The sequence below is a fragment of the Toxotes jaculatrix genome, chromosome 23 (genome assembly GCF_017976425.1).
Source record: "Toxotes jaculatrix isolate fToxJac2 chromosome 23, fToxJac2.pri, whole genome shotgun sequence".
Lineage (NCBI taxonomy): Eukaryota > Metazoa > Chordata > Actinopteri > Toxotidae > Toxotes > Toxotes jaculatrix.
The window spans coordinates 11338605-11626962 of record NC_054416.1 but is presented as its reverse complement, the minus strand read 5'-3'; the positions used below and the strand labels follow the sequence as shown (position 1 = coordinate 11626962).

The window sequence follows — 288358 nt, the reverse complement described above, 5'->3', positions numbered from 1 at the left end:
TGCCATGTCTGAATTTTGCAGGTGTCTCTTTTACAAAGCGGGAGCCTGTGGAGAGTATTGACTTTTTGTCAACTCTGGTTGAAACAGAGAGTTTTTCAGGGCTTTAACTTTGCTTTAACTGCTGTGTTATCAGGACATCTCAGGTGTGTGTGTGTTTGTGTGTGTGTTCTCACCCAAACAGTCTGAATGTTTGGTTACATATATTCACGCGCTGTACAACCCCCCCCCCCCCCCCCCCCCCCCCACACACACACACTGTTAAAAGGGAGGGTGTGTTGTTTTGCACTATTTTAGTGAAATTTTCGGCCATTATCCATCTGTGTCAGATTATAGCATGGCAGAAATCACATGCAAGTGTGCAAGAGTGTGTATGGATTTTGGTGTATTCCTTATGTGCCAGTATATGTGTGCAGATATGCAGTAAAGTAAAATTAAGAATAAATTAAATGACATTTTGTATGCAGTGAACATTTCTTTGGTTTTTGTTATTCATATTTCAGAAAATGTGCATCCTAGGATTATTTTTGGCTCATACACAGACTAAAAATAAAACATTGGTTAAGGAAATTTAAAACAAATAGATTTAAAGTAACATGAGTTTGATTTTAAGACCACACTGTAAGGATGTGAGAGGGTAAGGAGGCAAGGCAGGAGGGCGCATACATATATCTTGGACAGCCAGAGAGAGATGGACAGATAGGGAAGAGGAAGCAAGGAGTAAAAGCAGCTCTAAAATGGAGAGGAAGAGATGGTATGATAAAGAGATAGACAGATAAAGACGAGAGAAGGTAGGTGGGTGAGAGCAAGGAGGGAGGTAAGAGGGTCAGGAGCAGCAGGGAGAGATGGGCTGATAGAGAGAGAATGAGAGAGAAGGAAGGAGTGAAACATGGAGGGGGGAAAGGAGGAGATAGAGACAGGCATGGGAACGATGAAGCTACCTGCAGTGCTCAATTATGTCAAGAAAAGGGGGGGTGAGGAGGAGGAGGAGAGAAAGAGTGAAAGCAAAGGATGAAAGAGGCTTAAGTCAATTCATGACTCTCACAGGAGCCTTCATCAGATAATTTACTCTGAAAAATGCCAGTAATTCAGTGTGTGTGTGTGTGTTTGTAACAAAGACATTAGCACTGGGTAGTGTGTATGGAGTGTGTGAGAAAGGTTTTATGTAAACATGCTCACGAGCTTTATGTGTGTGTGTGTGTGTGGGTGTGTGGGTGTGTGTGTGTGTAGCTAAGCAGAGATTGTAGTCTGGGGGCAGTGCTGGGGCTTTAGAAGAAGATAAGCAGACATAATTAAGAGGCCATTAATAAATTTGTTAATGAGCACTCCATGTAACCGAGAGACAGAGCGAAGGAGAGAGGGTTCATGTGTAATTGTGTGCATGTATGAGTGTGAGGCAGAGAGAGGCGAGGCACACTCACTTTGTATGTGTCTCTCATATTCCATATCAGGCGTATCTGCTGGCTGAGATAAGTTATCATTATGAGATATGTCCTGCCTGTGACACATACGCACTGTCATCTCCGTTTCTCTCCATTTGCATAAAGAGGGCTTTTAGCGATGCCCTTGTACCCTCAATGACAGTATCTCTGTTAGTCAATGCGTGCACACACACACACACTCTCACTTCCGCTTCCACACACTCACAGACATGCTCACACATATGCATTATGTATTAACTGTTTAGCACATGCATTTCTGTTTTAATATAAGGATGAATATAATTACTAAAAGTTAATCCTAATGATACAAGTCAACTTTCCTCTAAGAGAAATGGGTTGGATTATTATTATTATTAATAATGTTTTCTATTTCAAATCTGGATCTTGCTAATCTGTGTCACATAAAAAGATGCACCACCTTTAAGTGTACCTATTATACAGCAGTATAAGCTGGGCGTAACTTAAACATGTAGAGTACTCCTCTTCACACTACATGTCAAGGTAAAGTGAACACTCAAATTTTAGACACAGCAGCTTCAAATATTAAGCAACTCACACACACACACACACACACACACACACACACACACCCACCCTCTGGCTGGTGTTGTCGTATGTGAGGCTTTTAGCAGAAGTATAAATGTTAGATTACTGTCAGTCAGGGAGCTGGGGAGTGCTTATGTGAGCGAGGGATGTCACACAGGAAGCTGAAGTGTGTGTGGATCACAGTTTACATTTGAACATGTGTGAAGTTTAGCAAGTGAAGGGGACTGGGACTAAGACTTGCGTGCGGAGAGTAACGCGGGGGGTGGGGGGTTCTGTTTCCTTTTAACCACCCGGTGTGGTTAAAAGGAAACAGAGGAGAGCTCCTCCATTGAGAGAGATTGATCCTAACTGTGCTACTGGACTTGCAGCACGTGTACAGACGAGCTGAAACCCGTGCTGCTTTATCCCTCTGCTACCCATCCAGTAGCTGCCTCCAATCATAATGTTTTAAAACTCTCGTGGACTAAAATGCCTTGAAATCTGCTCAGAAGTGGACGTATAAGAGTAAAAATTGAAATGGATCTAACACTGACGTTATGTTTTGTTCGGGGGATGCCATTTTAAATGGGACTGACATTCAATTTAAGAGCTCTCACAGGTTATACTTATAGCCTTGGACACTCGAGCAACTGCTTTCTGGAGGCCTGAAGCTATGGCACCCAGACTGTAATCTGTAATGTCAACATGATGTACAGCCTGGAGGCAGTCCACTGACAATGACTTTGTGGACTCACACAATGTTTGTCTGAATATAAACAGTTCGTCCAAACAGCCTTTTTTTTGTTTTTTTGCTGTGGTACTGCAGCTCTCCCTCCAAAAGTGGAAGTACATATACATACATGCATACATACATGCATACATACATGCATACATACATACATACATACATGCTAAATGTATCCTGGCAGACTCTAAAATCCCTGTATGCATAAAACACACATTCTCCTTTTGAATTCAGTCAGAGTTTGTATAGCTTATAATAATGTTTGGAGAAACAATGAGAAAATTGCTTTGGACATTTGTTTCCTGTGTGTGTCAGTGTGCGAGTGTGTGTTCCAGTTTTGCCTGACTTACTGTCCCCGCCTTGTTCAGGGTTTAACAAAGAAAGAAGAATATATGATGACACGGCACTATTTAACTCAAAACAAGTGAGAGGTGAAATGAAAGCTGGCTCACTTGTAATGGCACTGGCACTGCCTTCTTTTAAATATGAGCATTTTTGGCAGGAAGCAATAATAATGTATAATAATAATGTATTAATGTTTTGGAGGAGAAACTAGGGACTTTAAGCCATTTTGTTTACATCTAGGTCTTTACTCCACCTCCATGGCTGTGGAAAAGGATTAGGGCCACATCTAGAAAAATCAGTGAGAATTCAGACTTTAATCTCAGAATTTTCTTTTTTTCAGGGCCACATGTGGCCCTAATCCTCTTCCGTACATGGCACACCAGTGGTTGCTTGGTGATTTTTGACACAGCTTCAGAAGCTTTCATTCTCCTTTAAATTTAGGCGTTTAATAACCTTTCCATTTCCACATCGCTCAGCCTCCCTGCTCTCAATCCTCGTGCAGCCTAAAGGGGCTTTGACTTAACTGTAATTACAAAAACCCTACTCCCACATCCGCAGCAATTAGATAGACAAAATGGCTGAGGATTCCCTCCACCACCACTGCTGCCTCCTGCCTCGACTCACCTTCCCTCCAATTAAACTAAAGAGGGAGAGAGAGAGAAAACGAGAGAGAGTTAAGGAACATGGGAAAGCTGATCACCTTATTGAAAACCTGCCTCTCTATCCCTCCCCCCTCTCCTCCCCTCTCCTCTCTCTTCCCCTCTAGAAGCCATCATTTATGTACACAGTAAATCTCCTGGGACCTTAGAAGGAAGCAATTAGTCCTGTTTTGCCTCCCTGTTGCATGACAGTAATGATTGGCCTGACGATAGTCATTATGGCTTCACATGTTGGTGTGGATCTGTGAGTTGGTTGCCAGGTTCTTTGCATACTCCTCTTTAAACAGCAACTGAGATGTCCAATAAAGGATCTCTGGCTCTGGAGGATTTTGGAAGATGATCTTAAGTAAGCGCCTGTTAAGCCACCCTGCTGGGAAGCATCTGCTCCTCTGAAGTGACCTTGAGTGTCCTTCAGAAAGGCACAAACATACTGCCAGAGATGACCTTAACCTCTGACCTCCCTGTAGGGAGGGGTGAGGGCAAAGAGAGTTCCTCCACAGACTCAATGAAGTATCATGTTATTATTAATTACAGTTAAATGAAACCTATTTGCTTTCATAACTATTTAAACCAAACGAACATGACTCCAACATGTTATGAGTGCATGTGTTTTAGAGTGCTGAGTCTAAATATCCTAATACTGGGTATTGATTTTTGCCCAGCGAGCTGCAGGGTCGAGGGATGGTTAGACTGGTCAGCTGGTCCAGTGCAAGATATTTCCACAAGCAGGCAGGTTGCCATGAAATTTACTGTGGATATTCATGATCCCCAGAGAATGAATCTTAACCCCTCTGACATTTCCTCTAGCACCGCCAACACTGGAAAATTTTACACATGGATCATCAGAGTGTAACGTTGCCAGGAAATGCACTGAGCACTTTGCTGATCCTGAGCACTTAACCTGTTTTATTTTACTGACCCCAAACTATAAGTATATTGTTGGTTCTAACCATGTGGACAGTCACATAACCAGCATATTGGCCCTGAAATGAGATGATCGTGATTATTAAATGATCCTGTTGTAAAAGTGGAACTTTAAACACTTCCATTAAGACAGAATGGAAATCCCACATCAGTCATATAGGCTATTAAAAAAAAAACTCCAGTCAGGATCTTGAAGCAGTCAAAATGATTTTCTTTGGCACTTAGAATCGAAACTTGCTAGCCTCACAACATCCAGGCTGTTGCTTTCTCCATTCAAAAGAATATCTTATATTGCAAATATGTAAATGTTTAGTCTGTGAATATGATTTAACATAACTTTTTCAGACGTATCATCGTGGGGGAATACTGTCACATGTTTGGGTCAGTACAGTAGGCACTGAAACAATGCATCCTCAAGATACAATTTAATTTGATCCCTGGTTAAATCTTATTCTGCACCTGAATGCACCAGTAAATCACCCACACAAGTACACTACAGTCTTTCAGTTCTTCAGTAAATGCACTGAGTTACTTTCATGCTCTTGGATAATGCAACAGACTCCTGTAAACCCAATTCAAGCCCTGCATGCTGAGTTTTATCACAAGGGCTTTTTTTGTACCCTCGCAGGCAGCCTCTGCTGCAGCGTAATGGAGATACACGACAGTAATAAATGAATCCCTAGCAGTGAGCCAGACAAGCTGACCAGCCGACAGAAAGGCAGAGAAGAGATGTACTAAAGGGACAAGTGGGAGAAGAGAAACGACAGATGAACAGATGGACAGATGTAAGAGGAGATCACCGGGTCGGCTGGAGATGATGGGATTGCCCGGATGGGTTTTAAGGGGAGGCCCATCTCTGTATGCATAAAGGGAATTATCCCCGTCCAGTTCAATAAAGCAGTTTGCATAATTACAGTGCAGTTTATTAACTGGAGGGAAATTGAATCCCTCAGAACTGGGGCGAGAACAGTGAGAGAAAGAGGAGTAGGTAGATAAGCAGGTGAACAAAGAGGGAAATTATAAAGAGAGGAAGAGCGGGAAAAAGAGCGCACTGTAGCTTCACTTTTTCTATTATCTCTGCGCAGCAAATTAGACTCAGGCACAGCAGCTACTGTACAAACTGTGTGTGAGCGTATGTGCGAGTGTGTTTTCTCTTGTTTGCTATGATTAGCTGCAGCTGGTTTAAAAAAAAAAAAAGGAAAAAGAAAAAAATGCAACTCCCCTTCTGCTCTGTGAGGATAACCCCATCTCGCTCGGTTCAATTTCAGCCGACAAATGAACCGCATGAACAATGGCCGGTGACAGTTTGACTCCTCCACCCACCCCGAGGTGTCGTTTCAGGACATTGTGGCCGGCTGTTTATTGTCGAGTCGTCGCTGTTTGGTGTCACCAATCAAAGAGCGATTGTGCTGGATGGGGAACAGCTGCTTCAATGAGATCAGGAAATAATTAGGAGTAACATTTTGCGAACTGCGTGGCATTTCGGTTGATTGCAGAGCTGCCAACAAGAACATAGGGGAATGAGGATGTACTGCACAAGTGTGTGTGTGTGTGTGTGTGTTTTGGTATGGGGGCATGAATGAATTGAGGACAGACTGAAGGAGAGAGTCTCTGCAAATCAGTTTAATTAAAGAGTACCGATGCATGAGATTAGATTGGGAGCCTATGGTGTAAAGGATATGATTACACAGTGAGAGAGACACAGATTGGAGATAGAGAATGAGAGAGAGAGAGAGAGAAAGGGGGAGAGTTAAAAAGAGAGAGTGAGTGATGGTGAGAGATTTGGGAGAAAACAAAACCACACATTGCAGGAGACTCCTGTGGTAGCTGTTGCCTGTGGTGATGCACAGCATGCTGGTCCCATGGTGCTCCTTAGGTTGCCACGGCACCTAGGGTGTTTCCTGCCTTGACGACGCGGTATCCTCTGAGTCAGGCAGTGTGTGTGTCTGTGTGTGTGTTTGTGTGTGTGTGTGTGGGTGAAACATCTCTGGCTGTGCAGCCTGTCTGACGCTGAGAGCTTAATTAGTTGTGTCGTACAGAGTCTGGTGACAAGATGCAACACAACTGCTGCAGGACACACACTATTTCATGTCTATGTCCTTGTCCATGAGCTCACTGAATCCCACGTCACACTCACAGAAAATTCTCAGACCCCAGGCGACTCGTTTAATGTCATGAAATAAAAAGCGTTTGCTGCATGGCCAGTTTGCATTCAACTCATACAGAGTCAATCATGTTTCTGCTGTAGTGTTTCTAGCTGGATTTACAATGACTGCTGTCCTGCATTAATCTGCATGGAGTGTCAGATCGAAGTTTAGCAACCGCTTCACATCAGAGTCAAGTGAGCTGATTAACAGTAAGATGTATTAAACTGACCTGTAGTTAGGTTTGACTCTTTCCCTTCCTTATTGAAAATGAGATGCAAAGCCTGGCACCATTGTCGTGTCTCTGCAGCAGGTCTGACACTACAGGTCCCACATTTTTAAGCCCTTTTAGGGAACATGAAATACAGTGTTTCCATAGTCAGTTACTGAAGTTAACTCTGGGTTCTAGTTTGAGACCTAATTTTTTTTTTGTCTATGTTGTGGCTAGTTAGCACTATTAAAAGTGTGCTGAATTAACTATTAGCAGTTCCTCTTCGCAGTGTGCCCGCGGACGATACTGAGGAAAACTTTAAAATCTGATGATTCTCAGGCAAGCTCTGGAGTTATAGGGAGCATCTGTACTCTGTGATTTCTAAGCAGATTTATGGAGGTTTACTGGCGATGGACATCAGAGATATTGATCTTCTTATTAAACTCTCAGCCAGGAGGTGACCCACTGTTCCTTTAAGCCAAAACTGTTGAATGCATTTCCTACCTTGTAAAAACATTTTCAAAGACTGTCTTGAATATTTTGCACAGACTTACTCTCTTCCTGCCTCTTAGCACCACAAACTGTCTTGTGTAAGCGAGATGCATTGTTTTCATCCCTCTTCTTGCCCTGTAATTTAACAAACATAACCCGTTTTTAGATAAGCACCAGTTTTATCTACAAACACATCAAGGCAACTTGATGTGGAGAGAAATGCTTAACACTTATCGCAACACTGATCTACTTTAACTGACTTTAAAAGTGTGCTCCCTGATCACGGTATGGTTGGCTCTCCCAACCCGTGAGCTTTGAATCTTAGCTGTGAAATAAATTTAGTTTCAGAACATGAACAGTGAGCTGAGAAGGAAATTTAAGGACGGTAACTCAGTCACAAACAGTGTCCCTGAAGTGGCTCGAATTAAATTGATAGCCAGTTAGAAACTTCTGTCATCTGCAGTAAAAGAAATGATGTGACAGTCAGCACTGATGAGGGAGTTTTATAACAGATGTGACACAATTAACAAAGCTGCAACAAGGCCCAATCATCTGTGATCATCTTTGACTTTCCTTTGTAGCTTTGTCTTGTGAGTTGAAGTTATAATAATAAGTTATATAATAATATTTATCATAATCTGTAATATTCAATATCTTTAAATGTAACCATGTAGCGTCTTGACTTGTCAGAATTGGATTTCATGTTGATGTCCAATATCAAGCTGATTTATCGCACCTCTGTCATTCAAATGACACTATTGTTGTTGAACCTGCAGATGGATATACCACAGTCTACATGACAGATGGCTGTGAAGTATTAGAGATATGACCTGAGGAAAAAAAAAAAAACGGTATTATAGTTCCACGGCTGTTGATTGCCTCATTTGGGAGCTGACGCTGACATAAAATGAATAAAAAGAGAGAGAGAGAGAGAGGAAGGGATTGAGGGAAAGGACGAGGAGAAGCGAGGCAGATAAAAGGCGAGGCAAAGTTTTGTTTCCTTTTTACAACTCCTGACACTCGTTAGACGGGGTTTTCTGTGTGTGTGTGTGTGTGTGTGTGTGTGTGTGAGGGAATGAGAGAGAGTGAGGTGTATGTACAGCAGGAGAGCCTGATTAGCATTGTGCTCCATGTTCCACTGCTGTGGCTCGGAGAGAGAGAGAGAGGAGGAGGAGGCAGAAGTGCTGGCTCAGCACTGTGCCAAAGGAAGTAGGAGAAGAAGAGAGGAGAGAGGGGAGGAGAAAGGAGGTGAGAGGTGTTGTTTCCATATGTTTCAGAGATGAATGAGAGGAGACAGTGAGGGAAAAGACAAGCAATTAGGCTGGGTGAAGCCCTCTCTCTCTCCCTTGCTCACACTGTTTAAAGGCTCCTGTACATTTTGTCAGTCCAAAATGATGTTCCCAGATTGCACTGTGAGACACGTCCACCAACCAATACACAAATCAAAATTGTGGAAGTGCCGAAAATTTAAGGCCAAATTCTCAAAATGTAAATATTGCTACGACACACACCAACGAAGTGACTGTGTCATTAAGTTATTATAGTGGCCGTCACTCCATTTTTAAATAAAGTTAATTTTGCCATTGCAGATTGATCACACAAGCTGATGACATGTCTCTTTTTATGAGACCCATCTTGCTTTGTGTAACATGCAGTTGACCTGGAAGATGCAGCAGCCCTGACTCTGACTTTCTCCCTGTTCCTTAGTCTTTAACTCACACACCCAGACACACAAACGCATTCTCCCAAAGCTTCTCCCACTCCCTCTCTTTCTCTCAGTTTAAGTGTAAATTGGCAATTTCAGTTTCCTTTCTGCCATTTTTAAAAATCTCTCTATATGATGCTCCAGCTGCTTTAGAGCTGCTTTTAAAACAGGCTGTAGGTATCGTTCCGTTTTTTCCGTTCTGCTAGACTGTTTGGCTAAATAACTCAGACGAGGTTAACCAGTGCACTTACTGGGGAGCTATTTTTGGCTGTGGATTAATACACATCCTTAAATAAAGACAAATCAACAGTGTGCATATGATAATATTACATAGTATATTATAAATGAAAAACATGAACATCAGACAGTCATATCTAACATTTATCTAAAGGGTCAGTGTCGTCAGCCTGATCCCTGAACACCAAGATACCACAATTAGTTTTCTCGTGCCATCTTGAAGGCAGCACATGATGTGAAAGCAAATTGATTTGTCCTCTTTCTACCACTGACTCTGGATGTGATCCAAGTGGAGAATTGAGCAAAGAGTCCTTCTGGGTTGCTTAAATTCGTCAAGTCATTGTCGATTCACCCTTCCCTCCAGCCCATTACCCATCTGCTCTAACACACACACACACACCTGCACTGTCTCTTTGGGAGGGTGAAAAACCCACCTGTGTGTGTTTAAGTGTGTGTATTTGCAGGGAGACGGCAATTGGTCATTAACTAATGCACGGTGGGAGAGCGTGTCCGCCGCTGCCGGCCTCAGCGAGGTCAGGGGTCGCTGACGCAAAAGCACACCAGTCCCTTGCAGGGCCGAGTCTGCCTCATCCATCTCTGTCAGAGTCTCAGCCAAGAACACACACGTGTACACACACACACACACACACACACACGCATAGACACACACTTGAAGGTATTCTCAGGTGGATATGTAAACATGCAGCTCTCGAGTCAGATGTGCGCACACACAAACACACACATGCATAAACGCACACAGATGGAGCTTCCTGAAATCATCTGATGTCATATTCACATGAATTTAGTTTGCTTTACGTTTGTTTGTTTGTTTACTCCTATGGGAGCCAATTGAGAGAGAGAATGACAGCGGCAAGTGTCACGACCTGTGTGTATCTTTGTGTGTGTGTGTGTGTGCGTGCCTGTGGACTTCGCTCATCTCGCCTTCTAAACATATGAGCAACATGATCTTCAGTTGCACACGTTAAAGGAATGGACACAGAACCAACATCCGTAAAACATGTCTGAGGATAGTACAGTCTAAGCACAAGTGCCAGCGCACAGCGATGAGCGTGTGAACATCTATAGACCATTCTTTATTTTTTAAATGTTTAAATTGTTGTCATTTAATTTGGTGGACGAGTTCAGGCCTAAAAGCTCCACAGCTTTGTGTTTAGTTGGTCCGAGTTGTAAACTTTGAGACTTTTTGTGACTTTTGAGGTATTTCCTTCACATTTTCATGTGCGATATTTATTTCCCCCACTCGAGCGTTGCTGTGAGTTATGGCATAATATGCTTTAAGTGTCACCTAGAGAGCATCTATAGACAGGGAATTGGCTTGTATTTGCCTCTAATGGCTCTTAAGGGAATATTCCTATTTATCTCTGTATAGGTCAGCACTTACCAGGAAGAGTAGAAATATAGAACGGTGTTAAAAAGCTGAAAGATGGAAGGTGTCGTTAAGAGAGAGGGGGGAGGAAGAAAGCGATAAACTGAGAGAAAAAAGGGAGGGGAGGGCAGTCTTGAGAAAGAGAGAGATGTTGGTGATGAGGAGAGGAAAAAAGTGTGTGGGTGGAAAGTTTGGTTCCTGGCCATTGACTCTTTTCAGCAGTACAACACCAGGGCCACGGGTGATGGATCTCTACGCTCGCCTCCCACCCTTCTCTCTCCCCCTCTGTGATCACCCTCCATTTCTGTGTCTCTTGCCGATTCACCCGCTCGCTTTCATCCCCTCTTCTGCAAATGTTTTCACACTATATTTCTGTGTTCTTCTTTCCTTACCTTCCTTCTCTTTCCTCTTCCCTTGCCTCTTACATTTTCTCAGCCTCCTCTATTCCTTCATTTTCCCTCCCTCCCTTTCTTCCCTCTAAACTTTCACTTTCTCATGCAGTGTCCTTCTTCCACCCTCTTTCCCACTTCCTACTCTCCACCCATCAATCATCCTTTTTCATTCCTCCTCCCTCTCTCCTTTTTCTCCTTCCTTCCTCTCTCCTCCCGCCTTTCCGCCATGTTTTCCTGTCCTGCATCCATCCTTCTCCTCCGTGTCTCATCGTCCTTCCTCCCTCCCCCTCAGGTGATATCGGGTCCTGGCCTGGATCCGCGCTGGGTGGGCGGGGCCTGCCTGCTGATCGTTACTGTAATTAACATCAGTAAAGAAGGGTCCTGGGATAGTGAAAACCTCTGCACCAGCTGACTCACACTGCTCTCTGTCTCTTCGATTAGGCCTCTGCAGTGTTCTGTTACAATACAAGCTTTTTAAACTGCAGATAAAACACTGGCACACTAACTCACTTCAGTCTTTGTTAAGGTTTTTCAAACCTTTGTAGTCAGAAAACTAGCAGCTGCTGTTTTTGTGTTGGTTTGTATGTACAGAGCCAAAATTCCTGCATCCTTCAGCATTTTATAAAATTCTTGCTTTGCACAATATCTAAGCGTGACAGCTACACTGTGGTTAAGGTCATGAAACGATGTGCTTACATGCTCATCCACCACGCCAACCTCCACAACCTTATTCTCTGCCTTGCTACACATTGGGCACAGTGCTTCCAGCATTGGCAATGAACGTTGCCAGATGATAATCTTTATTTAACCCTGACTGAGTCCTTTTGGAGCCTAAACCAAACCTCAGCCAAGGAGGAGGAGGAGGCAGGTCAGAAAATTTGGAAGTTTTTTTTACGTCGCAGATAGTTGTGCGAGATTAGAAATCACTTGTACTGTGTGGGTTGTTGTGAAAGTTTGTGAAAAAAACTGCTGTTGCTATTAAGTCTGGACAATTGGTTGGCAACATTACAGTAAGATGTAAGGCTGGATTAATAGAACTGTTTTCTTTACTTTGGGAACAGATTTGCTGTTTTGCTGCTCTATAAAATTTCTGTTCTCCTCCTGTGACTAGTTTCCTCTTTCTGTCTCTCTTACATTCTCTCTTTGACACTCTCTCCCTCCCTCCCATGTTTTCTGTCTCGTATCTGGTGTTCCTCTCTGATCTGGGTTAGGCCTGTCTCACCAGTTACCTCACCTTCTCTTTCAGTCATTCATTTTCTTCCTCTTCGCTCATGCTCTCCACATCTCTGTCTGTCTGTTTGCGTGATATAAACACAACAACCCCCTGGGGGTATCTTTCCTTCAGTTGTCCTGAAGTGTCTCCCTCCTTCCCTCCCCTCATCTCCACTCCTTTCTTGATTTATGCTCACCATCTCCGTCTCAACTCCTTCTCCCTCTCATCCCATTTTCTATCTTGTTCTTTATTCCTTTCCCTTATCTTCCTCTCCATATAGGCTCCCTCGCTCATTTTCTGAGACAGCTGCTTTTGTTTCTGTCTGTCTCTCTCTCTTTCACTCTCTCTGACTTAATCATTAGGCCATTCATTTAAGCTTTAAATCATTAAGCTTTAGAGCACGGACTGAAAAAGTTCACCCGTTGCTTTTCTAATTAATCCACCACATTTCACTCTCCCTGACCTATAAGTGTGTCTTTGTCTTGTTCAAGTGGTTTCTTGTTCCCAGTGAACATTTCTCTTAGTGTGTGAACATTGTGAAAAGTGCCATCTCTGTAATAACTGTAGTATACCATCAACGTCTTTTACCATTTTTCCTTTTATTTGTAGTTGAAATTCAAGAAAGAGAGAGGTATGAATGAACTGAGGACGTCCACAGCGTCCACCGTGGTTTGAAGACCAGTGTCCTGGTTTTAGATTTTCTCATACTTGCTGTAACCACGGGAAATGTGTCGGAAACTGTGGAAATAAGACAAAGTCATGTTAAACCGTGATCAGGTTGAAAAATGCAGAGAGAATGTTCCACAACAGGGTGAATCATCACTGTTCTGTCAGTCACTGCTGTATTTACAACTAAATTTGAATCATTTAAATAAAACTTTGGTGTCTAATAAAGTGCTTTAAATGCAGGTGAGACTTGAGCTAGTGTTATACTTCCCACATCTACATGTATGTGAGGATGTCAGCTTGGTTCTGAGGGGATTAAATTTTGCCATCATCGCCACCAGTGTCTTGTGTTCATGTTGACCGCATGGCCGCTATGTACCAACTACATTGTCTGCACCAAGTGGACTAGAAAGTAGTATAATAAGAACACCTATGTGTCTGCGGTGTCCGTGTGTTTGCAGCCTCCAAAGCCTTGAGGTTGATCTAAATACAGTGGCCACTCTCAGCTTCTCCTCGGCTCTACAGTCTTTCTGCTGCTGTTTGTGTGTTGGCACTGATCTCTTTTGTCTGACACATCAGAATTAGATTTTCACAAGTGTCAACTTGGTCTTTTCTTTCTAAGCAGTTATTTTCCTTCTCCCCTTTGGCCAGCTCCAGGGCTGGGACTTTTGCTGTTCTTTGGCAACCTCGCCCTGGCCAGTTGCTGCGTTGTCAGCCCCACAGTTTATGTTGTTACATTGTTGTGTAATTAACATGATCCTTATATATAATGAAAAACATGTCCGAACCGGGAAGCTGGTAAACTTTCAGCAAGGTTGCACTTCATCACTTTCATCACTATTGATTTTCCTAAAAGCTAAAGTTGGACTGCTGAGAGGGAGGGAGGGAGAGAGCGAGAGAGAGAGAGAGAGAGAGAGAGAGAGAGAGAGAGAGAGAGAGAGAGAGAGAACTGATCGGATGGGAAAGAGGGAAAAGCAGTTTGTTTTGAAGGCGTCCCGCCCCTTTCTCTGTCTCCATCCTATGAGGAATGAGGCTGCTGGCGGTTTGGAGATGATTGATGGTCCTTGTAAATATGGCCATTACCATATAGGCTCTCCCGGCCTTTATCCCCATTATTCATTGTCAGCTGGGGCCACCGTGAGCCCCTAATTTTATGCAATTTAGCTGTGCACTTAATGCGAATGTTGAAATATGAAAATATGAGAACACATGTGGTGCTTCCTCATCCTGAATCCAGATATTTTTCAGCTTTAGGGTAGAGTGCAAACAGGAAAAAGTAACATAGCTCTCACTGTGATATCAGAAAGAAAAAAGAATCTACATATCATCGTCCACTTGTTCTCATCTCAATACAGGATGCGTTATTGCTTTTGTGGCTGCCGTCAAGCGTTTACCATTGGATGCAATAAATGCTGGGAGATGAAATACTAGCAGTTGTAAAATCCATATGTCCATGGATTAATAGCTTCAGGCTCTCATGCTAGTGGTGAGAAAGACAATATTAGAGTCAGTGGGGAGTAACAAGCTTATTAACTCTGGAGAAAGCTGAGAAGTGTTTCTAGGACCAGTGTGCAGAAGCATGGCATGTTCGGTCGCAGAGACTGCGCCGGACCTTGCCCACAGTGTGACAGTGGATAGAAGAGAATTACACTGAAATGGCCATTGTCCACTGGCTGATGGCGTTCGCACTCTGGTCCACACCGGAGGTTGGATTTTAGGCAAATACAGTAACGAAGTGCAAAGGAGGTGAATACACTGTAAGTTTGCATGCATGACCTCATGCTCCAGTGAGAGCAGTGCAGGCACAGACTGGAAAGATTACACTCTTTTACTGCATGAGCAGCGTGCAACTGTAAATTACTGCTGCTCTGTTGCTCGGCCTCCAGGAGTAATTACTTGAAAAATTCAGCTGTGCTTTGTTTCCACCTGTCAGGCAGCACAAAGAACAATCTGTCAGCCGGTTGACTGTGAGCTCTGTGCTACAGTATGCCTATTCAATTCAGCTTGACAGCTCAAAGAATGGAAAGAAACAGCTTCTGCAGCAGTGTAAATTTTCGCACCTTAATTTGATTTCGTTTTAGTCTTTTGACAGTGTGAGAATGCATTAGAATTTCAGACAAATTTGATTGTTGTTAGTTTGGCTGTAATTTTTGTCATTGCAGTTTTAGCGCCTGCATCTTCTGTTACCAAATTATCTGGCATAAATACAGTGGATCACCTCTATAGCTCACTGAGGGTGTGTTGATGGACACATGCTGTGCACTTCTAGCAAGCATCTGTAAATTAAAATGAGTGACTAACAATATAATACTGCACAGTTAATCATATAAGATAGATGTTTTACATGGGCAAGAAATATTAAGTATTTATTAATATTTATTTAATTATTTATTTGAAAATGAACACATGAACACAGTGAGAGAGTTCACATGTAACCATATATCATTAAATATGGTGACGGCTGTTATACTTAAGATGACCTAGGTTCTATAGTGTTATTGTTAGGGGCAGGCTTTCACTGGCCTCTGCTGTGTTCATCTTTGTGGACCAAAGAGAAAAGTCTTGTGTTCTGCTTCATGTACTGTTTAGGTGAGTTTGTGCCACTCACTGTCCCATTCACTGATTGGTCCCTATGACTGAGTGATGTCACAAAGCACTGAGATCACAGGACATTCCGGAACTCACCCAGGTCTTTAAATTCCACACTCTTTACCTCGTCAGTTCACTTTCGTTCTTGCTTGCAGAACCAAAGACCCATCAGTTTGGCATTAGTTGTGAGAATTTCCAACAGTCTTAACTGAGAGATTTTGAAAAACCACCTGTGAACAAAGCAACTTTCCCAGAACAGTGGAAGAGTAGAAGAAGACCAAGAGCTTTCTAACATTGTAAGTACACTACTTTTTGCACATTTTCTTGTACTTGAATTGCATGCACACTTCTTGTTTTTCTGCACTTTATTCTTTTTTCCTGTTTTGCTTGTGAGCTGCCTAACAAGTAAATTTATTATCTTCTTATCTTATCCCACTGTCAGAGAGCCTGGCATCACACCAGCTCTTCGAAAGAAGGCGAAAAGAAGACGTGAAGTCTGAGAAGAAGAACTTCAGGCTCACATCAAGTCTAGTATTAAAACTTTCTTTTCTTGTTCAAACTTGCACCAACAACACCACGTCAAATTCCTTGTATGTGTAACATACCTGGCAATAAAGTTTTCTGATTCTGATTCTGATTCTGATTCTGATACAGACGAGAAACCCAAGAAGGCCCAGGAAGAAGCTCCCCAAAAAGCAAGAGGATGAAGAGCTACGAAGAAAGATCTCTCCTGAAGAGGCCGTACAGTGAGGTTTCGAAGTGCAGCCGAAAAAGATGTGAGTTCCCCTCCCCAGAGAGAAAGAGGAGGAAGATCTGCATCCAAACATCTGTCCTGAAGAGGCTGCCCAGTGATGAAAGATCTGTCCTGATGAGGCCACTACGTGATGAAAGATCTGACCTGAAGAGGCCGCACAGTGACGTTATAAAGTGCAGCAGAAAAAGATGTGAGTTCCCCTCCCCAGACAGAAAGAGGAGGAAGATCTACATCGAAAGATCTGTCCTGAAGAGGCTCAACAGGGAAGAGGAGAATCCAAGCACTTCCAAACAACATCCTTCTCCTGTGAAACAAGCCCAGTCACAGACACGGACAGAGAACGGCACAAGGAAGGAGGACAGTAAAGACACAAAACAAGAAATCAAGATATGGATGATCGGGTCCAGTTATATTGAGCATGGAGAAAAAGCAGCGCTGAAGATGTTTGGGGAGAACTTTGGACTTAACGCCAGAGTGGAATGGTTTGGAAAAGGAGGCCTTCGCTGGTGTAAAGCCCTTCCCACTTTTTACGCTGCCTTGTCCACACACAAGAATCCCCCTGACATTGTGGTTTTCCACGCTGGTGGAAACGATCTGGGACTGATTCCTGCCAAGGAACTCGCCTTTAACATGAAGAGGAATTTGACACACCTTCATGGCGAGTTCCCTTCAATGCTCATTTTGTTTTCTTCCATCAATGAGCGGCAAGTGTGGAGGTATGGACGGCCATGCAAAATTAACAGCGAGAGAAAGACAGTCAACTCTCTGGTCAAGCAGTTTGTCGGCGACATTGGCGGTGAAGTCATTGAACACCCACTCCTGAGGTTCAACAACAAAAGACTATTTATGCCAGATGGAGTGCACTTCACCAACAATGGGAACAAGATCTTTCTGTCAAGGATCCGTGCCGCCCTGCAGAAGACCCCTCAGCTGGCCCAAAGTGGAAACTGACTCCTTCCTGTGTCTGTTTTTGTTTTTGTTTTGATTTTTGTATATATGTGTAAATCTTTGAATCTATGTGTAAATTTCTTTGTACATATCTTTGTAAATATGTTTGCAAATATCTTTGTACATATCTTTGTAAATATGTTTGCAAATATCTTTGAACATATCTTTGTAAATATGTTTGCAAATATCTTTGTACATGTCTTTGTAAATATGTTTGCAAATATCTTTGTACATGTCTTTGTAAATATGTTTGCAAATATCTTTGTACATATCTTTGTACATATCTTTGTAAATATGTTTGCAAATATCTTTGTACATATCTTTGTAAATATGTTTGCAGATATCTTTGTACATGTCTTTGTAAATATGTTTGCAAATATCTTTGTACATATCTTTGTACATATCTTTGTAAATATGTTTGCAAATATCTTTGTACATATCTTTGTATATATTTTATATATATTTTTGATTTTTTTGTATATATTTTTGAAAATATATAATATAATATGTGTAAAAATAAATGTTCAAAAAATGAAAAGTGACTGTGTAGAGTGGTGCAGTGTCTGTAGGGACAAAACAGTGTTCAAATGTATAATTATTAGTACAGTAAATGGATGTGTCACATACTAACAGACAAAACAGTTCACTGTGAACTTTACTGCCCTGCAAAGGCAGAGGGACAGTAACTACAGAAGCAGTACAGCTGAGAAAAAAAGGCTTTAAAGATTTCAAACTCACCTGCAAACTGTGGAACAGACAGAAAGGTTGTAATTTAACATTTAATATACTTTAAAGCCACAGAATACCTCAAAATGTAGATGCTGCTCTCTGCTTTAGATCATCTTTAGGGAGTGAAAACAGTGAATATAATCACAATATGTTCACTGAGCTTTCTTTCCATTTTAACTAAGTGGTTTACCACAGCTGGTGTCATCATGGTGGTCCACTGGAGAATTCACTTTCTACAAATCACTTCTGAATATAAAACTACAAGGCCTGAAGACACAAAGCCTCCCAGGAAACCCTGTTGTGAAGCACTGTCTCTGGTTTTCAGAGTTTACTTCTTCATGACATTAACATGGAAGGCTGCAGGTTTGCTGTTGTTAAACACTATAGCTGTTACATTAAGGTTTGTGAAGAATTTTAGTTTTACAAACAGTTAGCGAACTACAATGCCCATAATTCATCAGAGATGCGTCAGTGATGTAGCACATCTGCGCTCCCCGGAGTTTGACTGCGTTGGTGCTGACACAGGCCGAACGGAGACCGTTTAATGATGACGTCTCGACAAACAGATGGAAGTATAATAATCAGCTATTGTCGCAGTGGCATCCGCTTCAGGTGCTTTGACAGGTCGTGGGGAAAAAAAAAAAGAATTACTGCACACGCTAAATGAAACATCAATAACAAGTCATCGGTGTTTCCCAGTGCTGCTGAAGTGAACTGACTACCTGTGGGAAACACATGCACTATGGTACAACCATAGAGCAGTACCCTCATCTCACACTCTTTCTTTTCCTCATCATGTCTTCTTTTCCACCTCCTTTTCTCTCTTCATTCAACACCCCCGCTCCACTCGTCTCCTGCTCTTCCTCTGACTGACATGTCTGTCATTCAGCAGTCTGTGTAGCTCTTCAGTGACGTTTTATTGACGTGTTGCTCAAATACCACTATTCTTCCTCTTTCCTCTCCTTTTCTCTCTGCCTCAATCCCTCACTGCCTTCTTTCGCTCTTCAAAAAAAAAAAAAAAAAGCAAAAGTAAGGACTTCCCTGGTGATTGGATATGCATTTTTTAGGATACGATAGGAAAGAGGAGAGAGAGGGAGAGAAAGGGGAGAAGAAAGAGAGTGTGAGGAAGAAGGAAGGAGAGAGGGAAAGTGAAAAAGAGGGAAGGAGGGAAAGGGCTACATGAGGGGAATAGTTGGAGAGACATATTGACAGAGAGGACATAAGGATTAAAAAAATAAGGGAAGTGAGGTAAAGAAAGAGGTAAATAAAATAAAGGAAGTTGGTGCAGAGGGAAGGGGATTAAAAAGAGAGAGAATAAAAGTAGAAATGAACATAGACCTTAAAGGTACCCTGTGAAGTTTTTGACCAGTAGTAGTGTTATGGATCAGGCACCTCTACACTCTTAGTTTTTCATGGCTGCATACAGCAGAGCTCCACAGAACCTTATGCTCACTTCTGTCTTCATTGGCACTGAATGTTGGCACTGGAGCGGAGAAAGACTCGGATGGACAGAGGGGAAGGAAACAAAAGTCGGTTGTGTGTGTGTGTGAGGACAGACAGACAGATATTGTCCTTGGCAGATCACGTCTGCTTCTTCAGCCAAGCCCATTCTTTTGGAGGTGTCTAACACACACACGCACACACACACAAACAAACATATTAAGAGCTGCAGTGTGTAATGGGGGTGAAAATGATACTAGCTGCTGCCCAGTTGTCATCTGACTTGAGGCATCAGGCAGCCGCAGGCTTCAGGGTGACTTTAATGGTTGAAATTCTTAATAAGTAAAATTAATCCCGCTCTTTATTAAGGTCACTCCATAATTGGCGTTGAATGTCTGTGGGATTACGAGCACAAATCCTCCTCATGCATAAACACGCACCACACACTCTTGTGCTGTAGGATGTGATGCACTCTGATAACAAATCTTTTGTCTGTTGACTAATGCTGTAATATTCCCAGGATACGTTCCCGTGTGACGGTCTGATTTCAGTGCGCACTGGCAGGAATTTGTCTTAGTCCCATGGTCCTAATGCTATTTCAGAGGCTTTTCTGCTCTTCCAAGAATAAAACTATGCATCGTTATAATTTTTTTTGGGGGGGGAAAAAAATAACTGTGCAAATAAAAATGGGAGCTTTAATTACAAAATGTCAGCATGAGATTTAAAAGCCTCATTCAGTTAAATCCAAGACTGGATTCAGGCTTTATGTGGGCTGGTGTTAACCCTGAATCAGTGATTTCCCTCCGTCAGACCCCTCTGACCAAGGGAAAACGCTTCATGATTCGGGGAGGGGGGGGGGGGGGGGGGGGGTCATAACATGTCGTGACTATAGAAAACTGTTGTGTCATAGTTGTTGTTTAAAGGGACGCTCCACCAATTTCTGAGCTTTCCTCCAGTGCCACCATTTGACCAAACTTTGGGGCATCAGAATATCAGAAGTTATGTTCATGCTGTGCTGACATTATGTGTGCAGAATCTGAGCTTTAAGTTTTAAAAATGAATTTACAAAAACAATCATAGTGTATGTTTTCATGCTGTCCACACTCTGAGTGTGCAAGTGTGTGTGTGCATTTAAACCCTCAGTTTAACTAACATCCTGCCTCAGGTGTGACTCAAGGTGATTTCTCCTGCTTTTAGCCTTTGCTTCTAAATGGATAAAGTATGAGATGCTGTTTGTGTGTAAGAGTGAGTGAGTGTGTGTGTGTTGGCTCTGTACATGCACTTGTAGTCTTGCGTGTCCTTGTGTCCATGCAGTGTTTCCTCTGAATGTTTTGGATCACAGCGTTGTTACCAAACAGCGGCTGGAGTCTCACTAAAGGTCAACATCAGCCTCTGTGTGTGTGTGCGTGTGTGTGTGCGTGTGCGTGTGCGTGTGTGTGTGTTGCTCTGCTCTGCTCTGCGGCAGATGTGTTAAGCAGCACATGGCCTGGTGTGTGGTCTGAGGCTTAATTCCAGATTAACACTCAGGATATTACAGATTACCACACTCCACATTTGACCTTCTGTGTCTAGTCAGCCAGCGATGGATGGATGGATGGATGGATGGAAGGATGGATGGATGGATGAGCTTTTATCTTTTCGTAGTTACATAGACTCAATCTGGCTGCTGAGGCCAGAACCTCCGGTGAAAAGCTCCCAAACATGTTGGGTCACACTGTCAGCATAAAAGGAAAGATTACACACCAGTATTTTATTTATTTATTTATTTTGACTAATTCACAGACATCAAGGCTCAACTCACACTCTAATGAGCTTGAGAACCTACGAAGGACTGTACAGAAGAGTGTGCTCCCATCTGAATATTCATGGCATCTTGCAGTGGCAGTTCAGAACAGATATACACTTTTACCTTTGATGTGTTTTAAAAACACACACACACACAAAAAGTAGATCATGTGAAGCACATTGAAAACTTTTGTCATATTGTACTGAGCATAATTAGATCATTACCATCACCAAAACAACTAATTTGAATAATAATAAAAAAGGAACTATGCACTACTTGTTCTTGATCTTACTCAAAAATAAACTACTACAAATATTTAACATTTTTTAAAAAATACATTAAGTGATTTATGGGCATTACATCGTGTTCCATGTTCCTCAGGGACAATTTAAGGACTATGTGTGGGTGTAAATGACTGAATGGCTGAATATCCTGCAGTTCTCTGTCTCACACACACACACACACACCCCTGCTGTCAACCGAGGGCCAACTGCCAGCTGCCCCCGTACTTCTCTGTCCTCATCCATATTTGATGCGTCTCATTAAAACTTGATTGTGGAAACACTTCAGCATTCTGACATTCCTTCTGATCCACTATTTAGTCTCCCTCAGCACTTCAGAGCGAAGGAACACCCCACAGTCACGCGTGTGCAGCCTGAGAAGAGAAACACAAGCGCGACACAAACACGAGGTTGGAGAAAGACACGTCAGCTCATCTCTAGAGCGGAGGCGGAAGGAAATGCCTGATTAGCTCACTGAAACAAATAGTGGTCTGAAGCCTCGGAGCGCGTTGAGTAAATGACGACAGTTGGTATTTGAGAGCCGAGTAAACAGACGATAGGAGATGGTTCATTAAACTTTCAGCACGACGATGAACGTGTGCTTGTTTGTTTCTCGAGCTTTTACCGACTTACATGCAAGAAACCGAACTTCCTGCACCACACTGCAAACAAGGAGGCGTTTACATTTCAAAAGCATCCCACATGTAGCAGCCCGACACCCTGTCCTGTGTCTGATGTGGTGGACAGAGGTTAGACTGTGGGGTGATTCTGGGTTCATATTTCACAGCCTGTGAGAAACAGAAATAACCACACAGTTTAAACTCAGGTCTGTTCGCTTTCACCTTTAGAAATAACTAATAACGGTGAAGTAACAGCTCAGATGTGAATTAAAAGTTAGAATTTGTCTTAATATTTGAAATAAAAGCCATTGACTCATTCAGACGGAAATAAATAAAAACTAGTAATACAAAAAATATCTTGGTAGTTTCTCCTTGAATATTAGCTTATCTTCAAACCCCTCTTTAGTCCTTTAGTTCACTTCTACACGTTTGCTCACCTCACCTCACTGTTTGACAGCTGCTGCAAGCGCACACACACACACACGCACACACGCCCGGGTGTAAACACACTCACACACACACATAAAATGAACAGCTTGCCTCCCTCACTTGAACCTGTCTGTGAAAGATGCTTCTTTTTAGCAGACACCAAGGTCCCATCAATCCTGCTGAAAGCCACTGTCACACACACACATGCACACACACATGCAAGCACACACATTTCACTGTTTGACTATTTCACTGTGTAAATATCAAGACCTGTCTGTTGTTTAGTCAATGTGCACGCTCATAGGTAGGTGTGTGCATTAATAGGGTATACGTGCACCAGCAAGTGCACGTACATTTGTGTGTGTGTGTGTGTTCCTGGGCGTGTGTTTAACCCTGTGTTTGCTCTGCAGAGCCCCAGCTGAAGGGCATCGTCACGCGGCTCTACTGCAGACACGGCTTCTACCTCCAGATGCTGCCGGATGGCACCATGGAAGGCACAAAGGACGAAAGCAGCTCCTTCTGTAAGTGAACAATCAGACACACAGCGTTGTTGCCAGTTAGTCTGATGAAGGTGTGTGTGTGTTTCATGGCTCGGTCAGTCCATGTCACACTGGGATTTTCCCCTGTTTCCCGTGCCAAAGGACACTTAAAAAGCGGGGAACTTCCTGGTAGGACCGTCATATATCTGAACATCTCGACAGCACTTGAATGCACAGCAGCGCTGCCACGCTTTCTGGTTTGATTCACACTAGGATCAATCAGGCTGAAAATGTATGCACGCCTGGCAGAGGTGCACTGGGTGAATGCCAGCTAAATGGGATTTGTTACGTAATAAATCATAGCAGATCCCTGGCACAGATGTAGCTTTTTCAGACACATGTTTTTAATTGTTTTGCTTACAATCATTCTGACGTTTAACTTACAAGCCTTGTGTATCTATGAATAACTCATCTGTGTGAGCGTGTTCAGTATATACCGTAGGTGTGTGCGCGCTCTCAGTCCTGTCTGATGTATTTTAGTGGTTCTGTGATATAAAGCAGATGATGTTCCCAGCATCCCTGCTTATCTCAGGCACTAAACGATGAGTATAATATTGTGATTCCTGTAGGATTTTTTTCCTGGATACTTTAATCACTATACATATTATTATACTGGAACCAAATGGTATCTACTGCTGCCTACTGTAATCTCCACGATCCTGGATAAAAGGTCACAACAGATGCCATAATGTTGCAAACTGGTCTGTACTTTGAGTCAATGTTGTGGATTAGGGATGTAATGTATAAAGTATAATAATGGCCTTTGAATGATAAAAGTAATTGATGAAACGGTCACAAAAATTTGGAAAGAAAAAAATAACTGACAGTGTTGTAGCCAGCATGAATAAAAAGTGGTTGTGTGTTTTTTTTTGCCACTGCCCCTTGAGTTGAACCACAGAAACACGCAGCTCAGCCATGTGAGGGGTCATCACCTGGGTGATTACTGACCAAAAACCTCACATCCCATGATACCCCAGAGTCCCTGGACTTCCTCCAACCTTCCCAGAGAGATCAATATTGTATTATTATAGGATATCCCTGATGTGGCAAGACAGCATTTTTTTTTTCTGTGAAAAGACCAGTTTTGATGGAAAACATGAAGTTAGCACAATGTTGGATTTACAATCTACAGAGACGAGAAGAAGATCCCACTTTGCTGTGGTTCCATGTGTAAAGTTTGTGTTTCAGCATTTTACTGTGGCAGCAGCAGTGTCACCAGGTTAGAATAACCTGGATTTAACCTTGAGGTATTTATTACAGGGTTTTCTCTTTGTCTTTGTCCTGGAAAGAAAATTTAACATATTTTATATCACTTAGACATTTGATTGTGTTTTCTAATTGCAGACTTGCAGTTGTTTGTGCAAAGTGTCCGTTTAGATTTGGAGTGTTAGGGAAACCTGTGATAAAGATCAGGTATGGCATCAAGGTTATGGATCCTCCAGTCACATCTGTTTGGTTGAATTAGGCCCACAACAGCTCCAGAAAGCTCCACTGTGACTGATTAGACCTGCTCTCTTATGTAACTGCACACCTACACTGAGGCAAACATCGCTGCACGCTGAACTTTAAACATTCTCATGTCCAATCTGAAATATTCATCACATAATACCGTAGGGCAAATCCGAAGGCGAGCAGGGCTCATTTCCAGACGGATGTAAAGACCGCTGTTGCGTAACGGCGTTCCTGGTGTGTCGGGGCATTAAACATCAGTCAGCGTGGGGTCACCCTGCAGAGTCTTTGCGTGGGTCTGACTTACGGTTCCTTTTATAACAACTATAATTCCATCAATCCCAGGATCTGGTTTAATGCCGTCCCGGGCTCTTTGCAGTCCCAGGGGACGGTGCAAGGCGGGGTTGACAAGTCCCGTGAAACTCATAAATTGTGCACTTTTTATCCGAGTCATATTATTTATTCATTCATGCAGCAATTGTTGAGTGATTGACATCATTGTAACTGAGTATCAATCAGCAGCACAATCATCTACCTGGCTGCACAGAATATTGAAAGGGTAGAAATAGCTGTGTGAGCATGTACTGTACCCCTGTGGAGGTGTGTGTGTGCATGAGTGTGTGTGTGTGGCCGACTGTCAGGCTTATCTTCAGTAGTCTCCCTGGGAGCTGAGACTTACTGTATAATGTAAACTGGCCTGGAACCTGACAGCTTTCAGTTTCACTCCATTTCAATTGTAGCTCCACTTTCCCCCTTGAATCTCTAGCTTTTTTTTTTTTTTTTTTTTTTTTTTTTTTTTATAGATAGAGATCATGTTCTGTAGTAACTGTATCAACAAAGTGGTTTTTAATATTGTCAGGCGTTTCACTGACCACTTTTGGGTGGTTGCTGTCCCATAGCTCAGACTGAGAATCCTGGCATCGCCTTCCCACTTCCCCTTCCTCTATGGCCTTCTCAGAAATCTCAAAATCAGCAGGAAGCTGGGTAAATAATTAAGGCGGCAAAGGTGCAGTCCACATCTGAGGCCCATGCCCTGATGGACTGGCTGTCTGAGCACTTTTCTGACTAACTTGTGTTGCCAATCGACTGATCTGCACACAAAGTGGTGGTAGGTGTCTCTGGGATTGCATGAACAGATACACACATGTGCAAACACACCTTTTCAGGCATGCACGGTACTTGTCTAACTGGCCTTCACGCTGACCTCTCCTCATGCTGCTTTACACCCGTGTCCTGCTGTGACCCCGGTGTAATGACACCCAACTAATGACCTCCAGGGGGCAGAAGGGAGCATGGAGGAACAAGGGGAATGGTTACATCCCTGACCCCCTCTTGTGCCCTCTCTCCCTGGCATACCTGGCCCTGACCAGCTGCCTCCTCACCTCCTTGCTCTCCTCTCAGGAAGGCAGGACAAAGAAGGGCAAGGCTGATACAGGGACAAAAGTTGTAAGGAGGTATGGAAGCCCTGAGGGGATGTAGCGGAACAAAAAAAAAAAAGACGAGAGAGGCTTTTATATGGCCTTGCTATACTTTTGTCACTTTTTTTTTTAACCATGTTACCTCAGGGGCTTCCATAACTAGGCGATAGAGGAAGTTGCCAGGAAGCTGGAAGTGACTGGATATTAAAGCAAAAAGCAACAAAGGGATGGAAAACAGAGAATAAGAGGATCAGAGAGGAGAAGAGGAAGAGAAAGAGGGCACAGTGGAACACGCCAGAGAAAACTGAGCCAGCGAGACAAGACGGGTTGGCAGAGGAAGTGAGAGAGAGAGAGGGGGGAAAAACCTGAGGATGACAGAGAAAAGGGAGAGAGAGGGAGCGATGGGGGAGCAGGAAGAGCAGCTGGCATGCAGCTGATGGCTCCTCAATCACTGTGTCTCCCCCCTCTGGTGGGAGGTCAGAGGAGCTGCCACCTCCTCCGCCCGCCCTGCTCCCTTCTCCCCTCTCCTTCCCCGTTCTTGGCCCCTCCCGGCTGTTATGTAATAAAGCTGGAAGAGGAATGAAGGAAGGGAAGAAGAGCATGGTGAGGGAGCTGAGATTTATTATCTATTAATTGCGGAAGTAGGTTCGGTTAAAGAACGATACAGGAGTGTTTGCACCTTTTAGCCACTTTACAATGAATCATTGCCAGAGTTATCGAAACTGCTTTTCTATTACATTAAATATTCATTTACAAGCAACATTAAAAGTTAATTAGGTATTATTTATTTAGAGATATGATTGACAGTGCTGGGATATTAAGCAAACAATCCCACAACTGATTCCAGTGTGTCTGTCTTTAAGTGTGTCTGGCATTATCTGTGAGACTGTGTCCATGTAGGGGTTAATCAAATTGTAAAAAGGCGGCACAGACGTTAGAAAGTGACGGAACCAAAAGAATGAAAAAGAGATGGATTAAGAAATAGACTGGAAAGGAAACAGATTTCAAAAGAGCTAAAGGAAGATTAAAAAACTCATGAAAAAAGAAAGCAGGGAGAGAATAAGTGCACTGAGCAAGTGTTGACGGATGGAGCTGCTGCTGTGGTTGTCACTGGATACGGGCTCTTTTCTGAATTCTGTTTCTTGGAGAGGAGGAAACCGAAAAACCTAAAATGAGACAAGGAGACAGACAGTTTGACAGACAAAGAGAGAAGAAGAGAAAAAAAGAAGAAAGAGGAGGTGAGAGAGAGACAGAGAAAGATGAAAGCTATTGACTCTCAGTGAGTACATCGGAAAGCCATAAGGAGGCGCTTGTTTCCCTGATCCACTGTAATTACCATCTCCCAGTGTTGGGGGGGAATTTTACTTATCTCTCTCTGTGCTCTGGAACAAGTCCGCTCTTTCTCTCTTTCTAACTTTCCCCAGTGCTCGATAACGCTGCTTCACAGAGGGCAGAGAGAGGCAGATTCAAAGACTTGAAAGGCAAATGAGGGAAACTTTGCTCTGTGCGAGAGGAGGGAAAAAAAATGTGAACATCGAAAGCAAAAGCTCGGATTGGGCTCCTAAGGATGAAAAGAAGAGCATGTGGAATGCCAAGCGATGAGAAGTGAGGATAGGGGATACAAAAGGGGGGAGGCAGAGACAAGAGGAGTGAGTGATGAAGAGACAGACAGAGACGGCTGCAGGGCAAAACAGGACAAAGATGAATGGACGCAGATAGAAAAGTATTGGTTTCAGAGGTCTGAGAGAACGACGGCAGGCAACAGGGGAATTGAGAGGGAACAAATAAGGAAGAAAAATGGAGAGATGTATAAAAAAACACGGCGAGATAAGAAAAGGGTTGTTAATTCATGACAAGGCGGGGTGAAAAGACTGAAAGCACCAGGGAAAGAGTGGGGAAGAGGGGAAAAAAAGGGAAAGACAGATGGACTGAAAGGAAGACAGATAAAGGCACAGAGAAATCAGTTATGGAGAGGAAAGCCTGGGGGAAGAGGCAGAAGTTAAATAACAGGAGAGTGAAGGTAGTTGTCGTCAGAGTCATCGACCACCAGGGAAATCAGGCATGAAGCTCAGCTACAAGTCATTTAATCTACTATTGAGTCTTCAAAGCTCTTTTTTTCTTTTTTTTTGCAACAGAAATGAAAGTGTGTGAATGGACAGAGGCTGTTTCATCTGTTTTTGTCAACCTGTTTTCTCAAACTTTATTAATCCAGGTCATTGTACTGATCCCAGTGCTTCTTCTTGAGTAATTTGAATTAATTAAATGCACTGCTGCAAGTCAGAGCGCATGCTAAAAAGAGTTCCACCAAATATCTGTTTCAATAAGAAGAGATCAGCTGTAAGTGTATAACTGTATTTATGAAGTTAACAACAGAGGCATCAGCCAGTGCACTCCATTGATTTGAAGCATCTTTATTAAGTGTATAGGCCTGTATGAAGATTGGAGAAAGACAGCAGAAGAATAGGTTACCAGTCTACCACACGGCTAGCACAGTATACACAAATAGACGCACAATAATAATGTGGAACAGTCACAGTTTGGTCTTTCTGTTTAGGCACAAAAACTAATTGGTAAGTTTTAGGGAAAGATCATGGTTTGGGTTAAAATAAGTACTTCCTTAAGGTTAGAGGACCTTTGTCGTCATGGTTACGAGCATCAGCAGTCTCCTGTCAAAGCCCCATCCATCCACCACAGACACCTCTCAATGTGGCCTCGCCTGACTTCCATTTTAGATGCTTCTGCAGCTATCACATCAAAATGCTCTGATCCAGTCGGCTTCATTCATTCGGGAAACAGAGTAAAGAATGGCCAGAGCCTGTCCAGACGTTAAACTCACAGATGTCTATAATCCTCTTCCCATTCCAGCGGAGACCAACCGAGCTGCACAATACAACACTGCAGAGCCGCAGCGCAGTGTGCAGGCCTGCAGATGCCCTCTGCGCAGCTTAACTCTGTGTCCTGCTACTGCTTCCCCCTCCTCTCCCTCCTCTCCCTCCTCTCCCTCCTCCCATCTCCACTTTCTCCTTGTTTATTTATTGTGTAGATGATCTCAAGCCTCAAATTGACTTGTGGGATTGATTTGGCAACACCCTTCTCCCTCCCCCTTCATTTCCCTCCCCTCCTCTCCTTCCCCTTCCCTCTGTCTCTCCATCAAAAGACTTTTGATTAATCTAGCGGCTTCCGGCTCACTCTGTGGGTAGCAGAGGGAAAAAAGCGAGTCAAACAGAAGGACAGAGAGGGGAATGAGGGGAACGGGGGGAAAACAAAGGAAAGAGAGCATGCCTCTATTATCCAGGCAGAAAGTTATGCGATTTATATGATAAGCTAAGCTCTTTTTGATTGAGGATGAGAATGGAATTAAACTTTCTTGGAGGGGGGAATAAAGAGAGATATACGCAGCGAGAGAGAGAGAGAGAAAGAGAGAAAGAACAGGTGAAGGAAACAAAAGGCAAGAAGTGGGGAAGGAACTGACTGAAAGTTCTCATGTTTAGCTGGTTTGTAGCCACATTCTCACCCCTTCAACATGCAGAGATAAGACAGCGTGTGAGAAACTCTCGTTTTTGTGGGCAGTGCGGTGTTGCATGTGTGTTGGTGGTGGACTTTCTGTGTGTGTGTGTGAGAGCGGAGGGGCGAGAGGGAGGGAGCCGCGTGCCGCGTGTCTGCGTACCCTGCTCTATTTGTCATCCCGGGCCGTGGTCTTTGGTGACACCTTGTTCATTTGCGAAACCGACTGTTTGAGATGCAGCGATCGATCGAGCAAATAGAAGCAGGGCCCTGAGGAGAGAGAGAGAGGGAGAGAGAGAAAGAAAGGGGGTGAGATGTATGTGCAGTTTTCATTATCGACATTTGCGCCTTCAAACTGGACACACATCACTTTCTTGACTATTGTATTTAATTCACACTGGAGTGATGGACAGTGGAAACACAACACAACACATTCCCAAACTAGAAATGCGACTGGAGCAAGAAGAACCTGTGGCACCTGATCTTTGTGTTAGTTTATGAGTGCGGTATTTGAACTAATAAACAGAAAAGCAGACTTTCTATCTCCATGTTAACATCCATCCATTATGTTGGCAGAACTTCTGATGTGAAATTGATTTGTTAGCAGCTATTGGCTCCATGAATATTAAAAATAATGCTCCTGAGACTTAATTGTTTTTATTTGTATAAGAAATCAGTCATTTTTGACAACCAGGCTGTCACTTAATAAAGCACACATGGAATTTGTCAAAGAAAATAAATAAAATGTCCGACAAGCTGCATCACAATGATGCTACTTTTTATATTTCCCCCCAGAATTTGAACAGAAAGCTGTGACGAACAGACGTACTGGTAGCCAGTTGTTTACTTTATAATAAGATTTATAAAGATTTTTTTTGGTTGTCTTTCTCATCCCTGATCAAATTCTCTCCAGGGACTTTAATCGTCCTGGTAGCGTTTGGTCATCATGATCTCAGCTGGGAGCCAGAGGCCATTTTGTCAGTTTCACTCAAGTTACCATGTCACATCTTATAAAGCATTACATTGGATGGCACACGACGCACACACACACACACAAGAGATATGAGAAGGATAAACACACAAGTGCATGTGCACACGCACACATACACCCTGGACATATTACATCAACAAGTTCAGCAATGCATAGGTGTATATATTTGCATGCATGATCAGAAACAGATTATGAGAACCCACAGTATGTAGGCAACCCCCGCTTGTGATGACAGATTTAAACACACACATATGAATACACAGTGTGAGTTCTGCTCCAGTGGCCAGGTTGAAGATAGTTTATATGGAGAGCTATGCACATAATCCAAGGTTCCACGGGAGGGGATTCAGTGAAGTGCATCACAAAGTGCTGTTTAGTGTGTCGGGACGAAGGGAATGAATTCAGAGCAGGCTCAGGAGATGTCACTTTCTAATGTACTGTATTCTTAAAGCTCTCTGCTAAGCTATGCTGTCCCCATCTCTCTCTCTTCCTCTCTGTCCTGCAGGGGAATTCTCCTTACTGTCCCTCCCAGGTTTCTCTGCCCTCCAGTGCACCAGCACCCAGACTTTATTCTTCCTAAATCTCCCTCGCCTAATCCCTCCCTCCCTCCCTCCCTCCCTGCACACTCTCTCTTTTTCACACACTTCCTGTTCCTGCCTTTGACAGATATACTGTACAACAGGGAGGATGAAATAGGAGACAGCTGGAAAGCAATTGTCTTTTTATGCCACGAGGAAGCACTGTGAGTGTTTAAGCGAAAGAATGATTGCTCTAACACCACTCCTCCCTGTCTGTGTTTGTTTTTTTTTTCTTTACAGTGCAGTTCAACTTGATTCCTGTGGGGCTCAGGATAGTGGCCATCCAGAGCACCAAGACAGGGCTCTATGTTGCCATGAACAGCGAGGGCTACCTCTACACTTCGGTATGGTCAGCACACACACACACACACCACACACAGACACACACACACTAAAGTAATGCCTTCAAAGATCTAATTTCATTACAGCAGTCCTGGTTGAAAAACTGCCACCCCACTGCTGACTTTGTGTTTGTGCGTAGTTAAACACACTGTACAGGCAGTGTGTGACAGCTACACATGCACTTTAGATGCTGTTGTAGTGTTGTGCTGAAATGGGGGAGACTGCAGAAGTGTGTCTGGACTTAGATGGATGTCAAACTTTCCTGTGATTGCCTCAGATATTTTACTTTGTGTTGCCTCTGTTGGTTAAAGGTCCACATTTATTATTTATTCTTGTATTAGATTTGAAATTTGACCTGGAACTTACCACATGTCGCTGATCCCTGTGGCAACAAAAGGTAATGTCACAGAACACAAAATAATCTGCAACAAATGTGCAGTGATTTTGATGATTTAACATACAGATATTAATTAATAACAGGGTATGTATGTTAGTTAAAAAGCTTTGCAGACACCAGCTTTAGTTCGTAAACTGTAAAAGAAAAAAAAAGGAAATTCAGGACTAGAAAATTGTGCAGTTATCACTTTCAGAACTTCACAGCATGGAGTGTATTTCATATTTGAAGAAGTTACTCCAACTCAGGTTGTTTGTAACAGCAGAACTATTACGTCATTTTTCCCATAGCGTCCTGTTCCTGTGGTATATCATTAGCAGTTAAATCACCTGATAAGCAGCCCACAGACCTGAGCACACTGTGATTGATACACACGGCAGCATCACATGGCACATGTGAGACTAAGTCTTTTCATCCCAGCTTGGTTTCTTTTTGAATGAAGATGGATGAGGTGGTGACATCTCCGACTGTACATGCCGTCTGTAAGCATCTGCTCATCAAACACTTTCCCCCGCTCTCGGTCACAGCGGCGCGTGTATGCTGCAACTTCTGAAGCAGCTCGTACGACGCTTCACGAACTGTTTGGCATTGATGTGCAGAGGCGAGCGGCAGAGCTGCGCCACAGATTTGAGAGGTAGATGGAAGAGTAGATGAAGAGACAGTTGGATGGATCAGCGTGCGCTCTATTAAGATGCAGAAAAAAGCTCTTTTTTCAGCCCTTTTCCTCTTGGCACGCAGGCAAAGTGAGATCTTGTTTGAAGTGCATCGGTGGGCTCACTTCAAAGTCCATCTAACGCTGCCTGCATGCACGCGGGCAGAGATAAGAAGAGGTGATACAGGGTTTCTATCAGGTGGAACAATAGAAAATCGGCCTGGAAATAACACATACACTGATATACACAAAGTCATCGCACTGCTGCATATCCAGCATGCGAGCATCTTTCTGTTGAGACACAGGCATTCACACTGCTTAATGTCTGTGCTTTTTTCTAGCAGCTTCTCACTTTGCCAACAACAAACTTCAGTGAGATGGAACAGAATTCTTGTTTGAAGCCACACAACAGGCAACACTGAGTTTTTGTTTACTCTGTGTTTTGTTTCTTCATGTTTGATGAGGAAAATGTCCCATCAGTAAGTAAGGAGTGTGCTACATATTCATCTGCAGGAATAGCAAACATTTTTAACTTTTTCTTATTCATATGACAGGATTCTGTTGTTTTTGATCAACTACTGTCTGTTTACTTTCATTTCTAATCACAAATAGGCATTGTAAATGATGCAATGCAAAGTTTGATTTTGATCTAGGATGCCTGCTTGCAGTGATATACGTTGTAATAGCAGAGTCATGTTTCTTGATTCTTTATAGTGGATAATGGCAAGGGAAAGTGATCAGAGTGGCCGTGATGATGAGAATAAAGCCCAGGTTTAAAAAATATCAGAATTTACCCTTTAATCCTTTTCCTCTCCAAAAGTCACAAGTTCCAACTGTCAGTGCTGTTTTGTGAAATGTAAAAACGTAGCCCCAATCCATATTCCCACCTAACTCTGACCCCACTGTGACCCCAACTCTCACCTCCAAAAAAGAAACTTTTCCCCTAATGAGCCCCAGTCCTTGCACCTGACTTTTCCAGGGCTCCCCTATATGTTAAAAAAAAAAAAAAAAAAAAAAAAAAACCTTGCATGAACATGCACACACACACAGATATAGAGGTTATACTTACCCAGGCATTCACCTGATAGAAGAAAGGTGACCCATTTTCACTAAGGGAAAGAACCACAAGGAGAGAGAGAGAGAGAGAGAGAGAGAGAGAGAGTGAAGGGAAAAAGAAAATCGTTCAAGAAAATCCCTCTGAGATGAGAGGGAGGACAAAGGAGAGGAGGAGAAATTTTTTTTTTTTACCCTCTTAATTCAGCTACCTGCTATTCTGTGCAAATGTGAGCACCAGAGTGGGAGACAGAGAACAGAAAGACAGAGAGGAGGAAGGCATGTTTTGCACTTATTGCCCTCAGGGTCCGGAGAGAGGCAGCGCGTAGCCTTAACACCCTGTTATGCAACCGTTAGCATGTGCAGGGAACAAGGCATCCCGTGTCCTTCCCTGAAGGGAAAGTTTTAGCAAACGGTCAAAGAAATAAGCTCAACTTAAGAATCTGAACATGAACATGTTGAGATTTCAGAAAATATTTCTTATGTGTGCTTGCTTTATTTATAATTTATAATTAGGGAGATGCTTGAGTTAATGGTGGTTAGTCAGTGGGTGATTCCTTGGTATGTTACCCAGGGAGAAGAGAAAAAGAAAGGTGCTTCCTCATGGCATAAGAAATTAATACCCAGCTCTGCAGTCCGCTTCTGAGAATTAGACGGCGAGCAGCAACAGAACAGCTGAGACAAACTATGAAAACATGCAGGCAGCACGCTGACATTTATAAAGAGCTAAACTGATGTAACTATCAGGTGCTGTGGATGAATCCAGCTTCTGAATGTCTCACTGATCTGCAGTGAACAGCACAGGCAGCTGCAGGAACGACTGGACTAGATTAGATCAGAAAGAGCGGCTCTGTTCAGGCAGAGTTTGGAAATGCAAACTGGATTTACTGTGGAGATTCAGTGTGTACCTCTGCAGAGCAGAGCAACATGGACACCTTGTGAGAGACACCTGTAACCGTGGTAACTGAAAACAATTTAACCATATTGTTAGTGAATTATTTTAAATACATCATTGTATTTTCTGTTGCACTGTGAACGTGATTTCCGAAAGCTGACAGTTCACCATGTGCTTTCATGAGCTCAAATCGGAGCATTCTCCTGCAGCGTCAGTACAACGAGTGTAGCCGAGGCAGACTGGTGTTTCCTCTTTCTTCTTCGTAGCAATAACAAAGGCTCACCTCGGCTGCGGCAGCGTTCCAGTGGCTACTCAGCATTAATCTTTCATGGGCCTCTGTGGCAGACGTGTTCCCCTCCACAACCACACACACACACAAGCAGATAATTACAACACTTATTTAAAGGATCTGAAAATGAAGTACCTCCTCCCAGCTGTACATTTGCCAGTAATGGCTCAGGAAAAAAAAGAGAAAAGTAGTTTTTCTGTCTTGGCCCTCCTAAGACTCATCATTTATCTTTATTTATCTCGTGCATCGTTTTCATTTGGTGCTTCTTCATTGTTGTTTTCTTTGTGTATTATCTTCAGTAGTTTAATTCTTTGAGCCCATGGGAATGATGGAAGTTTCATCTAATCACCTAATCTAATTTAATGATGACACTTTTTAGAAATATCTCAAATATTTGCGGTGACTTCAGTTTCTCTGGCAAGCTAATTAAACGGCCCGAAACACAATATAAAAACATGTGCTTGATCTTGTGTTTCATTTATCTTTTGTTCTTTAATCTTGGGCGATAATAGTCTAAGGGAACTAAGCCAGTAAACGTGGCCTCAAGGAAGAAAAGAAATGATTAGAGGACATCAAACGTCCCATGAGCAATTTTGGTCAAGGTCACTGATGCCCACAGAGAAATTCTCTTTTCCCTGTTTCCTCTGCAAGGAGGTCAGAGGTCAAGCTACAAAACAGTAGTCCTGTAGCTGATGAAGATTTAGTTTCTTTCTCTTGCTCAGTAATAGCAGCCCATGCCTTAGCGCTCCCCAGGGGGGGTGTGAATTTTTGCCACTAACTGTCAATGTCGTTGGTTCATTGATTGATGAAGCGTCTCTGTGGGCGGGCACTAAAAATAGTTTGTAATATCCTTTTAATTCCTACTGAAGTGAATAGGAACGGGCACCCTGATATATGTGCACAGCAGCTGCAAGCATTTTATTTTCTCACTTAAAAAAAGAGAGAACAATTTCAGTTTCAGTTCAGCTGTGTTACACGATACCGATCTGTGTACATGACGTTTGATTACTTCAGCGGGGCTCTGCAGTGTTTCCCTCGCAAACACACAGCATGAATAATTGATCACATGCAAGTGTGGCAAATCCCCAGCTCCCCTCTTTGGTTTTGTTTAACCAGTCGACACAATTAAACCTCCAGACGAATTTTAACACAGCAGCGGCGGTGAAAGCAGCTCCTGCCAGAACGAGAGCAAAAGTAAACAGGGATTACTCTAGAGTGTAGATTCACCCACACCTCAGTGAGGAAGTAGGCAGGTGAACATCTCACTTTAGCCCTGAGAGATCACTTTGGTGCCTCTTTGAGCAGAGAAGGGGAAAGACAAGGCTAAATGTGTACGTTTCTGCAAAATGATCTTCTGTAAAGAGCAATAACACACTTCTACCGCCTTAAACTGTTTGTGGATTTGTGAATCGTTATGCGCAAGATAAATAAAAGTGGAGTGGGAGTGACGGGATAAATGATGGAGAGGATGTCCTTTTGTCCTTACGTGAGCCTCTTGTTTCGGGAGGATAAAACGAGATGGTAATGGAGGTGAGAGGGAGAACAGAGGAGTGAGTCACCGCAAAGCATCGGCTGTTCTGCATTTGCATAAAAATGTGCGGGATGGAGATGGAGTTTTGTTTAAAATGAGGCACCTGCTGACACCTAAGCTTAAAAAATTAGTTCTAAAACAGAATGAAAGGCTGGTACTTTAAAAAAAAACAAAAACAAATGAAGTAGTTTTAACCTTCTCATACATGCAGTGTAAAGCTTGCTGGTGTGAATCAGTATTCAAGGCCAGGGGTCCTCAGACTCCTTGAGGGTAAGAGGGTGGCAGGGGCAATTTGATTGACAGGACGGGCTGGATCTTAGCACGAGTAATAACAAACAGGGCTGATTGTTGTCGCTGTCTCGAGAGGAGGGGAGGGGAGGGAAGGGAAAAGGGGAGACGAGGATGCTGGGAGGGAGAGAGGGAGAGAAGGATGGCCTGACAGGCCCAGACTCATACCGAACATAACGTCTCCGCTGGGAGCAACAACCGCCGCCATGCTCATCTTTCTTCCCCCTCCCTCCTCCATCTCCCTTTACTCCCCCCCTGCCAACTCCCCTCCGTTCCCCTCCCTCTGTCTCACTTGTACAGCTTTTACTCGCCTGTCAGTCTGTCTCATTCCCTGTCCGGCCATTTGTGTCTCTTGGCCTCTCTTGTGGTTTTCCTTTTTCTCTCCCCTCCACCATCACCACTTTTCCTCCTCCCTTGCTTTCTGTCACCCCGTGAACCTCTTTTATTCAGAATATATATCCCTGTCTTGATGTGTCCCTTATCTGCTGTCCTTGTCCTAGCTCTGTCCTCTACCTCTCTGCTCTCCTTTCCCCTCTCTCTCTCTCTCTCTCTCTCTCTCTCTCTCTCTCTCTCTCTCTCTCTTTGTCCCTGAAACCTTTCCCTTTTGCTGTCAGCTCTACCCTCTCACATTTTTTATTCCCCCCAGTCTTTATTTCACCATTCCTTTAACCGCACCCTGTCCATTTACAGAATCTGTGTTTAGTGAAATCAGATTTTTTGTAAACGTTTGTTCGCGTCTATTCTGGGACTCGTCTCTTAATCTAATACGCACTGATGCTAACGTAGAAAAGACTCGCAGAGGTAGCAGTGTTTTAAATACATTTCTGTGACTGTGATGAAGCATCTCCCAGGATACATATCAAGTGATGTTACTTGATGTCTTCCATGTTAATGCTGGCTCAGCAAAACTGTCAGTGTCAGAGGTATGAGATACATGGGAACGTGAGCAGCTGCACAGTGAGGGGTAGAGAGAGTATGTCAAACTAAAATTAATGTAGAGATATTATAAGTTAACTTTTGCTTCAAGCTGCAGAAATCAGTGTTTTTATATGTAAAGGAAGTTGCTCTGATTATATGATTTGTCTGTGAAATCTTTAATCAGTAACTGCAGCTTTCTGTGATACATTTAGCAGAGAAAAAAGTTCCCTCTGACTCACAGACTAGCATAACACAGACATGCTGAAATAAAGTACAGAGATGGTTACGTCCCTATACCGTGCACAGGACAGTTCAGTTTAATCAAACAGCCTTGGAACCCTATTGGGGGCGAAGCAGTATTTTAAATGGGTGCTGCTCTGGATTGTGCGATATTGTCCACCCTGTAACACATGAGGCGAGGAATCAGACTAGGGACAGTTTTATCTGCAGTGTGGAAAAAAAAAAAAAAAGAAAAAGCCAGAGAGGAAAGACTTGAGCAAAAAAACACTCATCTTTCACAATCCCATACAGTCCTCACTGTTCCAGTTACTGAGTGACCTACATCTATACATTTTAAAGATTTCACTTTGCCGCAGTTCACTGATAATACTAATCAGATATAACTGAGGCCTGACTTTGCGATGATAACACGCACGAATAGCAGAGCCAGAAAGACCAGCTGTATGAAGGAAGAGGCCAGATGGGCTGTGTGTATCCATCTGTCTTTACACATCCCTAACAATGCACACTTCCTCTTCATCATTCCTGTGTCGCCTTCACCTCTGCATTACCTTTACTCATCTGGTCACCACACATCGCTCTGTATTCCCCATCGACTGCTATCATGTCTAATGCCCCACAAATCTCAAATCATATGTACTGAGAAAGCGGTAAAGAGCAAATAACGGGCATTTGGTGGTCGTGGGTCATGTATCCATTTTGTCTCAGTAATTTAAGGTGAAATAAATGGGTTTTGGAGGTTTTGATATTAATCCAGGGACCAGGAGCAGGTCCACGCAGACCTCTGTGGAGGCTGTGCAGTGCTCCTGGAGCACTGGGGCATTCGCGAGTAGCTCAGCAGAGGTTAATGGCAGGGGGAAACTCCTTGTCACGGCTTCATTGTCTGAGGCGCTGGGACCAGCTTACCTGTGGGCACCTCCTGAAAATTGCTTTCTGATAAAAATAGTGCTCAGCCGCGGACCTGGCCCACTTTATTAGCCGTGTGCTTTGGAAAAGCCTCCCGGGTAGAGAGACGGCAGTGGAGAGGGAGGGTGGAGTGATTTGTGGATGTGTGTGTGTGGGGGGGGGGGGGGTCTGTATGGTGTTTTGAGATGTAGTCAAAGGCACACACACACACACACATTCTCCCCTGTACAATTTAACCACCCTCCACATCCTCACAAACACACATGTGCAGCCAGGTATAAACAATCTGACAGAGGCAGGCAGACATAATTGGGCCGGACTCCCGATACCCGGGACCAGCTCTGGCCAAACTCTCTGCAGTTAACAGGGGAAAGTTGGGAAAAGTAAAACTTTACTCCGCCAGATGACATTGTGGATCTACACTCAGAGGATAAACGAAACACACCTCCACTTGTGACCCAATACTGAGAATCATTTTCGCACAGGCAGTTTCAGGGAAGAGACAAACATAGCTTCACTATCAAAATCGTGTTGGCATGTATGAGTCTTTAATTCGTAAGTTGTAGCAGTTTGCATATTCAATGTGCACTGTTGTCCAGAGAGGTTTGAAGTGTGCTCAGCATCACATGCAGGCAAACCCCAGGAGGTCAAAGGCCACAGTGCTCACAAGTTACATGTAAACTGTTTCCTCAAAAGAGGAGGGGCTTGCAGATAGGTATGAGAAAGGAGCCGATAGCACAAACGCATATTTTGAATAAACTGTGTGAACGTATTTTCCTGAGCCGAGCTAACAAGCTTGCTAACAAGCTTGCTGACAGCTAGGAAGCAAGTTAGTGACCTTGTTAGGCAGCAGAGCTTTTCTCCCTCTTTAGTGAAACTCTGTTGAATGAAATGATGCACAATCCCCGAGAATGAAACGCCAGGGACGGTAAATGTCACAGTACAGACACAACAGACAGAGAGTCGGAGAGCTAAGAGCGTGTTCTTGGCTGGCTATGGCAGTTAGCTCGCCAGTGTTGCAACCGGGCCTCTGTACTTTACCTCCCTGCTCTTTCATTCATTTCACCTCCATTTATCTCTCCTGCAGTGGCTCTCCCATACCTCCTCTGTGCTTGTTTCTCAGTCTTTCTCCCTTGTTTGTTCCCACCCCTCCCTGCCTGTTCTCTGCACTGTTTGTGGCCTCCTCTAAGTGCTCCACTGGGGACTCCTTTAGAGATGCATGGAGGCACCGGCCCGCTAAATAGGGAACACCTCTGCTCACATGATCAGCCGAAGTGAGACGGGAGGAGGAAGAGAGCAAGGGAAGCAAGATATGAAGAAAAGATGAGACAGGAAGCGCAGGGGAATGGGTAAAGAAAGATGTGGGGCATCGTGGAGGAGGAGGAGGAGGAGGAGGAGGTGATATGAGACAGGATTTCATATCCTCCTAAAAGGAGCTGCATCCAGAACCAACACAATAGTCTTGCTGCATTTTAACATAGAGCCCTGTTCCTCACTCTGATCAGAAGCCTACCGACAATTCATAAACAGACTCACACAGGGTGACACACACACAACAAGGGATAGGGATACATGCACAGGTGTATTCACAGATAAAATGTTATACGATAATTTACAAGATACCAAATGTAAAGGGGTAGAAGAAGTTCAAGTACACAGGCTTTTTACTGTGAATAAACTCCTTTGAGTGGAGTTGTTCTTTATAAGTTTCATGCTGTGGCATTCTGCTGCCACGTCTTACAAAACCAGTTAATTGGGATGGATGGTCTTTGGTGATATAGAGAGTTACCACATCCATCATGACACCGTGTTCTATAACAGCGAGCAGTTGCTTTCTCTGTGGCAGAGAGGAAGTGTGTGAGAGGGAGGGAGTGTGAGGATGGTTTCTCCAAGATATTTAGTTCACTGGTTTTCCTGCAGTGCTGTTGTGAAGAGTAGGTCACAGGATCCACACAGGGAGGAGGATATACTTTGAGCATCGTTTTCTTTTTTTGTTTGTTTTTTTAACTTTCCTGTTAACTTGAAAGAACAGAAACACCAGTTCCATTGGCTGAGCTGTTGTCGTCATGCGTCACTGTGATTGGCACAACTGTATCAGAGCAATGAGACCAGTGATGTGGCTTTATTCATCGTCACACCCTCCCAATTTATATTCCACCCTCAGCCAGGCCTTTGGCGCTTTATGCTGCTGCACCTACATGAAGCAAAATAGCGGGTGCCCACACAGTCTGTGCGCCCAAGACCTAACGCCTTGTGCTTGTAGTTGCGCTTTCATGGTTAAAACACTGCCTACTGGTGTGGGCTGGAGAGAGAAAGATAAAGCTCTGCTAACTGCTTCCTGCAGCAGGATCAGCACCTTGGAGAGCGCCGGTCGCATCACACAGTCCTGACACTTGTAAACAGCAAGTGTGCAAAAAAGGGAAATGTAGCTTTAGCTAGGGCAGAGCACTGAAGTTGTGCTTTTATAAGCTGATTGGCAAATATACTTAATGGTGGCTCATTCACAGCTGTGTTTGCCACGAAAGGCACAAGCAAAAATGTTTGCTCCTCCTGTAAATCCTCTTCTTCTCATCCTTCACGTTTCAGGGCCCGGATGCTGCACAGATCGGCATCAGTTGGCAGGAACGTGTACTGCATCGCTCTCATGCGTGTACATATTCATAGTAGAACACAAGACGCAAACAGAACAGGGGCCTGTTTATGGAAACATTACCTCATAGCACCACTCGTGGTCAGAAACCTTTATGTTCAATGAAAAATGCTTTAACAAAAAGTAGTGTTAGCATGCAGCAACTGAACAGTCTTCTTATCTTATATAGTCCTGAAGGATTTTTAATTTTTCATCCCATGTGGTTCACTTCATTCATGTTTTCTTATGTATTACCATCCCTTTAGTTTGTTTATGGTCTATACAGATCAGTAACAGACACATATGATAATATATGAATGTATACAGTATAAGCATGTGCTATATAGAAGTACTACTTGGCCCCCTTTCGTCACCACTACACACACACACACACACACACACACAAACACACACTCGTATGCCCTCACACAAACACACGGACACACCTGACAGGTGGCAAACTGGCAATTAGTCAGCCCCCTCAACAAAGCTTTCGACAAAGTCTTCCTGCAGAATGACCTGAGAGGACCGAGCTGCCTGCACACACACACACACACACACACACACACACTCACACACTCACGCCTCCCCTCCAACTCCTCTCCTCTGACCTTCCTCACCCACCCATCGAATCAGAAACCGCTTGTCTCGTTTTCTTTGAGTCAGCACTCTTGTTTCCTTTCCTCCACTCCCCTTCCTTTCTCTGCACGTCTTTCTCCCCCCTCTTTCACACTCTGATTGACCCCCCCCCATCACACACACACACACACACACAGAAAGGTGTGCCTGTGCCTCGTCCGACGTGGCAACAAAAGCGTACACACACGTGGCCTTGAGGAAGGAGGCGGGAAGAAATGTGAAGGATGGAGGATGCTGACAGAAAGAGAGGATAAGAAAAAAGAGAGATAAAGAGAGAGGAAGGGAGGAAGAAAGAGGAGTAGAGAAGGAGAGATGAAGGAGGAAGTGTAGAGGTGAGGCAGGTTATCTCCAGTTCCCTTTGGAAAATCCCCAAACGCACAGCGAGGGTCTGGCAGTCAAGGTGAGAAGCAGAGAACATCCCTCCCTCCCCCTCTGCTTCTTCCCCCGTGTGCACCCGCCTGCACCCTCTCCAGCTGTTCTCATTACTCTGTGTGTGTGTGTGTGTGTTTTTCTCCACTCATTTGTCTGTGTGTGTGTGTCTGCGTCAAAGGGGTTCTTTCACACTTTAATCTTGTTTATTCATCCTTTTGTGCAGCCAGACATCATGAATGTGTGTTTACATGTGTGTTTTCTGGGTGATGCTACTCTCGCCTGCCCGTGTGCGAGTTGTCTTTCTTGGCGTACATGTGCCTGTGCGTGTGTTTTCTGGATGCTGTGAAGCCCATCAGCCCTGGTCGAGCTCCAGCACTCCTCAGGGCGTCCCTGTAAATGCCAGAATGCTGGCACAGGCGAGGACCCCTCTCTCTCCGCCTGAACTGCTAAAAACTTCTTTCCCCTCTCTGTCGGTCAGCCGCTCACAGATACTCATGAGGGTTCACAAGAGCACTGAGAGGCCAGGGAGTGGAAATCAGACCTTTAAAGCCAGCAGTTAGGCTGCGGGGTCTGTCTGATCATTTAAAAAACTGTTTCCTGAGGAGAAATGAGTCTAATTTGATTTTCAAAGTCGAAAGGGGTCGGTCACTGTGACTCAGCCACATATTTCAGATAAAATCACAGAACTCTAATTCAAACTCAATTACAGTATGTTTACAAAGTATACCTGTAATATAGAGGGGTAAAAAAAAAAAGAAGAGTGCTGATTGAGTCTTCAGCTTCAGTGTGCACTTCTTGCAAATCTCCCCATTCTTCTGCAGTAATTCAGCAGATTTAGACACAGCTTCGGTGAATATGACACATCCTGTTTTTCAGAGTGAAGTATCTTTTGTTTGTGGAAAATTTCCGAACAGCGTTGCTTACCAGTTGTAGCACCAGTCAGCCAGAAAAATGTTGCTTTTAAAACTCAAGCGAACAGACTATTTGCCGGTGCTGCCGTGGGATTTGACAAAGTTGCTTTGAATGTCAGAGGTTGTTTTTCATGTTTTTAACACATGAGCTGGCAAGTGTATCCAACTGAGACTACAGTGCTGGTTTTGGAAGAGTTTTCCTCCTTAAATGCTGAGGGATGGTTTAGACACAGAGTTTGAAAGAGCAGCGCTGATGATAACAGCACAGAGAATACCGGTGGGGCTACACGTTGTCCATGCATAAATTAATAAATGATAATTACTCCTAACTTTACACAATTATTTTGCAAGCTCCTGTGATGCTTCCTCAGCTGTTTGTCCTCAATTAAAGTTGTTCTTTTTTTTTTTTTTCCTGCTCATTTGCTCAGATAATAATCAGCATTTCTGGTAAACAAGCTTTTGCAAGGCTAACCCTGCACTGTGTGATTTTTTTTTTTTTTTTTTTTTTTTTTGTGCTGATTCTTATCCCCCTGACAAGAGATGCATCTGCAGGTAAATATTTCATCATTCATTATACAAGAGGAAAAAAAATGTCCCACTTCATTTCCCTGTTAGACTCATCATGTTCTGATTAAAATTTTAGCTCACAGCTTTATTCACACAAACGAAGCACCCACAGCTGTAGCATAACAACAACTGGCACCCCCCCACCCCTAGGATATTTTTATGACAGTTCCTGTTTTTATTGGAGTGTGAAGTGAAGAGACAGGAGGGACAGGACAGAGAGAGACAGAGGCTGAAGATGTAATCTGACAGACAGGCAGTTGAGTGACTGACTCAAGCAAACTTGATATTTTGACCTAAAACTCATAAAGTAGCCTGCACAAATTTATCTTTGCTCAAAGAGGATTCAGTCGACTTTTTCAGTTAAATACTATGTGGACGAGGACAGTTTGACAGGCTAAAATCCAGAGGACTTGATACGATCAGAAGTGATAAACGTCTGTATAGACCAGAGGACAGACAGCAGACGGCACCTCAGTTCATAACAGCTTATCAGTTTCATTTTAAAAGGAATTCAGTTTATTTTAAAGTAAATAAAAAACAAAAAAACAGAAGTTTACATGTGATAACTTGTTTAGGACTTGAACGACAGGTCTCCCTAGCAAAATTGGTGCTTATCAGCCTAAATATCCAATCTGTCATGTCTATCATTAACACTGCTGCTGGTTTATAAAAGCCTGTTTTGCTTGAATGGAACCATCCCACCTCCTGTAGCCATCAGGTGTAGTTGCTGACGTGCAAACATATATATGTTTCCCCAGTCATGTACAGTACAAACTCACACACACACATACACACACACACACAGCAGTCAGCTCCAACATGTGCCCTATCAACGCTGTGAAATACATTTGTCCTTTGGGACGTGGTCGATAAGTGTCTGCGACTCAAAGCCCCTGGATTAACCTGTGGTTGCCCGATCGCAGCTTGTAAGTCGTTTTAAGTTCTTCACGCTCAGTTGCGTCGCCCCGTCGCCCGTCCAATCAAAGCCTAATCCAGCTTTTTTTCTGCCCTAATGCCTATTGACTTTTCACAGAGGTCTTACATAGAATCAATTCCCCAACTGAGCGCATGGGAGGCTCACTGGTTAATGGTAGCCATGTGCCTGTGAGCAGGGCTGAATAATGTCTTGAGTTGTCAACGGATGGAAATGAGACGAGTGTGTGTGTGTGTGTGTGTGTGTGTGTGTCATTACTGGAGAATAATCCTACTGTACTCCCTCCTTGTCTCCTTCCTCAACTCTCATGTGGTCTTTTTTTTCCCTCCTCTTTTACTCCCCTTCTTTTTCTTTCCCTTGTTTCATCCCGTCCCCTCTTTTCCCCTGCCACTCGCCGTCTTTCCTTCCATCCCTCTTTCTCTCTCCCCTGTCTGTGGGAGTGAGTGATGAGGGAGGCAAACGCTCCATCCGTCACAGCTGACATTGTGAGTGTGTGTGTGTGTGTGTGTGTGTGTGTGTGTGTGTGTGTGTATGCATGTCATCTGGCACCGGGTGGCCTCCCACTGATGTAAGAGGGATCTGTCATGTCTCTCTGTCACAACAGCAGACACGCATGACTGGATGTACACACACACACACACACACACACACACACAATACTGTCTCCTCTAAAACTATCTGTGTGTAACAGAAGACTGAAGTAATGTTAGTGTCACAAACTGTTTGGTCATGGTTACTTTTTAATGCTCCTGACTTGATCTGATTCGTGAGTGTGTGTCCCTTCTGAGTTTTTCTGAGTCGACTGTTTTTCCATGTTCTTTCTTCGTCTTTGTCTTTCTTGTCTGTTCGTGGCCAAATGAAAGTTGAGAGACTTTGTGAAATCAGGAGCTTTTTTACCAAGCAATAATAATAACAATAATAATATCCTAAATCAAAGAATACAACATGACGGCACATTTCAACAAATTTTGAGTTAAAATATACAAAGCAACATGGAACTTGATGCAGCAAAGGCAGCACAGAGAGAAGTCATTTTCTGCGTTTTTTGGCTGTCCTACAACTCGAGAGGTTTTCAGCGTGCTAAATAAGGTCCTTTGGGGAGAGCTGAGTGTTATGGAGTGGCGAGTAGACACAAGTTAATTTTGGAGCATCAACAGCAGCAGCAGCAGCAGCAGTGACAGGAGCCCTGGGCTGCCTGTGTGTTCGGAGCAGCCCCTGCTGGACGTAAGAGGAGCTGCACCACTGATAATAAAGTCCTGGTTGCCTTTGAGACGAGGCGAACGAGGGTTATTGGACTCAGGTGACAGATAGCTTTCGCTGTCTTTAATCGTTGCAGGCTGTACCTTAGTAGCTTGTTAGATGTCCTGGGTGAAGAGGTGTAAGAGAGTGTGTGCGGTTTATGATAAAGAGGAAATGATCAGTCAGAAATCAGCCTGAAGTGCAGTCAGAGCAAACGCTCTGCAGACAGATGTGCGTCTGTCCCCTGTGTGTCTGCTGTGTGAATAATGTGTCTCTATAAACGACTGTTTAATAGTGTGTTATCCTATAAAGCAGCGATGCTGATGGCACCTCTGTGACTGAGGACATGCGGCTGGCTTCTGGCCAAGTCGGAAGACTTATTTAATTAAAATCAATTTTTACATGTGATATCATTGGAGTTTCCTATACAGCAGTAGCTGTTTTTCCAAGACACATGATCATATTAACTCCCTGTATTGTGTGCAGAGGTGAGTGTACTCATTCACCTAAGTCTTTCTGTTTTCCTGCTCGGGGATTCAGCCAGTGTTGCACCATTGAGTCAAATTACATGAAATATTAAAGGTGTATTTTACAAGAGGAAATCATAAATTAAAGAGTCTCTGGCAGCAGAACTGATTTTTGCTTGTTTGTCACCATGTTTACTGATTGTGGGTCATATTTCACCACCTCCTCACATGTAAGCCCTGAACATGGATTTAAAATTTGATGCACTGTGTAACATGTAGCATCGCTCGTTAGTATCTCAGTGAGGAACATGCTTCGAATGACTCAGATAAAATCTTCTCAGCTCCTGCTTGTTTGCTGCGTCGACTCTTAGACCCCAGTGTCAAAGCAGTCTAGGTAAAATATGGCCGAGTATGAAAATGAAACCTGCCTCTAACAGAGTGGTGTGTGTTAATGGGACAGTCTGTCACTTTTATAAACATAGAGTGCTTGTCAAGAGGAGCACTGTTGTTTTACAGTTGTGCAATGTTTATCAGTGGTTCTGCAGGGGGTTTCCAAACTTTGAAAAGAAAGAAAACCCTGGCGAGAAATGCTGTGTGGCTGCTTTACAGGAAGTGCAGTATCCAGCATTTTTAGAGCTTGACCGATACCAGGGAATAAAAGTCACGATACTGTATCTGGGCCTGTGCAGCTTTGAGTGTGAGCATTCTTTTCTTTAATCCGTCTCCCATGAGTCCTCCGACTTTGTTGTGCATTACTAAATCACCAGAGTAACTGTTTAAATGTGAGACAATGACTGTGAGGAGAAACAGATGCAAGAAATGCACAGTGTTTGAGTCTTAGCCGAGACATTTTTGTCTTGTTGTTGTACATATTGTATTTTCCTTGTATGATATAATGATAATTTTTTTTCTTTGGTTTAGTGAAAAGAAAAAAAGAAGGTTATCATGGTTTTATCTCAATGACCTTCTGATCCTTTCATTTCTGCTATTCCCGTCTGCAAAAAGACACAAAAACTCGAGCTGTCCCACACGATTGTGCAGTGGAGAACAAAAATATCCTGCTTTCATCAGAAAATCCGACTCTGCCTGCCTCTGTATCTTTCCTCTGTCGCTGGCTCGTGGTGGGCTCCCAGGACCATGATAATGGCTAATCGAAAAGTCCTCCTTTCTACAAGGTGGGCCATGGATTGGTGACGATACAGCCTGAACACACTCTCATTTGTACACACACACACACACAGACACACACACACACCCTACACATTACTCATATGGCCAGACTCAGTTTAATTCACGTAATTAATCAATTAATGAACTTTGAGCGTGTCTGTCTGGAGGGTGAATGTGAGCTGGTGATCAGGCTTTAATCCTGTAAAGTTCCCCTGAAATCTACACACACACACACACACACACACACACATGGAGCAGCGAAGATGACACGCATGAAACTGCAATGCAAACACAGTTAATGATAGCAATCTGATTACACCTTCCAAGAGAATCCAGACCTTTGGAATGTGCTCTGTGCTATTAGAGCCAAGTTAATAGGTGGGTGAGGAAATGAATGGCTGCCTAAGTGAATGGATGTGTAATTAAAGAATGGGCGATACAGTCAATGTAATTAGCTTGTTTATGTGTGCTACAATGGATATAGGCAGGCGTTAAGGCCCTGCGCCTGCGGTGGCAGAGAGAAGAGATAGGAGACGGAGAACAGGAGGAGGAGAGAGAGCGAAGGGATGAGGGGGGATGAATGAATGAGAGAGAGAGAGGCAGAGAGAGAGCGAACTCCTTATTCAGGCCTTTTCTGCTCACCCGTCACATCAAGGCTCCAAATCAATCCTGCAAATTGGTTTGTTCCTCGACAAGGTTACCAAATGACGGAGGGATAGAGGGAATGAAGTGGAGAAGGAGAGGCAGAATATGAGATAGAGAGGGAATATGTGAGAGCTGTAACGAGAGCTGGGAGGCGGGGGGGGCGAGTAGTGGTGGTTGGCGGGGTGGGGGTGCTCCCGGTGTTGACGTATTGTCTAATGCAGAGCTATGCGTGTGAGCTGAAGGCCGACAGCGGGGTCGTTAAACTGTGGAGGGGGTGAAGGATCTGGTTGATTGTTGTTTGTTACAGGTAAACTGAACGGGCTGAGTTATGGCATCCTGGCTCAAGAACCACTTCGTCCATGTGGCAAATAGGCGTGTGCACATGTCGGAATGAGTTTGTCTGCATCTGCGAGTGTGTGTGTGAGAGAGTGTGTGTGTGCAGTTTCTTGATGCAGCCACAGATGCTCCTGTAACCCTGTCACGATGAAATGTGGGGCCCATTTCCTCCCATTCCCAGCTGAGCCAGTGGAATTGGAGAGTAAATATATAAATAATAGAACAGATAAAAAATGGCAGATGCTCCAAATGTGTTATTCTTCCCCTCTGACCTGATGTGTGTGCTTCTTTCTCTGTGTGTGTGTGTGTGTGTTTCAGGAACACTTCACGCCGGAGTGTAAGTTTAAGGAGTGCGTGTTTGAGAACTACTACGTGACCTACTCGTCCATCCTGTACAGACAGACCCAGTCAGGGCGGGCGTGGTACATCGGCATCAACCGGGACGGACAGGTCATGAAGGGGAACCGCGTCAAGAAGACCAAGGGAGCTGCTCACTTCCTGCCCAAACTCATCGAAGGTACAGCAGATTAATAGTTCCTGTCTAAGCTGCTCTAGAGCCAAAGGCCAGTGAGCAGGATCCTCCAAGATGCTTTTATTTGGTCTCCATCTTTGGTGCTAAGTGCTACAGTTTCTCTAATATGTGGTGCACGCTCATGTAAATAAAGTTGTGTTTAATCAAGCATTTCAGAATAGGAGGGCATGCTGGTCTCTTGGTATGTAATAAAGCTTCCGTATATTCTCACTGTACTTATATCACGGTAACAGGGTAAAAATACAATCTGCAGAGGGTGGTGGGTGGTTGAGGTCAACAGGGACCCCGCATCAAATTTTTGCCCTGGGCCCCTTAAGCGTTTCATACTGCCATATTTATATCATTTGATTGTGTTTATGTTAAATATTTTTATTTTATTTCATTACATTAGTTGTTACTATAAGTAGTTGTGTTTAAGGGGTTAGACAAAAGAAGAAAAAAGAAAAAAAAAGCAGAGAGTAGCTGCACCCCGTTTCATTTGTTTTAACCTCATGCAACCTTTTCCCTCCCTAGTGGCCATGTACAGAGAGCCCTCTCTACACGACGTTGCTGAGCAGAGTCCGCCCAGGAAAACACCCAAGACCTCCAGTGACTCGCCTGTGCTCCAGAACGGCAAGAAGGACCCTCAATCCAAAACCAAAACCTCCTCCTCCTAGCGCTCAGAGACGAGGGAGGGAGGAGGAGTTGGGGGGAGGTCACGGGACACGGGGCACAGGGCACAGGGCACTGGGCACCAGCGGAAACCTGAAAAGGGTTGTTAGGGCTACCCTTCCCCCACCTGCTGCCTGCAACACTGACCCCATGAGAACTCTGTGTACCACAATGCACTGGTGTAAAGCTGAAGAGAAGGTCTGGGCAGAGTGGAGCTGGCCAATGGGAAGCCCCTTTTACCTTCACAGACCCCCCTCCCCGTCCTCGTCCACACCAGCCCCTCCACCTTCTTATTTAATAACCTCTGTGATTATCAGAGCCTGGGATGTAAAAGCAATAACTCCATGAAGAGGCGAACAGTCGCCTAGCATCGTAAAGCATGTCACCGCAGCGTGTTTAACCGGCTGGAAGGAAATCCCACACACATCCCCCTCTAGATATCATCGGTGACATCCTTCCAGTCAACCAAATATCCGATTAAAAGTCTTCCTGGTTTTACCACAACAGGTGCAACGGTTAAATCCGTCCCACTGCAGCACACACTTTACAAATGGGTTGTGTTTTTATTTCCCTGTAGGGTTCCATGCTAATGTTAGCTAACAGAGCCATGCAAATGCTAAGGCTGTCACAGAGACCCTTGCAGACTTTTGTTCTGCAGCCATCTGCTCAGTCCACATCTTCTGTGTGTGTCAGCGACTTTCGTGAGATGGCCTGGATACTTGTCAGCCTTGTTTGTGTGTGGATGCGTGTGCACGTGTGTGTGTTCCCTTCTTCTTCCATTCACCTTTGGCGCAATTTGATTAGTTTGTGACATGGACTCAATTTTCCACTCGGCGGCACAAGAAAACCCCTCCCGTCCTCTCTGGCTCTGTTAATGGAGTCTGAGGCTGATCAGAATCTTTCGACCCTTAAACGAGGGGCCAAGCGCTCCCTCAGCACCACACATAAACACACACACACACACACACTCATTATTACACTGACATTTACACACAGGCGTGGAGGTGTGTGTACGGCGTGCACACACTTTAGCGCCCTGATATCAGAAAATGATCTCACAACTTAACACGCTTAACACGACGACACGCATTGACGCACACAGGGCGACATGGCGGGGTGTGTGTGTGTGTGTGTGCAGGTTCTGGGAGATGATGAGGATATCATCAGTGAGATGGGGCACTGATGGAGCCTGAGTGTGTGGCTTGTGATTGCACTGCAGTAGCTTTCTTTTTTTTTTTTTGTTCTTTTTCTTTTTCACTGTTGCTGGCCATGCATCGCACAAACGCCCGGAGCCCACACAGCATCTGTGGACCCTCTGTCACTCTGCGTGTTATTCTTGTCTAAAAACACACAGGAAAATGTGTCTTACTTAATCACTGCATCCATAGTTTGCTTTCATGTGAATTTAAAACAATAATTTTGTCCATTCAGGAACAGTTTTAGATTTGTGAATTACTTTTGAGGCAAAGAGGGTTTAATGAAAGATGCTGTCATATTGCTATGGGAGGTGTAGGATCCAGTGTTTTTGGAGCTTGACTAATACTCGGGACTAAAAGTCAGCGTATCTCATCCTCTGCTGCTCTGACTTTAACCATTTCTTTTTTAATCTGCTCCCCAACTTCATATAAGTGCAGTACTAAATCACTGGAGTGCTCCTTCGAGTCTGTATTTGCTTCATGGATATGTTGCAACACCATGCTTCACTTTCACACACTCACTCAGAAGGCACTAGTTTTTTACTGCTTGCAGATGAGCAGCACCTAACACCTTTTTTTTTAATTTTATAAAAAAAAATCCTACAGATTTGCGTTAATATGTTTCTAATTACCTTAAATCCCCCCTGGAGACTTAAGTCCTTCTTTCTTTGTCATTTTACAAGTCCTGTACTGTTCTGAGCATGATTCTCGTGACTGTTTTGTTAGAAGGAAAACCAAAGTCATATATAAATAATGAATTTGATGTAGTATTTATATTATAAGAAGAATGATGATTCTAAAAAGAGGAAACAGAAAGATAGATGTGTTATACTTTCACATCATATTTTTGTTGTCAGTGTATATTTGGAAGATTCTCCTCTTAAAGAGAGTAACTAGTTATTTGAATATTTTATATGTCACTCTTCTCTTTCAGGAGACCTTGTTTTGTGTGTTTCCATTTGTTCTTTCCACCCAAAGGGAAAATCAATCATTTTTCATATCAAACTTTCATGGTACAATATGCCAGGCAGGGTAATTGCTTCTGCCTAATGTTTATGCATTGTGTGAAAGCGAGGGAGTACCGTGTGTTCAGGAAGCAGAGTGATGATCGAGGTCAGAGAGAGAGAGAGAGAGAGAGAGAGGGGAGAAGCAAAGAAAGGAAACAGGGAAAAAAAAGAGAGATTTTTAGGATTGAACACTTGTGATGATGAGCAGAACAAAAAGAGATTTAAGAGGGAATTATGGTAACGTGGACAGCCTTCCCTGGACACACACACGTCTCCTTCCGTGCATAATCCTCCTGCGCCCCTGTAACCTGTGGTTGTAAATAATAACAGCTGATAACCCGAGCAGAAAAGAGGCGAGCTGCTGAGCAGAGTAATCCTCTACCTGAGATGATGAAACAAACTTTACCTCTGCTTTCCAGAGGAGAGACGAATTGACTGAGGAAGGAAGGAGAGAGTGGGCAAATGATGACTGAAAGGAAAGGGAGGGAAAAAAAAGAGAAGATGGAGGGAGGGGTGAAGGGGAGAAGGGAAAGAGGAAAGGAGAGACTTGAAGGAGAAATGAAGAAAAGCAGCTTTCAGCTCTGTGAATTGCAACCGATTCGAGAGGCGTTCCCTTTATTTTTAGATTTATTCAAAACAAGTTACTGTTGAAACCTCCCTTTCACACTAAAGACCTTAATTAAACTGTTAAATAGACCTTCAGGTTGGTGTGTTTGACCAGTCACCCCCTATGGATCTCTAAATCCAGAACACAATGTTTGACTATTATTCGCAAAGTAATTACACAAATGTTTAATTAAATGAGGCTCCTGCCTACTGGAGCAGAATGAAGAGTGTCTGGGACTAGATGGAGAGATACTGTTAGGTGGGGGAGCGGCGGAGGAATTCAGCAAATAGACATAGCCATGACTTCTGTCACACCTGCTACTATATATTTTAAGGGCTGGGAAATCTACGTTGCAATATTTTCTTATATACGTGTCGTATTTGTTGTTTTCAGAGTTCAAGCAGACTTTGAATCAAGAGACAAGAAAAAGCTGTTAAGGAAACTTAAGGGCTAAAATAGTTCAAGTCATTTATGTGGGCAAAAGAAATGGGGGGGGGGAGTTCGGGGGCACTCCTCTGATTTTACACATAAAGGTCAGTCAGCTCATCATACCCAGCTCTGTGAAAAGTGTCTGCAGCTCTGGATGAGCTTTCCAAAGGTGTGTTCAAACAGGAAGCAGAGCAGATTTTCAAAATGACACGTTTCTCATGCAAATCTGACCACAGGACAGCTTTTGACATTTGGGAAACACTAACTGTGGCCATGCCATCAAGCCTGTTTTGGTTTTGGCTCGTTACGCATGTTTTCTTTACAAAACGAAGGAGCATCTGATGAAAGATGTTATTGCATTATGGCAAATAGTATGATCAGGTGTTTTTTTTTTTTTTGAGTTTGACCCATAACTAAGGACTCAAAGTCAGAACATCTCAATCTCTGCTGTTTTGATTTTGAAAATTCTGTTTAAAATCTGCAAGTGCAGCACTAAATCGCTGGAGTGCCCCTGTAACCCTCAGAATAAACGCAGCGTTTATTTTCTGTTAATGCCTATGTCTGTACAGATGCAAAAAAATAAATAGCACATGAGGTGGATATGTAAAGAAGCTCACCAGGAGCTCAGATCGGTCTCAGCGGCTGAGCGTCAGTCGACACTGACATCTAGTGAGCGATGGATTCATATCTCACCATCGAGACGTTCATACTGTGTGTGGACTCAGCGATTAAATGCAATCCAATACAAATGATCCATCAGCCACTTAAAGTTGCATCAGTCATCAGTATCTCACTTCTCCCGCTGTGGAATATGCAGATAGATTAGCTTTTTATTCCACTTTGCAGACTGTTATTTGAGTCGTCGGCCTCATGCTTTCCAGCCAGGATTCACCATGTATTGATGATTTTTTTTTTTTTGAGAAATCATATAAATAGTCATCTACTTTTTTAGCCGCATCTCTAAGCTAATTACTGCACGGCTGTGACAGATATTATCTTTTGTAAATCTGATTAATCCTAATAGATGTAACCTGTTATTCTTGGGTTATTTCAAGTGGGGCTGAAGACTTTAAAAGAGGAAGTGTGAAGATGTGTGTCCCGATCTGTTTGCGGTGTTATTGATTTCACTTTTACAGTTGCAGAAAAGTAGAATTACAAAGTCAATAACTGGGCGTGGAAAGTTTGCATGACTGCATGAGCGTGTGTGTGTGTGTGTGTATATCACAGACTTGTGTGTGTTTTGCTGTGTTCATGCTCTCCAGTTTTTTTTTTCTCTCTGCTGTACGTCCTTTGTGAAGTCTGAAATCAGCTTCTCTGTTCCAGCCTGTCTGCTCTCAGGCCTTCAGGCTTCACTTCAAACCATTCTGTGTGAATTACAGGATGTAAAGATTGCCTTTTATCTCGGCGGCCGTCTATCTGAGCACATGTTTGATTCGTGAAACCCCCCACGCCCCCCCCATGGCTGAATTTACTGCTTTTAACTTGCTGATAAACGTCTCTGGATTCAGCTCTAAATGTAAAACATTGGCCCTTTGCAGAGCTTGGTGTCCCCTTTTCTTTAGAGTGTATGAAAAAAGATGGCAGAGGTGTGAATGTGTGTGTGGATATCGAAAGGGGGTTAAATGATGAATATCTGATTCAGCTTCACACATCCCACACACACACACTTCTCTCCCCGGGGACTCCCTTCCCTCCCATTTCTCCCGAGTCAGGGCCCTCCCTGCTTACTGAGCGAATTACAGCTGCAGAGAGGGTCATCCAGGGTTGTGAAGGACTCGGAGAGAGAAGCATGTGTCACATACTGTAGTGTAGCTAACTTGTTCCCTCACAGCCTCCCTTTGAAGTTTCCACTTCCTCTCTGCCATCACTTTTGCAAACACAACTTCCCTTTAACCTGGAGGCAGCACGTACGTGTGCATGTTTGTGTGCAGTGTGTGTGCTGATGTACTCGCGCTCATACATCACACTCATCAGCTTTGGTCTTTGTGTGTAATCGTTGTGTAACTGTGATTGAATATCTGTGTATGTCCATTAGTGTATCCAAGAAGAGAGGGAATAAAATATGGAGAGAGATAAAGGGAGAGAGGAAAATAGAGGATAAATCAGAGGCCGAATCAATGAGCACGAGTCCTTGGGCAGAAAGCAATAAACTCCATTAACAAGGTGCAGCCACATTATCTGGAAGGGTGTGGAAAAAAAAAAAGATTAATATTGATATAGAAACCAACTGCGTGTTTTATTAGAGCTTTTATTTTTCTAACACTTTGCCCTTTTTGTGAGCTGGGTTTGCTGTTTAAGTGTGTATGTGTGTGTATGTGTGTGTGTGCGTGCGTGCATGTGTGCATTACTTTGAGGTGGAGTCCCTTCACCACATCTGCAATGCAGCAGAAAACACAAAAAAGAGAGGGAGGAAGAGAGAGGGCTCACGTGCTCCGACAAAAGAGTGATGCCGTCCTCGGACGGATTTTCTCTCCCTCTCTCTCTCTCTCTCTCTCTCTCTCTCTCTCTCTCTTTCTCTCTCTCTCATTCTCACTCCCTTTTTTTCCTTAGCTGCTTCATTAAAGAAAAAAAAAGTGCTTTTATATTGGAATCCAGACCCAAGCCCCCCTAATGTCACATCCTGTAAAGCATTAACCAACATATTAACTTCATACTTAAAAATCAGGCTGTGTTTTTTTTAAAGGCACACCCACAGTCCCCGGACACATCTGCATTGCACACAGCAGCCTGCACCAAGCCGGTGCAGATGTGGCTAACTGGGGGTGACCTTTGCAAACAGATCGTGGACGGACTTCACCTCTTACAAGCTGATGCACCACCAATGTTTAAATGGTGACTTTACACTGTAAACTATGCTAAAAATGTCTTTATTTACCCCCTTTCTCAAGTGTACTTTGTTTAGGAGTTGTGTTTTGGGTATTCCTCAGTGGAAGTACTGTGACTTGTAATGAAGTGATATGAGGAAATCTAATTATTGGTATCCATTGTGAGGCCCTTTATAAATCATTGTTAGTCTGTTCATGCGTGTTTGTTGATTTGATGTGTTTATTTTGCTGTTTAAATGCATATCCGTGTGTGTTCTCCTGTTACGTGACGTGGGATGTCGAACAAAGCGGCTCAAGCCGCGATGGAGGAATAACCGCCGAGTTCACCCGGACTGAAGGGTCTCAAACCTCTTCCTCCTGATCCCCCAGAATCCTCCAGCATTCACCTGTCAATCAGAGACTGACTGACTGACCTCTGACTTTTGATCTCTTAACGGGATTTTTAATTGGCTCACCTGCAGCATGTGGACTGCTCATTCACCGTCCGTCTCTCCCTCAAACGCAGACACACAAACACATCTTCTACCTGTGTGTGTGATTCTGTGATCAATCCTTGAAGGATTTTTTGACTTTTTTTTTTTTCCCCCTTTGTACTGCATGGACGATCCAACTTATTGTGACAAAGTCTTCCAGAAAAGATTTTAAGGAACTCACCATAATCTTACTTTCCTTCTTGTCTTCCAAATGCAAAAAGAGTGCTTCAGTCTTCCAGCTTTCAAAGCCACAATGACACTATTTTTGTATTCAAATGGGGCAAAAAATATATATCTATATATAAATATATATAAATATATCCATGCAAATGTGGTCAGGGGTGCAATAACTCCCCCTGTTGCTGTCGAGGTGGAACAACATGACTACAAAACACCATCCAAACCCATGGATCACTTGGAGAAAACGAGCTGAGAAGGACTATTGAGAGCCATGGGGGACTTGCAGTTAGAAAGTCCTGGGCTGAGGTAGAGGATTGCAGATGGGCGGGACTACAAGCATGCATGCGCCAATCATTTACTGGACACCTTCAAAGAAACAGTCCTTACCCAATATTTACTCTTAAACCCCTTAACGCCCCCCCCAAACCCCACCCCAAACACTCTATTATCCCAAACCCTTGTCTCTGCATTTGCAATATGATCTGTATTTATTTCTATAATAACTTACACAAAGTCAAGGGAGACGTATTATTGGATATAATTGAATAAAACAAACTAATATATTTGTATGATTGTAACTTTGGTCTTCTGAGAGTTTTTTTGGGTGTTGTGATGTCATTCCTATGACATGCAAAACACATACTGTAATATAGTACTACCCCACTCCCCCCCCAACTCCCCTCCCCACCCCGCCCGCCTTGTCCCAAACCGAAGCAACACAACTACCCCCCCCCCCTACCTGGCCTGAACTACTATTCCCATAATGCACAGGAAGCATCGCTTACAGGGGCCTCATCATTATGCATATTTGCTCTCGTGTGGAGCTACTCTGAGCACAGACCGGACGGAAACTGATATTTCACAGCATTAAATCAGAGCTGCAGCTCAGATGTGTCACAACATTGGCCGAGGCCCCAGGTATCCAAGGAATTTAAAGCAGAGCTGACCTTTGATAGAACCTGGAGCTGTAGCTTCCTGGCAGTGATTCTGTCCAAATGTTTGTTGATCATCTGAATCAGCGGTTCCCCTTTGTGAAAGCTCCCTCTGCGCGGGAGGCGGGGGAAAGCCTTTCATATCATTGCAATCGTAGGTTAATGATTTTTTTCTGAGGATGACGCTGTGTGTCGGTGCCTTCTCAAACCTACATGACCTTGATAAGAGGATTCATGTCACCGTTTCCTGATCCGCGACCTCCTGTGGTCAAGGCTTCTCAGAGATTGCAGTCATTACCCGCAAGGCCACAAGAGGTCACTGGTCAGCAAACTGTAAAAACAGGTTGTTGTTGTTGTTAGCAGAGACAGTGTGAAATGTGAGGTGATTCTTCTTAGAGAGAGTGCTGCACAGCTACAGCACCTTAGTGCACCATCAGGATGTCAAATGAAGGTCACCTCCTGGTCGAGACTACCATGCAGCATGAAAGGGAGTCCCCTGGATCCCCTTTTTTCCAGTGTCAGAATGAGGAGGCTGTGTTTGACAGTGTCCGCCCCACCTCTGAGTGTGTCTGTTCAAACTTGCTATAACCAGCTTGTCTTCTGCAGTGGAGGCTTTTCCTTTGTGTGAATGCAGCTTTAGCTCAGGTTCAAGCAGGAACAGTTAGGGTGCGTTAATCAAGGAATTTTTTCAGTCAATCAGAGCTGAGAGCTATCAGCTTAATGATGTGAGATTCTCAGTCTGCTGTGACGGGGGGGCTGTAATGAGGAGGAGTTGTTTTTTTTTTCTGCAGCTCAGCCAGAAAGGACCAGCTCACACTGTACAGAACGAGGTGAAAAGGTGGGGAGACACCCACGATGTGTGATCTGCATGAAAACTGTGCAGAGACAGATGCAGGTCTCTTGCTTGTTCTCTCTCTCTCTCTCTCTCTCTCTCTCTCTCTCTCTCTCTCTCTCTCTCTCTCTCTCTCTCTCTCTCTCGCTGCAAACTCTTAGTACACGTGATTCAGTAATGGAGATTAATGCATGCACTGGCATGGGAACAAGTTCAACAAACAAATACACATAGAGTATGTGTATTAGAGTATTAGAGTATGTGTGGGGTGGGGGTGGGGGGGGTGTCCTGACCTGAAAGAATTGAGGACAGAGATCTAAGATGGACTGGACTCAGAAACAGGATAGTGCTGCTCTGACCAGTCACTTGAAACCAGCAGGGATTACGCTGTGGGGTTTTGGGTGTCTCTCACACGTATACACACACAACTAAACACTGTGTGTGAAGTCCATCAGGTAAGTGAGGCAGCAAAGAGGTTGCAACATCCAGCTTGTCTGCCTAAATGCATCTGGGTCAAGGTTATGGATTTATGATAGCTCCGCTGAGCATTGTTGTTTTGTTTTTTGTTTTTTTTTTTTGTTTTTTTTTGTTGTTTTTTTTCTGAGGCTGAGAACACACAAACTTCATTTATGCAGGATGTAACTAGGATGAATACGCTTATTGCTGTGTGTGTGTGCGTGCGTGCATGCGTGTGTGTGTGTCAAGATGACACATGTCCCCGTTCAGCCCCAGTTTCCCAGTGACAGACAGCCTACCGCTATGAGTTACAGCCTGGCCTCGTTCACACACACACATGACTGTGTGTGTGTGTGTGTTTGTGGCTATAAACAGGCTGCCTGAGGGCTGAGGTTACAGTGGCCTATTTACAAGGGAGAATAGGCCACAATTACTGGCAAGAAATGATGGAGAGGACACGTTAAATGTGCAGGTAGAGGACAGAGACACATGAATGCATTGGAGGAACCAGTAAACAAGCACGCTGATATTTAGCAGGTATAATGTTTACTATGTTTACCATCTTAATTTGGCTTGTTAGTATCGTAGCAATGCTATTTCAGTCCAGTTATTGTTCATATTAGATCCATGTGTACGTATCCAAACGTATGTATTTAACAATCTGACTCATTCATGAGGTCAGAGCATGGACCGTCACATCTGTAAGTCACACAATCCGGCAAATTCCTCGCTTCATAATTTGCTTAATAGACATCAACAGATTGCTGCTGTCAGTGTGCGCCTGCGGTTTGGATTAATGGGAAATGATATGATGTGTGCTCGTACCCAAAAACATCTGTGCCATCATCACATAAGTAATGACAGATAATGGCTCTGAAATGTCAGGGATCGCCTGGGGACACAACAAAATTATTCACAGTTGCTCGTGTTTTGTCCAAGTGAAACCACATCTACTCTGGAGCTTCGCTCTAAAAAAAAAAAAAAAATTTGGAAATAATGAAGCAAACAAACCCTCTCATCTTCTAAGTTTATAGTAATTCATTTATGAATCATCAGCAGTTTAACGCCCCAAATGATGAGCATGGTGTTTCATCCTGAATCAGTATGTAAAAGCAGGAACAACATGCCCTTAATTGATAAAAATATATAAATTAAATAAAAATCCCTAAATACAATATGATGCTGCAGGTCAGGGAAGATCAAACAAGAAAATAATTTTAAATTTACCTTTAATAATTGTAGATTACTTAATTAATGTGAGGGTGTTTTCATTGGCTACTAAATCAATGATAGTTGATTTTCAAGTGGTAAAGCAGCTCACAGCATCTTCACAGTGACACTGTTGGCGACTGAAACAACATGCTAATGATGTCCTGTGTCCTGTAAGGTACTTATGCTATTTAAGAGCACTAATAAGGTATCACATTACATTACACCCATCACTGCTGTTTTCACTGAGACGCAGAGCAACTCAACTGTTACCTGCACTGACTCTCACCCAGTCTGTAGCATCCTCATCCTCTCTCAGCAGTGTACCAGTGCAGAGCAGACTCAGGTGAAGCACTTGCAGTATAAATATTGTCCTGGAGCGCCCTCTGTTGGCTAAAATATGAGTTGCAATTTGGATTAAATCTCATTATATTTTCACAGACAGAGAGGGCTTTAGGACTAAAAAAAACAAAAAACACATATATTTCCACACAATATGATCTGAAATGTCGTGATTTATTTCATGCTAAAGCTTGATCAATATAAACCCCCAGAAAATAATAGTAATAAATACAGCAAATCAGTCATGAGTCAGGGAAAATAATTTGCACTTATTTAAGAAAAAAAAAAAGGAACTCAAGTAATAAAAGAGATACAAAATTCAATTTGTCAGACTGTGGAGTGATTCAGTACAGATGTTTATCTTAGCACTTGAGCACATCTGTTGAGATAAGGATGAAAAGTTAGAGTTGACTGTGTTCTCGCGTCGGGAACAGATTAAAGAGATAAAGTGGATACATTCATTGTATTTAGTCAGTTATTTATCCACAGCAGTTGAATGAATGAATCTCTCTCAACAGAATCATCAGAAGTTTCAGCACAAAAAAAAAAACAGTAATAATTATAAATAGAGTTGCACAGAGTGAAGATCGATGTTTGGGAGTGTCGTCTGTGTTTCATGCAATCCCTGGACAGCAGATAGTGATTCCCCCTTTTCACAACTACAGTAAATCTACACTGAAGTACAATTAAGATTGAATGACAGGCCTTTCTGCCGGGAGGGGGGGGTCTGATTGCATATCTATAAACTGACACCATTGTAAAATACAGAGTTTGAGACTCTCCAACAAAGATTTCTTGTGCACAGCTCAAGAAAGAAAACATTGATTGTTTCCAGTGTGTAGTAATCTCTAACTAGGCCCATTAAGGTACAAAGTGAGACACACACCTGACACATTTTACTCATCCACCTCTCTCAGTCAAACACAGGGCAATGAGAAAGTACCTTTACATTTACTATACTTTCCATTAAATAAATGCAGTGATTTTCCTTATGACTCTCTTTCTTTTTTTTTTTTTCTTGTACAGTTTGGGAAACAACAATCGGAGCCTGCCTGGGACAAAGTGCTGGAAACACAATCCTCTCACACCTGGCGGCTGGATACACACCCTGCTTAGACATTCTGCGCCACCTCAACAACACACTTTGGTTTTTTTCCTCAGGTTCGATTCATACACTCACACACACACACACACACACACACCAGTAGTACAGATAGATGCTCTAAAAAATTCATTCAGTAGTATGAGCATGAAATCTGTAGACCCACCTGACACACCAGTCTGAAGGAAACACATTCCACCTATAGCCTAAAGATCAACTGATGTAAACTTAAATGTTACTGATCATGTGCTTGTAGCATTCTGTACCCTGCCTCTGCACCAACACTGGAAGCAGCATTTCAGTGCCTGGTAAACCCAATTTAATCCAAGTTCACCCCACAGACTCTTTGCAGATAGTGTTTAGACAACTTTACGTCTCAAATTCATTAAGGTGAAACTAATGTAAGTGGAAGGGAGAAAATTGCTGCTTGTGTACTTGTTGCCACTACACCATTTACTGGCTGTACAGCTCATAATCAAATCAGCTGAGTGGCTTTGCAGCAATGTGGTTGCTCACGGTGTAAACATAAAGCTGGAGTAGTACCAAGTTCCAAGAGCCTTCTGTGGCTCTGGACCTTCAGTCCTAAAAAAAAAATATAGATGGGATGAGAGAGGAAAAAAGGAATAAAAAAGCTATGAGATGGAGGGAAATGAGTAATAGAGAAAAAAAAAAGAAATATGCAGAGAGAAACAGCAACAGTCTCATAGAGAGGCAGCTGTCCAGGCCCCACAAGGCCCATCCTCCCACTTCAGATCTCTTCAAAGGGACCAGAGAAGGGCCCATCTCCCTCCCTCCCCCCATCCATCCATCCCTCCATCCCTCCCTCCATTCCCCCTGTGGATGTCATCCGTCTGCTGAGAAACGATAGGGCCGAGTGACGAACACACACCCACTGAGGGGATAATTCAGCGGGCAGCATCTGGGCGTCTGTCTGCGTCCTGCTGCGTGGTTCGTCTCTCAGTGAGCACACACCAACACAGGAGTTTATACACACACACACACAGAGCTCATTAAAAAGACCAACCAAGCAGAGGAGACAAGGGACAATCATCAGAATCAGTTTACAAAAAAGAAAAAAGAGAAAAAATCAAATAAGACACACAAAACTTTCTTCAAGGGAAAGTTAACAGACACTCACATGACGTCGACATGTTTGAACTCTTTGTGGGATGTTTTGAAGGTGAAGTACCTTGACTTAGTCGTGACTATGGTGGATAAATAGACCAAAAAGCCCCGACTCAACAGCTATTCTGTGCCTTTTTTACTTGACAATACACTGCTGCTAATGTGATTCCTCATATCTCCACACAGAGGGTTTGAAATGTTCTAAATAACCTATAAAACACCTGCTCAGGTAGCTCAGTGTCAAGGATTTCTCCAATGCTGCAACAAATATTATATCTTAGTGTCAGCAGATCATTCTATTCTCTTATAATTAATCAGTTTAATTCATTTACTGTCCCATTCTACCCAGTCTTAACCTGTTTCAAAGGCCAGGTCACACCAGAAAGTGGCACAGTGAAATTACCTCTGAAAATGCTCAACATATTGTCCAGGAACCTTTTAAATAGCTTGTTTGATCAGTATTAAATTCTCTATAATTGTTGTAGTGTTTACAAATCTATTTATCGCATCGATTCCATTGGAAACTTCACTGAAATGTTGCTCTTTTAAAGGCTGCTGTGACCGGGCCTCTAGAAGGAGGAAAGGCTAATTAACATTCTGACCATGATTCAGTCGATTCATCAAAACTCCATGTTCAGGGATATGTAAGATGCACGTGTCTCTCCGCGAGACTCACCAAACACAGCTCTTTGGTACATTCAGTTACCCAATGAAATGTAAGCGGCATTGAAATATAGTTAAAGACCTTAAAATGGAATCATACACATAAAAAAGGTAAGTATTATGAATACCTGAGAAAGACTAAAAAAAAAAAGAAAAAAAATTGAAGCATGGGGGGGTCAAAAAAAAAAAGACAGATAAACCGTAGTTGAAAGAGAGAAGAAGCTCTTTGTTCAAAGACTCGGCGGCTCTGCTCACAACATTACATTCAGTTACATCAGCCACACCTTGGTTTTCCTTTCTAATTCAGCCATCGCCCGCTCCGATCTAAAATTAAAAAGGGGAGAAATGCAGCAATCAAGGAGCTCTCCTCCCTCCATCTTTACCAGTGTAAGCAATATGTGAAACGTACACATACATGTACACGCGCGCTTCCTGTGTCGACCTCTGCCCGGACTCGTTTCACACGACCAGAGCCGGCCCCCTGTCTTTGTAGCACCAGCTGATGAGTCTTGTTAAGGCCAGCTCGTTGGGAGAGGGCCGTCTCCGTGGCAACAGCTCGGTGACATCACATCCGTTGTGCGGCGCCCACTAAACCGGACGTCATTTGTCCGTAAGGAGGACGTGAGTGTGTTTTTGGTTTAAAGAGTCAGTCAAGCAGCAAGGCTTTGTTCAGCCTCAGGGTGGTGAAGAGGAAGAGGAGGAGAAGGAGGAGGAGGAGGAGTGTGTTCAGTTTCAGCCCCCGACTCCTCCGGTTGTGTTTGTAAGCTAAACACACACACACACGTTTCCACGTGTCTTCTCTGCGGCACATCCTCCTCAGTAAAACTTGTCGTCGATGCGGAAATGCGGCCTGGTGACATCATCGGGGTTCAGGAAGACAGATATGGATTTCCCAGGGTTCTCCGTGACCAGCTGCTGCAGCCGCTGCGCCAGCTTGTCCTCCGAAGGTGAAATGATGCCATTGGCTGGGTGATGCCCCGGAGAGCCGTGGCCGTTGGTGCTAGCTGTTAGCTCCTTCTTCAGCTGGCCGGCCTGCTGGGCTTGGTCCAGAGCCGCCCGGAGGTGCTCGCTGGGATCTGAGCGCACGTGGGCCAGTTTCCTGGCAACCAGCAGGGCCTGGCTGTCAGTCAGGTGCTCTAGCATGTTGCACTGGGGCAGGAAGTAGTTTGGGCAGTTTTTACCCAGGATGCAATGAGCCAGGTCGTCCAGGAGACCCAGGAGGAGGCGACCGGGGGTGTCGGCGTCGGTGCAGGACAGGTAGGCAGCAGGAAGTCGGTCACAGGCCCAGAAGAGAAGGGTACGCAGGTGGTAGAGACTGAGGCCTGTGCGAGGGCGCGCCAGGATACGAGACAGCACCGCCTTGGCTGCTTGGAAAGCCTGGGCCATGGGGAAGGGGATACACTTCTTCAGCTGAACCTGGTAGTAACAGAAGGAGACGACCGATGAGTTAAGTAGAAGCAGGATTAAAGACATCGTGGTGAACTTAACAGGAAAAATCAAGAGACAGAGGAACAAATATGAAGGGATAAAAAAAGAAAATCCCTTTTTGACGGAAACATAATGCTAATGCTTTAAACCTATTTCAAGGTAGACATGACACCAAAAAAGAGTTACATTCGCAATCCCCTTACCTCGCTGCGTGAGAACGCCAGCCTCCACTCCCTGTCGGGCCGGCCACCCAGCGGGGAGCAGCAGGGCAGCAGATAGAAGCCAGATATGGCCTCCTCCTCTGTGATTTTACCATCCCAGAAGTGGTTGGCGGTCAGCCAGCCCTGGGCCACAGCAGGCCATCCCCGGAACGACACCACAGGCAACAGGTCGTACAGCACACGGCTGGAGCCCGCCTGCAGGGCGGAGACGGTGGGGGGACATTAGGATTTCACTGAATTTCTGTTCCTCTTACAAACATTGATGCAGGGAAAATTATTTTAACGTTTAACTACAATGCTCCAATTCTGATTTCGCTCCAGGAAATGTCCTCTTTAAAGGACTAATTTTAGATTGTTAAGCAGCCTGACATTGTTTTATGGATTCAGACATCATGAACTGTCTTTGTTTTATTATCATTTCAGAACTGGAGCAAGTGACGCCTAATCTGTACCTGGAGGATGATGGTAGTGAGGGGTCCGTTCCTCTCCAGTCGCTCCGGAGTGGGGATGCCTCTCTGGGGGCTGCGCCTCAGCTCCTCAACGGCCTCACTCACTACGCCCCAGAACCAGTCTGTCACCAGGGTGGGAGAGAAGTAACATCCATCCAGAGACTGAGGAGAGCCAAGGGAGGGGATGGAGCCTTTACCTGGGGAGGGAGGGGGGTATAAGGGAGGGAGGAGGAAATGTGAATGCTGTATTTATCCATACCAACCAGCTGATAGTATCTTGACTCATGTGTGTATATATGCACACTTCAGAACAGAATTAATACTACACCAAAGTTTCAGGGTCATAGTGGAAACCAATTCACCCCAAAGTACCCCAGTTACACAAGTCTGTGAAGTCCTACGATAAAAACCTCCCATTGATTCTTTACTCTTTCATGGGGCTGGAATACATTTCAGTTTGCTCTACGGGCTAGTTTGTTTACCCGACTCTAGAGTTAAAGGAATAATTCAGTATAAACTACACAACATTTAGCTCAGGGTGAGAGGTAGGTGATGTGTGTGCTCTATCTTGGTGAAAAGGGGACGAGTAGAAAATGAGCAACTAACACTGAACTGCGGAGATGTTTATTTGAACTTTAAGTAAAACAGTAGGTGTGATTTTCTTTGTTTAGTGTGCAGGGCAGTGTCTAGTATATTATCACACTTCTATGTTTTTGTATGATGTAAAAATCCCTAAATGTAGAATAATTTTAATATGTCATAGTTTGTTTTTCCTCCTATAATCATGAAATGGTAGCCGGGCTGATTTGGACCCATCCTCATTATTCACTGTATGTTAACTACATCTGTGATCCAATACCATCTCTCTGCAACAGCCACAGTCAGCTCTCCCAGCCTCTGAAGGACTCTATGACTCTGCAAATGTGCTTTTTTTTTACAGCTTTTGCTTGTTTTTCCTACATTTATTCTCAAAATGTGTTTGGTTCTTGGTAAAAACTGCTGTAACTGACAGCGTGTCCTGTAGCCTGCATAAATAACGCTGGCCTGTAGTCGGAGACCATTACAGTCAGCTCAGTGAAATCATGGGTGTGTTGTGAAAACGCAGAACAGCCTTGGGCACATTCATGTGCACTGCAAACTCAGGTCTTGGTGTGTAACAGTCCGGGTGTGATCACACAATAGTCACAACAGTGTCTGGATGACAGCATTTTGGTGTGATACACCCGTTCCTGCAAACACACTAATACAAGAGCCTGTGGGAACATGGTAAGGGTAAGATACGGCCAGAAAATGTGGGAAACATATTTCCACAATTGCTGAAAATTAAAGAGATTCATATCAATAAATGTCATTACTTTTTCTCATCTCGGAAGTTTCGAACTGCAGACTGATGTCACAGAGTAATCTCGAAACTGCCGTGTAATCTTGAACTTTCGATTGTTGAGCCGCACTCATAAATGTTTCAGCATTTATTTCCCGGGGAGGTTTTTTTTTTTTTTTTTTTTCTCGTTTCACCTATCTGAGGAGTTATGGGAACATAATGCATCAAATTATCTCAGCTCCCTTTCCTTCCTCCCCACATTGCTACAGTACCTTCAAATGTGTCTATTCCACTCCTCTCTCCTCTCCTCACTTATCTCTTCATCTTTCTATTTTCCATCCTTGCTTACCCGTCCTCCCTCCACCTTTCTGTTTGTCCCTCAATTCAAATTTTCCTTGCCCTCATGACCAATTTCTCCTTCACGTCTTCCTTTGTTCTTGTGATGATTATCCTAATTTTTATACTTACCCATTTCCCCCTCTTCCTCCTCATCCTCCTCAGTGGGAAGTCCATTCTCCTCCTGGCAGCAGATGCTCCAGCGGGACAGGATGTTGGAGTCGCAGAGGCGGAGGCTGAGCCACGAGTGACAGGGTGGGGAGTGTCTCATGTCCAGGGTGACAGGCTGGTTGCGGTCATGGAGCTTCAGGGCAGGGACCAGCAGAGTGAAGTCCAGGTCAAAATCAGCTCCTTTGGCGTAGTCCCCCAGATCCTCGGGGTTGAGGTCCAAGACTCCCTCCCGGGCCCCGCCTGACAGCAGCAGGTACTCATTGGCCACTGGGAGGCGCTGGTCCACCTTCTGGACTAAGCCTAGAAGGATTAAGGGGGTGAGGAGGAGACACAAAATCAGCAAAATCTCTAATCAGATCTGTTTATGCGTGTGGAAATGCATTTCAGCCAGCAGAACTGATGCGAGGGAAAATTAGCAGAAAGGTTTTGAGATGTGTTCTCTGTTGCTCACAGTCCCATACGCACATTAAAACACATTTCATATTCAGATGCATGGATAATCTCAGGAATATGTGCACCAGCTCTGGCAAACTCGCCGGGACAGAAAACAGCAGGTCAGCAAGGCAGCGAGCTTGGAAAATGTCCGGATTAGTTTGTTTTGAAAAGCACTGTTTGTATTTCTGAGTTTGAGGTGCAGTAATATTGTTAGGAGGAGGAGTGTGAAATTAACTGCCCCCTCAGTGACCACTGGACTAGACACTGATGATAATTTCAGTGGTTCGCCTACATGTGTGCTCAGCCAGGCCTTCATTTCAGCTTCCATACACCATGGCTGACTGAGGGATTCCTCCCGTTACGGATCAAGGAAAGAGGCAAAGAGAAAGGATCGCAGCAATATCACTAAAAAGAAGAAGTCTGATGGGGCAAGAAATACAAGCAATCGGACGATCATCTTATTATATTCTTATTATATTTTAGGCCTGTCTGCACCATCATTTTCCCAAGTGCTAAAAAGCCTTCCTCGCTCTCGTCTTTGAACAGTTTATGTGAGAGAAACTTGCCTCCAAATCCCTTTATGGCTACTTAGCTGTGTTGTAAACTTCCCAGGCTCTGGGCCCATGGGAGCTGCTGTACTGGAGTCAAGTAAATTATGTTTTGCCAGCTTAAAAGAGCAGCTGAGAAAGGCCTGATCCTAAAGCCACACTTGTGCTGGTCCAGAGCTAACTGCTAACGACTAAAGGTCAAAGGTAAAGCATTGGTACTTCAAAACCCTTCACAGGGAAGAGACTGTAAGAGCTTGAGCTTGAGTGTTTATCCCCTGCTCCGGGGCAGTTAAGTGGCTGCAGAAAGCTGGAACGGGGGCATCAGACCAAGCCGGCAGGCCACGGCTGGGGGCTCAAAGCTCCTAACATGATTCCTCTTATCCAATTACATGGGCACACAACCTTGGTTGCAGGATGCCATGTGATGTTTTCATGAAGGGGCATGTGCAAGCGCCTAGACGTGTTTCCTGGATGTGAAAAATTGCGAGGATGAGTCGTAAGCAAAGCGCCAGATAAAAGGAAACAAGCCCCTGACACTCACAAAGTGGCACAGATGGAGGCCTTCGCTCGATGTTTCCACTTTTGGAACTTTTAAGCGATGGAAACTGCTGAATTTAAGGTGGTTGATTTGGCTTGTTTACCCCTACCTCATCCTTAAGAGTAGTGCTTAAAGTATCAATGTTAATGGATTTAAACCACCCTATTGTGGTCTGAGGAACATCTCCCTTCACGACAGCAGCATCTGCCAGAATATCACACCATCGTTTGCTCCTTTACATCAAAAAGGTAGAGCAGTTTGATGGAATACAAAAACATAGGAGGGAAATAGGAGGAGAAACCATCCAAAGTAAGAAAATGAACAAGTGACTAAAGTGGGAGTCAAAGTCGAGTGTGCTGACGAGGATCTCTGCGGCACTCTGCTGTGAAGAGGAGAAAAATGAAAGTGCTTCGTTTGACGACACCATAGGGGGAGCGGTCGAAGAGATGAAGGAAAATAAAAAAGTATGTGACAGAGCATCTTTGGATCTTCGCACTTCTCAGCAGAATCTACTCATCTCCCTCTACAAGCTCCATTCATCTCCTGACTGTAGCTCAAGTCTTAAGCTGGGAGCTCCCACCGCACTTTATCTAGAGCGCCGCAGATCTTCAGTATCTTCAGCCTGTCAATCCACCCGTGACATCTGCAGGAGTTCCTGGTCGCATTCAACATCAAATGTGTCACAAAGGTTTCACTTCATGAAAGTGTTCCTACTTTTAAGCGAATGAATTGGTTGAATAGGTTTTCAGGACTGGTGCATAACTAATCCAGAAAGTTAGACAGCAGGATTTCGTTGTAACAGGGCTACATATCGTCTACCTCAATAACTGCAAGTTAGAGACTCTTTCAGTCAAGTTTAAATTACATTCTCTCTGATTTCAACTGGTTGGAACTGGAGTCCTACTTCCCTGCTTCGTTTACTTATTAATAAACTCTCTGTGGGTCAGAATTTCATGTAAAGTTCCCCTCTAGTATCTTGAGCAGCACTACAGGTTGTGACAATAACTTAGTGAGTTGTCTAAGGTGATTAAAAGAACAGAGTGAGGTTAGGTGAGAAGATAAACACCTCATTTATCAGCAATAGTGAGAATGCGACAAAATTTAAATCTTTAATCAACAAGCTAAACCTGTGGCCAATGTACTTTTCTTGCTCTTTACATTTTTCTCTTTATTTCTGCTTCTTCAACGTTCAAGATATGTGATGTAATTAATTAAACGTGTAGTGAAGATTTGGTGTTGCCTTCAGCAGCTGCAAGAACTGCATCCTATCTGATCTGTCCTCTGTCCAAGGTGAGTGCTTGTGCATGCAACGTGAGAGACAAATTACAACCAATCGAACATCAGAGTTTGAAATCTGTTAGGCTGGAAAGAGGGAGAAAGTAGGGAGAAACGCTGGATGGGCAGATCAAAGAGAAGAAGAGAGGGAAACAGACAGTGTCAGAGGGAGGAACGGATCAGACGCCAGCCAAAGGGCAGCGAGTTTGACGCTGTGACTCCTCTGATTTGTTTGGTTTTATCTGCCACTGATAAATTAGGTCAAATGGGCGAGGAGGAGGAAAAAGAGTGATGAAAAAAGAGAATAAAGAACATCATATCTCTCCAGCAGGGGCTTCGGTTAGAGAGAGGAGGGCAGGGGAAAAACTGTATCAATTAGCGAGGCTTCTCCAATCTCCACTCTGGCTGCGGGAAGTTTGAGGTTGTTCCAAGGAACACAATCTACTTTTTAATCCAAACTCTCAAATCAACAGTCGCACGCTGCTTTACTGGGCATCTGCCAGCGAGCACGCACACACGCACGGGTGCGCACATGAACACACTCCAGCGCATACGCCTGTAGACACACACGGTCTGAGAATAGAGCTGGAATGGAGGCAGTCTAGGCTGGTTTCACAGCCACGGATTAAACCTAATCCTATAAGAAATGTCTTTGAATGTAGATTTCCATTAGAGGGAAGTTTTTCGTTAAGAGCTATTTTCAGACTAGACTCAATTCCACGTCTGCGAAACGATTACTGGTTCACTCCATCAGTCTCAGTGTGTGCTGACAGGAAACCCTACCGACGTGAACATACCCACCTGCATGGCATCCCGTTTTATTTTAATTGTAATTTAATTTGTTGGCAAACTATCTGACCAATAGAAAAGTAATCAAAAAAAAGACAGAAGAATTGGGTGGTGCTAAACTGCACATGTAGTCACAACTTCAAGGTTAAAAGTCACGTGTGCCGCAATCAAGGTGCAATTATGATGATATGCAAGAGTCTTTGAAATGACCTGCTCCAGGAGATGAGCCTAGAAAAGAAAAAAAAAATCAATATCTGATTTTAACATCAATAAATCATCACATCCTTAATCCTGGCAGATATCTACGATTACCATAAGCAAACACCAGGTAGATCTGCAGCAGCTGCTGACCTCTATGCTGTATTTTACTTTAAGTAATGTACAAAAATTTAGCTTAAAAAGACTAGGGGATGCTACCAAATCTTTTGGAGATTAAAAGCAAAAAAGAAAGGGTGGACATGCAACAGCCCTCTTTTCACCGAAGATAAATGAGAAACAGGAGACGCGGTCCAAACTCTGTGCAGCAAATGCATTTATATATAGCAGGGCTTTTCATTTAATGCATTCAGCAGGACAGGTCACCCTTTCACTCTCTCCTCTGGATAAAAAATATGAAAAAATATATGCCATAAAAAGGTAATTTTTTAAAAAAACTCATTTGCGAAAATTTCAAAATCAATAGATGTATTTGCACGAGAGCAGCATTCTGTCATCTGTCCTGGGAGTTTGTTAACAATTTAATACATCACTGTGGTATTACACAGCAGACCTGCATCAATACAGCATGGACTCGCATATTAAACAGGTCATTTGGCCGCAAGGTCCCTGGTGTTTGAACTGAACCAGTGCTTCATTTTTATCATTGCTTTATACTGAATAGTATAGACATTTTAACACACACCTATACCAAATACAAATACTATCCTGTACACTCATAGGTGCCCTCAGACATGCCTGCTTTGGAAATGAAGCTACAAAGAACGAGAAATCCCCTGAAGCAGAGCAGCAGCATCATGGGAAAGACGTCCTTTCTCATCACAGCCGGGGCGGGGTGAGAATATTCCACGACACACCTCTGGTTTGATAAGACTCCAAAAATAGATCCGTAAGTCTCTCTGGAAAATGGGATTCCTCAAAATAAGCTGATGACTTCTATGTGTTGCTTCTGCAGGAGGAGAGGACCGAGAGAGTCTGAAACTGTGGCTCCGCTCTAAAAACCCAGGCTGCGCTAACAACGAGGACGTAGGTGAATCTACTAATGACACTGTGCATGCGTTTATTCTTAAATTCATGTTATCATAAAAAAAGCTGACCGGTCTCACATTCACACGGTGTCTCACCCTCACACATCCACTGGAGCGGGCTGGTACAAAGCTCAAAGCTGAATGTGCACGAGCCCACAGAGGAGCTGACCATCCCACATGCATTTATTAACCTTGTGGCTTGATGCGCCGCTACAAGCCTGAAAACAGCAGCACTTCCATAGTCCTGCTGAAGAGTACACAGACTAGATAATGGCTGACATTTGACCTTTCACTACCCACTGTTCCGCCTGCGGAGTTACCACTAGATTTTTCACACAGTGCTAGTAATAAGAAAAGCCACATAAACATGAATATATTATGTACACACAAGAAAACGTATAACCCCAACCTTAAAAATTCACAGTAGTCTGTACTGTCTGAGCCAGCAGCCTCTTAACGTGGCTGAGCATAAAGACTGGAAACAGTGGGAAACCGCTCGCCTGGCTCTGCTTAAAGGTTCAAATATCCACCTACCAGCACCTCTGAAGCTCACTAATTAACACACTGTATCTCCTTTAATTAATCTGCACAAAAACCAAAAGCGTAAAAGCGACAAGTTGCAGTTTTACCAGATGTTATGGGCTTAATTATTTCTGGGCTGGCAGCAATGACTTCCCAGAGTCTCCACAAAAAAAAAAAAAAGGCACGATGAGGATGGCAGGTAACCAGTGGAGGCTCACGCTTTGCCTGTTTTGGGGTTTTAATTAATTGAACTAATTTCTTTAACAGTTAAATTCAGTTTCAGTGGTCTAACTGTGCAGCATATAGCTCAGTTTTATGTCTCCACCTGAGATTCACAACTGTTATTTCCCGTCCCTTACCTTTCTGTGACCTTTCTGTTATTCTACGCAATAAAACTCTGATACAGCAGCAGAGCACGCCGTAACAATAATCTTAAAAGCAGCCTCGTCCCAAAAGGAGCAATTCAATTCGTTACAAATGACTCCTGACTAATATAGTCTCAACTGGATGTTATCAGCGCTTTTCAACCGGCGCCTCTCTCAGCCTCACCTCGCACGCTAATAGGAGGATTAATCCCAGCTGCTTGAAAGGTGAGCCATTCCACCCGCTTGTTGTTTATGGATTCATATGAAGGCAGGAGATTAGCTCCACAATAGGCTTTTTAAGAAGAAGAGGAATGGAGAAGTTTCAATTTAATCAGATTTATTTTTCTGTGTCTCAGATCACTGAGCTAGGTGTTTGTGTGTGTATGACAGTGTGTGAATGTGTTTAATACAAGAAACGGGGCTGAGAGTGATGACAGACATTTTGTGTCTAAACCACCTGCAGAGAGAGAGACAGAGAGAGAGAGACAGAGAGAGAGAGGATGCAGGAAGCTGTCAGTGTCTTCCAGCTCCTAGCTGCTGCTTTGATGCCAGCTACACTGTGATAGCACGCCCAGCTAAATGACAGGCAATTATCACTTAAAGAAAAATGTGTCACCACAATTTTGCCTTCACATTTTACAGTTCTGGGCTGCAGGGCAGCCGAGCCTTATTTTTAAGAAGAGGCAAAAGAAGTGAGCAAAGAGATGAATAAGGTATCGCATTAAGCCATTAACTCGTTCCCTTATATCTGTCCCAGCGTCTAATAAGTTCTATTATTAGGTAGCAGGGGAAGAAAAGAAGAAGAAAAGTTGTGAATCAGAGGCTGGAATACCTGTTTCATCATATATATGATGAGGATAAAGACAAACGAACTCTACAATAGTTGATCTCACCTACTCGCACGCCTTTTACTCTTCAAAATATAAAGCAAAAAGAGCACAAAATCACGTTAAAGCTTGACTTGTTCTAACACTCAGTCCTCGCTCGCATTTTGTGCCACACTGAGTGAGTTCAGCGTAGTGCTCAATTTCATTTCACACTCACCGACTGATGCAGGAATCATACCTGAATTTCAGCCTCTGCTCAGCTTTTCAGTCAGTGAAAATAAATTAGTCAAAACGGTAACTGGGGAATAATACGGACTAAGTTTTCAGAAACTTCGAATAAATAGTTAGAAATGAAGGGGGAAGTGTGTGTCAGTGTGTGTGCACCAACATTCCCCGACACATTATTAAAAAAAAAAAAAAAAAAACTTTTTAAAGGATTACTGAAAAGCGTCTGCCTGTGAGTGAGGTGTGTGGCAATTCCCCCCCAGCAAATGAAGACAGCTACAGCCGGCACATGAGATACTGTTATCAGTTGACAGCTACTACCCGAATGATTCCTCCCTCTTTGCCTGGGGAATACTTAAAGCGTGATTATGAAAGAGCAAAAATCACAATGTCAGCCTCGGTTATTAAAATGAGCAGGACGGCAGATAACATGTCATGCAATGTCAAAACACTTCTTACTTAACATGCCAAATTCACTAAGTCATATTTAATTAGATACAATGAAAGACACTTAATGAATGGCATGATGTGATGTCAGTCTCTGGCTATGTTCAGTCACAGCACACTGTTGTGTTTAAATCACAGACAGTTGTTGGATAATTTGTTAAAGAGCCTCCTCTAACAGAGGCTGTGAACTCAGCTTAATTAACATCAACTAAATTGTGTTTGCCTTCATTTTCACTGACGCTCCAGCTTTCCAACAATTAAGATTTAATGCAGCTGAATGCCAAAAAAAAAAAAAAGATGTCAGAGAACAACAATGGCCATCATTTATGGCAGGCGAGATGCTGCTCATCTGTGCTGCCGGGCACTGGAGTGTCTGTGCTGATGAAAACCGAAGACAAACAAAGCCTAAATAATCAAATATTTCACTCATCTACTGTTGCGGTGCCATGAATCTGGCCCCGGCTGCCAGATGAAGACAGATTCTCAAATCCAAACTGGCATTAACAGAGAATTAGTCAGCCAGAGCAGCCATGTTGGCCCCAAGTCCAAGCCTCCGCTAAGAACTACATCTCAACTCTGAGCATTGGAGCACGGCCCTCCAATGAGGCACCAAGTCTCAGATGATCAGAGCAGATGCTCTGCTCTGACCGGCCCGGGTTTTTTTTTTTTTGGCACAGCTGCATGATTGCAAAAAGCAAAACAATTAGTCTCTGTAGGAATTCTGTGCATTTTCAATTGTCGACTTGCAGTCATTTTTCTATACCATTCGTACTCATGCACACACAAACACCAGACACACAGACAGGCTTTGTTGTGGTTTTTCACTGTTTTGTTTTTCCATTTTTCACCACAGTTCGACTCAACTTCCGACTCGTGCCTCTCCTGACTCTGACCTCTACCAAAGAAAGCAACTGAAGTGCTGCTGATCATCCTTCTCTCACACTGAATGCCTCCACTTGTCACTGTTCAAGCCCAAATGTGCATATCGTTAAGTGGCCTAAGTGTGAAGAATCGTGGAAAACAAAAGGGCTGAAGGAAGAAGCCCAACAGGAAGACAAGAAGTGGAGGTCACTGTAGGACAAACTGAAGATACGATGTACTGAACGTGCTCAGTAGCAGATCACGAAGGAGTATTTCTCTGTTTTCACTGATCTGAATCTCATAACTGAATTCTGCAACAGGTTATTTTTCTTGTCTCGCAGATAAAAATATCAAAATCTGGGCTGAGACAGAGCAGCGCTCATGACTCTTTAAACTTGGATCAAAACTATCCATTCTCACTGACATCACGGGAGATGACGAACTCTGAACTCAACTCTCACAAGCCGGCTAACAAACTTTAAGATCTGAAAAGTTGGGTTGAGGCTATATCTGGGGCCTAGCACCAGATCTTCTGCTTCACCAGCAGTGCGGATCTATTTCTGCCTTCATCAGACTTTTGTTTTTCAAAAGATATATACAGTAGCCCCCACCACGCTTGCCCGAAGGCAAACCACAGTGTTTACTGAAACGCAGGGTAAATAACAATCTCTTCTTGGATCCGTCAGTGTGCGAAAAGATTCGCTGGGTGCACTTATGTGCGTGTGTGCGTGTGAGAGTTTAATCTCTTTTCTCTTTTCTTTTCCCTGGCAGTGTGCAAAGCCCAGTGGGGATCCCTCAGCAGCTCAAACTCTACAAAGGCCTGGCAAAAACGAAGCCACAGCCACTCGTGTTCAGCATCCACTCACACACACATGCGCAAACACCTGCAGCAGTGACGAGGCTCCTCCAGTAGGTCGGCACGCTGTAACAAAGCCCCTCCATCAGGAGGATGATATTTGCTTTTCAGTACTGCCTTTCATCCTCCACGGGGCCACGAGAGGCACTGAGCCACTAATGCAGCTACCACCGCGTACTTAACTTTATATTCTTAGAATCCAACACAAACCATCTCCCTCTGTTGAGAGCGCCAAACTTTTTTTTTTTTTCTTTTCACGCAGTTGGAGCTGTCACAGCAGGAGGTGAGGCACAGAGTATGAAAATACCAGCAAACCACTGGTGATTATGCCAGCAGAGGCAGCCTCACAAACTGAAAAAGTTACCAGGAGATTCGAGAGCAGACAAAGAGGAAAGCAGAGGGCTTTGCACTGGAATTACGAAAAATGAAATTCGAAGAAAAGACAAAAAAAAAAAAAAAAAAACAGCTAAAAAAAGTTAAAAGCTTGCACAGAAAAAAGAAATCTCTTCTTGAATGTGGTGATATGATAAAATGAGAAAAAACAGGCCTGGATACCATTTTGATGTGAGTGATTTCTCCCTGGGGGGAGGCAGCCTGTTTGATGAAGCTGTTTCAGTTTGGTGAGAAGCATGAGCTGTCTGTCAAACTCCTGAAATTTGAGAGGAACAGTAAAACTGTGTGACAGAAGGAGATGGAACGAGGACTTGCCAAAAAAAAAAGTGAAACTTGGAAATAAAATCACAGAAGCGAGTTGAGAGAAAAAAGGAAAAGTAAACACACACACACACACACACACACAAAACTTTCAGCACGCTGACCAAACATGCTTTGTTTTCAGCTTCTCAGGGAAGAGAGAGAGAAAGGATGACAGATGACAGCAGGGAGGGGGCAGAGTGCCACCTATTGGACAAACAAAAACACTTCACGTTTTACTCACAGCTGACAATCATTTAAAAAAAACAACCATGTGATAATGTGTCTGTCAGAGGATTAAACTGAACATACTGTACCTGACTCTGTGTGTGACACAGACTATCTCACAACCAGGGTCATAAAAACACATGGAACTGTATCCCACCTCATTTAAATGAGATCTTGCAGCTTTGTACTTTTGGCCTGAGTGAACACATGATTTGGATTTGGCCATAGAATTTGTTCCAATATGAATTTAATGTTTATCGTCATATTACACAAAATTTTCTGTGCAAACGCAGCTCACTGCATGTTAAGGCCTGCCCAGTAGCCAACTGATCAGACTGGGGTTGTACTGGGCAGCTTCCAGGTAAAACGTGTGCAGCAGCGTGAGGGTGGAATAGGGTGTTCCTGGAAAACATTGTTCATTGCTCTCAGTGACACATCCCTGGGTAAATAAAGGAATATGCTTGCTAAGAAAAAAAAAACAGCAACAGAGTCAAAACTAAACAATAAAAGTAGAAATAGTTATTTTAAAACAAATAGGAGCTTCTTCACTTTAGTTTTATCCATGTTAAGATACTGCATTGCAAACTTTCCACCTAAAATACATACTTCTAAAATTATACTCTAGCTGTTACAAGAAAGAGAAGCAACTGGCACAAACACAGATACACAAAGCATCAGTGCAGCAGAATATGCTCTGAATTGCCTTCACAGCCACTGTTGCGTATATTAATAGATAATTGACAGTAACTTCAACTCCAGGCAATAAAAAATTACTGTCCCCACAGACTTGTATGGCATTTAAATCACATTCGATTACAACTGTGATGGAACATATTATATAGTGTAACATACTTCCAAAATCCAAAATATACTGTGACATATTGTCCCATATTTATCCCACTTGGTAAATAGAGGGCTTCTAGTTCTAAAGCCTCTACAGGTTTGAAGGCATACAGATGGTCCACAGCAAAATAAACATAATATTTAATTCTACCATGATGCAATTTGTGAGACATAGGTCAAGTGAGAGAATATACTGTACAAAGAACAGTTCTGAGCTTAGGCTTCACTGCATTTTCTGCGGTGAACATCCCACCTAGCTCATATCACTAGTCCTATCACTCCATACTCCGACAACTGATTTCTCTCCAGGGGTTTCAAAATTGGGAGTCTGTAAATTGAGAATTTGGTGGGAACATCTGTGATACAGGGTGTATTATCCAGAGCGATCTGTTTGCAGACATACCTAGCATGTTGAAGATAAAATCCTTTGCTGTGTGGACCTCTAAGGCGGTCTGGTCTCCAAACTCCCCCTGCTCCAATAGCACCAGCTCAGACACCTGTGCCGACAGCTGCTCCAGGGTGGCCCCTGACCGGAAGTCCACCTCTGACAGCTTCTTGGCAGGGGCTGGGGAGCGCGGTGCCACCGCACTCATCAGGGACTCCATCTCTACAACCCTGTAGGGTGAGGTCGGAGAAGGGAAACTGTTTTAGGTTTGTTAGACTGCATGTCTGGCTCTATTTTCATGACTAACAGTCAAAATGGCTCCCCTGAGGGATGAACTATGCTGTCACAGTGCCAATAATAACTACTGGTTTTAGAGTTACATTATAACAAAATACGGGTTTGCATTTGAACTATTTGCAGGGTGTGAATTACAGCCTGTGTTTAGACTGATTTAGTGTTGTTGCACCTACTTGTTTTCATTGCTGTATAATGCTTGCCTTGTTTTCAGCAGCCTGGTGTGAATCATGAGATTTTGAGGCGCTCTTGTAGAGGAACATATCACACTAGGGAGCAACTCGCATTAAATTTTAATGTGATGCTGATGGGTAGGACCAGTGAAAGCCCAAAAATACACTGATTAAGCAGAGCATGTACTTACTGTATGTATTTACTGTTCGCTGCTAGAAAGTCAAAACTATTATGAGACTATTTGTAAAACATATAACATATGTTCTGACACTGTAAAGAAAACTGTGCACCCACACACTTGTTTATTCATGTAACTTGCAATTTATGATTGTATACAGTGTGCTATTTAGCAGCTTCAGGGCAGTGGATTAGAGGAGGGCAGACCCAGTTTGTGCCTCTCATCATGTAATCAGTGTTTCTACATTTAAGACTTTTGCATTGATGCTTACATTTGAATCACAGCTACAAACCAAACTTGGGCTGTTGCTTTTATGACATTAACAGTAAAAATGTACATCCTGCTTTGTGTCAGCAGACCAATCAATAGGACACAGTTTGACCAATCAACTGTCTGAAGACTGAGCTCGGTTGATTAAATGAGTGAAGTCCGGTGTGCTGCTGTTTGGCTGGAAGAAACTCCTGCAGCCACACGGCTCTCTGTGGAACAGTACGGACACCTCTGAATTAACTCAAGAGGGAGGGCATTACATTAATGGTAGGGTGTACTGTTAATTAAACAATGTATATTAACTGACTATTTGTTTATATGTTTGAATGTTTGTATAAAATAATGTGCCTCAAAAGTAACAAGCCAAAAAGTTGTAATGTAAACAAAGCTCAGTCGAGTGGAATGACAACATGGCCTCTGCCCCACCAAACTAGGTCAATTAGCGAGAGAGCTCCCCTGCTTCTAGCTGCTAAGCTAATAGCCGAGCAAATTAGCCAGCTTGCTATCTGACAGTCAACGTGGGGTAATTAGATAATTCATAAAATACAGATAGCAGCCTGGGATGTGTTAGACAGATTCACACAACTGCTGTGCGACCGTGTAAGCAGGTCATTTCACTTGCAGTGATAAGGTGGGCGACGTGCCTCGCCCACAGTCAGCTAATTTCTTTTATTAGCTAATATTAGCCAACTAGCTTTATCAAATTAGCATGCTAGCTAACATGACAGGTGGGGACAGAGAAGGCGAGTGCAGCGACACGCGCTCGCGCATATAAACACACACAGACACACACACACACACATTCACACTTAAATCTATAGATACACACACGTACACACGCATGCATTCACCCACATGCACTCAGCTCTGGACTCGTTAGCTTGCGAGTCGCGCAGCAAATCATTAGCGATCAGGCTAAAAGCTGTCAAATACCACAAACAGACACACACCCTTTACACTGGGATGCGAGTTTTCTTCGCTATCTTCTACGTTTACTGTTTTTGTGATCCCTGTGTTTTAATCCGCCTTCTTCAGCTGTCATTTCCAACAGGTCCCAGGCGCCACCTTCCCCCTGGCAACACCGTCCCAGAAATCATGGTCCTACTCAGAGGATCCAGGGATTAGTAGTACGGTATGTGTGGCACGCACGTCCCACATTACAAAACTACAAACGGATTTGTGAGGTCAGGTTTATGATTAAAATTGTGCCCGTGTCCTCGCAAAGAAGATAAGGCAGAGCTACGGTTTAGTAGCAGCAGGGCAGGGCGGTTTCACGACTGCACAGCCAATGTTTTGATGCATGAGCGTGGAGGCAGTCCTTTGTAATTCCAGCAGCAGTGGTGTCCTTGCACCAGAGGGACAGACTGCTGCATTGGAAGTGGGAACTGATTCCATCCCCTCCTCTTGTTTATCTATTAACAATACCTATGGGTACAGATTAGTTGATTGCTGCACATTTGCAGCTAAAGAGATCTTCATATTTTAAATATTTTAAATCAATAGTGATATTGTATAGTTAAACGTGTTTAGTGTCAGAATTACTACTTTGAGAATCCCAAGACCAAGAGTTTTGTTTAATCTCTGGGAGCCATTGTAAAATCTGAATATCAAGTTTCTGTAATTATATTATGAAGGTTTACAAGCTCCAGAAAACTACAATACCTACACTTTCTGCACAAATCAAACATTTTATTACACCACTGGTTCCGAACCTAAGTTATGCCACACCTAATCATGTTTAAGTTTCTGACTTTTCACAAATCTTTGCATCTTCCTTGTGAAATTCTGTATCATTTTACCTCTTTGGGCTTTTAAAAATTATTTAAATGAAACAGTTTGACTACATTAAATAACTTATGGACTGCATTGCTCATAACTTACAGACTTGCAAGGTGTGGCAAGGGGTAACATGGAGATATCGCCTCTTTTGGGATCACAAACAAGAACCACTGCGTTGGACGTTGCCTGGTAAATACTAGCATCTTCTTAACTCCAGGTTGAATAGTACTTATCATTACAAGTTAAACTGTGTGTATATAATTGTATAAATGTGTGTAAAACTGGTGGAGTGCCCCTTTAAGGATCAGCTTCTCTAAATCCAGTGAAACTTTTTCTGTTCTCCTGGGACACCTTGGGATCCCCGATAGTTGTTTCCTGCTATATGAGAACCATTTGCTGTTTAATGTACGTGCATAAACCTCTGTGATTACGCTCCAAGTTATTCATTTCCTGCATCACTGCTAAACCGCTTTGAATTGATAGTGTCTAGAATAAGATGTCAGACCTCTCTCTTAGCCTCTCAATGGATCATTGCTACCTTACACACTGCAATCACACTGACTGTGAGAAGGCCTGTCCATATGGTGCCATACAGTGTCTGATTCATCAGCCTTTTCTGTGGTGTAAGTGGAACATTTATCAAGATAATGCTGTACCAAACAGCACTTAATGAGCAAGCTGAGGCAGTAGTCACTGCCCGTCTGCCAAATGAGAGGTAAGAGACAACCTTGGCCTTCAGCAGACAAAGTGAGACACTTCAAAAAATGAGCGCAATGTCTCTTAAACTCATTGCTTTTAACTGTTCCCCTCTTTCTTTGATATCTTTTTACCCAGAGAGGAGAAGTGGTTAGAACTGGTGCTATCATAAAAATCTCCCCCTTTGCAAGTCAGATCAGGCTGAAATTGCAGCAGTGTGGTTTAAATGGTTCTGGCCAAGTGGTGGTTTGCAAGTCTGATATCCAAAGATTCAATCTCTGGCACCAAGTCAGTGTTTGCTCAGCATAATTGGTAAAGGAAAAATGATAAAAGAATGAAAGGCATAAGAGAAAATGGAGGTAAAGGAAAAAATAAGGAAGGGGAGAATTGCAGAACTGATGGAAGGAAATATTAAAAAAAAAAAGTTTTGAACTCATGCAAAAGAAAAAAAGGAAGTAAGACAGACGGATAAAATCTCAGTTCTCATACCTGGCTCTTCAAAATGTGTTGTTGGTTGTAAAACCTTTTGTGAATAAAGTTATGTTGGAGAAGATTTGTGTGAAGTGTTTAACTTTGACCAATTGTGCAAGAAGTATTCAGATCCTTTACTTAAGCAAAAGTACCAAGACAACAAATAAGAAGAAAAAAAAAGTAATGGTTCTGCAGGAAAATGATGCGACATTATTAGATTGATTCTACTGATGCATTTTTGTGAAATATGGTTATTTTAATCTCGTTAGGCCTCTGTTATTTAAATGAAACCATGTGAGAAATTTAGAGGGGAAATTACTATTTGGTAGAACTTTTAACAACTCATGAACTTCTGAAATCTGGGGAATCAACTGGACATTACTTTTCTGTGATGGATCAAAAGCCAAAATGGCTGAAAACCACTGCTTTTAATCTTTAGCAATGCATTGGTTTTCATCAGCTCATATGTACAAATCATTTCCCACTGACATGTAATGATGCTGAAATAAGTGAAGTAACATAAAACTGAATTAATAATGTACAGTTCAGTTACCTTAAATTGTAAGTACAGTACATGATCATGTGTACTTGCCTTCCATTGCTGGATTTGTGCTGACTCTAACACTGGTGTGCATATGCTCTATGTCTGAGATCTGTGAGAGAAAAGGTCATTCATTACTTTCAAATTTTATTCTTCATTGTAAAGTTTGACACTTTCACAGTGGATATCATGGACAGGTTGTTTAATATCATTTAGAGCACACAGTGTCACCCCAACCGCTGCCACCATCTACCATCTCCCAGCTGACTTATAACAGTTCCCTGTCAGTACATTACTCAGTGAGAGGGCTGCTGCTGAGAGTGGTTATGGTGATGTGGTAACAATGGCAGCTCCCACCGGTGTCACCCCCTTAGCTCCTCTGATGCATGACTGTCATCACCGTGCCGCAGATTGAAGTGAAATGACTGGGTATAAAGCCGTGAAAAGGGGGCTGAAGTGATGAGGCCTCAGTGTCCACTGAAGTGAGGGAATAATCTTTCTAAGGGTGTGATAGCGCTGACCATCATTTAAGTGGCTTGAAAAGGTTAGCGTGAGGACTGGAATGTGGGAGTGCTTGGGGCGGCCATTGCAGTCATTCCACTTCACTGTGAGAGGAGCTGCCGTCTGATTGATGCTTCTGAGAGAGGATTTGGTGCTGCTGTGGTGTGTGTTATACAGCATGCACTTTAATATATTGCCTGTGTGTGTCTGTAGGTAGATATTTGTGCATCCCCTGGTCAGTGTGAGTGAGCGGGAGGAAACTGTGGGTAATCATGTAAGATGGCCTTTGTTTTCGTTCCAGGTCTTCAAGAGAGGATCTGGAGAAGCCTGTCCATCCACAGTCTGCCCATCAGCTCCCATAAGCTTTCTATCACCTCACTCATTCGTGACGGATGACTCTTGCACAACCATGGTCTTCATCTTTGACCAAAACAGAGTCAGACCAAGAGATCAGTGGAACAAGGAGCCATTCCCCCCACCGAGGAAGCTGATGTAATTAAATCCGTCTGCAGGGTAAGACAAAAAAAAGAGGGAAAGGGAGGGGAAAAAATTTTGACAATATATTCTCGAGCTGAGAAATAAAGGAGAGAAAAGCTTGTGAAGTGCAGGGGAAGTCCCTGGAGGTATAATTAACAATATCTACTGTTAGGATCTGTGCTTCTTCTTTCCTCTGACGCTCACAACAGTACAGACTGAAGCAGAGGCAAAACCCCAGACAGACTTTTTGCCTGTGGGTTTGCTCCTATAGCCCATCCTGCTTTATGTTCTGTATATTAAACAGCAACATATGGTGCCTATAAAGAGCAGTCACCCTTCTTAAAAGTTTCCATGTTACATTGTTTTACGGCATTGAAACAAAGCAAATTTAATGTGGCTTAATCAGCAGCGGTGCAGCCAATAGGCCTTTTTCACTGAAAACATTTTAATATGTCGCAATAGGAAAAGCTGCTTCAGCTTAAGGGTCATGGTATTGTTCATGCTAGCTCACCGTCACACTGACATGGCTTACTGGGACACATAGAGCAGTTGCTGATGTTATCACCTCTTGAGCTTTTCCTACTATGACTGTAAGTTAGAAAGCCTGTTGTGAAAAAGGCCTAATAGTTTAAGGAGTCACATAATTAGTTAAATGGAGATCAGCTGTGTGTAGTCAAGGGGCTTTAATGGATTGTGGTATAAATCCACCTGTTTCTGGAAGGTTAAATTTATTTATTTCTTCCAAAGAGTTAGATGAGAAAATCAATACCCCTGTCAAATCTGTCCATTAGATATAAGGCTCTTTATTTGTTGATCAGTATAAATACATTGTGTTCTTATACATTGTGACAGGACTGATTAGCTTTGTCTGAGTTACATGGGAAGTTATGGTTAAAAAAAGATCAGGGCTCAGACACAAGTGTCTCCCTTTATCTCACTTTCCATTCCTCCATCTCTCATGTGCTCACACATTAAATGTGGTCTGCCAGAGCAGAACGCTGAAATCCAGTTAATGGATTTTAACATGGAGGTGCTGTGCTGCCAGCAACAGGATCCACACATCTGAATGTCACCCACTGAGAGGAGAGATAAATAGCCCTAAAATAAGACTGTGGTGTGAAACTGGTCAAAATTTGCAGCTCTCATCTTGTCAGAGAATCACACAATTTTTCCCCTCCAGTATTTAACACCGATCTGAAAATTTGATGATGACGCTTCAAATGTGCGTCCAGTGGTGCGCAACACCGTGTTAACTTGAGTCAGGTGTCTCCCATAAACTTGAAAGTTTTGAGTCAGAGATGTGTGACTGGTTGCCAGAGCTTTCTGGGCTGCGTGATTGCCCGGTCCTGGAATAGCAGAACGCTTCCCAATAGCTACTTAATTCTAATGAGGGTTTTATGAGTCGTGATCAAGAGCTCATTGGCAACGTGTTCAGTCAATAGTGCCTTCTCTTCTGAGCAGAGCCTCGGCTTATGTGCCGACCCCAGCAAATTGACCCAGAGATTTATACAGCTATTTTCTAAAGGTCCCCATTCGTGGGCCTACAGTCAGGAAGGCAAATTAGTGTTTCAATGGATTTCACTTTCAATTTGAATGCTGAGTGGTTGGAACATGGCCCCGGCTAAAGGGAGGCCATGGGTAATGAACTCCTTTGTGTTCTGCCACTTAGAGGATCAAATGCTTGAGGCTGTGAAGACATTCTGAGCTGCAAGAAAGATGATTTCCTTCAGCCGCCATAGGTAGTGAATCCTATGGGTTTATCCACCCTTCACTGAAAGCCACACACTGAGGGTCCCTTCTCAACTGGCACCGGCTTTATTCAATTGTGATCGGTTTGGGAGTCAGTATTACAGCAGCTGTAAATCCTCCCAGGATGCATTGATTTTACCACAGTCTGAATACTGGGCCTCCATAATGCTCACTTAAATTCTGGTACATTTTACTGTGTATTGCTAACTGTCATGTACACAGAGCAGCCCTGGAGGTAGTTGGCAAATTACAAAATTACAAATACTAACTGTATTCTGTCCAAGCATGATAACTATATGGAAAATTAACAGCAAGATGGCAACAAGCAGCTTGTCAGAAATGGATATAATGTGCTGTGGTATAAGTACTATGGAAAAGGACTCTAAAAATGCTTTGTTATAAATGAAAATTCTACATTCAAATTTTTACTTAAGTACATAAGTATAATAAGAAAAGTGTACTTCAAGCATCAAGACTAACCAGACTGAGCTGCTCTTCAGCACAGCAGTGCTTTGAGCTGAGTGCTAACATCAATCAGAGTGTTGACATGGCCAAAATGGCTTGCTAACATACTAATGCTAGGAAAATGAAATATTTCATCAAAGTAGTCTGTAGAAAATTTTATTTCAATCCATCCAATAGTTTATTTATTCCCAGATAATCCAGTTGTAGAAATCCTCACCACACAGCTTTGAACTGACAGAGGATATACCTCATAGTGACATTCAGTCTGGTGGATGGTCTCCTTATCAGGAGAATGAGTGTGTGCAGCAGATTTGACACTAATATGGATGTTCATTGTTGACATTTGGTCATGCTCTTTCTGACAGACGGAAATGGACGGATGCGTGAGCCGATCACTTGAGGAGGTAATGAAAAAACTCATCCATGTGGAAGAACCAGGCAAGACAGCAGAAAGTAAGAATGAAGCCTTCATACTGACTGTATCATTTACCATCACAAACTTATGTACAGAATTGGGAATTTCTATTGGTTCATCAGTGATTTATTTCCCAGTACAAAATTTACATGCCATTACAAATCAAATTACTGAGGTGACAAAATGCTCGACATACTGTACTCATTTGCTTATCCAGTTTAACTCAAACAAAACAGTCCCAGGGCATCAGTCAGAAACAGACAGCAATGCTTGAAAAGTGATAATCCTGTTGTGACCTTATCACCTGCTGACACCCACGACCTGATGCAGGGAGCGGTTAGACGGGTGACATTATAAGTCAGCTTCTCAGCCTAATCTCATGGGCTCTCCAGTCCATCCATTAGTAGTCTGACAGTTTAGTGTCGCACGGTTGCCCTGTGGAGGAGATGTGAGCTGATACAGTTCAGAGAATCATGGCCAGCCAGCCGACGATCATAGCTACGCCCCCCATGGGAGCCACTTTGCGTAGACCAGGGTCCCCCGTCAGAGCCTGGTGGTACAGAGAGCCACAGAACATCCCCATACCTGCTATCAGCAGAGTACCGGCCTGAATACAGGGAGAGAGGAGAGGCACATGAGTATTCACATAAACATACATAGTATTTTTAATCTGTGGAGTTAGCAGAACGTTATTATTTGCTGTCAGTGTACTCCAACACAAACCAAATTTGGCATGTTTGCAGACTGTTGTCAAATATAGCACCAGAAGCTAACAGATCTATATTCTTTGCAACTTCAGGTGTATTTTTATGGCACCCACACTAGATGATGTTTTGTAAATCTTGGAGGTACAACACGCATCCTGCAATTTTCTCTAACACATAGGTAAATACAACTGTAATGAGGCAAACTGAGAATATGCAAGTTCACTTTCAATCTTGCTCTGAATATGAACAGCAAATATATACATGCAAAACCTGTAGTGCCAGTTTGTATTAGTGTTCAGTTGCTAGCTATGAGGCACACTTTGTTCAAACCAGCATCCTCTGTAATTACGGCCTCAAGAACACTGATTTTCTGAGAGGGACAGACAGGAAATGGTAGAATGACACTATCACTCTAGTTCAATTTTAAAGGACACTCAAGTGCATCCAGCCCTGAGAGTTGGTATTACGCTTCCATACTCACCACAGCGGGTTTGCCAGAGTGGGCAGCACCCAGCAGGGCCAGGCTGTGGTAGAAATGGTACTTGTTGGCAGTCTCAAATAGCTGGAGAGGCAGACACACACAGACAGAGCTTTCAGAAAAAAAAACCTACCCTCTCCAATCAGTCTTCATTTTAGTGAATCAAAGACTTTCTGGAAAAGTTTGACGAGGCTAGAGGATATTTCATGAGTCACTAGTGTAAAAGGGGAATTGGTTATTACATCATTTTCGTCAATCAGGCCAAGCTCTCTAATCGCACAGGGGACCGTCTATCAGATCAGGCTGAGAAATGTCTCCATTATCGAGGGAAAATCTCAGATCTTTTACATGCCTGAATTTTGCTACTTTGAAAGTTTCCACATCAAAGTTTTGGCTTTTGGAAAAAGTAACCCCTGTATACTATGTCTGTCAGCTGACCCAAAGTGCAAGTCAACAAGTCTGACAAAACTTGGCTACAGTAATTCTCACTGAACTAAATTCAATTGCAAAATTGCTTACGTCATTTCAATTATATTTGCATTAAAATCTAGAAAGTGAAAACTGTCCAAGGAGCCTGCAGTAATGATCACGTGGAAATGTTTGAGGAAAAAAAATGTTTAAATATCAGAATTTGTTATTTACTTACCACTCTCTGGTAATCATCAGGATCGCTGTTTTTGAAGCCTGAAATAAGAGATATAGAAAAAAAATAAGTATGCAGTACATAGTATGGCATGTTATTCTCACTTATAACCAGAGTGTGATGTTATAATTACAGTGGCAATAAACAGATAACACTTTATAGTCCAGTTGAGATCCTCAAAATCTTTACTTTCTTTCTGTTTCTTTCTTAGTTTAGTAATTATTTATTTTTGGATCATGGACGTCTAATCCATAATGAAGCTTTGTGTGAATTTAGGCTTTTATCCGTGGTATAGTTGTGGCATGGTCAAAACAATGGTCTCTGTCCATTCTCTCATGTTGTCAGTCATTGTGCAGTGTAATATCTCAATGGCCGGGCCATGTGCCAGCCTATTGTCTCATATACTCTCTTTAAAAGTTACCCAAAAACATCAACACCAACTTGGAGACCTGACTGCACGTTTGCCATTGACCCACTCCTTAAATAATCCTTCTTCCACCATGACACTGTAGGGGCGGGTCACCTTGATTACGAAATTGTTTATTTTCATAAACTAATGTGCAGCATGGTGGGTCGTTTCAATGCCGAATTAACAATTAGCATATTAAAAATGACCTGCAGATACTAATTCCTCTTTAAGAATAATGTAAATGTGCTGATAAAGGAGCGAAGCTTAAATTGGCATCTTTTAAGACGGAAGCTGGTCTCGTCAGCGTTGTCATGGCAGTCCTTCCTGGCTCTGTTTACTGTTTAGTTAAATAAAAGACTGGTGCATGCGTACCGACCATAAACAAATGCTCAATCCCTACCGTGAGCCCCGTACGCCCCTGCTGCCACCGCAGAAGCCCCGGACAGAGCCGCTAACCTTCGGACGATAACAGAGGCGGTCATGTTTACTAACTGCGTCTATGAATCCCACAAGCGGAAGAGGAGCTGTAACGCTGCCTTTACTGTCTCTTTATAAGCTCGGTGATTTCCGGCCTTAAGGATCGTAGCTTTACCAAAACAAAAATCACTAAAAATCTAACCGTAAGTGTAATATGATGTAACATGGTGCCACAGGGTTGAGGACGGAAATGCACACCAGCTGTGGGATTATGTAAAATGTGTTATGATCCTCATCAGTGTTTGCATACATTAGTTGTTTATTTAATTCCGAAAATCATCAAAAGCAACAAGCAAAGCCTACAAACTATACAAACAAACAAATACTCAAAATAAATAACGTGGCGCATTCTCGATTCTCTCCTCTCACTTTGCAGAGTCGTCCACACGGGTGTCCTAATTACGACATTCCTTTAACCACGTGAAAGCAGCATCACCGGGGACGTGAAACCGTGCACACTCCAGGGCTCCGGGCTTCCAGCCACATCCGTTATCCAATCGGAAGCTTGATCCAAAATGGCGAACGACGTGCTATAGTTTCGGCCCAGGGGGCAAATTTCATAACTCCACCAAAACAGATCTGACACTGACATGACACTTCAGCAGGCACTGTGTTGCTTTTAGGCGACTTATTTAGCCAATGTACATGTGAGTGTAGGATTTACTCTCCCATGGCTGATCAGTTGAGACTTCCAAAGCTCTTATAGTATTATTGTGTAGTAGACTACACTGTGCAGCCAAGTTAAAACCAAATGCTCATTTTTAGTGTTATTTTAGTCTGTTTTGTGTTAAATCAGGTGCTGTCACTGTTAATCTTGGAGGAAAGAAAAGGCTCAAACTCGCTTTAATTCACTGACCTCCAATTTGCAAGTGGAAAAGACAATCAGACACATTGTTATGTTATACCTCTGCTTTATTCACATTTGCAATGCATTATTCATGCCAGAGCTCAATTATACTATTGCGCTGCCTTTGTATGAATAATGAATTTTCTCCACAGAGGGGTTACTTGGCTTTAGAAAGCTGCCCTTTCAGCATCACCGTATGCACCAAATTGCCACATAACACTGAATGATAGGCTCAGAGGTGCAGAGGGTGCATTAGTGTTGCGGCACTTTGCAATTTGTTCATCACTGCAATTTGGGAAACGCTGCCGGATTTCTTCGCTTTAGTGAGCTGCTCCTAATGTTTGATGTGTTCGGTTTTTTTTTTTTTCCTGCCACCAGATGTGTTTGGGACTAATTTTGATGTTACCCTCTGATGAAAATACACTAATCTCTGCAGAGAGCCCACCAAAAGGGGGTGCTGTATTGCTTTCTCATTTGCCAAAGTTTGTCCAGAGAATGTGTGTGTGTGTGTGTGTGTGTGTGTGTGTGTGCATGTGTGTGACTGTATGTGAGTGTGCGTGTGCATGGAGGGGACAGAGGGACTTCTTCCAATTTATTGGAACTCTCCAGCATTACTGGAGAGTCTCTAAACCGCCGACGCCGAGCCTCGTCCTTAGCTGACTTTGACACTGCATTAACACAATGCATACAATTAACGCATTTTAATGGCCGTGTAGCTAATTAAAAATAAGCCTTATGAGTCAAGCCTTCATCATCAGTTGTGAGCTGAACCTGTAGCCGGTGTGAGTGTGTTTGTGTGTAGGCCTCTGTGCATTGCGATCCAAGTCTGTCTCCATCACATGTACTCACGCATGTGCTGACTTTGTTTTGGCATGATGTGCAGCACTGCCTGCATGCTTAGTTGTATGCAGAAGGATGTGTGCTTACTCTGCACAGAATCCACTCACACACACTCAGGTCATTTCCATTCCGGCCCATGGCAGATGGGACAGCAAGGACAACAATAAAGTATAGCTTTACATCTTGTTTTCACAGACAAGCAGCAAATTATCTCTAAGTCCCTGCAGCCGTGTGCTGTGAGGTTCCTCCAAGAGCCAACATCCATCTCACTTCAGCCAGCCCGCCTGCCTGTCCTCTCCTCTCCTCTCTAGTGACTGCGTTACTTTCCACCAAATGTCGGTGTGCTTGAGTAGAAGCCTGCGCATGTATGTGTCTGATCTCCTCCTTCTTATCGTGATCGAGCTGCCGTTCAAGGAAACATCCAGCTCTTGCAACAGTGAAAAACAAAGAAATGGAGTGAGCACCTCCTGCTAATGGGAACTGGTGGATTGTCTCCCAACCTGCACATGTAATGTCACAGTTGCCAGCCTGGCACAACCTTTTTGATGATGGCGTGGATGAGTGTGATGATGGTGTGGTTTGGCAATGACAAAGAGAGAAGCGTTCATCCAGAAGAAAACAAGGAATGTTGCTTCCTTGCAATCCATTCTCACATTCCAAAACAGGTTTATGCACACCTGGAATCTCACTTTTCTTTCTTAATTTACTGCCGTGGGCTGTTTTGAAAATCCAATTTCCTGCTCTTGTTAGCTATATTGTTAGGTATATCTGGTGGCGATGGATCTTTGCATCTAAAAATAAAGACCCTGCTTTGTTTTCCTTTAGCAGGTAACAAGACAGATGGAAACGCCACAGCAGGACCTCAAAGTTGTCATTATTTTAAGAAATAAGCCACACTCTGATGCTGTGTGAAATGGGAAACTTGCACGGTAATACTGTTGGAAATGTCAGAAGTGTCATCCATCTCCTCCGCTGTCACACTCTTAGTTTCTCGTGTCTGAGAGTGAAAATACAGCAAGGAAACAGCAAAAAAAAAAAAAAAAAATCGAAAACAGGACGGCTATTCCTGCAAGCAATGAAATATCTTTTGTGTGCCCAAAGCTTCGCCTGCTGGGTGGCGTGATCCCTCCCCCGATATTTTAGATTTTAAAACAGCCCAACATTTCTGAAATTCTCCATTAACCTTGATGTGTTTTGACGGTTGCAGCCCTTCACTGTCTTCGACTCGCTTTGAGAAGCCTCAGCCACGGCCAATTATCTGTCTGTTAGGGCTCTTTCATGTCTTCGAGATGTTTAGTCACAAATGTACGTATTGTAACCCGGTGTCACAGCTTTTCATGCTCCAGCCCTGTCACTCGTCCATGTCATCACATCCCTTTCAGCAAAGAGGAAAGAATGAGGGGAGTGAGAGAGAGAGAGGAAGGGAGGCAGAGAGAGATAGAAGAGACAGGCCTGTCGAGTGACATTTTGTCTGCGCGTCCAGGCTATTGTGTGCTAGGGGAGACAACACCAGTCATTGCCATTACACTGGCTGGCAGAGCGCACACACACATACATACACTGGACCAAAACAGCCTCAGGAATACACACACACAATAGTATTTGTCTCCATTCTCATGTCAACACTGAAAAATATTTTTCCCTGGATGTTTTCACCAGAACAGTTCCACTTCTATTTCTTTTGTTGATAATGTGGCTGTTTCTGACACTGAGCTGACTATACGTGCAGCTCCGGACAATACAGTCAAAGCACATTCAGGCTCATCATTAATCTACTGAATGGTATTCAGACTAAGTCACTCTCCTTTTAATGTCAGGTTGTTTGTCCCCAGCATTTATGCCTGTAGAAAAACAAACACTCAGGCATGCACAAGCATAAAGTCTCAAATATGCAAACGTGCTCACACGCGCACACGAGTTGCGGTAACAGCAGGCTCCCCCACGCCGAGCGAGCATAATTAGCACACTCGTTAAGCTCATCTGCATCTCTCTTCAAAGGAGATCGATGCAAATGGATGGGATTTAGCCACTGGCAGCAATTAGGCCAAAAAATATCCTATCTGGAGAAACTTGGTTACAGCGAAGGAAAGTCAGTTTCATCGTGGGGAATAAATGTATTTTCTGCCCCTGCACTGAGCACATAATAGAATCCAAAACTAATGCTTTCATTTACTCTCATGTCAAACTAAGTTCTGTTTAATCACTTTCGGTACTAGCCCTCCTGGTTATCACATAATCTCAGGCTTTAAGCAGAATGTGACACCATAACCACTTTATTCTGCTCACAAGTGTTGCCTGTTTAGCCAGTTCCTGATGTATATCGTTCTTCTGTGCCGTAGAGCTGCATTGTACAATGAGCCACTCTGCTGCACCGGGGGACATGTCCCCTTCACTACCACAAACATGTACACTGGCAGAGAAGAAGCTTCCATCATATTCCATCTCCTGGAAGGACTTGGACTGGCTAACAACAGTCTTAAAGATGGCTTTGACCATGGATTTGGCTCCAGTGGTGCAGACACCCTGCAGAAGAGTTCTAGGGAGCTATTGAGTTACTCAGCGGTTTGCTGATCTCAGCACTGGCCGCTTTGCTCTTCTTCTCCTGCTCTGGTTCCTCCAGTAAGAACTTCAGAGCAGTGTCCACCACCTTTGGTACCAGGGGCCCAGTTCTTTGCTCTAGCTCCAAGAGCTCTGCGGGCTTGGCGTCCCCTGCACAGAGTGGACTGAGGGTGATCTGAATGCCACCAAACTCAGCAGCCAGGTTTTCATGTCTTTGACAGACAAAGTGATCAGGAATTTGATCCTGTTGCTTCATAAGCATAAACTGCCTCAGCACCATTTTTCTGCAGCACAGATGAAGCCCAGAATCCCCCGCTAGTGCATCAAATGTGTATTAGTCCACAGCTGGAAAACATCCCTAACAAATGACGCGTTTCCTCTCGTCTGAGTAATGTTTGCTGAAAACTACAGTGTTTAGTGTGTAATCAGCCTGTTTTTATTTATGCGTTTACAATGGCTGATTACACAACATGGCTGGAAGGGTAAGGAAAATACATCACGAAAACTAAAACTGTATAATCTGCAAAAATGTAAAGCACTGTATTCATTCAGCAGTGCTTGCAGCTTTCGATAATGTCCGTCGGTCGAACTCATCATTGTGAAATATGAAATATCTCAACAGCTTTTGGGTAAAGTTTGGTTGAGACGTTCACTTTGCCCTCAAGAGGGATTATAACAGGTTCTGATAACGCTGCAGTTTTCACTGGGCAGGTTAAAATTTCCATTTGCTTAATTTAGTTTGTGACCAAAACTAATTGCTTTGTGTTTGTGATTGTTTTGTCTTTGTGTGCATGGTAGCACGCTGACTTTAGCTCCACTATGCCTCACAGAGCTAACAGCATACCTGTGGACTCTTTTTTTTTTTTTTTTTTTTACATTTTGTGCAGTAGAATGCATTTTATCAAATGGGAAAATTAGTATTTTGCATGTAAACTGTGTATCTGTTGGAAGTGTGTTGATTTTGACTGGTGGCTGTTGAATTTATCCACTCCTTTCTGTAGTCAGCATTTCCACCATTGCTTGGGTTACATTTGTGTGCGAGAGTCAGAAAGTGTGGTACATACAGAGAGGGAGCAGATTAGCCAGAAAGCATCTTAATCAAGGCTGTCGCACAACATGTACACCGGTCGCATTGTGGCGTCATCCTTGGGGCTGTGGCGGCTCAGGTCATCCATCTCCTTCCCTTTACCTTGCATATTCCTCACATCTTCTGGCTCCATCAATCTGTTTTCACACCTCTAATGAGTCCCCTTCTGAATGTGTGTTTTTCTAGAACCAATTTCCATGGCACTGCACTGATGGATGTGTATGCAGACGCTGGGAGCTAAATTCAAGGCAGAATGTGGGAGGGGAGGGAGGGAGGGATGTTTGTGCCCATAAGTTCAATATTATGAGGATTTTAATATTCTAACAAGGCAAACATTGGCTAAAAAGGTGATCAGCATCCCTCCCAGCCTGAATTCCATCAGAGGAGTTAATTAGCAGAGGAGTGTGCCTTGGCTTTACTGAGGGTGTTTGGAGTTATTTGATATGAAAAGAGGAGCGCAGGTTATTGGAGGTCAAGCCTCGTCGTCCAGAGCCCCAGTGGACGACTAGAATTGGTGGTGAAAAATGTAAAGATGGCAGCATCAGGGCTCCGACAGCCTACAACCAACTTCCCTTTGTATTGAAGACAGGAGAGCAAAGAGAAATCAGAAAGAAACCCTTAGCAGCAGCTTCACCGCTGGGTTTTATATAATTCTGGGCTCATTAGTCATGTACCTGGAGACAAGTTGGAAGTTGAACCCAAGAGGAGCCACATTTTATTTGCACTGTCTTAAAAAAAAAAAAAAATTGCCTGGGCAACATTCACAATGGAATGTCTTCATACATGAATGAATCAGCTCCATAGGTGAGTGGCAGGTCCCTCATTTAGTGCTGCTCTGCTCCATCGGCATAATGGAGAGTCTAATGAGGCCTCTTTTTTTTTTTCTTTTTAACATTTCCTGCACAGTGCCAGCAGGTGCAAGAAACATGCATCCACCATGGTTTTTATTTTAATAGTTGCATGCACATGCTTTACTTTGGAGGAATACTGTGTTTTTTTCCCCTTCATTTTCGTTTTTGTAAACACTCGCCTTAAAATGAGTGCACCCCCAGCCCGTGTTAACTATAAAGTTAATCTGTGTGCAGCATTACTGCTAATATCTGTAATTGCCAAAAAAAAAAAAAACAAACCCATAATTTCTTGTGCCAAATATTTTTAAAGTATTATTTTCAGAGTTGCACAGGAAATACCAGGGGAAGCAGACATTGACTAATTCAAGCTAAAATTGTTAAGAAAGCAATCAGATTTTTAGATTTCAGATTTAAGCACTGTCAAAGTGTGTTTTTTTTTTACATTATCTTTTTACTCCTATTTCCATTTTTCACCCTGTTTACTTACAACAAAATATAAACTCTGTTGTGAACTATGCTGACACTGAATCACTGTTGCTTGTTAAAATAAATGAAGACGGACAAACTTTTTGTCTTACCCCTTTCTGTCATGCCCCTTTGGAAGAACATGTAATGACTCCCCTTCCCCTAGACGTATGTTTCTACTTTGCCCTGGTGATATATAGCCATTCTGCTCCTACCCCAGTGTAATGGAAGGGAATGGAGTTTGTTGCGCTCTGAGCCTCAAAAAAAAAAAAAAAAAAGAAGTCATTTAAAAAACTTAACAGCCAACCTTTCTTCAATCAGGCGTGGGCTTACTTTGGATAATATGCAACATCCAACTGAAAGTAAACTGGTTTGCACTCAGAGTAAAAATAGTCTTTTGAAGTTCACGCTGAGGAAGGTACCAGCCGATACATTTGTGCTTGTTACTGTTCCACATTACGTAAGATTAAAGAAGAATAAGGCCCCAAGGGAGGTTTGTGCATTGAACCACCTTGCTGGAGACATATTTCCTTACATCTGCACCCTTTGTAATGAACAAGCTGCCGCTCCATCCTTCTGTGTCTGTTGCAGATCCACTAAGTAATCTATTAGCCAGTGTGCCCTCTTGTACAAATTGCATGTAGTATTATCTTCAGTACTTTCTATTTGTTTCATCGTTATCTAGGTCCTGCTCTCTCTGCTGCTGGAACAAGCCCACTGTCCCCATGGGGATCATTAAGGCTTCTTCTAATCACCTAATCTAATAATGCTGAAAAGTTCAAGTGTTCTAAACATTGCAAGCCAACTATTGCTTTAAGATGAATGTCATCCATCTGGAACAATGATGTTGCTCGTGATAGAGTCATTGAGATGTCTGTCATTTGGATACTCTTCCCAGAGGAGCCACTCTCTGCTTTCATTATGTTGATTTAGCTCCGCTCCTTATGCTCTCTCTCTCTCTCTCTCTCTCTCTCTCTCTCTCTCTCTCTCTTTTTCTCCATTTCGGGATGCTTTGCTCACAAGGCAGCAAGCTGCAACGAAAACAAAAGAAATGTGAACAGTGGATGAATTAAATATATCAAAAAACAATTACAGTCAGCAAAATGTCAGGCCAGGATAAGTCTGCCTAATAACCTGTAAAATGATGTCTCCTTCTGCTTATTGTTCACAATGGAGCATGAATGCACAGACCCAGAAACACATATACATTCAAGCTCATTTGCAATCACTAGGCGACTGGTGCTTGTGTGTGTGTGTGTGTATAATGCAATGTGTTGGTTTTACGGATAATTCTGCTTTATTACAACTTTTATTTTTGTAGTTTTGGTTATCGTTTCCTGTACAGATTTTTAAGCAAACCTCCATCTTAGCCAAACCTGTTTGAAAAATAAGCTTGTTACCCAAACTGGCCAGCAAGAAGGCAAAGTTGTAAGAATTTGGCAGATCACAGTGTGAAAGATCAGCTCAAGGCCAACAAAACCTGCACATAGGCTGCATAACAGGGTGTGTGTGTGTGTGTAGGTTAACTTCACACACACAACACAGGCACAAGAGCACAAGTACAGACACAGCATATGAGCCTGTTACTGTTAATAATGTCTACATGTGCATATATGATCACAAGGCTATAAAGCCAAAGTTTCCTGTGCAGAGGAAGTAATTAAAAATGCAAAGTCACACTGTGTGGGTCTCTCCCTCTCTTTCTTCATACCTCAGCGTGGCAGCTTGCATCGAAGGGACATGTGGCGCTGCAATTAGCACTGGCCGATTCATAGATGTGAAGACCACGCCAGTGCTCAGATGGGTACAATTAAAAGCAGATGCCACTCCAGCTAATGGGGTGTGTATGTATGTGTGACTGTGTGTGTGTCTGTGTAGTAGAGGGATGCTAAGTTATATAGACAGTGAGAGAGGGGATGGTATACGTTGGGAAGCGATGCAAGTGGAGCTACTTTAGCTCTAATCTGGCAGACTCCCTGCTGCTGCAGATCAGAGAAGAGGAATACGATCCACGACCCCGAGGGGGCCCGGAGGCTCGCTGAGGAGCAGAGCTACAGGAGGAAGGTGGTGGAGTTCTGAGCGAGCCTGGGAAATGGGGAGGCAGGTTGAGAGCAGGTATAGAAATCGCCATGACCCTCAGCAGGGCCACATGCCTGCTGAGGTGAGAGTGAAAACGAATGAGGTGGAGGAGCAAGCTTACCGCAACAAGAGAATGGATGTAAAATAAGGGGGGAAGGTGGGAAGAGTCCTCTGGGAGAGATTTGCGGAGAGATGGACCAGATGTTTGGGGGCGTGTTGTGGTTGCAGAAGTATTGGTTATCTCTGAGGAGATGTTGATCATCTTAACAATTATTACTTTGTTTGGAGACAGTATTTTTATACATTATTTTAATTAATCTTTAGATTTTATTAATGACTAACCATTAAATTTACCTTTCCATCTCACTCGACCTTGAATTTATTAAAAATTTAGCAGGTAAAGTGTTTAATTCTCTGAGCAATAGAAGCCCAACATCCCTCTCATTGCGTTCACCCTATTGTGGAATAATTGTAATAATAAGCATCTATCCACCTAAATTTGGAAATGTGTCTACAATCAGTTGCCAATGTACGCATCGGGCAGACAATGAAGCAACATTATCATTTATTTGGAGACGTATGTCTGGCCTCCTGATCAATAAATCTAATATTCACCCTCCTTTTAGCTCTTGTAAACAGTTGCTGGTGTTTGGTGCTGGACATACAGCATACAGAGGGTTATAGCTTTGTAGCTGAAAACAGCTGCATGCTGCAGAAAAGGGGTCTGACTCACAGTACATGTAGTTATTTGACTCATCTTTACAATAAGAATAATTAGAAGTGCAACTTAGTAGTGGATGCATTTATTAATTTTGCTCCTGCTGTGTAATTTTGATGGAAAAAACAGTGTTCAGACCAACTTCATGTGACAAACCACCTCCTCTTTTGATGCCCAGGGTAATGCTTAAGTAGCATAAGTAGCATCTCATCTTTTCTCCCCATCAAAATGATAAAAATGATAAAGTCAGAGCACGGCAAGGGTCACACCTGTGCGTCACTGACGCTACATGTCATTAGCTCTCCACTGAGCCTTGTGATGCTCAAGCTATCATTACATCCCATGGCTGACTCACACAGCATCACTTCTCTGTGGCTGCTTGTGAATTCACCCCACAAAAAAAAGCAATGTTCCAATAAATAACACAGTTCTCAAACACAAATTCAACCTTACAGTGATGAGTGTGTATGTGAGAAACAGAACGCGATGCCAGGAGGAAGAGAGAGGAGCAGGAGGAGGGTGTAAGGTTGGGAGAGCACCGGTTACTGACCCAGAGGGCAGATGCCTCGTGGCGGGGCAGAGAGGTAGAAAGAGAGATGAGAGAAAAGGAAGGGAGAATAAATGTGAAGCTACAAGGAAGTCAAGAAAGATTACCAATGAAGAAGTTAGAGGAGAAGAAGGGGAAATAAGCGGAAGGAATTTAAGACAGGGTGAGATGGGTAAGAGGTTTAAAGGTGTAAGGGGTGAGAACACGGGGGACGAGGTAGCAGTAGAAGGAGGAGGGTGAGATCTTGAACTTCCAGTGTCACACTGTATGAGTGTGAAGTGGTTAAAGGATAATCACTGCTGCAGGAACAGTAGGAGAGAGAGAGAGAGAGATCACGTTTTATTTAATGTGTATTTATGCCATGCAGTCCCTCTCCCTCTCCTGGCAAGCTACTGTCCAACTGTGCTAAAGCCCAGTCTCTTTCCCCCAAAACAGCTTTGTGGATTAAAAGCTCCTGGCATCCGCTCGCCGGAGTTTGTCTTCAGCTATTTGGAATGACATCTTTGCAAGCCTTTTCTCTCACTGAGGAACAATAGTCTGTAATTATGCGTATAATGAGTACGTGTGCTCAGGTGAGTTTGAGCATTACCACAGTCCTTAGAATTCGTCATAAACAAACAAACAAACAATTGTTTCTCTTTGATATTCTGTTTTAATCTCTGTAACAGTGCAGGGCTCTCACAATCTGCAAACACAGGAGGGATTTGTGGGCATGCTCAATAGGTCAGGTTGCAGGAAAGTAATTTAGTTAGAGAGAAAATGGGCTTTCTGCATACTGTGGGTCCGTCAGACAGAAAGGTTAATGGCTTTATGAGATTGCAATGACATATTATTGCAAACACCTCCAAGCAAACAAATTATTTGATTGTAATATTGCAGAATGTAGCAGTAGTTGCAGCCTGTTGTTAATGGAATATTAAATCCACAGGTCTGTGTATATGTGTGACAGCAGCTTACGGCAGCGTGGACATGTATCCATGTCCGTGGTCATGTTTGCATTAACATGTGTGACAGTAATTTCACTCCTGTGCATGTGCGTCTTAGCACGTTGCTGTCCTCCGTGGGTCCTCTCTTCCAGCTGTATCATTTCAGAACTGTTCTCCTTTGAAAATGGAGACAGAAAAAGCCTGAACGGGTGTCCCCATAGGGGCCCGGGACCCTGGGGCCACATCAAAGCGCTGTTTGACTGGTCACTCATGCGTAGAGCTGCACTAATCAAGCGCAGTGTATGGTGTTCTGGAGGCATAAGAACATACATGAACACTGCAGAGACATTCGAGGTGTTAGGGATGGATAGTGTGTGTTTTTTTTGTGAGCAAATGGGATAGCATGTGTCATGTACATGTGTTTGCTACCGTGTATCAACATAGTGCATCAGTGACAAACCGTAGGGAGTTGTGTGAAACGGGCAGTGAGGTGTGTGTATGTGTGTGTACCTTGGTGTGGGCTCAGCTGTCAGGTCTCCCTTGTGGGCCATTACCTTTGATGCTTGGCTAGGGTCTATCAAGTGTAGGACATCAACATCAACCCTGTACATGCACACACACACACACACACACACACACATAGGCTCTCTACCTCCTCACCTTGGCCTGATGGGATATCACTTGGGGAATGTACATCCACCACCAAAGACAATTTGTCTTGATAGCTGAGATCACAGCCCCATAGTGGTCTCTCTCTGCCTTTTCTGTGTCCCTCAGGTACTTTGAGGTGTCTGAAGGTAAAAGGCGGGACGGGCTTGACATGATATTTTGGCTGATCGACGACAGCCTGGCTCCCCACATGAGTGAAGAAGCAGCCTGTTTCTCTGCCTGGGGTTTATACGAGGGAGCACAACACTGGCAACATGGATGTTAAGCAGTTAATCTCCTCTACAATGAGATCTGGATGTTGCCTGGGAGCACATGGGTGTCATCTGGATATGTCTGGGGGTGGCACTCATTATACTTCAATTTAAGTGACTGCAGATAGCGGTATGAAAACAAGCAAAGATAGAAGAAACTTTTTTTGGGGGGGGGCAACATTAGCCTGGGAACTGGGAATTCCTGGCAGGCGTCATCCCACCGACTGTGGATACATGGCTCTGCAGTAGGAGAGTGACTGAGGCAGATGTTTGGCTGTGTTATGACCCTGGTAATAAGACAGACATGTGGCTGTGCTGCATCAAGAGGGGCAGGTGCTGCCACCGCACAGCCATTACCATCTGCATTAATGAGATCGGGGACTCATCCACGCTGGATGGTAGATGGTTAGTATCCCTTAAAGTAAAAACATAATAAATAAATGTGCAAGCTGGTGAAGTCAGCAACCCACCCACCACCCGCCCCCCAAAAAATCGGTATCATTTTCCAAAAGGGACTTGTAGAGCTGATTAGCGAGTGTATATCCTAATGTTACTGTATATTAATTTTATCCTCTGTGTTATCACCATAAAATTCTTTTAATACCCCATTTGGCGCTCAAAGTACTGTTGTGATATTTATCCCTCAGTGACAGTTTAGGGATTAGCCGGGCAGAAACAGAGAATTACATGCTCTGTGCCTTGAAAGGGTAAACCTATGATGGATGAGGAGATGGAGGGGAGCAAGTGAGGTATGGATGGATGGATGCATGGACGGATGGATGCTTGGGTGACTGGTGAAGTGATGGCAGAAGAGGAGAGACGGATGCAGGGGATGGGGGGGGAATAAATAAATAAAAATAAAAAAAAATAAAAAAACAAGGGCTAGTATCACTTTAACGTCCTCTGACGTCATGCTGATGCAGATCTGCCCGGCTGGATGCGAGCGGAGGAGAGGGATGCCGAAAAAATGAAACTCCTCAGCACTAATTTTGCAACATACCTCTGCCGGGGAGAGGATGGAGACCAACCTCACGACACCCTCCTCACAAAAGAGCGGATTAATACCAGTTTTCGCCGCTGAGTGAACGTGAGGATGCTGCCGGCGCGACACAAACTGAGCGGTTGCGCGACGCGTTTTCTGAAAGAGATGCGACCATATTGAGGTCAGAGGAAAGCGTTGCCAGGGCGACCGGCTTGCTAGGGAGGACACTGCGGGGCGCGTCACACGCCGGGGACGAGCGTGCGGGCTTGTGTGTGTGCGCGCGCGCGCGTGCCACAGCGAGCCGAGCCGAGGCGGTCACGGTATCCACACAGCAGCAGCAGGAGCGGCATCAGCGGCAGCGGCGGCAGCAGAAGCAGAAGCAGCGTCTTCTTGCAAAACTAAGGGAGCACCGCGCCGGTGTATGTGCACCGTTACCGAAGCTCGCACCGTGACTTAATGCGCTGCTCGGCGGTGTCGGACGCAGCTCTCCTCCAAGGGATTTATTAAGGATTTATCGAAAAAAGAAAAACGCTCAAAAACCCGAGTGGCTGCAACGATTGGTCAAACACAGGTGACACTTCCCGGCTGTTAATTCCGCTGAGTCTCCCGCAGACATGTCCGGGTTATTTGGGGGTTATTTTGTCGTTAAAGGGCCTCGATAAAACACAGACTAATTTTCTTTTCTTTCTTTTTTTTTCCCCTGAGGCAAACCTGGACTGTCAGCCGAGAAATTAATTAATATATTGCCGTGCTCGAGAAGACGGTGACCGAATCAAGCCTGACTGCTCGGATGGGGAATCGTACTATGTCCTGCTGCATGTGGTGTGCGATGCAGTAGAGCAGCTTTATTTTTGGTATTCAGTCTCCGCTGTCGTTGTCTCCAGTCATGAAGTCCCACCTGCCGACCCGGTTGGATTGAACGAGGTAGTGCTGCCGGAGGTGGCATTTTTTTTTTCTAAAATTTATTTATATTTATATTTTATTTTTTTTATATTTATTTATGTTTTTGTAGGCACACTTTTTCGCTTGACATTTACTGCTACTGGAGGACGGTTTAGTAAAGAAGGAAGACAAGGAGGAGATGGACTAAAGCTCAGGCAAAGAAAGAAATATACACAGTGGGAATCTGGCACCCTACCCGCACCGGTGGATCACAAATTAACAGGTAGGCTGAGGTTTACATTATTTATTTATTTATTTAGACTGACTGGAGATGGTTCTCACTGAAAAATCCGAGTTTCACACTGAAATATATTGTTTCAACTGATTGTTTCTCCATATTTGCATTAAAATGGCATTTTAAATCGTGATAGAAGGGAAGTATGAATGACAGTCAGTAAATTAGGACTAAAATGAATCATATTTTCTTCATAGATGTTTATTGTTTTTGTTGTTTTGTTTCCTACGTGTTATTCTAAAGTATTATTTCTTGGAAAACTGATGGAGATGCATGTTGTCAACAGCACACACTGAAGCAAATGCATTTTCAATTGTCCATAACATGTTTGTGAATGAGTGTTGTTTTCTTCTATTCTACTTGCACAGTGTTTTTTGGCCAGTCTGTTGGCTTTCGCAGCAGTGTATCTGTGTATTGTGCGTATGTGGATTTGCTGTGTGGCGGTGTCGGAGCTGTTGTGAGCCATTCGTGCTTCGTGCAGGCAAGCTTCTCCTTCATATCAGTGAAGATGCATCCCCTGTACCATTAATGAGGCCTGAGACTCTGAGCTGGTCCGGTGAAATCAGAGAAACAGAGGCTGCTATTCAGCCAGACTGAGCTCATTTCTCTGTCCTCCTAATATGCAGAATTTGCAGCTTATTAATCAAAGTGCTTCGCTGAGATTTTATCAATGCAGGATCAGTCATTGTGCATATGGCGGTCATTGTGCATTTCTATTATTGTGTGTATTGTCTAATAAGAGTGAAAGAGAAAATTTTCAGGCAAAGCAGCCTGTGCTGCAGACACACGTTTGAAACGACGCACACTCACAAAAGTCCCTCTTCAACAGTTAAATCATCCTTCAACTTAATATGAGCATCTTTTCAGGGACTCTTTATACTCAAAAGACCCCAGGAAACGCCATGGCCATGAGAACATATTCCCCTAAAAGCTCCCCTTCACACACACCACACTCACACACACACACACACACACATGCACACACAGACAGCACGAAGAATGGGGTGCATTTATATGCTGTGGCTGGTGTTGTGGGGCATTCGGATCGGCAGGGCCTGCTAGATGATAGAATTCAGCAGGGACAAGAAGACCTCTGTTCTTATCTGTGGCGACGAGAAGGGGAAGGCAGCTCCACTCATCTCAGCTCGGCTCAACTCAGCTTCTCTCCTTGGTTTAGGCAGCTAGCTTGCCCTATATAGCAGATAGGATAGGGACATCTCCTCTGTGGGGGGGGAAAAAGGCATTTTAATGGGGGTGGGGCGCGTGTAGTGTGACTGTCCTTGCGCTAAATAGATGTTATGATGTTATTTATCTCGATGGCAGCTGCCTGGAAACTTTGAAGACCTGTGGAGATGTTTAAGGGGGGATAAAGGTGGCACGTTTAATGCAGTGTGTAGAGTGATCGCAGACATGTGAGGAAGAAATATGTACACACAGACAGGGAACAAAAAACTGGAGGATGGGGGGGGGGAAATCGTAGAGCATTTCTGGAGTAGTACAATACACTAATGTTTATCCATTTGTGGTCAGTGGCTCATTTACAATAAGCTTGCAAAAACACAAACAACAGGTAACCTTGTTGAGAAGGCCTGTATAGACCACTTTATGTGTGTGTTTGTGTGTTCATCCTGCATGCAAGAATTTGTTCATTGTGTGTGTGTGTGTCCAAATGAAATGCATGCAAAGCCCCTGAAACCATTGCTCGGTGCCATCCATCCTGGGCAAGGTGCAGCAAAGCTGGAGGCAGATGGGATTGAAGCGTTCAGAGCATGTCGCCGGGTAGATTGATGGTTCCTAGCGCGGGTCGCTAAGCAGACCAGTGTTGTGACAGGGTGGGTTGAAATGGCCGTCACAATCCCACACATTCACACTTTCATGGTCCTTAAAAGCCTACCTGTCTGTTTACTGCGGCTAATTTTATCCCTCGCTATTTATTTTTACTGTAGATAAATCGGTGACAGCAGGTCCCCAAGTGGGTTAGGATGTTTCCTGACAGCAGTCGCTGCTAATTTTAGGTGAGAGATGTCATGTGTAAAAAATCCTCAGCATAATGGCAGCTGACATGTTGACTGGAGAGCTGGAGACTCATCTGATGAATGCTGGTGAAATTAAATGTTTGTTTAGCAAAGTCTAAATAAATTAGTAAAGCCAAGGCTGGCTGAACATGCAGCCCCTCTGGGAGGCGCTGTTCTTCATATCTTCCTTCTGTTACAAGAAACTAAGGAGGGAATTATGTGTGTCAGTCATTTCTTTGAAGGTGCAGACATGAATTTTCAGAAGTGCTGGCAGAATTTTTATGTACCCCAACAGCGTGAAATTTGTCTTCTACTTTTCAGCGAACTCGAAGGCTCCAGTGTGACAGACTGTTCGGTTAGCAGTCGTATAATTGACAGAATATTGAATAATTGTTGAAGCCGATTTGCACATTTGAAGGATCCGTTTTGGAAAGGTTGACTGGGAGCAGTGTGTCAGACACGCACTTAATGAACACCTAACTTTGGGAAGTAACACAAATATTTACAGAATATATATACATATATCTGTGTGACTACTTTGGCAGGTTCTCTGACATGCACTTTGCCGTGGCCTCAGTTGTGATCCTACTAAACTCCACCACCAAAGTGTTTTTTTTTTTTTCCTAAAGCAAGGCCTGGTAATTGACAACAAGCTGTTTGCAATGGGAATATGCCTCTCCTTCTGCCAGTCTCCCCATGCAATCACCCAGGCTTTTAGGTGTGTTTGTTCTCATGTGCAGGCTACCACCCTCTCCCCATTAAATAAAATTGACTTTTGGACTGTTTCCCTCCTCCGCAGGAACACAGTATGCTTTTGCAACGCCATATATACTCTGCATGACTCCTTTATTGCCTTTATTCCTCATTCATGTATTCATTTGCTTCTCTTTTCAATCCATTTGTGGCCGACTCATTCATTTGGTTCAAAGGAAGCCTGGCTGTTTTTTTTTTTTTTTTTTTTTTTTTAGCAAGGAGTGTGTGTCGTTGCTATGGCAGCATCTTTTTGGAAGGATAAGCCCCGCAAAGATTTTAAACCTCAGGCTTGTGTTTTTATGTTTTTGTTTTTTTTTTCTCCACTGGTTTGTATGTGTGCTCCAGCATGTGTATGTGTATTTTAAGCTGCAGAATTAATCAAAAAAAAAAAAACAACTGACATCACCATATCGACTGCTGCAATGTCCAAAATGCTGGAGGATGCATTTTTTTTTTCCTTTATGATAAAGCCCAGTAAACAATGTTCTTTGGTGCTGTGCAGAATCCCGACATGAAATCGTTATGACCAGATATTTTATTACGTTCACAGTGTGCAAACCTAAGCATTAACATGTCTTGTTTACTTCAGGTTTTTTGGTTTTTTTTTTTGCATTGGGGAAAAAAAAGCATCTGCAGATGTTGAATGTCCATTTTTTCAGTTAAGATTATGCAGTCCTTGTGTATGTGGCGGCGAATACTATCGATCTGGTAATTTTCTTTTAGAGTTACTGAAAGAGGGGAGATAAAAGATCATATTAAATTGTTGAGGATTGTTCTCTGAGACAAGTGCCTCCATCTTCCCTGCTCAGCCTGTCAGTTTGTCTGTTTTGTTGCGATTCTCTTAGAGTGCTGGCCTCCCACAGTCCCTCCTCTGTGGCCCATCTCTCTTCTTTGTCTGCGCCTGTTGAATGAGATCTTTGCTCTCTGGGGTGCAAGATGGAGACGAGAGGTTAGAGCCATTACTTGTCTCTGCTCCATCTTTCCTCTCTCCTTCTGTCTGCCTCAATCTTCCTCTTTTTCTCCACCAGAAAATATTGTGGTATGTTCTGCTGTGTTGTTTGTCCCCTCTCAGTGTACACTCTCTCCAATCATTTCTTCCTCCGTCTCCTCCTTTTGTCTTCAAACCCCCGTGTCGTCCGTCAACCAGAGGCGAACGGTGCTGTAGTGTCCCCGGTGGGCTCATTAAGGTTAGATCAAGGTCGAACACTCTGACACATTTTGATCGAAAAAACCTGATGTTTGCTTCCCGAGTTTCCAGCCAACTGCAGCAGCAACCTTCACATCACCGCTCCTCCCGCCCTCCTGCTAGAACCAGGCTGACCACCAGCCAAGATCAATGGACGTTTACCCCTTTTTTCTTCAAAGAGATAAAAGCCGAAAGAAGACACCGAGACAGTGAGAAACCACCCAGAACGTCCATCGGCCAGCTCCGGACTGCAAGCTCCCGTCTTAAGTTTGACATTGCATGAAGCTGGATGCAGCTCCACGTTCCCCCGGACAACAGAAAAACCTGCAAAGATTAAAACCTTTTGAGTGATTTTTGAACAAATAAGTCCATTCATAATCGAGGTGCAAGGCTCCAATGGGATTTCATGCTTCTGTGTTGCAGAGTCAGGCCCTGAATAGAAAGCACGATACAGATTTGATGGAATCAAACGCACTGGAGTCAGCAAGAGCCGGGATTAAATACATCCTGCTTTTCTGGCCGGTCAGATTGACTGACAGTCAGAATCCATGTTGCTCCGAGTGGTGCAGCTCATCCCTCTGGTAAACTCACTGACTTCCCTGTATTTCTCTTGTGCATCCGTGGGAATTCTACCTGTGTGCTTCATTTTTGCCCTTAATACCCCTCTGCAATCCTTTTCATAGTCCGGGGATTTTATACACAAATCTCAGAGCAACATAACTTTGGAGATTAATGTGTTTATGAAAAAAAAAAAAAAAATCAGTTTTGCTCCCCTGTGTTATTTATTACCGTCTCTCACACACAGCACTGCAGTGCATCTTTGACTTTGAAGCACACACAGCGTGTTACATTTTGCCATCGACAGGGACTCGGACAAATTGAGTGAGTTATGGTATTGACAGCATCTCAAGGTCAGGAGTAGCCACATCCTCGAGAGTACCCCACAGTAAACCCTCAGCATCGCAAACAAGCTCAGGGTCAGCGGTTCTGGAGACAGGCAGGTCGGCAAGCTGCTGTTCCTGCCTTCTTAGCCTACACACACACACTCACAGAGGAAGATGGAATGTGCTCCGAAAGTCAAGTGACCACGGATGTCACAAGAAGTCGAAGAGAGCGGAGGATACAATCTGAAGAGCAAATAGGACGGGGGTTTCAGAAATACAAGCTGTACAGGAATGCCACAACATTACGCCGTCATTTCTATTTTGCTCTGCCAGCATCTGCTATATGCTACCTCTTCCCTGCTGTTGCACACACATTAGTATGGGCTGACACACCACCACACATATTAGTATGAGCTGTCAGCGGAAGCTTTAACAACTAGCTAGGGAAGGACCAGTTGAATGGTAATGCTGTCAAAGGAAACAGCAACAGTAGTGGCTCTGCTGGCTAACACACTGAAGTGTTATCACTGTGGCTGCACTGTATAATGATGAGGGTTGTTATAAAACACACATATTTCCCTCTTGGGCTGACACACACACACACACACACTGAGCACTGGCCTCAGACAGTCAAACATAATGAGCCTCCGTGGCGGCATAGCCGGTCGCTGTCCCGCAGTACAAGCTAGGCCGTTATCCATTTGATGTCCATCTGTTGACATAAAGGAATGTTGGGTCGCAGCGGTTGGGGTGTCAGGCATGGCCGGAGCTGCTGGCTAATGGCAACACTTGAGGATGCTGCGATACCAGTCGCTGCTGTCGACCTCCCAGGGGTTACTGCTGCTGTTAAGACTTCTGCCTGGAGGAGCTATGGTTGAGCTGTTTTCAGGAACGTACTACTCTCTACCTTCTCTACTGTTAGGACGTTTATCGTTAAGGCATGCATGTGTGTTCGACCCCCTTCAACCTTACCTTAAGGACTGAGCCTCAGCCCTTCCTCTTCTAAACAAATGGAGCGTTTCAAGCACTTCCGTATGCTGTCTAGCTCCAGTTGATGCATTGTTAGGCTGCTGGGCTTTAGCTGTCGTGATGGCGCCCACTAATGAAAAGAATAAGCCTGTTCTTATATAGTGAATTAAGATGTCTCTTGCTTGACAGGCCCTTACTAGATTCTGGTTGTATTTGTGTGTGTGCGCGCACACGCACATGTGTTGGTTAGGAACGAAAGCAGAGGCACGACAGTGATGAATGAGCACCAGACTGGCAGTGTTACACTTTTGCCAAGCAGGCAATGATTGTCCCTGTTATTGTCGCAATCAACATAGAAAACACTAACCCTCAGGATGAAGAGGGACGCACATTGACACGTGCACATGAACACACACTACAGGAAGAGGTTCTGCCTTTGTGCAAACACTAAAGAGTAAATGCCTCAAAACCTTGGGCACGCCTTTCTCCTTTGATTTATTTGAACTAAAGGGGCTTTTCTTTTTGTCTTCTCTTAATATTTAAGGATGCGGCGTGTGTATTTTTCATCCTTCATAGAAAACAATGCATGTTGCTTGAATCATTCATCTGTGGCTCTTCACAGTGTCTCTCAAGGCTGAAGCAATTCTTCTGCTGACAAATAGCAGCAGGAAAAGAGGGACTAAATTCCAATCTGTGTGGATCACTCCTGGGCCAAACACCCCACTTGATCAGACCGTCGCAGGCTTTACTTTCACAGGTAGCGACTCACAGCACCGTGATTTTTGGATTTTCAAATTATTCAAGTTATAAAAAAATATTGAAATCATAAAAAAACATGTGACACTGTGAGAATTGTCTTTGAAGCATGGTCAAATAGTTAACAGTGAATATTGGATAGTATTTTTGCTTAAAATGCTCATTCCTAGTTCTGACCTGTACTGAATTTGATTGAGTCTACTTATCTGCTACCCTCAGGCTATGGTATCTTGGTGAAAATGACTTGTCTTCCCTGTGCAGTGCCCTTCATATGTCCTTTCTGACTGTCTGGAATTAACCATAGGTGTAAGAAAGATGGAATAAAAATGCAAAGGACAAGAATTCAGGTTTTGTGGTAACAGATGTTAGAATTTAAGAGGCAACCATGATCACAATAGGAATGTAGAAGATTAGAAATAAAAGTATAGGGCACATGGGTGATGGCCCAGTACTGTATAGATGGCATGTAAAGAGGGGAACAGCTCACCATTAGAGAAAGAAAGATAGGGTCTTGTCACATTAATTAGCCAGGGTAAGGGAGTGTAACCTTGATCAGACGCTAGTGCTAACGGCTAATGAGTGGTGAGATTGCTTTGCCGGAATAGATGTTAGAGTGAATCGCTTTTAGGTGCGGACGTTTCTGCAAAGACGAAGACCTGGGAAGAAAGCAGCCCGAGCTCCCCTGGTACCACACATGAAACGATCTCTTTCCATTTGGGTTTAAACTCCAGGGACTTGGAAATAAGATGGGGAATAGAAGAAGGGGGCGTCGATTTAGAAGGCTGCAAGTCAGCAGGATTTCCTGGCCCTGTTTTTTTTTTTTTTTTTCTTTTTTTCTTTTTTTTTAAACTGCCTCTTTCCCTCTCTGCTTTTGTGGGGAATAAACACATTTCAAAGGATGAGCTCTATCCCTCTCACTGGAGAACATGCTTCACATTCTGGAAGGAGAAACAGCTGCAAAGGTGTGTGTGTGTGTGTGTGTGTGTGTGCGGTGTAAGTACGGTTGATGAGTATGTGTGTACTTGACACGTGTATTACTCCTATCGAGATTTTGTTGACAAGTAAATATGTGAATTGATTTTTCAAAGGTCTCCGAAAGACTGACCCATAGATTGTGTTCTTGACATCTTATTTTGCAAGACTCTGGCAAATCTGAAGAGGTGGGCTTGTATCGATTCCAGTAGGTGAGCCAATAGTTCATAATCATCACTAACGTGGAGAAATTTTCGTCAGAGAATTACTTGATGGTCAATCAATCAGTTTAGTTAAGTACACAAGGGACTCTGACTCCCACAGTGTCCTCCAGATCTTCATTCGCCAGAATCTGTCTGGCTCTCTCCCATTGTCACCCTCCTAACCTCCACCCATTTGCCCTTTCATTCCTCCTCCTTTCTTCTTTGCCACTGGCTACTTAGACCAGCCCCTGCCCTCTCCATTTTCTCCTCTCTCCACTTAATTAACCCATTGATCAGGACGCTCATAAATTAGTCCTCTGGAGAGGCCCTCGTACAGCACTCTCCCCCCCTCTCACCCACAGCCGCCATTTTTTCACTGGCCACACTGTTACAAACAAGGTCCCTGGGCTGCCCTGAGCCACAGTTGTGTCATCATCTGAAGCCAAATGTATTTTTCAAAATTTCAGTCGATTCAGCTGCTCAGAAATTTACAGCGGGCCACAGAAAGCCGGAGAGCATGGAAGGAAGAATTAAGGCAAGAAGGGAGCAGGGAGTTGGGTGGAGGTCAGTGCTTCTCTTGTACAACCCCTCAATTCATTAGACTCACATAGCTCAACCTTTTCATGGCACCCCCCTTGTGTCTGTAAATGTTTCCCCTTCCTTCCGTCTTTCTCTCTCCCTCTTGCTCTCTGTCTGACCTGTTCTCCAGAGCAGCGTACTGGATGCCTGCTCAGAGATTTGCCCAATTAGGAGGATCTCAGAGATCATTATGGAGCGAGGCCTCTCTAACACCCCCTCCTCGGCGTCCTTTTTCCTATTTCTTCCGTTTCTGTCCTGCCTCCTTACTCTTTTTCCTGTTTACATCGTTTGTACCCCCTTAACAAGTTCCGCCCTCTCTTCACCCTTAACCACAGCCACTTTCATTGTTCCTTGCTTTCATTTAGCCCTCTCACTCCTTGTTTCTCCCTGAATTTCCGGGTTGTCATCTGTTTGGTAGCCTTTGCTTTATTCCCACTGCACTTAAATCCTCTTCACCCTTATCCTTTGTAATGTTTTATCCAAGCCTTGCCTCATGGCGCGTCACAGCCTTTTTGGCCCCTGTGTAGTTTTTTTCCTTGCCTAATGGAGTGTTTAGGCGAGCTATATGGATCTGAGTCAGGAACATGTGCAGGCTATCGTCCAAACCAGGGTGGGAGGATGGTTTGATTTAAACGCCTGGCTCACTAGTAAATGATTCATTCATATCCCAAGGTGTCCTGCTAGGGCCACAGCCAGGAACAGGAATTTTCACTGAGCCAAAAGCTATGTGCGTGCTTGGTGGAGCCCAGTTAAAGACAGAATGCTTTTGCAAAATGCTTTTGCAAACTACAGAGGGGCAGAAGAGAAATATTTCATGTTAAGAGTGTGGCGACAAGAACTTTGTCACAGTGAAGCTCACATGAGGTAGGGCCTGGGTGGCACGGAGGAAATATACATACCCACCACTCTAGAGACCTGGGTTTGCTCCTCAGCTGTGGTGCTTCCAGCCAAGCTGGGCTCTTCATCAGCATCTCTGGCAGGTACCAGTTGGGAGAGAAGCCAGTTAGAGATCACATCTTTGCTGCACAACAGTAGCGACTCCACAAGTGCCTTTGTGAATGGGATGAGACCCTGCTGTGTCAATCTTTGGGTACATTAGGACTCCATGTGTATGGGACAAGACAGACGGCAGCCAGCACTCCCCCTGATATAACCAAAATGTCAAAACTTATATATGTTTTTTGTGCCTATTATGAGAATGAGGATGAGGCAGAGCAGTGGCTTTTATCACCCACTGCTATATCTGTTATATATCTGAGGGGCTTTGAGAGCCCGAAGCTCTGTGGAAGAGAGCTGTCCTCTTTGTTGTCTGACCACACTTTGCAGGACTGCTAACTCCTGTATTCCTAAGTGGCTTTCATGGCTCAGCCTGTCATGCACATGCACACACGCAAGGACGCACACAGGCAGGTTTACTAGCCTCTGGCATATTTAACTATAGCTGTCACTGCACTTTACATAAGAGTAAATATGTTTTAGGGAATAATCTGATCTCCCAAGTGCCCTCTCTAGCTCATGAGTCTTCTCGTACAACAGTTATAATGCTATTACATTTACTCTTGTCAAAGCCAGACTTCAAGGTCAGTCACGACAGACAGGGATTTAGAGTCAGAGCTGAGCAGAGAACAAGTTAAACATTGTGGTTTTACGTATTAGAGCAAAATGGTTCCCAAGGGTTCTACAAGTCAAGGTCAGTGATAACACTATCACATGGTTGGAGCTGGTTGGGCAGGAGGGGGTGTGAAATTAAACACCACCCAAACTTTATCCCCGGAGTGACAGAGTCTACAGAGATTAGCATACCTGTCAGACCTTCAGTCAGCATGTTTTCATGCATTATACTGTATAAATGGATCTTATTTACAATTATTATTTACGAGGACAATAAGCTGTCAATTAGCTTTAGCTAAATGACATCCAGTGTTTTCATCATGTATAATTTCAGTTGCCATGGGAAAAAAAAATCTGTGATGAAAATCTTGATTGATTAGGAATATATTAACCGATTATTTATTCATCCCTGAAAAATCTAAATCAGTGGAAAGCAATGTTTTCTATATAAAGAGAGCTTACTGAACCGTGACCAAAGATCATACATGTTGAACCTTTGTACTGTTACACTGCTGGATGATGCATATGAAGAGCTTATCTCAAATAAGACCTTATTTCTGAGCTGTGGAGTATCTTGTAAGATCAGGCTTCAAGACGCATGGTCCTTTGAAAACCCTCCCCATCCACCTAGTGTACCTTAATCCCCACCATTATCCTCAACCTGGAAGCAGTGAAGTAGTGGTAAATTATGACTTAGAGTCAGTCATCATCGTAAAGCTCTGTTCAGCTGACGCCAGCCACACAAACCCCAGCTGTAAGTGCCCAGCATCAGACTCGGGGGGGGGGAGGGCTTGTTTCTCTGCAGTCTTATCCCTCTGGTGTTCCCTAGTTTCCTTCATATTTTAGAGTCCAGTTCACTGCATGGTTATTTAGTAGTTTAGATAGATTTAGCCTCTGCTACCTCCCTGCTCTCTGCTGGACAGTGACACACTAAATTAGAACCAACATCCAGTCTACCATGTTATCTTGAACGGACGCATGTTGGGTACAGACCCTGGCACATTCTAGGAATCATCATTCACTAGATGGAGTAAGTGGTGCGGGGCTGTTGTCGGCTCTTTGCACCCCATTATGGATGACAGCCGAAGCCCCGTCAACATGCAAACAGGCTCTCTGTTTTGACTGAGGAATCTATGAAAGCATCCTGGTGAGACTGATGCAGAGAGGAGAGGACAGACATACGCATAGAGAAAGTGAGAGTGGTGAGGTTTTTAGCTCTGAGCTCTGAATTTGCATGGGTAGAAACATTTGTGTGTGTTTGTGGGGAAACATGCTTTCTAAATTCCATACCATACATCCTTACTAAGCAAGCACTCTTACTACAAATGCCATGGCTTACAATTACAACTACAACGCTGCTCTCTGCACAAATGCTCCGACACCAAGATTTCCAAAGTGCTTTCACAGTCTCACCGCTTCTGCTAGGCTGCCTATTGGGAGCACGCAGTCGTATATACACACAAAGAAACGTGTGCACGCAGCAAACACACACAAATTGCATCATATGGGATCATTTGAGAATTTTGAAAAGGAAATGTACAGTAAATGTGCACAGATGCACCAAGCATGCTCACACAAAGTCTGCACACAGGCACTTTCTGCAAGTATGAATGACAAAATGACCCTACACACACACATTTGCGCAGAGATGCACACAGATGGACGCACTCAATCTGACTCTACACACACACATACACCTTAACGCCCACATGTGTATACCACTTATTACAATCTCATCTCGATGGCTTATAAGTGATACGGATAAGCGTTGCATCTGTTTATCGCTTTGAAGCAGAAATGTCACATCAGTCGCTGGGCTTGCCGATCTCTCGCATGAGGCAGAGTGACAAGTTCACAGACATTACGCCTCGGTACCTTTTGTCATCAAAGAGAATATTAGTTTTTCTTCCAAAAGGTTGCCCTAAGTATTCTGCTCCATCAAAACACATCAGTCAGGGCTTCTAACTGATGCGAAGCGAAGTGTGATAATACAGCCGCTCACGTTAATTCTGGTTTTCCGCGTGCATTCCGGTTTGTTGTCTTTACTACTATCATCCTTCTTTATCCACCTGTGTTTAACATTGTGATTATTAATATGTCATTCTGCGTTGACAACAATGCTTGTGGAAACCATTTGCAAAGGAATAGAGGGAGGCCCCATTATGCAGAGATTTTATTGAGTGTAATGAAAGTTGTAAACGCTTTGACAGTCTCAGGAGAATCTGGATAATATTATCACTTTGTAGCACTCCAGTGCAAAAACCGTCCTCACCAGAAAAGAAGACGGCATTGGTCTTAGCTGCAAACGTTTTGAGTTACCTTTATTTACGTTTTCCTGGCAAGTGACCTTTTTGTGGTCATGCCAGTATTGCAGTACCATGTACGGTTATTTGCCTGAAATGGTTTATTGTAAAACAAAAAAAGTGACATTCATCAAAAATTTAAATAATAATTCAACAACAAAAGAGGTTAATTTTAATTAATTTCTGTGGGTCATGTTTATACAGCTTATATCAGATTACAGGAAACAGTCCTTACCTCTCTTTCCTCCCCGCTCGTGCACACAGACAGAAATACTCTCATAAGCACACACACACACACACACACACACACACACACACACACACACACACGGGCTCAGGCTCTTCCTAACTTCCCGATCCCTTTCCCCTTCTCCTTCCTCCATTCTATCTGCTCGTTTTTGTGTGGTCTCCGCTTACAGTTACATAAGGCCCAAAGCAGGTGTTGCTGAGAGATTGTGTTTTTCAAGCTATTTCTGGGCACAGGTGGACGTGGACAGTCAAAGCAACACATCAACGCTCCCCAGACGATCCTGCCGTTCTGGGGGGGGAGCCCAGATGTTGCAGCTGGGGCAGGAATAGACCTGAGTGTGTGCACACCAGCACGTATATGTGCATTAGTGTTCTGAACACCTCACATTGACACTGCAGAAAAACCCCAAGTGCAAGGCTGCAAAATAATGTGATTGTATCTGCACACATGCTGTCACAAATATATTTTTCTTGCACTTAAAGGCTCTTGTGACTTTAGTTTAATAGCCTCGGGCTGGAAATCTGCCTTTTGCAGTATATACATTTTGCTCCATCATGCCACACAACATACGTGCTTCTTAGCTGCTATGTAAGGAAGATAAACATCCTATAGACTACATGTTTATCTGCAGGTAAATGCGGCGCGGGAACACTCTCTGTGATAGCGGCCCTCAGCCGATAAGAAACAAAATGGGATCTGGAGCGCGGCCGGGCTTTGACGATGAGACATTCGGTCAGTATACGTCGTGCATATGCGTGTGTACATTTTGGCGCGTGAATGGTGTGTGATGCAGAGATTAGAGGCCCATTTCAATGATAAGGAGGGCTTTTAGAGAGTGACGTGTAGCCTGACTGCTGCTGCCGCTCTGATGTAAAGGATTATCCCATTACTGAGACCTGGGCATTAGCACTCACCTCAGGGAATGACAGACGGACAGAAAGGGAGAGAAGGGGAGAAAAGGAGGGACATGCGAGATAGGAAGGGGGGGGATGTTGCTGTTGGATGAAAAAGATGAGGAGGGGTGGCTGAATGAGGAAGAAATGGAAGGGAAAAGTGAAAGTGATGGAAAAGGGAATGAGAAGGAGATAGGAGGGGGGAAGCATAAAAGGGTTGAAAGAGCAGGGATGAAGTGAGAGACTGAGCTTTGCTGCATGGATAGAAATAGAAAGAGGCAAGAAGCAGAAGCAGCAGCAGCAAGAGTAACCAAGACAAGACAGTACAAGGGGGGGGGAGAAGGGTACAGCTGGAACACTAGATAAAAGCGGATGATGAAGATTTGATAGTGTGGCTGTGAAAGAGATAGAGAGTGCATTAGGGAACAAAACCATGAATGATGCATCAAAGAAAGGACTGTTTGAATTATTGGGGCTGGGGCTGGGGGTCGCTTGGAAAGAGAATTTTAGAAAAAAAAGAAAAGGAAAAAGAAAGGCTATTGGCAACAAAAGAGAAATGGAGGATCAGTGTGGATGGGGGCAAGACGAAGAAAAGATGGAACGAAGGGGAAATAAATGAGATTAGAGGCAACAGAGGAGTTATTCCTGGACCAGTGCGACAAAAAGAGAAAAAAAGAAAAAGCGAGGGATGAATGAAGAAGGTGATGTGTGTGTGTGTGTGTGTGTGTGTGAGCAGAAAAGTAGAGCTAAAGGGGGGAAAAGCAAGAAAGAAGAGAATGCAGCTCCAGAGAGGAAGAGAGACGAAGGCTGATGAAAACGGAGGACAGGTCATTATTCTGTCAACCTCTTTCCCCTGTGGATTGATCCGGTGATCTGGCTCGCCTACACACTCATGCACACACATGTACACACACGCATACACACACAAACGCGTGCACGGGGGCAATAGACGTTGAACCTGCATCGATTTGATTGGGGTCCTGTCTGGTCCCGTGTTGCCTTGTTGTTTACGAGTTCTGTGTACAGCACATCAGTGCTTACAGACACATGTACACACAGCACTGTGGTTTACAGCTCGACTCCAGCATTATCCTTGAGCGTGTCCACATTGCAAACACAACCTTCTATCAGCCACGGCGAATCTATAAATTTAGGGCTCTTATTTTGCGAAACTGACACATAGAAGACCTTAAGAGGACTGTAAAACCAGCGGCCAAACAAACATAAGATTACGGATATGGTTTGTGGAGGTCACTTTCATAAAGCAAGGCCTCGTCACTTAAATAACGAAAAATATTTATTAAAAACGTACAGGAGCTACATAAAACCATTGATACAGATGTTAAAATGTCGTCATGGGCATTTGACAGGTAGCAGTGAATGGTCATGTTTGGTTTGCACAGGAGAGTAGCCTGTAGCCCAGGAATATGGAATATGAAATGATGGGTAACAGGTTGTTAACCCTTTTTTTGAGAACGTCAGAACAGAACAGAGGGGTGAGCTGGGGAGTGCTGGAGGTTAGAAATGCACACTGAAGCTACGTTTGGTATTTTGACTTGGATTTGAGTGGGTTGTGCCTCTGTCAGATATAGCCAGCAGGCAAACTGCACAGCTTGCCGCTGCTTTTTAGCAACTGCAAGTGAGTGCACTCAGAGTGAATACAGTAAGACAAACTGAGAGGGGATAAAATAGCATTTATTTCTCTGATGATATCTTTAGAAGTTTAAGTAAGAGAAGCTGTCACCCAGACGTGAGTGGGAGTTCGGTGAGTTGAACAGTCAGAAAGCACAGATACTAAATGTCAGTGAGAGATTACGTTGTACTTAAGGAAGAGGCTATAAACATCAAAGAAGCTGCGATTAAATATAATTGCAGTCAAACTGATTTTATCATTATACTTACTGTCTGTGACTTTGATCAGTGTGTCTTTTCTTACGTTTTCAATTTCTAGAGTTGAACTAAAAGCACTTTTTTTTTTTTTTCAACATGTTGCTTTGCAACACCTTTAGATCCAGAGCTTTAGGCCCAGATAATGCATTAAGGTTTGGCAGCAAGTTGAACTGTTAAATACCACTGGCTATATCTCCTAAAAATACAGTGAAAGAATTAACATATCCTGTTCCTTTGTCTGAGGACATCTTAGTCAATATTTGTGAGCACTCTGAGTTGGCAAAGCTACTGTAAAAGGAAGTGGATTGTGACTCTGAACTATGCTGTGATTGGAATACAATGTTTTCCTTCTGCAGACTGTAGAGTTATGCAGTATAGCACCTCACCTCTGTCTCTGGTGGGCAGTAGTCAAAAGTGTTAATAGATGTTGAGTCTGAACTGGACCAAACTTTAATTGATATTTAGCTTTTAATCCCCTCTGGTGACTCTGCTGCAGTATTTTAAACTGTGTTTTAAACTCCTGGCTAGCAGACACACACAAAAAAACAAGCAAAAAATAATTAATAAAATTCTACAGTGATTGAAATGTAAATAAATAGGATATTTTTGTCATTATAGTTAAGATAATCTATACAGTGGCTTCAGGAAGTATTCAGACCCCTTCACGTTTCACACACGTAGATTTAAGTCTGAATGGATGCAGTTATCAAGCTTGCCCATCAGTCCGCTCTCAATTCTCCATAATGCCAAAGTGTTAGAATTATTTCCAAATATATTAATATACACACCTTGATTTTGGCAGTCTGTGCCGCTCTACCTGCTTCTTAGGCCCAAAGGCTTTAGTTTGAGTCTCATCAGACCAGAGAATCTTCTTCCTCGTGCTCTCAGAGTCCTTTAAATGCTGTTTGGCAAACTCAAAGTGGTCTGTCATATGGCTTTTACTCAAAGTGGCTTCAATTTAACCACTCTACCATAAAGATCTGAATGATGGAGTGCTGCTGACATGGTCGTCCTTCTGTTACATTCTCCCATCTCTGCATAGGACTCCTGAAGCTTGTGTTAGACGGACCGCTGAGTTTTTAGTCAAATCTGTTACTGTAGGAAGAGTCCTGGTGGTTCCAAACTTATTCCACTTCACAACCGCGCTCTCACGTACTGTAGATTGTTACATGCAGGTCTGCTGTGCCAGCATGTGATGCATGCTGATGACAGAGAGACAAAGGCAACATGTGGCAGATGTCAGGCCAGCGATAATACTGCCTGTCGAACTGCACACACGTACATGTGTAATGGCTTCAACGTGGAAGCGCGTGTGTCATCTGTTTCAGTCCAGTGACTGCCAAGCAGGATGCTGTTATTTGCCCCCTCCCCCTTCCCCATCCGCCTTTCCCGAGTTTCTGGAAAAATGACAGAGCTTAATTTGTCTCTTAAATTATCCCTCCCAGCCAGCGCACGTCAGCCAGTTGAGAATTTGTCATTTTTTAGCCCACAGAGGCAGCGAGAGGGAAGGGCTGCGGCCAGTCGATACAGAGCTGATGATGCTGGGCAGCCATCGACCAATGGGGTTCATGCAATTAGCGTACATCACTTGTGCCAATCAATGGATCAATTAAGCCATCTAAGGGACCACGTAGTGGGCTGTCTCCAGAAGGGTCCTGGGTACAAAACAATCAGATAGTGCCAGGTTGAGATTGACTGGAGAGTAATAAGAGGGAGGAAGTGAAAAAGTGTGTGTGTGTGTGTGTGTGTGTGTGTGTCTGAGAGAGGGAGATGAGTGTCACACACAGTCTGAACACAAATCACCATCTCTACGAGCAGCAACTGTTTATGAAATATCAGGAGGCACATGGACATTTCAGAACCCTATACTCAACACAATTCTGTCCAATTTTGTAACTGGAGTAATATTGTGTTCGCTCTACAGTCTCACTTGTGGCAGAGTATTGGGTGTATTTTTTTTTTTTTTTTTTAACCTACTAATTTCCCAGAAGACAATTTAACATCCAAACATTTTAAGAGAATAAAAGAGAAAAGAGGAGAAGAGAGATTGGGATATAGGGGAGTTAAATTGCTTTTTGAATAGCTGCTTCTTCTTGTGTTTTTTTTTTTTTTTTTTTTACATAAAATGCATCAGCACATTTAATGGAGGGACAAACTAAAGCGAGATTGCAGCGCAACGGCAAATGTTGCGAAGTGAGCAGGTAATGTAAATGTTATCAAAAAATAAATAGAGACGTCAAGTGGAGCGCATGTTCAGAATATGAAAGGCCACACAGTGAATGTATTGAGGGAGAACTTCCCCTTACGCTAAAGTGGAACGCACTGAACGTGGAAGACATTTCCGATAACACGGAGCACTCGAGTTTATTATACTGATGTTGTGCAAGAAAAATTCAGGGAAGAGTTTCTGATGTCAGCGCAGTGAAACAGCAGTTTGAACGTACTGTAGTTTGTGAACATCAGGTCTATGAGCTCCTTGTAGCTGTTATTTGAAGTGGGACAATACAGCTCAGCATCACAGGGTGATGCTGGAAATTAGATTGTGCAGCATGGTGCTGTAACGTATATAAGTGAGGGAGTCAGCAGCCATGACTCCGGGTGAATTTTTCTCATTTGTCACCTTAAAAATGGTCTCAACTGTCTCCTGAATTGGCACATGCAAAAAAAACAAAAAGGTACATTATGGTCCACCTCATCAGACGGGCCTGCTTTTTCATTATATTTCTATCATCACTGATATTAATTGTCTGTCTGTCTTTGTGGCTTTGCTCTGTTAAAGTAATTGGGCACCGTACTTAGTTTATTAGTTTTAGACGAGCCGTCTCCGTCAGCTCATCGTCACTTCGGCGCCTGGGAGACCAAACGTTGGCCGCTCCGAGGATAACCTCACAGTCGATCGCGGAGCACGGGGTTGGAGACAACTCAGCAAAGCAACACACAAATTTGAACTGAGGACACGAAAAAGGCCAAGTGTGTGTGTAACGTCTTCTCGGCTTCTTCTTGGCAGTGTCACATTTGAATGCGAAACATTTCTGGCGTCTGATTAAACCCGGGCCAGATAAAACAGATGTCTCCAAATTGCGGTGTAGTGACTGGAGTGCTCTCACGGTGGCCCAAATGCAAAGAGCTCTGCCAGTCTCTTTATTAACTGAAGCAGAAGAACTGAAGCTCTGTGGTGCTCAGAGCTGGCAACAGAAACTCACTTAGAGAGGTGCTGCGGGCCCCGTGGAGGATGCATGGACACACAGGCACGTGTACAAACCGACACATAAGATACTGCAAATCCTAATGCACGTGGTGGAAAGGATGCATATATATCAACACAGACACATGTATGGTAAAATATATCTGTAGAAGGACCGGCACAAATACTACACCTACCAAAACACACACTCTTACCTCTTACCCTGCTCTTCATGCCAAACCTGTCAGCCCACAAGTGGCTGAGAAAAGTGTTAGAGAGGCATGGAGTCAAGATGGCCCTCCTTGATTAGGAAGTAGCAGGCGTTTACCTCCTTGTGTAAAGATGATAATGACAACTCTAGCAGCCCCTCGGCCGCAGTGGACTAGTGTTGAGGACCTGTGGAGAGGAGCCAGAGTGGCTGGTGGGCGAAGGTTTGGCTCTTCAGGTTGAAGGGCGCTCAGCGATACCAGCGGCGAACTTATTGTTAAACAAGCTCCGTGCTGTTTGGGACCGTCCTGGGAATAGAGAAGGAGGGAGAGAAAGCAGAGGAGACGGCAGTGGAAATCTGATGAGGATGGTTAAATTGCGGTGTATTTACATCAATGCTTCTGGCGCTGAGTGCATTGTGGCCTGCTCCATGCTGGATCATCTAGTTTCCAGTGAAAGCTTAAAAAGTAATTTAAAGGAGCACTCCACTGAAGTTCAGCTCACTCTTCATGGAGAGTCCTACTCAGCCTGTGAGAATAGTGGTATAATGTCACCAGGGGTTCAGTTTCTCCGCTGCGTTAATTTTGACCATCCTCTTTTTTTTTTTTTTTAGTCCCTCCCTTGCTAGTCTCCCATAGTGCAATGCAAAATTGCTGGTGCACCCCTTTAAGCAAATACCTTTAAGTCAAGTTGGCAGCTTACTCTCGCACATGACTTCCACAGCAGCGTGCCTGTGATATATGACTGCATTTGGAAATTGATATTAAACTGTGGCCTGATAATTAGGCTAAACTGACGTTTTCTCGTTCATTATTCAGTCTGACATTTTGTTTATGTTAGCCTTTTTTTTTCTAACCAGTCAGGAGTGACTGATGCCATTTTTAGCAGATCTAAAAGCTGGTAGTGGCTGCTTGGGAAATGTATGTAAAGTGTTTCTATGTTTCTAAAGTTCTTCGACATATTACCTGAATTTTGCTAATTCTGAAATATATACTGACACTGATAATACTAACAGAGGCTTCAGTTTAAATCAATCATACTGTTTTGATTGATATCAGCTAAGAGCTCAGCGCTCATGTCCCTCCTCTCGTGACATGCAGCGTTTTCCTCCTCTCTGGATGACTCTCTTATATTGCCAGGCCTCTTTCTCCCCCATGGCTTCCATTTCTCCTGACTCGGCATCTCCCTGCCAGATATTACCAGAGGTCCTTGTGTCAGAGCACAGTGTGGGAGCGGGATAAGCAGATATTAGCCAGTCTTGCCATCAGCAGAACGGACCTGGGGTGGGGTGGGGGGCTTGGGGGACTGGTGTGAGGCTTGGCTGGGCATCAGTAGGCACTGAAGGGCAGACAGCGGCGAGGGCAGCCGAAACCTGCTTCTGCCAGCAGTGGTTGGGGAGGAAATTGATTACATGTCATACTAGGGCTGCAGTAATCTGATTTCAGAAAACCAATATCTATAATCACACATATACAACGGTAATCAGAGTAGCAGGAAAAATATTAACTAGCAAATACAGGTTTTATTCTGCGTAGTATTTGTTATTGTCTCTGAAGAAAAATTACTCTTCTTTTAGATTTTCATTTTGTTCAAAATAACATAAGCTGCAGGGGTGAGAGTGTTTCTAAATGTCCTCAGATATGTTTTTAGATTTTGTGAACTGCAATGTCTCGTTTCGAATTGACCTCCTTTCACGTTTATACCGATAAATCTGCGATAAGCTAATATAAGATAATAATATTGGATATCCAGGCTCATCGTGCAGGCTCTAATGTGGAAAACATGTTTATTCATGTTTATTGATGGATAAGATGTTTTATATTGACTGTTGAAGCCCGTACAAACTGTTTATTCACAATAAGAATTTAATCAGAGTAAAGACCAGCCTACGGGTTGTATGCAAACACACTCATTACTCTTCCTAAAGTCGGCACTGGTGGACGAAATAGACTCAGAGCTGTGGTCAGCTGGCAGGGAGCCACATCACTCTATCCCTCCATCTCTACCTGTCCTCAGTCACCTCTCTGCCTCACCCACTGCCCCCCCCCTCTTTGTATTTTGAGAGTTGTACGTATGTTCAAACCACAAATTCTCAAGTGGAGAAGCTGATTATTCTAATAAGACTATTGACTCATCAGCAGACACACACACACACACACCACAAAGATAAATAGACTGACTCCCAGATATGCACACATCAAATAGAGACACACACACACACGAATGAAGTACAAACATGAAGTACAAACAGACAGAAATACACACAGTTATAACAGACGCACACACACCATGGTGACACAAAGACAGAGAAAAATCCACAAAGACCACTGTCACACATATACACAGAGCCAGACACACACACACGTTTAATTTAAATCACCACTGCACCCGCGTACGTCCCAACACTCCACTTTTAATAGACCTCTGCCTCTTTATGGCTTTCCGCCTCCTAAACCCATCAATCCTCTCCTCCCTTCCTCTCTCTCTCCTCTCTTCCTCTGTGTCTCTCTGTCATATCTGATTGGAGCTGTGACGCAACCTGCCTCTCTCATCCAGCCTGTGTCTTAGTCTGCTTTATCTCGCTCTTTTTTTTTTCTGACCAACTGCAATCATTTTGTCTTTTTGTTTTACCCCTGGTTCTCCCCCCAGCCCCATTCTTTGCACTCTCTCTCCCCTCTCCCCACCACTTGCTTTCCACTTGCTCTCCCTCTGTTTCCCCCTTTTCTGCTCTGCTGCTAAGAAGGCTGGAGCCAATGCAGCAGTGCATGTGGAGAGGGATTAGATAAAAAGAGAGAGAAGAGAGGGAAAGATGAGTGGAAAGTGAGTCAGAGAAAGAGACCAAGGACAGCAAACAGAAGGAGACGGATCGACTCAGAGGCTGTAAATGAGTGTTGGGGAGGGATGGACGGCTGAACTGAACAAGGACAGATGCTGCACGACTCATGGTGCGATAAAGACATGGACTTGTATCAGATCTCATCTGATCAGATGTCTTCGTCGTATTCATGTCACTAATGAGCCACTGGACCTTTAGCAGAGCATGTAAAGAGCAGCTATACAGTGAATTGCAGCAATCCACACAAATTGGTGATTAATGCAGAAATATAGTCCCCTGACATGTGATGTCATCCGAAATCATTTGCACATTAGAAGTAAGACTGCAACAATTATCGTTATCAGACGTATAAATTCATCGACTAATCGTTTCAGCTCTAACATGAAGGGATGGAATTAGCTGGGTTTGCATAAAGTTGCTGCTAATGTGAAAATGTGTGTTTAATTCAGGGATATGAAACCTCTGACAGCATAAACACCACATTGCTCCTCATACAAAGGGAAAGATGAATTCCTAAGCAATAAAATGCACCATTTCTCAGCTTAGTAGTCTCAGAGGTTTTGCTGCTGCTGACTTAGTGGGTCTGGTATGATCAGTAGCTTATAGTGGGTAATATTAACTAAATAACTACTTTTAACTACTTGTAGGAGTCTTTTCTACCAGTGCCACTGTTACATTGCATTCTAGCATTTACCATTATCCCATAATTGTCACTTGTGGCTAAGTTAAATAGGCTTTTTTGCACAAAAATCAAACTGTCTGAGTCTTTTTACTTTTGTTTGAAAATAACAAGCATATTGACAAATGTTCAAATGACCTGTTTTCTCTAGAACCCTTCATTACCGGGCTATAATGAAGCTTGACAGTGTTCAGGTACAGAGCAGTGCAGTGTCTCACCCCACTGGACAGAGCTGAAATTAGCTCTGAGCAAATAAAGCAGAGTAAATGAGAGGGAGAGGGATGGTGCGGCCATGCTGCAGAGAGCCAGCACCGGCTGGCTCAGGTGGCATTGATGGCAGGGGTCCTGGGTTAGGAAGCAGCAGGGCCTGACCAATACATCGGCACACCTGCACCCTGCCTCCCACATCCCACCTTCTCGCTCCTCTAAACAACTCCCAATTCAGTAATCACACTCCCTCACACAGCTCCTCAATAACACTTACTCTCCACCTCAGCCCTCCCTCCGCTTGTTTTCTCTTCCAATGCCATCAGGCACCTCGTAACCCCTCACCTCCTCCGTCCCTCTCACCCACACCTGGCCTGATTATCTGCTGTAACTACAGTCTGAAGACTTTTTATGCTCCTTTGTGCTGCTTGGCCCTGGACTTTAGGTTTTAAGACTTTAAGTTCTGTTATGGATCATTCCAAGTTAGTAAACAAATCAGATTCATGAATCTTTTGCTTGGATTAATCAAACACCCCCACCAGTGATGCCATACACTTGTTTCCCCAGCAGGGCTGAGTGAAGTTTAATATGTTTGATGATTAAATCATTAATCGACAATGTGTGACAGCCATTTTTTGATGTATGAGGCAAGGTTGACTGTGTGAGGGGATTTTAACTAAATTAATCACGACCGCTGTCCTGCTCTGCCCCCAGTTTAAGCCTGCTCTCACTGAACAGTAGGGTACTATATTAAGCTGGAAAACAAAATGGATCTCACAGGATGTGTGTAGTTCTGTACAACCATTACAGTGCGTCGGAGGGGCTGGATGTTTAGAGCAGTCCAGATTCTGTACATTGGAGTTTTATTATATAAAGTGTGAGAACTAATTTCTCAAGATGAAAAAGGATAAGCAACGACAATGGTTGTGATAAAATAGGCCTCATGCAAGAGAAGACGTTTGTGGTCGACATGCTGGTGGAATGGCTCTGAGGTTGGTCAGTGTCAGTATTTGTGTTTTTACATGAAATATCTTGACAATTATTGGATGGATTGCTTTGAAAATTACAGACAGTCACGTTTCCCCTCAGGAACAATCACCAGGTCAGAGTTTCAGTCGTCCAATAGTTTCATTCATGACCAAATACCTGCAAAACTAGAGGTGTTTCTGTTAGCCTCAATTGTAGTTTGTGTTTGCTGCTAATTAGCAAAAGTTAACATGCCAACATACTAAACTAAGATTGTGAACATGGTACAGGATTGACCCGTTTAACATCAACATGCTGCCATTGTCAGTTCTGGTAGCATGGCTGTAGATTTAGTATTGCAGTATTGTAGTATTGTGATATTGTAATGTTGCCTCATTCACAGACATTTTTAAAGGATATGTTTCTGTTGGTGGCCACTGGTTTGACCATTTTAGTGAGTGAGCTCAGGCTTTAGCCTCCATTAGAGCAAGAGCAGTTGTGAATAAATGGCTTGGGCAAGTTGGTGTAGAGGGAATATAATTTAAAGTACTGTATTACAAAACCTGTCTGTCAAGTTAAATCACTCCATCTCTCTTGCTCTCTTTCTGAGAGACTCTGACGCTCACACACACACATACACACACACACCCACACAAAGGTGTTGAGGTGGACTGTGAGGCCTCAGTAATACCTGTGTGCACAGAGGTGTTTCAGCGGTGAGAGGAGCCCTCCTCGGAATAATAAAGGTATGGACAGAGGTGAAGAGGAGAGGAAGAGGAGGGCAGGAGCAGAAGGAGGACAAGAAAGGGGAGGCAGCAGCTAAAAATAGCTCAGAATTGCCAGCCTTTCTCAAAACAGGCTTTTGCGAAGTCACATTTGCCCCAAGCAAAAGATTTGAAGTCTCCTGGAATAATAGATTCACCATGCGTTCTTTTTCCTTCTCAACATGGCTTTCTCACTCGCCACAAAGAGCTGCTGTGAAGGAGGGGAAAAGAAACGATGAGAATGCCTTTGTCCATTTCGACACAAACGTTTCTTCTCTAAGTTTAATTGAGGCCCTGAAATCTGAGAATACTTTGTGTCATCCTGACAGCACAAATTCGACAGTGATGAATACAAATGCTCCGTGAGCATTTCAGAAAAATTTTGGAGTGTCTGTCTCTGATTTAAACAGACGAGCACAGCACAGTGCAGCTCAGGCTGGCAAGGAGCTGTTTTTAATAGTCATTTAGAGACAAAGCATTAACTTCAAAACACACCTAACTTTCCTTTGCTTTGTGACAAAATTCATTACACGATAAATACCAGTGTTTTGGTGTAATATTTCATAGAAGATGAATTTGTTTCTCAGATATTACTCAAGTGCACGGAATACAAATTTAGTTCAGGCACTCCCTTTGTTCAGACATAACTTTAGGTATATATCAAAATGAAATATCTACCAAATGTGGATGTTGAAATACAAAAAGAAAAATTTTACAAAAACAAGGCGATGAAGAGAAAATAAGACTCATTCTGTGTCGATTTCCTGTGGGGACGTCGTCTCAATGCCCCGCTCTGTCCGCAGCGAGGACAGAGGTCAGGATCAGCAGCAGAAAAAGCACTAAGCTAGAGGGGATGCTGTGTATTGCTCAGGGACAATCCAGCAGATGCTTGCTGATATGGGTCTTGAAAGGTTAAGGAACATCCTGCTGGCTAAATAATTGATTGCAGAAATTTAAAATGAGGATTTGAAAGAGGAGGAGGTTATTTAAGTCCTCAGCCCACAACAGTCATATCCTCACTATGTGGATCCTGTGTATTTTACCATAACTGAATGACTAAATGTCATGTTTTTATGGGACAATGGGAGAAGCAAGGAAATAAGTATTCATCTGTCCATTTAGGAGATGGATAAATATATGAATCCATGAACACTTTTTGTTGTTAAACCACATAGTTTCAAAAACTCTTTGTCACTGGCTGGAAGAGCATGTGCTGCCTGGCAGAATAATCTGATTGGGCATTCTGTCAGGATGCAGAGACACCTTTGGGACCACAGCGGCTCAGCCGTGGCCTCAGTCTGTCCAGATAGATCCTCTGGCTGGGCCAAAGGTCACCACTGCTGATGAATGATGAAACCATTCTGGCAGATGTGGCTGAATGGGCAGTCTGGACACACACAGATTATAGTACTTTAAAAGAGGCTTGAGGTAGTCATAATAATAAACCCTTTTTTGTAACCTGAACTTAACCCTAATTAAGAAACATTTAAATTATTTATTGCTCAGTGCAGCTGAAGTCAAGCTGGTGTCACCAAGTCTAAATTGAGCCACTTGCAAAACAGGGCCTTTGACAGAAAGACCTAAAAATATACACACACTTGCACAAACCCCTGCATACAAACATCAGAACAATTACCTGCTTAACTCGTGCCTAGTAAACAAACACACGTCCACACACAAACACACTCTTTTTGTCCCCTGACTCCAATCCCCCTCAATCCCCAGCGAGTTCGTGCTTGGGTAACAAAAGCAAAATCAAAGTGTTGTGTGAAATATGGCTGGGATTGGTTATTAGGTGAAGGCTTTGTTTTCCCTGGCACGCATGCACACTGGGGGGGATTTAAGCCTCCCTATTGGAAAGCATACAGATTAGCCAGGAGGGAAGCAGTCACTGCCACTGCACGCTGCTTTTCAAATTTCTAGCATGGTCAACTCTGAGGCTGTCCATGTGTGGAGAGGAATGGATAAACATTTGATCGTTTTCCACATAGCTCCCGGTGTGCAAAAAAAACCCCCCAAAAAGTAGAATACATTGTTCAAGCACCAGCAGTGCAACAACCTCTTTTTGGTAGGGAGATAGTCAAAAAATTGAGTCCAGGTGAATTAGAATAAAGATTTCTCATACAAATAAAATACACAAAACAATTGGTTTTAATTCAAACATGTATAAAGGGGAAAAAATAATAAACTCCCCAGTTATTGCCATTACCCTGCCTCGGTTTGCTGTACTTGATTGGTCAGCTGGAGATGAAAGGGAATTACTCATGCGTGCTAATGTGGATGGAGGATGCTTTTTGAGATATCCGCCTCTCTATTTTTATACACTGTATATTTGTGCATGTGTGTGGTAAAAAGGAACCCCTCGCTCAGGGGCATACAACTAGGGACATGTGGAACATGCACTTAGACATGCTAATTGCTAGCATGCTAGCACGTGTGGATGAATGCATATACACACACACACACACAATAGACGCCTGCACTCAGGATGGCTTTTGTGGGGAAAGGCTGTGCTGTCCTGTCATCTTTTATTCAGGACAGCTCTATATATATTTTCAGCCCAACATTAGTTTGTATAGATGAGCTGCTCTCTAGCAAAGGGATTTAGAAGAATGGGTTCATTTCAGCAAACTGTTCTCCTTCACTGCCCCTTTCACTCTTGTAAACGCACACACACATACTATACACACATATACACATATTCTGTGTAAATTACAAATGATTGTAGCTGCTCTGCATATTCATAGAGGTGCTTTGTGCCAAAGCCGTGGCAGCATTCCACATCTAACAGCGGGGTGACACAGTCATTTAAATACTGCTCTCCCATACTGCACTACACTCTGCTCTCTGCCTACATCAATTTACTATATATAGACACGCAATGAGCATTTAATGTCATGTGGAGGCAGACAGACTTAAAGAGACAGAGAGGGAAGTGCAGAGGGAGATCTGACAAGGTTTCCTGCCAGAGCCGGAGAGCACAATGTCACAAGTGGCAGCTACTGAAGGGAGCAGAGATGGAGGGATGAGGAGGGAGGAGCAGGGGGAAACGGAGGTGAGTGGAGGTTTTGTGGAAGTGGCCACAGCCCCTGTGGTGGCCTTGATGACTCAGCGGTGGAAACCTGAATAATTATAGCCATGCTCTGGGTCTCTGCCATCATTAGATTGGTGCACATATTAAATATTCAATGAGACATTTTGGGCAGACGTGTACGGGAGCAGGCGAAAGGGCAACTTTGCTGGAGGACGTGCCATGTGCCGACAAAGATATGTACACGTGTGCATGTGTGTGTGCTTCGAGGGATGTTTTCCAGGATGAATGTGTATGTGGGTATTTACCTGCACTCGCATGCGAGGCTTGCTCTAGAGTGTGTTATGCTAACAGAGGGTGCTGGGGTGAGCTTTATTCTGGTAGTCAAGGACATCAGTACTCTTACAGACATTGTGAAGTCTCTGTATCATAACAACACTTGTCACTAAAACTTAGAATTGCACTCACAGTAGATTTGAGAGTCGATTTGTTTAAACAAAATGCACAAATGGGTGATGACTAACAAAACTGTTTTCACAAAATTGAATTAAACAGCAGCAAACATACAGTGCGGCAGAGAAATTGGTATGGTGGGGATCACACCAGCTTTAAGTGGAAAAGCAAGGCTAATGGAGCGCCTTCTGGCATCGCAAGCTGCAGGCCCAAAACGCAGATCAAATCTCAGGAAAGGCAATCTTTACCTGTCTAAAATAATCAAAGTGAAGATCGCTTTCTATCTCAGACGTCTGTATATTAACTTGGATAGAACGAGCATGGCTTGAGGATCGTCTCAAAATCGACCACTGAATCTGGCTCTAACTATTCCGATCTGCAAATAACCACACAGGAAATACACAGCACCCTTCAAAGGTTTAAGTGAAGCGAGAAAAAGTCAGCATCATTATTCAGCAAATGTGTTTGTTTGTGTGTTTGTAATTGTTCAGTAGTGGCCTGTGTTTACCATTGTCACTGTGTGTAGGCGTATCTGCGTGTACTTGTTCTAGCACTGAACAAACACACAGCTACACTCACACAGGTGTAGGGGGGGCGGATGGGGTTGCTCAGGCACCTGTCCAGTTGCCCCGTTTGGGAGAAACTGCCCATCAGCCTACAATGCAATACAACGTGGCTGCCAACCTGTACAGCCAGACCAGGTGCTGAATGGATCCAGATCAATGGTGGTGTGGAGCCTCAGTTCCACGCCTGTAATAAATGTGCAGAGTGCTGACAGGCCTGCAGATGTGAGGCTTTCATTTCTGCTCTGTTATTTCCATTGAGCAAGCAATTCTTAGAGATTCACTGTCAGCCGAGATGAATAGCAGTGCACACTGCATCATATCATCTCAGTAGGTGATGTAACTCTTAATTAATCCGCCGAGCGAGTGACTTCTGTTAACTGCTTGAACGCGGTCAGTGTGTTTGAAAGGAGCGGCGCACGAACGGTTAATGCGAAACCAAATAAAGTTAATTTCCACAATGAAAATGAAATCAATGCATATTAACTCTATAAGTGCAACAGATTTGCTCCGTAACAAGTTTACAAGTTTAGTCTTGTAGTGAGTTTAATTTCATTTCTTATCCTTTAAAGAAAATCTGCCTTGATTTCTGGTTGATCTGCACCTGTTTGGAAAGTTTGTTGTAATAAGTGTTTGCTAATATGACTGTGTACTGTGGCAATTAGGCAAATAAGAGCAATCCTCATTCATATCTCTTGAAGCTTAAACTGAATTTCATTTCTTTTACAAACTAATGAAATTGTCTCTCCATACTGCCAAATGATTTGCTTATATAAAGGAAATTAAGATGATTCAGACTCTGGGTCTAATTATAGGCTTAATTGCAAAATGTGGAAAATTGTTTTGAGCTGTAAATGGTTTCTTTAGGTAATTTTAACCATGGCAAATTTACCTGACTAGTCTGCTTTTATGAAGTACCTTGATTATAGTTTGTGTTTTACAACTGAAGTGTCAGGACCTGTGAAATTTCCTATTATGTTGATGATGGTTTTTTAGTGCTGATTAAGGAACTGTATGAAAATTATTGGTGTGGAAGCTTGGAGGTTCATGTGTGTACAGTCCCTGGTCTTCCATTTGGTATTGAATACTTTTTCTTAGAACTTTGAAAGCAACTAATAATAACAACATTTTATTCATGTCGAAATAACAAATGGCTAAAAAAAATTTTTAAAAAGTCAGGGACACAGTTTTACCTTAAAGCACCTGCCGAATTAGGAGTCGGAGCACAGGCCCACGGACACACAGCAATTTTGTAAAGGTTAGATCCTCCCCCTTTCTTTTTTCAATTTAATTTGGTGACATTTTGTTTGTGACTTGATGGTGAACGCCGGCAGATGGCTCAACCTACAGCACCTCCCACAGGTCTGTGCATGAAGTGGGCTGGAGTGCCCGCTCACTCGGGAGTCACACGGGTTGGCACGCCGCTGCGTAGAATAAGCATAGTGATGAAGGAGAGGACAAATTCCACGCTATTTTCTCCATCAATCCTTTTTGGAACAACATGCCTGCTGCTTGTGGCTGATGTATTGTTACTGTAAATTGTGCAGTGGCGCTCCATTTGTCTCAATCACCAGATTCTTCTATTATCATTCCAGCTCAGTTACTTTTGGGAATGTTACCAAGCATAACAAATGAATAATACACCATATTCATTACACAAATAAAATGTGAGATGTGCGTGTGCCAAAAGCCTCTTTTTACAAATGGCCCTTTGGCTGTGTTTAAGGAGACCAATGGTGCATTTAACTGAGAAATAATCACAAGCATCAATACTGGCATCGAGACTAATGGCCAGTGGACATCAACAAACAAATGTTGCAGTGCACTAATTGGGCAGCTATACTATTGAAAACTGTCTGCTACTCAGGAGCGGAATACTTAAATTGAGAGGTTAAGTTAAAGGAGATGTAGACCACAGCACAATACAGTGCACTAAAAATAGATCAGTACTAAATGCACTTTGCCTGTGCCTTCAGTTCCCCAAACTGGATTTAAATCTTCTAATAACAGCGGCTTTGCACTTCTGCAGCCCACCTGCAGAATGTAAAACACTCTGAGGTCCTCAATTTCTTCCCATCACCCGGTCTCCACTATCTCCTCTTCCCCAGTCAATAGCCCCAAACCGGATTGACAGCTGTTTATTGCATGCTTCTCTGTGGCCCAAGGCGAGAGTGAGTGAGTTTGCTGCTCTGCAGGGAGAGCAAAAACAGTACAAGATTACATGCTAGTGTTCCACTCCTGGGCCTGGCGCTGTCACAGCTTGCCTCAATCTAATAAACACATGTCTTTATTGATCTAGTCCACACTCCTGCATGTTTATTTTTTTATTTTTAGTCCTACTTCCCTCTTCTCCCATTGTCAGTAAGTGCAGCATTCCCTTGGCAGCATATTTGATCTCAATGTTATGAAAGGAACATGAAAAAAAAAAAAAAAAGAGAGGGTGGCCTGCACATTTGTGTTTAAGTTTCATGATTAGAACCAGTGATGCTGGTTTGGCTCAAGTGGGCACACGTGTATAATTGCATTTGTACACCACAATTATTTGACTTCATGTTGAGTCTAATCAGATTTATTTTAACACAGCAAGCCTGTAAGTTGTGCAGAAGTCTTACGCTTTATTTGAGTGAGTAGCTACTGGTTTAATAGTGACATTATTTTTGTTTAATTTATGATTTTAATAATTTACCTGTGTCTCTTTAATTCATGATTCCTACACTAGAGTACCTGCAATAACTCACTTGGTTTGTGCTGTGAAAATAGCCTATATACATAATTCTTCATTCCAGGAAAAAACATGCATTGACTATTTTATAAGCCTTTAATAGACAATTGATTGTTGATCATTGCGACAACACTGATTAAAGGCTCAAGAGTTCCCTGTGTATTTATGAAAATGGTTGCCATAGCTACGTTGACACAGGACCACCGAGTTTTGTCCTTTTTAGGCGGAGCACTGGGGTTGAGATGTGTGTATACTTGCACAAGTGTGTATTTGAGTGTGCGGTGTCCCTCTGACCAGGTGCAGCTGAAGCTGACTGCGGTCAGTGGTTTGGCATGTCCGCTTCCGTGTGTCTACTGAACCACAGCGACAGGGAAATAGAAGAGGAGGAGAGAGGAATGGAGAGGGAGGGAGGGAAATAGAGAAGGGTGGATGTGCAAGTCATGGGGGTTGACAGGAGGATAGAGAATGATGAAAGCAGTCAGGGAGAGATTTAAGGCTGTAGTACACTACAAGGTGGACTGCAAAGAGGGAAGTAGGACACAAGGCACCAAGGAATTAAAGGGGATGAGACACTGAGAGGAGACAGATACAGTAAGAGCAACATCTGAAAAACTCCAATCTTGAGAGATTTGCTGCTTTTTTTTTTTTTAAATTTTATATTGTTTTTTTCCTCTCACAGTTTGCAGTAAATATACACACGCATTGCACACAGATAGACAAATGCATGTATATTTAACACACCGGGGTGAATAAAATGTTGTGATTTAATTTTCGGATAAACCCAAAATTGGAAATCTCAATTTAGATAAGGGTACCCTTTGACAAACACACATGCCCTTGCATTGACACACAGCCATATCTGTCCCACTCTTATTAATCCGTCCGCTTCACACACTTGTTGTAGGACACTTCCCTTCTGTTCGCCCTCCTCCAATTTAACAGCGTCTCTCTTTATGTACTTCTGTTTTTGTGTTTGTGTGTGTGTAACTGCTGAGTAAGCCGCCCTTGTCATCCAGTTGACAGCATGGGGGTGGGGTTGTTAGATGGCGGCATCTGTCTACACTCCACTGACCGGCAGTTACACGCACATTCACATTTGTCACATTGCACACACATATATTTTCATACATGTAACAGACTGCAAACACACGTTAGCCACCGCTCGTGAAAAGACGCATCTTGAAACGTACAACACACAGCCGGTTACAGTAAATTCAGCTCCCTTTGGCTCCGAAGTGGTCCAACGGTGACAGTTTCTCCAATGAGCTTCCCTCTATCAGGTTGCTTTAGATCAGTGCTAAGTGGTTGGAGATGAGAGGCATGGTGCTGCCGCCACAGCCTGCGTCTCCGGCAGATGAGCCATATTCTCCTGAGCCGTAACCGCAGCAGTCATTTTAAACAGCCCCCGTCACTGCAGCCATTACACACCTCGTTGGATTAAAAGTAAGCAGCGGTGGCCAACGGTGTGATAAGAGATGAGGCAAAGGATGTGTATGAGCATGTATGTGTACGTCACCCCATGTCTGAGAGGTGCTGAGTGCATCACAATGTTTTATGGATAGTTAATCCACATACTGTGCGTTGGCTCACTAAGAACAGGAAATGAAAATCACTGAATCCTGAAATCTCTTTCAAAATGTTTTTAAAAGAAATTAAATGATCTCCCGATGGGATTAGATAATAATAGCTCAGATTTTTCATCTGCAGAATTCACACACAAAAGGGTCGACAGTGTCCACAAAATAGGTATTGCAATCTCTCGCTCTCTCATGGCATTATTCATATTAACATTATATCGATATGTAAATTATATTTCAGTATAGAAGCAGTGCAGTATATAAATTTGGAGTGTTCTTTAATGGGTTAAAAAATATGAGAATCTTTCATTAACAAAATGAACACAGGGACAGTAAATTACAACGAGAAGGAGAAGCAGAACGAGGTCTTTAATAGCTGACTAAATGTAGTTAGCTATTTACCAAAAAAAAAAAAGATTATTAGCTAGAGAGTTATTGCAGTAAACATTTGCCATTTCACACTTCATCTCTTTTTCCTGCCTCTTTTCTTGTAGACTTTCTAGTAAAGGCAGAGATGCCACATGAATAATGAAGAAGAGCATGTAATCTGTGTGTTCGTGCATGTGACAGAGAGAGGGAGAGAGATAGAGCCTTGCAGCATTAGAACAGGTAGCAGCCTAGTTGTTGATGCTGATGTGGTCTCAGTATGCATTTTGAAGAGGTTATATAACGCATCATGCCGCGTAGCTGGCGAGCGGTGTTGCTGCTATTTATAGAAACGCTTTGATGGAACAAATTCTATGACACACAGACACAAAAACATCAACCTGGGTGTGTATGTGTTTGAAGTGCCTTTTTCTTAACGTTTCTTCCTCCGTGTCTCATACACACACGTTCACACAAACAGTTATAAGCTGATATCCAATAAACTGTAATTATCAAAGGGATGATGAGGCTTTATTAAGCCCTGAGGCCGGGGCACTTAAACAGATAATTATTGATGTGTCCTGATCAGTCGCTCCGTCCATGGTGCCCCCCTTCTCCACTTTTTCTCTATCCTCATCTGCCTGTCTCTCCTCATTTGGGTGAGTCAATCTTTCAGTTCCTCCCTCTTTGTTTAGCACACGTATACCTCACCGTGAGCGCACCCCCCCCCCCCCCCCACACACACACACACACATATGTGTACAGAATACACAGAGTCACAGTCTGGCGCGGCATTTCCGTTTTTGTTCATTTAAATACCAAGGAGTCCAGACAAAAAAAAAAAAAAAACCATTACGGAGTGCAATGTGGTGTGACGGCTTTTTGATCAGCTAGAAGAGAGGAATGAGGGGAGAAATGTTAGGGGCATTACCGCTCATTTTCTCGAGGTGCTCTGATAACGTTTAATCAGCTGATTGCTTTGTTTAGAGGCCCGCCTACTACTGCAGCCAGGAAATGTAAAGCCGGGCGAGAAATAAGTCCTGCAGAATTTTTGTTGTTAGCGTCTGAGGCATGCATCAGTTAAACTGTATATACATGGACGCAGCCATGTTCTGTCTGACTATAATGGTCATATGCATAAGTTATTTTCATTATTAATTTATGGGCAGTAGTTGCACTACTGAGATTATCAGAGTAGCGTCTAGTTTTTGTGGCTCTCTGGGTGTGTGATGACAGGAAGCGGGGTGTTTTTTTTTAGCCACTGTAGCATCTGTAAGTCCCAGAGGATGAATCCTAATGACTTTGGTGGTTCCCCCAACTCTTTGTCTAGCACTGCCCTGAGGTTGACATTTTTGGTTTTGAGTGAAATACCTCCAGGATGGATTTCTGTGAAATTTGGCACCCACATCACTCTACCTGCAAAAGCCTGCAGCAGAGAGCCACTAATTCAGGCTGCGGTGACTCTGTGTTACTCTTTCAGGTCATGTGTGCCAAATGATTTCTTAATGTACCTGCGTGCCCGCCATATGCTACATTAGCTCCCCGCTGTTGGAGATCTATTTGTTTGCGTCAGCATGCTTTGAACGTAACGGAGTTAAGCTACAGTTTGATGCCAGCGCAGAAACAGGTGCAGCATCCGTCCCCTGTATGCCACAAAATAAACCAGGTCATATAGAAAACAATCAATTTCAAAATAAAACATAACCTTTATGAGAGCATCAGGAATGTAAACACTTTTTTTATTTTTGCTAAATTTATGTCTCACAGTTCAGTTTTAGATGGTTTTGTGTTTATTGAGTCTTTTCCAGTTTTAATGTGACACATTTAACCGAATAGTAAAAGCTGTAAATTTACAATTATTTACTGTCAGATTCCTGCAACCCCTGTTTTGATGTGAATGATTAAAAAGGGCAAGAGAGAGCGAGCGAAAGAGATAGAGATGGATAGGAAGAAAGAGAGGAAGGAGCGGACATTGACAGCTGGCCAAACCCGAGCTGCCTTTCAAGATATCAGAGCAACTGCAGCACCTCAGCAACCAGACAGATAAGACCCCGGCCAAGATATCAAACAGCATCAGCAATAAGCAAGCGCCACAAACAAACACTTTTGCAGCCAGCCACGGGCTCCTCACCAGCCTCTACCAAACAGCCCTGGGGCACCACAGGAGGTGAGGAGGGAGGGAGGAACAGCCAAACAAATTGGAAATGTCAAACGGTACCAGGGTTCACCTCACTACGCTCCTTCATCACAAACCTAATAAAGAAACTGAGGTGTCTCAGAGCAGAGAGTTTGCTTTAATATATTTGTGGTGTTTGAGCAGGAAGTGGTGCAGGTGTGATGGGGCCACAGAGAGGGGAGAAATTTAAATGAATGTGTTACTCATCATTGCATCATCATTTTACTGCCTTTAAACTACAATACCAGAGGGCGATTAGAGGTGATCACCTGCAGGTGCTGTGTGAAGGTCAGTTTTTGCCATGAGACAACTAGAGCACAAAATTATCATAGAAAAATGATATATTTTAAAGTCTTTGTGACTGGTATGCATTCATAACATGCATACTGACTTTTAGAAATCTAATCTAAAAGATAAAAAAAAATAAACAAAAACAGGTCTTGCTTAGCTAGGTTGCTTAAACACCAAACATGTTTAAAGGCTCCATTCTGTGATGCCACCAAGATCCCCAAATTTTCATGCCAATAGATGTGGCAGTGAAGATTTATGTAGTTTCTGCATAAGCTCCAGGATCTTAGCAAGTACATTTTTTGTGGTAATTATTATTAAACAACACTATATTTTACAGGCACAATACAGCTGTTTCTGAACAATAGCCACTGTGGCCACAAGTGACACTTATGGAATAATGCTGAAAGCTACTATAACAGTAGCACGGGGGGAGAAGAGTCTGTGATTACAGCAATGTCTTATTTACTATAAACTACTAGTTATACCAGGCTAATCAAGAGAGCGTTTTCCTTCAACTGGAAACCACATACTGTAAGTCACAGCTGCTAACACGTCTTGACTGATATTGCGAGGCAGCACAGTTCTAACAATAGTAGTTTGAAATTGCACAAGACCTTGACATTTTACTAAAATTAAATACATCTAATCGTGAGGGAAATCTTTTACAAATATCAGCCAACGATTAAATACGTTTCTGTAAGAATTAAAGGCATATTCCTGCTTTTCTTTTATGCAGCTGGTAATTTCTATCACTTCCCTCTGGAATATCTAATCCAGCTAAATGGGATGTAATCCAGTGAATTTTGTTGCTCATTTCACTTTTACACAGAAAGCCTGCTCTCTAATTGGTTCCATTTTGACTGTCGACATATTCAGCAGCACACCATGTGCTATCACTTATGTGATATACTTTACAGCTTGTTTTGGATGTAGGGAATACACTTAGTCTTTTATGGTGAGCTGAAGACAATACATTGCTGAAGGCAGTAGATTCATCATTCTCTTCATAATGCCAGATATGAATCATGCTCTCTCTCTCTCTCTGTGGTCCCTCACTGAAGGACTTAGTTAAGAGTTGTGAGCCTGTCCCATTCCTCATCTATTATCCTGTCTCATTTTTCTTTGTCTTCCTCAGGTTTTGTTTTTTCTTTTCTTTTAAGACTCAAATTTATTGTCATCATCGCAGAGGTACAAAGAATATCTTATGTTACAAACAAGACTAAGATTGAGGCACACGAAGACAGCTGAGCCCATTACGAGGGGAAAATGAGATCATCAGCCGAACAACAGACGTGCCACTTTCATTCCAAACTGAAGTATCTGCAACCAGTTTACATTATCAAGGTGGGTTTTTGGCACATGCTCCAAGCTAAACAGACCTAACCTTGAATTATGCTGCATGTCGCATCAGTGTGACAAAGAAATTTAGTTGTACCTGGAGGGATGGATTTATTTTCCTGCACTTTCTTTTTTTTTTTTTTTTTTACTTCAGGGGAGATCACGGTCGCATGGCAACCAAAAGCACATTCTGCTTAGTATTTAACACATGTTCCTCATACCTGGTGAACTGTTTCTGTTACAAGCACAAATACTTCAACCCTCCATTTCAGCAAATGAAGGAACTGTCCAGCATCTTTCCCCAGGGTGCGTGTAAAAGCACATTTTCTCTGAAATGTAAAAGAGTACACCAGATGAAAAGAAAGTAAAATGGAAATCCTCCAAAGTGGCATTTCTTGAAAACTTTGTTGTAGTACAGTATTTTCATCACATTACTGCCCGAAGGACATTTTGTTTTCATGCAAACTTTCTTGTACCTCAAGCTACGAACTCCGTTCGTGCGGGTTTATATCAGTACAAAAAAAACGTTCTTTCATAACTAAACAGTGTGGTAAACAAGGTCTGAGATGGCGTCACTTCTCCAGGTACATCCCTGCTTCTCTCCCCCGGTAAATCTCATCTCAGTCGTGTCTTGATCAATCTACTTTTTCTCCAGCTCTCTCTCTGTTCGCCCTCTCACTTCCTTATCTCCTTTTCATCCTCCAAACTCTGTCTCTCTGACATCTTTCCTCCTCTCCTCCCCCTGTCCTTCATTTGCCCCCCCGCCCTCCATCCTCCTCTCCCTCCATCAGCCCACTCTTTCCTCCCCTCTGCTCATTCCTCACCTCTCTCCCCCTCCGGCTCCTCCATCTTAGCTCGTCATTGCAGAAGCGGGTTTTTTGCATGCCGGTGATGTCACAGGTGGAGTTTGTGTGTGTGTGCATTTCAGAATGGTATCGCTCTCCTTTGGACCATGTGAATGAGATGATCCACCTTCTCGCGGCCCCCCTCCCTAGCTGCACACTTCCACTCGCATAAAGGAGTCAATTTGTCAGAGATGTCAGGGGTGCTAACGAACAGCCAGCTTCTTGCCGTATACCTGTGTGTGTGTGTGTGACTCTGTGTGCGTCCGTATTGTTGCTGCAGCACGGTGTGAATGAGTGTGTGCCAAGTGTACTAAGCAGACAAGTACATGTGTATATATAGCTGCTGTGTGGAGAGCTACTAAGATGGTCTTACAGGTGTGACATGACATGGTGTGTGTGTTTACTCAGCCTACAGAGGTGGTAAACGTGTTAATTAATACATGACAGTTCTGTATGTGCCTCAGCTTGGCAGTCTGGTTGTGTGTATGTGTGTATGTTTTTCTGTGTGTGTGTGTGTTCTGTGACAGTGTGTGTGAAGGATCCTCCTCATCGTGTGCCGCCTGAGGAGTGTGATGACCAGTCTGTTTGACAGGCGTTCCAGTCACAGCGGTCGGCCCATCACTGCAGTGACTGGGTCACCGGAGTTAATTATTCTCAGCGCTGGTCCATGCACACATACACAGTCACAGCTTGGCATGTAAAGCAGAAGCATGATGCCTTTTAACTAAGGACTCCAAAAACACACACAGGAGTGTTCTGGTGACCCAGCGGTCCAAGGTGCATACTGAGTTGTGTCCTAAATTACACTGACACAGCCATGCATTCAGAACCTACACTAAACGTATGTGTTTCTGCCTTTGCATGTGAATGACAGTGACTAATGTGAGCCAGTCTTCCTGCTAATTAAAGTCTAGTCATACATTAATTACCACGAGTTGCAGAATTTAAGGTCTTAATTGAGCTCTGGATGATTTTTTTCACTTTAGCCTTCACTTAGGCAGGGTTTCCTGCTGTAACTGTTGCACTGAATCAGTTCAGTATCAGTTGCTGTATGTTTTTCACAGATATGCAATACAGTATTGATTTAAAAATAATTTGAAAAAGCATTAATTTCTCTAAAGTTTACCTTTGTGGCAGTGCTTACAATGAACAGAGTAATCTGACCTGACATTTTAATAGTTTCATACATTTCATGAGTCTTCATTTGTAGCATCCTATGGGACGTCTGGGTATCGTACAGTACGTGAGTGTAATGGCAACAGCGACCGTATCTCCCAAGGCCACACAGCAAAGACTCATGACTGACAATATAACAGAATACAGGTGTCTTTGTGAACATTAATTGAAATGATGTTTTCCTCACCGTCTGCCATTTGTTGTTAGTGGAGCAGCTTTACATTACACTTTTTGCCCTCTGGCTTTCTTTATGTATGTTAATTAAAGCTGTCTTTGACTAAAATAGCTCCATAGTGGAGTGTTTAGTATTATATACCCATGCCAGCGTTGTTTACGATACAAAATGTATTTATGGCCGTACGTTATAACGCGGAGCCGAGTCCTGGCTGAAGTATTTGGAGCAGAAGGTAGCCATATGTGAGTGGGTGGGGTGATGGCAACATTCTCACACAGATATACATACACACACACACACACACTGTTTGTTAGGAAGGCCATGCTGTTCAGGCACTATCTGAATTACATTACTGTGCAATAGTGTTCACAGAGCGAGCCAAATGTTCCAAATGTCTCTGGGTCTGCCCCTCTCTCTTTCTCACTTGGTATACCACAGCGGGATCACAGCTAAAAAAAAAAAAAGGGGGGTAGGAAATCCCACAGCTAAAAACAGAATCCAAACAGCTAAAAAAAAAAAAAGAAAGAAAAAAAACAAAGCTCCTAATTTGGCAAAACAAACGAGCACCCTTGTGACTGTGAACACATCAGGCGAGTGATATGCAAATGCGTGCTCCATGTGCCTTCGAGCAAGCTTGCCAGATGCTGGTGAGCCCAGCCCGACGGGTGGGTTGTGAGGGGGATCTCACAGAGAGTGGCAGGAAAAAGAGAGAGAGGGGGAGGCGGTGGATGAGAGTGTTTAAATGTGGTGTGATTAGCGCTGGATGTTTTGGCAGTTGTCTCAGTTTGGCATGAGGTGTGAAAGGTACATTTATAGGAGAGCGCTAAGCCAGCCAGTCTTTCCTAATGTAGCACAAGTGATCAATTTTTTTTTGGGACCATGTAGCATCTGCTAATCACATCTGAGATTTTCCTGCAAGAGAACTGGTGCAACCGCTGACACCTATGTCTAATTGATGTAGATTCGATGAAACATAACCTTAAATTCAGCTAACAGCCTCTGAGTATGCAAAGCAGAGGAAGTACCGCAAAGCAGAAGCATCTTCAAGGACAGCTTCTGATTTTTTCAGGTCTATTTTAACATAATACTCACACCAGGTGTTCAGAGAGTTATTGGTTTATGGTTTTTAAATTGAAATATTACATTTACTTTTGCTGAGTAGCATTATTTATGCTATGTCAGTCTAAAAAGCGCAATGCAGTAACTTAATTTATTCAATTATTATTTTATTTTAACAACAAGGCATACTGAAATGAACACACAGTAAAAGAAAATACAGCCTAGTTGTGTCAGGTTTACAGGTTACGAGCAAATGTGTGTTACTAGCTCTTCACATAATCAGCGGTACAGATGGAATACTAAGAATGAACAGAAGTGTGTGCAGATGTGCAAACTGAGCTACAGTAGCACTTCATCAGATACTCAGATGGGGCCAATAAATACTGAAATAAATACATTCTATTGTCTCGTAAGCCTGTGTGTGTGCAGAAATTCTGCATATATGGGCTCCTAAAACAATAGAATATGTACAGTCCATTTGTAGAAACATATCTTCTTAAGCTAAAAAGAAATGGTTCTAATCTGAGTAATATGCACATCAAACAGAGTGAGTATCTTGGTAATTGCTCACTCTGTGAACAAAGAATACAATTTAAGTCTTGGTTCCAGAAACACTTTCACAGAGTTTCCATGGTAGCACACTTGGCCTCTACAGTGCTCACACATCTCTGTATTTACCCAATATGCTTGCATGAAGCAGCTCGAATGCTCATACTTAATGCATTGTGTGCGCTCACTGTGTATGTGCGTGTTTAGCAAATTAGTCACACACTCTCAGGCCTACACCTGTGTATGAACAAATAAATTACGATCACGCTGTAGCCGACTATCCTACTGTATTTGAACATACGATTTGAACACACTGAGTGCTATTATGCACTCATTTTCTATGTTATGACCCGAGTGTGTGCACTGGTTGTTCACACACCTGTTCACTCGTCGCATGTGTGTGAGGAAGCGTCTTTGTTCCAGCCATAAAGCTATCCAGCAAGAGTGAAATAAAGCAAATGAATCACAGTTCCACAGTTCAGTAAGCCCAAGAGGCTAGTGGCTGACGCTAGCGTATTGTTGTGAATCAACCACCCTGTCAGAGTGCACTGTGCCCCTCTTCCCTCCCTTTCCTAACAGCCCGTGTCACCCAGCCCTGTTGCCAACACACACACACACACACACACGTGTGCACACACATGCACTGAAAGCTGTTAGTTGCCGCAGTTTGAGAGCAGGTGCTAGCGTGGCATGGCTGCACCCACAGGGCTCAGAGGCCGTAGACAGACACCAGATCAGCCGCCAGTTTTCCACATTCTGTTGGGCGACCGCTCGCTGGTGCCCAGCCCTAATTATTATTGGCCGCTGTAATTAATTACAGAGCCTCGGAGCGGCCGGCAGCCATAATCCAGGATCACTCCCCAGCTTCAGTGGTGTCATTTGGTGTTTCGCACTGTGTGGAGCGACTGCTGTCTCTGAGACTGGATGATCCAGCTCTGAATGGCTTCTCCACAAAGGACACAGTTTAGTTCTGTAGAAAGAAGAACATTGCAGTTAAACGCTTGGTGCTGTTCAATTTTGGTTTGGCACAAATGTGCAGGGTAGCATACGGCCCAAGGTTAGAATGACTGATTTAACTTAGATTTTACATCAAATTATTTAGCTATTGAATTAAGTTGTCAATTTAAACTATGCAATCAAACATGGGAATCACATTTTATAGTCCGTGGTAGCGCCTACTGTTGGCCTGAAAGAGCAGTTATTCTTGTCGGGAGCTATAAAGATTATGGGTTTATGAGCAGGGGATTTGTCCTCTCCTTGTGGTCAGAGGGCTGTTGCTGCCTGCCCACACACTAAAAGGGGGACTCACAATACACACACAGGCGCCAAGATTTAGGAGAAAAGTAGATGAGTATTGAGCGTGGGATATATCTCAGTGAAAATTGCACCCAGGGGAGAAAGAAAAGAGGGAGTGAGGGCTGAAGTGAAGGCAAAACAAAGGAAGCCAGCTAAAATGAAGGCAAAAGAAAAGGAGCAGGAGTCGAGGCTCGATGGCTGCAGCCGCCACGTCTGGATTTGCGTCATCTCTTAAAAGTGAGTTTATGGTCGTGCTCGTCTTACCCCCCTCTCACCCCTCCCATCTCAAATTATGGCACGGGCTGTGAGAAAGGATCAAACAAGCTGCACTGTCTTATTCATTTTTCATGCCGCTGCACTGAGGAGGCAAAGGAACGAAGGAGTGAGAGGCAACAAAGCTGAGAGGCTGGGGGAATGAAAGAAAAAAAAGAAACCACAGTAACCTACTTTTTTTTTTTTCCACACTGCATCTCTGGGTGCATATGTAGAAGCTTAACGAGCGGCAAGCTCACGTGCACGTACACGCGAAAACACTTTGCTTGTAATTGCACCGGTTGGTGCGCGGGAGCAGTGCAGCACGGATCCCAGAGGTGGGAGCGACATGCGGGCAGAGAAACAAAGAAAAAGAAATGGGGACATGTGTGTCAGTACGCCATCATGCACACACACACACCCTTACCCCTGGTTTCCACTAAGGATTGAGCATGATTTGCCACCCCCCCCCGCCCCCACAGACACACAAACACCAAGTGGAACAAGTCGTCACGCCTTGCTCTTGAGTCGGTCTTCGGTCACTGTTCAGTGGTGGAACCACCATTCTTTTCTGGCACCTCATTATTTCCTCCAGAGCCGAGGGGCAAAGGCTCCCGATTCCTTAGATGTAGAGATAGAGAGAGAGAGAGAGAAAAGAGTGACGAAAGAGAGATAGAGGCAGCGGCGTTCGACATCCCACTGTGCTGCACCACACTGCTGTGACATGCCTCAGACTCTCATACACACACACACACACACATTGAAGTACAGTCACAGCAGAGGAGGAGGGGTGAAGAAAGGAGGATGGGGGGGGGGTAAAGGAGGGAAGAGATTATAGGAGTCGTGCCACAGCAGAAAGGCAGCGACGGCGTGGAGGGAAAAGACAAACTGTTTGAGATGGAATCGAAGAGGGAGAAAGTGTCGGCTGAAAAGAGAGCAAGAGCAGAGGAAAAGTGTGGAGGAAAGACAGAGAGAGGCGAGAATCTAGTGAAACTTTTTTTTTGCAGGTGCAGATTTTGCCTGCAAACCCTGCAGTAGCTGAAGAGATGCAGGAGTCTCTCTCTGTTTGCTGCTGCCAGTCCAAACCGGCAGACCTCATTCAGTCATTCAGATCTGCAGGTTTTTGAAGTCCACACGTCCATCACCACGTACGCTCACACAGTGATATAGAGATACTTACCCAGATGTCAAACCCAGCATCAACCCACTACTCATGTACCTGGGTATTGCTGAACAGGTACAGTTGTGTTACGCCAAAATAAAAGTCTGATCTTGCATTTTTTTTCCTTATCATTCTTAACAATACAAGGGCTAACAAGCTCTACGCTGCACTAAAGAGACAACATGGGTCATAAACTGTTGTGGACATACAGCTTTAACCTCAGTCTTTCAGCATGATGTAATGAACCCTTCTGTTACGATGGAGCCAATTCATCTTTTAAACCCTTGAACAGGCTTCTCATTTTAAAATGAGTCAGACATTTGGGATTGATTGTGTTTTTTTGTGTATGTGTGTGTGTGGGTCTGTGTGACTGTGACCATTTTACTAACAATCAGTTAATTGGAAAAATAGCTGTATTTGCAGCCCTTATCAGTACACACACGTGTCATGTAGAACATGCTGTTCTGTACATGCACCATGCCAGCATCATCAACAACATCAGATCCTGTGGCTGGAAAAAAAGAAAAAGGAACACCCAGTATACTCCATATTACCGTGCTGATCGTGTACAGTATATTTATGAGCACGTCTTCCTCCTCCAGCTCTCCCCCAATTGTAAAACAAACACAGCTCTTCTAGATGAGCCCCGCTATAGATTAAAGCACTGAATGAATATTCATCGCTCATGTTAATAGCCAGTGGAGGGGAGGAGGGACAGAGAAATAAGGAGGGAGATAAAGAGGGAGAAAGATCTGAGGGAGAGAGGAAGAATGTTTAGCCGCTGCAACTTGTTAATAATAATGCTGATTATAATCTGAGGATTATTTTCACTGTGCCCTCTCTTTTGATATTTATCCCCCTCGTCCTCTCCTTGGCTTTAGATGGATGCAGCACAAACTCCGACTCTGCACTGAATTAAATTAATTGAAGACCGAAATAGACAGGGCGGAGGGATGAGGACAAGAACAGGTAGAGAGGGAGGCAGCAACTGTTGACGTGTCCTCTTGTTTGGGAGGCAGACAGTCATACAGATCAGCTGCTCATGTGTCTCGCTGGCCATCTGTCAGGGACAACTAGATCAGGATGGCGGCTTTCCAAACCCTCCCGCTTCCTCTCTCTCACTCTCTGTGGCATTAATCTTTATGTATATCACTCATCTCACTCAAGGTTCATAGCTGGTCATTACCAGTCAAACGACACTGACTTCATTCCTTAGTGCCATGTCCCCAGCTGGTCCCTACCATCCTGCTTTTATGACAACCTCAGTGTCTTCAGTAGAATCCTTACTGGTCTCCACAGTGTATCTACAAATATAGCAACAGCTATTAATAAACGCATACAAGTATAACAACACTACAATTACTGCAACTATGGTAACCTTCATTTCTAACTTAATAATAAATAGTGGTACAACTAGAACTGAATCTATATCTGCAGCTACTTCAAATACAGATTTAAAACACCTTTCACATTTGTTTGACACCTTTATGCCCAAATAAATAGTTTTAATGTTGTTAAATGGCTCTTGACCACCCATAATATTACTAACAACACACTTTATAGCATATAATATAGTCTTAACGGTACAATATTACTAAACACTGGCCAACCACAAGTAACTGTGGCCTTTATTAGAAAGCAAACAGCTCCCTCCAGCCTCATTTATTCATTCTTTTAACATAAGAGTACACTACAGTAATGTCAGAGCAGGCTCTGAAACAAACAGTGTGTCGCTGTTGCAGCAGAAGCAAGTGAATATCACCTCCTTATCTGTAGTCGCTGTATTGTGCTCTACAAATTAAGATCAGACTTTCAATGAATATGTCGATGTCTCAATATCTGTTCTCTCTAGAGCCTTGAAGGGACCTCAGTCGGAAAATTGCAGGTTCATGTCACTTTACACGGGTTCCCTTACCTTCCTAATCCTCTATGTCAATATTTTAATGGAAAGCTTTTATCTGTCCCAGGTCACGAGTCGCTGTCTGTAAACAAACTCCAAGTGTTTTCCTGCTCATCAAGTGAGCAGCTATAAGCTACGAGTGACATTCATCAGCTTATACTTTAGCCTGGCTTAGAGAACATTATTTTTACTCCCCCCTCCATATTCATCCTTACGTGTCCTCTATTCTGCCACCGTTGCTCTCTAAGTGTCAGTTTCCCTTCAGCAGCATTCATTTGCACAATTAGACCCCATTCACCCTGTGCCACAAACACAGTGTAGCCGTTTTCTGAGTCTGTGGCCCATGTTGCCTCGCGCTAAATCCTCCCCAGTGGTGCACTGATGTGTCCCAGTCACCCAGTTTAAACCCCCATTGTAGGTCTTGGTCCACATTTACGTATGTTACATTACTGGAAGTTACCAGACACCCTTGCCTAGAGCTAACAATGATTGTGATCAGTAGATTTCACTGTTTTAAATGCTAACGGGTCTTTACTGAACACACCAGTAAAGAGAAGAGGGCTTATAAGCCTTTAAATCTGTATTGCTGTAATTACTGCAAACCATTCACTGTTATTTTCACATCATTGTATTTAGTAAAACCTGCGCAGTGGACATCAGGTGTTTGAGACAAGGTGTACTGTAAACCCAGTGTTTGACTACAAATGATTGTGGTGTCCCTCTCTGGTAAAAGCTAAAGATAAAGTAAGTTTTTTTTTTTTTTTATCACACACACACAAGACCTTTAAAAGACCCATTTCAGCTCAATTTAATCACCACTGTAAGAAACTCTTAAAAGTTTCAGCTCGTGTCTCTCCCATACTGCGGCGTAACCTACAGTACTCTGATCCAAGGTCAAAACCACTTAGACGACGGTAAAATATTTATGATATATGGAACGTGTTTAATGGCAGCGCTCTCAGCCAACTGTTATACCCACCCTTCCTCTCACGTTTCATTGAGCAGTAGCAGTGCCCTCCAGCCTACAGAGGAGCTCTTCCCCCTGGGGGCAGGACCACGCTGTCCTCTGCCTCTCCTGGATGCTCCCACTGGAGAATATGCAGGGGAGGTGAGCGGCTCAGGAGTTGTCCTTACTCGAGGGGAGGTGGGGGGATTTAGAGCTAGTGATTTATAGTGGAGACACATGGAGAGGGAGCAGTGGGTAATCAGAGCACAACAGGCGGGAAGTTAGTCTGTACGAGTGAGTGTGTGTTTTTAAAAAGTAATGAAAATGAGAGCGAATAAGGAGGGCTTGTCAAAGCTGGATACACTCGCCTTCTTTGGGTGAGAAGAAAACGTCCAGAGCATTTTTCCAGACAAGCCAGACTAAGTGATGGGGCTGCGTATAGCTTGTGAATGTGTTTGTGTGTGGCTGCTAGGCTGTCAGCCTGTGATTAATCTGCCACTGTCTAATTACCACCCATGCCCCTCCGTGTTCCTCAGCTCCGCCGTACACGCGCTGACCCACACCGGAAACTCACTGCTCCCAATGCAAATTAAAGTCCTGTAAATATTTGCTTTTAACTCTTGCCGACACATTGTTTCCAATTTTGCGCTCCGGTGGTCCGCAACCCCAACACCCCCTCCTCCACACACACACACACACACATATACGCTTCACGCTCAGGCCAGTTCTACACACCAGTTTGTGTGTACATCTCTGTGTTGTCAACAAGTTTTCTGACAGCCCCTACACTCTCCTCCTTCTCTGTCTACTCCCCGCACTGTCTCTGCATCCTCCCATTGTGTCTGTGTTATAGCTGGCAGTCTATCAGCCCATTGTCCTCCATTGTCAGACCAGTCTAGTCTCCATAAGGAGTGAATTGAGTCTGGGCAGGGAGAGAAGACAATGTACAATGCTTAAAGATGGAAAGGCTGAAAAGAAAAAACAGGAAATTTCAGTATTATTTCTTCAGTATGGAAGAAAAAATGCTTTTGTGAGGTGTAAAAGTTAATAACATGTTGTCATGCTTGAAAAGAATTGGACTTTTTTACTGCGTTTAGAAAGCAATGTGTCCTGTGGCTCTGTATGATCCTGTGTAAGTTGAAACACAGTCATCAAAATGAATTCCAGAGGGAGCTGTGCAAAATCTGACAATGTGAGTTGGGGCTGAAGACTGCAAGATTGAAAATTAAAAAAAAAAAAAAAAAAAAGTACTAGACCTCTGTAGCCCCTTCTGCTTGAGGCTGTCTGACAAAGCTAGTAGCATAACACACCCAAAACTCCAACCATACTGACGACAGCTGAGTTGAATTGTGGGTGGTGTAGAAACCAGGTTTTTGACAGGGAAGAAAAATACATAGAATAAAAAAAAGACAGTATCTCTGGTTCTATTACACTGATTTTCACACCATCTTTAAAAAAAAAAAATCTGTCATGACTACGACTGTTGTAAAAGTGCAATCCTGAGAGTGGAGTACTCTTTTAATAGATGTCTAGACATCTTTTCATCTGAAAATCACCCAAACTCTGTTGCTATCAGCTGCTCCAACAATAAGCTTTGGAAATTCACAGGTTTCTGCTTCATGAAGTCGTTTTAATTCCACTTAATCTCCATGAAACCCTCACGCTCCATCTGAAACGTGTGTGTAGTTTACCTGACGGCAAAGTAGACAATTCCTATGTTTCAGATTATTATTAAAGGATGTGTTTTGACTGGTTTGATTGATCACAATATATTAAAAATCATGTACAGACAAAAGTGGCACCTTAACATTACATCCTTCAGCATCAGTTATCATGTTTAACTTAGTCAGATCACCATCATGGCTGAAATGTGTTTGTCTTCTCTCGTTTACTGTTATAATTTTCCTGACAAGCTAAATATTCATTGATTGCTCTGCTCTCTCTGCATTCCTCAGATCTTCTTAACATACCCCCCCCCCCCAGCTATACCTGTTGAACTCTGGCACAACTTTGATTCCTTCTCTCCCACACGGAGAGAAAGATGGAGGGATGAGAAACAATAAAAAAAAAAAAAAACAGGAGATTGACAGGAGCCTGGGCGAGCACTGACCTGCCCGCTGGCTCTTTTCTATTCGGAGCCCGCACAGAGGCTGTCAGCAGGATGGCAAACATACAAACACAAACACGCATGCTTACTGGCTACTGGCATTAATGTGGCATCTGCGGAGATGAAAAGGCCTTTTTCTGTTGAACCGCTCAGCATCCACTCTACCGTGCCCTCAGAATCACTTTGTGATCAACACATCAAACCGCTGTCACACCGATAAAAACACACACCCTGACGTTGCAGATGTACAGAGAAACTCCGAACAGCATCATATTTTTGCAAAATGTATACACGCAGATGAATGTGTGTGTGTGTGGACTCACACTAATCTACACAAACGCACACCGTCAGAGGGACATGTTGATGTTTAAATGTCCAATTTTCCTGTCTCGGCCTTGATGTATTAATTAGCAAATGTGAAAACAAATGAGATGTGCTGGTTGAAAGACTGTCAGGCTCTGAAAGCCTTGAGGTGATAATGAGCGTAATGTATTTGTGTGCGTGGGCACATGTGTGAGTTCATGCTCGGCTGCGCGCCGACACGGTAGATGTACTGTATATTTTGCTGCTCACCTGCATAGATTCGTGCGAGCTCTTCATTTATGCAACTGCTTCGTCTTTCTGCTCCTGACCTCGGCCTAATTCTGAGGCGGTAACTTGACCTTGTCCATCCCGCGCCTTCACAATGAATTCCAGCTATTAGCCTACACCCTCGGCCCGGCAAAGCCAGGTTATTATCTATCATTACGTTGAACCCAGTGTACTGACAGACTGACTGGCAACACAGCACGGAGGGAGAGGTGGCAAGCAATTACAGCGGAGGTCGTAGTGGGTGATTCTGCGGCTGTATTGGAGGAGAATTGGGTGGAATTGGTTATAGTGGGATTTAGATTGTGCTGGGTAAGCTATGTGGCAGAATGGTGATAGATTTGATTCTGAGAGTGTGATCTCCAGGCTGATTTGACCACTGCAGGAAAACTCAGCAAAGTTTTTTTTTTTGCAAATGCATCACATCCAGCTTATAGTATGAAACCATATGAAGGCCAGATACCGCTGTGTAAATGTGAGAAATACAACAACCCTACTCACTTTTCTCTAGTAGACACTAGCTCGCACAGAGCCTTGCTTTTCAACCATCCAACAAGCTCTTCACTTGGATCATGCCCATCAGGGTTTAGGTTAGGAAGAGTACGGCATGTATATGTCTTTGACCTTACTGACAGACATGTGCAGTTGGGTCCAAATGTCTGAGACCACCAAGTATTGCTACTGTTTTTGATCAGAGCTGTTTACTTGGTGGTACATCCTCCTGCGGCTAGTCCTGGGACATTCTCCCTGTTTGGGTCTTACCACAGTGTTTTGGATGGGGTCTCATTGCCATCTGATCTGCTGATCTTGGGGTCTCTTTTGCATCAAATTTCATTTTTCAAACATAAATTTTGGAACCACAAAAACCTTGATGTCTGATCAGATTTGTACTTTTCTTTGCCTGTTGTTGCATCACATAGCTCCTGATTAAAATCTAAAAATTGCAATGGACTGTAAACTATTTAGACACAAAACAGCTCTCAGACTCAGCAGCCTTGTAAAGTGAGGATCAGGGATAGGAAGAACTAATGATCAACCATACAGCAGTACAGTAGTATATAAGGAGGCTCAAACATCAAACCATGCTCTTTAAATCACTGTTTCCTTTTTGATCTATACATGAGTCAACTACACAGACTCATCAAATTCAAACCCACACCCAGCCTTTGCAAAACATAAAGGAATAGTCTTTAATTCCTCCCAAATGAGGTGCAATTTCAATCACACACACACTGATCGCGCTCCATCCACCGCAAGCAGAAACATGACCTTCATATGGAAGATTAACAGCAGGTTAATTGGAGGAAACCTCTGTCACAGCACATGAAAGTGGTGCCGAACACTCCCCACAGCAATTAAAGATAACAAAGTAGGCTTGCCGTTGAAAACATGAAATCATAAGCATTTTATGTAATTCTGGTCTTAACATGAGCAGTGAGGCGGCTCCCCCCTCATGGCAACAACATCAAAGTCTGTTGTCAGTTTTGAAGTAGAGATCTGCGAAATAAAGGACAAGTAATAATTTGTGCAATAAGATCTCTGGTGAAACTTGTAATTAATGAGGGAGAAAATTGTTCACACATACACAAGAGAACGAGACAATAATAACACCTGCAAAGTGTAATGCAGTCTAATTGTCTGTGCAGTAAGTTGTAAAGCTTGTAATAGTCGGTTTTTGCTTAGACTGTCAGCTACATGAGAAATTTTTCAGGTCATAGTTTGTGGTGTTTTATTGGATTTTATTACTGCAAAGTATCAGCACACCTCCTCGCTGTGCTTCCTGATCAATGCTCCTGTAAAGAAAGAGCACTTCCTCTACATTCAGGTTTTACTTGTTTTACGGTCTTGTATTTTCATCAATAGGTGACATCCCTCTAATTTGTTCGGCGACCCGTTTGTTGTGACACCGCCCCACAGAGGACTCTCTTTTTCCAAGCTGTGTACAAATAAATCTAACCCTGCATAATTAACCTCATGGCAGTGATTTCCTCTGTTAGAACCAAGGCATTGTTCATTGAGTCTTACATTAAGCTCTGTCTTTCATGTCCCTTTACTGACAAAAACAGTTTGACACTGTGGGAAATACACATATTTGCTTTCTAGCTGAGAGTTGGATCAGAAGAAAGGGTTCACTATAGCCTGACTGGGCATAAAGACTGGGAAAGGTGAATAAGAGTTTCCCAATAGTTCGAACTATTCCTTTAAATAATTCCTAAGCTCATAGAGAAAAGGAGCTGTCATGTCCTGCCCCTTGATTGTGTGCACTCTTTGTTATTTGGTTTCTTTGTTTGCCCGGACCCTGTTGTGTTAGTGTTTCCTGTTTTATTTTGAAATGACATTCCTTTATGTGTCCATTTTGGTTTTACTTCCTGTCTTTGTGTTCCTCCCACTTCTTTGATTGTCTGCCCCTCCCTGATGTGTTTCACCTGTTCCTCAATTATCCCTGTCCCTTCTACCTCAGTTTAGACAGTGCTCCCTCATGTTGTCCAGGGTTTTGTCTCCCACGTTGGATATTCTGTTCCTGGTTTTCTTCCCAAGTGTTTCTCAAGTTTTCTTCGTGTTCCTGTTACCAGCATGTGATTTTCCTACCTGTGTTCCTGCCAGTCAACATGATCATCTGCCCATCTGCCTGTAAGCCTGTTTATGTACTACACTTCACTGCAAAAGCCTGTCTTAGTGTGTGTGTGTTTGGGTGTGTGTTTGGGTCCAGAACAAGCCTAAACCTTGATGGGGAGCATTAAGTTTGTAGCAGTACAGTCAGGTCCTTGTCTGTTTTGTTGTCTGTCAAACTTATCTGTTTAAACTTCCCTTCAGTGAATGATTTGCTGTGATTTGCTCTCTTGTGAGAGGAAATATGATTTGAATTGCCCCTCGTATTGTACAGTGCAGTGTAAACACGCATTATCTTGCTGAGCTTGCAAGCTGGTGAGACATTAAGCTGCCTCACTTTTCCTTTACTTTTGAGGCACTTGTTTTAGTGTGGATGCTGGAAAAAATGGTGTCTGATGCTGCGGTCTTTAACAGGCTCCTGACAGATCAGTCATTCTGCTTTCTTCCCCACCTTTAGTGAGAAGTATTTAGCTGTCCATTCTCTGTCCTCTGCTCAGCGTTCACTGTCGACTTTCCTCTTTTTCACAGCACTTGTTTTCTTTTTTTTTTTTTTTGCTGCAGACAGCAGTGAACTGATCAGTGATGACAGTCATATTCTAGCTGTTGCAGCCTAGTTAATAATATTACCGTCTAGTGGGATTTGTCAACAGGCAGGATACATTTCAGGTTAAGAAATTAAGCAATAAAAATGTATTACTCACAGGTTTGTGGGTCAGATGAATCTGTGGTCTTAGATTGATGCTGGCTGCTTGATAGATGAATGGCTGACAGAGCAGTCTGAGTGTTTGAGCAGGCAAAAAGGGTTACAGGTTAGAGGTTTCATCTTCCAGAGTCCTGAAACATGATGCCAAACACCTCTCTGCTTGCAGATTATGTGTTGCAGTGGATAAAAATGTCTGCTGAAAGCCTGGTTTGTAGCCTATTTGAATAGTGTTTAGCTGTGGAAAACATTTTTACCATTGTCGTGCAGAATCACACAGCCCCGTAGCAATACAGTCTGCAGCAAACGGGCTGGTCAAGAACTGGAAATGGAATTTTTCTTTCTTTGTGTGCTGTTGCATTGTCCTGCAGAGGTTTTTTTTTGTTTTTTTGGCGGTGCACATTTAGATGAGAAAGTGAGACAGGGTGGGAGATGAAGGAAAAGTTCAGAGAAAGATGAGGTTTATACTGATGGTCTGCCACTGAACGACCTGTATGCCCCACCTCCCTCTCTGCCTCCTGGGGCTGAGAAAAACATTCTCCTGATGACATGAATCATGGATGAGTGTGTGTGTGTGTTTGTGTGTGTGTGATTGTGCTGCACAGAGGTATAGTGTTTTGAGAATCTGTGTCTGTAACTATGATAGTGTGTTCTACCTGCATTCCAAATGCCACACACGCTCCCATGGATATTTCCTATATGGCTCCGTTGCCACGCTCATCTCTCCTCCCTCCAGTCTCCCCATCGTTTCTCCCTCTCTGCTGCATCAATCACTTAAGCTCTCCCACTGCTCACAGCAAAGCTGGACCAATTAGGTCCTCTAATTGAGCCAATTAGCAATTAAACCCTCAAGATGCACCCCAAAATTCTCGAGGTCCCTCCAGGCTCGCTCACGCCTGCCAGGGACTTGGATTTTTACCAGGGATTCTGGCTTGTGTGGGCCTCTGCTGCCCTTTGCTCAGGCTCCAGGTTTAGGGCAAGTGGTGTCCAGTTGAACGTGTCTGTAGCTTCACTGACTCCAGGGTCAGTGAAGCTAACCAGAGCGAAGCTTTTCATCAATGCCAGGACCTGTTTCCCCTCCATTTGCATTCTCACTCTTCATCTTTTATTTGTTCTCACTATCCCTGCTCCTTCTCTCTCTTCATCTCTGCCTCTGCCAGTTTCCAACTTTTATGTGTTTGGAGGATGAAAGTGTGCGTGTGCATGTGTGTGTATGTGCGTGTGTGTGTGTGGGTGGAGGGCTCGTCCCTGTGTGCAGTGCAAAGCAGGCCGGCCTCTAGACTCTCCGTGGTTTAATTAGAGCACACACTGTGCTACCCTCCTCTCTATGAGAGGATACACACCCAGACGCACACATGGGTGTGTGGGCAGAACAACAAGTCCACACTGAGAGGAACAAAGGCAGACACCAATACATTTAGGCTGAACACACTGTACCGAGACAAGACGATGAGTGATTTCAGACTTGCACACAATTACCGCACAAATCTCTTTTCGCCACACTTTCCCCTACAAGCTGGAGTATGTTCTCCTCTCAAAGAGCTTGTTGTACAGAATAAACTTTATTATTACATGAAGAAGTCTCCTTATTTGGATGTCTTACATCAGCGTGTGTGAGAGTGCTCGCCTGCTCATCAGCCTATAGACTCTAATTATCTGCCATCTTGCCTCGGGATACTTAACTCCCATACTTTCAAATTAAAATGGCTTTATTGGCACTGGGAGTGGGGGGAGACAACAAAAATACAGAGGCGCTTCAGTGGGTGCAGACGATGCAATAATACGGTTAATGATGACTTTAAATGGGACAATTATGGCATGGTGATAAAGCAAGAGAGAGCGTGAAAAAGAGGAAGAGGTAATGGAGAATTTTAAAAATCAGATGAGACAGAAATAGTGTGTGAGATTTCTCTCTCTTTCTCTTTTTTTTTTTTTTTTTTTTTTCTTTTTCCTGTACAGTCTTCATTACTGCCGGGGTCTGTGTCCTGTACCATTACATAACACCACCCAACAATGTTCTGATGCTATAATCTCCTGCATGCCTCATGCATTTCTGACTCTGGGTCTGTTACATGAAGATTTGCACATTTGCGCAGTAGATTACATGAATGAGTGTACAGTGTGTGGGCACTCATTCATGTGTTGGTCAATTAAGGCTTACTGTGCGCATGTGTGTGTCTTTGCGCTGTGTGTGTGTGTGTGTGCCAGAAAGTGTCCTGGGCTGTTATAAGCCGCTTACAGGCGCACATTGTTGACCTTTGACCTTACTGGGCAGTGAAGGGCTCACCCTAATCTTTAGCCTCTACTCTTCATCCACGCTGTCTACTGTTCTCAGCAGTGAAGCCTTTTTAAGAATTTAATAACATAAATATTGAGGCATCTTGGGAAGTGGCGTGACTACATCAGCTGCTCTATATTAGCTCTCTGCAGAGATGTGTGCATGTTAAGAGTAAGCTGGCAGGTGAAACACAGTTCAGCGGGAGGGATGCGGTGCATGTCCTCACACAGGTCAGACCAGGACGGGGTGGAAAAGTCCATTTCAGGGTGTTCGTGCGTAATAGATAGGGAGAGTCATGCAGAAATGTGCAGCCAACATGGAGTATACATGAGATCTCAGCAGGCCAGATTATGTTACACAAACCAAAGGAAGTAGAAGGTGATCGCAAAGATTGTATTGGCTTGATTCCTTCTCTACGTGCTGCAGCGCTGCATTTTTCTTCAGGCCGTGATGTAACAAAGTGAAGCGAAACACGTTGATTACCACATGAAATGTTCCCAAAATGAAACCTATTGACTTGATCTCAACAATACTGTCTTTAGATTTAGTGTGTCATTTCATCTCCACTGCTTTCATTTCAGGAAATATTTTTCGCTTGGCAACAGTTGAAGGGGAAAATGTTACACTGACAACATTTAATGGAATATATTTCTGTTCCAGACAAGCTATAATCTCTCATCTGTCTCTCTCCCTCATCCTCCCTTTCCCTCCTTCTCTCTCTCTCTCTCTCTCTCTCTCTCTGTCTCATTCTGCAGAATTCAGTGGCTGTTAAAAACATCAATCAAATTATCCGGATAATAGAAGACCAATAGGGATGGAACGCAACAGAGCCATGGCTTGGGAAGCGTTTCGGATCGCCGTTGCTCAGAATCAGCACTGACCTGGCACGCAGACCCGAGGCCTGAGCTCCTTCTCCAGCACCCTAAGGACCCTCCTTTCCCCCAGCAACTGCTTTGCCCTCCATCTCACCTTCACTCAGTGCTCCTGGTCTTAAACAAACCTGCTTCTGTTGTTTTAATCCCTCTCTTATGCTTTACCTTCAGCGTTGTTGGTTATAATCCACATTCTCTCGTAAAAAGACAGAAGTGCTCGAAAACAGACTAGAAGCAGGTGGCTGAACAGTATGAATCCAGTCATGTACCCCCTCCCACTTGTTTTGAGCAAACAAAGTCGGCGGGGTTTGTTGTCCAGGACTCGCCCCCTTACTCTAATAACAGACTGGTGCCTGATGGGTACACTTGGCCTCATCCTGCTCTTCAGCCTGGCCTCAAGCCAGAAGATGGACCCTTCCAAACACCCCATAGTCACCACCAACTATGGCAAGCTCAGAGGCATCAAGAAGGACTTGAACAATGAGATTTTAGGCCCCGTGGAGCAGTACCTGGGTGTACCCTACGCCACAGCACCCATCGGCGACCGCCGCTTTCAGCCGCCCGAAGCTCCGGGGTCCTGGCAGGAGATCCGCAACGCCACGCAGTTCGCCCCCGTGTGTCCTCAGAACGTCCACGGGGTGCTGCCCGAGATAATGCTGCCGGTGTGGTTCACGGACAACCTGGATGTGGCGGCGGGATACATCCAGAACCAGAGCGAGGACTGCCTCTACCTCAACGTCTACGTGCCCACAGAGGACGGTGAGTGGACAGTATTAAATGAAGGGTATATGGTGATGGGTGGGAGGTTATGGATTTTGTGGGTAACGGTGAGAACAGGAAATAGACATTTCACTGTTCGCTAAGCCCCGCCCCCTGAGTTACAGTTGCTATGCCTGTCAATTTGACAGTTTACACTGACAACAGGGGCAGATCTACCACTGCAAATTCTTAATAGTTTTTGAAACTATGGGTCCTTGATTTCAGACAGATGTAAAAGATTTTACATTTACCTCCATGAGTTGGTTGGAAACAACTGAGTGAATTTTTCATGTTTCCAGCTGACTTGTTTCAAAACAAGGGGTCTGTAAATGGGTTCTATGCACTTGGCTACATACATGATATTGTATATAAGAGACATTTATATAAAAAAGCAAAAAGGCGGTTCCTAATCAGAAGAAAATAAACAAACACTGTTCTTCTATTGCAGTGCAGGAGGGGTTTAGTGAATGGTGAATTAAGGCCACTCTTCAGGGAGTGGAACCCAGAGAAGTTCACTTATTGTGGAAAATTGTCTGGAAAACACTTGTGAATATTTTCATTATTAATGCACAACTTTGAGCATCATAAATATCGCATATATGCTTCATGCAGATTGTGTGTGTGTGTAAGTTTTAGGATGGGGTGTGTGTAAAATCGGAAAAGTATTCTATGGAGGGTCAAAAAAAAAAAAGTTTTCAATTACCCTTCCCTGGTTTTAGATCTAGATCACATTCAGGGTGTTATAAAGCAAGAGAACAAAGTCCAGGACTGAAGCAGTTTCCAGGTGCTTTATGAGAAACGGATTAGGTGACATCTGACTTTTCTTACTTTTTATAATTTTTTTTTTTTTTTTTTTTTTTTTTTTTACCTTCAAGAACCCTCTTCCCTCTGCTCAGATCATACTGCGGGCGTTTTTGTCTGCCCGGGCACTATTAGGTATGTGAGCAATAAAAGAGAAATATTTTGTCGGCAGGTGTGATATGAAGAGTAGAGACTTCCATCACCCCCCCCCACCTCTCCCCTTTCTCTCTCTCTCTCTCTCTCTCTCCTTGCCTAGGGTATTGTAAGACGTGTTTCACATTTGTCTTTTCATTTCTATATCTCTAATATAAGCTGCACAAAGCCAACACCTCTCACAGAGAAAAGGCTGTAAGGATCACGTTGGCAGGTTTCACATGCAGAAATTATTTTATTATTTTTATAATATACTCTCGCTTTAACCTCCTTGAAAACTGGACCAGGAAAGAAGAACACATCATCTCTCCTTTGAGAAAGATCAATATAAGCGTATGTGTGCTTATATGTATGTTTGCATTGATCTGTGTTTCTCTTACTGTCTGCATGTGCACACTGGTGTGTATGTCAGTGCAGTGATGAGGCCCTGATTTCCTTTTTGAACATCCCCCCCCTCGCTCTAACACATTTCGGTCTCCCTTTCAGCGCTTCCGTCACTTGCCTGGACTTTTTTTTTTTTTTTTTTTTTTAGTAACCCCTCACAGCTCAACACCCTTCCTTCCACCTTTCTACTCCCAACACTGCAGCCTCAACCCTCAACACCCCATCATTGGCACTTACAGCTCCTCAGGCACATATAGAACACAACAGATCAGGTTGTGAGTCATTTCACACTGAAACTTTTTTTTTTTTCCCCATGTTTTCTGAAATGTATGACTTTGTGAAATGTGTGACTTTGTGGAAATGCAACTGCCATAACACAGATATATATGTATGTATATGTGTGTGCTTATATGTGTGTGCTTACACACTGTCCCACTGGTGTACAGCGCCCTCTCTGGAAATGCCACACAGGTGTAAAACAAAACGCCTAACAGTGACCTTCATTCATCAGCTTGAAACATTACTGTATTACTCTCAACATTGTCAGCATAATACACAATAGGTGTCTAGTGTTTAAGGAATTAAGAAGATATTATCACACTGTAAATATCTGTTACCAGAATCAATGTCTTAATTTATTGGGGAGGGGTGGGGGGGGGTGGACAGGTCACATATGGACCTGTTTCATTTCTCATTGCTCATCATCACTGCTGGTGTATTTATGGTGGTCAAGTCAGGCATGACATTGCTAGCCTCAGCATTCCTCTAGCAGCCCCGGGGTTGTCTTTCTCTATGCTCTTCCTTTCCTCTGTTTCTCCTCCTGCATTGATTTTTTTTTTTTTTTTCATGTGGAGAAGAGAAGAGTGAAATAAAGACGAGGGCAAACGAGGTGGACAGGGGGTGAAGAGAGGACAGAAAACAAGAAAAGCAGAAGAGAGTAGAGGAAACAAGGAGGAACAAAGGAGAGGAGAGGAGAAGAGAGAAAAGGGGCATGAGAGGAGAGAAATGGAAACGAGAGGAGAGGAAACAAGGAGAGTGGAGGAGAAGGGAAAGCTTTTGGGCACGAGATCAAACAACAGCCATCACTTTGTGTCCATTGGGACGATCAGCTCACTGTCACACACCACAAAGTTAAATATGCTCACATATTCACGCACATAACACAATCATTCTCCCTCATTTTCTCCTGCCGTGCCGTTGATTCCACTTCTGTTCTTCTCACTTCTAAAACGTGAACGCTGCATCTCTCCGAATCTCCTAAGGCCTGTATCCCCCTGTTTTTTTTTGTTTTTTTTCTTTTTAGGGCACCCTTAAGACAGAATCCTTAAAAACCTCCTCTAATTTTAAGTGGATTAAGCCGCAGAATTACTTCTTAATGCTGCCATCAGTGCAAATGGAAGAAAGTGGGACAGTCTGACACGAATGTGTGTGTTTGTGCATAGATAAACAAATGCGCTAACATTTGGTGGTTACTCATTGCTCCTTAATTAATACTTAAGTACTTAGTAAGTTGCAAGGCTAGCCATGTGTTGTCATTTTTCATTAATTCCATGGCACACACCAATACACATGTTTTTGAATTTGTAATAATTTAGGAGCAAACCAAGAAATGGAACCCCAGTAATCATCTTCTATCATTGCGCTAATCATCTTGCTATCTGATTAACATCAGCTTAATGAGGATTTCAGTGCTTGTAGCTTTGACTTTTTCCAGTATATCAGCATTTCAGAACCCCATTTAATAGTTCTGGGTTCTTGCTCAGCCTTAAACTCCAACACTGTTCTCAACATACAGAATGGAATAGTACTGAAGTGCATGCTGAAATAGATCTTCTGAGACTGTCCTGTAAAAAGCGATTGCATAGGTTGTTTGTATAAGCAGCTTATTATGTCCCATAGGTTTTCTTGTTAGGTGACCTCTAGCGGCTACAGCAGTAATGATGAGTCTGGTGATATAGTACCATATATAGAGCGACAGAGTCCGTGTTAGGAGGCAGAGCGTTGGGGTAGGATGGATGAGTCGACAAAACGCAGGACGTTGACACAGGAGACGTTTCTTTGATCCATGACTGTTCTGCAACCTTAACTGTGTGTTTATTATTGTAACCATGAGGACAAAGGCCCAGAACACCTGCTTCTGTAGAGGTAGATAGATAAAGTGATAGCCGTTGGAATACAACTATAATGTAGAGTGTTAACTATAAACCCAGCTTGTACTCTTTGTCCCTGTGGTAATATAGATTCAGGCCTTAGGACCCAGGGGGACTGGTTTTGCCCTCTAGCAGGTTTCTCCCTCACCAAACAAAGGGAGGGAGGGGCTCCACCAGTTCCCCTGGAGATGACATCCCATAAATCATAGCAAGAGGTTTTCATCTGGCTCCTGCAGAGTCACGCTGGATCGATGGACGAGGGGAAGGGAGAAAAGGCCCGGCCTCTGCTACTGCTGCTACCGCTGCTGCCTACAGGCCCACAGGCAAACCGCATGCTTCTCTCAGCAGTCAGCAGCTGTTAACACAGAGCAAGACTTTCATGGTGAATGAGTTGGAATAGCTGGACTCAGCAGCCCCCGAATAGGAACTCACTGCAAATGTTTACCCACACGCAGGATCGCATATAATTGCGCCTTGTGCAGTTAGGCAGAGGGCACAGATGTGATGCAGAAACAAGTTAGCAAAGACAGGTTTCTGGCTTAGTCTCGTCCCTAGACCCACACCCAGCGTCTTCATTGACTTCTTAACTTGGGTTTCTGTTGTTTACATTTATAACTGTGACCTTATTCCTAGTTATCCTTGAAAATATTAGAATATCATCGCCATCGCTCTTCAAAGAACTTTATTGGTGGTAGGCTTGAGTTTAACCTCGATAAGCTGTTACAAAGTGCCTTTTAGGCTGCTAGTTCTGCTCAATTAGTCCTGTTCTAGGAGGGTGCACATCAGTTTTGCTGGATAAACCCCTGGGATTTGAACCGCTAACCTCAGCGTTGTCAGCGCCGTGCTTCTTGGGCTGGGCTTCGGGGTGCGAGCTGAGGGCCTTATAAATTATTCCACCCAATACTTCATCTATCTCAATGCATCAGACTCAAACTCCCACATCTCCCCATTCTGCAATATTTCAATTTTCTGAAGAGATTCATCAAGAAGGGTTCGATACTAACACAATACTGCACACCGTGGCCCGAGGGCTGCGCTGCAGCATCGCCAAAGGGCTGGAGGTGAATAAATAAGTAAAAGTGATAAAAACAAACAGATAAATAATGGAAAGATAGAGAGGTGCCAGCATGCAGCAGTGGAAACATGATATATATTGCCTCTGATGCCAGAAAAAAACCTTGATTATTCTGCTCCATCTCGTCCTTTATGCCGTCTCTTTCTCCCGCCAGCCCCAGTTGATGCCATCTGAAGTACTGAAATGGGAGAAAAAAGGGATGATGGGGGGGAAAATAGATCACCATCTTTCTGCAGGCACAATACGCCCCCCCCCCCCCCTCCCAGAATGAACAGTTGCTGTTACATACAGTATGCGTGCCTGTAGCTCCCAGGGGACTCATGAAATATCCACTCTCTTTCTCTGTCCCTCTTACACACATACACACACACACACACACACACACCCTTTATCACATGCCCAAAAGTTTTCTTTGATGTGTGCGAGCGTGCTTGCCAGAACTGAGGGAGACAAAACAGAGCTTTTAATAAAAAGACGAAGACAGAGCGAGAAGCAGAAAGTCGGATTTGAAGTTTGGCATCTGTAGGTAGTCGTCATTTAGTGGAAGTTGGAGATCAGAACAGGAGGCCCGATCCAGCCTGTAGTCCGCCACTTTACAGACCAAGTCGGACAGTCCGTCTTTGCTTTTGCGCCTCCTTTCATGTTTCACCTCGCTCTCCTCTGTTTATTCTCCTCCTCCCTGCTTCATCCTGAGGCACAGTGGAGCAGAGAGAGACTGGTCTGCTTGGTCAACGGCTTTGTCTTACGCTGGGAGGTCGTGAGGGTGAGGAGGGAATCAGATCAGCCAGGGTTTGCGACATTCATTAAAAATTATGACAGGACAAGTCCCTGGTCTAAACCTGCAACTCTTAAATCCAGTTTTTTATTTGTGTGAAAACTGTTCCTAACCACCGCTATCACAGCATGTGCCTGTGTGTGGTGTGTAAGTGCTTATTTATCGCTGCGAAGGACTGACAGGTTGTGTATATGTAAGTATAAGGTAATAATTTTGTTGACAGAGTATTTAGAGCGTTAAATCGCGTTTGCCGACAGCTAACAAAGATGTCAAAAATAAATGAGAAAACAGGCATTCAGATCAGGAGAGTCGTTGTTTAGAATGAATTTGGTGAGTCAGAGTAGGGAAGGAGAGTTTTATGGTGATCGGCAGGGTTAAACAGTAATGTATGACATGTAACTGACTTGATGTTAAGCCAGGATAATCAGATTACATACACCCCTAGGAACTGATGAAGCGTCTTGGATGAATGGCAAAAACATCTTCAAGACTAAAACAGCAAATCCAGTTGCCTTTGATGTAGTACCTCTAGATATACTCTTAGGTATTAATTTCTTGTTGATTTTTTTTTTTTTTTTTTTTTTTGTATATATATATACATGAAAAAAAAATATTGCAGAGTTTTATTTAAAGACGGAAAACTCTTCGACATGTCAGTAAGGATACCAAAACTCCAAATCTAAGCTTGATATTTGCAAAAATCTGGACGGTAACATCACAGACCTACAATATTCAACATGAGACATGAGCTGAGAGGAGCAGGGAGCGAAGCTGGTGTAGCCTGTGGGTTTGATGGACTGTTGAAATGGAGGAAAGGTTATTAGAAATGTGTCCAGAACTACTGAGGCTAACATGTCTTACAAGACAAATCTGTGCAGACAAAGAGAAGACGAGGGGAGAGCCCATATTAGGTGTGTGAGAGGGACTGTGTGTGCGTGTCTGTGGGTGTGAAAGAGGGAGAGAGAACTCTGTCAAGAATAGATCATCTTAATATTGTATAGTGTGTGATAAACTATTATTTTTCCAATGTTGTCGGGTGTGTGTGGATTTGAGAGCGGATTATCTGTGAAAGTTCCTCTGGTGTGTGGGATGTAGTCCAATTTTATAATTGGTCATGGAAATCTGAAATCTGAATCTGGGCTTGGATATTACTTCATTTAAGTGTGTTTCTTATGTATTTCGAGGTGGTTGGGAATTCAGCAGAGATTAATTTGTTTGCAAGTATAGTGCACCGTTACCAAATATCGGCCCACTACTCGAAACTTGACTACACCACTGGTGATTTCCTAAATCCTGAGGAAAAGTACAGAGTATCTGCTCATTGGCCTGCAGCTTTCAAACTTAATTTGACTCTAACACAAAAACATGGCAATACAAAATAGATTATATCCTGTCAACTTGATGGTCAACCAGTCAAAGCAAAGTTTTATGCGCAAAAGTCAAATAGTTATAGAAAAGATAAACTGCAGCAAAGAGTTCTCTAAGAACTGCTTCATGTTAAAATCCTCACTGACACCACTGGGTGTCTGAGATTTTCTCTTTGAAACTCTTAGTAATTTTTGAAACAATGGTTCAAGGTTGACAAAAAAAATATATAGAGAGTTTTTATTAATAGCTGGAAACCTTTACTGATGTTAGAGTACCTCTTATGTTGGGAACATATGACTGCAGATATTGATAATGACTGTAATCAGACAAATTATTTGCATAGTTTTACGTATTACGGATACAAGCAAATGCAGCGGTTTCATAATGTGATTACATGACTGAGATGGAGTGCGCTGCCAGGATTATGATATTGATCACATTTTGAAACCTTCAGTTTTGCCTCAGAAGCAACAGCATAGTTAGTGAGAGAAACTGAAATGAAGAGAGGATGAGAACCAGGGAAGGGGTGGCGTTCAAGGAGCGCATAATTTAGACTGAAGACACAGGAAAGGGGGAAGTGGGGCAGAGGGGTTGTCTTGGCAACCATCCACCACTTCCTGTATCTTCCTGTCAGGGCTCGCATCAAAGGCTGCGTGCATTTTGCCTTTCCACTAGACTCTGAATGAAGGAATTAGCAAGGGCTCAGTTCCAGCTATTTTTAGCCTGTAAGCCAGAGAGTTGGATAGAAAGAAAGGGAATTTGAAGTGTGTGTGTGTGGGGATGCATGCATTCATGCGTGGGTGGGTTTTAGTATTCAGTGGGTGTGTTTGTATGATGTGCCTGCATGTGCATGCACATCACATGATCCCAATAATCTCTGCGGTGTGTTTTTACGCGTTTTGTCGCATGCATGTGATCGACTCCCCTGTCCCCCCCCCCCCCCCATCTTCCTCACTGTTCAGCTCATATTATCTCTGTTCTTCATGCATTGCCTCTCTTTTCATGCATCCTCTCCTTCCCTCTACATTTCTACCATTTTTGCCTCCTTGCCCTTCTCCCTCGCTCCCTCCCTCCTCTTCTCTAAAGCATATCCCCCACCTCCCACCAATTCTTCACAGCTTCCCAGTCATCACCATATGCTTTGGATGAGCAGTGAAGGCAGAAATAGCATTTAGCTATAGACAGTCCATTTAAATGATCTTTTTAGCCTCAGGAGAGTGAATTGACTTTGCAACAGTACTTAAATAATAAGCTCTCCGGCTTTGACTATCCATGTTCTATTGGCCGGGCTTCTGTAGCAGTGCTCTAGCACAATCTGGGATATCATCTGATTTAACTCAGGGATTGATGAAGTACATCTAATTGGATTTGAGGAAGTCTGTAACCAAGTACCCAATCCTATCAATTAAACATTACATTAAAAATAAGATCCCACCTACAAGTGGGATGGTGGTTCAGAATCATGCTGGGAAACGTGAGTCTTCTGGCCTAGGCTTCCTCCTGAAACACTCTCTGCCAGTCTCTCTTGAAACCTGAAAACAAAACCTGGCTTCCTCAGAAACTTTGCTCTTGTTGTGTCCCACCTGTTCACTCAGTCTACAGGTGCTATAGTTACATGTACAATATGAAGTTATTGAAATATTTAACTGTATTATCTTCTGTTTGATAGCTGGGTATTTATTCTACCTTCTATTGGTACATTGATTTTATCGGGACACTTGTATAGTTGTGTGAAAGTAGTGCTTTTCAACAACTTCAGCTAACTAACAGGATTCAGGTTTGTGATGTAATGTACACCATGTTTGGGCAGTCATAAACTGCCATTAGCCCTCAGCGCGTTTGCGTTTATAATTAATCCTCCAGTTTATTGATACTGTTCACATTCTGAAGCGCTGAGTCAGCGGCATGGTCAGCCGTCCTGGTGCCATGTTGCTGATGAGACCAACAGTATTTGAAAATGACCATGCAATGCTGTGAAACAGAGATAAGCCCAAGCATAGAAACAGGGTAGAGCGGTGCTGCGAGAATTCATTAAGTTGTAGCGTTGAACAGAGTGAAGGTGATATTGGACATTCTTATTTTATTTTTAAATAGGAATCATTTTTACTCCTTTATACTAGATATAAACTGCTTTCACTTTAATGGAAGAATCATTCGGGGAAGGAGGAAAATGATGTAATACTGCTTGTTTAAAGGGAGTAACAGCACAGACCAGACCTTTTAATAGGATCCTATCTACCTGTGTTTCCTGTGTCCATGGAAATTAGAAACCGATCGTGTTCTCTGCAAGTGTACTTGTTATTAAAGTAACCTTGAGAAAATAAGATACAGGAAGATCAAAGAGCCCGGCAACCTGTGAGGCACACGGCAAAAAAAGCAGAATTCAGCTGTCTGGGGATTAATAATGGCTCTGGTTTGCCTGAAGGCTAGGTTAGTGAAGATGTATGCAAACGCACACACAGGCAAACACTTGTTGGTACATATATATACTTTATTTGATTCCACATTACAAAGTAATATCATTAGGAACCAAATTTGCTGAAAGATCCAACTAATACTTTGACCAACAGAACTTATGCTATCAGAATGTTACTTCAAGGAAACAGGAAGCATCTTTTTTTCCAGATAAACATGCTCCCTATGACTGCTGATAGGGAGCAGTATCTGGCCAGCTGTCTGGACCTTCTCTTACTCAGTCCACTGATGTTCAGTCCACTGACCACCATCCTATGCACGTGGCCTAAACTGCCAAACACAGTCACACACAGTCACACACTTGTTGGACACATACATGCACATACACTGCTCATTCTGCACGGTGAGGTATGCTGCTTTTTCTTTACCTCTCCGTCCTCCGCCTCTCTCTCTTTTGCTCCCACACACATAAACACACTCCATCTCTTTCAGTGCAGCTCAAAGGGCCATCTCTTCAGGGCTTCTGAAGCCGAGGTGGCCACTGGCAGTGAATGCAAATTACCCCTCCTGCACACTCATGGAAACACACACACACGTTGGTCTTTCTATATTTGCGAGGACAGTCATATTGCATCCCCTAACCTTAACCATCACAACTAAACACCTAACCCCAACCCAAGCCTAAACCTGATTCTAACCTGATCCCTAAAACCAGGTCTTAACCCTCAGCCCTCTGAAGGTGTGTCAGAAAGAGAGGACTGGCCAAAATGTCCTCTCTCCGTTCGGTCTCTAACTCAAACTGGTCCTCACAAAGATAGAAGTCCACATACACACACACACACACACACACATAGCTATGTCTGCCAGGTCCTCAACGGTGCCTCCCACCACACTGAATAGTAAGGGCGGAGAGAACATGAGAGAGGAGAGGAGAGATTAAAAGAAAGGAGGAATGAAGGGAGAGATAGAGAGAGCAGGAGGTTATTCAGAGGTAAGGCCTCCTCCTCTGGTGAAACAAGTCTGCTGATTCATTCGCGTAGGAGAAAGTCAATGCATTAGAGCAACGCAATTCATCACTAGTTAGCTAGAGTAGCTGCTGGGTTCAAGCTGACACTGAGTATTAATGAGTGGAAGTTCAGTTAGAGCCATGGACTCGTGTAGCTGCAACACCTGGGCAACCGCAACACACACACACACGTTTGCGCACTTAATTTAAGACACAAGACACTGGTTGTCATTGGTGGCATTCAACAAAATTATGTTGTTAACTCTCAGAGGCCAGCAGCAATAGAAACAAGATAAATATAATGCAGTTGCGTCCTCTCTCAGCACACAGATGCATATATATATGCTGATGTACACAGCTGTGCTCACACAAAAACGTGACATCATGTGTGGAGACATGTATGCAGGCTGAATTATACCCTCACAAAATGGAGGCATGTGACAGGCATGCTAAATTTAACTCGGATAAGACTATTATACAGACACATAAGTAAAGACAGACAGAGATCCACAAATTTCATAGCAAAGGTTTCACTAACAGTCTGCTATATGTAAATTACGCAGGAAATATCATCAGCCTTTTTTGAGTGATTGGTTTTTAATTTAGTTAAAATAAATTAAAAATAGAAACAGAAACGTTACAGGGACCAAGAGCATACAGAAAATACCCAGCCACAAAACAAAGACTCAGTGTCAGTAGCTTATTACAGTCTATAATAATCAATAATAGGCCATAATATTTTGTATTATTTAATAGATTCATAAATTGTACATAACAATAATAGACACTCCTTAGTGCTCACCTGAAACACAAGCATTTTTTTTTTGGAATAATCCCACAAATTATACTTATTATATTCTTATCTTGCAGTGCAGTTCAACAAGTAGTATCATCAGTGATCAATTAACCAAGACTTTAATACCATCATTCACTCCTGTGCAGCCAGTCAGGCGATCCAACAGTCTGCGTGTGCTGCATTTTCATATGAGGCACAAAAAAAAAAAAAAAAAAGAAAAGAAAAAAATCCACAGCGAAGAGCAGCATGTGCTGCACACTGCTGTCAGCTCACATTTCAGCACCACGGACAGCGCCACAGAACACAGGCCTGACACATATATACACGTCAAATCATAAAGTTTCAGGCTGTTTTCTTCTTTTCCTCCTTTTTTTTTATGGATTATTCCTTTAATCTGCCAGCGTGCGATATACTGCTAGTTTGCTAGTTTCCTTTCAATTTGTAACCTTCACCTGTACAAAGGTTTTTATTTATTTATTTTTACCCTGAACTCTTTTTTCATTAGGTACTAGGTCCTTTAAACTTTTCATTATTATTATTACTGTTATTATCAAGTTTGTGTTTTTAATGGAAAATTCCAATCGAAAACCTTCAAGTCCGCACAGCTCGTTCCCACTTGACTGTACAGTAAATGCAGCAGCTCCAGGTTTAGTCTCTAGGTGACACAACGCATTACACTGTTGGTGTTTTGGTCTGATGTAGCTTGGAGGAGATAAGGTAGCTCAGAGAGAGAGATGGCAATTGAACTGTCCAAAAGCATTAAAAGAACGTGTATTCTGTTATATCACTGCTGTCAGCGCTGCCTTATTTCCCAGGGGTGTTCTTTATTTTTTTTTTTTTTTTTGCCGTTCAAGTTTAACAGGCTTTTCGATCCCATTTTTAGAAGACCTTAGTGGGACACATTAGTATAAATGGAAACTCTCTCGTGGTTTCATAACTCAACATTAACAGGCATGTTTAAGAGCAGGCTTTTCCTTTATTGGAATATGTGCAGCTGGCATACATATGGACCGGGACAGATGAAGAGTCAAAGAAAGACACAAAGGACGTTTAAAAAAAAATATATATATATATATATATATATATATATATATATGGGCATGTGTCTGTGTCTTGGTGTCCCTCCTGGGCTTTTGACCTAAATTACTCCCCCATGCTCTATCTTGGCACTCCGTCAGTGTTTCACTCTGTCAGCATTAGGAGCTCGGCCTCATCCACTCACTGGTTAGTAATGTCCCAGTGCTGCAGCCCGCGGTGGAATAAGCTCTTACAAGGCTGGTCTTGCAGGAGGAGATGGATTTAGATGGAGGCAGGGAGGAGGGATGGCAAAGGGTCAGCCCCAAACAAGCTTTGTGCTTCACTTCTTTGTGTCCACACTCCCAGTGCAGTCCTCAAAACACATTCAGACTCTTGTATACAGATGTGCTAGAAACCGCTGTTTGCACTGACAATGCCCATTTTGACTGTTAAACTATTTGTTTAGGATAATACCAAGTGGCACGTCTCATCACATACATGACATTTTAGACACAGAAGTCTGTGATGGAAAGCAGCAAGACAAGTTCAAGGCCCACATGGACAGATAAACGGCGAGAGTGTTCTTGGGTCATAGCAGAAGGTTATTGCATAGATCACCAACGAGCCTTTGTTTAGGGCAGAGATTGCCTAGGGGTTGCACGGCTGTTCAAACACACAAACACAGATTGGCTCCTTTGTTTTTGTTTTTTTTTTTTCATTTTTCATGGACAAAGGCAACAGAAGACGACGTACCGCAGAGATTACCTCCGAGATGAAACACAACATGAAACTGAGTATCTCAGCCTGTCGGCGTTTTGATAGCTCGACGTAACAGCCTCCCACCATATTTTTCTTGTTTCCCTTTTACCTCCTCCACCTTCCCCATATGTCAGACAACATAAGAGTCTTTGCTCTCCAAAGGTTAACCCAATAAAGAGCACACACACACACACACAGAGCTCTGCTGACAAAACTGCAAATGTCAGAATGGTTAAAACGCAGGCTCCTCTGAACTTATCTTTTTACATGGATAGACAGGCAAATGGTAATAATGGTGAACCGCATGTTTTGACTGAGTACTCCTGATGATAGGGCCGACAGCTCTGCTGCGGAGCTGCTTAAGCTAATGTTAACGCTAGTTTAACAGATTGACAGAATTAGCTGCTTCACGTTCCTGAATCCTGTCGGCCCCAATCCTGAACTTTCAGAGTGACGAGCACAGGGATGGAAAGATGATGTTTAAAAGTTCAACTGAGGGATTGATGTAGCTCTGTTCACCAGCTGTCTATTTACACTCAAAACCAAAAAAAAAAACTTAGCTGCTGTCTGAAATTGACTTGAGGTGATTGCCTAGATTTTTCACCGCTCTGTTGGTCTTTTTTTTGAATGGCAAATTCAAATTCAAATAGAACAGTGGCCAGTCAGAGAGAGAGAGCGAGCTCATTAATCAGGTGCAGAACTTTACCAGATCAAACTTATTAAAGTTTAAGTCATATGTGAAAATTAGAATTTAATGTGAATCTTTTATTTTATTAAATTGAACTTGATTTTGATTTAAAAACGTTTCAAAGTTCAACCCCGCCTATCGCACAGGACTCATAGTCAGAAACACGCTCTCATACCCCAACCATGTGTTCAGTGGAAAGATATAATAGACATGCAGTTACCTGTTGTAGTCAAGGGTCTTCGTCCTCAGAGACCAGACACACTCATCACTGCTGAAACACACCAGTATAAATCAATGTGTTGAATTGGAAGTGTTATTCATTAAAAGTTCTGTGCAGTGTTTACACTGGGGATTGGACATGACATATGAGGTAATGTAACTATTGAATTTCTTTTCTTTATTTTGCCGCCTTATAAAAAGTTAATGCAGCGGCTCCCAGTCTCCTGTTGTGTTCAATATTCTTGCTTGAGAGGATCAGAATTCATAGTTGACTGGTTGTGAGTTGAGAAGGTTTTTATAACTGTATGTTACTGGAATCTGTGTAAAGTATGTGGTAATCCAGATTCACACTGGAATTGAAACTCTAAAGCACACATTTGCAGATGTAGTATATGCATGAACGCATGACTGGATAACTGTGTGTGTGTGTGTGTGTGTGTGTGTGTGTGTGTGTCTGGTTACATGGGGAGAAAATGACTTTAACCTTCATGCCTACTCGATCATCACCACTCCGTAAATGTCACTCCATCTGCCTCCCCGCCACACTCTGCATCTCTGCTTACCTCTCTCTTTCTCTCTGCTTCACATAATCTCTTTATCTCTTTCTCACTGTCATCTCTTTATCTTTACATTCCGCCCCCTCTACCTCTCTTATTTCCTCCACTTCATCGTCTTCCTTCCAATCTCGTCTTTTCCTCCTCCATCCCTTTTTCTCCCCTTACACCTCTTCTTTTCTCTCACCCTAAACTTTCTCCCACCTCGTTTTCACCTCCCATTCCTCTGATGTTAAAAATACCCCCCAGCCACACTTTCACAACATTCTTTACCCCCACACATATACAGACCTTTCCCCTCATCTTTCTTCCAACCGCTGTACTTGTACAAACAACAGCCTCTTTTTCTTTCTCTCTTTGGCTTCATCTTATCGTCCTTTTTTAAAGCCCACACCGCTTCTCTCTTTCTCTGTCTGTCATATGCACATTATTTTGAAAACCCCATGTCAGCATCCCTCTCCATCCTTCTCTCTTTTCTTTCTTTTTTTTTCCCCTTTCTCTCTGTGTGCTTGATTCTCCCCCTTTAGCTAGGTTGGATCGATATATCTCAGGCTCTCAATCTGAGGCTTGAGAATGAGGCGCCAGGAGACTGAATAGGGAAAGAGAGTTGACAGAGGGAGGGAAAAAAAATGCCTAAAATAAAAAGGGGAGGGGGCCAGTGGTGGGAAACAAGTAGAGAGAAAGGGGGTGAAAGGAAGTAAGAGAATGAGGGTGAGAAAGACACCATAAGTGCTAAACCTAGCAACAATGTTGTAGGCTGCACAGAAACAGTGAGTTTCGATGAGCAAAAAAAAAAAATAATAAATAAGATTTTGACAGAACCGTGTCTGGTGAATATCTAAATGAGCCGTACATCAGCTAAAGCTGGAGTTTAATGAAGGACTCGGTTTACAACATTGATACGAGGCAGTGCCAGTCAGAGTCAGCCAGCTGTCAAAGATGTTGCCTTGCCTGGAGGGAAAAAAAGTCAGTACATCCAGCTTGTACATTAACCACAGCTTACAGTCGACGACCGCTATGACTGTGGAGTCTTTCTGAAGCTGACACCACAACTGTAAATGAAAACGGGTCCGGAAAGTAACTCAAGATTTACTGAAGATTTTAGGAGGAAGACAAAGACATCCACAAAAATGTTGATCCGCCATCATTGTTTTTATTTTTAGTTCTCCACAAGCATTTCTAAATTACAGCAGGCACAGCTGGCAAAAAGCATAAGGATTTTTTTTTCTTTTTCTTTTTCCTGTTATTTATTCCAGCAGTGGTATGCAGATATAACTACATCTAATGCATTTGCAGAACCTTCCACACAAATTTAATTTATCCTTTTTTATGTGCATATACTCTCCAGAGAAGAATGTAGAATGAGATTAAAGCAGGCCAGAGCCAGCTCATCCACAACACATCTACTTCTTATAGCCCAAAAACAAGGATGGAAAGGAAGCAGAACTGAGTTAGCACTCGTCTTATAAATAATTCGAACATTTGAAATTAGGAGATGGGCAGCGTAATCCCAAAGCGTTATCAAGCACTTCTAAAATATGTAGATGTAACCAACATTTTAATGTATGCAGCTTCACCTCAGCTGCAGTTCCTTTCTGTGTTTTCCCTTTTGAAGCCCCAAAATATGAAAGGACTAAATGGTGCTGCAAAGAGTGACCGAGACAAAGATTTGAACAGATTTTAGCCAAAACTTAAATTCCAGTAAGACTACACAGGACAATAATCTACAGAAAGTGATGCAGCAAGACTGAAATTCATACGACCATTAGGGATTTTACCCCTATCAGGCCTTTGTTGCCCTCTGGTAGACCTGTTGGGCTGGTAAACTTCAGCGTGTTGACCTCGAACAGGCTAGGCCAGCATCATGACAGTCTCATCTGTCCTTGTCTCTAACTTTGACCCCCTCCATTATTCACCTAATGCTGCCACAGGCAAGGTCGCTCTGTAAGGAGAGATGGACAGGAAGGAAGGGGAAAAGTCCCTGTAGTCATCATAAACTGTGCTGTGACTCAACAGGAACACAGAGTCAGTCAGAATACTGCTCCGCACATTTACTTCTGGCTCTCAGATAAAACATTTTGCAGTTCTTCAACATTAAACATGAAGGTAATCGGGCCATTTTTTTGTAACGCTTCTTGTTTGCTGGGTTTAGCTCTTCGCATTTCGTATTCTGCCTCGGCGGCATTGTCTCATAAACAGTCATGCAAATCACGTCATTTAATTGAGAGAAGTGAATTGAGACTTAATGATACGAGAGCAGCAGAAAACTAATTGTGACAGGGTGACTAATGACGACTATATAAATCCATTTAGAATATTTCTGAAGGGTGAAACGCTCAACGCCACCTGAGAGGACAGGCTCACACAGGATCCTGTTTTAACTGCCATTCATCTGAAAACGGACTTCACGGTTGTTTGTAGTGTAGTCACAGCTTACTCATCGTAGCTACTCATCTGTGACTTGCCCACACACTGCTCACACACACACATGCGCGCAGGGTTTAGTGACTGAGAGAGCAGCAGTGTGGGATAATGAAGCAGTGTGGTACGTCTGCTCGCCTGCCTGTCTGATTGTCTGCACATCTAACTACTGTATCACACTCTCTCTCTCTCTCACACACACACACACTTCTTGTTGAGTTATTCACTGCATTTCTGCTGCAATATTTTAGCTCTAGGACAATGACAATGTGCCCCATCTCTTTTTCTCTCTCTCTCTCTCTCTCTCTCTCACACACACACACACATGCATAGTCCTTTGTACAGCTCCAAACAAGCGTCCATCATTCATGGTCCACGCTCACTCACAAGCTGTCAGACGCACTTCCATTTCCTCGTAGATCATGCCGGACCGGCACACATTGCCTAAATGAGCTACTCAACACCTACTTACTCTTGTGCCTGTTCATAAACATTTGTTACACGCAAACACACACTCGCCCATAACCATAAACACAGAGGAGTGAGGTTTCTTTTGTGTACAGGCTCCTGTCTGCACCTTGTGTGCTTGAGCATATGCACCAACATGTGTACCACTGTACGCACGTGCGCTGTTACAGTATGACGTTCGCGTCGTGTGAGCTGGTGTCTGTGTGTGGCCGTCGGGGGGGAGGGGGGAAGCGGAGCCAAAGTGAATCCTTACATAACCGGCTTCAAAGTGAGCTGCGGTCGGCCCGGCCTGCCTCCTCACTGCGATACAGACACAGCAAAGGAGGGAAAGAAGAAAAACAGTTTCACAGAGAGGAGGATAATAGAAAGGCAGGGTTTAGAAGACAGAGGGTGTAAACAACCGGGGGTCGACAGCTAGGTTGTGCATGGCAAACATAGCATGGGTGGAAAAAAAAAAATCTAAAATCTGTAACGTGCATTGGGTGACCTTTTTCCGCCCTGTTCTAAAGTAATCAATCCCATGCCCATTTCTGCTGTCTATCCTGGCTTTATTGTAATTATATTTGCTGTTATTTTAGTGGTCTGCAGTCAGGTGTGTGTGTGTGTCTGTGTGTGTGTGTGTGCAGGGTGTGGAGGGGGTTGATGGGACATGGGGTATAGTTCTCCATCAAATTGCACATGCTCCCGTCGCCTCAGCTCCTTTGATTGGGCAAAGAGTGTTAAAGTGTGAAGAAAACCATTTTTTTTTTTTTTTTTCACTCAGCTTGATTCACACTGCTCGGCTCCTCGCCCACTCATTGCAGCAAAAAAAAAAAAAAAAATGTCAATCAAGCTCAGTTTTTACACTTTTTCTCAGCATGATGCCGGCCCAGTAATGGTTGCTTGATTTTGTAGATTTCATTTTTGTCATTTTTCCCCACCAAAAAAAAAAGAAAAAGCAGCTACCCTTGTTTCTTTGATAGGCAGGTTACTATTTAAACTTAATCATCACTCAACAAACTTCTTAGTAAATAGATTTGGCAGGTACCAATCATTAAGATGTCTTCAGTTATTTTGTGCTCTGTGTGACTAATATTATACAGATCTGATGTAATAATCAGTTAACTAATGAAGTGCTGCTAATGATCAGGTAAAAGGAAGATCCTGCTCTTTATGATTCCTCCTCCTGCGTCAGATCGAGGTCTGCAACCGATCCTTTTCCGGAGCTTTCAGCCTGGGTGGAATTAAATCCTATCTGTAGTGGGATTTTTCTTTGTGTATCCTTTGAGTTTATTTAACAATTTGTTGTGCACATTTATTTTGAAATTTCTAAGCTGGAGGTCCTTTGGAGGTTGCCCATTCATGTGTGTAGTTCTCACTGGGTGATTGACTAATATTCAATTATTTTGTAGTGTGTTCAGGCTTTTACACATTCTTTACAGCCTTCTGGTAAAGAGCAGATTCTTCTATTAGAAATTCAGTGAAAAAAAAAAAAAAATCCAGTTTCTTTGCCAAAACCTCAAGTTTCTAAACTGGATTTATCAGATTTAAGCGAAAGCAACAAAGGGTGAAGAGTATTTCTGCAGTAGTACTTACTTTCTGAAAGCTGAGGTGAAGAGTACTTTCTACTAACATTCACCTTCTGAAAGAGGAGGGGAACACTATACATAAATAGTTTTTTTTTTTTTTTTTGGTTGTTGCAGCTGAGTATGTGACTTGTCTCTTTTCGGTGAAAACTGCACATGAATGAAGGACAATGGGGAAAATGGCAGATGTGAGGACGATGAAACAGCAGCAAGGTCAAAGCAGATTCTGTGGCATTTTCTTTAAATACCTCACTTTGTGATTATCAGACAAAGCATGTGAACACTTATAGAAGTTGATGACAAAAAAATACCAATGCTTTGGAAGGGATAAAGGGATGAAAAGAAGAGGTTCTTTTTCCACATTTTCTCTGTGTGCATCTCTTCTCTCTCTCTCTCTGTCTTCTTCTCTTTCTCTCTGCCACTCTTTTAATTTACCAAAAACAGCCAGTGGGCAGATGGGGATCAAATTACATTCACCTTTTACCTGCACTCCTCTGCGCAATTAGCGTCACGCTTACTTGTCATTTCAAATTGACACACTGCTGTTGTGCTATGTAATTATTTACCCGCCTGGGGAACAGCTCTCTGCTTTAACCACTAAATAATGACAGACACACGTGCACGCACACACAAAAAGCACCTGTGCCGTGTTTTATCTGAAACATGTTTAACATGCCTTCTGCCGTTACAGGGTCATTGTCTATCTGCTCGCCAGTGTCTGTCTGATTAAAGGTGTCTCTGTGTTCAGTGTGTCTCTCGAAAAAAGGTCTAACTGACTAATGTTGTGCAACAACCCTTTAAAACTCTCTGTGTACTTTCACTGCTGAAATGTCACCGTTGAAATTTTGGGGTTTGAGCATCAGGACCCAAACCCGCCATTCTTTCTGTAGGTGTCCTCTTCTTAGCCCGTTTTTTTGTTTTTTTTCTTTCTGGTCATGTGGTGGGAGTAAAGGGCTGGGTCCTGTTCTTCAAACCACAGAGGCCTTATTACTCCACATTTTCCCTTTTCCACCCTTCCCTCACCCCCCCCCCCCCCCCCCCCCCCCACCCGCTGTGCCACCCAGCCACCCAGCCTGGAAACGAAATTTTAGACTCAGGCAACAAACAGGGTTTAAAGGAGAGAGAGAAAGAGGGCCCATAAACAATGGCAGCCGTTTTTCTTCTGCAGGGGGAGAGAAGGAAATCACATCCAGAAACAGTTTTCTTTGATCTTGTGTCTTTTCTTGTGATAAATCTGTGTCTGTGATGCCTTTTGTTTTTGTTTTTGTACTCTTTTTAAAGGAAAAAAAAAAAGAAAAGAAAAAAACAAAACAATAAGCAAACATGAACTCTTGCTGATTTGTCCTTTTTGCTCTTGCTTCTTTTCTTTTTTTGATATTCTTTTTTTTTCCGTTTTTGCCAGTAATCTTTTTTGAATTTTCTCTTTTCTCTTTTTCCCCCCTTTTTTTCTTAACCCTAGGTCCGCTCACAAAAAAACATGATGAATCTTCAATGAACAAGCCTCGAGACGAAGGTATTTTTGTTGCATGTTTTTCCTTTTTTCTTGTTTTGAAGTCTTTTTGGGGGATGTGTACACATGCAGTAGAGTGGAAAACACACACACACACAAGTCAAACATCTCTTAGGTGGGACTTTGGATATGAGATGCATACCGATGTGTTGGTGTAAGTGTATGTGCTGACCCTTGCAATTTAAAAAAAAAAAAAGAAAAAAAAAAAAGCTGCCTTTCCAATGCAAATCATCAACATTATGTAACCTTGGATGATCATAACGCCTGGCTGATGGAACCCAGATACCCTTCGTTATAAAGCCATCTACAGGCTGTTGTGTGTGTTTTCCAGAGGTCCTTATCTCGCTCTCAAATAATAGAGAGCCTTGGACATCATCATCACCACTGTGTCCTTGAAAATACATTGGCCGACTAACATCATTGTCCCCGAAACCAAATTGTTGTCTGGATTTTGAGCAACAAAGCACCTATTGAGACCAGCTTACACAATGAGGTGCATTATTATTGCGCCTTAATCCTCAGCTCAAGGATGAAATTGCTATTGAGTAAGGACCTACACAAATATTAAGCTAGCCATATTCCAAGTCAATGATGATAACATCAAATCAAGTGAGGCAAAACACAAAAAAAAAATATAAATAAATAAAAAAATTGGGGGACATCCAAGGGCGCTCATGCCCAGCTCTGGAAGATTTGAGTCTAATCAGCTGCTAGAATAAGGACACAGAGCTCACAGCCGTCTGTTAATTTATCTCCTACCTGCAGCACATACACTGTGGAGGGGATTTTATCTGCACTTTCATCTCCCCGTCCCCTCCCCGTCCTTGTTCTTTTGGACTTGTTTCTTGGAGAAAAAGATGACTGATGATATTTTGATACATATTTCTCTTTATGCTATTTTGAGGGTTGTGCGGGTGAATCTTTTTCTTGCTCCGTGATGCTCTTTGATTTGGGGTATTTTTTGAAGTTGGAGTCAGAGGAAGTTTGACACAAGAGGATTTTCTTGGTGATCAAACGCCCTGGCACAGACACCACTTTTTGAGCTGTCACAGCCAGCAAGCAGTCGAAGCAGTCAAACCCAGTCAGGATGCTTTTCCCCTTCCTCTAAATATGTCTTTCATCCCCGATCATGACGTACAATTAACTTCATTTAATTGGGAACTGCTAATCCCATTACACTAACTCCATCTACAAAAGCTCAAACTGGAATTCATCTCAGGTACAAGGGTGGAAGGGGGGGGAGTCCCACAGCCAGGACACAGCCTTTGATACTAAAAATAGAGATAGAGACACAATGTCCTCGTATAGGAATACAGATACAGGAGACAAATGAACACATGCAGTGTGTAACAATGCAGAGGCAGATAATCTCCTTTGCATAAAGCTACAGATACACAAAGCTGTGAAGAATACAACCTGTTCTCAAAGGAAATTAGCTCCAGTACAGCCCCATTAGTTGCACTGGTAATCGGGGGCCCCGGTACAAGACAAAAAACATCAGCCTGTGAAATGACATAATGGCCTAAATTCTATTTTTGAAAGCCTTCTCCACCCTCCGAGGAATTCTAGGGAAAAAAAATACTGACTCCTGATATTATACTTGAGTATATTTTAGTGCATTTATTGTCCTCCTGCACTCAAAAATGTGTTTTGCTTATTGTTACTGCACTTGGGTGTTTGACTGTTCACTGTGCAGTGTGATGTATGTGCAGAGTTTGACACTACAGGGCTGGTTTCGCATCTGTCCACTGAAGGGAGGACGTGTCTCTGTCCTCACCATAAAATGTGTAGGATGCTATGACATGAGAACCAGTCGTGGTTCAATGTGTAACTTCCACAGGCGTGATGTGGACTTCATCCTGGGTTTAGTAAACTTTTAAAATGAATATTATTTGCATATTCAGATTCTAGAGTCTTCAGATAAGGGGGAGATTAATTTTAATGTTATTTAATTGAAACACCAAGCTTATTAATGATGGTATTAATGAGGGATTCTTGAAGTATATTTAGTCTAGAAAAAGAAATGACCTTCCGCACCTGCCATGTGCAGCTGTAGAATGTAAACTGTTAAAATTCCCAAACTTCCACAAGCTGTGCTGAGGACATGACCTTAGTGTTCTCATTGGTGGATAGTGTGGTCTGCGTACCCACCAATTGGTTGTACAAGGGCACCAGCTGAGCATGGCCTGTACCAAGTGGAATCGAAAGTAGCATAGTAAGAACAACTACACATCCGTGTCCATGTTTGCAGGGAGCGTAGTTGAGGCTTTAGTTAGTGCAAAGCCGAAGTGGGACTGATGTTACGGCCACAGTGTGGAAAAAATATCGTAATGCAACGCTGTGCATTTGTTTGCAGTATGTGCTTTTGATTACATCTGCCTGGTGGAGTCAATTCTACTTTACTACATGATTCCAAGCTGCTGCTTAGCCTCACCTGTGTGTTGTTCCAGCCTAAGGCAATGCACTGTTGCCTGTCAGAGACCTGCAGTGTTTGAATTGTTGCACAAATAAAGATTTCAGTGTAAGAAACTAGATTCTTAGTGCAGAGAATGTTGTAATTATTATCATCGTTAACATGCAGGGAGGTTTTAAAAAGGAGAACCCTAAAAACGGCACGGCCAGCTCTCATCTGATAACAGCCATAAGCAAGCACAGTCAGTTCATCCATTTTGTCCTCATTCTTTCAGCTGTGTATCAACGGCCTTTTCAAATTGTCATGCTTTTAAGCTGTATATTCTAGGCCATGCAGAAATCTATTCAGAAGCTATTCTATTCAAGTAAAAAAAAAAGAAAAAGAAAAGGGAGGGTATACTGTAGACTCCAGAAGAGCAACAAGGAATTAAGGCAGCGTCCTCCACCCAGCTAGATGGCTTAATTTCAGCAGCAGCTCACTCTGCATCAGGTGTGTGAGAGCAAAGGCTGTCGGGGCTGCAGTGCTGCTCAGTGTCGATGTTCAAAAAGATTGATAGAGCTTACAGCACAGCTCTGTGAATAGTGTGTATATATGTGCGCGCGTGTGTGTGCGCGTGGAGAGAGGAGGGGATTACAAACCAGAGCGAGATTGAGCTAAATCAAGAAAGAGACAGCAAGAGTGTGTTACTATGCCGTCCTGTGTGTCAGCTCTGATCAGAGACAAACCAGAGCCACCTGAGCCCCAAACCTGGAACATATTTCTGCCAGGAACAATGTCATATCTCTCTGACACAAACACACACACACACACACACAGAGCGTAATATAAACAGGGCCACACAGTTCCAACCGCTTAAAAGGAAATAGTCCATCAAAACCAAACTGGCAGACCCAGACTAAGTAGAGTTTACAGTATCGTGCAGGGATAAATGACCAAAATGACACGTTTTATGATTTACATCCATCATAGATATCGCACTAATAGGGAGAAAGGAAAAAATATTATATTACAACTACATGACTGAAGTTGTAGTACAGTGTAATAAAGTACGCCTTCAGCTCTCCACTGCTCCATTATTTTTATCTCAGGAAAAAAAAAAAGAAAAAAAGGAAAAGGTGAGATTGAAGACAGCTGCAGGGGGTTAGTGTTTGAGAGGCGAGCATTATACAGGGGTTCATTAAATTCTGATGATTTCCAATCTGCAGCCAGTCAATTTAGACTCCTCATGATGTTTTGCCATTGAGATCAGCCATCAGTATATTACCACCGAACGTCCAGACGGTGTTTTAAAAAAAAACATTTTACAGTATTTACTGTAAATGCTTGTGAACATGATTCTTTCCTGTATCTCACACTCTGTTCAAGGTGAAATGTTGCTCATTTTTCAAACATTAAGCGTGCGGGCTATGTGATGGATCGAAAGAGGCTCTGGATTTTTCCAATAACGCAGTCAATTTTCTTCATGACTAGTGATGATAGGAATATGAACCATCCAGCTGGGTATTTAATTACAGTATAATATTAGCTATCATTAATCAAACCAAGCGGTGAGAGGTTTTAGATTTACCTTTGATGATGCTGTTACATTCCCAGACTGCAGGAATTATAGAATCGTTCAGTTAGGCTATATATTTTTTTATTCTACAGTGCGTAACGCTTTCCGCTAACACATGAGCTGAAACAGTAAGGTATAAAGTTTATAGATCAAAAGGAGCCTCTTTTTTTTTTTTAATAAGTCCCTTTATTGGATGAACACTCAGAATATAAGACTGAGGTTTAATTCGGTCTTATTACACGCAGCTCCTTATACACTGATTAGACAGAAATATAATATTTCATGATGTATTTCACACGTAAGGCTACAGTGACCTGATGGCTTTATTATGGTGAAATGTTATGTTCAGCTTTGATAAAGAGCAGTAGGATTTAGTTTGTATCTAGTACACAGATAAACAAGGTCAGAAAGTTACTGTATAATCAACAGGTATGGTTCATTATTCAAATCCAAACAAAAAGGTCGCACCATTAGCAAATCAAAGCTTGAAACTGGAGCCTGCTAGAACTATTAAAGTGAATGATAGGATGGCTCAATGCACATAACAACAAAATATAAATAGCAATATGCTTTAAAGGTCTATACAGGCGTTTAAAGGTCTATATTTTCAAATGTCAGATGAAAAACAATAGTAGAGTTTTTAATGTATAAATTAAATTCTACCCTTATGAATAAGAATATGATTTCAGATGTACGTGATCAAAAAGAAAAAAAACAGACAGCCTTAACTGCAGTTATGCTGATCCTGCCGAACTTGCATTGCTTCTGCAGATCAACAATGTTTACTGACCACAAACTAGATGAAGATCTACTGTGTACGCTGCTAATTCAAGTGTCATTTTGTCAGTATTTTTATTATTGATCTTGACCTGCACACAGGACAGTCCAGTTTCATATGAGACGCCGTTGTTTAGGTGGAATTAGTTCAGTCCGGAACAGTAAACTCTATTTAATCTTAGAAAGTATTAATCCACTAAGAATTTTTCTTCAGCATCAGTAGCAGAAGTCCACAGCATTAATGTTACACAACTGAGGTCATTTCTGCCCTTCCCAAACAATATGACATGATTAGCAAATTATTTATCCCATTCGGGATGTTGAAAACAGAATAGGCTTTAATTCTTGAACAGAATACTCAACTACACAGCATGCAGGGTGTGAAATGAATACTGTCCAAGCACCAAATGCAAAATTCATGTGTAAAATTTACTGTCCCGGCTTCTGTATGCTCAGAGCAAAAACAATGAGTCTGTAGGCTTTTGATTAACTGCCTATGACACTGGCTCCACAGAAAGTGGTTCTCCACTGGCTGGATGAGTGAGCACGGTTTACTGAATCAGCTTTTAATTAATGCCTTTTAATTGAATATGTCGCACAATAGCAGAAAATGACTTGGATGTCATACAGTATTCACAAGGAAAATGTATATTTTTGGCTGCCAAAGATTATTTTTAGCGGTTGGTGTCTGCGAGTTAATTTCACATGATTAGTGAGAAATGAATATCAGCAGAGACAGACGGGACAGAGAGGAAGAGAGCGGATGGCGAGGAAAAATGGACAAAAAGACATAGAGGGGCGTTGGTTAGTTTTATAGCAGCACCAGAGGAAGTCGCGTCTTAATGTTTCGTGTTTGTTGATGGCGAGCCAGATGAAAGACACAGAGAGAGAGAGAGAGTGGCTTTATCAAAGAGACACTTCAGCAAGAAACAATAGGAGACATTCATGTTGCTCTGTCCTGGATGGTGTGGAGGAACAACAAGAGTTTGTCGTTGTCTGTGTGAGACAGAGACAAGCTTCTTTGCCTGCCACTCTGGTTTTTGTCTGCATCAATGTATTTTTCTTAGTTTCCTCCTCCTTTTCCCCTGTTGCTCTCTCCCCTCCACCTCCACCTCATCATCCTCCCTCTCTCTCCGTCTCTCTCTATTATGTGGTGTTTCCACTGTGGTTAGAACTCTGCTAACAGACGCCAGCCTGTGGGCATCGCAGCATCGCTTCACACTGGCTTCTCTGTTCTTACTCTCGGACGTACACATTCGCTCTGAACTCGCCCCACCCCTCCGTTTCAGCAGGGGTCACAATGGCGTCACAATGCCTCATTTCGGAAAACAGCACCATGCGAGGATGTGGACTTGGCACGTTTCATCTTTTTCATATAATTAGGAGCACCCAGGGAGATGCTCTCCTGCTAAATCTCTCCATTTCCTGTAGGCTTTTCACCATGGACACAGTGTAATATTCAACGTACTGTACAATACACATTCTAAAAGCCAAATCTCTAAATTGTGAAACACAAAAGGACAAGAAAACCGTGAGCAATCAGCGGTGGAAAATGTGCAGGCTGGCCTCCATTCTATTATTATTTTTTTTTTTTCCCCACAATTTTTTACGTCCTTATGTGTTGAGTACAAATTACTTTATAAGAGGATTTTTGAAAAGGAATGAGGTGGCACAGGGACAAGACTGAATAGTATATTGAAAAGGGATGAAAGGAGAATGGAAAGAAAAAACAGTAAGGAGCAGAAATGAACAGCTCGCTGTGTGAAAACGTAAAATAAAACAGCAAAACAGGACGGCCGGGTGCAGGAAACCACACACATTCGCGTGACAAAGAATAGCATAGCACAGGACAGGCTCAGCACAGAGCAGGAAAAAAAAAAAAAGCCCAGCACAGAATAGAATAGAATCTTCAGCAGTAAAGGATCAACGGTACTGTCAAACCAACTTTATTTTAACATTACTACAGAGACTCAATCTTTTGTCTCTTTCCATCAGTCCATCTCTCGATGGACCTGTCGGTTATTTGCTGCTGAAGCTCCCTGCCTCCCTATTACCTCGACGCTCGGCCCACGTCGTGTCAAGGTTGTGTCAATATCGTGTCGAATACACCTACTTCCATCGCACGCTGACAGATAGTATTTTACTGAGCTTGAAACCTTTTGACAAGACAAAGGAAGTGAAGAGGAGGGAAAGGAGGGAGGCTGAAGAAGAGAGCGGGATGAGGAGGATTTGAAGGTACAGGGAGATGGAGCGGGATCGCGGGCGAGGAGGAAAGATACAGAGAAAGAGAGAGCTAGTTGGCACTGTGTGGCCTGTCAGCTAGTTTAGAGCTTGGGAAAAAAGCTCAACAGAGTTTTGTTTTTTTGTTTGTTTTTTTTTTGTTTTGCACTTGGCTGAGTTTATTGCCATGTGTAATGGCTGTAAGGGACTGAGGGAAGCAACAGTGAAGGCTGGCTCAGCTCCCCTTTCACTCCTGGACCTCAGTGAATACCCCAATGCTGGCTTTGAGCAAGCCAAGAGCTATTGTGGGCCTATTTAATCCAAATCAATAAACTTTAAAGTGCTCACTGAAACAAATGAAGTTTGGAATTGTCAAATAGCACTGCAGATGAGACCTCCCAGCAGGCACCAGTGAGCTCAGTAATATTAGAGTACTGATGCAGAATTATACTCTAGATTAATGTCAGGGTGGTACGTGGTTTAAGAAAAAGCACATTCAAGCATAAGGGAGAAGGAAAGGAGCATTTACATATCTAACTTTCACTGAAGTGTGCACAGATGGGAACAGAACCAACAATTGTACAAGTGCTTTGTGTAGTTCTACCTGTTTCAATACTGCAGCCAGAAAAGATGCTGCACTACCAATAGAAGACAGATGATAATCTGTGACAGCTGACCTCCTCAATGGCTGCAGGAGTAGTTTCTCTACTATTTATGTCTGCGCCCCTTTTCCCATAATACTGTATTGGAAATGCTGGATTGCAAACATTGTTGAGAGGACATTTGCTCTGTTAGGATAGATGGGTGGAGGCAGAAGTGCTTGTACAGTGTGTGATGGAGGAGGCTTTAGAGCAGGACTCAGCTATGGACACATGCCCGGCTTCCTTAGTCACTTCTTAATAATAATCACCCTCTTTCATCCCATGCTGCCATCTCACAAAGGTAAAGAAGAGCTGTTTCACAATCTGCCCACTGCAGTGCAGGCCTGGGAAATTATTGTCTGAAATATGGCTAAAGAGAGTGGCAAAATCTTGGTTTTATTCTGAAGGAAAGGACTACACTTCTCTAATTCTGTCTGTGCTAAAAGAACAAATTACAGCGTCAGTGAAAACATTTTAATATATTGTTTGTAGATATCGTACATGTAGTTTCCGTTTGTTGTAGCGCTGCACAAGGTCTGATTTGGTTTTATCAAAAACTTAAACATTAACATTAAACAGATAAATTGCAGCTCTACTTCCTAGAAATTAAGTTTAGATTCTACTAATTTGCAATAAAAAATGGGCTCTGTTTAAAGAGAAATATAATGCCTCTGGCATGTTTTTAATCAACGCATTGGGGGAAAATTAAAGTATCTGCAAAGCGTCACAATGAGTGAATCAGTAAAATCTTCACAGACAACATATGTTGTCCCACAGGATGTGCTCTTACAATGCAGCTGAAGCTTTTATGTCACAGTGCTTGGTTAAGGCAAAGATCAGCGTTTGGGTTTAATATTAAAATATTATTCACAAAAACAGCAGTGGTATGTGAAATACTATTTCTCCGCTGCAGTAATTGCTGAGTAAAGAATCAAACATCTACAATATCAAACATCTACTGAAGTCAAAGACATTGAAAACAGGAAGTGTGGCCTACTTTTATGATGCATATAAATAGTTTAGGCGGTGAAAATATTCTTGGCAGGTACATTTATTTCCTAGTTTGTGGAACGGGAGCAAAAAGTTAATTCACATCACAGGAGACAGTTCACTAGCATTCATTTTGGAGATGTTGCATAGATACAGGGGAAATGTGGGTGTGGTGAAGCATATTTGGCAAACCAATCAAGTGTCTTACAGCTCTGGAGAAAAAGTCGAATTTTCTATCCCACCATCAGATTAACTGTCAGGACAGACAAGATGAGATAAGTGGCTGCTGATAGGCCATATCCACCCCCCCACCCCCCCTTTGGGGTAACACAGGGCACAAACAGGAAAATCTCCATGCATGTATAAATGTCTGATAATGGATGAACAGCTGAACACAGACTTTCCCATCAGTACACACACACCCTGTGGTGAAACGTAGCCAGGCTCCTGGCAGTGCTGCTGGATGGCAGCTCCCAGAGATCACAGCTCAAACTGCATACCTGCTGAGGAAACACACAGTCACATACAGCACTGACGTACTTTCTCTCACTGAGCACACACATGCACTTCTCCTGTTATATGTTGTTATAAGCTGCTGTGTGACGCTACAAAAGTTCTGCTCACTCTGACTAGCCACTGCTTTTTCAGCGTGTGTTGTCTCTTTCTCGCTTTATACTCGCTGTTGTTTGCGTGTTTTCACCTGGATTGTATTGTAACTGTCGAAGTAGCCTTCCAATTAAGGGGGTACTGTTATGTATGAGGTGGAGAGTGGTGTAGTGGCAGAGCTGACAGCATTACTTAATGGGAACGCTGGTGTCTGAATGGAGGTGACAGCGGAGGCTCTCTACACCCAATTTATTGTTTCTCTGCTCTTCCTGGTGGAACTCATACGCTCGCAAATCGAAAAAGAATATTTTACTTCCACAAAGCAATTTGCTCCACAGTTCTACACAAATGGCGTCTGTATTTATGTGCCTCGCATGTCCTGTACTTATTCTCTTTCAGTCTAGGGGCCTTTCTCCTATGCAGAAGGGGTTGGAGGGGGCTTTTACATCTCTTTGCCCTGGGGTCCATCCTCTAATATTCCATCATTGAAAGTGAAACAGTAAATAAGATAGAAAAGCTAGAAACCTACTGTAGAAGAACCCCCCCCCCACACACACACACACACATACACCAAAAGTGCCAGAATAACAGTAAAATCAACACAAATTAAAATCTAGAAATGTGCATTCTCCTGAGATATTCGAGGTGGCAAACTTAAAATGATTTACCTCTCACAATGTACAATTCAGCACCCACAAGCAATGTAGTTGATATACTGATATAGTTGTGTAGCAAATGAGAGGGACATTTTGAGTTGTCTAAATTTTACAGGCATGAAATTCAGTTATTCAGTAGAAAAGCACAAACGACTGAAAGAGTTTTCTTTTTCTTGTGATACCATGGGTTGTTAAGTTTGCAGTCGTTCTCAATTTAATATACTGCTGCAGCAGTGAGGGGGCCAACCGTGGGTAATTTCAATCTAAAACACACATTTACATAATTTGTTAAATCAAAACAAGTTTACTCAAACATAAAGGCGAAGAAAGGAAACGCAGTGTAGGTGTGATATGCATGAGTGTGTGGCTGCATGTAAAGACTCACTCAGAGAATCTTCATAGGGGACATGGACGAGCCAGTCCCTGTCAATGGGGCCTCACAGCAACACACTCACACACACACACACACTCATTTAGTCCCAATTAGACCCCAGACACCCCGTGAAACCAGGGCTGGAACGGTAGCCCCAGTAATGGCCAGATCGTTACAGGAGGGAGGGAAATAGCGAGCGCAGAGAGGCTGACAGAGAGAGAGAGAGGGAGGTGGATAATGAGAGGTTGCAAGAGGACAGACGAGGAGGGAGATGAGGATGAGCGCTGGAGCATGGTTGATTACATTTTATTCATAGACATACGCAAACGTGCAAATAGAAAGGGAAGAAATGCATGTGCATTTATATACAGATTGCTTGAGAGCTTTCCAGTGACATTCATTCTTTACAGTTGTTTTTAAAGTAATAACCTGCAGCAGTCGCAGTTTATAAAAATCCATATTGCTTCTCTTTATTGGTGGTACGAGTAATTCGACGCAATAATGTTAAACCTAGAGCCAATTTATTACTGTTTCCACCTATTGCACAAAATATATAGAGAAAAAAAAATTACCTGAACTCCAAGCACACACCGTCACACATTTTGAATATGAGGCGTTAAGTGGACCATAGTTTCATTATGAGTAGTGGTTTTTGATTATTGCGTTGATATGTTGAGCAGTTGTGCGGGTTGAGTGTCTTTTGGTGTTTTACATGGTGCTTCAGACAAGACTCGCTGTTCTAAAACACGCACAGACACACTCGAAAACCAGGGTATTCTGCTGCAGGTCGAGCATAAAGAATGCGGAGAGAAATAAAATGGAAATAAAAGGAAAACAGGGAAGAGGAGGAGAGGGGTCAACTGAAGTCCAAAAGGCTTAAGGCTGAAAGAAAGGGACGTGGAAAATGGAAGAGAAAAAGACTGTTGTGAGGGGAAAAGAGAGAGCCAGCAGTGGGGAAACAAGGACAATGCCTGTGTTTGTGTCGTCTTTGTCACTGTGGCATTTTGGAGGACAGAAGGGCTGTGTGCCTGGATGTGTGTATGTGTGTGTATTTGCTTCCCCATCCACTCAATTTGTGGAATTGATCTGCTCCCTAATAGTGAGCAAAACGAAAAGTCAGCCTAATCCAACCACTATTTATAACACAGATTGGGGGGAGAGGAGGGGTGAGAGAGAAAAATTTAACAGTAGAAGTGCTACAGAAGCCTATGACAGAGAGATGAGACAAAGATAGAGGAAGACAAATAGATACTGGGAGAGAAAAGGAGGAAGAGAAAGGACGACGACTCAGTGCAATCGGAATATAAACAAGAAGCTTGAATGTGCTGGGCTTCTAGCCGAGGTATGAGAGGGGTTACAAATAGACTCGCGCAGCAAGAGGCTAGCCAGTGTTAGATTAAGACGGAGGGAGAAAGAGCAAGAGATGAAAAGAAAAAGGGGGTATCGCGGAGAAAATGGAGATCAGAAAACAAACAAGTGGAGGAGATGAGAGAGGCCAGGGTGGCGGCTGCTGGAGAACGAGAGAGGAGAGTGAAGGATAAAGAACGTGAAATAGACTGAGAGCAACTGGGAGCGAGAGAGAGGGAGAGGGCAGAGCCCTCGCTGGTGATAACAGTGAGCGGCAAAGCTGGTGTGAGTGGAGAGAGGAAGAAGAAAGAGAGAGAGATGGACAGCCAGAGAAAATTAGAGAGGAGTACTTGTGTTTTTTTGCAGACGTTATTGTGTCTAATAAGAGCATGTTGTTGTAAGGGAGACCAGGGCAGCTATTCTTATCCCCTGTGGTTGTACTTGTCTTTTTTCTCTCCTCTTCTCTTTGTCTGCTCTTTTTTTTTTTTTTTTTTTTTTTTTACCTCGCCTACACTTAATCTGCTGAGGGAGAGAAGAAGCATAGCTGTCTGATTTGGGGAAGGGAATAGTAGACGCAGGGGTGGTGTTGAGCTCCGAACACAAAGCAGTAAAGGATGCAGATGCAGAAGTACGGCGGGCGGTTGCCTTGATAATTGTTATACAGCACTAGATGGATGCTGCAGACACATCTGATACTTTTGAGCAGAAGCGGTTTGCTTATTTTTGGGCTACAGGGTTTTGTTGGTTTGGTATTCAGACACATATTGAGCTGTAAGGTGGGTGTTTGCTCGCGGTGGCAGGAAGTGAAGTTGGTGTAGACAGAGTACAAACAGTACAGGAGCTGGGATCATCCAGACTCCATGCTGGTCCCTACAGCCCCAGTGTTATAAGCTCTGGCAGACAGAGAGAACTGAGGCAGCAAGAGCTGCACTTGATGTGTGTGTGAACTGTGTGTGTATGTGTGTGTGTTTCCTGTGCACCAAACAACAGGAAAGTGGTGGAGTTTTTAGCCTCTCTTTAATTTATATTGATTTCTTTTAATCGAAGACCTTAAAGTCAGCGCGCCAAGTGAAGCTCAAGCAAGTACAGACCAGTCCAGAGTCCAACCAGCCATGGGCAGCAGTAGAGAGTAAGATGAAAGTCTCAAATCTTTTGACCTAAATTCTGCCCGAGGACAGAGTGGGAGACCATCAATACAGACCTTGTCCGTCCTCTAGAAGGACCAAAAGTATATGTCGAAAGAAAGCTGGAGACAGATCGGAGAGCTACAATACAGCTATTGCGCAGAGAGATTTGGGGTTTAGGTCAAGATACAGAGGACACAGAGGGAATCATCACTCAAGCTCAAGTCCAGGAGACCGCAGGAAATTGAAACACTTGCGAAACAAAGAAGACAGCTGAGAGAATTCCCAAAGAACTGGGGAATCTTCGGTTCTGCATCGCAGCACGGGACAGCACCACCTCCTGGCAGCATAATCACAGGCTATTTCTCTCCTTTTACCGTGGCAGTGCATTTAGTGGTACATCGGGCTGCAGTAGTTTCAAGTAATGTGTTAAAGCAGGTGTTTTGATGGTATTACAGTGGATCTGTGTGATCCAAAAAAAAGCTTTACGGTGTAATAATCTTTTACAAGGCAATATAATTTTTAATTATCTTCACATAGTTATGCACAGTTTCATCTGGATGTTGAGAGACTCACATTACACCACCTTTAGATGGAGGGAGTTTATGATACCGGATAGGTTCTTGTTTGGTGGCTTTGTTTGTTTTGTTTTTTTAATGAATACAGTGTAGTATCTAATTGTCAGGTTAAAGCAATTGAATGCACAGATTTTAAAGTACCTGATATTAACTGCATTTATATTATAATATATACTATATGCTACATTAATTGTAGTTTGACATAAAAATGAATAAATAGGATGGATAAACAGAAGTGACAGGATGTCAGTAGTGATGAGTGACCTTCCTAAAGCGAGTCTCACCCCTCAGCTAGTTGATTTTTATTCGGTATTGATGTTAGACAGAACCTGGCTGCATGGCAGGAACGACAGCAAAGATGCATTCATCAATCTGTGTGTGCATGAGTGTTGTTAATGAGCAAGACAATGCACAAACACACGTACTGCAATTTACAAAGCTTCAAAACCTTATAAAGCTCATTTCTGGTGTCCAGAAAGGTCCAGCTGGTTCTCACATGTATTATAATACCAGTGCATGGACACACACACATCCCAGATGCAATCAGCATGGCCTTTGCTGTGATCCATTGCGCTCTAACGATTAAGCCTTAGCCCTGCTCGCTGGCCTATAGGCCAGCTCTGCTGCTGTGCATCTCATCACATCCCATTCATCACTGCACTGTCTGTGTCAACCTCCAGCCCTCTGTCACGTCAGCCTGCCACTGACCTCCTATTGACCCACACACACACATTTCATCTCATTTGCAGAAGACGGGGCACACATTTAGATAGAAGTACAGTATGTAAGCTTTTTGTTTTTTTTTTATTAAAATCACTCACCTTCAAACTGGCATTTGTAGGGATCCATCGCTGATTGGTTAGAGTAAAGCCTGACTTCCAGAATATATTTAGACACATGAACTGGTGAACTGTTTCCGTGCCCTATCTGAAACAGCTTAACTTGCACATTGAAGATTAAAAACTAAAATTACAGGTTATAGAAATACAGAAATGTATTCCCTCCATTGCACTGTTACAATATTTTCACTACTCTGTAACCTTTCTGTTAATTGGAGCACTAGTACAAAGAGCCTCTGGGTGTTTGCACACAGATGACAGTTCATCATTTGCTGTGAGCAATTTCCTTATTATTACAGCTCGGAACCTCCGCGTAAAAGGTCAATATTTATCTCCACCTCACACCCACATGTGCACATTGTGTGCACACACACACACACTCACTGGCCTATCCATACTAATGAAAATGAAAATAGAAATGATGGGGGGGGGGGGAGAAAAGAATGTAGTTGAAACTATATGGGAGAAATGAAAATGCTAATTTGTAGAGGGTGCAAAATTCTCTATGCTGTGTTATTCCCCCTTGAGTTGTCATTTCACCAAAACGTGATTCGGTATCTTTTTAATTACTGCTCTCTGTAAGGAGAGGGCCCTCCGCTCCCATCTCTCCACGCTCAGTTTAACGTATGGGAAGATGATATCTCAGCAGGCTCTCTGTACTGTTAAGGAGTAATATATGCTTTTAAAATGCTGTGTCCTCCACACCCAGCCTTCACACATCCCCCGTCTGCTGTAGAATCCACGAAAGCCGAGTTGGATAGGATGCAGTTGAGGTTAATCCCTGGTTTACCCTCAGCTGTTATTTAATACATAAACAACAAAAATATTAATGTAGACTTTACAATCTGAGTCATTTCATCTCCAGTTATCCTTTCAGTCTCACCCTGAAGATCAGCCGTACCACTTAAGTACATATCAATCTTTCCTCTCCTCTCCGCTGTGATGTGTCAGTGTTTACTGACAGCAAACATCAATTCCCATAAAATCAACACCTGACAGTGACGTACGCAGCGCGACAGACCGCGCTCCATCCCCATGACTAATCAGCCCGCTGATAATGCAGCGGAGGCGAAGCCCCACGTCTCATCAGGAGATCAGAGGGTGGCGTCTCTGAGGGCAGCGGTGGGCGGCGTGCTAAACTGGAACACTCAACACAAGTTTAGGCCTAATCATCTCATTGTCTCCGTTCTGCTTGAAAGGATCAGCAGCCATGCTAAGCTCCTCGGGGTACCGGTCTTTGGCTGCTCTCTGCCATCTTGCTTTGTCTTTGTTGCTGCTGTTTGTGTTTTGCTGAATAGAGCCAATTTTTTTTTTTTTTTTGTTCTCAGTGGCACGCTTCAGGTGTTTGATTCTGCTCACCTTTTCAGTTTTTGTTTTTAAGTTAATCCTTATTTCTGTTTTGTCTTAAGTGCTTTGTGTTGTGGAGCCTGACAGATTGATACATTTATTACGTATTCACAGTTGTGCAACTTTTCGTAGTACGAGCAGTCTGTGAAACTTTGGCAAAGCGTAGGCAGACGTGGGTGTTAAAACGTTTTAAAGCTTAAGTGAAATGTTAAGGTTAAATGTTTTGAGTGTAAGACCTTAGTGTACAAACTTGTAACTGTAGCTGCCGGATAAATACAATGGAGTAAAAAGTATATTATTCCCTTTTAAATAGAGGTGTAGAAGTTAAATGGAAAAAAAAAAATCAAGTACAGCATATAAAAAAGGTACTGAAGGACAGTACTTGAATAAATGTTGTTACTTACCACCAACTTTATTTTTTTGACCTGTTGCTGTGGTTCTGCTGTCCTTTAGTTGGACACGTAAATTGTAATAGACAAGACAAATCAGTACCTGTCCTGCCATGTCTCTATCAGTAAGCCCCTCTCCACAGCAGCCGCTCTTGTCTGTGTTTACCATCTGCTGATAATCGAGCATAGGATGTCTAGGATTTGTTGAGGCTTTGTATGTATATTCTGGACACTGTCCCGTTTCCCCAAAGTGCCTCCATGGTACAGTACATGGTACACAGGACATCATGTAGCCATGCAACACCTGTTCTGTTTGTTTGTAGACACGTCGTGAGCAAAATAACTCACGAAAAACAAATGATACAAATATTATACATACACCACAGGTTCTCCGAGCAGAGCTGATGATCTGATTAGTTTTTGAAGCACCGTGCTGCATAAAATTTGCATGTTTTTGAGAGTTAAATGATGCAACCATAGGTGGGCTAGCTCTTTTTTTTTTTTTGTTAGTTTGTTTTTTGTCAAGCCTTGGAAGGAGTTTATCCCACATGGGGGATCAAGTGTGGCTAAACACTGGCCCCGTCTGTGGACATTGCATGCTAAAGTTTAGTTGTGACAGTAACACAACAAAGCCAGAGGCAGAGAGAGAGAGAGAGAGAGACCGAGAGCCTGAGACAGGACAGGAGGAGAGAAGGAGAGAGAGAGCTTGTAGCCCCCGAGGGCCTCGGTCCTGTCTGTCACTGTGCCTGAATGATTCGCCCTGCAACTGATCCATGGACATGGAGTCTACAGGTCAACTGTGACAGCCTGCTTGGTGTGTGCGTTTGTGTCTTATGCGAGTGTGCGTGGGTACATCAGTGCATCTGCATTCTGTCTCCCACAATGCCAGTGGCTGTCAGTCTTCCGAACACAGAGACGCGTTTGTGGAAAGTGTGCACGTGGTCCTTCGCCGCTAATGAAATGAGATTCAGGTAGAGACGTGGCGAAGGGCATCACGGGGGTTAGAGATGCACGAGAGCAATATGTTGCCACAGCAACAGTCAATGAGACTTTGTCCACGTGAGAGTGGCTCATGTAGGGAGAGTGAGAGAGAGAGAGAGGAGAGAGAGGAGAGGTGGAAACAAGTTGAAGTGAAGCAGTTGCCATAGCGACTCTCCATTGCAGCTGCCTGTGAATTTCTCCCTCCCCAGTGTGAGTGCGTGCGTCTGCCAGACTGATGCGTCGGTTTTAGCGTCATGGCTGTGTATATGTATTACTGCGTGTTAGGGAGTGTGTTCTGTGTGAAACAGCAGGTATATGTATATGTTCATTGTTCCATATAAATATGTGTGTGTGTGTGTGTGTGGTATGTACACATAAATGTGAGCAGGTTTCAAAGGGAGCCAAACACCCTCCATCTTTCTTCCCTCTTCCTGTAGTGGTTATTTATGTGGTTGTTCTGCACTACTGCTCTCTCTTATCCCCAGGCATACACTCACACATACACGAGTACACACACACACACACACACTGACACACACAGAAGCCAACAGGGGCTGTCACTGTGCCACAGTTCTAAGTCTTGTGTGCCATATGCTACCGTGGGCTCCTGGCAGGCAGGAGTATCGTTGCTCTCCGTCAGCTGGGAGACCGGTTCAGAGGCCAACGAGGGCCCATCAGGGACCATCCTGCACACACACGCAGCGCTGCAGGAGCAGCCGTATGTTGAAAACTCTCATGACTGACGTTAATGACGGCGTACACTTCTTAAGGAATGATGCCATCCTCATAGTTTCAATGAACGTTTCCCCCTTGCTTCCCGTTTCCGACTCCCCCAAAAAATATCTGTATTTACAATGTATTTTGTGGGATGCTCGGTTTATTTCTTGAAGTGGAAACATGATTCCAAAGCGGTTACACTCTCTTTAATGTCATCAAAAATGAATAAATACAATGCATCTAAAAAGCAAAGTAGCTCCATCCAAAAAAAAAAAAAAAAACACAGCTAACAACAGATGATTCTGAAGTCCAGTTTAAGTGAAGTCACTCCATTATACAAACACTCTAAGACTTACTTTTTGAGTTAAAGTGCTTGTTAGAGAGATTGGCAGTCAGTGTTTTACAACCAAACGTAAACTTTGTGTTGTGTTACCTCAAGGCAGGATCTGCTAACAGTTTGTACCTGAGATAAAATGATAGCATCCAAGGAAACTGTGTTTTCGAGAGATTCCCCACAGGGGGAATTGACCTAGAAATGGGTTGATGTGGCTGTCCCTGCAGCTCAGGGCAGGTTGCAATTTGCATTCGTGGGAGTTTCCAAGTTCCAAAGCGAGAAAAAATAAAACAAGGAAATTATGGAAATTCATCTCAGACATGATATATTAAGAGCCAGTGGCCTTTCATTATCTGTTGACTGTGCACAGGATGTTCTTCAGACATCAGCGTTACTCCCACAGCTTTGATTTTAATATGTACTCCTTACGTCATACTGGTGCTTTTTTTTCTTTAACCTGTAAATTGTGCTTATGGTGCCCACTTGCTTTCAGTGTATTTGCTGCTTCGTCCCAGTGTAATTTTTCTTTTTTTTTTTTTTTTTTTTACATGCTGTTAAAACACCACTTCTTTGCAGCGGAGCTCTCATTGGGGTGAACTTTAACACCAACAATTTAAGCTCTCATAGTCTCAAAGAGCTACTGTGCGCTTTGTTTGGTCCTCACATTTGTACATTCTCAGTTTTAGCTGATTACCTGTGTCTGCCCTGCTTTTCATGCTTTAATTTACTAAATAACCTTGTTCAGGTGGGAACAATTGCACATGCACTTTGTTGCGCTTGGTGTTGCATCGGTGTCGGTCTGTCCGAGCATCAGAGTGAAACAAAGAGCGTCAGAGGCGCTGATTTACAGGTTAGCACTAACACGCAACTCTACCCAGTGATTTTCTATGAAGCGTTATTGCTTTAATCACCAGGAAGCGTTTGATTAGATTCTTTGCGGGGGTGTCTCTTGTTATTGCCTGTTGCTGGAATCACTGCCTGAAATCTAAATTAACCTCAAGCTCATTTTTAAGTGCTGACATCCAGCTGCAAGGAACAGTGCTGTTCTCAGGCTCTGATACAGTACTGAGCAATTTGCTGTTTGCTCAGTGTATTATGGGCACAACACAATGTGTGATCAAAGAGAATATGAGAGGCATAAATACAGTTACTGGCTTTTTTCTTTTTTTCATTTCTGCTCTCTGTTCCCTGCTTTCTAATCTTTGTGTGTTGATGTGTGTGTGTGTGTTTGCGTAGATATTCGTGACCGCAGGAAGAAGCCTGTCATGCTGTTTATTCATGGAGGCTCCTACATGGAAGGCACCGGAAACATGTTCGACGCCAGCGTCCTGGCTGCCTACGGTAACGTGATAGTGGTGACCATGAACTACCGGCTCGGTGTACTCGGTAAGTGGCCTGGATACTTTCTTTATGTTAACAAACCTGCTCAGACACACACACACACACACACTCACACACTCACAGATTGCAGTGACGCACCTTATCACACAATAATGAGACACTACAAAGATCTTGTTCGCTCCCTGCCGTCTCACCAAACACAAAACAGTCATTTGTGCACTCATACAAGTCGATTTCTCTCTGCAGACTCTTCTTCTATTTTCTGAATTGATTAAGTGAGTGATGGATGACATCGATAGGATTCATCAATCTAATGACAACCAGTGCATGCGCTGATCATGGGAGCTCACTTTCTTATGGATTTCCTTTGCAGATAATTCCAGTCTAAACTCTCTGATTGTGTAATTGTTTTGCTTCCTTTGAACGTCTAGGTTTCCTACAACCTAGACGACCGTGTTTATGTGTCTCCCACATTTCACATGCACAAAACAATAGCGCATTAATACAGATGAATAACAGCAGAAATCAAAGAAGTTTTCATTTTCATGAGCAAAAAGACAGAAATTCAATATTTGCTGTTATTTTTCATAATTGCTTTTACAAGTTTACGGTATGGATGTTTTTGAGTCTTGAGTCCTTTCCCATCTTGTCAACTAACTGCATGATCATTAAAATTTAATTAGACGAAGGTTGCAAAATGCCACCGGCATCTACTTATCACACACAGTGTGAGTTATTTAGAGATTAGTGGCTTGTGCATGATCTGTGTTTCTTTATATCTGTTTTAGCAGTCTTATCGGTTCAGAAGGTGGATGTTCATGACCTTATACTTTGAACAGATTTATGACCTTGCACCACCTTTTCATCTTTTTGCCATGTGACCACCACTTTGTTATTTATTTGTCTGCTGCCCATACTTTTCCAGTAACTCTCTTAGAAAGCTCTTTATGAGAGTGAACGGGGGAACAAGCATGCAAATCAGATACAGATCTGGCATTTTTACTGACACAGAAATGCACCTCACCATTCTTCACTTTAACTGCACGGCCTCGCCCGGCGCCTCCGAGCTCTGGATGTCTAGTTTGCAGCTGTATAATTCATTTTACAAAGAGCAAGGGTAGTAAAAAAGGAAATTGGCTTTACGGAGTGTTTTGGTTGGAGAAGGCTCGGTTATGATGCACTTTTGAGATGTTACTATCAGACACAGCACAGTGAACTGCTCTGTAACCTGCCTGCTCAGGTTGCCGTGACATCGGCCATAGTCAGATTTGGGAGGGAAAAAAAAAGATGAGTATCATCTGTCACCTCAGCTCACCGGCATGAGCTCGTCATCCTCTTCCGGAAAATACACTCGACTTATCCTCTTTGTTACTCACCGCGCTCTGTCTCGCTCCATTGAGACCAAGTAATTTAGCTTGGAGAGGAGGAACATGCCTCTAAGGAGGCAGGTGCTAACTAAAGGAAACTAAGTGCATTAGATATTTCATTAGCTGAAGAGTGAGTGGGCTGCTGGAAGCTGTTTCAAAACAGGCTGTGCCTCACTTTGATTTGTTTTGTTTCTTTTTTAAAGGACGTTACTGTGTTGTTTTTCGGAGCACTTACACAGCCTTTACAATGGTGACAGATTTTCATTTGCATATAATTACCTAAAGTGTTTGCTTTTCAATGCGTCTTTATTGAGTTCATCAACATTTTTGCTTCAAGTGGATAACGAAATGCAATGAAATGTGACTATTACCAGAGATCTATGACGGAGCCAGGAAACCAGTGTGTGACAGGCGTGTGTTTCTTTTCTTTTGTATTTCAGTGCTCGTGCTGAGCCGAGGATCATTTTGTTTTTTTTGTTTTTTCCTACTTGGGTCTTATTTTTGTAGGTGGTGATACTTCCTGTTCATAAAAATGCTTTCAGTCGTCAAGCTCAGCTGTTGGGTTGTTTACAACCAGTCGGACTGCCTGTGTTTTCTTGTCTTGACTTCATTGAAGTGATGGTGTTGCGGTGATAGTTTCCCAATCTGGGAATGACTTTATACTGTGAGTACGATGTTATCATACCTGATAAAAATCATGGTCAAAACTGTGAAAATAATGCACCTAAAGTCTCATTTAATGCGGTTTGAAGGACAACATCATGTACATGAATTTGTTCATGTTAATTTTCTAATTTGTTCACAATTTAATCCATTTGTGACATTTGATAATTGCCAGAACAGTGGGTAGTTATACTGTGTACTGTATTATCTCTGCTTGAGCCTTGTATGTAAAGTTTCAGATGGATAAAAATAATCCTGTTCAGAGCAAATCCACGTAAGTGGATTACTAAAGAAGTTCAGTTTTCAAAGACAATGAAATGAGTCAAAGAATCAGCAGCTACTCCTGCAAACTGTTTATGGAATGGCTTTCAACAAAGACGAGATGATGGTAAAGTATTAAATTCTCTCCCATTATTACGATGTCATTGCAGCCTCTCACTGGTTATGCATTAGGCGGGACTGCATCTTATTGATCTCCTCTTGTGAAATTGTTTTTTTCTTTTTTTTTTCCCCCAGTATCTTTACATCTCTCTCTCTCTTTCCTGTCGTCCGCTGGCATCTCTCGCATTTTCCTCTTTCGGCGCCCTATCTGTGATACTCTCATCATATTCTTTGAGTCAAGGAGAAAAGCAAATTGAGACAGAGCCTTTGTCATTTGTATGCAAACAGAAAGCTCCAGCTATCTCCCAAATATGAGAGCCATCCAGTGCAATTTGGCCATGACTGGGAGAAATGTGAGTAATCTTTCGCCCCATGCATCCTATATGATGGATGGCATTTTCCTTTGACTGAGAGAGGGGGGTGGGGGGCACACAGTGTAGTTAGTATGGGGGGTTAGAAATGTGCACTTGTTTGTTTAGAGGTGGTCTGATTGGAGCACGTGTAGCTGCATGCATCCATGCATATCAGCGTCTGCTCTGTGGATACACTGTGAAGGTTCCTGCTGTGTTTGTGTTTCTGCCTCAGCGGCCTGACGGGCTGGTTTGGAGGAGCAATGCAGGAGTTATTGATACAGGAGCCGGATGTGGTCACATGAAATGTAAACTTAATATTTTGTGCCTGTTTGTGTGCAGATGGAAACGGTTATCGTTTGCATGAGATCTTGAGGCTTATCTTCAAGTGTCAGACACCCCCTCACACACATGCACACATACACACACATATATTGGATGTTATAGCTATATTTGTAATTTGACTGATATGGTCTCTTGCAGCCACGGTCAGCAGTGCAAGAATTAAATTTGAGGTTCTGACCTACTAAATCGACCACAGATTCCTGATAGGGTTGCAAGGCTTTGCCACCGCCGTATGTTTTCAGTTCAGCAGGGTGTTTAATAACCCTGATCATATGAATAATTACCGCTGTAGCTGAGTTCATTTGAATATACTGCTTCTAATTAAGGCTTGAAGTTGCTCTTCAAAAACACGTCCATGCCCATAATTCATCTGTCAGGTGGCTAAAGCAGCAGCTTGATGGAGTAGGGGGTTACCCCACCCCCTGGGGACTGGGTGAGTGGTGCTCCCATCAGACTTCCACTTCTGAAGACATGGGTAGTAAACTCCTAAAACAACAGGGCGCTGCAGTGATAGTAAACAGTGCTTTTGTTGAGGACTCTCTTCGGCTGTGGATTGATACAGAAACGGTGGACTAGTCAGCATTCACAGCACTAGGACAGTGTGTGTATGTGTGTGTGTGTGTGCGAGAGTGACTCAAAATAAACCACAGTGTCCATGTTCATTGTAATGACGGAACATGTCACCTGTCACAACAGCGTGTCTCATATATTTTTCAATAGTTAATATTTTTTGGATGAACAAACAACGAAGCTGTATCCACCCACAGAGGAATAAGATAAGAGGCTTTGGCTGCACAGACAACAGCTGCTAACAGAACCACTTAATTGCTGTGTTTAGTGTTTTCGCAAGATTTGCATGAAAGTGGGGAGAAAAAAAAAGTAGAATATTTCCATGTGTATCCTTCAAATGTCAACGAGGCTACCTGGAGGAGCTTGGTGTAAGCCTCTGCCTCGTTGACTGCTCTTATTTTTTTTTTTTTTTTTTTTTTTAAAGGGTTGTTGAGCTCTTGAGCACGACACAGAACATAGTTGTTCCGTAACTGACCCTGGCTTCTGTCCTCACTGTGGAGCAATGTAAGGAAAAACATCTGTGTTGGATGAATAAATATCCTTGATACAGCCTGAAATCTGTAACAGATGAACTGTATTTTAGTTGATGAGAATGAAAGGACCCCAAATTTAAATGAATACATTCTCAATCTGATATGACCTTCAGACAGAATATAGAGCCCTGCAAAGCAAGTGCATTCAGCAGAGCGTATTGATCCTATGCACACCCACAGAAGAATGCCACACATTAGCATGTTCCTACCTTTATCCTTTTATCATATGTGATTAGAACTGAGGCAAACACACTAACTGGCCTGACTCTCCACCTCCCACTCCCCCTGTTGTTGGCATACAAGACAGCTAAGTCAGCTGCCCTGCTACTCCTTCACCCCAGACTTCCCGCTCTACTCTCCTTTTCCTGCTCAGTGCTTCTGCTGCCTGTTTAGCTCTCCTTTCCCCCTGTGGCAACTTGGCCATCAATCCATCCGTTCTAAACCCTTCACAGCATCTCATTTGGTGAGTTACAATCCGAGCCAGGACAGAGGAGTCACTTTGTATCCTGTGGTATGAATAACTCCAAGAATCAAGAATCTTGAGGGAAGTTGGCTTATTTTTTTTTTTCCTTTATAAACATCAATTTCTCTTTAACTCACTGCTAATCTCTCTCTCCTCGAGGCTTCATAAACCTGTCATTCACAGACCTTATGTGTGAGCATTTAGTAAAAAAAACAAGAAGGAATCAAGCACAGAAAGACAGGAATAGCAGTGATAGTGGTCAAGCGTAAAGAAATCAACACTCTCAATCCTTTTGTTTTTCCATCTGGCTGATAGAGAGATGTGATGTTTTCTCTCTCCATTTCCACTGACACGCTTATTTAACTGCCGCCTCTCTAGCCCTGCCAGCTCTACACAAATGCTAACCACCGTGGAATCATTCACATAGCAGGGCACGCCTGACTCTATCCGTATGCTAATATGGAAATTTACCTGTCTGCACCCAGACAGGCGAATTTCTCCAGCAAGCAGGCTGTGGCTGAGGTGGCGGTGGAGGGAAGGAGGAATCAGCAGGCAGTCTCCAGCAAGGTCTCTGCAGGGGATTCTGTGGAGTTAAATATGTAATGAAAAGCTTCGCCAGGCCACAGAGCACTTGACCTTGTCTTGGCTGCCTCAGCGACAGACATGCTTACAGTACATACGTCACCTCCACCCCAATGAGCTTTTCATATCCCTCTGCCGCCAATGCGAGAGACGGGAACGAGAGAACAAGAGCAGGAGAGAGAGATGAAAGTGGGACTATGCATTCATTCAGACATTAACAATGATGATGAGGGCAGAGAGGTGGAACAGCGCGGTACAAAGCTTAGAGCATTTTTTGATGCTGCAACTCTTATGTCGACATACTGTACTCAGCATGGGCTCTGCGTGTGTGTGTGTGGGCGTGCATGCGCATGCTGCGGCCAAGATACACACACACAAAATAGGGTGAGAGGTTTTGAGAGATGAGAGAAGTGACAGTGGGAGAGAGATGAGAGAGAGGGCAGGGAGGGAGCTAGGGGGTGGGTTAGGAAAGAGAAGGGGAGAGGGGCTGCATTTGCCTGTGATGCTAAAAATAAAACCTGCAGAGCTGCTTTTTGAGTGTGCACCAGAGCAGACATTCATCTAGAGCACAATTAAATGTGCTCTGTTCTCTGTATGTCTGCGCACATGGACGCATGCATTATGTCGAGCCATCTCTTCAGTTCGATGGCTGAATACACACACACACACACACGCACACACACACGCAGGCTGGAATGTTTTGTGCTCAGGATGAATTCTCCTGAAAATGGCTCTGCCTCACTCACACATACACTGTTGTGTTGAGTGTGTGTTGGCTGGTATAGACTGTGACTTTGAGACAGAGGACAGGCTTGTCCACTATTTTCTGAGAGGGGATTAACACCTCAGCTGGCCTTCATCACACACACACACACACACACACACACACACACACACGGACTGACACACAGTCTCATGGGCAGGTGGGATGCATACAGACACACACTCGCAGACATGTATTCAGACAGCTCTCACAGCTTCTCTTAAATCGCTCCCCAGACGTTGTTTCTCCTCTGTTTGTCCGCAGCCTCGATACTCTCTCACCTGACATGCCTCCCACTTTCCTGCCTTCCTTTATTACCTCCTCCTCTGCTTTCCCTCACCTCCCTCTCTTTTCCCACCCTCCCCTCTGCTCTCTTTTAGCATCTTGTGGAACACAGTTATACTGTCCTGCAACAGTGCTGTCTGTCTCAGTGAACACAGACATGTAAATAAATGGATTGATAGATCAGACTCTTGTTATTTTGGTTAACATGATCACAACCCAGATGTAATGCACGTATGCTAATAAAACCAAACAACAGAGCAGTCTGGCATAATAAACTTTAAAAAATATAATAAATCCTTGAAAACGTAATGTTCAGGGTCCATCCAGAAGATTTTACTTAAACAAATGAGGAAAAAAATAAGATGATTACGTGATGAAAATCATAGAAAGACAACAGACTCTGGTGGGACAGATCATTCCAAATTTTATATTTGTGTTTTCCTGCTTTTCTTGGCTCTTGAGCAATGTAACAGTTATGAGAGACACTCTGTTCAGTTCTCTTTATACTGTATGTCCTGAGGCATTATAAACAGCGGCACGTCCTGCTGAGACAGTGAAATGCATATTTTTGTGGTATTTGGAATAAACAGCCAATAACCAGCGTCTCTCCGTCCCGTGTTTATGTCTCTGTGTATTAAAGCTGACACGGTGACAGGTAAATGAAAGACAAAGCAGAGGTTCTCGTTTGATTCACTGAGGATAGAAAAAGACATGAGTCAAATAGAAGCTTCCACTGGTGTGTTTCTTTCACAGTTAACTCTGCCTCTCCGTCTGTGTATATAAGTTTATAGATATGTTTTTCTCCTTCTTTTACATTTACCTGTTGTTCTCCTTCTCTCTCTTTGTCCCTTCATCTGTTCTCCTCTCCCTCCCGTGCTTGTCCCCTGCTCGTCTTGTCTTTCATTTAACCCCCCCACCCCCTTCACCTCGTTTGCTGTGGGCGTTCCTTTAAAAGGCTGAGTTATGGGGCAGATTATGCTGATGTATGTTTCACATGTCAAACAATCAGCTTTGTAAGTGAGGAACCATGGGCCGGTAATAGCCAGGGATGGATCATCATTACGGAGGGATGACAGCCGTTTGAATCATCGTGCGGTGCTATGGGGCTAACTGGGGAGACTGTCGTTCTCCCACGGGGATGGCGGAGTGGTTTTGGGGGAGCCAAAATAGCATCCCATGCATCTTTACATTCAGACAGATGCTCATAGAGACAGGCTGTTAGCGATGTAAATACATGTGCAGCAAAGAAAAGCTGTCAGTATTTGTGCTGGAATCTGCAGCGACACAACATGATGTTTGTATCTCAGGACTAAAACTAACACAGACTCTAAGCTCTCTTTGCATGCAGCCAACGCACATGCGTAGTAAACAATACACGGCATCAGAATAAAACAGCCTTGTGAGTCTGTGGACTCACTCTGTGTGTACTTGTTTCTCTTTTAATGTTCACAGGTACGGAAGTGTGCATGCATATTTAAAAGCTAAGAATCCACGAATATGATGAATGAGGATCCTTCGAGGCAGTACAGTAAAATATGAAAAATGGATGCTTTTACACTGTTTGATGGAATCAATTCATAGCTGTTAGGAAATGAGGAATATTTTACATGGAAGTTTTGTAGTTTTTTTTTTTTTTTCCTTTGTGTGCTTTGCCTCGACCTTCCTGTTTCTCCTACTTCAGCTTTTCCTGAGTGATTTCCTTCGTTTTCCCAAACAATTCTCAATAATCCTGAGAGAACGAGCGTGAAGCTGATGCTGTCACCTTTTTACGTATGTGTTGCGGAGAAAGAGAAAACCCCTTGCGACAGGCAAAGGGGTTTGTCAGTTTGGTAAATTGAGTGGTTTTTCATAGCTCTCCCTCAGAAATTACCACCTTGTGTGGCTTCATTACATTCTACGTCTCCTGAGGCTGCCGTCAGTCTCTTTGCCTCTGCTGCGATGGATGTGTGCCTGTGTTGCTGTTAAATATTACTTCCATCTAATAAGTATAGAAAGACCATCTTTCACAAAACCCATCCAAAGCTTGTATTAGTGGTAAAACTAGATTTTAAAAAAAATCATGTCCAGCATGAAGTCTGTTTTTAAATCTGCAATGTTTACAATTGTTTCATGTGCGATGGATATTTATTTTCATCTGTTTTATTTCTGTGCATATGTCACTGGTGGTTTTGCTATTTTTCCACTGATGCCTCAAAGTATGTCAGTTGCTTACCAGTTTGTGTGAATCATACGCCTCTGCAGAGGGTAATATAAAAGTTTTAAGGGGTTGCTAAAGCAGATGAGAGGGTTAGAAGAGATGGCCGAAGAGAAATAACTTCACATACTAACAAGTAGCTGAGCTGGAGCAGCGGGAGCTTGGCATCTGCATGACTCAGCAACCAGGATCTGGGGGAGATATATATATATATGTAGAGAGAGAGAGAGTTAGAGAGAGTGAGCTTGGCAGATGAGGGCACATATTTATGCTGAACAGTCTAAACTGCTGGTCTTCAGTGGGATTCCTTCCCACTGGCATGAATATCAGGGAATGCCCAGGGCAGCCCTTGATTCTGCCCCCTGGACAGCAGTTATGACAGTATTTTTCACACAGTGGCTGGAAGTTTCCTCAATGAGCATTTTGTACGTTGTGAACAAAATGTCCCTTCTTTTCTTTGCATCATTTCCTCTCTTTTTCTCCACTCACCGCCTGCTACTTCCTCAGTCCATTACTCCAGCCTGTGCCTCTCTGTGCCAGCCTGCTCCGTTGCCACATCCTTCATGGTTCCAGAAACACTGGATCATCCTGCAGCTCCAGCTGCTGAGCCCTTGGTTCTTCTCCCTTGGAGGAGGCTTTGGGCTGAGGCACAGCTGGGCACCATCACCCCTTTTCCCTCTTCTCTCCTGAACCTCCACTAAGCCTCACTTTTCCATATCTCCACCCTGCCACCACCACTGCATTAACCCATTAAGCGTGGCTAACACAGCACCTGGGGCCAGGAAAGTGTGTGCGCACACTTCATTACTCATGTTAGATGTTCACGTCCTGTCTTAAGCACACACACACACAGGCACTATGAATGGGAATACAAATTTACCATATAGAGAGAGTGAGGTCAAGGACATGACTGCTTGGTGTCAACCACATGGTTGGCCAGGGCAGCTGTGATTGGCAGCAGGAAAAGCATGATAATGGCAGAGGAGATAGGACACCTGACATGAGCACGCACACACAGTTGCATGTACACACACATAATAAAATGAGACAGCAGAGGACCGAGAGACAGGGAGTTGGACAAAGGAAAACTGAGGGGAGCGCAGGGAGAGTAGTCAGAGAAATAGAGTTCACTCATCCGTGCAGTCCTTCCCTTCTCCACACACACACAGACACACACATGCACAGAAACACACATGCCAAACACAGGCTGGCTGTAATAACTCACCGGGCCCAGTAACAGATGATGTGAGCAGTGTGAGAGCCAGGCTACACCTGCTCTTCTCTGCTGCTCCACCCTCTCTCTGGGCCACAGCCTCACATCCACACCCAGAAGCAGCCACAGTTCCTGTCTCACCCCTTCACCAGCCAGACCACCTCTCGGCCTGGCCAGTCTCCGAGCCGTGCCCCCCACCCCCACCTCTGAATTCCCTTTCTTCTCCACCTGTTTCCTCTACACAGAGGCCAAGCCATAGAGTCATGAGCCCCAAACACACACACACGGTGAAAGACTGTCCATTGCAGTTCATGGTCTAAGTCAGTTTCACATCTCTCACATATGCATGTCTGCAAATTAGGTCATGTTAATTTAGCCAAGCTGTGAATATAAGAGCTTAAAATTCCATGTTACTCACTTGATAACCTACACACACACTTTCACTTCCGACCTCTTTCAACACCTGTTCTGTTAACTGAAAACCTTACATGGTTCTCTGAGGTGCTTGATGTGAGTGTGAAAGTGCATGTTCACATATTCCCCAGCTCAACATATTAACATATTAAAGAATTTATGCATAGGTGTAGGCTTGTGTGTGTTATGCACCTGTGCTACTCCAGCTCTCCTCCTCTGAACAAGGATGAAGAGGTGTAGGAATCTCATTAGGAAGCTGCTGGAGCTAATTAACTAATTAACCAGCCTATCCCAAGGAACCAACCCTTTGCCAATCAGCAGCCCTGACCGAGCTGCATTCGCTAACCCAAAGGGAAGGCTAGGCCCGGCTGAGTATCTCTCTTCTACTTGCCACGTTTGCCTCCTGCCACCCTGACATGCCTGTTCACACTGGACTGGGGGCCGAAACAAAGAGGGGCTGATGATAATGAACGTTCATTTGTTGCTCAGAGAGTGCGGCCTCGTGGATGGTTGCACGTGGGCACGCACGCTGACAACGTGGAAAGTTGTTCATGTTTTCATCTGGAATGGCCTGTAATCTGCAGAGCTTTGAACGAGGCAGATGGTACCTCTAAACTGGTGCCACAAGCCTCAGCTCTCGTATCAAAACGGGCCTTTTGTTTTTTTTTTTCCCTCCATGTGAGGCTGTTTCCTGAACACTTCTGGAACATAACAGCATTTCAAAACTCACCAGATGAATGGCCGCTTGAAATTATCGCACAAAGGCATAATTTTGATAAAGTAGGTGTAATGTGTGTGAACATGCCCACACTCACAGCACCCAGTCTGAGAGGAAAGGAAGGAATGAGGGAGTGTGTGTTTTGTGTGCATGCATTTGCACATTTGCAAATGCAGCATCTTAGGGCCTCTCTTGTGCCCTCTGCATGGCTTCTGTCAATGTTTGTACATACAACAGTCTGCCCATAACAGTTGACTGTTGAATTAGCAATGAACACACTAATGAAGTCACTTTGTCCTCTGTGTGTGTTTTCTTCTCAGTGTGTGACTTCATGCAACAGTGCTTGACTTGGGGCCTCAAAATAAATAAGATGCAGAACCAGATGAACAACAACCAGCCTCCTCTGAATAGCAACTGTCCAATCATAGCTGTCATAGCTGGCTAAGCCGGAAATACACAAACAAAAAGCTGCTCCTTGTTTTCATGTATATTCCTGGAAATAAACACGGATCATTAGAAGGTGAGGATGCTTGATGAGAAGATGGAGCTTGATGGGCATAGCAACAGTCGCTATGGGAACTTAGCTGAGAGTCAGCTGACTTGAAGTGTGACAGAAACAGCAGTTCTCGGAGGTTACAGGCCGATGAAGATGTGTGACTGCGAGTTAAACTGGACCGATGCTTGGTTGTAAAGGTTGTGAATCTGCTGTGCCGTGTGTGTGTGTGTGTGTTTGAAAAATTCAAGCCGTAGTGGAGCGAATACGAGTATATGTCCCTGCTTTCTTACATTCGGTGTGATTCACAGCTGTCCACCGAGACTCAGTAGAAAGTCTTCTGTAATGTATTCTAGCCTGCAGCTATGTGTCCATCTGTATACATTGCCGTCTGAAGCATTAGTGCTATGGCACCCTGGGGTCTAACCCACAAGAAGACTGTGTGATATATGATCCAGTGGCTCCCGCTCCATTCAGCAAAGAAATGGCCCCAGCTTTCCTTTCTGCAGGAATTTCCCTGATTAAAAGACTAGTTTGTCAAATATTTGATCCCGCAGCAGCACTCTAAAGTGGGGAAGAGACTAATTTGCACTGTGGTGTTTTATAATGTCAAGTGTATTTTGAAGAACATCAATACAACACGACCCTGGATCTGGATCACGAACATGAGTGTTTTGATACATGTTCTTATCCATGCTCACGCTCTGATCTTTGTCTGCAGATGGTTGCTTGGTTCTCTTGTGCCCTCCTTCAGAAGCCTCTTCCCATTTATTAGAAAGCAGGAGAGTAAATTGCGATCGTTTGTGGTTTGGGGTGGAAGTATAATCATGGTTTCCAGAATACATACGGGCCCCCAAAATCTCTTTAATTGTTGTTTCTTGCTCACAAAGCGTGTCTTCTTATTATTCCTCCTCACATCATCACCTCAAAGCTTTATCTACTTCACTCTGTCTGACCTCCCTCACCACCTCACACGTTTCCCTAATTCCTAATTAGAAAGAAAGAAATGTGCTCATTAATTGGTTGACTATAAAGAAAAAGAATGCAGGAAAAATTCAGTTCTACTGATGAGGGAAATTAGTGTCTTCTGCACTTGCACTGAAGCTTGCAGGCTGACCAGAACAGTGGACATTTCCTGCAGAAACGAGGAGGTGGACACGCAGGGCATTCAGAAGACGAGCAAAGGAACAAGGGAAGAAAGCTGGGTCCAGACAGTAGAGACTGATGAGGAAGAGCATATATGAGCTGTATCTCCCTTCTATCATCTTGGGCAACCTGAGATAACTGGACAAACGATGGAAGAGACTGCAAGGCCTGAAGAATCAGAAGGAACAGCTTTCAGACTGTTGGGACAGAAAGGATAGAAGGTCTCTGCAGCTCAGACACTGAACCGTTGGCTGTGAGGCCACATCCATACTCAGGCACATTTGCATTTGTCATTAATACTGTTTCACAGCAGTTTTACAGTTTGACTTATTTACTTCCTCTTTCCTAAGTGCGTGGTGAGCAGTTGTAACAAAGCAATTTGTTATTGATCCCTGCGGGGATCAATAAAGTTTTTCTGATTCTGATCAAACGGCGGGTGTTGCCTTACACATGTAAACATAAGATGTCTGGGTGACTTTGCGGAAATGAGCTGGCTCCGAGTGGGCTTTGAGCAGATGTGAGTGGTGGAAAAAGCAAATTGGAATTGGCGCCTGATCTGACAACTTGGCAGTGTTCTTACCTCCCGTCCTCAATATGAGTGCAGTAAATTGAGTGCAGCCCAGTATGGGAATAAGATGAGGAGATTTGTTTATTTATTTCTTTTTTTTTTTTTTTTTTCCCCTCCCTCCTTTTTGGCTTGTTTGCAGGCTTGTAAATGTCAGTAGATCCTCAAAAATACTACTACCTTCAGAGTTGAAGAATTAAAAATATAAAATTAAAAATGTATTTTTGACAGCTAATTGGGGGACACTTTACTGCCTGCCTTCATTTCAAAATGGTTTCACTGCATCTGCACTTATACAGAAAACTGTACTGCTACGTGCACAAGCACACACACATATACACACACAAACAAACCATTCAAAACCAACATGACATAAACCATTTAGGCGTCGTGCAGTACATTTTGCTTCCTTACACTTGCAGCGTACTACACACTGTTCAATTATGCATTAGATATACCATGGATAATGCATGACATGAATATAGCTGATGTGAAATACTCAGAGGAGCCCCTACCCTCCAATATTATTCATATACTGTGTGGGCCCAGAGTGTGTGTGTGTGTGTGTGCATTAACATTCATGCTATAAGAACATCTTGACTCCCAAACCGATTTCCTAGCAGGTGGTTCTCGATCGTCCCCCTCAGCTCTTTGCTCTGCGTCTCCCAAGGAAGAAGGATACAGCTGCAGGGGGTGGCAGCTAACACTATGATTATGTACTGTTCCATAAGTATTCATGAGTCAAAAAAGTCTATTCACACACTTACATAATATTGCCTTGTGGCAGATCTCCTGGCAGAATTGACACTTGTGTGTGTGTCTTTGTGTTTAGCTGTGTGTGTGTGTGCGTGAGAGAGAGAGTGAAGAGAAAGAGAGGCCCTATCTTCCCTCTCCTCTCTTGTGAGAAAAACTGCACAGAGCTCCGCTGGGAATTTTTTCAATCCCAAGCTTCAGTCAGCTCCACCCCACGTTTTCATCCCTACAGCCAGCCTCCCCACTCTCCTTCCTCCTCCTGTTTCAAATCCTCAGAGCGACTCCACACCTTTCTATTTCTCCCCAACTCTTCCCCTACCTGCTTCCATCCTCGCTGTGTCTGTTCTTCCGTAGCTGAGTGACTCCACCACTGTCGTCCCCTTCCATTTTACCCTCGTCTTTCTCTAAAGTGTGAAATAAATATAATTAATTCTCTAGATAAGTGGTTTGTCTGTGGAAGGAGGAAATTAAATTAAGCATTTTCTCATTTGTGTCTAATTAGTTAATCATTAGTTATAATAAAAAAAAGTTGTTACTGTTGTTATCAGCCCCCCATGAATACCAGATTAAAGTTGAAATATCAAACGAGCATATCCCACCATCACCCTCCACTTTCATTTTCCCTATAAAAATGAGTCATTGTTCTCTTGGTTGATGCCGCGCTGAGCTTTCTCTGTAGAGGAAAAGGTTTGAAAAGTTAACTTATTCCAAGTAGAATTTAGGGAACCAAAGATTAGATTTTATCTAATGAAAGGATGACAGCAACATGGCTGTTACTTGGCAGCTAATTGCAGATTTAAAAAAAAAAAAAGCAAAGCAAAAACTTTCTGGGGTGAATAACACAATGTCAAAACTCCTCAAGCAGCTGCTTTTACAGCACAGATGAGGCTTTGGAGCTTTTCGAAGATGAAAGATGATACTGTCAGCAGATTTGATCGTTAGTGCCACTCTGTTATAATAAATAGTATGTTGCAGTTCTCAGTGATAATAATTAACCTTTGCCAGATCAAACAGACAGATGGTTATCTGCTGTGGCGACCCCTGACAGGAGCAGCTGAAAGACTACAACAACTGTGTTTAGCCCAACTGTTGTGGCAGATATTATCTGCAGGCAATAGCATACAAGAACATAGAAATTATTATTATTAATAATGATAACTAGAAGGTCTCTTTGTCAAGGTCGGTGTCAAACAACATGTATCAGACTTCAGAGAAAAAAAAAATCTATTTCATAGTAAATGATCTGGATCTGCCCCAAAATTTAATGGCTTTTCCCCCTGGCCCATACCCAGGCCTCCGCCAGGTTCAGTGCACCATAAGCAAAACAATATTTCAACTTTAGCCTCTATTGATTTCCTGGATGTAAAGACCTTAAAACAAGATTGAGAATTCATGTGATTTTATTAGACCCTCATTCAGGGCAACGTGTCCTCAGAAACAGGAATTTCAAGTCCAATGGACAGATATATGTAGATGTAATTAGATTTTGTGGTCACCATGAACTATTAGAAAAAATATATTTCTAAAATAAAAATCTCTTACTTCAGGATTACTGACACTTTTATTGCAAAAGTTTTATAATTTTAAATTATAACTTTAACAAGAAATGTCAGTGTAGTTATATTTTGACTGTAAATAAGATAGGAATATCGGTATAAACCTGAAATCGGGCTGTGAGTAAAGCATGAGTAATACATCTTTTCAATGATTTCAACGGCGACGGACTCCATTTATATTTTCCTATTTACAACTTGTTTGCAAACACCTCGCGGACCTGTTCTTTTTCTGCGTGTGAATAAGTGTTACATTTGATGTAACTTCGTCTGAAGTGTGAATCTGGCAACAGTCAGACCAGACAAACCGCCCACTCCTCTCTCCAGCATCTCTCCAACCCTCCTTTCCTTCCCTTCGCTGCATCGCTCCGTCTCCTTCCTTGCTTGAAAGTCAGGAAATCATTTCAGACAAGTCCGGCCCTACTTCATCATTCATCCACCCCTCTGTACTTCTCTCTACCTCTGTGGCAGCCTCACCCAAGCAGGTCAGACTAGTTGTGAAGCCTCCTCCTTTCTCTCACAGTTTGCCTTCCATCCCTACCTTTCTTTCTTCTCCATCTTCATCTCCTCATCCCCCCATTCCACTCCCTCCCTTCATTCCACCGCCCCCTGCGTCCTCAGCAGTGTGGGTCAGGCCAGTTCAGAGCGTCAGGGTGAGCAGTCAGCTCCCGTTATGACAGCCTGTCCGAGTGAATACACCTTCCCCTCTTCTCCTCTCCTCCTCCGACCCTTCGTCCTCTCTGTCTCTCTAAGAGGCAGCTTCCCCTCAACTTTCAGTCCTCCCGCCCGTACTCCCTCGCTATGATCACACTCCTGCCCTCTTCACCATCCTCTTCCTCTTCTGTCTCGTGCTCCCGTCCAGCTGTTGTCATCTTCCCTTCCTCCCCCTGTAACCCCACGTTGGCCCTCCCATCCATCACCGGCTCTTCCTGTCCTCTCTGGTTGCCATGCATATGTCTCAACCCCTAATAGCTGTCCCTCCGTCTCCGTCTCTATCAGTTCATCTGTCTCCTCTTTTCTCTCTTGCGCCACGCCACCATCACCCTTCCTCTGTCCCTCATCCGTCACTTGCTTCATCTTTTTTTTCCCTACATTTCTCTCCTGTTTTTGTACTTTTTCCTAATGAAAAGATCCGTTCATTCTGAACCTGGGGATCATTCATCTTCATTTTCTTGCGTTACAAGCAGCCCGTCTGTTCATTAATCTTTAGCACTCCCCCTGTCTTTCTCTCTCTTATCTATCATCTATCTGTCTCTATATCTAGTTCCTCCAAACTTCAAACTACTCTTTCTCAGATTAAACTCATTTCCATCTGCAACTTATTCACAATCGATTTACCTGTACGTGATTGTTTGCATGTACCGATGCACTAATGCTTTCTACAAGTGCTTAGCAGTAAGCAATTAATGTTAGGAAACAATAAAACCTTGAAACAATAACACCTTGGAAAAAAAAATAGGCTTCTGTCTGTATCAGCCCACATATAATTACATCCAACAAAGAGAATGTCTTATAGAATGAAGTAACCGTTGAGTACAGGAGACAACATAATGACTGTGGCTTTTAATTCTCACTGATTATTTTTCACCTTAACAATGACAGTGATTAATTTACCTTTACCTTCAAATCCCTTACTTTTCACGTCACTAAATAATGAGTCTTTAAAATGGCTGCGAGGTGGTAAAAACCGCTGGTTGTGTTTTTCCCCAGTGTGACTTCCCATAATTAATAATAATGATGTCCTCAGCACGGAAACACGGGTGATTCCTGGAAAATATAAGAATACTAGAAGTTTATTTTTGTATAAGTTTGTATTTATAATAGACAGATATGAGACCAATCAGTATCAGTCTTATCAATCAGTATTTCATTTTTTCAACTTTGTCATATTTGTGAAAATAGTGTCTCTAAATACTACAGTACCCATGAGTCTTGGATAAGAAGCCACTCAAAGGCACCAATTAGGACTGTAGCAAAAATCAAATTGCAAATGAGAACACCTCGCCTCAGTTGCCAGATTCTTTCAAAACTGACTCAGGGGACTCTGCGAGCGGATGTTTGACGCTGAAATGAACCTTGGGAGTTGTAGTTAACATTTCTTCTTTTGTTCTTATCTACACAGGCATCTATCTTTAATCAAAGAAACAAATATTTAATATTAAGTTTCTCATCTTTTGTTCTGATGATTCAACCAAGAGAGTCTCATGTGTTCATCCAAGTAACAACAACCTCTGTGATGCATCTAGTCTTATCTTCTGTTTCCTTTGAACATCCACCTCGATAAAGTAAAATAAATCCAAAGGTCGCTCTGCTTTGTGCATGACCCTGACCTCTGACTTCTTGTGGGACCTCCGGTCACTGAATCAATAACACTTCACCTTATGATTGTTATCACACTAATTGGTGTCATCAGCAGCCATATGCAGTGCTATTGTTATCTTTCCAGTCTCATTAGTTTGCACACATGAATTAACAAATATCACATTTTCCCTGGTTTGAATGAGTTAACACAGGCTCTGATGGTGTTCATTTTTCTTCTCCTGGTTTGTGTTAGCTTGAGTTTTCCTTCCTCCTTCATTACTCTGAATAAGTAGTTAGCATCCGTCAGGACAGAGCTGCATTTTCTTCATTGGTTTGCATTAGTGGTTAGCAAGAACGGTGGTAAGGTTTCCCTAGTCATCTCCCATTAGAAGCCGTTTAGCCCCGGCTTTCCGTTCCTATTACTGTGACTGACAGTGCAACCGGGTGGAGGAGAGCCAAGCACTCAGAGGACGACAGACCAGTGCACATTTCACTCTGCTTATGTAGCCAACACACACACAGACACACACACACACACACACACACACACACACACACACACCAAGCAGAGTGCACACATTTCCAGATGACACATGCACAAGCAGCTATTGTTGTAATACAAAACTGAGGTCACATTTACGTGATATTCAAGTACATAACACTTGTATCGCTTCACAGCAACAACACTAGATTCCCTGTCCCTTCATGCATTGACTCTCTGACTGTTGCCGAGAATTAATATGACACATTATCCCACCCAAAGCCTTTGACATCCACCCTCACCTGTAGTTTATTTGAGCAATTCAAAGACCTGGCTTTGCCAGAGTGGTGACAAAATGGCCTTTCAGTCAGAATAGCAGGCTCACAACTTATAAAGTACACACACCGAATCAATTGCCCAGTAAGTCTCATGGTATTCTTGACAGATGCTATAAGCAGGCAGACGCTTTACGTGCGCACACTGTGACGCACACATCGGATCAATAGCCACCCATGGCTTGGGTGTGAGCCCACAGGAGGCAGATTGTATCTTTTATCCAGTGTTTCTGGGTCATATCTCTGGTCTCCCTGTCCTGACGCAGTGGCTGCCGTATTGAGCGCCCTTGTTACTACACTTCAATGCAGACATGTTCAAAGGATTTTGATCGTTATTTTTTGTGTCGTACTTGTTTTTGGGATTCTGTATTACTGCAGCTGAAATGAAATCCACACCTGACTCGTGCTCGGTACCATAATATATTTTTACAGTTGCCATTGAAAGCTTAGATTATGTAACTCATGATAAATGTTTCAAGGGTAGTGAAGGGTTGAAAAGAAATATGGTTTAGTAATAACCCACTGTTTAGCTGTGGAAAACAGTTTTAGACTTAAGTTGTTGCATGTAAGCATATATATAGATAGATATATATATATATATATATATGAAAAAAGTCATGTTTTCCGGAGAAATCTAGCTCTGTTAAGCAGGTTTCTTGTAATCCCTGGTTTTTCCAGTATCTGTAAATGCGTTGACTTAGGGCGTGAAGGAAGCTCTCTGCTTTGTGGCATGAGTCAATGTTGCTCAATGGTCCTTGAGCATAGCGAGACAGTGAGACGTGAGAGACCACACAGTAATGGGATAAAGAAATCCAGGGTGGAGTGAAAGACAGAGAGAGAAGGGAGCGTTGGAGTGAGCTATCAGTTAGAGTGATTGCAAAGGGAAAGAGGGAAGAGGATTGATGAGGGATGGCAATGAGAGCAGGAGAGTTGGAGAGCAAGTGAGTGTATACGGAGTATCTGAGTTGACGAGAATGGAAAAGACGGATCAGGCAAGCGAGAGGGACACCAATCAACACCTCCTGATTGCTTCAGGTGTCCCAGCGGAGAGATCGATCTGCGGGGAAGGGGAGGGAAGAAGGGTAGGAGGACTGAAAGATAACCACTCCAGACACACATCAAAGAATACAAAGGAGTGTCATATCTTCCACCGACTCTCCCTCCCTCCGCAGGCCACTCGGGAATGAGCCGAGATGACGTGGGGGTCTGAGTATCAGCTTGGTTAAGTTGGTGTGGACAGCAAATGAATGCTCCGACACTCCCCTCCCAAATGCATGTACTAGTCAATCTGTCCGCCGATCAGTCACTCAGTGTTTGTGTATGGAACTCATTATTTAAACCAAATACAATTCAAAGCAGTAAAGTGGAAGGATGGGAGGATGATAGCAGATTGCTGGAGTGACAAGGACTTAAAGGAAAATTGACTTACAGTTTAGTCAGGTCTCTGTCCAAAGGTTTGGCTGTGAATACAATCAGATTTACTTTGTTTCACTGTAGACTCGTCCTCCCTCTACTCTACCTGCCCGTCCTCTCTAATACACCCAGAATTATAGATCTGTGTAACAGTGTATGGCATTTTATGATGTGCAGGAAAACATATATCACATATTCATTTATTACTTTAGAGGACAGGGAAGGGGAATGAAAATGTCCAGGTGAGCATGAGGGGAAACACCTGCAAGTAGCCCAAGCTGACCACTCACAGCTCATGCCTTCTTGGTACCAACATGTACTGTGCATATAGTTTAAGGCCATAGAAGCCAAGGGACTGAGAGTTTGACTGTGCCTCCTTTATTCAAAGGACAGAGACATGCCTTCAAGAGCTTCTTAATCAAAGTTCAGTCATCCATAGTAAGAGTGGGTGCAATATAGAGGAAAGATTGACCCAATTATGTGTACCTGCTGATTACCTTGTCTTGGACTCACTGAGAGGCACTCAATCTACGTCGCTGCTCAGAGCACTGAAACTGTACCTCCCACACACACATCCAGTCCACATCCCTACCTCTGGCTCCTTGTTCTGCTTGTGACTTCTAATCACAAAGACAAGGCTGCGATGTGAACTAAACCAGCCGTGGCTGAGTCACGTACGTGTTCAGCTGACCCTAACATGACGGAAATCAATGTCCTCTAGCCCCTCTTCACTCCTCCACCCTCATTCTCTCCGCCTGTCTCCCTTTCTCTCATTCCTTCCATCACCTCCATCTCCCCTTCTCAAGGTTGCTAATGAATTATGAATCTCTTTAATTCATATCCTCAGCAAAGTCCTACATCTCTCCGGCTTCAATAGCTCACAGAGGCTCGCCTCGCTTTCATTGAGCGCGAAGGCAGCAAAGTCAAGGAAAGCGAAGGTTACTTTATTGTTGTGTTTTCTCCCTGCTGGCATTTAGTAAATACAGATACAGGTAATAGAGTGAGTCACTGGGAAATCTGAATGGAGTGTGTCGGGCTGAAAAAGCAGACAGACTCAGGTTGAAGAGCCTTGTTTATTGACTGTCCCATCTCCGGATGAACGACTCCCATCCCGTGTAGTCTTGTGTGATTTGATGTTCTGGCCATGCTTTTCTAAGATCACTCTGCTTTCCACTGCAGTTTTCTTTATTCATGCCATGTTGGCAGGGCAGAGAACACTGGTTCATCTTGCTAGATCCTTGTTTCTAGACTTGCCTGAAAGCTATGTTAGCGTGATGCACAGATTATTGTCCTTTACTCTGCACTGCTGCGCTGTCTTCCCTCAATCTGACTCCGATTCTTTTGTTGTTAATGGCAGTTTTTTTTTTGTGGGTGTGTCAGTCCACATACACCATGCACTGGTCAGAGCAGACAGGAGAGAATGACAAGTGTTATGTTCAGAATAAAGAAAATAGTGTTTATTTATATTAATACTGAATATTTATATATAAAACTGACCTATAGTTATTATGATTCCCTCTGACTTTTTTTCCTGTCCCCATCCCAGTCATGTGATGATTAGTGAAATTAACTCCCATCCTGTGGGAGTTTCACAGGAATCCTTAATAAATATCAGCTTCTAGTCTAGTGGTGATAATTGACCAGTCCTCCTTGTTCTTGTCTTAACATGTTTCTACAGCAGAGATTTTTTTTTGCTTTTGAGATTAGTGTTTGTTTTTTTTCTTTTGTTTTTTTTTTTTGTATATATAGAATTCCCCTCCATGACTGCTGGCTTTGTTGCCCGTCTTCGAGTGTGGTCATTCAGAACGAGTATAACCCCTTGCTTTTAGACATGGTTGGACATGGCACAGCCTAGTCCTTAGGCACGAGGTGATCATACCACACCGTGTATTCACATGTCAGCATGAATTTGAAACCAGGCCTTTCAGCATGAGATTCTTACACAACGTGCGTTCAAAGGAATGGGGTCACACCCGCCAGCAAAGATATATGAAGAATATTTATTTTATGACCTTTCTGCTTGTGGAGCAAAGGAAGAATAGCTGTTACCATGGTAAGAACTAATGGATTGTAATAAACTCAATAAACCTTTTCAGTCTTAGTCGCTCTGTATGGATTAGAGGTCCACTTATGTCTTCAAAGGACAGTTGATGTCATGGGATGGTTCATGGAGTTCAGCCAGACTTATTTCACATATATAACCGTTCAACATGATGAAAACCTTGAAAATATATATGAATTCCTTTTACTGGAAATATCCACATCCCTGTCACAAAGGGCTATTGATGAAGGAGAAATTTCCTCAAAAGTAATTTCCTGTCAGGAGGTACAAACTTCTCTGACCCAGCGCAGTGAAATGAGTTGCTGATTTTCTGTTTAACTTCAGTTTGAGAACAAAGTTTAAACTTTGCCCTCAGCGGCCAACCTCCTCGCTCATTGTTTAAGAGACCTTCAAACGGAAGAGCAGAGGACAGTGATTTCATTAGCCATTCTGTGGACGCTGTCTGTGCATGTTTATGTGCGGGTGTGTGTGTGTAAATGTTAATGATATAAGAAATGGAAGGGTGGCTAAATGAAAGCTGTGTAAAATGTCAACTGTGCACGTGTGTGTGGGTGTTTTTCAATTTTCATTATTGCTCCCATCTCTCTCTCTCTCTCTCTCTCTCTCTCTCTCTCTCTCTGCCTCTGCCTCTGCCTCTGCCTCTGCCTCTGCCTCTCCCTCTCTGTCTCTCACTCGCTGTCTGTCTCTCATGCTCACGCTTTGCAATTATAACCTCCATTAATTATGAATCAGACCCCGGATGAACGGGGTGAAGCTGCTGCCACTGTCGATCCAGCCAGGCAGCAGAGAGAACCTTCCAAACTCCTGAGCTGTTGACGTCGCCTGCGGAAGCACCGCGTTTTAATTTTCCATTTATTAATTCAGGTCGCTATGAGTATGAGTGAGGAACGGAGGGGTGGAGGGAAGGAGGGAGGTGCTGGAAGGATGCTATATAGCTATAATTATCCCACATTATTAGTAATGATAATAATATTGCTGAGAGAGTGGAATTTGTTTGCCCCTCAGCCTTGCCCACTGCTTCATTTTGGAACGTGGAGTGATGAATTAATAAAAAACTTTCCGCTGGCTGGCTGGATGAGTGGCATGTGACATACATGCTCTGTCTTCCTCCCGCTCTCTCTGTCTCTCCATCTTCCTCCACGTGACTGGCTCTCTTGTTCGCTGGCAAAATAGCATCACAGAGACCCACTTTCAGGGGAGTGAATATAGGAAAGAGGTATAATCAACAAAATTGAGGCAAAGCGCTTTACCTTGTCCACCTCAGTTCACCGATGACGAACAGTGGGCCTTCTGACATTTCGCCTGTCTGTGTTTCTCCGCAAGGTGACTGCTTCATAGTCACGGCAGACAGTGCAGACAGGCCGGGGTGTGAAACGCCCTGCACTATCTGTCAAAATTTCATCACTATCCGCCGCGAACAGACACTAGATCACCTCAAGTCGCCCTAAGCAGTGCTATGTGACTTGACAAATAGAGAGAGGGTCTTTTAGAGATGTTTATTACAGACAAGTTGGTGTCTCTCATGAAAATACCAGCGAGAGACACGGTCCCTCTCAGGTCAGAAAGGGTGGTTATTTTAGAGGACTGAAAAGAAAAAAATGTTCTTGAACAAATTGCAGCATGTTCGGCATTAACGTTTCCCAGAGTTGATGACAGAAAGAGTCTTTTCAGGTCAAAATGTTTTCTTAATTAAGTCCCAATCCAGTCTAACACCCTGTTAGATTCAAAAAGGGCGAATTGAAAAATGAGCTGCGTTCTTTTTCCTCTCATGAACCACGTCTGAAACACTTTGTTTTGCCGACCAAACTCTCTAACCCCAAGTGAGTGCGGAGTTGACAGTGTTCAGCAGCGGCCCGTCTTGTTCTGTTCTTTGTGAACCTGACAAAGCTTCTCTTAATGAGACACCACTGAGTTTCTGCCTCGAAACTCTTTAATTCGGAGAGTTTTTTCCCATCATGGCAGGTCCTCTCATTAACCAACATGTTCTCCTTATTTCACTTTGCTCCTTCGTCGATCTCGTATCGTGATCGCCTCCCTCTGTCCGTCTCTCTCTCATGACGCCAGCTGTGTTGTTACATGTCCTTGTGATTTATAAAAGACACCTAAGAACTCTTGTGCTCGCCATTGACCTGCAATAGCAGATCGAATGCTATGAATGAGCAGACAAGCCAGCGAAAGCAATTAGCACATTGAGGGGCTTTTTGTTGTTGCGTGTCACTCTGGTTATCTACTTAGAGCTCCATCTCACGAGGACGAAGGGGTCATTCGTCTTTCAGCAGGATAAACGTGTGTGTGTGTGTATTTATGTGTTTGTTCCAAGGACAAATGAAAATAGGCCTTGTTTATAAATGTAGTGGATTTCTCCAAACTGTAGTGGAATATCAGCTGAAAGTAGCATGAAAAAGTAAAATACCTGAGCAAAATTCAATTAAGAAGCATATGAATAAGTGTGCTGAGTTACATGTAGTAATGGCTACTGAATTCTCATGGGTTGGAGTGTCAATATGTTGACGGGCATCACAGCTGGTGTGATCCCATCGCATGATGGTCTCTAGTGCAACGTGTGATCCTTGGTGCCGTTTGGCTGTGGTATAATGTAGGCCTGGATACAGGAACTATTAGCAAGTATAATGCGGCATCGACTGCCTTTGCCTCCTGTCGTTGGCTCAGCACCCTCGCCCTCCTTTCAGCATGCTCCGTTCAACATCACACGACACCACGGCGATGCAATCCATACGGCGAGGTCAACGCTCTTTGCTGCGGCGTCAGGTTACAATTCAGGAAGTGTTTCATCCTAACCTGTTCCGGATTAAAGACGCTCGTCTGGCGGTGCACAAGATTAACGGATGTTGTCACAGGCCGTCGCCGACAGATGGCTAGGCTATCATTAGCATCTTAATCATCGTGGGTATGTGCTGCTGATAGCCGTCACAACGCAGGGCAGTTTCAACCGCCTGGCTCTGAATAGCCATCTAATCTTTTCATTTACAGGGTCACACGAACCATAAGTGTTCCAACACCGGAAATCATTTTGCAGGCAGGAAATAAGAAATATATATCATCACACCTTGGCATCACTTTGTCATGTTATTTGTAATTGGAGCCCTACTGTGTGTATTTAGAAGAATCTGCACACACTGTAATGCAGTAACAAGACAGCAGCAGAGGTTATCTGAACAAGGTTGATGCTAGCACACAGTGTAATCCAGTGAAACATGCCAGTCAGTTCATCTTATCAGCACTGACATACCATGCACACAACACCTAATCCTGCTTATGTGCTAATGGAAATGTGGATGTACACTGTATCGGTGTAAACTCCCCAAGGACAACAACAATATTAAGAGGGCTTAATGCATCATCTTTCTCTCATTCTCTGACACACACGAACATACAGACACACACATACCACCTCCAGTTCCGGTCGAGGAGGGATATTGTTCAATAGAATCATGTTTTGTTTTGTTTTTTTTGCTCTTATCGGCCTTTCCACAGACACCCTGTTTGCCCTGCCAGGAAAACAATGAGAGCACAAAGCCTTTTGTTAGGACGAGTACCCAGCATTTCCACCTCCGCCACCCACCCATTCCCCAAAAAACAACCCACACTGTATTCACACACACCTCTCCAATGTTATCTCAAGTGTTGTCTCGCTTCCATCACCCCTCCCTCCCTCCCTCCCTCCATTCCTAGCTTGCATGCCCACCCTGCTTTTGGCAGCACGTCCACAGCAGCAGGTTTTTCTTGTTCTTTTTTCAGTGCGGTCAAGATGCGCTCGAGATTCACTTATCTTTAGATGGGGAGGTGGGGTGGGTGGTGTGTGATAGAGGCCATAAGAGGCAGGAAAGGAGGTACGGAGTGGAAGAATAAGGCTGGAAGGAGGGGAAAGCTGTGCAATATGCCCGTCATTATCAGCTGCTGTTAACATGGTGACTTCAGCAGGATGGCGAGAGGCAGATCGAAGTGCAGATTGTATGTATTGTCTCCACGGTGTGAGCTGACGTGCTTAAAGCTTAAACGAGAAACAGTTCGTAGTGCTTATTCTGCATGATTCATGACTGAAAACACACATACATGTAATTTCTTATGCTTCTGTCTATCTCTCCCAAACACACACACACGCCTGGTCCAAACGCATCCTAACGTGGACACAGCCATTAAAATATGATTAATTTCCTCTGAGCGGCTATTACAGACCTTAATCTTCCTCCCTGCGCCCATTGTAGGAACACACCGGGCTAATATCATTCCAGTCTTACATATATGCACACACCCACACACTCACACACACACACACACACATTTACACCATGAATTATAGAATTTAGCAAACTCTCATTATTATATGGGAAAACTAGACCTTCAGGGAGAAAGGTGTGTGTGTGGTTGAAACATTAGCATGAGACCATCAGATAAAGACAGGGTGTGTGTGTGTATGTGAACATATACCCCCCCTCTCATGAATATGGTAAATGTGTAAGCCGTGCCAATGGCCAGGATGAAGGGCCATGTGTGGATAAACTTTCTATAATTACAAGCTACATTTAAATCAGCCCAACTAATTTGCTACCATTTAGTACCAAAGCTTGAACACACACACATACACATATATTTATATACAGTGTACATGTGTGTTCTGTGTCTTCTATGTGCTCATTATTGAGGATGATAACAGTGATTGGTGAGTGTTTTTAGGATGGTGCCTGATCTGTAAATACTCTTCTCTGGGGCGAGATTAAAGATGCAGCTACATGTTGATTGTCCCTCACACTCTGTCCACTCCAGTGTCTATTTATTTTCCCTCTTTCTTTCCTTCCTTCTCACATTTTTCTGTCCCCTGCTTCTGTTTCCATCCCCACCACTTCTCGCCCCCGGTCTCGTTGCGGACCAATCAATCCCATATTCTATCTTTAATGCGGTCTATCATAATTTTCTCATTATAATCAGAGAGTGATTGGATTCTGGGGGTAAATGAGGGATTCTGAGAGGTAATTAGCAGACTAATAACTCCAAGTTCTGACATGCTGAAATAAGAGACGGATGGAGGGACTTTGAATCTCTCATCTCCGTGGATGAGAGGAAGAAGAGGGAGGTGGAGGACGAGGAGGAGGAGGTGGTGGTGGGGCTGGATCAGCCTCTTCTGAAAGCTCTCTGCTCAGATTCATCAGTACCAAGCCCAATATTATTCAGTGGCAGTGGAAAGAAGGGAAGTGTGAGTGGATATATTTGTAGAACATGAGGCACATTTGTCTGAATGCTTAAAGGGGCAATATGTTTGAGTGAAGGAGTTTGTGCATATAGCACCAAAGAGCATTAACACTATGGGTTGCAGTTGTAATGGTACAGAACGGTGCACACCTCAGGGAATAGCACCTGGTAAAATTGTATATGTGTCCATTGGCCTCAGGTGTGTGTGTCCCGGCCAGCGGAGCGTGTGATTAGCCAGCACTGCCGGCCATCCATCTTGGGGTGGTGGAGAGGACGGGAGGCGTTAGGTTGACAACAGACCTGGGTGGCCTGGCCCCCTATGTCTCCATCTACCTACTGACCACACACACATACACAGCAGCAGCACCAAGCCTGCAGGTTAATGGCTTTGACTCCTGTCCACTCCATCTCCCTCTCTGTCTCCTGCTCTCTCTCTCTCTCTCTCTCTCTCTCTCTCTCTCTCTCTCTCTCTCTCTCTCTCTCTCCCCCATCATTTCATTGTCCTAGTCAAATGTTTGCTCTCTCCATCTTAATCTCTCTCTGTCTTCTTCACCTCCCTGCATCCCCACGTCGCCTTCTCCCTCTGTGCCTTCCTTTTCCATTTCTCCATTTGTTTCCTCCATTACTTTTCCATCTCCTCATTACCTCACTTCAGTTTTCTTTCTCTCGCTCATCCCTCCCCCCACCCGTCTGTGTCTCCCTCTGTCTTACCTGGAGTGTGTGTTGCATATGTATGAGGGACGTGACAAAGTGCTGCCCTCAGCGCAAACAGCAGCCAAGCATGCAGAGAGTCAAATCTGTAGAATGTGGAGAGAAAGACTGGAAAAAAGAAAAGAGAGGGATGGAGGAAGAAAGACAGAAGGACACTGTGTGTGTGGGGAGGGAAATAATGGGGTGGTGAAGAAAAAGTATGGTGCGAAAATTTCAGTGTTTTTTGATCAGACTCATTGTTTAATTTTCATTTGATATACAACATGTGAAGAATAACAACAGAAGTTTAAAACAATGAGTTGAACTGTGTTGCTACTTTCAAGTCTTAGATATTTTGCGAGGAATATGAATTGTGAGTCGTAGCTTTACGTTTAAAAGTCCCCAAAAAAGTTTCTGCTTCTGTTTACTGGTAAAAGTCAAGCTCTAACACCAACCTGTGGTGGTACAGGTATCACAGTGTTAAAATTTTATTTGAGGTGTAGAATTACTCCAAGAAGTTTTGGATTTAAGTTGGTCAAAGTTGCAGGCACTGTACTGACCCTTGACGAACCTTTTGTTGTTTCAAGCAAGATGAAGAAAACTGAGAGAAAGGGAAACAGTATAGTGACTATTGGACCCTATTTTATCTAACATAAAGAAAGTGGTTGACAGCAATAGGCTGAAGAGGAAACAGGTCTCTGCTAATGAAACAGAAACAATAAGAAGGTAGAAAAGAATGAGAGGAGAAAAGGAAGAAAAATGACACGGAGACAGACAGACAGACATTTCGTCGTCTCTCTCTTCATCTCCAGCAGTGTTCTACCTTTGGCCAGTTGCCAGGCAACGGTGTGCTTGACAACAGCCGAGGATGAGTTGACGTGGCTCTCCTTTTCGCAGCAAGGAAGTCAAACAACCAGCCAGTGTCAAACAACCTTCACCCCAATACACACACAAGGTCAGTATGAGGGCACTCATCATTCAATAATGGGAGAACAGTGAAAACAGCGAGGCAAAGTTGTGTGCCTTTTGGTGTATGTGCCAAGAATTACTATCCTCTCATGGGCTCCACCTGAGTAGTACACACTCACTGGTCCATTGGAATATTATCACAACACCAAAATGGGGAAATATGCAAGCTCACACACTCCGTGTAACCAGGCTCAGGAATGTGGGCATTAGTGTCAGCGAGGCAGTATTTTGCAGTCGTGTGTTTGTTTGTGTGATTGTATGTGTGTTTGTACTCCTCCCCATTGTGTCATGCTGTGACCATGAATAAGTGAGTGCCTGTGCATCCCACCGTGTGTGAGCCCACCTACCCGTGTTTTGCTCCCCCTCAGTCCCCAAGCAAACACCTTGATAGAGACCCACCACTGTTTACACCTGTAGTTTATGGTAATACTACCACTGATACACACACATGGAGATATGCACACACGTGCACTGAACATCCACAGCGTGAGCGGAGAAAACAGACCTCCAGTAGCTGCAGATGAAGAGAGTAACACGAGTACAAAGAGAAGGAGAAAGACACATGAGAAGACATTTGACAGTCCTTTAAATGTCTTTTGTCATGTCAACGAAAGGCAGTGGCAGTTCACCAGCGCAGGGCAAGTTTAATTCTGTTTAATTTAATGCGCTAATGAAATTTAATATTTCCATTAAAAATGTCTGTATGTGAACTCGTTTGCCAGCTTTGGGGACCATTTTAATTAGCGCACCAAATATGTGTTATTCCACAGCTAAAATTGTCCCCCAAAAAATGTACGATTTGCTCCTACTTTGGTAATGTTAAAAAAAAAAAGAAAATAAAGTGCCTAGCTGTTTTTGAAAACTAGAGAGAGAGAGAGAGAGAGATTCTAAGAATATACAGATATTTCAAATGTTCAATTACTAGACACAAAACGCCTCCTATTTTATTGAAAAGTGCATTCTTTTCTTTTTATATGTGCATGTTAGGCCTCACGTTTCCACATCTCGCTGTGTAAGTTGCATGTTGGAGCATGTCTGGCTTCCAACCTGGCTGTGTTGTCACTAAACCCTGCTTGTACATACGGCACACGTCTTAAACTCAGCTTTGAGGTGAACTCACTCAGAGAAACTTTTGTGAAATGCAAAAGCATCCTTCTAGTGTCAAACTGTGCACATACATCATTTGGCACAGTCAAGGTCGAACATCCACACAAACTAACAACAAGCAATACAAATTTTTTGAGTGGAGGGAGATTTTAAATTACATATTGAGAGTTTAAAGTATATTTGCCCTCTGACTAGTACCCAGCTGTTGCATATATTTCCTTTCTCTTCCCTCACCTGTACTTTCTCCCTTGTAAAGAAATTAACATTACACCATTCATATATCAATACAACTGTGATAATAGCATGAATGGAACCCAAAAGGAAAATGAATGAGGCAACAGTGAGCATGTCATCCTGAGAATTAATGCTCTGCTCCTCTGCAGTCACCAGTCATTTGCCAATATGTCAAATTTCTCTGACCTGTAGTTTTTTTTTTTGAATGCTGCAGCACAGGGCTCAGATGCATCATTTCCTCCCCAAGTTCCATTGGTTCGGTGCTGCCTGAGTTATTGCGTGTGACAGATGATTGGATAAACCAACAGACAAATGAAGAGACAAACCAAAGTCATCAAAGGGGACTAAAACAAGAGCAAACAAAGCCAAACTAAACATCTTTAGCAGCTTAATTTTGCTTGTATCCTTCTGTTTCATGTCTGCTGTTTTTGCGTTACACTCCGCATATGCGTGCTCGGCCCCTCATCTGTCATGTCAGCGGTAACTAATAGCAACAGAGGGAGGAAGTACTCTGTTATGCCTGGCTGCCTGCTCTGCTTAAGAGAAATGGTGCATTCAAAATAATGTGATAATACAGCTCTGATGAGCTGTCAGTCAAACGTCTCACTGCTGGGAGAGATGACAGGGAAAAGCTAGTTTTATTAGTGTGTGTCTGTGTGTGTGTGTAAGACTGAATATTCGGGTGGGTTGGAGGGAGGGGTTGAACAGGTGTATGTGTGTGTATGTGCGTGTTCGCTGACGTGTATGCTAATTTACAACTCAGTGTGTCTGTTCTGCGTTATCAGCAAGCCTGTATTGTGTGTGTGTGTGCATGCATTTGTCTGTCTATACAAATTCACACATTACATACGTGTATGGATAAGAAAGAGAGAGAAGGAGCACCAATGTGTGTTGTTAAATACATTGCTTGTGTGTGTCCGTGTGTGTGTGGGTGTGTAGGTGTGTGTGTGTGTGTGTGTTTTTGTGGGGCATTAATTTAGCAGAGCTCTGGAGGTGCCCAGGCAGGCCAGTCTGTTAGCGTAGCCGCTCTGCCACTACTTATTAATCAACCTGGCAGACAGACAGTGGTGGCACTGCCCCTCTGCCTGCCAAATAGGGAGCTGGCCTCACTCTGATAACTTTCAACACACTACACCCACTGCTCTGAGGCTGCCAAATTAGGAGCAACTCTGCCTAAGATAAGTCTAATAGTCTCATGCTGTGGGAGGGTGATAGACTGTGGCTCGCCTAAAGGACTGATGGTTTTGCTTGGAGCTGTGGGGTGGGGGGGGTTAAGAAGAAGAAAGCAAAGGTTGTGAAGGAGGAGGCAGAAGAAATCTGAAGAACTGTAAGCTTCTTTTTCTAGTTTATCCAGGGAGACTTCCCCTCCCTGCACACATGCTGTGTTTCAAACAAAACTTGGCTCCACCCGGATGCAGGAAGAATCTACACTCTTAAGAAATAGCAGTTTGGCTGAAAGTCAGCGTGCATTCAAAGTGGAGCCGTTTCTCTGCCAGCAGAAAAGATGATGCTTATTTACAATCTCCATTCATGTGGTAGTCCAGCATAAGCTGTGTCACTGCCAATCTTTGTTGGCCAAACTTCCACTAGCCATAAAAAAAAAAAAAAAAAGCAAATTGATCGGCCAAACTGTGACTTTGAACGGGGTCAGAAGATTAATTTAATCCCTCTTCTCTGTGCTGAAGTGTAAATAATTGTCAGAACTTCGAGTGCAGCAGAGTGGAGTCTGTAAGTGCATTTTTGTTAATTTGGTTCTTTTATGGTCTGCTAAACCTAAAGACTTCATCGCACGGTTTCTGATGAATGTTGTGTGGTGATTTAAAGTCATCTGAATAATGGACATCTCTGATGTACAGAACCATAAAACGTGTTGTAAAGAACATTTTAACACAGCGAAGGGTTTCCAGGTTGCCTTGCATCTGTTTATGTTGCTGGATGAATTATTTATCAAGCCCTTGGACATCTTTCATATCAGTTTGTCTGTAGATTCACTGTACACACAAAGACAGACGCTGTCTCTTCTCTTTTTCACTGCAGTACTTTGACTTCACACTCTGTCCACACAACTTTGACTCTACATTTTATTTTCTGACATTTACAGACAGTGTTGCCAACTTAGCACATTTGTTGCTAGGTTTACTGACTTTTTGATAAATCTAGCGACATACATATGGCTGATATAGATCCCAAAATATAGATATCTGAAGAACCTTATTGGCAAATGGGCCAGGTTACCATCTTTAATTGTGATGTATGGGGTGTCATCTTGGGACATCACATCCAGGCCTCTTAGTACGTCCATTTATTTGACTCTAATAAAATGCAACCATATCACAGACATGTTACAAATTAGGCAGAGCCACCTGCTTTGATTTCTTTTTCTACTGTAAACAGCAAAGCTAAGGACTAGCAATCAGTTAAGCTAATTGATTTAAGTGTCACAAGAACTGGCTGCAATCTGAAGGCTGTCATCATTTTAAACACTCAACATGTTTTTCAAGTATTTGAGACTTTGTTTTAACAAATGCATCTTCATTTGCAGTGAAAGCATGTGTCTTTTATTTTGTTCTGCAGTGTGAATTGAAATTATGTTTAAACTGAACCCAGCATATAATTTCCAGTGTTACAGACAGGTGTCCACAGACAGACAGACAGCCTTACGCTTGAATCTGGCTCAGATCAGAAGGAAATGATGGACAGTGAGACGAAGAAAGAGAGGAGATTCAATGTACTCCACATTTGTGTTATTCGAGTTGTGATGTCAGTGGCTCAGGGGACAGTCTCTGAAATACCACCATACCGTACTGTACATAATGCTGGGTCACACACACCCTCAGAGTTCCATTAACACATGGGCTTGTCCAGGCACAGCTGGCTGAATTGGAGAGAAGAAAGGCAGCAAGGGACAGATAGACTAGATAACACAGAGAGAGAGAGAGAGAGAGAGAGAGAGCGGTGGAAAATTGCAGGAATGGATGCATACCGCCTATCAAGGTACACTACGTACTGCTAACCTGACAGGTGCTTTCTCTTTGTACCTGTTCGCCCTGTTAGGTGTGGAGCTCTTTCCACTGTAGTCTGTTGTCAGTGAGGACATGAAGACATTTTTATTAGCTTTTCCTCAAACTTTCTGCCGATGAGTTTTTGTTTGTGTAGGTCCCTCCTTTCTTTGTCTGTTCTGTCAGAACAGACAGACAGTAGTCTGTAACTGACTGACACTGTTTTTTATAGACTCTTGGGCTAATAGTTGTTTATATTGGGTGTCACAGTATAACTCAAGGTTGCAGGTCAGCAGTTAAAACATGGTAACACTGCAACACTGATTATGGTCCTGGCACATACTTGCATTGTATAGAAAATGCATTTTTAAAGTGGTACACACTCAAAGTGATGTTACTGCTTGTGCAGAAAATCTCACTTTGTTCTGTCTGTAAATTCTAAACTTTCTTGCCATAAGTGACTTTGGTACAAAAAAAAAATCAAGGCCATGCTGTTTGAAACAGCATATGTTTCAGATTTCATAGACCGGCTTTACCTTACAAGACAGATGAGTTGTGTGAGTTGATCACATCGTGGTATGTGCATGGCCTTCCTCTCCCTTGAAGCGAATTCATTCTTAGGCCGTTACGTCCACCTCGTCCAGAACAATGAGTGACGTGACAAAGGCGCAGGCACAAATCATAAGGTTGACAAACTGTGTTATCTGGATTCACTCATGGGAGAAGTGTTTTCCATTTGTATGTGTCCGATGTAAAGGCAGAAAACACTACCTCTGACAAAAGCCTTCAGCTCAGATATTTGTTTGTCTTGTATTGCATTCTAAAATAGCAGAAGACAGCCCAGCAGCCTTTGGCCTCTGGTTTAACACTGTTGTATTCCACCAATCTGTGTCACCAACCATGTGTCATCCTGTCAGTGTCATACTTTTACTTTTGATACTTAAGTACTATTCACTGAAAATATGTCTACACTTTAATCTAAGAAATATTTTGAGCGCAGGCCTTGGAGCCTTGTCACGGAGTATTTTGAGATTGTGTTCTGATTACTTCTACTTTAGTAATGGATCTGAATGCTACTTCTACCTCTAATGTTATTTAGAGAAATAAGCTGGGAAAGAAAATTGTGGGCTAAGTTTGGAGTGGTCATAGTCAAACTGGAATTCTCATTCATTATTAATAAATACCATTTTGTTCTTAGTATCATTAATTAATGAAAACATGTTCGCAGAACATTGTTTATCTAAATTGTTTACCCAATATACATGCAAGTGAAAGGTCAAAACAATCAAAAGCTCTGCTGAGTTTGTGTGTGTGTGTGTGTGTGTGTGTTAGTCAGGAGTCAGACTGGTTTCTTTATGCACTGGATTTAAATCTCAGAGCTCTCAAACAAACACACACACAGGCTCATGTCATCCACACTTCTGATGTGAAGCGGTCTTATCTGACAGCAACCCTCCGACACCGAAGGCATTCGGCGTAACTGCCATTGTCACCATCCGAGTGAAATGCATTTTATCATACCATTTGCATATTTTAATTACGCTGCCACGGAAGGGGAAAACATCAGACATCTCAATGAATTTATGATGTAAATACACGTGTGTACAAGTGTGTATGTGAGTGAGACTGAGATACATACTGGTAAGTTTTGTTAAGGTTCGGCTTGAATCGTGCAGCAGAGAGAGGAGCATCTCAGCATTGGCAGTCCTTCGGCGTGAGACCGACCCTACGCTTAGAGAGGGAGGTTTGAAGCTGGATAATGAATCCAAACACTTCAAACCTCTTTTCAAAAGAGGCAGAGATGGAGCCTCTTTATCTCAACATGTTTTGATGTGAAAAGGACATGCTGTTCACCCTGAGCCCAGTTTTTAGCCAGGGGCAGATCACATGATACAACACAGTAATACATAAAATATAGATTTTTAAGGGATCCATAATAGGGGATGGTTAGCCGAAACAAAGCCGAAACTTATTATCAAATATTTTTAAAGTTGCAAACTGAGAATTTTTTGGAGAGTTTTGTGACCGTAAAATAAAATGATTTCATAAAACACGTGAACTGTTCTAGATGAACAAAACCCAAGCTCAGCTAAACTGTACCATGCTGGCTTGTGCTCAGTGCCATACAAACAGAGTGCAGTGTGAGGAGGAGTCACCGTATCTAGGCCAACCCAGCATGGGCTCTGTTTGAAGTGTTGCAGCATTTTGCCAGCGCGTAGTGGAGTAGCAGAGGTCTACTTTTAGCTTCAGAGATACACAGACACAGCAGCCATTCATTTGCACTGTAGCAGCCGTGGAAGGCAAAAACATGAAGTGAAGATGATGGTGCACGCATGCACAGACTTAAACACACACAAACCACATATGCACATAAATATACAAATTAAAGAGCCGTATGCATACAGATGCTCTGAGACACACATACACAGACACACACACACACACACACACCCCTGCAGACCCACAATGAGTGTTTATCCATTTATTTCTGTTGTTTGTTTGCTTTGCTCGGTAAATCCAAACCACAGCACAGATGCTGCTGCCGCTGCTGGAGCGGCAGTTTGGGGATTCATTGGCTCTTGTTTTTTTCCTCCTTCTGCCCCCACCACCTCCCCCACTCGCCACCCCACTTCTTCTGTCCTCCCTCTCTCCCTGCTCAGGAACATTGTATAAATGTTTTATTCAGGTTGGACCAAGATACTGGTTTTGAAGAGCTGATCTCAGCAGTTTTTGAAATCTTTCATTCAAACTTTTTTTTTTTGTATTTAACTTGTTAAAGTTTTGGACACTCTGTCCACTATATGTCAAAGTCAAGTTATCTATCATGATGAGTTCTAATAAGTCTGTGTAACTGTTGTACAAAGTGTACTGAGTCTCTGTTGGAGCTTTAGACCAAGAAAATGACCCCAGTGATTTGGATACTGCATAATTTTAACAGACTGAATGGAGGATGGAGGATGTTGGAGAGATGTGTAAGATCCAGTGTTTCTGAACCGTTACTAGGCACCAAGAATCAGGACCCACAAATAGTTTGTGGGAAAACAAACTATTCCATGTACCCCAGGTACCTTTGTAGCTGGGGTACATGGCTGACCATGATTTTGTTAAAATCACACGTGGTGTCAGTGGAGGGGTGCTTGAATAATGATCACACAAGAGCTTTAAGTCTTTTTAGTAGATGTCAAACACAGCAATGAAGGAAAAAAACAATTACAGCAGCTTTGTACAAGACTCCACACACCCACACACATCACAGCATACATCGTGTCCGATCTGGCCCGTGGCGCCCCTATTTCACCCGCCATTACCCTCTGACTGGATAGAAGACCCCGGGGACAGTAACACTCAAGGGAGCCAAATGATGGATAAACAGGAGTGTAGGAGAGGAAGTAGGCTGAGGAAGAGACGTGGAAACACAGGAAAAGAGGACACAAAGAGGTGAGGGCTTTTCAATTCTGAGCACACACACTCTCACATGAAAAGGCTCATGATGGGAGTGTGTGATCAGGCCGATGAGCTATTGTTCCTCAGGGCTGTAAAAGTGTTCACAGGGCAACAAAAGCTGATCGATAGACACACACCACTACTCTATAAAGACTAGTTAAAGCAGGAGAGTGAAATAGATACAGATCCCTCATCTTGTCCCCATGGACACACACACTCATGCACACACACACCTGACAATCTATCATCTCACTTCCTCTTGCAGTGTCCGTCCCTTTGCGACTCATTCGGTCTCTGTCAGCCACTCTCGTCCTTTTCCCTCGCTGTCATCCTCCCTCTGTGTATGTCTGTGCGTGAGTGTGTTCCACATCCCTCTGACACACTTGGACCGGGCCTGTGACAAAAACAAGAGCCAATCACACTCCTCCATTCACACACACACACACACACATAAACATGCATGTGCATATTGAGGCTTTGAGAAAGACTCTCTCGTAGTCTGCTGGGAGCTGACCTGGTTTCTCTTTCACAAGCATCCTCTCACACACACACTTCCTTACTTGCTGTTGTGGTATCTCTGTGTTGTTGTACCACCCTGACACAGAGCATACAGTATGACAACACACAGCTTGAGACGACATCAGAACATTTTAATGCAAGCACAGACACACACAGGTACAAATACACAAACACAACTGGCCAACTCGCTCATCCCACAACAGGGATGAGCGAGTGAGTGACAAGGCTTGAAAGACAACAACTGACAGTGCACTGACTAACCTCAAAACACACACACACACAGGAGAGGACTTCAGAGGCTAGCAGACTAAGCCCACAGACTAAGCCTGGAGAGATGGAGGGATTGAATAACAGGGGACCAGGGAGATAAAAGAATGAATGAGCGAGCATCCATGAAAGGATAAACCAGTGAAAGAAAGAGAGAGGAAATAAAATGCTGATATTTAAAAAATAAATACTGTGATTAATATTTAGAACATTTTTAAGTTACACAGTAATTCCTGAGATTTCAGTCTTGGGTGATTTGGCGCCACCTGTGGTTTCCATGGTAACAGTGTGGGTTATAGTCCTTAGCTAGTCAGGTTGTCAGAAACGCAGTGCTACCAAATACACTGCATTTCCTGTGACTTCTTCACAATAAAAGCTACCCCCATGTTTCACCAGTTTAATTCTTTTAATGTGAACTGGCCACAGAAGGAGATGTTGGGGTAGCATTAGCAGTAACAGCTCTGATACAGCATCAGGAGGGTGAACGGTAAACGATGTGACAGATGCTGGGGAAGCAAGTTAGTGATTTAAAAGAATTACAGAAAAATATAAAAAGCTGGGAAATAGCAAGAGAGAAAGAGATTAGGCAGAGGTCCTGACTGTTTCTGACTCCAAGCAGGTCTCCCCCCTTCATTCAGCTGATTGTTCACATCTCCAAATGTCACGGTTTTTCTGCACAGGAATGGGTTCACATCGCACACACACACACAACCACACACACACTGAGAGGGGTCCTGCCCAGTATGAGGGCATAAAATCTGAATAATTTCACAGATAATTTGGTTGTCACAGCCAGGCAATAGTAATAACAACTTTAGAGAGAGAAAGAGCACAAAGAGAAAGAGGGAGAGGAGCAGAGTGGAGCGTATCACCCAAGGCCAATCGCTGTGTCTAAGCCAGAGCGGTGTTTGTGGGGGGAAAAAGAAAAGCCTCTTTTTAAGCGCGCTGAAGAAAAGAGGAATGTTTCTCATTTCCCCTTTTCTCCTATTTCCAAATCCTTCCTCTCCTCCCTGGCGTCCTTTGGCGTGACCCTCTGGAGATTGCAAAACGTTTAGCACGGCAGCAGGATGATAGTGAGGTCCGGCTTCAGTGTTAGTGGTACAAACAGCAAGGTACACTTCTGTAATTAATGCTGTAATTATAATAATACACTACATGGTGTGGGATTGTGCAGTCTGTCTAACAGGCTGATGGCTTTTATCACCTTTTGAAAGAAGCGGGCACAATCTGAGGTGTGTGTGTGTCACATTGAAAACGCGTGTGTCATATACATTATTCAGATGCCATGAGCCGCCCACATCTGTTCATTTCTCTGGACGATGCACACACTTCTCTGATAGACAATAATCACTATTCTGCCAAACACACACACACACACTCACACAGGGAGCTCTGGCAGCCATGTCAGCCTCTAACAATGAATTCACATGGGATATAGTGTGTCAGAACCACCTTTTGTCATCCGGCAGCCACACTGTTAACACACAAATAACAATCACATGTATGGCTGCACTCAAAGTCACAGATGAATACATCTGTATATGCACACACAAATCCTAATGACAAGTAAGGCTGCACACACACACACAACAAACCTGTACTAGTACATTGGTTCTATGAGCATAATCTCAAGGCTCTCTGATAGCACATAAAAGGCTTCATTGTGAATGCAGGATAGATACGCAAAAGTGTTTGTGTGTTTGTTGAAAGTACACAGGAAAATGGACGTGCATCGGGGTCGGTGTGGGCGCTAGCATGTGTGAATGATTATACATAAGCTTTGTGTGTATGCATGTGTCCCGTGTACACGTGCGGGTGAGGTATTTGCATTATTCCTCTGTCTTTGTGCGCTCACATGTATACGTGTTGCGCGCATCGGTTTCTGCGTGTGTGGAAAAGAGAGGGAGATGGCGAGAAAAGGAGACTGTCTTCTCTGTAGTGTCAGCCTTTGATCAGTGTCCCCGTATGTGTGTGTGTGTCTGTGTGTGTCTGTGTGTGTCTTGTGCGAGCCAACCCCTGGTGTCTTGGAGGCAGATGAAACACTGTGCTTCTATCCGGGACTCACAGAACACCCACTATCCCTCTCTCCTTCTCCTTTACTCTCTCTCTCTCTCTCTCCTTCTTTTTCTCTCTGTCTCTCTCCCCCTTACCCCCTCTAACCACCATTCCTTACCACAGCCATTTTAAAGGCTATTCATGCAGAGCTTGCGCTTTCATCTTGCATTGCGGCATTTTAACCAGCTCCTCTGTTTTTTTTCAAGCCTTTTATCAGATGATAGAGGAAGGGGAGGATGGGTGAAGTGGCCTGCTGGTGTAACACTGACGCACAGTCAGATGGACGCAGCGTGAAGGTGCAGGAAAGACAGCGGCCTTGGCTGTAACAAGATAACATGAGGATCCTGGATGTCTGCCGGTTCTGTGTAGGCCCGTTCGGTTGCTTCGGTATTTTGATGTCCCACCAGCACAGCACCCATTTTCAAAAAACAGATTTTCCTATTTTCCACCTCTAAAATATCTGGACACTACATTAACACTGCTCATATTTTGTGCAAGGAACTACGCTGACATAGAAGTATTGCTATGTATTGCATTAATTAGCTTAATTAATGGCCTCATTAGCATAATTGGTTATGTTTAATATATCATGGTGATTACAGTAGGGCATTAGGCAGCTTATTTGCCTCTTGTTTGTGCTTGGCTTAATTAATGTACCCAAACATGCAGCTTATTTGTGTGTATCTGTGATGTTTGAAGAGCAGCACAAAAGCCAGGAAATGCATGATGGTCTCACTGATATGCGCTTCGATCACTTTTGTTTTTATGGGTCATTTGAGATGATGACTATTAATGGATTTCAGCTGTACTTGCAGGATGAAGAGAGAAATTATTGCATGATGCTGTGAACTTCAGTAGGTAGAAGCCCGGTGCAGCATGCTAGAAGCAGACAGTGGCAGTTAAATGAAACTGTAAATTCATTATAAATGTGATAGACCCAAAATTACATTTATATTCTTTTACTCTCCGTGGGCCACTTTCAGTTGGCTAACGATGAGCCGTCACCTTTCCCAAGTCAGGGGAAAAAAAAAAACAAAAACCATTTCAGCCGTTGCCAGACAGCACCTGCCGTGTGTGGAAGGTTTTTACTTGTGTGATACAGTGTGTAGGCGTACCTCCTGTTTTTTCTGGTGTGCATCGTTGATGACTAAGTGGGTAAATGCCATTATGTGTGTATGTTTTTTTCCTGCTGTGTTTTTCTTTCTCTGCCATACTTGTGTGTGTAATAATAATAATTCACATATTCTTACCGTTATGGCAAAAATTAACCCGTCTCGACATATCATAATTGTATTCATCCGCCTTGGTGTAATTTATTGTTCTTATAGTTTTGAAGAAAATGGGTTCTAAAAACAAATAATACTGGGAGAGAGTCTGTGGATTCTCAGTCATTCGGGTCATGGTTCAGTCGAAGTTTCACCTCTCATCGGAGAAGCTTGTTCAGCTCTGATATCTGATAAGGTGGCGCAGACTGGCTCTAGCTACAAGGTGTTGTTATTCTCTTTAGTGAGGTCTAGACAGTCTGTCGCCTGTCACCGCAGTTTATTTTCTCATTTATGTATTTTCAGATTCTTATTTCTGGTATTATCACCTGTGTAATCCCTGCTTTTCTTAATAGTTGTTAAATTGTTCTAAATAATCTGGCTATTTTTAATTGTATTTATATAATTGTTCTTGTCTAGTTATTGCAGTGTTACTATAAAGTATTGCATATTAACATTTTAACCTACACATTCGTGTAGGTGAATTGAGAACTGCTTGTGACTCTATAATGAATCTACCTTGTTGTCATGGCAGACAACATACTGTATGTTCCTGTTATAGCGGACCCTAGCAGTTAGCTGTATACACATGTTGAACCTCCATTGTGTCGGTTTAATGGATGACCTTTCCGGTGTACCTGCCTTTAATAAAGCTTTAATTAGGAGTCCCATTAGTATCTGAAAGCCTGCCGGTTAATGGGTGTTTAAATAGAGAAGATTTAGGTCTTCTGTGGAACAATCGAAGATACTCGGCTGTAAGGGTGAGAGAGAGGCAAACGTTAGCTGAACTCCAGCGCCCAGGTTTATGGTTATGAAGGAACATGTCTCTTCCTTGTTGCTTGCAGTCTTTATAAAGGCTTTGTTAACAATAAGAAAAGTATTGAATATAAATTGACTGAGTGACTAAAAAGAAAGGCACTGTGCGATTCTTAATTCCAGGCATGACGTGTCAACACTTGTAATCCAGTCATGGGTGTGATTCAGATTAGGGTCACCTGTGTTTCTCAGAGTGCAGGCTGCTGTATTATAAGTGGCTTTCTGTAAAAATGTCCTGCTCACTGGCATTAGACAGACTAAACGTCATTAAGAGAGGAGCTGAAAAAGCAATTTCTTCACTCACTCCCTTTGCTTTCTTTGGGTATTATCTGTCTCTCCTTGCTAATGAATAATGATGTTGTGCGCACACACACACACACACACACACACACACACACACACACACACACAGACTTGTTATCTGCAGTCAAAAACTGATTTACAGTCCAAAGTAAGGAACATTTGCCAGACAGGTATTAAATACTAAAGGTACTGATACTAGTGTTATATTGTCTTTCTCTTCTCTTCGTTCTCTTCGCCCAGGCTTCCTCAGTACTGGTGATCAGTCTGCCAAGGGAAACTATGGCCTCCTGGACCAGATTCAGGCCTTGCGCTGGCTCAATGAGAACATCGGCCACTTCGGCGGAGACCCAGAGAGGATCACCATCTTCGGCTCCGGAGCTGGGGCGTCCTGCGTCAACCTCCTTATCCTGTCGCACCACTCGGAGGGTAAGCCCTGTGAATCACTCATTAACCACAAATTTCTTGACTAATGCATTGTGGCTGCTTACATGAATTCTACCCGATCCAGTGATGCGTCAGTCCTCAGCTTAGATCATTCCTCACTAATCCCTGAATGCACAATGCATACGGACGTATCATGTCTGTGTATTTGTTCTACAAAAATGTATGTTAATTGTTGGAATTACTTTTCCTCTGCTCAGTATAGTATATAATATATATTTATATTTTTACTTTTATTTCTACTTTGTGTTGTGACCCGTAGTCAGGTGGAAACTCAGCTAGCAGCATTCAGCCCAGAAATCGTTAGGTCTTGTGATGTTCACTTGACACCTCTGTCCTCAAAGGAAAACACCGCTGATCCTTTGAGCTGAAGAATTTAAGATGTCATGTGGCTAATGAGTGAGTCCGAGTTTGATCCAGGTTATGTCGTCCATGTCTATGGAGGATAAACCACACTGGAGCTCCAACATTACCCCACATTACCCGACTTGGTGAGCGCCCCTGGCTCTGTTAACGGTCCGCTGCTCTGCAGCAGGGAGGTTTTACCTCCATCAAAAACCTACATCTATCTGACCTCATGCTCCCCATTACCAGCAACACACCCCGAGGGCTAAGTGTTAACATTGCACCACCAAAAGACAGAGGCCTACGAACCAATCGACTTTGATCTGTATTGAGATCAGTGTGGCTGACGACCCACAGCCAAACGGTCACGCGCTTGCTGCCTTTGATCATGCGGTTCTTGAAGCTGTCCTCCTCCTGATCGTAACTCCTCTGTTCTCTACGCTGCACGAGGACTCTCCCTCAATATGTCTCTCCTCTGTTCATTTTCCGCCTCACACACACAAACTGCAAAGGACAGAAACAGGGAAGAAATGGTGGGTGAAAAGAAAGAGAGAGATTAGAGACAGCATGTTCACACAACCACACATCTGTTTCAATCGCCGCTCTGTGTGTATGTGTGTACTCGTGTGTGTGTGTGTGTGTCTGTAGCACCAGGCAGACGTCTGACACGTCTAATTTTGACTCATTCTGTTTGCGTGGATGTGCCTCGAAAACAAATGTGTCGTCAAAGCTTGAGTGAGCATCTGTGCAAGGCTGCCATGTCACTGTGTCCGTTTAGCACAACCTCTATAATTATACTGATGTCTGTTAACCCTTCATATTAACCCAGGCACACCCAACCTTTTTTTTTTTTTTTTCGCTTATTGGCTGCAAAGTGCTTATGACCTGTACAAAGCACAAATGCAAAGCCAAAACAAAACAGCATATTTTATAAGAGAGCTACCTTTTTCAGGACAGAAGCTGGTTTCACTCACTTGTTGACTAAACTTCTTTTCATTTTCTGGGTTAAATTTGAGAGGAGACACATTATAGTCAGAGGACATCAAAGATCACAGTGATCGAGCAGGGAGGAAACAGTTTTATTAATCAGGAGATATAGCCTGTGTTCCCACAGATGCATGCAGGTTGTTGAATAAGACTTTGCGTTAAAACATGTCTATTTGTCCCCCTACCACGTTATTGTTGACTTTTTGTTTGCTGTTGAAAAATGTAATCCATTTTGTCACAGTTCTGTTTCAATGGTGACTTTTTATTTAGTTTTAATCTTGTTTTCGCCGTGTAAAATAGGTTGTATTTCTGTATTTCTACCCTGCATCTCCACTATGGGAAGAAGTTATTTTACTGGCCGTTTGCAGACGAATGGCAACCGGAACTATTGACAGTCACTCTAGTTTAATCACTAATGTTTCAGGGGAGAGCTTTAGCAGCAGAGGGACTCTAACGGTTGGGAAAGCTTGCATTAACCCTTTTGTCTCTTGTTGCCGACAACCAACACCCACCCCTGCCCATTCTGCCACTTGTCCATTCTCATGCCTCCGCTTTGTCATCACCCCATCGTCATCATCGTCCTCGTCATCATCAGCATCTAACGGTGTAACATCAGCCCACTAGACGCCGCCTGTCTGTCATGCTCCCCTCTGTCTCCCCCGCCGGGGATGCCAGGTAAGGAGTCTGTCATACCCCACCCTAGGGACACCAATCATGTCAACAACACAGCATCAAAGCATCACAGCATCAACAAATCAAGCCCGACAGCAGACATGTACAGGATGGATAGCAGGATGGAAGTGGCAGACAGGATGGAGGGAGGGACTTTATAAGTGTTACTGATTTGATGAAGGGTGGGGGACATAGAGAGTAAGGCCGTATCCATGGTACCCTTTTAAGAGTGTTTAGGGAAAGACAAGGAAAGGAGGTAGAGAGAGACAGGTGGAGATGTCCTGAGGGAATAATGTTGAGGGAGGAAAAAGAGAAAAGAAAACTCTCTGATTTGGCATATCAGAAAAGAGAAGTAGCCAAATAGAGGAAGGTACTGAGCAGCAGAGGCAAGAGGCACTTAGGGAGTGACAAAGAAAAAGATTTTGAAGACGAATGGAATAATACCCACCTCCCACTTCTCTCTGTCTGTCTCTCCCTCCCGCTTTGTCTTTCTCAGTGCAGATATGTAGGTGTAGCTGTTTCCAAGCTACTTCTTACTGTAATTGATTTCCCAGGGAAAGGGGGCTCTGCGGCTCTGCTTAATAATTAACTGACCAATCTTCAGCCCAGGAGAGAGAGTAGGGAAAGAAAAAAAGGAACGCGAGAGGAAGCGAGTCAGGCAGGCGGCCCCTTAACGAGCCACTTGAGTGGTTCAAACAGCACAGGACAGGCAGAACTAAGGAGACAGAGGGAGACAAAGAGGAAGGGAGAGACACAGCTAGAGAGAGGCTGAGAGAAGAAACAGCCTGTGCAAGAAAGATGAAAATGGCTCTTTTAAAATCTCAGATGAGCTTACTCCCAGTCCTGCCTCTATTTTTTGAGCTACAGCAGCATAGTGTGCTCTCTCTAGTTCCATTCCTGTTCCCTGCCAGCTTAGCTCCAGTGAGAATGGTGAGGTGAAAAAATTGGTTTCTATATATATATATATATATATATATATATATATATATATATATAGAGAGAGAGAGAGAGAGAGAGAGAGAGAGAGAGAGAGAGAGAGAGAAATTCTAAAAGTAGACAGAGAATGTGATATGATGATATGATACACATCAAGTATCTGCATCCTGTCTTATTCCAAAACATACCTTCAGTAACACCTTCACAGAGCTCCATCCTGCCTGTAGAAATGCTAAAAACTGGGAGAAAAAGCACATAACGTCGAGTGAGATCACTAACGTTTTACTATTTTTTAAGAATCTTAAAAGGCCATATTTATCTCCTCATATAAATTCTTCTCTATCTGTCCTTTCAGGTCTTTTCCACAGGGCCATAGCCCAGAGTGGAACGGCCATCTCAAGCTGGTCCGTCAACTACCAGCCCCTCAAGTACACCAAGATCCTTGCCCGAAAGGTGGGCTGCACCTACACGGAGACGGCCGACTTGGTTGACTGCCTGAGACGCAAGAACTTCAGGGAGCTGGTGGACCAGGACATCCAGCCAGCCCGCTACCACATTGCCTTTGGCCCTGTGGTGGATGGTGACGTGGTGCCCGATGATCCTGAGATCCTCATGCAGCAGGTGAGGGTCTGGCACCAGTATCAGAGGTGATACTTAAGATGTGGTCTATACTGGGGTTTTTTTTACTGTGCAAGTACTGACGAGCTAAGAACTTGTTGCATTGGTGAGTGTGACCTTTGCACAGAGCTGGGGTCTGACGGTGACATTTACCAGCTGTGAACTCACACACTGAAAAACTGTAATTTCTGTAATTTCATCGGAGAATGATTTTCTTATTTAACTAGATTTATTGTCCCTGTCTCAGACTGAGTTTGAAATTATACCTTTATGTGTCTTGGCATAAATATTACATTGAAAATATGAATGAAACAGATACAAAAATCAAACAAAATTGTATTCAGTTGCATTCGTGGCTGTAGTGAATTTAGACAGAGACAGAAAACCTGTGCCCCTGGAATAAAGTTTCAGCACTGAAGGTTTTCTTACCGTATTTTTCCACCAGGGGGAGTTCCTCAACTATGACATCCTAATAGGAGTGAACCAAGGAGAGGGGCTGAAGTTTGTGGACGACAGCGAGGACAACGACGGCATCTCAGCCGCTGCATTTGACTACACCATCTCTAACTTTGTCGACAACCTCTATGGATACCCTGAAGGTGAGGAATGCCAACTGTATTCGTTTTTCAGGCTTTTGGGGGGAAGAGAAGGAGCCTCATTAGCTGAAAGCTTTATGGGTTCCACACACAAAAGACTGATAATAAAGCAGAAATTGTCAAAATATAAATGTATAGCTGTGAAAGTGAACACTATAGGTTATTAACAAGTTTCAGTATAATAAATATATTCTCTAAGACCTGAGCTAGATGTCACATCACGCACAGCAGTGCTACTTGTTGGATTCTTAAAGAAGAAACGCTTCATTCGTTGTTATAAATACAGTTTACATTATTATATGCTTTCAATAAAAATACATCAACAACAGCTCGTCCAAAACTACAGCTCCCAGCGGAAATGCAAGCCTTTAAAACATTATGTTGGCAAAGAATAATACGAGATAAAATGCGAAGCCCAGTGAAGTGTATCAACCAAGACAGGCATACTAAAGAGACTGCCTATCATCGAGATTATCTTTCACCGTGGTGGGTCTGTGCTGTGGCCTTTGAGGCTCTGTGGGCACTAATGCTGTCTCTCATCATCCCCCAGGCAGCCAGCTCCCAATCACAGTGCTGTTGTTCCTAACAGATCAACCTGCAAACCCCTCACAGCAGGCCACAGTCAAAATACAGGCACATTTGGATAATGCAGTCACGCTCCATCTCAAGTGCCTGTCATTCATTCTGCTCTCCGAGAGGCATATTCTCTCTTGTGTTGCTCAGTCTGTCCCTTCACTTTTTCTGTCTCACACACATACAGTACATACAAACACAGGTGCCTCTTTGATGTTTTCCAATTTATCTTTGCGGCGTGTATTTCTGTCTTCCTTCACCCTCTCTTGATCTTAAGTATATCCTATATATTTCCTCTTAACCTACCACATTTTTCTCCTTTTTCACTTTCTCTTTTCTTCTTGTTTCTCTGTCCTTTTTTTTCCCCCTTCCCACATCCTATCCTCCAGGAAAAGACATCCTGAGGGAGACCATTAAGTTCATGTACACCGACTGGGCAGACAGGGACAATGGCGACATGCGAAGGAAGACACTGTTAGCTCTGTTTACTGACCACCAGTGGGTGGCGCCAGCAGTGGCCACTGCCAAACTCCATGCTGAGTTTCAGTCCCCGGTTTACTTTTACACGTTCTACCACCACTGCCAGACCGAGACGCGACCCGAATGGGCCGACGCCGCCCACGGAGATGAGATACCGTACGTATTTGGTGTGCCCATGATCGGAGCCACAGATTTGTTTCCGTGCAACTTCTCGAAGAATGATGTGATGTTGAGCGCCGTGGTCATGACTTACTGGACCAACTTCGCCAAGACTGGGTAGGCATTGCTATTGATTTTATTTTATATGTTTCTAATTCTTGTTTTGCTCTGTGGTGCAACTGCAGGGTTAAACAGCTAGAGTAGTGCCTCTTCAGTAGTAAAGTTAAAGTGCCTTTCTGAAGTTTTTCTTCCCTTTTATCAAGAGAGGTGTATTTATGAAAAAAGTTTAGTTGTCTGTATCGTGTTGCTGTAAGTTCATAAATAAAAATCTAGGATTTAGCAGAGTTTAGATGTCAACCCAATGAAGAAATCTTTGAAACAGATTGATTAAAACTGTGACTTGAAACCTATAACAGAGATGCCCCCTCTGTCATCCACTAGGGACCCCAACCTGCCAGTCCCTCAGGACACCAAGTTCATTCACACCAAGCCCAACCGTTTTGAAGAGGTCATCTGGACCAAGTTCAACTCGAAGGACAAGCAGTACCTCCACATTGGCTTAAAACCTCGTGTTAGAGACAACTACAGAGCCAATAAGGTGGCCTTCTGGCTGGAATTAGTTCCCCACCTCCACAGTCTACATGAGGTGCTCTTCCCCACCACTACCCGCTCACCGCCAGGCCCTCGCCCGGGCACCTCCGGACCCTGGCACAGAACACCGGGCCCGCGCACCACTCGTCATCCCTACCCCACATTTCCCTCTGTTACAGAGCCTGAGGGTTCAGAGCGTCCACACCAGGACCTCTTCCCTGGAGACACTCGAGACTATTCCACGGAGCTGAGTGTGACAGTTGCTGTGGGGGCGTCGCTCCTCTTCCTCAACATCCTTGCGTTCGCAGCTCTTTACTACAAGCGTGACAAGCGGCACGAGATGCGGCGCCACCGGCTGTCGCCTCAGCGGGGTGGCCCTGCCAACGACCTGGCTCACAGTCAGGAGGAGGAGATCATGTCTCTGCAGATGAAGCATTCAGAGCACGATGCTCACCACGACATGGAGCCTCTCCGGCCCCACGACATCCTACGGCCTGCCTGCCCACCTGACTACACGCTGGCACTACGCCGTGCCCCCGACGACGTGCCACTGATGACACCTAACACCATCACCATGATCCCCAGTACCATCACCAGCATGCAGCCTCTTCATGCCTTTAACACCTTCCCCTCCACTGGCCACAACAACACCTTGCCCCACCCCCACTCCACAACCAGGGTATAGTAGGGACTGCCCCAACACTTCGCCACATAAGGACCAGGAAGACTGGCTCTGCTACTGATCCAGAAAGGAGGCCTCTGGATGTGGGCCTTTTTTCTGTTCTCTTATTCTCTTCTTTCTCCAAAAGCAACTCCACCTCCTCCATCATGTGCTGTCAAACTTAGCAGCTCCCTCCACTGGTGGCATGTGGAGAAGCAACTGAACTGCAAGGCAGCAGATGATCAGTCTGGGGGTGATTTAGATCTTTTAAAGATCCTGTTTTCAAAGAAAGTCTGCTGTTTCCAGACTAAAGCCCTCTGACATTTGTCAAAGGCACAAATGCTTTTACTTTGGTGTCATCTCTTTTTTTTTTCTCTCTCACTGGCGTATTATGTGCATATATCGTTCTCTTTTCTACATCTGTGTCTTATCCCTGCTTTGTTCCTCTCATTCAACATGTGGTTCTCTCTCTCTCTCTCTCCCCAGTGCTCCTGTGCTCTAAGGATTCATACACTACTGAGCTGTAGGAGGGGACATAGAGTACATACACTAAGCATATAGCTATGAAAACACTGATATCAGATACTTTCATTCCACCAGCATTCTTGGTGCCAAGTATGTACCACTGTGTTTGCTTTCTCATCGAGGGAGAAAAAAAACTAAAGAAAATTCTAGAGTATTCCTATTTACTGTCAACTAACAGATGCTGTGTGTTCTCATGACAAAGTGCCAAACTGGCCCTCGATTGTGTTCTTTCTTTCTTTCACGTTCCGTTTCTTTTTTTTTTCCAAGCATTTGTTTAATTGTTGTTTTTTGTGGAAAGATTTTTTGCCGAAAATATAGATATAGAGAAATGATATTATATATAGTTATATATAAATGTGTACAAAGGAGAAATTATATAAATGGGTTTTCTCAGTGGGGATCTATGCATGAATTATTTTTAAAGATGATGACGGGGGAAAGGATACTGTATCTGTCAATGCACGTTTCCCAAATCTACTCAGATCATATCAGTCCACTTTAGATATTGGTCTTATTATTAAATCCATCTCTTCACCTCCCAACACTCATTTATTAAAAAGGAATCAAAGCAACATGTTACAGTCAAAGCAACAACTGTGAAAATACCCTTCCATTCATTCTCTCCTTCTCTCCTTCGTGATGTTATTTAGAGGCCAGGTGATACAATACACCAACAGCTATCCCATCATCCTTCAGTAGCGACTTCTTCCTTCCATCTGTATGAAAGCGATCACTTTTTTTTTTTAGGGTACTTGAGGTACCAAGTCTGTTGTTGTAGCTGGAGTGTACGGGATTATTTTTGTATTTCAGCGAGGGTGAGAAACAAAGCAGAGACATGCAGCCTCTGCTCTTTTACTTACACCTTCCTTCTCCTGTCTGCACCCCTATTTCCAGCACATGCATATTCTGTTTGATGTGTACCTGTAAGAGAGCGTGAGTGTGTTTGTGTGTGTGTGTTGGTGTGTGTGGTATGAGAGCTGCTTCACATTGGCATAGGTGGGCCGTAATTAGACAGCTAATAGATAGAGAGGCAGACAGGCAGGATCATCCCCATGGTAAAAACGTAGACACCCCTCTGTATCAACATTACTTACTCCCTCCCTTCTTCTCTGTACATCAGTACATTAGCTTTGTATTCATGACTGATGGCCATATTGCAGTTGATCGTTCATAACTACGCCCCTGTGACCACAAAACTCCGAAACACCTGACTTCACTGTGTCAGAGCCGTTCTACTCTATTTCTGACATCAGTTCAGCTCTGCTACTATCCTCAAATTCAAGGGTTCACTAAGCTCGTGAGTTTTTGTGAACTCATCCGTTGTAAATTAAACTCTAAGCACACTGAGGGTACCTGGTGGGCTTTCACGGCCTGCAGCGCAGAGCTGCAAGAAGAAAACGGGGCTTGGATCTCCTGAACAGGGTAAAAGCAACATACTAGATACTTGCTGTTTCTGATTCGTCTCTTTTGTGGGGGTGAGGATGTGCAGGCCTACAGCTCAGCAGTGCCCCCCTCTGGGTTAATACAGTATGTTAACTGAACAGATGTGCTGTTGTTTGAGCCCACAGGAGCCCATGGTAGCCTGCATCCAGTAGGGGAGAAGTTAGTCACCGGTGCTGTCTTTGCTTGTGCTCTAGCTTTAGCCTGTTTGATTGTTTGTTTTCTATTTTATTACTGCCTAGCGGGGTGGTGGGGGGAGGGCTGGAAGGGAAGAGAGATACCGTACCTGTCTGCTCCTGTCAGAGATTTTGGAAACCTACGGAAAAGGGAAATGTGCACAATGTAAAACACAAAACAACCGACCCGGGTGTGCTGCAGGTGGATAAATGCTGCGGAGCAGATGAAGGACAGCAGCGCAGGAAAAGGTGCACTCTGTGGAGCGGAGACTTTGGGAGGAGATTGGAAAAAGACTCACAGCCTTAAATGTAGAAATCAGAATCAGAAGAATCAAACGAGAGGACGAACTGATCACTAATAAGGAAATTCATATGAGGAAATTCAAAGGCTTGGCCACCTTTCTACCCACAACGTTTGCCACCTTGTTCATGAGTCCTTCAGAGGATCTCTCTGATCAGATCCACACGAACCCTTTTGTACTCACGCCTGTGGATGAGGAGGCAGTGAGGGGTCGTGAAGTAAACCTCACCACAACACAGCTACAATGACACCACTGGAGGTGAAAACAGGAACAACGTATTCAGTTTGGTCTGTTCTTTTTCTCTGCCGATTTTATAAGCTATCACTGGAGGGCGCCATTGTGGCAGACTTCACTGCAGTCTGCCCACTCTGAGGAAACCGGATGTGAGAAGAGAAATACCAAACTGGGTGGCAGGACAGAGACACACCACATCTGGAAGAGAATCTAAACTGTACATTTTTAAGTGTAAGAATCAAACATACAAAATATTTGTAAATATTAAGTTTCTTGTTTGTTTTTCTTTTTCCTTTTTTTTTTGAGTGAATGAATGAAATGCTTATTTTGTGACAACAAAAGACAACAGGTGCAGTTTGCAAAAAAGAAAAAAAAAAGGAAAAAACAAAAACAAGGGGCCACTAGCTTCAGTTTCCATTTCACTGGTAAGTAATCATTTTTCATGCCATTATGAAATTATTTTTCTTTTTCAGATTGCCTGTTATCACATGGGCATCCTGTAGCATCATGTATCAGGAAAGTCACTGTAGCAGAATTCATCTGCCCTGCAGCACCCACATGACAGAGGGCCGAAGCATTTTAAAGTTTGGAAAATCTACTTAAAGTCTGGTTTGGGTTTTTTCGGAAACTTTAGCAAATTATGATTTTGAAATTGATCCAGATTTGCTCCGGATGAATCTGTGCTGCATGATCTGTGTGACTTTCAGAGGCTAAGAGTACTGATAAAAGCCAGCTTTGCCTTTTGCCAGCTAACTAATGTAATGATGGTGCAGGGAACTGGCCAGTGATTCACGGTCAGCACTTCTAGACGAGAGAGACTAAACTTAAACACGGTCAATTAAATGTTAGCTCGCTTCACATGTAGCAGTGTTTACATGTAGCTACTTAATCACATGTGGGACAGACATGAGGGCTTTGATACCATAAGATGCCTCATATCCTCGTAGAGTAACACCATCGCACATGCAGTGCAACCTTTCCCTTCCACACACTGTGTTGCGTTTGTGATTATGGAGGTTGTTTGCTCTTACAGTGATGTGATGTAGCAGAAAACAGTTTCATGTTGTAAGCAGTTGAGAGATGGATGACGTGAAGTAAATCAGAAAAGTCTGTCCGACTCCGAGCGTGTGCGTTTTAACAGTGGATCAGACTAGATGTATGTGGACACACACACTCAGCCAAAGTGACTCTCTGCAGCCCTGTGGTTCACGCTGTTGCCGCTGGATTTCAGTTTATTGTTATTTCAACGTGCCCAGAAATTGCAGTCATCCACCTGAATCAGCAAGGTTATTTAGAGATCCTGTGTCACGTCAATGATGCATGAAAGTACATGATTAACACGCCACATGTGGCAAACAGACACAAAGGCTAACACATATACACTTGCACACTCACAGCTTGCGAAGTTGCACCTGTTGTCTTGTTTTTACATTCTTTGTTGAATTCAGAAACCCAAGACTTGAGATGAAGAAAAATGTTAAATAATGGAATTTAAAAAAAAGATGATTATTTAAAAAAAGTAAAGTAAAACTATATAAATAAATGAGGTGATGATATTTCTGTTTACTTTAGAAGTTATTATACACTGTATGCTGTGATTCTGATCTGGGAAACATTAAAGACATTCATAGCCAGACTGCCGATTTGGTTTCTTTATTCAGTTAGTTATCAGAGGAAAGTACTGTATATATGTTGAAAATAACAGTTATGGACAGTTATAAGTGATATTTTTAATAGAGATATACAAACTGACCTTTTATTACTAATGAAAATTTTAATATTTCTCATCAGGCATTTCACAAAAACCAAAAAAAAAACCCATTTCTTTATTCTGATTTAGAAAAAAATGACATTCTATACTAAACAAGTTTCTGTTCTATTCTAATACCACATACACAGTAATATTTTAAGAAGGAAAATAAACATACATGTTGATATTTGATATCAGATACTTCACAGACAAACAAACAAAAACAAACAGTAACATTAAATATTATATTTAATTTGATAAAACAAAAGCATTTTTCTGACACTTTGTTGCTCTGATTATCTGCGTACATCTTTTCAGTGTCAATATAATGATGTTAATCTGTCTTAAAATCATCAAATCAAATGTAGATTTAACTTGGTATGTTTCTTACATGTGATCCTAGCATGTACATGCACTCAGAGTATCATGAAGCATTTAAACATGCGCTCATCATCAACATAGAGCTAAAGCTGATTATTTTTATTAAACACATTACATCTCAAACAAAGGTGAGCACTAATGGCAGAGTTTCTCTCATAGTTTCCTATTGTAAGTCACAGTGGTAAAATACAGTATCTCTGCTCTAAATATCATCAGCCTTGTTATCTTGTCAACAGCATGTTACTATTTGTGATTTTCTTCTATGGCAAATAAAACAAGTAAGATCAAAATATCCTTGAGAGGATAATGAATGAATCAGTGTAATGAGGAGAACATGCACCTCTGTACCACAGAGCATGTCGTCTCTCACTTGATGCTAAATGACTCTTTGAGACTCTGTTTTGCCTTTTCAGGTGTGATTTCTTTCCAGGTTGAAGGAATATCAGCAGGCTGTGCTTTATATGCTCCTGCAAACTCCCTGTTGAACCTTGTCAGTATATATTTCCAGTAGTCTGATGCCTGAAGGCTTATGTCTGGAGGAATTTTCCAGTCTGGGAAAATTTCAGTGTAACGTTTGTAGGGGTGCCATTCATAGTTTGTAGCATGACAGCGAAAACTGGTGTCACTGATCACAGAAGACGAGCAAATGTCAGTGACAAGTTTTTCTGTCCCATGCCACCTGTAACTACCCAGACCCTCTGGTCGATGCAGTGAAGCCCAGTGCTCAGTATGGGCTTTTCCTCCTGCCTCACAGGGCACTGCACAGAACGGACACTGTTTACCACATCCAACCACTCTGGTGAAAAGCTCGTTCTGGGGATTCATATGGAGATTTTTTAGTTTCATCTGGATGTTTGTTTTTTTAAACTTCTCCCTAAGAGCTGCTGCCATCTCCTTCACACACTCTGTGAGCCAGTGTGCAAACTGTTCCTGGTTTGCTTTGTTCAGGATCATGAAAGCACCAAGATCATCCTGGGGAATGACCAGTTTATCTCCAAGTTCCTGACAGACATGTGACACAAATGTCTTCAAGTTTCCGCTCTTTTTCATTTTGGCCTTGTTTATTGCACAGTTTATGCTGTTGATGCTTGACTGGAGATGTTGATCCTCAAACTCAAATGTCTTAGATCCATTTGAGAAGTGAGCCACTGTTTGGTCCAGAATCCACGTCTTTACATATTCCTCATATGATCTAATATAACTCAAATACTTTGAAAAGTCATCCTTTGAAAGCAGATCCAGTAAAACTGAATACTGGAAAAACATTCTTGTGCTGAATTCTTTTCTTGTCAGCATTTCTCCAACGATATCAGGACCCAGGCAACGGTTGACAAAGTCTTCAACTGCAGGCTTCAAGCATCGGTCTGTGAATTCCTCTGCTTTCTTCTGGCACTGGTCTCGTTCACAGAACACGTCTTTAAAATCAGCGCGAAACTTTTCTTTGTTTTCAGTCAGACATCTGTGAGGATCATTCACATGTAGGAAATCTTTGTGCATTTTCTGGAAGTGTCTGGCTGCAAATCCACAGATGTGCTGTTTCAGAGGAACTTCAAACTCGATGTCTGTCTTAACATCCTGATTGTTTTGCAGCCTCTTGTCAATGATGTGTAGGATCTCCTCAGTGTAAGTGTCAGAGTAATTGTTCCTTCTTTTGACTTTTTCATTCACAAATTCAGTGCACGCAGCAATGATGCTATCAGCCTTTTTCTGTACCATTGCTGTGTGATTTGAGAAGTTGAAGAACTTCCTCACATTGTGTTCAAATTGGTTGAGGAATCCTTCAGCTGTATATTTGAATGGTGTTAGTCCACACATTTCCAGGTTCTTTGCATTCAACAGCTGAGATGCATGAGCCCCCTTGTTCACCAGATTTCCTCTCAGGATATGGTTCACCCTGGTGAAGACATCTATTTCCTTTTGTTCAGAGAAAGACAGTTTCTTCACTGTTTCATTCCACATCTTATCAAATTCTCTGTCCAGTTCTTCATTTCTCATCTGGACATTCTTCTTCCGACATTCATCAATCAGTGCACACGCTGCTTTTTCGATTTCTTCTGTGTGATTTTCCTTGATTCTTTCAAGTTCTGTCATTCCCTGTTTGATGTCAGCTGCTGCTCTGAGCTGATTGAGTACAGAGCTCTCCATCTCTCGACGAAGGCTCTTTGCACTATTGGCAAAGTCCTATTTGTATCCTTCAACCAGATAGACATGACCCTCTGTTTGCTTGAAGTACTGTGTCAGATTGTCAAGAAGTGTCCTCTCCCATTTAGTCAGCTCTGTGCAGGCTTCACTTTTCAAACATGTGACAAGTTCTGTCATGTCAGATTTTTCAGATTTCGCAGCAACTGTACCAAAATTTGAAATTCTTGTTTCAGCATTGGTAACCCATCTGAACATGTCTTTTTTAAATTCCCATTCCCATTTGTTGAATTCTGTGCAGAGCCTCATGTATGCATCAGCCACCAGACTGTTTCTGAAGCTGAAGATGAAGTTTTCATGCTTTACTGCATTCCACAGGCTTGACATCCACTCTTTAAACTCAGAGATGTCATTAGCAGATGACGCAGAATTTCCCAGTAGTTGGATGATGTTTTTCTTGAGCTCATATACAGCTTCACTGTACCCTGCATTGACCGGTGCCATTGGTGGGTTTCCATTCCAGAGTCCAGGAATGTAGCAGTTCCCAGTGTCTGGACTGTACTCCATCACATCAGTGAAACTCTTGTTCTCCTCTTTCTTTTCCATTTTGGCTGCTGCCTGCGTCATCTCATTTAACTGTTGCAAGAGCAGTGTCCTGTCTCTTAAGTTCTTCTCATGGGCTGAAACATCCGACACGTTCTGGTGAACAAACTGACATTTAGGCTTTTTGCCCACCTCTTTCATCCTGAGAAAAGCATGCACAACTATCTGTAGGATGTCCTTCATTTCTGTTGAGTTCTCCATTGCAATATTGATGATGGTGATATCACTCAGCCCCACAACAAGTGTTGCAAGTTCATTGTCATGCTCATGGCTATCATCCAGTTGTGCAAGCTCAGGTGACTTTAAGCCCTCAGTGTCAATGATCACCATGAAGTCACAGTTGAGAACCTTTCTGACGTCTTCATTGATCCTGATCAGCAACATAAAAGCACCTCGAGTGCATCGACCACTGCTGACTGCAAACTGCACTCCAAACATGGTGTTAAGGAGAGTGGACTTTCCTGTGCTCTGAACTCCAAGAACTGTGACCACCAGTATCTTGCTCTTTGGAGACACCAAGTCACTGAGCTGAGACAGAACGTCACTCACCCATCTGAGAGGTATGTTGGATGCATCTCCATCCACAAGCTCAAGGGGAAATCCATCAAGCAACAATCCTGCACACAGTCTGGGCAGATGCTGTAACTGTTGACGTGACGGGTGTGTCTCTGGAAGGTAAACTGAAGCTTCATAGATTTGACCCATTTCACGGAAGAAGTGTTCAGTTCCCAATGAGCTGCTGGAAAGTTGTTTGTCAATGTCTTTGATCTCGTCTTTGTTCTCAGAATTCTTGCATTTTTCTTTGTACTGCTCCCTGAGGCCAGACAGTTTTTCTCGAGACAGGTTATCGAGGTTGATTCGCATCCATTTCAGGAAATAACACCTCTCTATCCCTGGGCTTGATATTGCACTGATGAAGCAAATCATTGCATTTGATATGTCATAAGAGTTCTGTTTGCTCCGAAGTTTTTCTTTCTGTCTCTGAAGATCACTTTTGTAATTTTCTACATTTTCAGATCCAACTTTTCGAAGTCGAAATTCTTCCTTCTCTAAGCTCGTCAGTTCCTTCCATATTTGACCTTGCAGGGGAAGCTGAGCTTCTTTGAATTGAAGGGTGTTTTGAATTTCTGCAGTAATATCATCTGCATTTTTCTTGGCAGTCTGGCACTCTGGACAGTCTTCATCAACCAAGATTCCCAATTCATGGGCAATGTCTGCCATCTGTTCAATGGGCATCTTCACCTTTGTGTTCTCAAATATATGACTGACTGTTTTCCTCAAACTTTTCACAAAGTCTGCATCATTCGTGCACTTACTCTTCAAGATAATGTTGCTGTTAGTCAAGCCCAACTTTGTTGCCAGCACTTCTAAAGCATCCGAACTGAAGGTTTTGCTCTGATGGTTAACCACCAAGAAGATCTGTGCCTTGTCTTGCTGGTTTGTCAGTAGTCTGCACTCGGAGTTTAGATCATCAAAAAACACAAAAACTGCTGCAGATGTTTGACACAAGAAAGAAAACTGTGTTTCAAATGAAGCAATGTCTCCACGAAGGTTAGCTATAGCTACTGGCTCACTGAAAATGTCCATGTTTTTGTTTCCACAAGGGAGGTACCAGGTAATTTCAGTCAGTCCATCAGATATTTTTCTGGGACTGTCACCACCCTCCATGTCGTGGTGAACAAAAGTGTCATGGTACTGCTCAGAATTGCTCAGAACCTTATTGAGAATCTCTGACTTGGACAAAGAGCACTCACCCAGTCTCACAAAAGAGATCATTGGAAGTTCAGAGAGAACAATTCTGTCTTCAATAAAGCCCTTTGACTGTGAGAGTGACTGAGGTCTGTACTTTTTAACAATGTCTCTCATGGCCCAAAGCATGAGTGTGCACTTCTCTGTGTCACAGTTAGGAAGCAGCAGAGGCACAGAGAACTGACACATAGACATTTTCAGTGCTATTTCCTGCTGTACAAAAGCATCAGAACACAGAAAGAGAGCAGTGATTATGTCGAGAGGGTTTGCCCTGTCACCTGAGTTTGGACTGTTGAGCAGACTCGTAAGATCTAACTTTTTTTTACCTTTCCCAGCATCATAGTCTGGCTCACATTCTGATGTACATGTCACATTCCTGGCTGTCACATTAACCATCATTAGTTTCTTCAGAAAATACCATGGAAGATCTGAGTTACACCTGGCAGGTTCATCAGTGATGGTCTTCTCATCGATCTGAAGTATTGTGCTCAGAGATAGCTTCTCTGTGTAGTGCTGCTCCAAGCCCAGATCCTTCAGTAAGCTCTCCAGTTTTTTCTCTGTGGACATAATAAAGAAAATGGTTTGTGTAAAATTTTTACAAGAGATTTTTAATTTACTAAATCATGCATCTAAACTTAAAGGTGCCCTGTGCATCTTCTGACCCCCTGTACAGCTATGATTCAGATTTTTTTATGAGAGGTCACTCATCGTGTTCATATGTGCATGAAAACATACATGGACTAGCATGCATGCTAGTGACACTAGTCTTGCCGGTGGTGGACACTACATCACTGAACTACAGGCCACTATAATAACGCAGCATGGAATTGACTGCAACAATAAATCTTTTTTTTATTCTCTTTCCTAATGAGTTCTGTCCCAACCAGAATACAGAACAGTGCTCTAAAACCAACAAGGCAAGGAGATTCATTAGACCAGATTTCAGCAACCTGGAAAAAAAGAAACAGTCAATAACAATGTGTTTGAAAAAAAAAAAAAAAAAAAAAAAAAGCAGAATAGACGTAATTTAATTTGTGTGACATTAAATTTGCATCATTTTGGATCAGACTGGTTACTGTGATTGTACTGATCAAACCTTCATTTCGTGTGTTTGCATAATAACATTTGATAATTAGCAATAAACCCAAAGCAGAGCTGAGAGCAATGGGAATTTGGTCATGAAGTTAATTAAAACTAGGCCCTGATGATGCTGTTTAAAATTTTATTACAATCCATCCAATACCTGTTGAGATATTTCCCCCAAAATCAAAAATTTCAACCTGCTGGTGGCGCTAGATGTGAAGTCACGATCTTTAATGAAAAATGAATGAGATCCTCTGGGAAAATTGGTGTGATAGACAACAAGGTCACAATAAGCAGAGCACAATTTGAACAAATACACTTGAGCACCTCTGTAGTTTGGCACAAACCCTTATAACAAACTGAGAGAATACCTCTGTGTAAGAAGTATATATTTTTATGTTAAGGCTATGTGGAAGCTTTAATTGTGCTCAGCGACTATTCAGCCAATGCTTTCCTGCACTGAGCAATTTGATTTCAGTTCAAGCAGCATTATGTTATTTATATTTATATTTACCTGTAAAGACGGATACTGAAGCTGCTTTGCTTTGATTTCCATTCTCTGCTGTCCTTGTGATCCTGAAAGTATACTCTGTCCCAGGAATCAGTCCCCCAACAATTACAGTGCTGGAGTCTTCCACGATCACACTGCCTCTCTGTGTGTCACAGGAATAATCTATTTGAAGTTTATACCTGACAGAGGAATCAGTTTGTGCCAAGGGAGCCAAGCCAAGAGAGACAGTCTCACTGCCTGAGTAGAGAACTGTTACTTCTCCTGGTGGAGGAACATCTGCAACAAGAGAAGCACGAGTCAGTCTCTCCACATTACAACATGTTTTCATTACAATATGTACAGTTTCCTGACACTTGAATATTGTATTTCTTATTTCTTTGTTTCTGCTAAACAACAGATATCCTCAGGCTGCACTCCAACATTTGGATCTATCACACTTACAGTCAGAGTGTCGTGTTACAGGAGAGTCTCCTTCCTCACCGTGATGCTCAAGGAAGGCGTCTGGTTCAGCGTAGGACTCCTTATAATGACAGGTATGGTATGAATCTTTAGTTTAACGAGTCCAGTTATAAACTGACAGGACAGTAATGTAATGTACTTGGCATGTCATTTTATTGTTTTTAGTATTTTCTGAGCTATTCATCCTGGGTTCACTCACAATCACCTTGGTCCAGATTATTCAATTGGCTTCTCACTAAATGTAATAAGACACAAGTTTATACTCAGTGGTGGAATGTAACAAAGTATTTGTACTTTGTTACTGTACTTAATTATTTTTTTTACGTATCTGTACTTTGCTTAAGTAAAAATAATAAAGCATAGCCTACTTTTACTCCATTACATTTTGCAGCAGTTATCTGTACTTTCTACTCCACAACATTTCTACAATTTATGCCGTTACTCGTTACATGTTATGACCATAATTTCCTCAAAATCTTGCATGAAAAAAAAATAGACTGATTGCATTGAGGCGTTGTTTGCCATTGCCAGCCAATCAGGTGGCTCTGTTACCTCCAATGATGGCAGAGCGCGCATTTGGTAGCAGCACCAGCTAGTGGACTGGCCTGATTCCAGCGAGAAGAAACGACATGCGACATCAACCCAGAGCCAGCGTCGGCTGAGCGTGAGCCTGATTCTGAGCCCTCCAGCTCGGAATCAGACAGCCATCTTTAGCCGTATTTAAGCAGGTATTGTATAGTTGCTTATGAGCAGCATAGGCAGAGGCATAAATCAGTATATCTACGTTCTTTATCAAAATTTGGGGGCGCAGTACGTTAAGAGTGCGGCTTTGGATTTTGGACCGGCCTGAGATCTAAGGGTCGTGGGTTCGATTCCTCGACCAAGCGCAAAAAATTAACGGATACGGTGGTGGTGAAGGAGACGCGCCTCCCCTGCCTCTGTGACCATGGCTGTGGTGCCCCTGAGCAAGGCACCGATTCACCCCAGCTCCCCGGGCGTCTCACTAGGCAGTCCCCTGCCCCAGCGTCTCTAGTGCATGTGCATGCTTGTCTGTGTGTGTTTCGTTCACTTTGTATGGGTAAAATGTAGAGTAATTTCGCCAGGAGGGATCAATAAAGAAATTTATAAAAAATAAATAAAATGGCCCAGCCCCGACACTGAGACAACAAATTGCGTGAGTACTTTTACTTTAAAAAATACTTTAAAGTAAATTTAAAAATAAGTACTGAATACTTTTACTTTTTTTTTATGCCCACAGAGACATACCTTACTAGGTAAGATTCTTGATGTAGTACTTCCACTTTCTCTTGAGTAAATTTTTTGTGGGACATTTGTACTTTTACTTAAGTACTAAGCTTCAGTATTTCCTCCACCACTGTTTATACTGTAAGTTTAGAAAACCCTGCACTCAGCAACACCCCAAAATTCCAATAGTACTTGGTCTTAAAGGCCCCATGAAACAATAGGGAAAATTCTGCAGATTCATTCCTTCTCCATGCAAGTGCATTCAAATCATTTCAACAGAACATCTTACAGGGGAACCGCTGAAACACAATTAACGACAAGTGCCAGGTATATTTTTTTCATTGGTGGAACAAATATTTAGATGTTTTACTTAGAAGCAATACAACAGTCAAAAAATTACAAATAAAAGTCCTTAATTTATGACTGTACTAGCTCATGAATTTATTCTTTTCGGAACTATTCATTAAGCAGTTTGTCTGTAACTGCGCCACTGGATTATTGTTACAGATGCAGTAATGTGAGAGGAGCATTTTACTGTTGTAATAGGTCGACTGAAGTGTTTAATCTGTTACTAAGTGTCTAATCTGTTACAGTGCATTATATTTTATAGGAAAGTCACAGGTTTGAATGAAAAATCCTTAATGGTAAAAGAAGAACCAGAGCTTGTCATAAATACAGCGGAGTAAAACATGAGCTACAAGACAGGCAATTCTGTTGCTGTTTTATTCTGGGTGTAAGCAAAGAAAGAAATCACAGAAGAAAAAAAAAACAGTGGCACAGTGACCTACCTTTGTGAGACAGGATTTTCCACAGCAACATAGCATCATTATTTTATCCAGGAGTTTATATTTACTGTCTGCTCAATATTTTGTAACAGTTTAAGAATGCGACCCGAGCACGAAGCGCCGCACCTTTTACTCTGCTTGACTAACTTTCTGTTACAGCTGAATTTTACCAGCTGTGAATCACTTTTTATATTGTAGGCTGTGACCAAGTTCAAGGACATGTCTGGGTGTAACTGGGCATGTCCCTTTCTTCTACCCGTCGTTTGGTTGGTGTGATTTTACTTGCATCAAAACTTGTGTCCAACCTTTGTTCCTTGTTTTTAGCAGCCCTGATACCTAATGGTGTCTCCTTCTTATCTCATGTTAGCCACAATTGTCTCATATCAACCACATTTTGTTTTTGATGGTATCTGGGTTTCTATTGACTACTTAAAAAAAAAAAAAAACATTCCAGACTATTCCTCTTCTTAATGTTACATACACTGGTACGTCCCTCACACATCTCCTCATTACAGTGCCATTAAAGTACCATAGCCTATGCAGTGAGAGATAACACATTTTGTAGTACAGCAGTAACAGACAGAGTGGCGCCCAAGGCAGCCACAGGTGCAAGATAAGCAGAACACAAGTGGATTCCACCTCATGGAAGAATACACAGATGGATTAGAACACATTGCACAAAACTTGACACCACAATAATATCATAAAGGGATTAAAATCGAACTCAAAACATATATGAACACAAAGATAGACAGATTTTATGACTAAATAATATATTACATTAAGATGAGAATGATTTCTGCCTTTATTCAACTGAACTGTTTATAGAACTTTGCACTGAACTCAGCTGGACTGCAGAGACCTGAAACTTGAGATGATGAAAAGTGTTAAATTATGGAAATAACTATGAAAATAGTTAAAGGTTATTTTTGCTGTAATGTCTTCTGCATTTTTCTTGGCACTTTGGCACTCTGGACAGTCCTCATCAACCAGGATTCCCAGTTCATGGGCAATGTCTGCCATCTGTTCAATGCGTGTCTACGTATCTACTACATCCCTCACTGTGCCTTGTGGTGCTGGTTGGTCAGTCGTCTGCATCCAGAGTTTAGATCGTCAAAGAACACATAAACTGCTGCAGATGTTTTAAACAAGAAAGAAAATTGTGTTTCAAATGAAGCAATGTCCCCACGAAGGTTAGCTATAGCCACTGGCTCACTGAAAATGTCCATGTTTTTGTTTCCACAAGGGAGGTACCAGGTAATTTCAGTCAGTCCGTCAGATATTTTTCTGGGACTGTCACCACCCTCCATGTCGTGGTGAACAAAAGTGTCATGGTACTGCTGAGAATTGCTCAGAAGCTTATTGAGAATCTCTGACTTGGACAAAGAGCACTCACCCAGTCTCACAAAAGAGATCACTGGAAGTTCAGAGAGAACAATTCTGTCTTCAATAAAGCCCTTTGACTGTGAGAGTGACTGAGGTCTGTACTTTTTAACAATGTCTCTCATGGCCCAAAGCATGAGTGTGCACTGCTGTGTGTCACAATTAAGAAGCAGCAGAGGCACAGAGAACTGACACATGGACATTTTGAGTGATATTTCCTGCTGTACAAAAGCATCAGAACACAGAAAGAGAGCAGTGATTATGTCGAGAGGGTTTAGAATGTCACCTGAGTTTGGACTGTTGATCAGACTCTTACGATCTAACTTTTTTTTTTTTTTTTTTTACCTTTCCCAGCATCAAAGTCTGGCTCACATTCTGATGTACATTTCCCATTCCCATTACATTTCCCATTCCTGGCTGTCACATGTAGAGTCCTGCCAATGGCAGGACTCTACATCAATGAAGTACAGGCCACTATAATCACACAGTGTGGGATCAACTGCAAACATCAATCTTTTGTTATTCTCTTTCCTGATGAGTTCTGTCCCACCCATGCAATACAGACTAATTCAGCACCAAACCAGATACTCCACAAAAGAGTACATTAGGCCATATTTCCGCAACCTGACAAAAAAGAAACAGTCAGTAACAATGTGTTTTAAAAAAAATAATAATAATGACAAAACACAAGCAGAAAAGGCATGTAATTTAATGTGTGACTGCATAATTTTGGATCAAACTGAACTATTTGCTCAGTTTTGTGATATCCAATCATGGTAACTGGCACTATTGTTTGTTTGTTTGTTTGTTCAAAAGAAATAAAAAGAGTTTACAGCCAGGCTAGCAGTTTAGTGAGGATGTACATCGAGACAACATTGCTTAGACTTAGATTGTACTCACAAAGCTCATTAATCCTAATATGCTCATGTTTAGTTTGATTGTACTGATCAAATCTTGATTTAGTGTGTTTGCATAATAACATTTGATAATTAGCACTAAAGGTTCATGATAGGACTCCTTATAACGAGAAAAGGGTATGAATCTTTAGTGTAATGAGTCCAATCATAAACTGATCGGACAGTAATGTAATGTACCTGGCATGTCATTTTATTGTTTTTAGAATTTTTGGTTATCCATCACTGTGTTTACCTCTTCCTCCTCTGAGTTATCCATCATGGGTTCACTCTCAGTCATCTTGGTCCAGATTATTCAATCTGCTTCTCACTAAATGGGAAGGAGATTGGCACAATAGAACCTGTATTATTCACTGACAACACAAAAGCATTTAGTAACCCACCTTTGCAGAAGAGAGTTTACCCATTGAAATACTGCATTCTTCCATCCAGGAGGTTTTTAAGTTATGCAGTGTTCATAGGTAAAGTATTTGTCCTGTTGCTGTAGATAAAGCACCACAATGCCCCAATGCTGTTCACACCCCTCCTTCAGCAGGGTGAAGGCACTTTCACTTTTGATTCAGTGATCACATGGTTTCCCAGAAGACAAAACTTCTGTTTAGATCAGATAATTTAAACTGATAAAATCACCTCAGACGGCTCAGTGCATTAAGATACTTACATATATATACACCTGTTGTGTTATTAGCAATTCAGTGAAACCATGGAAATCACAATGTACATGCAGCTCAGACTTTATGTCTCCTTCAACTATATTTGAAGCAGAACTGGACTGAAGCTCTAATTTCTGACTGATGAGAGGGAGACACAGGTTGCAGATTGTAATGGAAAATTCCAAGCATTTGTGATTATCCTCGTATGACCTTTTGTTCTGTCCATGTTTTCTGCTGAGTCAGTAACCACGAACTGGTTGAGCCAGTTCTTCCAGGTGCAATCCTGAGAGAACTTGAGATAACAACTTGTTTTGATACACTTCTGCATAGTTATCACATGGTTATCACATAAAAACTCAGAGAACTAGCTCTGTAGCGCTCTTCTCTCTGCAGACTAATTGTTACTTTGTATTGGGTATGAGTCTCTTTGCAAAGATAAACAAATAACCCAAAAGAACCTTCTCTCAAAGTCTTTGTTCAGTCTCCTCGTAGAATATACACTTTCTCCCACAAGATGAAAAAAGAACAAATTTACTTTTACAAAACCACAATGTTAAAGCAAATAAAAAAAATACAGTGACCTGTCAGTGCAGTCAGTGCTGAGGGTGTGTGTGTGTGTGTGTATGTTTGGATGAGTGAGGTGTGTGATGATAGGCAGTGATGTTGAATGGCATAGGTCAAACAAAGATGTGCAGGACAGAAGAGCTCTCATTTCTAAGACATTTCTTCTTTGTAGTTCCTGTAAGGCAGAGGTGTCCAAACTGTCCCACAAAGGGCCGTGTGGCTGCAGGTTTTTGTTTCAGCCAATCAAGAGCACACAGTTTGACCAATCAACTGTCTGAAGACTGAGATCAGTTGATTAAATGAGTCAAGTCTGGTGTGCTGCTGCTTTGATTGGAACAAAAACCTGCAGCCACACAGAGACCTCTGCTGTCAGGTTTTATTCAGGCCCAGGTACGTCTGAAACATGAACTGAGAAACATAACCAATGCAGATGCTTCCACACAGGTGCACTACATGGTACAATGAAGCAGCTAACATCCACTCAATGCCTCCATCCATGAGGGACGAGGGGTCAGTGACTGGTTTGATGAGTATGAAAATGATGTGAATCATATGCTGTGGTCTTTGCAGTCAGCAGATCTCAACCCAGCTGAACAAATATGGCAGCTGTTGGACTGACGTGTTTGTCACCTGTCTGCACTGCACAGTCTGTCACCCTGCTCAACTCACCCAGGCAGTTATGTAACCCCACCTTTTTGACCCTTTTCCCTCCAAAGCACCAGAACAAAGAAAGAACCAGTGTAAGTTCACTTTCTAATCTTACCTGTTATTTTATATAGTTAACATTTCATGTATATGAATGTTTCATGGCTTTTTTTATGTTTATTTGTGTCTCATTGCATTAGATTCCTGTGTTTTATACCCTGGAGATAATGGAAATGCCAAGATGGTGGATACATGAATGAAGTAAGTTGAAGTAATTTCAACCTAATTTGCTTAATTTATTCAACTCTTTCTTTACATTTTAATTTGACATGTAATTGTATTTATTCTGATCTTGATGTATTGTGATTTCTCCTTTCAGGTGTAGAAAAACTCATCCATCCATTTTTCCACCTGACGATGGAAGTGTGACAATTTCCACTTTCAGATTCTGGATCCTGTGTTGAAATGTGCACTCCACATCAGATGTTCAGTGAGTCAACTCCACCTCCTTCACTGTAGTTTCTTCAAAGACAGTGACACATATACATTGAAATCGTCAGCTTGCTCTCCATTGTGAAGTTGTACCTGTTGTCTTGTTTTCAGATTCTTTGTTTGAATTCAGAACCTGAGACTTGAGATGAAGAAAAGTGAGAGAAAAGTGTTAAATAATGAAACTTTAAAAAATGATTTCAAAATAGTTAAAGGTGATAATGTTTCTGTTTACTGTATGCTGTGATTGTGATCTGGGAAACACTGAAGAAATTCACTGCCAGACTGAATATTTAGTTTCTTTATTGAATCAGTGAACAGAATAAATGATGTTAATTCCTTTAGAAGTGTTAGAATTTGGCACCAGATACTTTGGCACCACTTTGTCACATAAACTACATGTTAGACATACAGACTGATCTTTTACTGTTTTGAAGATTTCAATATTTTGCAGCAGATATTTCACAGAAACAACAACAAATGTTTAAACATTTACTGAACAAGTTTCTGTTCCATTATGATAATACCACATACACAGAGTAATATTTTAAAAAGAAATAAAACCATACATGTAGATATTTAATATCAGAGACTTCACAGGAACAAAAACAAACATAAAAAACTTCTCTGACTTTGTTATCTGCGTACATCATTTCAGTGTCAGTATAATGAAGTTCATCTGTTTCACAAAATCATCAAATCAAATTTAGATTTAACTTGGTATGTTTCTTACATGTGATCCTAGCATGTACATGCACTCAGAGTATCATGAAGCATTTAAACATGCTCTCATAATCAACAAAGAGCTAAAGCTGATTATTTTTATTAAACACATTACATCTCAAACAAAGGTGAGCACTAATGGCAGAGTTTCTCTCATAGTTTCCTATTGTAAGTCACAGTGGTAAAATACAGTATCTCTGCTCTAAATATCATCAGCCTTGTTATCTTGTCAACAGCATGTTACTATTTGTGATTTTCTTCTATGTCAAATAAAACAAGTAAGATCAAAATATCCTTGAGAAGATAATGAATGAATCAGTGTAATGAGGAGAACGTGCACCTCTGTACCACAGAGCATGTCGTCTCTCACTTGATGCTAAATGACTCTTTGAGACTCTCTTTTGCCTTTTCAGGTGTGATTCCTTTCCAGGATTCAGGAATATCAGCAGGCTGTGCATCAAATTCTTCTGCAAACTCCCTGTTGAACCTTGTCAGTATATATTTCCAGTAGTCTGATGCCTGAAGGCTTATGTCTGGAGGAATTTTCCAGTCTGGGAAAATTTCAGTGTAACGCTTGTAAGGGTGCCATTCATTGTTTGTAGCATGACAGCGAAAATATTTGTCACTGATCACAAGAGCAGAGCAAATGTCAGTGGGAAGTTTGTCTATCCTGTGCAACTTGTGTCTACCCAGACCCTCTGGCCGATGCAGTGAAGCCCAGTGCTCAGTATGGGCTTTTCCTCCTGCCTCACAGGGCACTGCACAGAATGGACACTGTTTACCACATCCAATCACTCTGGTGAAAAGCTCGTTCTGAGGATTCACATGGAGATTTTTTAGTTTCATCTGGATGTTTGTTTTTTTAAGCTTCTCCCTAAGAGCTGCTGCCATCTCCTTCACACACTCTGTGAGCCAGTGTGCAAACTGTTCCTGGTTTGCTTTGTTCAGGATCATGAAAGCACCAAGATCATCCTGGGGAATGACCAGTTTATGTCCAAGTTCCTGACAGACATGTGACACAAATGTCTTCAGGTTGTCATTGTTTTCTGTATTAGCTTTGTTGATAGCATCATTTATGCTGTTGATACTTGACTGAAGATGTCGATCCTCAAACTCAGATATCATTGAACTGTCTGAAAGTTGTTTTACCATTTGCTCATGAATCCATTCCCTTGCATAACGCTCATACTTCTGAATATAATTCACATACTTTTCAGAGTCATCCTTTAAAAGCAGATCCAGTAAAACTGAATACTGGAAAAACATTCTTGTGCTGAATTCTTTTCTTGTCAGCATTTCACCAACGATATCAGGACCCAGGCAACGGTTGACAAAGTCTTCAACTGCAGGCTTCAAGCATCGGTCTGTGAATTCTTTTGCTTTCTTCTGGCATTGGTCTCGTTCATAGAACACGTCTTTAAAATCAGCACGAAACTTTTCTTTGTTTTCAGTCAGACATCTGTAAGGATCATTCACATGTAGGAAATCTTTGTGCATTTTCTGGAAGTGTCTGGCTGCAAATCCACAGATGTGCTATTTCAGAGGAACTTCAAACTCGATGTCTGTCTTAACATCCTGATTGTTTTGCAGCATCTCATCAATGATGTGTAGGATCTCTTCAATGTAAGTGTCAGAATAATTGTTCCTTCTTTGGACTTTTTCATTCACAAATTCAGTGCAAGTAGCAATGATGCTATCAGCCATTTTTTGCACCATTGCTGTGTGATTTGACAAGTTAAACAAGTTCCTCATGTTGTGTTTAATTTGGTTGAGGAGTCCTTCGGCTGTATATTTGAATGGCATTAGTCCACACATTTCCAGGTTCTTTGCATTCAACAGCTGAGATGCATGAGCCCCCTTGTTCACCAGATTTCCTCTCAGGATATGGTTCACCCTGGTGAAGACATCTATTTCCTTTTGTTCAGAGAAAGACAGTTTCTTCACTGTCTCATTCCACATCTTATCAAATTCTCTGTCCAGTTCTTCATTTCTCATCTGGACATTCTTCTTCCGACATTCATCAATCAGTGCACACGCTGCTTTTTCGATTTCTTCTGTGTGATTTTCCTTGATTCGTTCGAGTTCTGTCATTCCCTGTTTGATTTCAGCTGCTGCTCTGAGCTGATTGAGTACAGAGCTCTCCATCTCTCGACGAAGGCTCTTTGCACTATTGGCAAAGTCCTCTTTGTATCCTTCAACCAGACAGACATGACCCTCTGTTTGCTTGAAGTACTGTGTCAGATTGTCAAGAAGTGTCTTCTCCCATTTAGTCAGCTCTGTGCAGGCTTCACTTTTCAAACATGTGACAAATTCTGTCAGGTCAGCTATTTTAGATTTTGCAGCAACTGTACCATATTTTGAAATTCTTGTTTCAGCATTGGTAACCCATCTGAACATGTCTTTTTTGAATTCCCATTCCCATTTGTTGAATTCTGTGCAGAGCCTCATGTATGCATCAGCCACCAGACTGTTTCTGAAGCTGAAGATTAAGTTTTCATGCTTTACTGCATTCCACAGGTTTGACATCCACTCTTTAAACTCAGAGATGTCATTAGCAGATGATGCAGAATTTCCCAGTAGTTGGATGATGTTTTTCTTGAGCTCATATACAGCTTCACTGTACCCTGCATTGACCGGTGCCATTGGTGGGTTTCCATTCCAGAGTCCAGGAATGTACCAGTTCCCAGTGTCTGGACTGTACTCCATCACATCGGTGAAGCTCTTGTTCTCCTCTTTCTTTTCCATTTTGGCTGCTGCCTGCGTCATCTCATTTAACTGTTGCAAGAGCAGTGTCCTGTCTCTTAAGTTCTTCTCATGGGCAGAAACATCCGGCATGTTCTGGTGAACAAACTGACATTTAGGCTTTTTGCCCACCTCTTTCATCCTGAGGAAAGCATGCACAACTATCTGTAGGATGTCCTTCATTTCTGTTGAATTCTCCATTGCAATATTGATGATGGTGATATCACTCAGCCCCACAACAAGTGTTGCAAGTTCATTGTCATGCTCATGGCTATCATCCAGTTGTGCAAGCTCAGGTGACTTTAAGCCCTCAGTGTCAATGATCACCATGAAGTCACAGTTGAGAACCTTTCTGACGTCTTCATTGATCCTGATCAGCAACATAAAAGCACCTCGAGTGCATTGACCACTGCTGACTGCAAACTGCACTCCAAACATGGTGTTAAGGAGAGTGGACTTTCCTGTGCTCTGAACTCCAAGAACTGTGACCACCAGTATCTTGCTCTTTGGAGACACCAAGTCACTGAGCTGAGACAGAACGTCACTCACCCATCTGAGAGGTATGTTGGATGCATCTCCATCTACAAGCTCAAGGGGAAATCCATCAAGCAACAATCCTGCACACAGTCTGGGCAGATGCTGTAACTGTTGACGTGATGGGTGTGTCTCTGGAAGGACAACTGAGGCCTCATAGATTTGACCCATTTCACGGAAAAAGTGTTCAGTTCCCAATGAGCTGCTGGAAAGTTGTTTGTCAATGTCTTTGATCTCGCATTTTTCTTTGTACTGCTCCCTGAGGTCAGACAGTTTTTCTCGAGACAGGTTATCGAGGTTGATTCGCATCCATTTCAGGAAATAACACCTCTCTATCCCTGGGCTTGATAATGCATTGATGAAGCAAATCATTGCATTTGATATGTCATAAGAGTTCTGTTTGCTCCGAAGTTTTTCTTTCTGTCTCTGTAGATCACTTTTGTAATTTTCTACATTTTCAGATCCAACTTTTCGAAGTCGAAATTCTTCCTTGTCTAAGCTCGTCAGTTCCTTCCATATTTGGCCTTGCAGGGGAAGCTGAGCTTCTTTGTATTGAAGGGTGTTTTGAATTTCTGCAGTAATATCATCTGCATTTTTCTTGGCAGTCTGGCACTCTGGACAGTCTTCATCAACCAAGATTCCCAATTCATGGGCAATGTCTGCCATCTGTTCAATGGGCATCTTCATCTTTGGGTTCTCAACCACATCCCTCACTGTCTTTCTCAAACTTTTGACAAAGTCTGCATACTTTTTCTCCTTAGTCTTGAGAATAATATTGTTGATGGTCAAACCCAACTTAGTTGCTTCTGTCTTTAGAGCATTCAAACTGAAGGTCTTACTCTGATGGTTACCCACCAAGAAGATCTGTGCCTTCTGATGCTGGTTGGTCAGTCGTCTGCACTCAGAGTTTAGATCATCAAAAAACACAAAAACTGCTGCAGATGTTTGACACAGAAAAGAAAATTGTGTTTCAAATGAAGCAATGTCTCCACGAAGGTTAGCTATAGCTACTGGCTCACTGAAAATGTCCATGTTTTTGTTTCCACAAGGGAGGTACCAGGTAATTTCAGTCAGTCCATCAGATATTTTTCTGGGACTGTCGCCGCCCTCCATGTCGTGGTGAACAAAAGTGTCATGGTACTGCTCAGAATTGCTCAGAAGCTTATTGAGAATCTCTGACTTGGACAAAGAGCACTCACCCAGTCTCACAAAAGAGATCATTGGAAGTTCAGAGAGAACAATTCTGTCTTCAATAAAGCCCTTTGACTGTGAGAGTGACTGAGGTCTGTATTCTTTAACAATGTCTCTCATGGCCCAAAGCATGAGTGTGCACTGCTGTGTGTCACAATTAGGAAGCAGCAGAGGCACAGAGAACTGACACATAGACATTTTCAGTGTTATTTCCTGCTGTACAAAAGCATCAGAACACAGAAAGAGAGCAGTGATTATGTCGAGGGGGTTTAGAATGTCACCTGAATTTGGACTGTTGAGCAGATCATCAAGCTCTAACTCTGTATCCTCTGACAGATCACCATGGTTTGACTCAGATTCTGATGTACATTTCACATTCCTGGCTGTCACATTAACCATCATTAGTTTCTTCAGAAAATACCATGGAAGATCTGAGTTACACCTGACAGGTTCATCAGTGATGGTCTTCTCATCGATCTGAAGTATTTTACTAAGGGACAGCTTCTCTGTGTAGTGCTGCTCCAAGCCCAGATCCTCCAGTAAGCTCTCCAGGTGTGTCTCTGTGGACATAAAGAAAATGGTTAGTGTAAAATCAAGATTTTTATTTTACTAAATTATGCATCTAAATTTAAAGGTGCCCTGTGCATCTTCTGACCCCTTGTACAGCAATGAGGCAATTTTTTTTATGAGAGGTCACCCATCATGTTCATGTGTGCATGAAAACACACATGGACAAATGCATGCATGCTAGTGACACTAGTCCTGCCAGTTGTAGGACATTACATCAATGAACTACAGGTCACTATAATAACACAGCATGGAAGTGACTGCAACAATAAATCTGTCTCTTTCCTAATGAGTTCTGTCCCAACCAGAGTACAAGACAGTGCTCTAAAACCAACAAGGCAAAGGGATTCTTTAGACCAGATTTCAGCAACGTGAAAAAACGAAACGGTAAATAACAATGTTTTTTTTTAAAAGAGCAACAAAAAAACAAAAACAGAATAGACATGTAATTGAATTTTTTCTGACTATAAATGTGCACCATTTTGGATCAGACTGGTTAGTTTGATTGTACTGATCAAACCTTAATTTTGTGATTGCATAATAATGTTTGATAAGTAACAATAAACTCAATACAGAGTTGAGAGTGCTGGGAATTTCATTAGTTTTGCAGGTATTCAGTCATGAAGCTAATTAAAAATTAGTCCTAATGATGCTCCTATAGGAGAAGTAAAGGGACACAAACAGCTGTTTAAAATTTCATTACAAACCATCTAATACCTGTTCAGATATTTCAACAAAAATCCAAAATTTCAACCTGCTGGTGGCGCTAGACGCAAAGTCAGGATCAGCAAAATTGAATGGGATCCTCTGGGGATATTTGTCTTGTAGTTGAGGTTTTATTTTTCAGTCTGGATCATTAATTAGTTTGAATAGGCTAGTTCCCCTAACTTGAACAGCTTTGTGATTTTATTTGAAAAAGTACTGAATTCTTTTTTCTTTCTCTTACTTGTGTGTGCAGATGTTACAGTTGGCTTGCTTAGTCTTTCATTCTTCAGTTGTGCAGAAACATGGAGGGAGTAACACACCCCTGGCCTCAGGCTGCTGAAGGTAACACTGGTTGTGTCTGTTCTCAGCTCTTCCACAATCTCTCCCTCACTGTAACAGGTCACAGTGTAGCTCTCCACTTCACCAGCAGGAGCTTCCCACTGCAGAGACAGTGACTCACTGCTGACATTACAGACTGTTACCCTCACAGGTTGGAGGGGCTCTGAGAGAATAGCAGGAACAAAATGTTTCATTCAAACCTGGAAATGTAAGTTCTCTCTGCATGTGTCAACATTTTAAAGTGCTGTATAGCTGCCAAAGATAAGATGCATGATAGACAACAAGGCCACAATAAGCAGAGCACAATTGTGCAATGTACAAATACACTTGAGAAGTATATATTCTTATGTTAAGGCTATGTGGAAGCTTTAATTGTGCTCAGCAACCATTCAGCCAATGCTTTCCTGCACTGATGAGCAGTTTGATTTCAATTCAAGCAGCATTATGTTATTTTCTATTTACCTGTAAAGACGGATACTGAAGCTGCTTTGCTTTGATTTCCATTCTCTGCTGTCCTTGTGATCCTGAAAGTATACTCTGTCCCAGGATTCAGTCCCTCAACATCTACAGTGCTGGAGTCTTCCACGATCACACTGCCTCTCTGTGTGTCACAGGAATAATCTATTTGAAGTTTATACCTGACAGAGGAATCAGTTTGTGCCAAGGGAGCCAAGCCAAGAGAGACAGTCTCACTGCCTGAGTAGAGAACTGTTACTTCTCCTGGTGGAGGAACATCTGCAACAAGAGAAACACGAGTCAGTCTCTGCACATTAAAACATGTTTTCATTACAATATGTACAGTTTCCTGACACTTGAATATTGTTTTCCTTATTTCTTTGTTTCTGGTAAACAACAGATATCCTCAGGCTGCACTCCAACACTTGGATCAGTCACACTTACAGTCAGAGTGTCGTGTTACAGGAGCGAATCCTTCCTCACCATGAAGCTCAAGGAAGGCGTCTGGTGCATCATAGGACTCCTTATAATGAGAATAAGGTATGTATCTTTAGTTTAATGAGTCCAATCATAAACTGATAGGACAGTAATGTAATGTACTTGTACTCACCTCTTCCTCCTCTGAGCTATCCATCGTGGGTTCACTCTCAGTCATCTTGGTCCAGATTATTCAATCTGCTTCTCACTCAATGTAATAAGACACAAGCTTTTCATCAAACAGCATAATCAGGGCTAAGTTTTAATTAGCTTCATGACCAAATACCAGCAAAACTAATGAAATTCCCATCGCTGTAAGTTTAGAAAACCCTTCAGTCAGCAACACCCTAAAATTACAACAGTATTTGATCTTAAATGCCACATGAAAACAAAGGAGAAAATTCTGCTGATTCATTCCATCTCCATGCAAGTGCATTCAAATCATTTCAACAGAACATCTTACAGTGGAAACCCTGAAATGTGATAAAAGACAAGTGCCAGTTATATTTTTTTCTCTGGTGGAAAAAGTATTCAAGTATTCATTTACTGAAGTAGAATTTATAAAATAGTCTAAACAGTTTTTTGCTGGGCCGCAAAAGTAGATCATGAAAAAAATTTCACTGTGATTCTTCAGCGGCTCAGTGATAAATGTTTGGCAGTGATGCTGAATGGCATAGATCAAACAAAGATGTGCATTCTTCTTTTCAAAGGGCAGAAAGAAGGAACGAGTAAAGTTTACAGCCACTGTGAACAGAACTGCAGCTGCTCTGCCTGGCTGTGGTGCCTGAAGCTGTAGCTGTGGATATGATGTTACCGCCAGAATAACAGCAACAGAAGCAAAACTCAACCCCCACATTACATTCTCCACCGTTATCAAGCAGTGTTCTATACCCAGAAAAATATATTTGTTTGGGGATCCTCTTAGTGAAAACCTGAGAGTTTCTAATTCTTCTAACAAAGACATGAGAGGAAGAAGAAACACCTGCCACTCTCAGCTGAGCTTGGTTCAGGTCCATCGTACTTCACAGTAATATCCAACAAAACAAAAAATTAAATAAAATAGATTTGTAAATAGAGAACTAAAGCCACTGCTATAATGATGACAGGGTTTCTTTTGCTTCTCTGACAAAATTCATGAATGTATCATGAAATATGTGATACACTTCCTGTGTCTGGTGATATAACATAAGTAATGATTATGAATAACAACATCAACTCATCTCTCAATAAAAGTAAAACACTGAAAACAGTAAAACATTTCTCTGTGTCAGGCTCATGTTGCCAGGATTGAATAAGACTTGCTGTGAAGGCCATGAAGGTCCTGTATTATCAGAACACATTAGTCATCGCTTGTACAAATAGAACCTGTATTGTTCACTGACAAAACAAAAGCATTTAGTAACCCACCTTTGCAGAAGAGAGTTTACCCACTGAAATACTGCATTCTTCCATCCAGGAGGTTTTTAAGTTACGTGGTGTTTGTAGGTAAAGTATTTGTCCTGTTGCTGTAGAGAAAGCACCAGACTGACTGAATGCTGTTCATGCCCCTCCCTCTGCAGAGTGAAGCCACTTTCACTTTTGGTTCAGTGATCACATGGTTTCCCAGAAGACAGGACTTCTACTTAAAGTAGATCAGATAATTCAACTTGATAAAAGTCAGCTGAGGCGGCTCAGTGGATTAAGTGAAGCCACAGAAATCACAATGTTCATTCCACATTTTCACAATAAAATTTAGCATCAATTTAAAATCAGGGTTCAAGTTTCACACTGACTTTTCATTAAAACTTGATCATTGTCACATATACACAAACACTCATATTTTACCAGGATCCAAGTGAGCAATGTGTGTGTGTGTGTCTGTGTCTCTGTGTTTGAAAGAGTACAGGATGTACATAAACCATTATATGTGTGGCAGCTCAGACTTTATGTCTCTCTTTAAAGTCTGTGGTTTCAACTTTATTTGAAGCATAACTGGACAGAAGCTGTAATTATAAGCTATAAATAACTAATTTATTTTCACAAAACCCTAATGTTAACTCAAAGTAAATGAAAAATACAGTGAGCTGTCAGTACAGTCAGTGGTGAGGGTGTGTGTGTGTGTGTGTGTGTGTGGATGAGTGAGGTGTGTGATGATAGGCAGTGATGTTGAATGGCATAGGTCAAACAAAGATGTGCAGGAGAGAAGAGCTCTCATTTCTAAGACATTTCTTCTTAGTAGTTCCTGTAAGGCAGAGGTGTCCAAACTGTCCCACAAAGGGCTGTGTGGCTGCAGGTTTTTGTTTCAACCAATCAAGAGCACACAGTTTGACCAATCAACTGTCTGAAGCCTGAGATCAGTTGATTAAATGAGTAAAGTCTGGTGTGCTGCTGCTTGGTTGGAACAAAAACCTGCAGCCACACAGACACCTCTGCTGTCAGGTTTTATTCAGGCCCAGGTACGTCTGAAACATGAACTGAACATCCTGTGTCAGGTCAGTGATGCACTGAGCACCACATTAACACCCAACGATGGTAAGCATCCACAAATACTGACAAATCACATGTTTAAATACTGAGCTTTACCTGACATCACCACACCTACAGACGGGTGAGAAGTTAAAGGAAAACACCTGAATAAATGAGTGGAGAAACATAACCAATGCAGATGCTTCCACACAGGTGCACTACATGGTACAATGAAGCAGCTAACATCCACTCAATGCCTCCATCCATGAGGGACGAGGGGTCAGTGACTGGTTTGATGAGTATGAAAATGATGTGAATCGTATGCTGTGGTCTTTGCAGTCAGCAGATCTCAACCCAGCTGAACAAATATGGCAGCTGTTGGACTGACGTGTTTGTCACCTGTCTGCACTGCAGAGTCTGTCACCCTGCTCAACTCACCCAGGCAGTTATGTAACCCCACCTTTTTGACCCTTTTCCCTCCAAACCACCAGAACAAAGAAAGAACCAGTGTAAGTTGACTTTCTAATCTTACCTGTTATTTTATATAGTTATCATTTCATGTATATGAATGTTTCATGGCTTTCTGAATATATATTTCGATTGCATTGCATTAGATTCCTGTATTTTATACCCTGAAAATGATTGAAATGCCAAGATGGTGGATACATAAATGAAGTTGAAGTAATTTCAACCTAATTTACTTCATTTATTCAACTCTTTCTTTACATTTTAATTTGATATGTAATTTTATTTATTCTGAGCTTCATGTATTGTGATTTCTCCTTTCAGGTGTAGAAAAACTCATCCATCCATTTTTCCACCTGACGATCTGAAAGTGTGACAAATAACTTCCACTTTCAGATTCTGGCTCCTGTGTTGAAATGTGCACTCCACATCAGATGTTCAGATGTTTAAAAAATGATTTAAAAACAGTTAAAGGTGATAATGTTTCTGTTTACTGTATGCTGTGATTGTGATCTGGGAAACACTGAAGACATTCACAGCCAGACTGAATATTTAGTTTCTTTATTGAATCAGTGAACAGAATGAATGATGTTAATTCCTTTAGAAGTGTTAGAATTTGGCACCAGATACTTTGGCACCACTTTGTCACATAAACTACATGTTAGACATACAGACTGATCTTTTACTGTTTTGAAGGTTTCAATATTTTGCAGCAGATATTTCACAGAAGCAACAACAAATGTTTAAACATTTGCTAAACAAGTTTCTGCTCCATTATGATAATACCACATACACACTGAGTAATATTTTAAAAAGAAATAAAACCATACATGTAGATATTTGATATCAGATAATTCACAGAAACAAAAACAATGTTGCCGTCACATATTTCCAGTAGTAGTAGATGAGTAAGAAAATCACATAATATGCTCAACTAAAAGAAACAGAAAAGAAAAAAGTTGTCATTTATACACTACGTTAGACATACAGACGGATCTTTTACTACAATGAAAATTTTTATATTTCTGATCAAACGTTTAGCAAAAACAAAAAAGACAAATTTTTATATTCTGATTTAGAAAAAAAAAGACTAAATATATAAACTAATAATATACTAAACAAGTTTCTCTTCAATTATAATACCACATACACATAGTAATATTTTAAAAAGACATAAAACCATATATGTAGATATTTGATGTCAGATACTTCACAGAAACAAAAACAGTAACAGATTGCATATCACATTTAATTTGATAAAAGAAAAACATTTCTCTGACACTTTGTTGCTCTGATTATCTGCGTACATCATTTCAGTGTCAATATAATGACGTTCATCTGTCTCACAAAATCATCAAATCAAATGTAGATTTAACTTGGCATGTTTCTTACATGTGATCCTAGCATGTACATGCACTCAGAGTATCATGAAGCATTTAAACGTGCGCTCATCATCAACATACAGCTAACGCTGATTATTTTTATTAAACACATTACATCTCAAACAAAGGTGAGCACTAATGACAGTTTCTCTCATAGTTTCCTATTGTAAGTCACAGTGGTAAAATACAGTATCTCTGCTCTAAATATCATCATCCTTGTTATCTTGTCAACAGCATGTTACTCTTTGTGATTTTCTTCTATGGCAAATAAAACAAGTAAGATCAAAATATCCTTGAGAAGATAATGAATGAATCAGTGTAATGAGGAGAACGTGCACCTCTGTACCACAGAGCATGTCGTCTCTCACTTGATGCTAAATGACTCTTTGAGACTCTCTTTTGCCTTTTCATCGTCGATTCCTTCCCAGGATTCAGGAATATCAGCAGGCTGTGCTTTAAATGCTTCTGCAAACTCCCTGTTGAACCTTGTCAGTATATATTTCCAGTAGTCTGATGCCTGAAGGCTTATGTCTGGAGGAATTTTCCAGTCTGGGAAAATTTCAGTGTAACGTTTGTAGGGGTGCCATTCATAGTTTGTAGCATGACAGCGAAAACTGGTGTCACTGATCACAGAAGACGAGCAAATGTCAGTGACAAGTTTTTTTGTGTTTTGCCACTTATATCCACCCAGACCCTCTGGTCGATGCAGTGAAGCCCAGTGCTCAGTATGGGCTTTTCCTCCTGCCTCACAGGGCACTGCACAGAACGGACACTGTTTACCACATCCAATCACTCTGGTGAAAAGCTCGTTCTGGGGATTCACATGGAGATTTTTTAGTTTCATCTGGATGTTTGTTGTTTTAAACTTCTCCCTAAGAGCTGCTGCCATCTCCTTCACACACTCTGTGAACCAGTGTGCAAACTGTTCCTGGTTTGCATTGTTCAGGATCATGAAAGCACCAAGAGCATCCTGGGAAATGACAAGTTTATCTCCAAGTTCCTGACAGACATGTTCAACAAATGTTTTCAAGTTTCCGCTGTTTTTCATTTTGGCCTTGTTTATTGCGCAGTTTATGCTGTTGATGCTTGACTGGAGATGTTGATCCTCAAACTCAAATGTCTTAGATCCATTTGAGAAGTGAGCCACTGTTTGGTCCAGAATCCACGTTTTTACATATTCCTCATATGATCTAATATAACTCAAATACTTTGGAAATTCATCCTTTGAAAGCAGATCCAGTAAAACTGAATACTGGAAAAACATTCTTGTGCTGAATTCCTGTCTTGTCATCATTTCTCCAACGATATCAGGACCCAGGCGACGGTTGACAAAGTCTTCAACTGCAGGCTTCAAGCATCGGTCTGTGAATTCTTTTGCTTTCTTCTGGCACTGGTCTCGTTCACAGAACACATCTTTAAAATCAGCACGAAACTTTTCTTTGTTTTCAGTCAGACATCTGTAAGGATCATTCACATGTAGGAAATCTTCGTGTATTTTCTGAAACTGTCTGCCTGCAAATCCACAGATGTGCTGTTTCAGAGAAACTTCGAACTCGATGTCTGTCTTAACATCCTGATTGTTTTGCAGCCTTTCATCAATGTAGTGTAGGATCTCCTCGATGTAGGTGTCATGGTAGTTGTTCTGTCGTTCTGTTTTTTCTGTCACAAACTGTGTGCAACTAGCAATGATGTTGTCAGCCATGTTTTGTACAGATTTTACGTGATCTTCAATGTTGAAAAGCTTGCTCACAGTGTGTGTGAATTGTTTGAGGCGTCCTTTAGCTGTATACTTGAAAGGCACCTGTCCACAATCTTTCAGGCTTTGTTGGCTCAGCAGTTCACATGCAAGACTCCCCTTATGTGACACGTTTTCTCTCAGGTGGAAGGACACACTGCTGAAGACATCTGTTGGTTGTTGTTTAGAAATAGACAATTTTTTCACTGTTTCATTCCACATCTTATCAAATTCTCTGTCCAGTTCTTCATTTCTCATCTGGACATTCTTCTTCCGACATTCATCAATCAGTGCACACGCTGCTTTTTCAATTTCTTTTGTGTGATTTTCCTTGATTCGTTCGAGTTCTGTCATTCCCTGTTTGATTTCAGCTGCTGCTCTGAGCTGATTGAGTACAGAGCTCTCCGTCTCTCGACGAAGGCTCTTTGCACTATTGGCAAAGTCCTCTTTGTATCCTTCAACCAGATAGACATGACCCTCTGTTTGCTTGAAGTACTGTGTCAGATTGTCAAGAAGTGTCTCCTCCCATTTAGTCAGCTCTGTGCAGGCTTCACTTTTCAAACATGTGACAAGTTCTGTCATGTCAGCATTTTCAGGTTTCGCAGCAACTGTACCAAAATTTGAAATTCTTGTTTCAGCATTGGTAACCCATCTGAACATGTCTTTTTTGAATTCCCATTCCCATTTGTTGAATTCTGTGCAGAGCCTCATGTATGCATCAGCCACCAGACTGTTTCTGAAGCTGAAGATGAAGTTTTCATGCTTTACTGCATTCCACAGGCTTGACATCCACTCTTTAAACTCCAAGATGTCATTAGCAGATGACTCAGATTTTCCCAGTAGTTGGATGATGTTTTTCTTGAACTCATATACAGCTTCACTGTACCCTGCATTGACTGGTGCCATTGGTGGGTTTCCATTCCAGAGTCCAGGAATGTACCAGTTCCCAGTGTCTGGACTGTACTCCATCACATCAGTGAAGCTCTTGTTCTCCTCTTTCTTTTCCATTTTGGCTGCTGCCTGCGTCATCTCATTTAACTGCTGCAAGAGCAGTGTCCTGTCTCTTAAGTTCTTCTCATGAGCTGAAACATCCGACACGTTCTGGTGAACAAACTGACATTTAGGCTTTTTGCCCACCTCTTTCATCCTGAGAAAAGCATGCACAACTATCTGTAGGATGTCCTTCATTTCTGTTGAATTCTCCATTGCAATATTGATGATGGTGATATCACTCAGCCCCACAACAAGTGTTGCAAGTTCATTGTCATGCTCATGGCTATCATCCAGTTGTGCAAGCTCAGGTGACTTTAAGCCCTCAGTGTCAATGATCACCATGAAGTCACAGTTGAGAACCTTTCTGACGTCTTCATTGATCCTGATCAGCAACATAAAAGCACCTCGAGTGCATCGACCACTGCTGACTGCAAACTGCACTCCAAACATGGTGTTAAGGAGAGTGGACTTTCCTGTGCTCTGAACTCCAAGAACTGTGACCACCAGTATCTTGCTCTTTGGAGACACCAAGTCACTGAGCTGAGACAGAACGTCACTCACCCATCTGAGAGGTATGTTGGATGCATCTCCATCTACAAGCTCAAGGGGAAATCCATCAAGCAACAATCCTGCACACAGTCTGGGCAGATGCTGTAACTGTTGACGTGATGGGTGTGTCTCTGGAAGGTAAACTGAGGCTTCATAGATTTGACCCATTTCACGGAAGAAGTGTTCAGTTCCCAATGAGCCGTTGGAAAGTTCTCTGTCAATGTCTTTGATCTTTTCTTTGTTCTCAGAATTCTTGCATTTTTCTTTGTACTGCTCCCTGAGGCCAGACAGTTTTTCTCGGGACAGGTTATCGAGGTTGATTCGCATCCATTTCAGGAAATAACACCTCTCTATCCCTGGGCTTGATATTGCATTGATGAAGCATGTCATTGCATTTGATATGTCATAAGAGTTCTGTTTGCTCCGAAGGTTTTCTTTCTGTTTCTGAAGATCACTTTTGTATTCTTCTATGTTTTCAGATGCAACTTTTTGAAGCCGAAATTCTTCCTTCTCTAAGCTCGTTAGTTCCTTCCATATTTGGCCTTGCAGGGGAAGCTGAGCTTCTTTAAATTGAAAGGTGTTTCGAATTTCTACAGTAATTTCATTTGCATTTGTCTTGGCAGTCTGGCACTCTGGACAGTCCTCATCAACCAGGATTCCCAGGTCATGGGCAATGTCCGCCATCTGTTCGATGCGCATCTTCATCCTTGGGTTCTCAACCACCTCCTTCACTGTCTTCCTCAAACTTTTGACAAAATCTGCATCATTTGTGTGCTTAGTCTTCAAAATAATGTTGCTTTTAGTCAAGCCCAACTTGGTTGCTTCCTTTGTTAGAGTATCCAAACTGAAGGTCTTGCTCTGATGGTTACCCACCAAGAAGATCTGTGCCTTCTGGTGCTGGTTGGTCAGTAGTCTGCACCCAGAGTTTAGATGGTCAAAGAACACAAAAACTGCTGCAGATGTTTGACACAAGAAAGAAAATTGTGTTTCAAATGAAGCAATGTCCCCACGAAGGTTAGCTATAGCTACTGGCTCACTGAAAATGTCCATGTTTTTGTTTCCACAAGGGAGGTACCAGGTAATTTCAGTCAGTCCATCAGATATTTTTCTGGGACTGTCGCCACCCTCCATGTTGTGGTGAACAAAAGTGTCATGGTACTGCTCAGAATTGCTCAGAAGCTTATTGAGAATCTCTGACTTGGACAAAGAGCACTCACCCAGTCTCACAAAAGAGATCATTGGAAGTTCAGAGAGGACAATTCTGTCTTCAATAAAGCCCTTTGACTGTGAGAGTGACTGAGGTCTGTACTTTTTAACAATGTCTCTCATGGCCCAAAGCATGAGTGTGCACTGCTGTGTGTCACAATTAGGAAGCAGCAGAGGCACAGAGAACTGACACATAGACATTTTCAGTGCTATTTCCTGCTGTACAAAAGCATCAGAACACAGAAAGAGAGCAGTGATTATGTCGAGGGGGTTTAGAATGTCATCTGAGTTTGGACTGTTGAGCAGACTCTTAAGATCTAACTCTGTATCCTCTGACAGATCACCATGGTTTGAGTCACATTCTGATGTCCATTTCACATTCCTGGCTGTCACATTAACCATCATTAGTTTCTTCAGAAAATACCATGGAAGATCTGAGTTACACCTGGCAGGTTCATCAGTGATGGTCTTCTCATCGATCTGAAGTATTTTGCTCAGGGACAGCTTCTCTGTGTAGTGCTGCTCCAAGCCCAGATCCTCCAGTAAGTTCTCCAGGTATGTCTCTGTGGACATGAAAACAATATATATATATATATATATATATATATATATATATATATATATATATATATATATATATATATATATATATATATATATATGTTTGTATATGTGTATATATGTATATAATAGTAATTGATTATGTGAGAATTTTCCTTTCCTCCTTTCCGTGTTACTGAGTGTGTGATCACTAGCAGTGTGATAGAAGTTTATTTTTTCAGTTATAAAACAACAGAATGTGGAGGTAGAAAGGGGCGGGTGTCTGGCAACAACAGAGAATAGAGTATAGAAAGGAGGCGATCTGTGGCCTGCCAAGTGTCTCAGCAGAGACCACACAACCTGCTCCTTCTGGTGCTCATAATTAGATGGCAGCCCAAAGAGGGACCCTGGTAACCTGTTCCTATCTCTGCCAACAACCAGATTAAATTGTACGTTCATAAGGCTGATGAATTATGGAATTTAACTTTATTTACTGAGGTAATTGTGTAGGTGATAGGTGTGTAATTCAGTTTTATATATATAGCTCTTTGCACAATCAAAATTGTCTCAAGGTGTGTTACAGAGACCCTGAGCTTGATTTGTTAACTCTTCCAGTGCGTCTGTGTGAGAGGCAGAAACTGGGGCTGCAGTCTGCCAGTGTTCTGCTTTTCATCCTTGGTGTGGTCACTGTTACTATGGTCAAAGGGCAACACAGACCTTTTTGCATACAGAGTCTTGCATATTTTAAGTCATTCACTTAGGTCAGCTTGATTTTTCTATTTTTACACTGAGGTCTGTGTTTGTAACCATTGACAGAGTCAGTGCATCTGCAATTTTGGAAGGACTTGTGACTTTTTGCTTCATTTTTTAATGAGTATGTTTTTCCTCTGCTTACTTGTGTGTGTCGATGTTACTTCAGGTGTGTTTATACTTTCATTCTTCTTCTCTCCTGAAGCCTCAGAGGAGGTTTGCATCTCTGGCCCCGGGATCGTTGCCTCTTGCACAATTTTTCGCTCCTTGCAATGAGTCAGAATGTAGCTCTGCACTTCACCAGCAGGGGTCTCCAAATGCTGAGACACTTTCTCGCTGCTGACTTCATAGACTGTCATCAGCACAGGAGGGCAGGGAACAGTGGAAATAACAATAATAATGTTGATAATGATGATTTTATTTAAAACTACACATCATTTAGTGTCTGTCTGTGAACAATTGATTGCATAAAACTGACCTTTACCACTTGCATCAGTCTGACTGTCACCCTTGCAGTAAAGCCATGGAGTTGATGTAGGTTCCTCTGCTTCCTCACAGTGAAGCTCAACAAATGAGTTTTCACCACTCACTCTCTTAATAAATGAGAAAAATAGACATTTGCAAATGTGATAAATCAATTTATAATCCCACTCACATTATGTATACACATACAGTATTTCCACTGCATTTTGATTTTTATTTATCCTTCTGAGATGTGTAAACAAGCTGTTTACCTCCATTGTGGGTTCACTCTGTCATCCCACACTTGGTCCAGATTGTTCAAACAGCTTCTCACTGAAAGTAATGACAGACAAGGATTGATCAATTAAGTACAATAAATATTCCACAAAGTTGTCCAGTGCAGTTATAATACAGCTCCAGTTTAGAGAAACATTCTGCAGGTACAAAAGAAATTAGATGATGTGACACATTACATGATGCATTTATTGTTCATTCCTCTTTTCAAAGGGCAGAAAGAAAGAACGAGCAACAGTTTCCAGCCACTGTGAGCAGAACTGCAGCTTCTCTGCCTGGCTGTGGTGCCTGAAGCCACAGCTTCTCTCCTGTTTTAAACTATGTGTTACCGCCAGAATAACGGCAACAGAAGCAAAACTCCACCCCCACATTACATGAATGCTTTTTTCAAATACGAAACAGCCACATCCTGCCAAGTTAACTCAGGAAATGAGCCGTTAAACCAAACATGAGCATCAATCACAAACGGCTCCTCTCCACCGTTATCAAGCAGTGTTCTATACTCAGAAAAATACATTTGTTTGGGGATCCTCTTAGTGAAAACCTGAGAATTTCTAATTCTTCTAACAAAGACATGAGAGGTAGAAGAAACACCTGCCACTCTCAGCTGAGCTTGGTTCAGGTCCATCGTACTTCACAGTAATATCCAACAAGAATAAAAATTAAAATAAAATCGATTTGTATATAGAGAACTACAGTCACTGCTACAGTGATGAAAGAGTTTTCTTTTGCTTCTCTGACAAAATTCATGAATGTATTATGAAGTATGTGTTACACTTCCTGGGTCTGCTGATATACCATAAGTAATGAATATGAATAACAACATCAACTCATCTGTCAATAAAAGTAAAAATACTGAAAACAGTAAAACTGCAGAAATGCTGCATTCTTCCATCCATGAGCTTTTTAAGTTATGCAGTGTTCATAGGTAAAGTATTTGTCCTGTTACTGTAGAGAAAGCACCAGACTGACCGAATGCTGTTCACACCCCTCCTTTTATTCTGCAGAAATCAATTTCTGTTTAGCCCAGATAATTCAGATTGATAAAGGTCACCTCACCCTGACCCTAACCCTAACCGTAACCCGGCTCAGTACATTAAGATGCTTTTAATTTTGTGTTGCAGAATTACAACAGTTAGCTTTTATTCTGCAGGGTGAAACCACTTTTACTTTTGGTTCAGTGATCACTTGGTTTCCCAGAAATCAGGATTTCTACTTAAAGTAGATCAGATAATTCAACTTGATAAAAGTCACCTCAGACGGCTCAGTGCATTAAGATGCTTTCTCTGTTATATTGTTAGCAAATCAGTGAAGCCACAGAAATCACATAGTGTTCATTCCACATTTTCACAATAAAATTAAACATCAAGTTAAAATCAGGGTTCAAGTTTCACACTGACCTTTCATTAAAACTTGATCTTTGTCACATATACACAAACACATTTTACCCGGATCTAAGTGAGCAATGTGTTTGTGTGTTGGAAAGAGGATGTGCATAAACTATTACATGTGTGGCAGCTCAGACATTATTTCTCTCTTTAAAGTCCATCCTTCAACTTTATTTGAAGGATGGACTGAAGCTGTAATTTCTGACTGATGAGAGGTAGACACAGGTTGAAGATGAAAAAACAACTAATTTATTTAGACAAACCATAATGTTAACTCATCTGTCAATAAAAATAAAAACACTGAAAACAGTAAAGCATTTAGTAACCCACCTTTGCAGAAGAGAGTTTACCCACTGAAATACTGCATTCTTCTATCCAGGTGTTTTTTTAAGTTACGTGGTGTTTGTAGGTAAAGTATTTGTCCTGTTGCTGTAGAGAAAGCACCACAGTGCCCCAATGCTGTTCACACCCCTCCTTTTATTCTGCAGAGTGAAGCCACTTTCACTTTTGGTTCAGTGATCACATTGTTTCCCAGAAAACAGGACTTCTACTTAAAGTAGATCAGATAATTCAACTTGATAAAAGTCACCTCAGGCAGCTCAGTGCATTAAAATGCTTTCTTCATTGTATTGTTACCAAATCAGTGAAGCCACAGAAATCACATAGTGTTCATTCCACATTTTCACCATAAAATTACCATCATCAAGTTAAAATCAGGGTTCAAGTTTCACACTGACCTTTCATTAAAACTTGATCATTGTCACATATACACAGACACATTTTACCAGGATCTAAGTGAGCAGTGTGTGTGTGTGTGTGTGTGTGTGTGTGTGTGTGTGTGTGTGTGTGTGTGTGTGTGTGATGTGCATAAACCATTACATGTGTTTAACAAAACCATAATCTTAACTCAAAGTAAATGAAAAATACAGTGAGCTGTCAGTACAGTCAGTGGTGAGGGTGTGTGTGTGTGTGTGTGTGTGGATGAGTGAGGTGTGTGATGATAGGCAGTGGTGTTGAATGGCATAGGTCAAACAAAGATGTGCAGGACAGAAGAGCTCTCATTTCTAAGACACTTCTTCTTTGTAGTTCCTGTAAGGCAGAGGTGTCCAAACTGTCCCACAAAGGACCGTGTGGCTGCAGGTTTTTGTTCCAGCCAATCAAGAGCACACAGTTTGACCAATCAACTGTCTGAAGCCTGAGATCAGTTGATTAAATGAGTAAAGTCTGGTGTGCTGCTGTTTGGTTGGAACAAAAACCTGCAGCCACACAGACACCTCTGCTGTCAGGTTTTATTCAGGCCCAGGTACGTCTGAAACATGAACTGAACATCCTGTGTCAGGTCAGTGATGCACTGAGCACCACATTAACACCCAACGATGGTAAGCATCCACAAATACTGACAAATCACATGTTTAAATACCGAGCTTTACCTGAGATCACCACACCTACAGACGGGTGAGAAGTTAAAGGAAAACACCTGAATAAATGAGTGGAGAAACATAACCAATGCAGATGCTTCCACACAGGTGCACTACATGGTACAATGAAGCAGCTAACATCCACTCAATGCCTCCATCCATGAGGGACGAGGGGTCAGTGACTGGTTTGATGAGTATGAAAATGATGTGAATCATATGCTGTGGTCTTTGCAGTCAGCAGATCTCAACCCAGCTAAACAAATATGGCAGCTGTTGGACTGACGTGTTTGTCACCTGTCTGCACTGCAGAGTCTGTCACCCTGCTCAACTCACCCAGGCAGTTATGTAACCCCACCTTTTTGACCCTTTTCCCTCCAAACCACCAGAACAAAGAAAGAACCAGTGTAAGTTGACTTTCTAATCTTACCTGTTATTTTATATAGTTATCATTTTATGTATATGAATGTTTCATGACTTTTTTAAATGTTTATTGGTATTGTTTATTGCATTAGATTCCTGTGTTTTATACCCTGAAGATAATGGAAATGGCAAGATGGTGGATACATGAATGAAGTAAGTTGAAGTAATTTCAACCTAATTTACTTCATTTATTCAACTCTTTCTTTACATTTTAATTTGATATGTAAGTGTATTTATTCTGATCTTTATGTATTGTGATATCTCCTTTCAGGTGTAGAAAAACTCATCCATCCATCCAAGTGTGACAAATAACTTAGACTTTCAGATTCTGGCTCCTGTGTTGAAATGTGCGCTCCACATCAGATGTTCAGTGAGTCAACTCCACCTCCTTCACAGTAGTTTCTTCAAAGACAGTGACACATATACATTGAAATCGTCAGCTTGCTCTCCATTGTGAAGTTGTACCTGTTGTCTTGTTTTCAGATTCTTTGTTTGAATTCAGAGATCTGAGACTTGAGATGAAGAAAAGTCATAGAAAAGTGTTAAATAATAAAAACTTTAAAACATGATTTAAAAATAGTTAAAGGTGATAATGTTTCTGTTTACTGTATGCTGTGATTGTGATCTGGGAAACATTGAAGACATTCACAGCCAGACTGAATATTTAGTTTCTTTATTGAATCAGTGAACAGAATGAATGATGTTAATTCCTTTAGAAGTGTTAGAATTTGGCACCAGATACTTTGGCACCACTTTGTCACATAAACTACATGTTAGACATACAGACTGATCTTTTACTGATTTGAAGATTTCAATATTTTGCAGCAGATATTTCACGGAAACAACAACAAATGTTTAAACATTTACTAAACAAGTTTCTGTTCCATTATGATAATACCACATACACACTGAGTAATATTTTAAAAAGAAATAAAACCATAATGTAGATATTTGATATCAGAAACTTAACAGGTACAAAAACAAATAGTAACAGATTGCATATCACATTTAATTTGATAAAAGAAAAACATTTCTCTGACACTTTGTTGCTCTGATTATCTGCGTACATCTTTTCAGTGTCAATATAATGACGTTCATCTGTCTCACAAAATCGTCTAATCAAATGTAGATTTAACTTGGTATGTTTCTTACATGTGATCCTAGCATGTACATGCACTCAGAGTATCATGAAGCATTTAAACGTGCTCTCATCATCAACATACAGCTAAAGCTGATTATTTTTATTAAACACATTACATCTCAAACAAAGGTGAGCACTAATGGCAGAGTTTCTCTCATAGTTTCCTATTGTAAGTCACAGTGGTAAAATACAGTATCTCTGCTCTAAATATCATCAGCCTTGTTATCTTGTCAACAGCATGTTACTATTTGTGATTTTCTTATATGGCAAATAAAACAAGTAAGATCAAAATATCCTTGAGAGGATAATGAATGAATCAGTGTAATGAGGAGAACGTGCACCTCTGTACCACAGAGCATGTCGTCTCTCACTTGATGCTAAATGACTCTTTGAGACTCTGTTTTGCCTTTTCAGGTGTGATTCCTTTCCAGGATT

The 288358-nt window shown here is 42.8% G+C and overlaps 8 protein-coding genes and 1 long non-coding RNA gene across 14 annotated transcripts in view; 2 read left to right on the top strand and 7 right to left on the bottom strand.

Annotated features, from left to right (window-relative positions):
- The window catches only part of fgf11a (fibroblast growth factor 11a), a 61133-nt gene extending 11389 nt beyond the window's left edge, over window positions 1–49744 (top strand). The window contains exons 2-5 of the mRNA XM_041031155.1: window positions 23071–23181; window positions 31380–31483; window positions 48875–49073; window positions 49602–49744. Coding sequence (XP_040887089.1) covers window positions 23071–23181; window positions 31380–31483; window positions 48875–49073; window positions 49602–49744 — 557 coding nt within the window. The remainder of the gene's footprint in view (window positions 1–23070; window positions 23182–31379; window positions 31484–48874; window positions 49074–49601) is intronic.
- An 11427-nt stretch (window positions 49745–61171) lies between these two features.
- tmem102 (transmembrane protein 102) lies at window positions 61172–80267 on the bottom strand. Of its 2 annotated transcripts, none has more exons than XM_041031527.1 (6): window positions 79991–80267; window positions 78143–78354; window positions 67005–67343; window positions 65219–65412; window positions 64749–64961; window positions 61172–64533 (listed from the first exon to the last, which is right to left on the bottom strand). In XM_041031527.1, the coding sequence occupies exons 2-6, from the start codon at window positions 78342–78344 to the stop codon at window positions 63934–63936; spliced, it is 1548 nt and encodes a 515-aa protein (XP_040887461.1). In that variant the 5' UTR covers window positions 78345–78354; window positions 79991–80267; the 3' UTR covers window positions 61172–63933. The 2 variants fall into 2 exon arrangements, with proteins under 2 accessions (XP_040887461.1, XP_040887462.1); XM_041031528.1 differs by lacking the exon at window positions 79991–80267 and adding an exon at window positions 78595–78646.
- A 5604-nt stretch (window positions 80268–85871) lies between these two features.
- On the bottom strand, window positions 85872–88894 carry tmem256 (transmembrane protein 256). Its single transcript, XM_041031209.1, has 4 exons — window positions 88772–88894; window positions 87966–88003; window positions 87323–87403; window positions 85872–86741 (listed from the first exon to the last, which is right to left on the bottom strand). Exons 1-4 carry the CDS (start codon window positions 88851–88853, stop codon window positions 86598–86600), a joined length of 345 nt encoding a protein of 114 aa, XP_040887143.1. The 5' UTR covers window positions 88854–88894; the 3' UTR covers window positions 85872–86597.
- A 69318-nt stretch (window positions 88895–158212) lies between these two features.
- nlgn2a (neuroligin 2a) lies at window positions 158213–246995 on the top strand. Of its 5 annotated transcripts, none has more exons than XM_041031095.1 (9): window positions 158375–158744; window positions 180156–180164; window positions 191016–191029; window positions 198012–198141; window positions 240153–240338; window positions 243649–243914; window positions 244357–244510; window positions 245470–245836; window positions 246161–246995. In XM_041031095.1, the coding sequence occupies exons 1-9, from the start codon at window positions 158393–158395 to the stop codon at window positions 246993–246995; spliced, it is 2313 nt and encodes a 770-aa protein (XP_040887029.1). In that variant the 5' UTR covers window positions 158375–158392. The 5 variants fall into 5 exon arrangements, with proteins under 5 accessions (XP_040887027.1, XP_040887026.1, XP_040887029.1 ...); XM_041031094.1 differs by lacking the exons at window positions 180156–180164; window positions 191016–191029 and adding exons at window positions 164969–164993; window positions 189359–189382 and having other exon boundaries at window positions 158568–158755; window positions 197992–198141; XM_041031093.1 differs by lacking the exons at window positions 180156–180164; window positions 191016–191029 and adding an exon at window positions 178818–178871 and having other exon boundaries at window positions 158213–158744; window positions 197992–198141.
- A 4755-nt stretch (window positions 246996–251750) lies between these two features.
- On the bottom strand, window positions 251751–260489 carry LOC121176796 (interferon-induced very large GTPase 1-like). The gene is given in 4 exon segments (XM_041030878.1): window positions 251751–256827; window positions 257868–258140; window positions 258306–258384; window positions 260357–260489. Coding segments are annotated over 4 exon segments (5073 nt in total). The 5' UTR covers window positions 260396–260489; the 3' UTR covers window positions 251751–252145.
- A 922-nt stretch (window positions 260490–261411) lies between these two features.
- On the bottom strand, window positions 261412–262930 carry LOC121177504 (up-regulator of cell proliferation-like). The gene is made up of 2 exons (XM_041031829.1): window positions 262886–262930; window positions 261412–262059 (listed from the first exon to the last, which is right to left on the bottom strand). The coding sequence occupies exons 1-2, from the start codon at window positions 262928–262930 to the stop codon at window positions 261412–261414; spliced, it is 693 nt and encodes a 230-aa protein (XP_040887763.1).
- A 2758-nt stretch (window positions 262931–265688) lies between these two features.
- LOC121176793 (interferon-induced very large GTPase 1-like) lies at window positions 265689–274256 on the bottom strand. The gene is given in 6 exon segments (XM_041030874.1): window positions 265689–270751; window positions 271705–271965; window positions 272265–272537; window positions 272703–272781; window positions 272869–272943; window positions 274143–274256. Coding segments are annotated over 5 exon segments (5319 nt in total). The 5' UTR covers window positions 272914–272943; window positions 274143–274256; the 3' UTR covers window positions 265689–266090.
- Window positions 274257–276875: 2619 nt separating this feature from the next.
- LOC121177503 (up-regulator of cell proliferation-like) lies at window positions 276876–281912 on the bottom strand. The gene has a single exon (XM_041031828.1). It carries the CDS (start codon window positions 281910–281912, stop codon window positions 277392–277394), a length of 4521 nt encoding a protein of 1506 aa, XP_040887762.1. The 3' UTR covers window positions 276876–277391.
- A 30-nt stretch (window positions 281913–281942) lies between these two features.
- On the bottom strand, window positions 281943–285322 carry LOC121176801. The gene is made up of 4 exons (XR_005893071.1): window positions 285275–285322; window positions 283535–283595; window positions 282946–282994; window positions 281943–282073 (listed from the first exon to the last, which is right to left on the bottom strand). It is a non-coding gene; the product is annotated as an uncharacterized LOC121176801 (long non-coding RNA).
- Between the last annotated feature and the right edge of the window lie 3036 nt (window positions 285323–288358).

What these genes read in the sequence shown, in the direction of transcription:
- tmem102 (XM_041031527.1), bottom strand. Translation starts at nt 78,344, where the DNA reads ATGGAGTCCCTGATGAGTGCGGTGGCACCGCGCTCCCCAGCCCCTGCC. An exon ending in GGAGGAAGAGGGGGAAATGG is followed by an intron (nt 65,413 to 67,004) that starts GTAAGTATAAAA and finishes CTCCCTCCCCAG; the next exon opens with GTAAAGGCTCCATCCCCTCC. An exon ending in TGGCGTTCTCACGCAGCGAG is followed by an intron (nt 64,534 to 64,748) that starts GTAAGGGGATTG and finishes TGTTACTACCAG; the next exon opens with GTTCAGCTGAAGAAGTGTAT.
- nlgn2a (XM_041031093.1), top strand. Translation starts at nt 158,237, where the DNA reads ATGAATCCAGTCATGTACCCCCTCCCACTTGTTTTGAGCAAACAAAGT. An exon ending in CTACGTGCCCACAGAGGACG is followed by an intron (nt 158,745 to 178,817) that starts GTGAGTGGACAG and finishes TCTTAACCCTAG; the next exon opens with GTCCGCTCACAAAAAAACAT. An exon ending in CTGAGATCCTCATGCAGCAG is followed by an intron (nt 243,915 to 244,356) that starts GTGAGGGTCTGG and finishes TTTTTCCACCAG; the next exon opens with GGGGAGTTCCTCAACTATGA.
- LOC121177503 (XM_041031828.1), bottom strand. Translation starts at nt 281,912, where the DNA reads ATGGTTAATGTGACAGCCAGGAATGTGAAATGGACATCAGAATGTGAC.
- tmem256 (XM_041031209.1), bottom strand. Translation starts at nt 88,853, where the DNA reads ATGACCGCCTCTGTTATCGTCCGAAGGTTAGCGGCTCTGTCCGGGGCT. An exon ending in CTGATGATTACCAGAGAGTG is followed by an intron (nt 87,404 to 87,965) that starts GTAAGTAAATAA and finishes CTGCCTCTCCAG; the next exon opens with CTATTTGAGACTGCCAACAA. An exon ending in ACTCTGGCAAACCCGCTGTG is followed by an intron (nt 86,742 to 87,322) that starts GTGAGTATGGAA and finishes CCCTGTATTCAG; the next exon opens with GCCGGTACTCTGCTGATAGC.
- LOC121177504 (XM_041031829.1), bottom strand. Translation starts at nt 262,930, where the DNA reads ATGACTGAGAGTGAACCCATGATGGATAACTCAGAGGAGGAAGAG. An exon ending in ATAACTCAGAGGAGGAAGAG is followed by an intron (nt 262,060 to 262,885) that starts GTAAACACAGTG and finishes AAAAAAAAAAAG; the next exon opens with TTAGATCGTAAGAGTCTGAT.